This window comes from Antechinus flavipes, chromosome 4, assembly GCF_016432865.1.
Source record: "Antechinus flavipes isolate AdamAnt ecotype Samford, QLD, Australia chromosome 4, AdamAnt_v2, whole genome shotgun sequence".
In the NCBI taxonomy this organism is placed as follows: domain Eukaryota; kingdom Metazoa; phylum Chordata; class Mammalia; order Dasyuromorphia; family Dasyuridae; genus Antechinus; species Antechinus flavipes.
This window is the reverse complement of record NC_067401.1, coordinates 84348478-84621657: the sequence shown is the minus strand read 5'-3', so window position 1 is coordinate 84621657 and position 273180 is coordinate 84348478. Positions and strand designations below refer to the sequence as shown.

Below are 273180 nucleotides of genomic sequence, written 5' to 3'. Positions count from 1 at the left end.
ACTTGATTCATTCTCACTTAAATAAATTATTCTTTTTTTTTTTTATTCTGCATTTTATAAATGCTAAATCAGGGAAGCTTTTTCATAAACAAAGCAAAACTGGAAAAAAAAAAAAAGGAGTGGGTGGATTGCTCATGCAGCCATATTTGATTGAAGGATGCCCTGGAAGATGTCGCAGGTGACAAGAAGGATTAACATACACAAATATGTAATGATAACGTCTCAGTTAGGTCACCAGCTGTGGACATGGAGATGTCTGACATGGTGAGGGCTTTTCTGGTACCAGAAGTGGAGAGTACCTGATTTAGTCAGAAAATGTTCTGCTCAGATCTTGGTGAAGCCATGAAGTTATACTACTCATAAAGCTTCTCCTTTCAAATATATAACCAATTCAACAACCTTTTTTTTTTTTTTTTTCCCCTGAGGCAATTGCGGTTAAGTGACTTGCCCAGGATCACACAGCTAGGAAGAGTTAAGTGTCAAAGGTCAGATTTGAACTCAAGTCCTCCTGACTTCAGGGCTGGTGTTCTATCCACTGCACTAACTAGCTGCCCCCTCAACAAGCTATTTTCAATACTGTCCTTCTTTGTCTCCCACCAAGCTTCCTTCGCTTCTGTTCATTTTTTTTAGAATGCTTCAATGAACATTTTTACATTTCTTTTTCTTTCCCAAGTCATCTTGTTTTGCTCTCACTCCCACTCCTTCCCCCTCCCAAAAAAAATTGAAAAAAAGAAAAATAAAATCTTTATATCAAAAATGCATATCCAAATGAGATAAATCCCCACATTTGCAGCATCCAAAAGGAAGGAGCAAGCATTTTAATAAGTACCTACTGTGTTTCAGATACTTTACAAATATTATCTTATTTGATTCTCTCAATAATCCTGGGAGATCAGTATTATTATTATCCTTGTTTTATAGTTGAGGAAACTGAGGCACAGAGACTTGTTCAAAGTCACAGAACATATCTGAGACTGAACATGAACTCGGATGTTCCTGACTTCAGGCTCTATCCGCTGCCTCTGTCAGAAAATAGGCAGCATGTTCTATCACAGATCTTAGGGAATTCTGGTGGTTAATACATTTATCATAGTTCTCAAGTATTTCTGAGTTTTCTTTAAAATGTTGAGATTATTGTATAAATTATTCTCAAGATCAGCTTACTTCATTCTGCACCAATTCAAACTAGTCTTTCCAAATTTTTCTCAAACTGTCCTCATCATTTCTTGCAGCACAATGATATCCCATAACATTCATATGCCATAATTTGTTTGATAACTCCTCAATTCATGGGCACCCTTTCAGTTGCCACTATAAAAAGAACTGTTTATATATATATATATATATATATATATATATATATATATAATTTTTGTGAATTTAGTTCCAAATTCCTTCTAGAATGGATGAAACAATTTACAGCTCCAATAACAATATATTATATTCATAGCCTCTCCAACAAAAGTCATTTTCCTTTTCTATCTTTTTTGCCAATCTGATGGGTATAAGATAGAATTTTAACATTGTACAAATTTTCATTTCTCTATTAATGATTTGTAGCATTTTAAAAATATATCTATTGATAGTTTCAATTTCTTCCTTTGAGAAAATACTGTTAATATCCTTTGACTATTTATTTATCAGGGAATGGCTTTTGTTCCTTCATATTTGAATTATTTCCTATCATGCATGTCACCTGAAGTAGAGAAACTTGCTTCAAGGATTTTCCTCCCAGTTAGACGTTTTCCTTTTAATTTTGTTCATGCAAAAACTTTTCCATTTTATGGAATCTGAATTGTCCATTTTACTTTCTATGATCTATTCCATATTTACTTATGAACTCTTCTCATATCCTTAGTAGCAACAGGCATTTTCTTCTTTGAAGCTCTGGTTCATTTATAATGTGACCATTTGTCAAAGAATTTGAATAGACAATTCTCAGATAATGAAATTAAAGCCATCTATAGTCATGTGAAAAAATGCTCCAAATCACTATTGGTCAGAGAAATACAAATTAAAACAACTCTGGGGTACCACCTCATACCTTTTAGATTGGTTAAGATAACAAGAAAAGATAATGATCAAGATTGGAGGGGATGTGGGAAAACTGGGACACTAATGAATTGTTGGTAGAGTTGTGAAGTGATCCAACTATTCTGGGGAGCAATTTGAAACTGTGCCCAATGAGTTATCAAACTGTGTAGATCCTTGGGCCCAGCAGTACTACTATTGGATCTATATCTCAAAAAAAATCATAAAGGAGGGAAAAGAACCCACATGTGCAAACATGTTTGTAGCAATTCTTTTTGTAGTGACAAAGACCTGGAAAATTCCCTATCAGTTGGGAAATGGCTGAATAAATTATGGTATATAAAAGTTATGGAATATTATTATTCTGTAAAAAATGATAAAGCTGATTTTACAAAGGCCTGGAAAGATTTACACAAACTGATGCTGACTGAAATAAGCAGAACTAGGAATACATTGTACACAGTTAAAGCAAGATTGTACAATGATCAATTATGAAAGACTTGGTTCTTTTCAGTGGTTCAGTGATAGAGGACAATTCTAATAAATTTTGGATGAAAAACGCCATCTCCATTCAGAAAGAGAACTATGCAGATTGAATGTAAATCAACACATGCTTATGTTCACTTTTTTCCCCTTTTGTTCTGATCTTTCTCTCCCAACATGATTTGTAAAGAACTGTGTATTTAAAAAGTTTACATCATATATATACACACACATGAACTACGATAGACTTGGTTCTTCTCAGCAATTCAGTGAACCAAGGCAAGTTCAATAAACTTTGGATGGAAAAATGCTATCCACATCCAGAGAGAGAAAACTATGGAAGTAGAATGTAGATCAAAGCATACTATTTTCACTTTTTTTTTTCCTCGTGTTTTTTTCCCCTTTGTTCTGATTTTTCTCTCAGAACATGGCTCATGTAGAAATATGTTTAAAAAAAAAAAAAAGAAAGAAAAAAGAAAATGGAGGTACATATGTAACCTACAAAATAAAATAAAATTAACAAATACAAAAAGAAAAAAAAAACCTAATCATAGCAATTCTTTTCAAAATGGACCCAAACTGAAAACTAAGGGAGTACCTTCCTGTTGAGGAATGGATAAATAAATAGTTATATGTGAATGTAGTCGAATATCAGAAATGATGAAATAGTTTCAGAAAAAAACTTTAAAAAATCTCCATGAATTAAAGCGGAGTAAAGTAAACAGAACTTGGAGAATAATTTATATCATGTTATTATAGAGAAATACAACTTGGAAATATGTCATAACTCTGATAAGAAAAAAACCCCAACAAAGCTTTGATTAGTGCAGATGACTGAGAACTGAAGATTAATTATGCTATCTTATCTCTAGCCAGAGAGGTGATGGACTTAAAGGGCAGAATCAGATATGTTTTTAGATATGTCCAATATGGGAATTTGTTTTGCTCTGATCTTTTATATATAATACCAGCAATAGGTTTTAGAGTTACTATTTATCATATAGGAAAAAGTCCTATTCTTTTTTTTAAACAAAAATGAATGTTGTCTTTTGTCACAAGCTTATAATATAATAATATGTCTATTATATTCTTACTTATTTTTGTTATTGACATCATTTTTATACTTTTCCTTATATTGAACCAACCCTTATATTTGTATAAATTAAAACTGGTCATAGTGTATGATCTTTTAGATATGTTATTAGAAATAGTTTTATTACTTTAGTCCATGAAATTAAAAAAAGCTAAAAAACACCCTGCTATAATTTGTCCTAAGATATCTTTTTTTTTTTCCTCTCCTTGACTTTTGATACAGGCTTTTGAGAGAATACAATTTTTTTTTTTTTCTAAACAGGTACCCTTTAGCATTTTCTAACTTCATTACTGACCATTATCCATTCATTTGGCTCACCACAATCCTCCCTTTAAGAGCCTGGTCATATTAATCCTTTTAAAGGTATCATCTTTCAGAGATTTACAACACATTTGCATTTTAAGGTCAACTTCCATCTTGAAAATATAATTTGGGACATCATAACTTGGTTTTCTGACTGAAGGAGATTTCCACCTGGGGCGAGGTTCTAATCAAAAGTTCACTAGAACAAAAAGTCTTCTTAAGAACAAAAGGTCCACTTCAGGCAGAGATGATCCTATCAGTGCATCCTCCATGCTTGCCTCAGGGAGTAGCTAGGTTTCCAGATTGTTTATAGAAATTCAAGCTTTCCCTGATAACACCCACCTGGCTACCCCAGGACCTTGCCCTTCAACTGGAGAATGGCTGCACAAATTATGGTCTAGAAATGGAATGGAATACTATTGTTCTGTGAGGAATGATGAGCAGGAGAATTTCAGAAAAAAACCTAGAAAGACCTTCAAGAACTGATGCTGAGTGAAGTGAGCAGACCGAGGAGAACACTGTGCACAGTAACAGCAAGATTATGTGGTGATCAACGGTGAGAGACTTAGTTCTTCTCCGCAATACTGTGATCCAGGAGAATTTCAATAGCCTAGGGATGGAAAAAGACATCCACATCCAGAGAAAGAACTACGGAGACTGAAGGCAAGTGAAAGTATACTAGTTTCACTTTTTTTTCTTTCTCGTGGTTTTTCTCTTTTGTTCTGATTTTTATTTTACATTGCTGATATGGAAATAGGTTTGCCATGCTTGTACATGTATAACCTATATCAGATCATTTGCTATTTTGAGAAGGGAAAAGTGAGGAAGGAAAAAAATTTGGAACTCAAAATAATATAAAAATAAATGTTGATATATTAGATTTAACATATTTTTACCATGTTTAATATCTAGTGGATTTCTTGACATCTAGGAAAGAGGGTGGGAGGAAGAGTGGAAAAATTGGATCCCAAGGTTTTGCAAGAGTTAATGTTGAAAAATTATCCATGCTTTTGTTTTGAAAATGAAAAAGCTTTAGTAAAAAAATGCATTTTTTACATGTCATTGGAAAACAAAATATTAAGGGAAGGAAGGAAGGAAGAAAGGAAGAGTGGGGAAGGGAGGGGAAGAAGAGAGGGAGGGAGGAAGGATGAAAGGAAGTGTCAGAGGAAAGGAGGAAATTTTTTTCTCCAATCTTGATGCTACCATGCGCTATTCCCTTGATCTTGAGCAATTCCTCTTCTGGAAAATGACATCTAAGATTTCTCTTCCAGTTCTAAAGCTATGATTCAATGATTATATTTTACCTAGTGTGAAATTTTTACTACAATATAGTATCTCACCAATCTTTTCTGTAGAAAATGGAAACAGGAGGGGGGACCAAGATACCCTGATTGAATAGGAGTAGCATTGGAATAGGAGTTTAGTATTGCAATAATAACTGTTGGAAGCAAAAATATTATCTACATATAAGAAATCTCTATATTTAACTTTCATTTGGTAAGAAAGCTGTGCTCTAATCACAATTAGTTGATATTTTTTTCCTCTGGGGTCAGCTATAATTTATAAGGTGCCAACAATAAATAAGGATTTTATTTTTTATGATCTTCCTAGATAGAAAGAAACATGCTATGGTATTTTTCAGGTGCTACCTTTTTGCCAGGTGATGGATTAATTTAGAATTTATGTAAAATGATTTTTGTGTCACAGTAAGGCTCCAGAATAGTGTGAGATCCATCCAAGGAAATAAAAATTAGTCATCTTGCCCTGAAGGTTTTAGAGATAAAGATTCTATTCTAGAAGTATCATTTTTAGCTCAAGTAGAATGAAAAAAACACACACACATACAAAACAAATCAACACAGCAAAAATTAACACTCATTAGTGCCAGTCTTTTGTTTATTTAGCTAATTTTTACAAAAGCTGACAAATAACTTCTTTAGACTTTTTCCACACCCAGTTTTGGGTTTTGTGGAAGAAGGGAAAATTGAAAAATGAGAAAGTTGATAAGAGGAGGGAAAGGAAGTTAGGAATGTCTGTCAAGGCATCAAATAAGGTCAAAAGAAAAGGAAGAACTTTGGACTTGATTTTCACAAGTAATTCTGGGAAGATGTGTCCAGAAGAGCTATTAGCAAGTAAGATAAAGGACTGAGGATGAAAGTGAAAAAGGAACTAATTATATTACATACATAAGATGCTTCAAGATATTGGTATAATCCAGACCTCCCATAGAGATGAATGCTAATGAGACTATTTGGAAATTAGTTATTAGATCCTATACTGCTGACCCAGGAGCTAATGAGAGAGGGGAAATTGGGTCTGAGATTAGAGGCTGTTTAGGATATTATTTTTTGGTAGTTTGTGATAAAAAGGGGACACTCTCCGACACATCAGTGGAGGCAGTTTTCAGCTTCTTCAGGAATCAGCGATTCAGAGATCACATTTAATTAGGACAGGATAGAGTATCACCTGGAAAAATACAAATATAAATGATTTAATATGAAAGGCTCATTGTAAAAGTCTGTGGGGGGAGGATCTTGAGAACAGGAGAAGGGGTGTTCCTATTCACCAAATAAAGAACCCTTTAAAGCCTATTAATGATGATGATGGCTTTCATTAATATAGAGCTTATTATAGTCCAAGCATTATGCTAAGTACTTTATAGTTATCTCACTTGATCCTCACAACAATCCTGGGAAGTAGGTGTTATTATTATTCCCATTTTACAGAAGGAGAAACTGAGGTAAAAGCTTTGCAGAAGGGCACATAAGTTATTAAGTGTCTGAGGCCAAATTTGAATTCCGGCTTCCCCAACTTGGGAAGCAGAGCTCTATCCACTGTATCACTTAGCTGCCTGGGACATGCTACAGAAATAACTCAAGAAGAATCTGGAACAGATAACCAAAAAAAAAAAAAAAAAAGAAAGAAAAGAAAAAATATAGATTGAATGGATGCCTTGAGAATAGTGCTTTTGAGTTCATGTGCTCTCTGAAAATGAACAATGAGATGGTACAATGGAGTCAGGAAAACTCATTTTCCTGAGTTCAAATCTGGGCTGTATGACCCTGGGCAAATTATTTAACCTGTCTGCCTCAGTTTTATCATCTGTAAAAATGAGCTGGAGAAAGAAATGGCCAAACCATTCTAGGATCTTTGCCTAGAAAATGCCAAATGACAAAACTGAAAAATGACCCAACCACAATAAAGCCCCCTTAGAATGGAGCATCCCAAGATCACTGCTGCCTGAGGCAGCTACACAGTAGGAAAGAGTGTTGAACTCAGTCAGGAAAACTTGAATTCAGATATTTATTATCTATATGACCCTAGGCAAGCAATTTATCCTGTCTGCCTCAGTATCCTTAAATGTGCAATTGGAATAACAAACAACAGCATCTCTCCCCAGAGTTGTATGTGTAAGGCACTTTATAAACCTTAAAGCACTACATAAATGTAGTTATTATTTTTGTACTTCTAGAAACAAAATGATCATTTGGAAAATGCACAGGAAATCTTTTCGCAGTTCTCAAAGCCTGTTAGAGGGACTCTGATTTCAGATTACAATTGGAAAGATAGTTAAAGAGAAACATTCAAAGGAGCCTTGGCTGACTGTGGAATGGAGCAATCAAGCAATTAAGAAACATTTATTAAGCACCTAGTAGGAGTCAGGCACTGTGCTAAGTGCTTTTCAAAGTAACTAAAGGGATTGGTACACAGCAAATCCTTTGGGATACACATGCCAGGGAGAGAAGAAGGAAAGATAGAATCTCAGTTACTTATTGTTAATATGCTGGGTGAAAAAGGCAAACATTGGACAGAAGGAGAAATTGCAGACTGACAAAATTGGCTCCACTCTACACCAGGACGTCTCCTCAGGTATGGCCCAAAGGAATGAAAAGAGAAGCAAACTCGGCAATCCAATTGCATTGAAAGAACCAGGACAAGTCTGCTAGAAGATGGAACAGGCTGCAAAGCTAGGGACCAGAGGCCAAGGCCATCCACCATAGCAACAACTCCAACAGAGTACACAGGGGAAGAGGTGAGAACTATGGACAGGATGTGCCTGTGCTTGCTGGGTGCACTCCAGAAAAATGTGGATTTGTTTCTTTCCGGAAGCTGATGATTGCTGGATTTGTACCAGGGAAGACACCTAGGTTGGAGGAGGGGGACTACCTCAGGCCCCAAAGAATTTAATCTCTGCCCCATCTGTATCCTTTCCTCTGGAACCCATAAAGACTATATTAATAATGAAATGAGGATTGAAGATAGAGCTAATCCTGCTGGGGTCCATTACAGATTCCAAGTGACAGCTATATTCTAGTGATTGCAGCCTATGTGTCTACGATCTATTTGGATCTCCATCATTGCTTTCCTTCTCCAGGAAACTCCTCGTTAGGAAATCTCATTATCCTGTAAGATTGAATCTTCCTGGGCCTCAGATTTCATCAGCCCCTCTGACTGGACCTTTTGATTGATGAGCAGGGCTATGGGCTCTAGATTTCTTTAGAACTCCCCAGAAAATAACTTAAAGAATCTGAAAACATGTCCAAGCATATTAAAAAAATTTTTTTATTTTCAAAATACATACAAAATTATAATTGTATAAATATATATGCATGTGTTGGGTTAAACATTTCTACCATGTTTAACATATATTGGATTACTTGCCGTCTAGGGAAGAGGATGGGGGGGAAGAGAGCAAGAAAAATTTGGAATACAAGGTTTTGCAAGGGCTAATGTTGAAAACTATCTTTGCATGTTTTTTTTTTCTTTATTAAAGTTTTCATTTTTCAAAACATGCGTAGACAATTCTTCAACATTAGCCCTTGCAAAACCTTGTATTCCAAATTTTTCTTGCTCTCTTCTCCCCCATCCTCTCCCCTAGACCGCAAGTTAGTCCAATATATGTTAAACATGTGCAATTCTTCTATACATATTTACACACTCATCACAAAGCATATTTTTTTTACTTTTTACAATAAGGCTAATATGGAAAAATGTTTGCACGAGTGTACATTTGTTATCTATAGCAAATTGCTTGCTTTCTTGAAAAGGGGGAGGTGATAGAGAGAATTTGAAATCCAAATTTTTTTTTATTGTTTTTACTTGTCACTGAAGAAAAAAAGAAATTTTTTTTTTTGGCCCAAACCAGAAACCTTATCTCCCCTTCCCCTTTTAAGCTTCCTTTTGTGTAGTATCCCTTGATTTGATTGTACTTAAGGGCAGGGACTCTTTGCATCCCCAGTGCTTTGCAGTGCCTGATCCAGTAGCCATTTAATTAAGATTCACTAAGTATTTTGCAAACTGAGTGAAAAGCATTCATCTGGCCTTCCCCAGGGAAGTCATAGGTGTCAGTATGGTAGACAATGTAGCCATGATAGTCTAGAACTGGTAAATTTTCCTGGAGTGCCACCATTAGTTCAGACCAACTCCAGTCTACTCAAGATCTTGGCAGAGTATTGGAGGCAACACATTGGAGCTTGATATATCTAGAGATATCTCATCTATGTTTCCTATGTGGAAGCTATAAGAAGATGAGTCCAGAGGGAGCAAAAGGTAAATAGAAATTCAGCTTTGGTGATTCTCTAGTGTCTGAGGAGTGGAAGAATTATCCCTTTGAGAAAAAACTCAAACTTAAAAATTGCTGTGTTCTTATAGCTTGTAGAATAGACTCAAAGACCAACATACATTATTCTGTCAGAAATCATTACAATTCAGTAAATAACAATTTCTCCGTATGATTCCTAAGGTTTTTCACTAAGATGAAAAAGGGTGGAATTTTCTGAGAACTTTTTAATTAAAGCTTTTTATTTTCAAAATGGATACATGGAAAATTTTCAACATTCACTCTTATAAAATTTTATGTTCCCTTCTCCCCATCCTTTCCCCTAGACAGCAATTAATCCAATATATGTTAAACATATGCAGTTCTCCTATACATATTTCCACAAACATGCTGTATGAGAAAAAATCAAGTCAAAAAGAGGAAAAAATGACAAAAAATGCAAACAAACAACAAAAAGAATGAAGATACTATGTTGTGATCCACACTCAGTCCCCACAGTCCTCTCTCTGGGTGTAGATGACTCTTTATCACAAGATCATTGGAACTGGTCTGAATCATCTCATTGTTGAAAAGAACCAAGTCCACCAAAATTGATCAGTATAATCTTGTTGTTGCTATGTATAATGATTTCCTGATTCTATTCACTTCACTCAGCATCAGTTCATTTAAGTCTCTCCAAGCTTTTCTGAAATCATACTGCCCATTATTTTTTATAGAACAGTAATATTCCATAACATTCGTATACCATAACTTATTTAGCCATTCTCCAACTGATGAGCATTCATTCAGTTTCCAGTTTCTTGTCACTACAGAAAGAATTGCTATGCATAAATTAATACCATGTTTAATATATGTTGGATTACTTGCCATCTAGGGGAGGGGGATGGGAAAAGGGGAGGGAAAATTGGAACACAAGGTTTTGCAAGGGTTAATGTTGAAAAATTATCCATGCATATGTTTTTTTTTTAATTTTATTTTATTTAATAATAACTTTGTATTGACAGAATCCACCATGCATATGTTTTAAAAATAAAAACTTTTAATGGAAAAAAAAAAGAGCTGCTATAAACATTTTTGCATATGTGGGTCTTTTTCCTTCCTTTATGATCTTTTTGGGATACAGACCCAATAGAAACACTGCTGGATCAAAGTTTGAGAGCTCTTTGGGCATAAAGAACTTCTGATTGTTAACAGTGTTCTAAGAAAATTGCCCTCTACCTGAAGGAATTGATCATCAATACAGAGGTCTGTAAACTATATCCCTTGATTGTCATGCGTTTATTGGAAAAGGTTGGCAAGATTTTGATTGTTGTTATTTAGTAGTCTGCGATTCTTCATAGTCCCATCTGGGGTTTTCTTGGCAAAGACACTAGAGCCATTTACTTCTCCAACTCATTTTACAGATGAGGATACTGAGGTAAACATGGTTAAATGACATATTCAGGTTCACAAAGCTAATAAGTATCTGAGACTGAATTTGAATTGCATGTAGGACTGGTGCTTTATGTACTGCCCCATCTAACTGCCTAGAAATTTTGATGAAATTATCAGATACAGAACAGTAGAACTAAGACCAGTAGTACCATTCTCTGACACCCCAAGGATTTTGTTTGATTTGCTCTGATATTCTCAGACCCCTCTCATAAAGGAAGATAAGGGAAAAAATCTCCAATACATATTTAAATACATGCCTCAAGGCATTTGGGGGGCTCTCAAGCACTTTCCAAAGCTTTATGATGGCATAAACTATCATGAAATGCTGCTGTATTTGGATGCTTTCATTCTATTTGGAAAGATGTGAGGACATGAGGAAGGTCTGTTATTGTTATATCAATTGGACATCACTGGCCTGAAGTTGTTAAAACAAGTGACAAATCTGCAGAACCTTTGTCAAATATGTGGGTCAAAATGTCTCAGCTACAAATGAGTACTGCCCTCTTATCTTTTATCTAACTCTAAATCCCAACTCTAATCCTTTTATTTTTTTAAAGACTGATTTTTGTTTGTAAAGAATCACTCCTCTTTACCCAACTATTTCTGAAGAATTTTTAAGAGCTAAAGATTTTTCCAGGTGATGATGGTGGTGGCTACAGTCAGAAACCTGTGAAAACAAATATTCAGGCTCTCAAAGATCTTACTCATAGGGATAGATGGCTGAGAAGAATTGGCAGTAAAAAATGGAACTCTAGCCTGATCCCACTGACATGCTTTAAAGGTAACTGAGATGAGAAACGTGAGTAGGCCTTTAAGAACTTGGTCAGCTACCTCAAGCATGACCAGTGAGGGCTTTTAAAGATTTAAGCAAACCCTTTGGGTTTTTTGATGTCAGCATGGAAGATCTGCAAACATTTTTATAGCAAGAGAGCAAAATTCACCAGAAACTTTTTGCATTGGTCAGTAAGGACTTGCTAACATCAAGACTCTCATCGATGGACTGGAATTACTGGGTTTGAAATGTACTTTCCCTGATATGTTCTGAGAATGTCATGATGTAATGGAAAGAACACTCTTTGTTCCCATCTCATATCCCTTGGACATCAATCCGCCCTCTGTCTCTTTTTCCATTTTATTTCAGACTGTGAGGAAGAAGTAACCTTTTTATTCACTACAGCCAACCTTGAGTCCTGTTCACAAGGGATCTGAGCCTTTCTAAATATGGTAGATGCTTAAGACCACTCAAGTAGCTATATCCTAATGACTATTGACCAAATCTGGTTCCAAATAGTAATATCCCTGCTACATATTCTATCTGGGTTAGGGCAAAGTAACCCTCCTTTGTTCAATGGTGAGTGACTTATGAGTACTTCATTCTATCCCAATATAGAAACTAAACTAAGAAGGCTCCAACAATAGCCAGCCAGCTGCCAAAACTTGTCTTTTCTGACTCCACAACATCACTTAAATCCTTTTTTTACAAAGTTACCTCGCTGTTTTAGACATCACTCCTGCTCTACTATTTCATAGTCTTTTATTGTCTCCCTGCTTCAAATCTCTCTCCCCATTCCAATCCATCCTTCGCACATTTAACAAAGTGATTTTCCGTAAGGGTAGTTCTGATCATCTCTCTTTCTCAACAAGCTCCAGTAGTTCACTAACACCTTTAGGAACAGATATAAACTTCTCTGTTGAGCATTTGAAATCCTTCACAAACATCCTTACATAGCTTTCCAGCCCTCTTATATGTTACTCCCTTCTCAGTGGTTTTCATATACCGTATTCCATCCCTTATCCTGTGTCTTTGTCTTGGCTATCCCATATTCCCTCTTGCCTTCTCCCCTTAGAATCTCTAGTTTCCTTCATAACTTAGATCAAATGACATCTTTTATGAGACCTTCCTGATACTCCACCACTATCACAGAGACATCCCCTTAGGACCTTTACCCTTTAAAAAAAATTACCTTGTTTCTCACATGTGTGTGTATACACATATGGGTATAGATATACATGTACATACTATACATGTATGTGCATGCATGTGTTGTATGCACATGTGTATAGTATATACATATATAGTAATATATAAATATCACTGCATCTTATATACATACACTATATGTATACATATATACACATGTATATATGGGGATATTGCCAACCATTTCCAACATGTGTATATGTAAATGGAAGCCATGTGTATATATGTATATAAAATATACTGATATTTGTGTGTGTATAGACATACATACATTCATATTTGTTTATAAATAGAACATAAAGTTTTTGGGGACAAGGATTTTTTTTATTTTTTCAGCATCTAGCATAGTGCTTGGTATATAACAAGTACAAAATAAATGCTTATTGATTAATTGCCAAATAGAGCTTGTAGTCTAGAAGGCAGAATTGCACACAGAATATGAATCATAGTTATGGTCACTAATCATAGGACAGATCTCACCCAGCCATTTTTGTCTTTTTCGGCTCCATATATATTTAACCAGAACTTTGCTCGTTGCCCCAAGGGGTAGGGGGGAATCACTTACTTCCCTTCCCCACTAAGAGGTCTCATGTGATGCTCTTTTTCCACACTTCCCTGACCTACAGCCACAAAGTCATTGCTATACCAAGCTGCCAACCACTATCTAATATTCCAACTCAGGGCACTGTATGATTAAGACTCGGGGATCAATGCAATGAAACACTCGTGGACCATCAAGTGCAATAAAAACAACTTTGATTTTAATAAAAGATTAAAAGATATAATTACTAAAAATAGATGCTGCTCGCTTCCACCTCCAAATTTGCCAGAGCAGCAACACTGGATCAGTGGGAATTCTGTCTGACCTCAGGAACACCAACTCTGCACAGGCTGAGCTTTTTATGTCTCTAGTAGGCTGGATCAATCAAACCCCGAGGACAGCTTCCTGGCCTCCTTAAAGGGAAAAGCATCCCAGGCTAAATCAAATGGAAGCCAGTCATCACAAGAAGGGAGAACTAAGGCAAAAATCTGGGCAAAATATCATTATAATGTGATATGATTTAAGATAGTTGCTGCCACTGCAGAGGATTTTGTTTACTGTTTTGTTTTTGTTTTTGTTTTGGGGGGTAGACCTTTTTTCCCCCCCAGAACAGAGAATTTTGCAAGAGATACTGAAAAAACAGAATTAACAAGACTTTTGCAACTGATTGGTTGTGGCAAAGTGATGAATGAGAGCTGAGTTGAGGATGACTCAGGGTTCTCAGTTGGAAGAGATGGATGCAGGATGCTTCCTTTTGTGCAATGTCATTTTTGAGGCAACTAAATGGTACAAGTGAATAGAGGATTGTACTTGAGTTCACCTAGGAAAACCTGAGTTCTAATCTTGGTTAAGATATTTACTAATGACTATGGACTAGCCATTTACCATTTCTGAGACTTAGTTTTCTCAACTGTTAAATGGGGATAATAATAGCAAATACCTCATAAGGTAAAGATCAAATGAGATGACATAAGTAAAATGCTTTGTAAATCTTAAAGTACTATATAAATGCTAGCTAGGTAGCTATTTCTGTTTTTCACTAGATCCAGAAATACAAGTAGTCTGTTCCTTCTATATTTAATACTTATTCAGCCATGAAACACATCATAGGTTCTGCCTTAAAAAAAAAAAATGTTTCTATTCTGTTGCTTTTTTATCTTAGAAAAAAAACAGCAAACCTTAAAGGTTGTATTAAAAAAAAACCAAGTGATTCAAAATTTCTGGGTACTTGTATGGAACAAATTTGTAAAATAGTCGATTCATCTAGAATTTTCAAAATTATCATTATGTAATGAAGGATATATATATATGCATATATATATATGTATATATATATATATATATATATAGCATAAGAATAATTCTTCAGGTACTAAAGAATAGAGGGAGAAGCTCCCATCAATCAGAAACAGTCCAATCAATCCCCATGTCAGAAGCCTTGATCTTCATCATTATATATAAGTATTGCTAGGTCATCTGTTAAGAATGAATGATACAGTACCTATATTGGATTTAACATATATTTTTACTGTATTTAACATATTGGGGGAAAAAAGGGGAAAAACTGGAATCGTTTTCAAGGGTAAAAAAAAAAATTATCCTTGCATATGTTTTGAAAATTTTTTTAAAAGTTCAATTAAAAAAAGTGAATAAAAGTAGTTGGGAAGTGCAGGCAGATAGAAAATTGAAGGTTTGTATTTGCTTTAACTTCAGTGTTTCCACAACATCATCCAATTTATGTATTTCATCTTAGCCATCTGATTCAACCAGTAACGTCCTTGCTTGAATTAGCTTGGAAGTACTTTGTTGGTGGTAGGGGCCATAGTCTTCCCATAGACTATTCACCCAGTCCCTAATTTGGTGTTCTGCACTCTGTGGGAGTTCAGTGAATATTCAAGTTGAGGAGAATGGAAACTGGGCAGCAGCTAGTTATATAGGGTTTGAACAGAGGCCTCTCTGTGCCTGCCATGAACTCTGCAGGAAGATGTATCTCTGAGAGAAAGGAAGCCTGGCAGGGGTGTTATTATAAATGTTTTCAGTTTCTCCTATAACCTAAGGGTACAATTTTCAAAGTCCTACCCTCTGGAGGGGGAGCAGAGCTGCTAGGTACTTGGCCCATATCCTACCTAGGACCTGCAAGCACTCAAAACGAACAGCTTCCTAATTTCTAGTGGGGAAATTGCAAGATCAGTGCGATGCTTTGGGCAAATAACAGGCCCAGAGATGCTTTGGAATCTGAGTTCTCCTGAGAGCCCTAATGCTATGCAGTGTTATTACTGGCTTAGACACAACTCCAGTCTGTTCACCTGCTCTCGCTTCAAGCCCAGATAGAGCCTAGACAAGGGCACACCTGCTAATCATCTTCAAGAGGAAATGCATGAAAAATACATATAAGCTCTCATCTACCTTATCATCATCAATTAATATTGATTTAGTGCCCACAGAGATGCAGATAATTATTTAGAAATTAAAATGTGATAATGCTAGATTATTTGTCTTAATTACTGCCATATCCATTGGGATAAAAAGGAATGTATACACTTAATAATTCAATTTTGAGGGTCAAAACAGAAGTAGCTGATTAGGTAAGGCAAAGGATCGAGAAGCTTATCTTCTGAGGGGATGCTGTATCAGGTTCTTGGGCCAGGGAAGCTAGGAAAGATTGGTGGAAACAATGACACATCCAGGGGAGATTTAAAATCAAAGGTTAACACGGGGAAGTGACAGAAATTGATATATATATATATTTGCTTATGTATATTCTTAAATATTACACACACACACATATCGATACACATATCTATATTCTAGAAACAAAGAGGAAGATGGCTAATTGGAAATTATCACATTGAGTTCAAGAAGAGATAGTAGATAGGATTTCAGGATAAAAAAAAAGCCATCAGAGGTAAAAGCAGGGGGAAAAAAAAGGTTCAGTGATTGAATGAACACCATCAGGAGACTTGACATACAGTACAGCATGACTTCTCTTTGGTTATGTAAGAAATGACTTAGTTAATGTTTCTCTGTGGCTCAGTTTTTCTTCTTGTAAAATAGAAGTAAAGGAGCAATAATTTTCTTACTTTGCAAAGAAAGTTGGTAGGACAAATAGGAGTAATAGATATGAAAACTTTGGGGAAAAATTAATATGTGGCTTAAAGAAATTAATGAATTATTTTTCCTACTCTTATTCTACTTGGTTAACCTTATTTTAAAATTTAAGCTCTTGAAGGCAGGAAGGCTGTTTATAGCTATCCAAACTGGCACTCAAGTATTTTAATTATACTGAACTAATAAAATTCTTAAAGTCATTTAGACACTGTGGAGTAATAAGACTAAGTAAAATAAATGATTTCTGAATTTCTATAAGTTTTATATCAATAACAGCTATAATAATTTATATCTAATAATTAAGTTCAGCATTCACATATCTTTTACCATAAAGTACTCTTCTTGAACTGATCTCCTGTTTCTGTGAATTCAATAGCAAATATTCTTTCTTCCTAATATTCCTCTCTCTAACTAATTTCTCTTCTCTCCTCACCCAGAATCTGAGTACTTCTGCCTGTCTAGACACAGCTCCAAAACAAAGAGTAAGAGGCATTAATATATATTTCCTTTGGGGATGTTTGCTAAATTAAATATTTATTTTTCATGGATATCTATAATCCCAGAAGCAACATGGTATGGAGAATGGAGAGCTGACTGATCTAAAAATTAGAAAAATCTGAGTTTAAATATGGTCTTTAACATATATAGTCTGTGGGACCCTGGGTAAGTAATTTAGTCTTAGTGTCGCAGGCAATTTCCTAAACAAGTGGTCATCTGGCCTCAACTTAAAGATAGGGAAACTACCATCTTTTAAGTCAGCTCTTCTTTAGACAATGCTATCATTTAGAAAAATCAAACCCAAATTTAACACTAGGGAACTTCCACTCATTGTTCCTGGTGGTATCTTTTTGGGCCAAAAACCCCAAATCTAATTCTTCTTCAATGACCTTTCAAATACTTGAACGCATGTATCATGTTTTTCAATTGAATTTTCTCTTCTCTAGGTTAAACAACCTGTTTACAAACCAGTTTCTTAATTTCTTTTCTTTCTTTCTTTTTTTTTTGGGGGGGGGGGTATTCTGTGTTAAGGGACATGCTCAGAGTCACGCAGCTAGTAAGAATCTGAGGCTAAAATTGAATTTAGTGCTCCTGATTCCAGAGCTCTATCCACTATGTCACTTAGGTGCCCCTTTTTAATTTAATTTATTTTTCATAGCCCCTTTCTTCAAATAATCTTCATGTAGCCCCATCACCATCCTAGTCCCTTCCTTTGGACCTTTTTTGGCCGCCATATCACACCATAGACTATTATTGAATTTACAATCCCATAAAGCCTAGAAATCTTTTCCAGAAAAACTGCAGTCTAACCCTAAACTAGAGGTCTCTTGAGCAGTTATGTGCATAGGGATCAAATCTCTATGGTATTTAAACTCTTTGCTATCACAGTCCTATTTAAATTACATTGACAGTATACATACATGACTGGTACTCGGAAATAGCAAATACAAATTTAGTAACAATCATTTTACATTTTAGGGTCCCTTTCTATTTATCTCTCATATTACAAACTCCTTTGTAGCTGGTACCATCTTATTTTGTAGATTACAGTAAATTCCTAAGAATGTGAAAATTCCTTAATGTTTAGTGTTATTATAATTTATTAGAAACCATTCAAAAATTTATACAGAAAAATGTCATTTCCCTGGGTACTTTAAGCGTACAGGGGGAAGTAAATTCTTTAAGAGGGAAGTAGGGAAGGAGAAAAAATGAAGGCATATAAAAATGAATTTATCTTGTATATGCAGTGATCAGATGATTCTCCTCTGTTTTTGCACTGATTGCCTCCCATGCCTGAAATGACTAACTCCCTCTTCACATCCTACTCTTAGAATTTCCTCATTTTCTTCAAGATTTCATCTCAAGTATTACCTTCTACACGAAGCCGCCAGACACCAGGGCTCTCTCTCAAAACTATCCTGTATTCATTTTGTATAAGTAATGAGGATGACTGGACAATAAAGACCCAGTCTTTTGAGAATGCTTAGATTATTTGCTTTTTCTGGTAGGTTATATAAAGCAAGCACAATCTTATTTGCCTAGTTCCAAACCAATACAGGGAATTCTGAGCTTTAGTCGGGAGTGACTCAAGGACTAGTATTGTGTAGCGATAATAGCCTTCTAATTGGCTGAAGAGCCAGAAGGATTGTTGTTGTCTGAGGAGAGTCTGAGCTTAAATTAAGGAGCCTGACAAAAGTTTTGAACAACCTCTTACTCTCTTTTCTTGCAGCTTTTGAGTGAGGAGAATTGCTTTGAGCTTCAAGATGGAGGAAAGCTTTCCCCTTCTCCCTATCCCATCAAAGACATTTCTAGGCTTTATATATATGTATAGAGCCTGACTACATTTGTACTTAATATTTGAGTCCATTTTCCCCAGCGATCTTGTGTGTGTGCAAGGGGAGAATGTGTCTCCTACTGATGTTGTACATCTATATTATCTTGTATTATTTTTGTTATACCTTCTCAGGGAAAGCTCTTATAAAAAGCTAATTAATGACAAGTGGTTGATCCATAGTAGAGAACATACCTGATGGGGATTTGTGACATTAAAAATCCTCATCTCTATAATCAAAAAGGAGCTATAGTCATTGCTCTCTGGGGCCCCAATCTACTAGGCAAAATTCAGAAAGTGAGAACAGTAGGAGTGCTACATACATCCATACATATTTCTATACAATAAATATAAAGAATGAAATGTATATTTTAAAGTATTGTACATGTATAATCTATATCAGATTGGTTGCTGTCCTGGGAAGTAGTGGAGGGGGAGGGTAAGAGAGGGAGGGAGAAAAAAATATGGAATTCAAAATCTTCTAAAAATAAATGTTGATTCAATTTCTATAGTTCTCCCTCTGGATGCACTTTGTTTTTTGTACTTCACAGACATTGCATTTTTAAGAATACAAATCAAAGATTTGTGGAAATGCTGTTTCAAGCAAGTCTATTAGCCCCATTTTCCTAATAGTGTATGCTCTCATCTGTTCTCTTTGTTATATTTTGATAATTCTTCCACTATTTCAAACTTCATTATTATTATATCTGTGATGATGATCTGGGATCAATGATCTTTGATATTACAATTGTAATTGTCTTGGAAGATCAATAATCATGCCCATATCGGACAATGAACTTAATAAATGGGTGTTCTGACTGCTAGACCAAAAAAAAAAAATGTTGATTTACATGTAATTGGAAAAATAAAGTACTATTTAACTTAAAAATATATTTTAAAAAGAAATAATTTCAGAAAAAAAACTTCGCAATAAGTATGTCAGCTTTTTAAATTTTTTTTTTTTTTTCTTTTCACTGAGGCAATTGGGGTTGTGACTTGCCCAGGGCCACACAGCTAGGATGTGTTAAGTATCTGAGACCAGATTTGAACTCAGGTCCTCCTGACTTCAGGGCTGGTGCTCTATCCATTACACCAACTAGCTGCCCCAGCTTTTTAAATTTTTAAGGAGTTAGTGAAATAAATCCAATACAGCTCCAATTAGTCAAAGGAAAATGGTGTAAAAAAGAGAATCAGGAGGCCATAAACACAAGACAAGGGGATGACTTTGGGTATTTAACCTCTAGAGGACTATTCATGTATAAAAAGGAGTTGGGGATGGGGTGGGGAGGAGTGTTGGACTATAAGATCTTAGTGATTTCTTCCCATTCTAAAATTTTGTCATTCTGTTGATAAAAATTTACCATAAAAGTTCTCTCTTTTAATATGAGCATTGAAGATGTAGGTGGATTTAAAAATTACTTTCTTTAATACAACTCTTTGGAGTAGTTTGTATAAGGATTCCCTTCCCTATTATCTTTAAAAAGATAAGGAAACATTATTCAAATTCAGGTTTTCTGACTGCAAGTCTCCTTAATAGTCTTCCCACTATATCTCTAGTACCTATAATCTCGCATTCCTCTCTGGGCTGAACTACTTTGGGATTTCTCCGAATGACTTCTCCACCTTGCCCTAAGGAAGCACATTAGCGAGATAACCCCATTATCCTGTAAAATTGTATCAGCTCTGGATTCCACCTCATCTTTACCCCCAGTCTTTCTGATTGGAGGATAGTGCTGTGAACTACAAACATGCATTTCAGGAGGGAGCTCAGCTCAAGTTTCATTCTTCTTCTGATTGCACTATTCTGAGACACCTCATTTCTCCACCTTCTTCTTCACACTCCTCCTCCCCCTTTAAATATCTTATCTGTTGTATTGTTTTCCTCCCCTAGATTATAAGCTTTTGTTCCCAGCACTTAGTATATATATATATATATATATATACTTAGTATATATATAGCACTTAGTTCTTGGTATACAGTAGACGCTTAATAATTGTTTCTTGATTACTGACCATACTGGTAGAAATATAAATTGCTTATAAATATAAAATCATTAAAATTGTCAAATTTTCTAAAAAATTAATTTGAGGTATTAATAAATCCATGAACAAGTATTAAGTGTTTATTGTGTGCTAACCCCTTCCTCCCTCCTCTTATCACTGCCTTGTCATGGCAGAAGGGCTTACTAAGCCCAATGACACTATGAACTATGCTATGCAGGGTTAATCAAGACAGGTCATGGCAGAGAGTTCTGACAAAAGATGAACCTCTGGAGAAGGAAATGGTAATCTTTGCGAAGAAAGCCCCATGGACAGTACTAAAATAATAAAAGAGATGACATCAGTAAGAACTCTGAGATTCCACCTCACACCTCAGATTGGCTAGGATGACAGGAAAAGATAATGATATATATTGGAAGGAATGTGAGAAAACACATGCATTGTTGGTGGAGTTGTGAACTGATCCAACCATATGGGAGAGCAAGAAGGAACTATGCTCAAAGGGCCATCAAACTGCGTATCCTTAGATACAGAAGCCAGGGTCTGTATTCCAAAGAGATAATTTAAAACTATGTATGTACTTATGTACAAAAATGTTTGTAGCAGCTCTTTTTGCAGTGGTAAGGAACTGGAAATTGAGTGGAGCCTACCAGTTGGAGAACAGCTGAATAAGTTATGGTATATGAAGATAATTAAATATTATTGTTCATAAGAACACAGTAACAAGATTATGTGATGATCAATTCCAATAGACTTAGCATGGAAAATGCCAGTCATCTCTAAAGAGAGAACTATGGAGACTGAATGTGGATTGAAGCACATTATTTTCTTTTTTGTTTCTTATACTTTTTTTTTCTTCTTTTGATCTGATTTTTTTTCCCCCTTAGGAAATATGTTTAAAACAATAGCACACATTTAACCCTATATCAGATTGCTTGCTGTCTTGGGGAGGGGAAAAAGAAATGAAGAAGAAAAATTTGGAACACAAAGTTGTTGTTTAAGTTATTATTATAGCTTTTTATTTACAAAACATATGCATGGGTAATTTTTCAACATTGACCCTTGCAAAATCTTCTGTTCCAAATTTTCCTCTCCTTCCCCCTACCCCCTCCCTTGGATGGCAAGTAGTCCAATACATGTTAAATATGTTAAAGTATATGGAACATAAAGTTTTACAAAAATGAGTGTTAAAATCTATCTTTACATGCACTTGAAAAATAAAATATTATTGAGAAAAATTTTTAAAAAGAGAGATGACATCAGAAGATGAACCCCTCAAGTCAGAAAGTGTGGAACACTATTTGGGTAAAAATGGAGGATAGCTACAAGTGGCTCTAATCCTTTTTTTTTTTTTTTTCCTGGGTCAAAGTTGAAAGGAAGGCCAGCTGTATATGTATCTGATATAAAGATCAATATTGTATAGGAACCTGGAATGTTAAATCTATGAACCAAGGTAAGCTCAATATAGTCAAATAGGAGATAGACATGACCAGATGATCAATATAGAAATCAGATTGATTACATACTTTGCAGCCAAAGGTGAAGAAGTTCCACTTCACTCAGTTAAAACAACACCTGGAGCTGATTGTGGCTCAGATCATAAGCTATTTATTGCAAAATTCAGACTTAAAGAAAGGAGGGGAAAGTATCATAGACATGACCTAAATAGCATTCCTTATGAATATTAAGTGAAAGTGATAAAGAAAATTAAGGGATTATTAAAGATAGAATGTCTGAAGAACTATGGATAGAGATTTGCACCACTGATAAAGATGTAGCAACAAAAACATTTCAAAAAAAAAAAAAGAGCAAGAAAGCAAAATGGCTATTTGATTAGGTTTTTACAAATAGCTGAGGAAAGAAGGAGATAAAGATAATGAGAAAGATATATCCAACTAAATGTAGAATTCCAGAGGATAGCAAGGATGACAAGAAGGTTTTCTTAAATGAGCAATGCAAAGAAATTGAAGAAAACAATAGAATGGGAAAGACAAGAGATATCTTCAATAAAATTAAAGATAAAAACTTGCATGCAAAAATGGGCATGATAAAAGATAAATAGTAGGGATTTAACAGAAGCAGAAGAGATTAAAAGGTGGCAAGAGTACACAAAAGAATTATACAAGGAAGATCTTAACCAAGAGAACATTGTACATAGTAACAATAATATTATGCAATGATCAACTATGATTGACTTGCTCTCTTCAGTCATAAGATGATCCAAGACAATTCTGAAAGATTCATGATGGAAAATGCTATCAGAGAAAAGTGATGGAGCTTAAATTCAGGTTGAAATATACTATTAACAACTTTTTTTGGTGGCTTTTTCCTTTTGCTCTATTTCTTCTTTCACAACATGACAAATGACAAATGTAGAAATATATTTTACATGATTGAACATACATAACCTGTCTCAGATTACTTGCCATCTTGGAGGAGGAAAGGATAAGGGGAAAGGAAAACAAATTGGAACTTAAAATCTTATTAAAAAATTAATTTTGAAAATTGTCTTTATATGTAATTGGAATAAATAAAATACTATTTACATTAAAAAAATTTTTTTGCCATCACAAGTAATAATCATACTGATTGTGGTTACTGATCAGAGACACACATCCTAGAGAATGAAATCAAGTGGGCTTTAGGAAGTATGATTAACAATAAGTCTAAGTCTAATAGAGGTGATAGAACTCCAGCTGAATTATTTAAAATCCTAAAAGGTGGTGATACTATTAAAGTGTTGAACTGAAAAGATCAGTTTATATTTCAATCTTAAAGAAGCACAGCACCAAAGAATGTTCATATTACTTACTGAACAATTGTACTCACTTTATATACCAGTAAGTTTATGCTTAAAATTTTGCAAGCTAGGCTTCTATAATATGTAAACCAAGAATTGCCAGAAGAGTAGGCTGGTTTTCAAAGAGGCAGAGGAACTAGAGACCAAATTGCCAACACGCACTAGATTATGGAAAAAACCAAAGAGCCCAGAAAAAATCTAACTGTTTTATTGACTACACTAAAGCCTTTGATTGTGTATATAACAAAAACTGTGGCAAGTCCTCAAAGAAATGGAAATACCAAATCATCTATCTTTTCTCCTAAAGAACCTGTATTCTGGCCAAAAAGTAACAGTTAGAACTGAATATTGAACAATTGATTGGTTTGAGATTTGGAAAAAGAATACAACAAGGCTGTAAATTATCACCTTATTTATTTAACCTATATAGAGAGTACATCATGTCAAATGCCAGGCTGGATGAATTGCAAAGTGGAATTCAGGTTGCTGGGAGAAATATCAACAATCTCAGATATACAGAGATACCATTCTGATGGCAGAAACGGAAAAAGAATTTAGAAGCTTCTTGACGAGGGTGAAAGATGAATGTGTAAAAGCTAACTTAAAGCCTATAACATCAAAAAATTAAGATCCTAGCAATTAGTCTCATCATTTTTTTTGGCAAATAGAAGTATTGGAAGAAGAAATGGAAGTATTTTATATTCTTGGACTCAGAGATCACTGCAGACTACTACTGTAGTCATGAAATTAAAAGATACTTGCTCCTTGGAAGGAAAGCTCTATAGCAAATCTAGACAGTATTCTAAAAAACACAGATGACAAAACAATGCTGGTGAAATTGCAAAGAAACAGGTATCCAGACATTAAAAATTGGTTGTAGTCTCTTTAGGATATAATCTGCTAGTACACAAAAAGAGTTATAATCCTGGTTATACCTTGTGTCCCAATAATGTCATTAACAATATTTTATAGCTCTATAAGGTTATAAAGTGTTTCTCTCACAGCATCATACCCCAAGGATGTAATTAAAAGGAAAATAAGCTACCCATGCAAGGATATTTATAGACACAGCACTTTATTTGTAATGCTGAAAAACTATAAACAAACCTAAGTGTTTAGAGGTCAGGAGCTGGCAAAATAAACTATATCAATTCAATGAATGCAGTGATAGGCTATTCAGCCAACATATTAGACAGATATAAAGAAATGTGAGAAAACATGAACACAGTGAAGAAAGCAGAAGTAGAAGAGGATGTAGTCATATATATACATGGAGTAGAATAGTACTAAAGATGTATATACATATAAAGAGGCAGTGTATAGAGAGCCAGTTTAGGAAGCAGGAAGAAACTTAGTACCTGGACAAGCCATTTAATCTCTTAGTGAAAGAGGTAACTCTCTAAGACCCTAAATTACAATGAATCTGCCAACCTATATTAGTACAGGGAGTTCTTAATTATCAAGGATTCTTGACCTAGAATCCTTGAAAGGAATTCACTGACAGATTTATAGGGTCTATAAACTTGGATGGAGGGAAAATTATATTTTTAATTTCACTAATCTCTTTAATTGATATTTAGCACTATAAGTAGTACCTTGCCATCAATAGACTATCACAGATATTTTTATTTCACATTCCAGTTGTTTCAAGATAGCTCATCACTAGTTTGAAATTTCTGTAGTTACTGAAAAGTGGGCTTCTTGTTTGTTCACTTGAGTCAGTCATGTCCAACTCTGTGACTTTATTTGGGGTTATCTTGGGAAAGATACTGGAGTGGTTGGCCAATTCCTTCTCCAGCTCAATTTACAGATGAGGAACGGAAGCAAAGTGACATGTTCAGGGTCACAACCACTTAAATATCAGGGTGCAAATTTTAACTCAAATTTTCTTAATTCAAGGCCCAGGGCTTTGTTTATCCATTATACCACCTAGCTGCCCACAAAGCAGGCTAATTTTTATTCCATTTACAACATGTCTTTAAAAGCCAGGATTTTCAATACTCGTAACCATTAAAACAAAATGTCAAAAATGATTAAATATTCAATATTATACAAATGCTATCTTGTCAAAGAACACCCCAATACTTAGGACCTGTTCTTATCCAAGCTAAGTCACAATAGCCTACAGACTAACTTTAAAAAATAAAATCTAATTTGCTTACAATTTATTTTTTTGGTAGTAAATTTATTTATTTTTAATACACATTACTTTATGAGTTGGGAGAGAAAAATCAGAGCAAAAAGGAAAAGATAAAAAACAGAAAAAGAAATGAACACAGCATGTGTTGATTTATATTCAGTCTCCTTAGTTATTTTTTCTGGATGCAGATGGCATTTTCTGTCCAAGGTCTATTGGTATTGCTTTGGATCATTGACCCATTGAGAAGAACCAAGTCTTTCATAGTTGATCATGATTTGCCTATATTTTAAATGTGTTGTTGTTTAAGGTGTTAATAAAGAAGCACATATATTACCATATAAAATTTTAATATACTTATTTATTTTTAATATTCTTTTTTTCATAATGAGTTCTGAATCCTCTCCCACCTACTCATTCCCTCACATTGATATGTATAACTAAAATTTAAGAAAAAAATTTTTTTGATAACATAATTAGTTTCCTTTGTAACACTGGGTATTTTATTTTATGCGGTTAAAAAACATTATTCTGAGAATGGTTCCTTGGGCTTCATTAGACTTGCCAAAGAGTTCTCATGACCCAAAAAAGGTTAAGAATCTTTGGTCTACATGCTTTAAAGAAGAACCTTCTTCCCTTTCTCCCCCTACCCCACTTCCATCTTAGACTTTAATTCTCTCCTCACATTTCAAGTTTTAATATACATTTTTTTTGACTAGGTAGGACTTTTTTTTATTTTTTTTTGCCTATCAGCCCTCTCCATCCTAAATTTCTCATTGAGTTGAAATTGATGGCTCTTCTTTTGCGTTGAACTTGATGATTATGCAATAGTGTCCACAATTATCCCAAAGCCATAACAAAATCAACTTGTCAGCCATCACTCACTCACTCAACCAATAAGCATTTACTTAACTATGCTCCACATTATACTAAATGCTAGGAATAAAAAATGAAAGGGTCCATACTTCCATTCTAATGGGTGAAATGGCACATACCTAAATAGGTTTATATATAAGAGATACAAGTCTTTCTTTGCTGACTGTGTGGACTTGGGCAATTGGACAATTCTATAATGAAATACAGCAAAGGTAGAAGGAGTTTGCTCCTCCCTGACAATGGGATCCCTCAAATTTGGGCAAAATGTCATACCTTAAAGTATCCCATTATATTCATTGCCTCATGACTTTGTAGTACCAGATCTGCAGAATTCCCAAATGTTTTGCTGTTCATTTTCATCTGTGGTCCACAAATCTGTCACCCCAGTAGCACTGTGTTGTTTATGCCTAAAAAACAAACAACTACTCCTCCCCCCCCAGAAAATACAAGGGGCGGCATCGGGTTTCCCCACAATTTTCTTGCAGAAATCAGAATACGTCGCCATGTTGTTACTTACTGCACCCCTGAAGCTTGTAGTGCTGACACCTTAGATCACCGCAGCATTAGATCTCAGGCCCAGTATCATTAATTTATCCAGGCTGGCAGGGATGCTAGACTAATCCTGTTAGGCCACAGGAAAAGTAAACTGACTAAGGAGGTCATCATTAAATGAGTTAAATGAAAAATTTAAATGAATAAATTAAATGAAAATGAAATGAAATGATTAGAAGCTCAGGTTTAGCCTTTGATAGGTTTCTCTTTTAACCGTGCTCTCAACATCCCTTCCCCCTCCAGCTCATCTCCCCCCAGAACTAAAAAAAAAAACACATATTTTTGATAAATTTTAGATATAGGTGTCAAATATTTTTCTCAGCAATTTTATAAGGAGCAACAAAAAAAAGAATACATATTTGCTTCATCATGGAGCTCTCAGGGTATAGAGGAACATTTTCAGGGGCTAGAGACAATTTAATTCAATTCAAATGCATTTCATTTTATGCAACAAACATTTATTTCTTGACTTCTATGTGAATTCATTCATTCATCTATCCATACTATGTTATATATTCTGATAGCACCTGTGAACTCTACCCTTCAGGGGCAAAATAGATATAAATATTTAATTGATACAATTTATAGTATAGTCCAGTCGTGTCAAATCTCAGTAGAAACAACATTTAATAAAATAAACAGGGCAGTTGACAGTTTGCCAGATCGTTATCCCTTCAGGATACATTTTGATCTGGAAAAAAAAAATCACATATTAACATTACTTATGTTCTATTGTATTTTTATCTATTTTCTTAATTGTTGAGTCCTATGAGCTCCATTTGAAGTTTTGATTGGCAGAGATACTGAAGTGGTTCCCCTTCCGTTCATTTTTATAAATAAGGAAACTGAGGCAAACAGAATGAAATGACTTATTCAGGGTCACCCAGTAATAAGTGTCTGAGGTGAGTTTTAAACTCAGGAAGATGACTTTCCCTGATTACAGATCTGGCCCACTATCAACCACCCTGTTTATTTTATTAAAAATTTCCTATTTGCACTTAAGAGCATTGAGGACCAATGTCTGACACCTCTGTATTGTGTTTATTTACTGTAGATGGAAGTCTGACTGACTACAAAAAAAATGGCCCTAGACAAAAAGCCTGTTTTTTCATAATATTTTATTTCTGTGTATTCATGTTCCCTTCATGAATTCCTTGCCCTTTGTTTTCAATAAGTATGAATTTTTTATTGAAGTTTTTTAATTTTCAAAACATATAGAGGAATAATTTTTCATCATTTGACCCTTGAAAAACCTTGTGTTCCCATTTTCCACTCCTTCCCTAGATGGCATATAATCCAATATATGTTAAAATGGTAAAAATATATGGTAAATTCAATATAAGCAAAGTATAAATATTCTTAAATAAAGAATAGTTTATTAAATATTTCCAATTAAATGTGAAGCCAGTTGGTAAAGCCTTGAGATGAGGTTTATAAAATAGATATCTTTTTTTTTTTGTCAAACTGATATTTCACTCTGAATTTCCCCCAAAAGAGCAAGAGTGAATTTAATCAGAGAAATTGGGGGCAAGGCTATCCTGCTATGATTTCAGATATTTAGACTTCAAACAAGATCAATTGAAGATAATGGGACAAGCAGCAGATACTTGGGCCCTGTCCTCCAGGGGAATGGAACAGCAGGATTCATAGTAAGTAGTCAAGCAAAGGAGATGCTGCTTGACAACCGGTTTCCAACAGAGGCTCATCTGGCAATTCCTGAGCACACACAACCCATGATGGAGTCGAATGTGTGAGGGAGGTAGGAGAGGTAGCCTAGATTTTGTCTATTTACTGATATCTCAGCAGCATTTTCTCTGAAGAGGTTTTTATGGACACTTCTGCTACCTAATGCTGAGAGTATAATTTTCTTCAAAATAGTAACAGCATATTTTATAACCATGTCAAGCATATCATGTGTGAAAATAAATCATATTACAGTACCTGGATAAACAGATTAAGCATTCCTCCTACCAAACTCTAAAGCACTGTCTGCCCCTCTGTTTTCCGTGTTCACAGACAAAGCCAGTCTAAATCTCCAATTTCATTTTTCTTTCTTTCTCATCGTGGAGGTCTGCTTTTGTTTACTGGATCTCCCCGGATAGTTGGTAAAGTGCTTACTAGCATAATTCAGTGAAAAGAATGCTACTATTGGCAGTCAAAATAATAATAGGTAACACTTATAGCTGTTATAATTATTATAATTACGATAATATAGCTATAATAATAGGTAACATTTATAGTGGGGCAGCTAGATGGAACATCAGAGCTGGAGTCAAGAATACCCTGAGTTCAGATCTGGTCCCAGGCACTTACTAGCTGTGTGATCCCTACAAATCCCTTAACCCCATTTCCCTCAATTTCCTCATCTATAAAATGAGCTAGAGAAGGAAATGGGAAACCATATTAGTATTTTTGCCAAGAAAACCTCAAATGAGTCATAAAACCATGTAACAGCATCAACAAATGTTTATAGTGTTTTCTATGTGCTAGGCACCTTACAAATATCTCATTTGGTCCTCACAATAGTTCTGTGAGAGAAGTGACATCCCCATTTTATAGATAAGGAAGCTGAAGCCATATCTGGTCAGGGCTTCCTGATTAAAAAAAAAATGAGGGAATGAGACAAAATGACTTCTAAAGTCCCTTTTGGCACTAAATCTGAGATGTTGTTTATCATCAGAAAATACCTGGTTTGCCTTCTACATAACAATTTGGAAAAAGTGCCAAAATTACCAAACTGTGCCTTTGACCTTTATGATATGAAGGCTATAATTCCAAAGAGATCAACGAGACAGAGGCAAAGAATTTATATGTAGAAACATATTTATAGCTCTTTTTTTTGTAGAAGCAAAAAACTGGAACGGGTCAATGGGAAATAATTGAAGAAATTATTACATAAGGGCAGATAGATGATGTAGTAAATAGAGTACCTGCCCTGAAATCTCAGTTCAAATCCATCCTCAGATAGTTAACACTTCCTTAATTTAAATTTTTAAAAATAATAGCTTTTTATTTTTCAAAATATAGCAGATAGTTTTCAACATTCAGTCTTGCAAAACCTTGTGTTCCTTATTTTTCTCTCTTTCTTTCATCCAGCTACCTTCTCTAGACAGCAAGTAATCCGATATAGTTTAAACATGTGCAGGTCTTCTAAACATATTTACACAATTATCATGCTGCACAAGGAAAAATCAGACCAAAAAGGGTAAAAAATGAGACTGCGAAAGAAAAAAAGCAAAACAACAGTAGCAACAGGTGAAAATACTATATTGTGATCCACATTCAGTCCCCATAATCCATTCTCTGGATACAGATGACTCTCATCATCACAAGTTTATTGGATTTGGCCTGAATACCTCACTGTTGGAAGAGTCACATCACAGTGGGTCATAATTGTATAATCTTGTTGCTGAGACACTTAACATTTAGTAGCTGTGGACCCTGGACAAGTGACAGTAATTCCAATTGCCTCATCAAAAATAAATAAAAAGAAATATTTTTAAAAAAGAAATGATTGCATATGAAAGTAAAGAAATAGCATTGTTTGTTAAGAAATGATGAATGAGATGCTTTCAGAAAAACTTGAGAAGGCATGTATGAACTGATGCAAACTAAAGTGAGCACAATCAGGAAAAAAATTTAAATGATAAGAACATTATAAAGACAGTTGAAAGCCTTAATAATTTAGTTTGCTGTAATGGCCATTTTCCAGAGTATGAATGATGAAGTATATTACTCAATTCCTGACATAGTACACACTAATGCTACAGAGTAAGACATATTTTTAGGCCAGCCAACATTAGACTCTGTTTTCCTTAGTTATGAATATTTGTTTCGGCAGTTTAGTTTTTGCTTTTTTTTTTTCCCAGTAGGAGAAGAGTGAGAAAGTGAGAGAGTAAATAGATTTTTGTTAATTGAAAAAAATAAATGAATCATTTTTAAAAAGAGGCAGAATGTGGAATCAAAGTGAGTTCAAATCTGACCTCAGACGATTATTTGTTGTATAACTCTGGGCAAGTCAATTAAATTGTCAAACTGAATAGTCAATTAGAAATGAGGGTACCATAAGGGGATTGTGTGTCCATAAACTTGCTCCACAGAGCTGAAACTAGGCAGAGCAGCAAATGAAAAGTAGAGTTAGCTCAAGAGCCCTGTTTCTGCCTTCTATAAAGGAAGGTACTTACCTTCCAAGGATAATCAGAGGGGAGAAGTTATGGAAAATGCTGTTAAACCAAAATTGGAAGTAATAGCACAGTGGTGAGTTTACAAGTGAAGAACTTCTCCTGAGAGGAGCACCTTATCTTGTTCCATTCAGTTGTAATCATGTACACATATTTAAACATATATATATATATATACACACATATGTAATATACACATATTTAAACCTATATATGTATATATATACACACATATGTAATATTTACAGATACTTATATACACAAAGACATACAGATGTCATATATAATATGGCATATATACAGATAATACAAGGCAAAATAGACTAAATTCTTGCCTAATTCCTGGCTTCCCCTGGGCTTATAATACACTCTCCTCATCTTTAGCTTTTAGAATCCCTATCCTCCTCCAGGACTAAATTACAGAAAAGATAAACCTAAGATCACATAGCCAGTTACACACCTGGGATTTGAAACTTCTGCTCACCCTAAATCCAATGATCTTTCTTTGTACTTCATTGAAGTGACATTGGTTGGTACAACTTTATGTAGACTATTCCTGGTACAAGCTTTAGATAATAAAGAGTTTCTTGTGATAACTCACATTTATATAGCACTTTCCTGAGATATTTCAAAGGCAAGTCTAGGCACCTTCCTTCTTAAAACACATAGGTCATTTATCACCTTCAAAATGAGATAAATAAAGCAAAGGAATACAGGTCGAAAAAGTACTATTCAACACAATTTGACCAAACCCCGTTTTATAGTGGAAAGTTGGTGACTGATCAATCAAACACCACCTCAATTCACTAGATAAAATTATGGAATATAAAAGTAACAGAAATAGTAGTGAGAATCTACTCCTTTCAGATTTAAGGTAATCCATTTACATATGAAAGGTCAGGAAACTTGCTGAGAATCACTAGAGACAATGGGCTTGACCCCAGAAGGACACCTTCTTTGAGAATTTTAAAAAGGGTAACCAAGTTTGAAACAGCCAGGAAGAGGCTGTGGTACTTTCCCTCTCCCCCTCCCCAGAACTTCTTCCTCAGCAAAGGGAGGAGGGGATTTCTTTCACTTCTAGCTCTTGCTCCGCTGGCAAGGGCATCCTTGCAGCAGGCTCACAAAGCAGGAATCTAACTGGAGTTGAGTAAGGTCAGAGACAGCTGAGAATCTAGCACCTAGAATTTAGATCTTGTTGGTCCTCGGGTGTGGACTTGGGTTTTTTCTGAATGAGTGTAGCAATACCCTACATCCGTATTTCAACTGAACCAAAGCTGGGATCACAGCCGAGCATCCGAGAGATCTAGAACAAAAGCAGGGGAACAACTCACTCAGGGCTCCCAGCATGGATTTGCTTTAAAAAGACCAAAAAACACATTTGGACCTGCAGCATTTGAAATGTGAGTTGCTTTGGTATCATGTTCTCTCTCTGTTCGCCTTAAATTCCTTAAAATTTAAGCTAATTGCACCATCTGGCTGACTACTAACAAGGCAAACATACTGCTGGGGGCTTCAGCTATAGTTGAAGAATGCAGATTCATAGAGTACTTTACCTAGGGTAGCTGTCCTTCGAGTATGATTTGGGCCCATAAGGGCACTTAATTGTTATTAACCTTAAAATTTCCAGAGCACTTTGCTAAGTCTTTAGAGAGTTACACTTACGTGGCTCTCAGAATGCTTAGAGTCCAGTATGAGCATATAATTTATACAAAAATAACTATACCAAAATAACAGATAATAAGGACATGAAAGGTACAAGTAAGTATAAGTACAAGATGGGAAAGATAGTTGCTCCTTATAAAGATCGCAGTGCCATGATAGAATGCTACTTGGCACTCCTTCTAAAGAAGTAGATTGAATACAGTTATGGATTTAGACTGTCTCCAGGACATGGCATTATTGCTCCAATTATCTCTTTGATGTTCTCTGTGTCCAGCTTCTGGAACAGCAAAAGACCCAATTTTTATCCCTCCCCCTTCCCCCAAGATAACGGAGAACACAGACGTGACACATGAACTCCAGACTGCCTTTCTCAGATCAGAAGAAATTAGGATCACAAATAAGTGGGGGAAAGTGCCAGACCACTGCTCCAAGTTCTCTGGAATCTTACTTACTCTCCCCCAAAGAACATAGCAAAGCTCAAAAAGGTTCAGCTGACCTGATCATCACAGGCCAGTGCTGAGTGCAGGACAGATTGTTTAAGCATTTCCTCTTCTCTGAACTAGGTGTGGGAGGAGCCTCCAAGTTTCAGGTAGGTTCCTTTGCCCTCTAGCCAAATGCTCGTTAAGCTGGTGGCATTTGAAGGGTTTTAAAACTCAAAGTTGCATACCCGTTGGCAAGTGGGGGAGAAAGGTAAAGTCCTAGGGAAGAGAGAGCAAAGGATGCTTTCTTTTTTAGGCTTTTATTTAAAAGTAGTCCCTCATGTATACATATATTGTATTTAACTTATACTTCAACATCTTTAACTATTGGTCAGTCTGCCATCGGGGAAGGAGGCAGAGGGAAGGAGGGGAAAAGTTGGAACAAAAGGTTTTGCAATTGTCCATGCTGAAAAATTACCCATGCATATATCTTGTAAATAAAAAAAAAGAAAGACAGACAGGATTGGGACCAGGAAAAAAAAAAAAAAAAACCTTCCTTTCTAATAAAACTGAATCCATTATAAAAAAAATAATAAAAATAAAAGTGGTCCCTACAATATTTATAGTCCTATTACATTTTCCATACTGCTATTGGATATGTATTCCCATAATACTGGGAATACCACGTAAGTGGTTCTGCCTTATAGGGCACTCAGAAGTTTCAGTTGCCCCTTCATTTCTCACTAGCGCTGGGCTTGGTTTCCATTCCATGCACATCTTCATCAGAAATTTTATTATCGTGGAGATTGCCTTAGCTTTGGTACTTCATATCTCATTAATATATTTATTCTCCTTTACCTCTCTGAACTAACAGGAGGTTTAGGGGCTTCTCCAAAAGCTCTCTTTTTGAAGAATTCCTCCATATTAGATAGCAATCTCCTTTAGGGCAGAAACTGTCTTTTTCTTATTTGTATCACCATCACTTTAGCTCAGTGGGGGGTATTTAATACAGTGATAGACTTAATGAAGAGTTTCCTTTGTCTTTGAAAACAGAGAAATAGAGGACTGATTTTCTATAGAGAATAGAGGCAAAGGGGAAAGTAACCCCTAAACATTATTCAGTTTCCCTGAGTGGATGCTCATCAGTTGGAGAATGGCTGGATAAGTTATGGTATATGAATGTTATGGAATATTATTGTTCTATAAGAAATGATCAGGCAGGATGCTTTCAGAAAAACCTGGAAAGACTTACATGAACTGATGCTGAGCGAAGTAGAAGCAAGAGAACATTGTACACAGCAATTATGTTTTCCACAATGAGATGATTCAGGTCAGTTCCAATGGTCTTGTGATGGAGAAAGCCATTTACACCCAGAGAGAGGACTGTGAGGACTGAGTATGGATCCCAACACACTATTTTCACTTTTTGGTTATTCTTTTTTTGTTTTCTTTCTCATTTTTTCCCCTTTTTGATCTGACTTTTCTTGTGTAGCAAGATAATTGTATATATGTATAGAATTGCATATGATGAACATATATTGAATTATTTGCTGTCCAGAGAAGGGGTGGGGAGAAAGGAGGAAGAAAAAAAAAATTGGAACACAAGGTTTTACAAGGGCAAAGGTTGAAAACTATGCATATGTCTTGAAAATGAAAAACTTTTAAAAAAACCATTATTCAATTTCCTCTACCTCATAAAGAAAGAGACTACTGTGCTGAGACTTCTAGATTAAATTCTTTGGTTACTGAATATTTAATTCTTGGTAAAGATGGCTCAAGTTTTCCATTGTTATGATCCCTCTAGGATCTAGTACAATGCTCTGGATATAGCAGCCTCACAACAAATAAATGCCTAGAGATGACCTTAAAGAACTAGTCTGATGATGAAAGATAATCTTTTCCTGAAATATAAAATTAAAGTTAAAAACAGATAGCCAGTCTAATGAGAAAAGCATATTATATATAGAAAAAGGAGTAATAGTTTTGAAGTCAGAGAACTCTGGGTTTATATTCCAATTCTATTCCTGTAAAATCATTTAACCTCTATAGATCTCATTTCTTCATCTGTGAAATGAGAGAGGTTGACTAGATAATTCCTTCCAGATCTATTTGATGAATTTGTACTGTTGTTAATTGGTTTCTTGAAAACAAGGTGTCAAGCCCAACTCATACTAATAGCTGATATGGTGAGAAAGATAATAATGCTGTTTCAGATTATTTTTCAGTTGTGTCTGACTCTTTGTGACCTCATTTGGGGTTTTCTTGGCAAAAATACTGGAGTGATTTGCCATTTCCTTCTCTAGTTCATTTTATAGACAAGAAAACTGGGCAAACAGGATTAAGTGACTGCTCAGGGTCACATAGCTAGTAAATATCTGAGGCTGGATTCAGTCAGGTTTGAACTTCTTGACTCTAAGCCTGGTACTCTATCCACTGTGGCATCTAGCTGCCCCTCTATTGAGCTTATTTTTCTTATAGGAATAGTGATCAAGACCAGTGGCGTTTAAAGCAGAGGGCTTGCGTGTCACCTCAGGGGGCTAGTATCTTGAGGCAAACGATCATTAAATTGAAAGGGTGGGCAGCCAATCACCCTTAGTGTACGGGGCTTATCTCCAATGTAATCACATTTCTTGGGATTCACTCCATCCCTTCCTACGCCCATCCAAACCTTAAGAGAACTAAACTAACTCAAGTGCCTTTAGGAAAATTCTCCTCACTTTTCCCCTCTAGTGTCAAGTCATCCCTCTAAGCTATATTTGAGATTTTGGGGTATGGTTGAATTCCTGGGATGCTTCTATGGAGCTCTAAGAGGAAGTAAAGGTATACCCTACAATTACAAAAAAAGTATTTCCTTCATCTACCAATAAATATTTGTTAAAACTTTTTATTTTCAAAACATATGCATAGATAATGTTTCAACATTAACCCTTGAAAAACCTTGAGTTCAAATTTTTCTCCCCTTACCCCATCCCCTCCCCTAGATGGCAAGTAATCCAATATATGTTAAACATGGTAAGAATATATATTAAATCCAATTATGCATATTTATACAATTATCTTGCTGCATAAGAAAAATCAAATTGAAAAGAAAAAAAATGAGAAAGAAAATAAAATGCAAGTAAACAACAACAAAAAGAGTGAAAATGCTATGTTGTGATCCACATTCAGTTCCCACAATCCTCTCTCTCTGGGTGTGTAGATGGCTCTCTTCATCACACATTATTGAAACTGGCCTGAATCATCTCATTGTTGGAAAGAGCCATGTCCTTCAGAATTGATCATTGTATCATCTTGTTGCTGTGTACAATGTTCTCTTGCTTCTACTTCTTCACACTTCTTTACTCAGTTCGTGTAAGTCCAGGCTTTTCTGAAATCATCCTGCTGATCATTTTTTATAGAACAATAATATTCCGTTATATTCATATTCCAATAAATATTTGTGAAGAACCCACCAAATGGTAAGTCTTTGGAAATACAAATAAGAAAACGTCAATGTTGGCCCTCTAGGAGCTCACAGTTTAATGAGGAAAGACAAAACACAAAAGGAAGCTTAAAAGTGAGCACTTACCTTAAGGATTCAGCGGAGGTACTTGAGCTTACCTAGAAATGCAGTTACTGAAAGAAAGAATAGGTAGTTTACCTTACAAAGTCCTGAGTTCTATATAAAGCAAGGTTTGGGAGGAGTTTATTGCTCCACCTTCCACTATCTTTCTGTATTTCAGAAAAGTCCAGAAACTACGCTCCATTGTATTTGCTTGCCCTCCTTGCTAGAATTAAAGAGGCTTAAGATGTCTGTTATATGATCAATTCTGATGGACTTGACGCTCTTAAATAATGACATAATTTAGGGCAGTTCCAATCGTCTTGTGATTAAGACTGCATCCAGAGAAAGGATTGTGGACACTGTGTATACATCACAACATAGTATTTTCACTTTTTTTATTGTTGTTTGCTTGTATTTTGTTTTCTTTCTCATTTTTTCTTTTTGATCTGATTTTTCTTGTGCAGCATATTTGTGAAAATATGTATAGAAGGATTGCATATGTTGAACATATATTGAATTATTTGCTGTCTAAGGGAGGGGATGAAAAGAAAAGAGGGGAAAAATTAGAACACAAGATTTTGTAAGGGTGAATGTTGAAAATTATCCATATATATAGAGAGAGAGGCTTTAATTTTTAAAATTATTTAATTTTTAAAATGTCTATTCTGTCTCCCTTTATCCCACACAAGAACAGCATCCAGATCACATAAGGAGCCTCATCACCTTGTGGAATTTCTTCGCCACACATATATTGTAGGTTATGATAAATTTATAAGTTTAAATAAAATATAGTTTAGAAAATTGATGTATGTATATTGTTTTATGTAACATGAAATATTCCAATCTTAATTAAAAGGTGGGGCATCAAATATACAACATTTGAAATCACTGGCTTAAATTTGGAAATCTTACTATCTCCAAATCACTGTGTAAATCCTTTGATGGAATACCCATTCTCCAAGGGGATCAAAAAAAGAGGAAAAGAAACCACATGTTCAAAAATGTTTATAACAGCTCTTTTCTCAGCAGCAAAAAAACCTCGAAATTAAGGCTGAATCCACCTACAAGAGAATAGCTAAACAAATTATGGCATGTAAATGTGATGAAATATTATGGTGTCATAAGAAATGACAAAATGGAAAGTCTTAAAAGAAATATGGAAGTTCTCTATTAAGTGATGCAGAGTAAGAACAAGAAAAACAATTTATATAATGATAACATTCTAAAAGAAAAGAATTTTGGAGGACTTCAGAACTCTGTTTTATACAAGAAACAACCACCCACCCTTCTAGAGGACCCAAAGTTTAGTGTACAACCTGCTTCCAACCAAAGAGATAATGAATTCAAAATGCAAAATAAGAAGTAACATTTTGGACAGAGCCAATGGGGAACCTTGCTTCATTTAACTATGCATATTTTGGAGTGTTTTATTTTATATGAAGGGAGTATTAAGAGAGGAGAAAATAAAGAATTGATAGAAAAACAAATGAATGGATAAATAGAAATTATTGGCTTAATATAAATTTGATTCTATCCTCTGAGTCTAAATAGAAAAAAAAAAGAGAGAAAGAAAGGGAGGGAGGGAGGACTTAAGAAAGAAAGAAACCTACCTTTCATTTACTCTGAACTTTTTCTAATGACCTTCACAAGCTCATGCAACATATATTATGCTCTTGGCTCTGAATTGAGGACTTTAGGATAGCTTGAAGTTAAAAGTTCAACTTTCCTATAATTTTTTATTTTCTCTCTCTGCTGGTCACTGGTTGATCTTCTCTCACTAATTGTCTAAACATTCTCTGTTTCTATTTGAGGGAGAAACTGGCCTTCTGTTCTTGCCCAGTGCTGCTCTATTGAGTTCTGCTAGAACTTGGGGAAAAAAGGGATTCTAGTAATTCTCTGTGGTAACAAGGAAGGAATCCTTTTTTATTCATGAGGCAGTAACTTCTTTTCTGACTACTCCTCTTGTCTAAGATGATATAGTAGAAATAGCTGTGGGATTTGGAGTCCCAGGACCTGCAGTTTAGGCCTAATTCTATTATTGGTGGCAAATCACTTTGTTCTGATGTTTCTCTTACTATAAAATGAGAGAATTAGGTGGAACCAGAGCTAGGTGACTAGTGTAAAGACACCTTAACATCTTGGATAATATCAATACATACATACATATATATATATACATACACACATATTGTATATACACACACACATATAGGTCTTGCACATTATTAGTAAAAAAAATAAAATAAAATAAAATACCAGGTCACCATGAGTGAAGACCAGTGGTTCTCAAAGTATGGTTCAGAGCAGCCCAGGAATTTCTGAAATCCTTTCAGAGAGTCTATAAATTCATAATTAGTTTTTATTTTTAATGTGATCAGTATCTATAACTATAACCCATATAAACAAAAACTCTTTGAACAGATCCTCAATAGTTTTTAATAGGATAAAGATATTGAGAACAAAAGTTTGAGAACCACTGGTGTAGACTCTCAACTAAAGTAAGCAGACTATCACACTGAGTTTTTTTCATGTCTCTAAGAAAAGCTCCAGTTTCTGCTTGACCTAAAAAGAACATGAGATTTTACCTCCCTTACTCATAATACATTGTTATAGTCCAAATCCCAGGACCTTACTACAAAGTTATAATGACACCTTAACCAGTGAATATTATTATTAACCATCACTTAACTTGCATTCTCCTTTTCTCTTTCTGTCTCCTTTTGTTTTCTTTTCACTGATCTCCCAGCCTCAAATTTCTTTTCTTTACTCCAAGCCATTCTCCATTCAGCTGTCAAATTGATTTTCCTAAAGCAAAGGTCATGACACTTTGCTATTGAATAAACTCCAATGGCTCCCTATTACCTTCAGGATCAAGTATGAAATCATCTGATGGGCTTTTAAAACCTTTCATAATCTGCCCCTTGGCTACTTTGCCGGTTGTACTATTTATTTATTTCTTTTGCCAGAGTCTGAGGTCAGTGACACTGACCTCCTTGCTGGTCCTCTCACAAGACACTCCATATGGCAACCCCAAACATTTTCACTGGTTCTATGTTTCCCATGCCTAGAATATCTCTTCTCCCATTTCAATTCTACCTTCTGGCTTCCCTCAAGGTTTATCTACAAACTCCTACCTCTAATAAGAAGTCATTATTGCCTCTCCTTAATGTTGGTGCCTTCCCTCTGTTGATTACGTAGAATTAATCCTGTTTATATTTGTTTGTAAATTGTTTGCACGTTTCCCCTATTAAACCATAAAGAGCTCTAAGAAAGTTAGGACTTTCCTTGCCCTTTTATTGTATTCTAATTCTCCACTGGCGCATAGTAGGTGCTTAATAAATGCCGGTTAATTTGACTTTCTCTCCAGCGCCTGTGACTCCTCACAAAGAGTTTGGAAGCTTTTCTTTGTAAGCCATTAGCTGTTGATTGGGGCTAGGTGGAGCCTTTCAGAGACTTGCTCCTCCTTGGAAAGGTTTCTCAGCATTTTAAGAAAATAGAATTCTAGAGAAAGTATTATTAGGAAGAGCCACTTGTGCCAGGTTTCCCAAGAGTGGGAACCTTATCATTCCACCCAGTACCAGAGCCAGACCTGGATACATCATCTCCAATCCAGAATTACCCTTCTTTTTACTACTTAAATTGTAAGATTTATCAAATTTATTTATAATTTATATCTTATTTTTGATAACTAGACCTACATGTCTAATTTGATTCTGATATATAGAGCTAGAGCTAGACCTGGATATAGTATCTCCAACCCAAAAACTACCATTCTTACTACTTAAGTAGTAAAATTTATCAAATTGATATATAATTTATCATTTTATTGTTAATATCTAGGCCTAGATATCTAATTTGATTTTGATATCTAGACCTAGAGCTAGACTTGGATACATCATCTCCAACCCAGAATTCCCCCTTCTTACTACTTAAGCAACAAAGGGAAAGTCTTAATAATAATAACTAACTTTATATAGGTAATATATAGCTAGGTGGCAATGAGATAAGAAAACTCATCCTCTTGAGTTCAAATCTGGACTCACATTTCCTAGCTATGTGACCTTGGGCAAGTACTTAATCTTTTTGCCTCAGTTTCCTCATTTGTAAAATGAGATGGAGAGTGAAATGGCAAAAACATTCTGGTATTTTTGCCAATATCCCAAAGGGGATCACAAAGACTCAGATACAACTGAATAATATAGACCTACTGTGGAACAGCCACTATGAATACAAAAAGGTGCTAAAAATAGCCTCTGTCCTTGAGGAACTTACAATCAAATGGAGAGATGACATGTGAGCAAATATATACAAAACAAATCATATATAAGATAAATAGGAAATAATTAATGAAGGCATTAGATTAAGGAGGGTTGAGAAAGGTTCCACTTTAATCCTCATGACATACATTCAGTAAACTGAAATGGCTTCCCAGTGCCTCCCAGGATCAAATACAAAATTCTCTGGCATTCAAAGTCTTTCAAACCTTCTGAAACTTTTCCTACTTTTAAACCCCTTCCCCCCTCCCAATTTTTTTTTTTTTTTTTTTTTTACATAACTCCAGGTAGTTAGGTATATAAAACAGGTATACAAATCAAACATTTACTGCTAATGAATTATAATTTCATGACCCCCACATTCCCTTATGAGACTCCATATGGGGTCATGATCCACAGTTTAAGAAATTGGGATCTAAATTATATAAATATGTATGCTTATATTGGATTTACCTATATTTTTGCCCTGTTTAATATATATTGGATTACTTGCCATCTAGGAGAGGGAATGAGGGGGAAAGGGTGATATTGGAGCACAAGGTTTTGTAAGGGTCAGTGGTGAAAAATTATTCTTGCATATGTTTTGAAAATAAAAAGCTTCAATAAAAAACAAACAAACAAATAATGCATTGTGGGGAAGGGGGGTAAGAAGAAGCGAGATCTAGTCTACCTTTCCAGTTTTCTTACACTCTACTCCCAGACAGTGACACGGGCCTCTGGATTATTCCAAGAACAAGACTGTCCATTTCTTAGTTCTTGACATTCTCTTTGGCTGTCCCCCATGCCTAGAATGCTCCCTATCTCAACTCTGAAACCTTATCTCCCTAGCTTCCTTTAAAATCCCAATTAAAATCTCACCTTCTACAGGAAGCCATCTCCAACCCCTTTTAATTCTAGTACTATAACTGGATTAATTATTCCTTATTTATAGCTTGCTTTGTATATATTTGTTTGTATGATGTCTCTTCCATTAGATTGACAGGAACTGTCTTTTGCCTCTTTGAGTCCCCAGTTCTTAAAGCAACTCCTGGCACATAGTAGGAATTTAACAAATGTTTATTGATTGACCTTTTGTAGATGACCTTTTTAATCCTCATGACTCTGGTGCTATTATTATCCTCATTTACAAATGGGGATACCAAAGGAAACAGAATTTAAGTCCCTTACCCAAAGTCACACAGCTAATGGGTCTGAGGCTGGATTTGAATCTGTTTTCTTGACTCCAGGCCCAATATTCTATCCATTGGCACTTTGCTGTCTCTTTTAACACTAGGACTATGCTCTTGGGTGCTGTATTTATATTTCAGCTGCCTAGAAACACAGTTTGGCTTACAGTTAGCAAGAATAATTACTTTAAATGGAAAGCTAAGGAAAGAACTGGAAGCCAAAGTGGGTGGTCATTGATTGGAGAATTTATAACAAACTGTGGTATAGAGAGGAAATGGAATGGTATGGTGTGCAGTGAGAAATTCTAAATGTGAGGAATTCACAGAAATAAGTATGAGCTAATGCAGAGTAAAGTAGAAACAGGAAAAATAATTTCTACACTGACTAAAATAATGTGAATGAAAAGAATGCTTATGTGGACACACACACACAAATCATGGCTCTAGAGAGTAGATTATGAAATACATCTCCCTCCTAATAAGAGGGGAGAAAAGACAGAAGGTCTTCAATAAAGCAAGCATTTATTAAGTTTGTGCCAGGCCCTGTGATGATCACTAGGGATGTAAAGAAAGGCCAAAAAAACCCAGGCCCCTACTCTGAAGGATCTCACAGACTAATAATGGAGGAGACTACATGCAAAGAACTACTTACTAACAAGATGCAGACAGTGTAAATAGGAGGTCATCTCAGAGGAAAGACACCAGCAGGGGTATTCATAGTCAAACGAGATTCCTTTGACAGTTGCTTTTTCTTCCCTGTTTTCCTTTGTTAAAAAACAGGTTTCAATTCCAGGTGGGGGAAGGGGTGAAGTAAGGAAGAAAAAATTGGCTCTAGAAATCGTTGTGGTATAAAAACTAATGATACCAATAAAGCTTAATAAAAGAAAATAATGGATAGGGAATGGATTAGTGAATTCTGATAGAGAAAACTTCCTCTACTAATACAGGTTGGCACCTTCTCCTTTGTAATTCTGAACATTATTCTCAATCCACCAAACAATTTTGCCCAAATAAACAAATGAATGAATTCAATGGATGTATAAATCAACACACAAATAAGAAGGATAAAAATAGAAAGCTACCAGAGGACAGACTTAAAAGAGTAACTTTTCTCCCCAGTTCTCCCTTTCTCTCCCCCTCTCTTTTTTTCTCCACTTTTCTCCCACCTCCTCTCCTTATCTCTGTACTTCCTGCCTCTTTTCCCTCCTCCTTTTCTTTGTCCCTTTTCTCTCCTTTCCCCACCCCTTTGTCTTTTCTTTTTTCTCTCCTTTCCCCAACCCTTTCCTTTCTCCCTTTTCTCTCCTTTCCCCAACCCTTTCCTTCCTCCCTTTTCTCTCCTTTCCACACTCCTTTCTTTCCCTATTTCTTCTCCTCTCTTCTCCCCTCCACTTTTCACTCCTATCTTCTTCTTCATCTTTCTTCCTTCCCTTCCTCTCCCTTCTCTGAAGCTTCCATAGCTGCACCTGGCTTGTTGGTTTCCTCTGGGTCTCTTACTCTATCTCCAAGGGGTATGTATGATCTGCCAGATTCCTATCTCTTCAGAGGCCCTTCTTTGTGCTCCTTGTTCCTGGAATAGTTGGTGGTACTTGTCTAGTTCAGCAAAATTTCCTAGTAGCAGTTCTGATTCTAGACTAGAATCTAACAGCTAGAGGAATTGTAAAGTCCTTCCAAATGTAAAATGCTTTGAAGGAGGGCCTGACATTAACATACTACATACAAAATACAACCATTGACACTACATTGCTAAAATTTTCAGGTTTTCTTTTTTTTAAAATAGGTTTTTATTAATGTCTGCTTCTTACATTATCATAGTAAATCCCAAATATCCTTCCTTCTCTCTCTCCCCAAAGCCATCCCATATCATATTACAAATATTATTTGTTAAAATCTCAGGCTTTCTTATAGTTTTATAGTTTAGCCTCTAGACATAAATTGGTTCTTAAAAATGGCTAAACCTTTATTCTGGCCATGATTGTAAGTACAGTTAAATAAAACTATATGCATTTTATACAAATTAAGACAACTCTAAGATACCACTACACACCTGTCAGATTGGCTAGAGTGACAGGGAAAGATAATGTGGAATGTTGGAGGAGATGTGGGAAAACAGGGACACTGATACATTGTTGGTGGAATTGTGAACACATCCAGCCATTCTGGAGAGCAATTTGGAACTATGCTCAAAAAGTTATCAAACTGTGCATACCCTTTGATCCAGCAGTGTTTCTACTGGGCTTATACCCCAAAGAGATACTAAAGAAATGAAAGGGACCTGTATATGCCAAAATGTTTGTGGCAGCCCTGTTTGTAGTGGCTAGAAGCTGGAAAATGAATGGATGCCCATCAATTGGAGAATGGCTGAGTAAATTGTGGTATATGAATGTTATGGAATATTATTGTTCTGTAAGGAATACCAGCAGGATGAATACAGAGAGGACTGGTGAGACTTACATGAACTGACGCTAAGTGAAATGAGCAGAACCAGGAGATCATTATATACCTCAACAATGATACTGTTTGAGGATGTATTCTGATGGAAGTGGATCTCTTTGATAAAGAGAGCTAATTCAGTTTCAATTGATCAAAGATGGGCAGAAGCGGCTACACCCAAAGAAAGAACATTAGGAGATGAATATAAACTGCTTGCATTTTTGTTTTTCTTCCCGGATTATTTATACCTTCTGAATTCAATTCTCCCTGTACAACAAGAAAACTGTTCGGTTCTGCACACGTATATTGTATCCAGGATATACTGTAACCTATTCAACATGTAAAGGATTGCTTGCCATCTGGGGGAGGGGGTGAAGAGAGGGAGGGGAAAAATTGGAACAGAAGTAAATGCAAGGGATAATGTTGTAAAAAATTACCCTGGCATGAGTTCTATCAATAAAAAGTTATTATAAAAAAAAACTATATGCATTTTAAAACTATTATAGAATGATTTCTCCATGGAATATGAACTTAATTTGGCCAGAAATAGAGTTACTGAAATATAATTGAGATGCAGATGTTTTATAATTCTATGCAAATATTTCATGGAATAGAACAATTAAGGCACATCCAAAGGAAAAAAATAAAGGTAGATGTCGTAAAGATCTTGGGAAAAAGTGGGAAGCTGCCTTGAAGCCTTTGCAATAATTTGGTGATTTGAGAATTGGAAAAAGGGAAATTGTGGAGAAATGGGATTTTTTGAAGGCTAGGAAGGAAAGAAGAATAGAAAACTATAGAGCTTGTTGTAACCCAAAAAACTAAGATATCTCTGTGTTTAAAAAAGCAGGAGGAGGTAGTCTGACACCTTTTTTAAGTCTCATTATACATAAGGGGCCCATCATATCTCATGCACCTGTCCCCATTTCTCTACTTTTCCTTCATCACCTCTTGCCTGAACTAGCAGCTTAGTTTCCTAATTTGTCTCTTTGCTTCAAGCTCTCCCCTTGCCAATCCATCCTCCACTCACAGCTGCTAAAATGATTTTCCTAAAGCACAAGTATAGCCATGTCACCCCTCTACTTAATAAATTCCAATGGCTCCCTACAACTTTTAGGATTTTATTTTTAAATAACTCCTCTCTGTGACTTTTAAGCCCTTCTCCACTTGACCCCAACCTCCTGTTCTAACCTTTACTAAATTAATAACTTTTGATATCTTATTCTCCTTCCTGAATGATGCAGTCCAAGCAGACTCCATCCTCCATTTCTGCAACTTCAAATTAGCTATCTTCCATTCCTGGAATATGCTTTCTCCTCATTTCTATCTCTTAGAATTCCTTTCTTCCTTCAAGAAGAAATAGAAAAGGGACTAAGTATTAAGATAGCACAGACTATGTGCCAGATACCATGGTAAGCATTTTACAGATATTATCTCATTTGGTTCTCAGAACAACCCTGGAAATTAGGTGCTATTACACCCCGTTTTACAGATGAGGAAACTGAGGCAAACAGAGATTGTCTAGAGTCACACAGCTAGTAACTGTATGAGGCTGGATTTTAATTCGTCTGTCTTTCTTACACCAGGCCCAGTTTTTTATTCATAGTAAAGTCTAAGTACAGTTAAACTCAGTTACAGTGCAACCCACAGGAAGCCTTTATTCTCTAGCTCCTAGTCTCTCATTACATTAGCTTATAGAGTTACATATACACCTGTTGTTTCCCCTCTGATAGAATGCAAGCTTCTTTAAGATAGGAACATTTCATTTTAATCTTGATGTCCATGGCATTCTTTGCTTAAGTGATATGTGTTGGTCCATTGAATAATTGATGGATACCTTTCCCTTAAAATTCAATTATAGTCATTGTTAATACAATAGGATCACAGGAACATTTGTATAGAGTTATAAGGACTCTTACAGGTTACCTAATCCAATTCTTTTCTATCACAAACATGGAAACTGAGGCCCAGGGGAACAGCTAGGTAGATAGAGCATTAATCCTGGAAGCAGGAGGACCTAAATTCAAATCCAGCCTCGGACACTAACTGTGTGACTCTGGGATAACCTCCAGAAGAAATAAAGAAAGAAATTAAAGTCCAAAGACATTAAATGTTTTTGTCCAAAGTCACACCGGTAGTCAGTTTCAGAGACATAAATTCCACTAATCCATTGCCTCTGACTCCAGATTCTTTTTTAATTGTACTAGCCACTAGAGATAATTGTAAAAAGCATCTATCTAAATTCCAAAGGACAAGCTGGGTAATCTATTTTTTCTGTTTCTTCTTCTGTTATTCTATTATGATTGACAAAATTCCTTACCGTCATCTTTATTATCTATATATCAGTCCCACGGGATAAGGTTCTTCCCATTTTACAGCTAAGAAAAATGAGGCACTTCACATAACTTGCCCAAGGTCACATAGGACAAAATGTAATTGGAGTTCATATGTCTGGAATAGATGAGGGTTCTTTTCCCAGTATGTCTTTGTTGCTGCAAAGTGCCATATATCTTTTTGTTTGTTGAACATTTATGGAGATTGAACAATGTGCTTCATGGTACCATATAAATAATAACATTGGGTTCTCAAGAAAATTATTTTCTTTCCATATTGTTATCTACAGATATGCTTGATGAAATATTAGACAACAACCTAAAAGACAGTGGAATATTTTGCAAGAGGCAGAGATTCCAAACTTCTTTGTCTCCATTGACAGGTTGATGCAGCAGAATATGCTCTGGGGTCCATTTCTCATCCTATCCTACATCCTATAAGCTCATCTAAGAGAAATTTATCAATTTCAAAAGGAGTTCTACTCTCTGTAGGAACTCTATAGATATTTTTAAAGTCTCCCAAACTAAAAACCTTTTCTTTAATATAAGTCCTTTAGAATCATTAAATATCAAAATCAAAGAATGAGCATACAATTTAAAGACTCTCAAGAAGTGTTGGAAGTCTTCAGGATTTCACCAAAGGATGGATCACTGTAAGGCAGAGTAAGAAACTATGGCATAGGCAGCAGTTACTAAACTTTAGTCTCAGTTCTACTCCTTTTACTAATATTTGCCATAATTACATTGTGGCTTTCTGTCCCTTGACCGAGTAAAAACAATCGGATAAGGACCTGGTAATATACATGAGGTAGGCAAAAACAGGAGTATCACTATTGGGACAGATAGGGTAGAATGGTGCTAAATAAGGTGAGACTTAAGGGTTGTTAAATCTCATCCATTCCAAATTTATGAACTCCATTACAGTTTGTGCTATGTGATCTTGGACAAGTTATTTTATATACCTCATTTTTCTCAGCTATACATGCTGCCCTCCAGATTACATTTTATTGGAGGAGATTTATACACAAAAATATATATACATATGCACACAGGATATATTCAATATTTTGATATATATTGTTGACAATAGTTGTCATAGTCATCTTCAAGAATGAAGGATAAACAAAAATCTCCCTGAGTAGCAGTAAAAATTGTCCATTGGAGACCAAATTGGAAGTAGCTAGTTGAGCAATAAAATTCTATTCTTTTCTTTCCCTTCCCTTCCCTCTGTCCACATAGGATATTATATCTGTGGATTATATATTATCTGTGGTTATCTGCCCAAAGGAATGATCGTGAAATCTCCCAAGATATTTTGGGGCTTATAGACTTGATTTCTTCTTTCCTTTCTTCCTTCCTTTCTTCCTTCCTTCCTTCCTTCCTTCCTTCCTTCCTTCCTTCCTTCCTTCTCTTTCCTTCCTTCCTTCTTTCCTTCCTTCCTTCCTTCCTTCCTTCCTTCCTTCCTTCCTTCCTTCCTTCCTTCCTTCCTTCCTTCCTTCTCTTTCCTTCCTTCCTTCCTTCCTTCCTTCCTTCCTTCCTTCCTTCCTTCCTTCCTTCTCTTTCCTTCCTTCCTTCTTCCTTCCTTCCTTCCTTCCTTCCTTCCTTCCTTCCTTCCTTCCTTCCTTCCTTCTCTTTCCTTCCTTCCTTCCTTCCTTCCTTCTCTTTCCTTCCTTCCTTCCTTCTCCTTCCTTCCTTCTCTTTCCTTCCTTCCTTCCTTCTCCTTCCTTCCTTCCTTCCTTCCTTCCTTCCTTCCTTCCTTCCTTCCTTCCTTCCTTCCTTCCTTCCTTCCTTCCTTTCTTCCTTTCTTTCTTTCTTCCTTCTTTCCTTCTTTTTTTCTTTTTTTTTTTCTGAAACAATTGGGGTTAAGTGACTTACCCTGGGTCACACAGCTAGGACACAGATTTCTTTTTTATAAGGACCATGCCTTAAACCACATCAGTCTGGCTCTCCATGACCAAGAGCCAAGGCTCACTTGGTTACTATTTGAGCCCTAATTGACTGAGTGAATGTAAATAACAATGGTTTTTGTGTCAGAGACCTTGAGGGTTTTCCCCTTACAAATTGACTTTTTTTTTTTTTGACTAGGTCAAAGAGACTATTCTCTGCCTCCTTTCTTACCTAGTTTTAATCATTGATTGGGCACTATCTCAATCAAACTTAGATCCTGTTAAAGACTTAGCTTAAAAAGACCAAGGTCTCCCATTGCATTCAGGGCCATCTCCAGTCATCCTAATTTGGATCTTGCCACTGGACCCAGATGGCTCTGGAGGAGAGTGTGAGGCTGGTGACTTTGCAAAGCCTTTCTTCACTTAAATTAAACTCACTTGCATTTCATGTAATCTCCTCCCTGATGTCATAGTCATCTTTAAAAAGGGAGGACAACTACCATGTTTCTTTATCAATGCTCCAAAACTAATATTGGTCATTATGGATTCTTGTACTCCCATTAGACTGTGAACTCTTTGAGGGCAAAAACTGTCTTTTGTCCTTTTTTGTGGCCCCTCTACTTAGCAGAATGCCTGGCACATGCTTAGGTGCTTACTAAACATATATTGAATTGAATTGAATTGTACCTCTTACAAATTCACGCCAACCAGCCACAATTTCTGAATGAGTCTGTCTCAAAGCTACTTCATGATATTTGCAGGATTCTAGTGCAAGTTCTCAACCTTCATTTTGCTTTCTCAAGTATTGCTACTAAAAAAAAAAAAAGGTTTAAGAAAACAAGATTTGGTTTTGGTGACTGAAAAAGGCTATCACAGTATAGAGCTTTGTAAACAATGGGTGTTCAATGGAGCTTTGTTTTATGAATGAATAAATAATCTCTTAAATCTCCTGGATGTTTGTAATAGAGCAGTTTTAAGATCCTAACATGCAAACTTCCTCAGTATGTATTGCTACCTGTAGTCCAAGTTAGCACAGTGAAGGTGATTGCTATGAAATTGTGTAGCGATGGTTGCAAAGACCAAAACATGGTTCTTTCCATATACAAAGAAAGTCTCTTGGTTAACATAAATTTGATTTTGTGGCTCACCACCAACTCCTAGGATGAATCACTTTCCCTGTAACTGATGGTCAAAGTGCAGCTTTAACTAGCAAGGGACTTTCCCTTTTTCTGAATCGGTGGTGTTTTTCTTGTTTACATTTGTATTCTTTATATTTTCATGAAACAAGTATTTATCCATAGTTAAAAATATTTTATCTTTTATTTTTCTTTGATCTGTTCAATGATGTACACATCATTGCATGTAAAAAGTTTGATAAACCTTAACTGCCTAATGCTTATTATTATTTATAGACTTTAATCTTTTAGAATTACAAATATCTCTGAAAGCTTTCCTGTGTCTCATTGAAAAACACATTCCTCTTCTTTCAACCTTGCAGAGATTTAGCATCATCTATAGAACAAGGCCAATATTGAATTTTTTAATTCTGTGAGATTATGTCTTGCACCTTTTTTCTTGCCATTCTAAGAGACAAAGAGCAAGCATACCTTCCTAAATTCCAATGATTCTCTAAGAATTCAAAAGAGGAGAGGGAAAGCTATTTTTAATAAGACTTTATTCTAAGACAGTATTTTCCTTTTATAAAAAACCTCAAAGCACTTAATGTACTAAAAACAGCAAGTTAAAAATAACTGGAATTCCATATCAAATCTTATAGACAAGTTAAACCAATTAAATGAATCACCATTTTAAAAAGATAGATTTTATAATAATTTGGAAATTTTGCCTGCTAAGCATTCAGATGAGAACTGAATTACATGTGCAGAAATGCCTTAATATGTCACCAGAAATTCACTTAGAGAATTCAGATTCTTTATTGATACTCCAGTGTTTTTGTTGACCTATTTGAAGAAGTAGCTTCCAAATTTAAATTATATATATTGAAACATGTGGAGAAGTGTGATTTTAAAGTATGTGACACATTTGTACAATTTCTAGTTATGCTCTTATATGTCAGTTTTTGCAGACTACATCATGTGAGTTATTAACAATTGTTCACAATTTGAATTCTCTATTAAAATGCTCAAAAACATTATTTTAGAGGATATGCAATTTTATGAATACATAAAAAAGAGAGAGAAATAAATGAGACCCTTAACATAGAAGAGATATAAAATTAATGATAACTATTAAGCAGTTGGTTTTTTGCATGTGTTTTAAAAATATGACTAACAAAAAGGAAGCGAAAATGTGCACTTTAAAAGTAATAAGAATCTGGGTAAAAAATGTTGCTTAAAATTAAAAAAAATTAAGCAAACAGGAAAAATTATGAAATATAAAGTTTAAAGGGTACTGCTAAATGGTTATAAGCATTCTTTTGGAAAATTCTGAAGCACTGTTGTTTCATGTGGGTGTTGTTTCCCCAGATACATTACAAATTCCTTAAATGCAGAAATATCTATGAAAACCATGTGTGTTCCTTCATGTGATAAAATAGCTTAATTTGGGTGATAGGATTCTTCAGTCAACAAAAGAAGGTCATTTATGTTAAGATGTTCTATTTGGTGGCCAGACAAAATATAAGGGAATGTAACTGTATTATAAGAAACCACAAATATAATGAATACAGATCATTGTAGGAAGACATACAAACTAATGCAAAGTAATGTAAGCTGAACCAGGAAAATGATATTCACTTCATAATGATTTCAATAGTATATGTGGAAAGAACAATAACAAAAAGAGATTGAATACTGTGTATTCAGTGTATAATGAACACTGTCATTATAATTATAGGAAGAGTTGGGAAAATGCCATTGCCTTCCTTCTTTACAGAAGGGGGCTATGGGTATGTAATGCTACATATATTGGTTGGTTTTGCCAAACCTTTTGGAAAATATATTTAAATCTTTGTCACAAGAGATGTATAGCTAGTTAGCAGAAAGGTTCAACATATTCAAAAAAGGAGGGTTAAGACAAAGGATGTCTTTGGAGAAGTTGGCTCTGAATAACTGTCAGATTTTAATTGTGAGCATTTGCACAGCCACACTACTTATCAAGATTTGATTCTTTGTGTTCCTGATTGTCTTGGCTAAACAAAGGTGATAGAAGAAATTGTTAATAATGAAGTTTAAATTTAAAATGTCAAAATTTTTCAGCAGTTAAATATTTACCATCACACAACAGGCTCAGGACCATATAGACAATATCAGTTTTGAAAATCTGCTAGAATCTTATGATCCTAACTTTACGTAGCCAGTATCAATTTTGAACATCAGTGAGGATCTTGTGATCCTAGCTTTACATCTGGAAAGGTCTCTGAAGACTATGAAGTCCATAACCTGAACTTTAAAAATAAGGAAACTAAGACCTGGAGATTTAGTAAAACAATTTGCCTAAAATCATATAGGTAATAAATAGGAGAATGTAGGATCCAAGGTCGTTTATTTCTAAAGATAATCTTAGTTTTGTATAGTATATAAGTTGGTCATTTGACCAAGAGAATCCCTTTCCAACAGTAGTTTAAAAAAAAACATTTTCTGCAAAACTTCATATATTTAACATTTTGGAAAAAAAAATAATGAGAGTACCAGAATTTATTCTGCCATGAGAGATGATGATGTACTTTTCAGATCTTTCTTTCCCTGCCAACAAAGGAACAAGGAAAGAAAATTAATCTAAGAATCTAGGGAAACATTCTAATGTAAGGCTTGAACTTAAGTAAATGAGATTAAGTAGCTAAAAAAAATAGAGGCAAAAAAGCTATGACAACTGTAGCTTATTCAGAGTTCAGTTCTCTATCCTGATGACACTGAAATTTCTGAAGGCCTCTCAAGCAAAATGCAAATTTTTATCTCAATGCCATTCACTGATAATTCATTGAAAATATACATTCCTAATGATCTCTTTAAATTATCTTTAAAATACTCTTGCTTAAGAACTGTTTGGTTCTGCACACATATATTGAATCTAGGATATACTATAACATATTTACCATGTATAAGACTGCCTGCCATCTATGGGAGGGGTGGAGGGAGGGAAGGAAAAAGTTGAAACAGAAGTGAGTGCAAGGGATAATGTAAAAAATTACCCAGGCATATGTTCTGTCATATAAAAAGTTATAATAAAAAAAAAACACTCTTGCTTAAAGAGAATTGTATAAATATGTTTATACATATTGGATTTAAAATATATTTTAATATGTATAACATATATTGGATTACTTGCTATCTAGGGGAGGAGGTGGGGGAAAGGAGGGGAAAATCTGAAACAAGGCTATGCAAGGGTCAATGTTGAAAAATTATCCATGCATATGTTTTGAAAATAAAAAGCTATTAAAAATACTCTTGCTTAATATTTAACCATTTTCTTATTTAAAATGGTAATAGAGAAAGAGGACCAATTGGTTTTGTCACATTATTAGGCCTCAAGACTCTTCAAAGGATAAAATTTTTCAGGTAAGCAGCATCTTCTGCTTAAGGCACAGACTCATAAGCCACTCCCTGTAGTATGATGTGTACCTATGCTCTGAGGCCATTTAATGATGCAGCTACAAGTAAATGAAGTGTTCTTCAAGAACACACAGCATAATCACCTCCTGGATGCCACCTGCTAATGACTGGCACTGATGGTACCCAAGGTGTACATAAGAGGGAAAAAGAATATCAAGGGATTCCAATTCAGCATTGCCCAGACAACCTTGCTGTAAGGAATACCTACCTCCTCTCCTCTCTTTTTGTACTTAATTTACAGTTAGGTGTTGCTGTACCTGGAGTCAAAAAGATAGTTTAAAATCTACCCCCTTACTAGCTTTGTTATCCTGGGCAAGTTGCTTAACTGCTGTCTACCTCAATTTCGAGATATTAAAATAGAGTTAAGAGAATCAAATAAGAGCATTTGTAAAGCACTTAGTCCAATTTTTGACACATAATTGGTGGCTAATAAATACTTATTACCCTCCCTTCCCTCAACTGCCCTATATTTTCAGTATAATGACAGTGAACTATCCTAAGCCAACAATGGTTTTATTGTTTTTTTTCAGGGTACATACAACCCTATCATGTATAGTTGGGAATCCCCATTCTTCTAGTCGAAAGAACTACACTTCCTATATCCACACTTTAATGGCTCCACTTTGCTACCTTCCGTGCATATAATCTCCCTAAAGCACTTCCTAATAGATGAAATTATCTAATAAGTATCATGTTTTTGATTCTGAATGTTGGGCCCCGTTTGTTTTTAATCTTTCAGGTAGTACTGCACTTCTGGTGTGAACCCAGAGTTCATGGCTGTTGAATTTATTTCAGAAGCATATTTTAGTGGGAATGTTTATTCCCCCCCAAATCATAAAATCTCTGGGAAACACCTTAATTTGTTGTGGGAGATATGCAACATAGGATAAGCCTTCTAGGTTTTGATTCCTGGCACATAGTATGTATTTCATAAATGTTTACTGGTTGACCGAGCAGTCTCCCCTGGTGGGTGACTAGGCTTAGCCAGTAAGTGATAACAGACTTAAATACTGATAATCTAAGGCATGAGAAGGTAAATATGGAACAATCTTGTCAGATGTGGTTCTTTGACATCAATGGAGTATCCCTTTACCCTTTTCCAGTTTTCCTGAAAGTAACCATTCTTGTTGAGCTTACTGTATTCCAGCTTGGATACATCTCTTTTATTTTTTTTTAGGGAGATTTTTTTTTAAATTTTTTTTCAATTTTTAAAGCTTTTTATTTTTTAAAACATATGCATGGATAATTTGACAACATTGACCTTTGCATAGCCTTGTGTTTCAGATTTTCCCCTCCTTCTCCCCATCCCCTCCCCTAAATGGCAAGCAATCCAATATATGTTAAACATGTTAAAATATAGAGACATCTCTTTCATTTGATCCTGGCAAGCAGACCTTAGGCCATTCATCATGAAGAGATGTAGGATGTCACCCTAGACAATCTGAAATGTAAACTCCACAGAGTACAATATATAACATGTTTAGCAAATTCTACTACAGGCAAATATTGAACCTAGTAATGTTGCAAGTGTGTCATGTAGTAGTATATTGATTATTTTACAGACTGATCAGCTTATTCCCACATAGCCATTAATCTGTAGGTAATAAATTGTAATAAATAGGAAGTGGTGGTCTAATATTCTCTGCAAACCCCTAAAGAAAATAGTCATACAAGGAACTGGAAACTGAGTAGATTCTCATCATTTGGGGAATGGCTGAGCAAGTAAAGGTAGATGAATGTTATGGAATATTATTATTCGGTAAGAAATGACCAGCAGGATGATTTCAGAGAGGCCTGGAGAGACTTACATGAATTGATGCTAAGTGCAGGTGAATAGAACCAGGAAATCATTGTACATAGCAACAACAAGATTATTCAATGATCAATTCTGATGAACATGACTGTTTCCAATAATGAGATGATTGATGCCTGTTCCAATGATCCAATAAGTTGATATCAGTCACCCTTTGGTCTTTTTAAAAAAAATGTGATGAAGAGAGGCATCTGTACCCAATGAGAGAACTCTAGGAACTGAGGGTGGATCACAACATAACATTCCCTCTGTTTTTGTTGTTGTTCATTTGCATTTTGTCTAGTTACACATTTACTTTGCTTTTTCATGTGATTTTTCTTGTGCAAAAAGAGAATTGTATAAATATGTTTACAGATATTGGAGTTAACATTTTAACATGTATAACATATATTGAATTATTTGCCATCTAGGGGAGTGAGTGGGGAAAAGGAGGGGAAAATCTGAAACACAAGGCTGATATTCAAGGGTCAATGTTGTCAAATTATCCGTGCGTATGTTTTGAAAATAAAAAGCTTAAAAAAAGTGTCCTTAAACTGCAGTCATAACTTAGACCATGTATAGTTAGAGTCCATGAAGATCAATCAATAAAGACTAAGTGCCTAATATGTGCCATGTTGTCTAAAATGTAGGAATTAGTTGCCAAATTCTTGATAATGGGGGCAAATCTATTATGAAAATCTAAACTTATATGATACCAGGAAATGAGGGGGTCAGTTGATTTGGATGCATAAATATCTGTTTTGCATTTTCTTGATGTGTAACTATATTGCTTAAGATAAACAATGTATTAATTTTTAAAAATAACTCAGTTTCTCAAACCTAACATGAGGTTTGTCTTTCAATTGCAATAAAAACTACTGAGTTGCAATGACTGAAGCAAAAAAAAAAACCCTAACCACAAACAGGTAACAGTATCAGGAGTATTCAAGGTCTTAAGGATTCTTAATAAATTGATATCAGTCACCCTTCGGTCTTTTTTTTTTTAAATTTTTTTTCTTTATTTCATTAAGTATTTCCCAATTGCATGCAAAAAAAAATTAAACATTCATTTTGGAAAATCTTGAATTGCAAATTCTCTTTCCCTGTCTTGTCTCTCGCCCACTCCTTGAGAAGGCAAGCAATATGACATTGATTATACATGTGAAGTCATGCAAAACATTACCCTTTAGTTCCTAATGCTAGATTGTGCCCACTCTAGTTACCAGGAGTTATGCCAAATCAGAGTTTACCTCTGAGGGAGTTATAACTGAAGTTCTTTGTCTCCCTGTTGTAAACCTTAAGATCCTTTTGATGTGGTTTAAAAGTGCCTACATCTTCCTTTTTCCCTTTTGGAGTTCTAGATTCAGATTCTGTGGCAGACCACCTATTAGTGCATTCTTCATCCTTGGTAAATGATGGCCCAGAGGAAAGAATGAAAAAGGGAAGAGAGTTTATTATACATAGCATTTCAGTAAAATGCCAGACTCCTTAAAATATATCAGGTTCTACAGTCTTCTGGGACCATTATAGGATGTGTTGACTCTTTCTGCTAGATTTATAGGGCTGTTTTAATAACCAATAGCTCCTAGTCAGACTGAACAGAACAGTGTGTCAATCAACTAAGCAACAAGCCCTTATGTTTATTTGTTTTTTTTTTTTTTTAAGGAAAAAAATGAAGTATTTTATTTTTTCTTAACATTTTTATTTTTTAATAATATTTTCCCCCAGTTACATGTCAAGAAAATTTTTAGCATTTATTTTTACAAGATTTGGAGTTCCAACTTTTTTTCCTTTTCTCCCTCCCTCCTCTCCTCATCCCTTTTCCAAAGATGGTAAAGCAGTTTGATATAGTTATTTATTTCCATTTATTTGAAATTTATTTCCATATTAGTTGCAGATTAAAAGGAGGAAAAAAATGAGAAAGAATAAGGTAAGTGAAAAAAATGCTTCAATCTGTATGCAGAGTTCTTCAATTCTTTATCTAGTTATAGATTGCATTTTCCTTTATGAATCCTTTGTACTTGTCTTGGATCATTGGTTGCTGAGAAGACCTGAGTCAATCCTAGTGGATCATCACACAATGTTTCTGATACAGTATACAATGTTTTTTTGGTTCTGCTCATTTTACTTTGCATCAGTTCATACAACTCTTTCCAAATTTTTCTGAAATCTACTTTATTCATCATTTCTTATTGCACAAGAGTTTTCCATTACATCCATATACCACAGCTTATTCAGGCATTACCCAACTGATAGGCATCTCCTTAATTTCCAATATTTTGCCACCACAAAAAAAGGGCTGCTATAAATATATATATATTTTTCCACATCTAGATCCTTTTGTGTAACGTCTTATGGATTCAGACCTAGTAATAGAATTGCTGTGTCAAAAAGTAAGCATAGTTTGGTTGTTCTTTGGGCATAGTTCCAAATTGCTCTTCAGAATGGTTGTTTACCACTCCACTAACAATGCATTAGGTCCCACTTTTCCTACATCCTTTCCAATGTTTATCACTTTATTTTTTGTCATATTGATCAATATGATAAGTGTGAGATGGTATCTCAGAGTTGTTTTAATTACTATTTTCCTAATCAAAAGTGATTTAGAGCACTTTTTCATATACCTATAGATAGCTTTGATTTCTTCATCTGAAAACTGAAAATTCATATTCTTTGACCATTTATCAATTGGAGATATGGTTACTTATTATTTTGTTTATTTATTGTGTGCCAGACATTATACTAAGCACCTGTATACAAATACAAGTAGAAAGAAAGATGATCTCTGCCCTCAAGGAGCATACATTCTAAAAGAGAGGAGGGTGATACAATAGATAAAGGAAATTGAAAATAAAGAAGGAGAGAAAGGTACTGGGAAAGGGTTGAGGAAGTCCAGAGTGACACCTGGAGAGGAATGAGCTGTTTGGTCTGGGGTCCCTCTTTAAAGTTAAACCCACAGTATAACTCATTAAGTTAACTGTAGGAACTCTTCCTTCCCAGATACTCCTGTTTCCATATAATTCCAATTGTTCACCCAGAAGCAATATCCAATTAGCAATATCCTGATAAGCTTCCACAACTCCTGCATCAATTCCTTTTTTTCCACTCAAATGCCCACCACTTTTATTCAGGGCCTTATCAACTCTCATTTGAACTATTATAACATCCTAATATAAAATTCTGGTCTTTCCAGCATCTCTACCTCTTCAAACGGCAGCTTGGTACAGTGGCCAAAAGAATTTAACCACAGGGTACAGATTTGATTCTACCACTGCCTTACCCAAAGCCTGCACTTTACCACTATTGCCTCAAGGATAAAAAAAAAAAAATGTAACAGTTCATTGGCCATATATTTATTGGCCCTCTATATCCAGGTTCTAAACCACCTTTCCGATAGGTGTCTTTTGTCTTTATTTGTCTTTATTAATGATACAATGCAGTCAGAGTGAACCACTACTTATTTTCTGAAATCAGAATGCTATTTCTTGCCTTCTAAATTGGTATACACCATCATAATGCTGGGGCAGCACCAGGCCTGGAGTCAGCAACACCTGAATCCAAATCTGGCCTCAGATACTTACTGTGTGACTCTGGGCAAATTACTTAATCTTGTTTGCCTCATTTTTCTCATCTGTAAAATGAGTTGGAGAAAGAAATGGCAAACCACTTCAGTATCTCTGCCAAGAAAACTGCAAATGGGCTTACAATTGAACAACAAAATCATCATGCTTGCAATTCCTTCCATCCTCGTCTACCCTCTTTAAATTGCTTTTTTTTTCTTTTAAGGTAATTAGACAGCTCCACAGTCTTTCCAGATCTCTGCCCCAGTCATCTGCCCCTTTTATCTTCATTCAAATTTTTAAAAAGTAGTTTGGTAAGCCCCCCCCCCCCCCTTTACAAAATAAATATCTGTGTAACTGTCATATCCCTTAAATGAATATAAGCTCCTTGAGCACAGGAAATGTTTTGTTTCAGTCTTTGTTTTTCTAAGAAAGCCATCTTCCTCCATTCAAGATATTAGATTCAGGGATTTTGGCCCCTGAATCTGTTTCTCTTCACCAGCCATGTGAAGCATTGTCTATCAAGCTATAAGCCCTGAGATGATGTCATCTAGGAAGTGAGATGGGCAGGACTGGTCTCTTAATCATTGGATAAAATATACTAATTTGAATGTTCTGAATATTATCTAACCTCAGGAACCAAAAGTTCTATCTAGTCTCTAGTTTTTGATCTGCCCTCGACTCTCCCTGAAAATGGACAAGGTCTGACTCTATAACTGATCCCTTTAGAGGTAGCTTTAATCCCCCATCTGGATAGGATAATCATTCAATCCTCATTTTGGAGATTTAAGGAAATGTCCTGTTTCTCAATGAGTGGGTATGGCTCAGTAGTAAGGAAGATGTAATCTAAGTTGGACAAAGCTTACAATCCTATATGTTCATCAAATTAATTAAGGAACTCCCCTGCCCACCCCCCAGTACCAGATTAAAGCACAGTCATCCTTTTGTTTATAGTTTTTTTAACTGTAAAAGCTAATTTTTTGTTTAGGTCAATGAGGGTTTGTGAATTTTTTTAAAAAAATAACTATATTTATATTTCCTTTATAATCACATACTCCTGTTGTTTAATGGTTGTCCTGACTCTTCGTGACTGTGTATGGGGTTTTCTTGGAAAAGATACTATAGTGGTTTGCCATTTTCTTCACCTATACATAAGGCAAACCGAGAGTAAATGACTTGCCTAATATAACACAGATAGTAAGTGTCTGAGGCTAGATTTTAACTCAGATCTTCTTGACTCTAGGCCTAGCCACCTAACTGCCTCCATGTAAACTCCATGAGAACAGTGACCTACCTAAAGTTTATAAATCACCTATTATTTAGAACAGTGTCAATACTTAAATGATTGTTTAATTAAATTGAATTGAATCAAAAAGGGGCTATGACAGAAATCATTGAAGGAGAGAATATTAGGAAGGAAGGAAAGGAGCACTTATTTAAACACTATGCTAAGCACTTAATAAATATAATCTTATTTGACCTTCACAACAACCTTGAGAAGCAGGTACTATCATTGTTATAATATCATAGTTGAGGAAACTAAAACAGAAGTTAGGTAATTTGTCCAGAGTCAAATAATTATAAGATAATTGAAGCTAAATTTGAACTGAAGTCTTCCTGACTCCAAGCCCACCACTTTATTTACTATTCTACCTAGTTTCCTCTCTAAAGAAGAATCAGCACTATAATTTTCTCTTTTTCTTATGCACTTAACTTCCAACAAACACAAATATTTCATTATTCAACGGATTAAAATGTATATAATACATTGTTGGAGGAGTTGTGAACTGATCCAACTATTCAGGAGAGTAATTTGAAACCAAGCCCAAAGGGCTATCAAACTGTCATACCCTTTGATCCAGCAATGCCATTACTGAGTCTGTATCTCAAAGAAATCATAAAAGAGGAAAAGGGACTTATATGTGCAAAAATTTTTGTAGCAGCTCTTTTTGTGGTGGCAAAGAATTGAAAAATGAGTGAATGTCCATCAAGTGGGGAATGTTATGATATATGAATGCTATGGAATACTATTGTTCTGTAAGAAATGATGAACAGACTGATTTCAGAAAAGTCTGGAAAAACTTACATGAACTTATGCTGAGTGAAATGAGTAGAAGTAGGACATTGTACACAAGATTTATGATAATGAACTATGATAGACAGCTCTTCTCAGCAATTCAGTGATCCAAGACAATTCCAATAAATTTTGGATTGAAAATACCATCTCCATCCACAGAGAGAACTGTGGAGACTGAATGTGGATCAAAGCAAAGTATTTTCATCTTTTTTTTTCTTTCTTGTGATTTTTCCTTTTTGTCCTTGATGTTTCTTTTTCAACATGACTCATATGGAAATGAGTATACATGTGTAATCTAAAATAATTGAAGTTTTTAAAAAATGTATTGTATACAAAATTGAAAACTTTCACTATGTAGTTTTTGTTTGTTGTTAACAAGTTAGCAACAAAATTGTTCTATTTATATCTCCTTCTGAATGTTTTTGTTTTTAACAGTATCAAGTATTGTTGAAAAGTTAAGGATGAAGACTGAAATAAAGCCTCTGATTTGGTCAGATATCTTTCCTAGACCAGTTTAAATGTTCTTGCCTACTTTATTTTAGAAACAGCTGATGGTACATTGAATACAGCATTTGTCCTAGAATCAGAAAGACCCGACTTCAAATGTGGCTCAGTCTATATACTAGTGTGGTATGTCGTGTGAACCTCTATTTGTCTCAGTTTCTTTAGCTGTAAAGTAGGGATAATAATAGTACTTACCCTTCAGGGTTATTCGGAGGATCAGAGGAGATAATATTTGTAAAAAGTCCTTAGCTCAACGCCTACAACTTAGTAGGCTGTATATAAATGCTTCCCCCCCTTCCCTATCTCTTTATCTGTATTAATGAGAGTGTTCGGTTATACAAGATGGTCTTCAGCATCTCAAATCACTTGTGAAATAAAGAATAATGTATATTGTTCTTGTTGTCTTTGAAAAGTTGTAACTTTTACTGTTATGCTGTGGATTGACACGTTAAATAGTGTTATAGTTTAAAAGAATAACATGAAGATATAATATCTTAAACATTTGTAAAGTTCAAACAAATAGCTCTCTTCTACTCAGGTTTTTGAAAGCCAAGGGTGTTAACTTTGTAATTCTATAAAGACACTTCTATGATGACTGAGATACAATGGAAGTTCTTTGCTTTCTGATTTTCTAATTAATACAGGATACGTACTCCTTTTTTTGTTTCCCTACCCCCAAACCTTGCTCCTTTTGCCAAAGAGCTCTGGATTGATACACACTAGAAGTTGTGATGGGGTTTTGGGGTGCAGCCAATGTGTCCCCATACAGGGCCACCAAAATAATGGGGATTTTGTCAAGAAATATTGCCATGATGGAATATTGGGCTCCAAAAGTATATTGGAGATACAGATTGATGTTGTGAGATATCTGAAAAATTTTTGTAGGTTTAGACCTTCAAATCAAGAGGCAAAGATTTTATTACTCTGCTAACAGTATAATAAATCTACATTTTTTTTTTTTTTTTTTTTTTAGCAAGGAGAGGGGCTGTAGCAATTGACAAGGGTAAAGACTAGAGCTAAATTCCCTAAGGGAATTCACAATTAACTAGGAAGAAGCTTTAGTGCAAGGCAAATTCCTAATGAACCCAAGACTATAAGGAAGGCTAAATTCCTAAAGAGCTTAGTGGGAGTTTACTATAAAAAGCAATGCCTTTTATAGGGGGAAATATAACCTGAACTTGGCTTTCTGATTGGTTACAGTAAACTGGGAGGTCACCCACAATTTTGTTAATGCAAGAAACAAAAGGCCTACTTAAGAACAAAAGGTATACTTAAGGTGAGATAATCCTATCAGTGCTCCTTCTAGCTTGCCTCAGGGAGTAGTTTGGCTTCCAAATTGTACCCAGTAATTCAGATCCTCTCCTGTTAATGTTCCTCTTTAAGACCTAGTTGTTTTCTTTCATTCTTGACGAGGACCAAAATGACATCACTATGTTAGAGTCAAATTAGTGAATCTGACTGTGGCTGATCAGACCAAGACAAGCTCTGAATGATCTGCCACAGTTTGGACACAAATGGTCCCTATGAATATTTGGGATGGAATCTCTAACTTTGAGCATCTTGCATTCCTTCTGAGCTAATTCACTTCTGCTTTGCTTATAGAGCACAGCAACCTTCTCCGATGAGGGGGACACCATGCTGGGCGGTCCTGTGCACTGGCCTCCCATGTCATACAATTAATTCCAAGTTCTTAAGTTTTAAGAGACCTTGATTGCCCTTGTATTGCTTTTTCTGACCACCTTGTGAAAACTTGCCCTGTGTGACTTTTCCATAAAGTAGTCAAATTTTTTGGCAAGCTATATTTGTCGGTTGAGCAATGGGACCAGTCCAATGGAGTTGGGTTTTCTGCAGTAGAGACTGATTGAATGCTTGACAGTTAGTTTAGTTCAAGAAAAGACTTCAGTGTTTGGTATCTTATCTTGCCAGGTAATCTTCAGAATTTTCCTAATGTGAGAATTGGATGGGGCTTTAGTTTCCAAAGAGTTACAAGAATTAAATTAGAGAAATAAATAGAACAGAAACTTAAATTAGAAAATTGAAACCTAAGAACTGGAGGCTAGGACATGGAACAAGGAAATAAAAATAAGAAAAGGAAAATTGTAGTCATGGGTGAGATATTCAGATTTGAATAGGAAAGGAGAATGTAATCAAGGATGGAGATTTGGAATAAGGAACACCGTTGTAATTAGAGGTGGAGAACCTTGTGGAGGTGGTGGGGAGAGATGATGTAATGATGTGATCAGAGGAGACTTAAGACTCACTTAGGGGAATTAAACTCATCAGTTAGAATAGTATTAAGCCAATAGGGAATCTGAGGAAGGACTGAAGTCTACAAATAAGGTAAATGCCAAAGGAGGAATAATGATGTAATTTGGGGTGGAGATTCATACTCACATGGCTTACACACTCCTGATAGGTTGTGATTTTTGGAATGTGAGAGTGGCCAGAGCTTCGAGGCCCTAATTCTCTCCGTCCCAATGGCCAGGGAGGGCATAATAATTCAGGGAAACTGAGGTATTATAATTTAGGGAAACAGGCAAAACAATTCAGAGAAACTGAGGCATCACACAACCTCAATACTATCAGATAGATATTCTTAATCTTTTCCCTAGATCTCTCAAATGTTTATGGATTAATGTTATGGAATATAATTGAACAAGATTTTGTTTTACTGGCTAGGACCATGTAAACCCACATCACTCTGTTTCTCAATAACTGACCAACAATAGGTTCCACGCCCAGCCTCACTTGGTCACTGAGCCCAAAATGACAGAGTAAATGTAAATAACAATTGTTTCTGTTTGGTTAGAAACCTTGAGGATCTTTTCCCCGGCAGTTTGAGTTTTTATTTTTATTTTTTGACTAGGTCAAAGAGGCCATTCTCTGCCTCATTTCTTATCTAGTCTTTATCTTTGATTGGGTATTGCCTCAGTTAAACTGAGATCTATTAAAAGACCTTAGCTTAAAATGGCCATGATCTCCCAGTGCAAAAAGGGCCATCTTCAGTCATTCTGAAGCTCTCCCTCACTTAAATCCAATTCATTTGCATGTGACGGCATCACCTCCCTAACGTCATGTTTCTCTTCAAGGAAGGAGAGACAACAATAACCATCCTGTCTTTTTTTCTCTGATTCACCTCCCTTTTCTCCCTGTCCAGAACTAATTTATATAAATATAAATATAAAAAAATTATATAAATATAAATATTTTTTAAAATTACATTTGTGCTTACTTAATGGTGAAAGCTAGCATAAGATAAAAGTGTGATAAATTTGTAGGTATTTCATTATTGAGAATGTAATGTGAAGTATAGAGCAGCAAGTAGTATGTTACTGGTACACAGAGAGAAAATGAGAGAGAAAATAAAGCTTAGATTTGTTCAAAATTTTCCCGTTTGGGCATTCTAAAGTAAAATGAAAGGGAATACTTTCTGTTTTATATTCCAAAACTTCTCAAAGCTAGGGAAAAATTAATCTAAATGCATAAACACAGGAAAGATTTGAGCATACAAGAAGCTAATTTTAAGTAGTGGGAGGAGGTTTTAGTAAGCAAGGATTAGCCCTCGAGCTAATTTTCATTCTATTGTTCTCTTCATTCTTTAAAGGAGACTCCTATGTGGGAAGTGCCTGGAAGAGAGTGGTTCTACATACATCCAAGTAAGAATAGATGGCTTTCCTATTTGAAACTTCTTTGTACTTCCAGACACTGTTTCACAGAGATAGAATCTGGAGAAGCTAGAAGAAAAAGTGGATAGCTGATTTGTTTAATAGACAGTTCTCTACCAAAGATCCTTAAAAAGCCTTTCACTGCAGCTGAATGGCAGTCAATCACAACTGAATTCCTTATCATCCTCCAGCTCTGTTTCAAGTTATCAGAAGATAATCAAAACGGAATAAAGGAAACCTGTCAGTTTATTGCGCAAGTTTAAGAACTGGATTCATATTTGCATCCATTTGCATTTGGGTATTGCCTCAGTTAAACTGAGACCTGTTAAAAGACCTTAGCTTAAAAAGGCCAAGATCTTCCAGTGCAAAAAGGGCCATCTCCAGTAATTCTGATCTATAGCTTACCATATATATGGTAAGAATAATATATATGTACATAGTTGTGGGCAATAAGGGAACCTGAAGTCTAGAGCCAATATTTTCTTCCTTGATAGTGATTGGGATCTTCTTAGTTACTGATACAAGTATTTGAATGAGATATTCTGTTGGAATTTAGAGTTGATAGATTATTGATCTGCTCTTATAAAAAGATGTTTTGGGCCAGAACCTGAAACAAGGTACTAAGTAGAACTAATTGATACAATGCTTGTGTTTGCACCTTTACTCATTGGAGTTCACACGTTTGGGAAATTTCAGGGTTTAGTATGAGATATCTGAATTCACACCTCCCTTGAAGCTCTTAGGGCCAGAGAGCACTATGGGAGAAAACCCATAATCCCATTCTCTTAGAAGAGTCATATATAAGCCAGTGAAGAGCAATTCATTCCAATATTTTCCACTTGGCTGGCTGGTAGTGGAAGAAGAGTTTTGGGAAGAAGAAGCTACAAGTCCAGAATTGAGCAGGAGATTAAGAAGGCTTTCTGGGGTAGCTGGGCTTCTGCACTTCCCCCACTGAGACCAAGCTGCTCTGAAAGACTCTCCAGAAAGCTAGCCGAGCCCCAAGTGAAGGAGACAAGACATTCATTCCATCTTTGTGCTGGCTGGAGGCTGAAGAAAGCAGAGGGAGAGGCTGAAGAACAAAATCTTTGGATTTGGAGACATTCGGAGTGAATGAATGTCTAATGCTCTAAGAATCTAGCTATCTGGGCCCAAGGAAAGAGACAAGACTTGGAAGGAGAAATAAATGTTTGTATTTTTACCAGCTGGCTGCATTTGGGGTAATTATTGGTCTGAAGTGATACTAAAGCTTCCTCCAAGAAAACCTCCCTGAGAAACCTACCTTCTCTCCCAGAGAGAACTATTCTACTTATTTTAAAAGAAGAAGATCACCACAATATTCAAGTTCTTTTTTCTCTAATATGGAAAACACAACTTCAGCCTAAAATATTTTTAGATTAAGGCTTTGCTTCCCAACTACCACTTCAACTCATGTCTCCCTCATTCCAGCCCTTACTCTTACCTTGGACTTTGTTCCTGGAACCACCTTGGCCTTTGATAGATGAGCTTCTGCCTCATTTTGCCTAAAACTAGGTCTCTACCAGCTTAAATCCACCTTCTTTCTAGCCATTGTTTCCACCTTCTCTAAATTGGAAGCTTAGACACCCTCCCCCTAGAAATACTTTGGATTCTGATGGGTAACTTTCACCTAATTTGCCCAGGTCCAAGTCTCCACTTCACTGGGCCAGCTATAAGGTCCAGAATCCCTACATCCTCTCTTGCTAACTTCCTTTTCTGTTATTACATAAACAATAGAATGTAAACTCCATGAGGTCAAGAACAACTTGCTTTTATTTGTAACACAAATGCCTAACATTGTGCCTAGAACATAGTAAACACCTAATATCAATGTGGAAAAAATTACCCATGAATGTTTTGTAAATAAAAAGCTTTGATAAAAGGAAAAAACAAAACAAAACCACCTAAAACCACCTAATAATATTTTCTCCCTATTAATCTATCTGCCAGCTAACCTTGTTTGTGAAAAAATTCTCAGAATCATTTCCTGGCTCTACCTCTATCAGCTCAATTCTTAATAAATTTCATCAAATTATGTCACCACATTGAATCATATAATTTTAGAGCTGAAAAAGACCTTAGAGCACAATCCTTTCATTTTACAAATGAAGAATTTAAAGCCAAAGGTGTTTAAAGTTGGTCTATGGCAACAACTGATCAATCAAAACCATTCCTTAAGCAACTAAGTAAAAGGCACTGAGCTAAATGGTAAAAATTACAGAATAAAATAGTTTCTGTTCTGAAGAAAGTTATTTTCGATTAGAATGATCTGCAGTAAAAATAATGATGGTATCATCTAAATTGTGGCTTTAGTACTATGTCAATCATATTACCTAAAGGATTATGGAATATAATCCATGTGAAGAAATGACATGCCAATAATATCAAGGAGACTAAAAGAAAAATATTATTAAAGTGAGCTGGCATTATCAGATCTCACTTTATAGTAGAAAGTGATAATTATCAAAACAATTTGTATTAGATAAAAAAATTAGAAAATTAATCAGTGAAATAAAGAAAAAAACCCCAACAACCCCCTATGGATGAAAATACCTAAGTACTTTAGTGTGTATACATACACACACACACACACACACACACACACACACACACACATCCATCCAATAACAAACTCTAGATAAGATAAGATAAGATAAGAACTGGGAATATGGTCAATGACTGATAAACAACTGAACAAAAACAGTAATGGATAAATGAAATGGAATGTTGTGTTTTGAGGATGACAAATAGGAAACTGAAAAGCAGTCAAATGGGAAACAGATTTAGTCTAGCACCTTTATTATATTATTATATTAGTACAAATCCAAATAAAATACAATCTAAATAAAAAAACTAGAGTTAAATGGAATCTATCTTTCATAGCTGTGGATGGGAAAAGAATTTGTGGCCTCATATTGATCAAAGATCACACAAGACAAAATCAACAATTTTGATAATATAAAATTAAAAGTGTTTGCACAAACAAAATCAATAGAGTTAGAAGAAAAGATATGATCAGGGAACATTTTTATATTAAACTTTATGTTTTTACATTAAACTTTTGTGCCATGTCTCCCATCCAAAATTGATGATTGACACAGATTTGTTTAATTAAAAGCAAATGAAAAGATAAAGTGAAAACTATTAATAACCAGATGTTCACATCACAAGTATTCAGAAAAATATAAATAAAACCATCAAAAGAAAAGAAAGAAAAATGTAATGTTAGAGGGGCTGCAGGAAAACACAAGCATGTTTTTTCACTGCCAGTAAAATTGTAAGTTGGTCTAACAATTCCAGAAAAAAATTTGGAATTATTAAAAAAAAAATTGTTCATATCCTTTGACTCAGAAATCCTATGATCCAAGGACAATGACAATAAGAAAAGATGTGTGCATGAATATATGTGTAGCTTTTTTTTTTCAACTTGGACTTGTAATTTATTTGGCGCGGGAATCTCCTTAAGATAATGAAAAGCTGAAAACAAAATATATGCCCAGTGATTGGTGAATAGCTGAAAAAACTGATATATAAATGAAAAATGATGAAATGATATATGAATTCCTTATTGTAAGGAATGACAAACATGAAAAATTCAATGAAATACAGGGAAATATGAAGAAATGCTGCCTAAACAAGCTAAAAAAGCAAAACAAAGAATACTAACTCCTGTGATATAAAAATATTACTTAAAAGTATAAAACTCAAAATTGCATGATCTTGGTACCAAAACCAAATTATACAGTCTTCCTGTTTTGTTAACAGTGAGCTACAAAATGGGAAGATAACGTGTACTAACATGCTATCATACCTTTAGGTGGTTTTGTTCAATTTTTTCTGAAGAATCCTCTTTATTGCAAAGTATGTTTGGGTATTTGTTATAAATGTTTGTGGTGTGAAGACACTATGTTTTCCCCTTAACCATTTTTTTCTCCAACACTTCTTAATACATTTCACTCTTCCTAAAATATCTCTTTCTTCTCTGGCCCCATCTTGTTGAAGATTTTGCTCTTGACTTTTTTTTCCCCTAAGAACTGAGGCCTGTATTAGAGAAACTTATAAAAATTTTATTTGTAAAAAAATTTAAAAATGAAATCTTGCTTTCATTTAAAAAATTATTTATGTAATATTTTTCCCCAGTTACATTCAAAGCAAATTTTTTTACATTTGTTTTTAAGATTTTTGAGTTCTAAGTTGTCTTCCTTATCCCTACTCACAATTAAGAAACCACATGTAAAGTTATGTAAAACATTTCCATAAAAGTAAAAGTTGTGAAAGAAAATATAGATCTTAAATTTAAGTGAAAATAAAAACCCTTAAGAAAAACTAAGTTAAGAAGAAAAAGAGAGAAAGGAATAGAGAATGCTTCAATCTATATTCAGACACAATCAATTCCTTCTTTGGATATGGATAGGATTTTTTATTATAAGTTTTTCAGAGTCATGGATGATTGTACTTCTGAGAATAGCAAAGTCATTTACAGCTGGTCATTTCAGATTTCATTTTGTTCATGGAGGACTTTCCAGGTTTTTTTTTTCTTGAGAGCATCCTGCACGTCATTTCCCAGAGAACAATAATATTCCATCACAAATATACAACACAATTTATTGAGCCATCCCCAGTTGATAGGCATCATTTCAATTTCAATTTTTTTTGTATTGAGAAGAGAGCTGCTATGAATATTTTTTGAACATATAGATTATTTTCCTTTTTTTAAAATTTGTTCTTTTAAAAAAATCTTTTTTAATATTCATGTGGTATTGTTGTGGTATTCATTTGGTATTGTTAAGTCAAAGGATATGCATAAATTTGCAGCCCTTTGGGCCCAGATCATAACTTTTGATCATTTATCAATTGGAGCATGGCTTATATATGTGTGTGTGTGTGTGTATTTTGTACATTTGACTCAGTTTTCTCTATATTTGAGAAATGAGGCCTTATCAGAAAAACTTGCTTCAAAATTTTTTTACAATTACTATTGCTAAAATTACCATTTATACTCTCTTTTTCCTTTATCCTGAACCTCCTCAAAAGTGTTTTGCTGAGCATTCCCTCCCCCAATATGCCCTCTCTTTTATCACCCTCCCCTGCTTCTCATATCCCATTCTCCTATTTTCCTGCAAGGTAAGATAGATTTCTATACCCCTATTAAGTATGTATGTTATTTCTTATTTGATTTGCTCTTGACTTTACATACTTCTGTTCTCCCAAAAATTTAGCTAATTTGAAGAAGCTAAAAAGGTATAATGAGTGTTTTTTTTTGTTGTTTCTATAAACCTTTTCACCTAGGATATCACTTGGAAGTTGGATTTTCAGAGCCCTTTTCTGATGTAGTTACTAGTTAACTTGGCCCTTGATTAAAAGATTATCAGTGTCCAAATTACTGGGTTTTTATTTGGCCAATTTTTAAAAGGATCTGTCTGCATGAGTTAACAGGTTTATCAACTACTTCTAAAAAGTCAGTCATAGTTAATCTATTTTCTAGTGAATCCAAGTAGTAAAAGTGATATGTGGATTTCTCATCTTTCTTTCTTTCTTTCTTTCTTTTTTTTTAACTATAGCCTTTTATTTTAAAAATATATACATAGATAATTTTCAACATTCACTCCTACAAAACCCTGTGTTCCAATTTTTTCCCCTCCCTTCTCCCCATCCCCTTCCCTAGACGGCAAGTAATCCCATATATGTTAAACGTGTACAATTTCTATACATATTTCTACAATTATTGTGCTGTACAAGAAAAATCAAATAAAAAAGAAAAAAATGAGAAAGAAAACAAAATGCAAGCAAACAGCAACAAAAAAGTGAAAATACCATGTTGTGGTCCACATTCAGTTCCCACTGTCCTCTCTCTGGGTGCAAATCTCATCTTTCTTTAAGGTGGCTGATGACAGACCTTTTTTTTTTTTTTTTTTTTACCTATTATTTAAAAGTCTACCTACTCAGGAACCACATATTTTTCACGATGTTAGTAGGAAAATTGTTTCTTGATATCTAGCTTCCTTGCTAGGATCCATCCTGATCAAGATGAAATTTTGAAAGCAAAATGCTCAATATTAGCTTTGACTGGAATCAAGAGTACAGAACATCTGACATCCTCAAGGAAGATTCCTAGAATGAGAATTTTTATTGCACAAACTTGGAAGATGCTGGGGAACCTGAGTAGAAGTCTCAGTAGACATTCCTGCTTTCCTAGGGGCATCTATACAATGCTACTTAAAATTTCAGGGCTTCACTCCATACCTGCTGATGTAAGGGTGAGAGCTACATTTATCTAGGGAATTTTTTAAAACCTGGAGATACTAATCACAGCCTGGCCATCATAAGTTTAGTAATGGAAATGCAGGCTCATGGGATTGATGCCATTGAGAATTATCCTGGGTCATCCACAAGCTCTAGATTAGCACTACAGTCCCTAAATATAAAGGTTCTGGGGTACAGAGCTATCAGCAGATTACCATAGGAGTGTCAGGACTATCTGGCTAGTGAATCCCAGCTGACTTATGAAGCTCCAGGAAAATGATGGGAAAGGAAGTTCCACAAACAAACAGATATGGATTAAATGCATTCAATATGTACATACTTTCCAAATACTGTATATAGTCGCAACATGATGCTATGTGTTGTATATGATTTATATGTATATTTTATTCTATGTTGTGTAGGTTCAATCGTTGCAATCATGTCTGACGCTTCATGACAACATTTGGTATTTTCTTGGCAAAGACACTGGAATGGTTTGCCATTTCCTTCTCCATTTTAGAGATGAGTAACTGAGGCGAACAATTAAAGGGCTTGCTGAATCACACAATTGTTATGTATCTGAAGCTAGACTTGAACTCAGAAAGATAAGACTTCCTGATTAGAAATCCAGTGCTCTATCCACTGTTCTCCCTACCTCTCCACAGCGTAACTGAACAAATAGACCATGTCCAGCTCTTTGTGACCTTGCTTGAGGTTTTCTTAGCAAATATACTTCCAAATGGTTTGACTCCAGGCTCAGCATTCTATTCCCTGAGTCACTTAGCTTCTATATTATGCATCTTTGCTGTTACTATCTGTATTCCCTAAGTATTCTGTCATTATATATGAGCCTGATATGTGCTATGTTTATGTGTTGGATGATAACTATGGGTTGATCTACGGTCAATTTTGTTAAATATATTTATATAGCTTGTCCTGTCAGCTCTGGCTAGATTATATTCCATCTAGTGTTGAGGCTATGACTGGCTATTTCTGGAGAAACACGGAAAGGACTGGATGCTTGATATTGTGCCATAAATACTGGGGTCTCATTCTCTCTTCCTGGCAAATAATTCTTCCACAAATGAAGGGTTATGCCCTTCCCTCATCCTAGCAGAAAGGGTCAGCTATGAGTAAGTGGTGGCTAAAGGACATCTGTTGCCTTAGGTCAACTTGATCTTAAGACCGGCTCTTAGGTGCCTCCCCTCCTTTCTGTTTCTGCACTATTAGAGAAACGCTGAGAGGAACATCTTCAGCCTTGGAGGCAGCCACGTGAGTCAGAGAGCTTTGGAGGTCTTGGATTCCCTCGGCTGGATTTAACTAGCTATGGCAGGAGTGTTCTGATAACTACCTATACCCTTCAGGGAGAAGATGATCAGAGACAGGAGGAGTCCTAAACTCCTCTCTGGCTTGGAAAACTGAAAGCGAGGACTTTGATGAGACAAAGCAGGGGGTACAGTGAAATGTAACTATTTAACAATCTCACAAACCTTAAGTTTTATGGTTTTAAGTCTCACTCTCCCCTGAGACTATCCCCAGAGTAGTTTTAAATTACTATCTGTAGTTTTAAGTCTTTGTTAATGTGAGCACTAGTGAGTTTTTCGTGACTTTTGCGTGGAGGAATAAATAGCTGCCCTATAGCAGATTATTATCATACACTGATATCTTTCAACTCCTCCTCCTTTTGGTAAAAATCTAAAGGGAGCCAAATTTAAGCATTAGGTAATTGCCTCTGGGGCTATAAGGTACAAGCTATAAAGAACCAAAAACTTCATGGAGAAAGCCCAGACATTCTCTTTAGAGAGCCCAGACACTCATTCTCTTCTTACTCCATCCATACAGCTAAGAAAAAAGCCATTTGGTCCTGGGAAGGAGGTGATATCCCTATTTTATAGTTGAGGAAACTGAGTCAAACAGAAATTAAATGTCTAGCCTTGGATCACGGCTAATAAATGTTTGAGGTCATGTATGAATTCAGGTCTCCTGCTCCTATGCTCCCTGAAGTGTATAACTCAGCTGCCTGACTCCAGAGCTGATATTGGAAAGAGCAGAAAATGAATGCTCCAGCACACCCTCGAGCTCTGCTTCAGCAACCTGATTCTTTTCTTGTCATGACCTATACTTTCTTTTTGGTTCTCTCTCTCTCTCTCTCTGTATATATGTGTGTGTGTGTATATATATATATGTGTATATATATATATATATATATATATATATATATATATATATTTTTTTTTTTTTCCTCACAGAATTAGAATGAGGATAATATACTAACTGCACAAGTCCTGAGAATTTGTGACTAGCTGTGTGGGTACCGTATGCCGACTGAAGACTGTTTATAATGTTCGTATACATTACATATGTATGTATACAGGTTCATATATACACGAACCTGCGTGCCGATTTACAGGGGGCGAATGTAAGTGGCAGAGAGATGAGGAGGAGCGGGAAAGGGTCACTACCCCTTTATGTCCCTTTTCACTCTCATGGGCCCCGATGATTTGCATGTAACATGAGAAGGATAAGGGGGGCAGGGTGAGAAGAGTCTCTTCAACATAGCAAAATACAAAGGATCTTTGGAGAAGCTAAGTGGATCCCCTAGAAATGATACCCAGGCCAGGAATGAAGAAGGATTTCTGAAAAATCGTAATTCACATGAATAGGCCAAGAGTCAGAGTCGGCAAGATGGAGAAAAATCAGTTCAAAAGATATGCTTTAAAAATGCCTGAAGGCTTCTCTAGCTAGCAGGCTCCAGTCAGTACAGCTGCCTGAATGAGGTTACATCACAAAATAGCTAAAGATAGTGCTTGGTGTTATCTGGCTCAAGAGCAGGAAGACCCCCTCCCTCTTCTCTGCTTCTCAGTAGGTGAAAACCAGCAGATGGTAGCAGAGAATAGCAGCTTCAGCAGAGAAGATGCCCCGGGAGGGTACCCTCAAGAGCATTATAATGGAAGGAAGGAGGACCCTGAGTCAGGTAGGGAAGAAGGGAGTTTGCTAGATGACATTGGTGGCCCTGCAACATTGAGGATGTCCAGAGCATGTCTGGACATATGCATCCCAACATCCGAATTTCTGGGTGAAGATTATTCCTTATGGATGGGTTCTTCCTCTACGGTGGCAAGATAACAGCATAGGAGGGTAGTTCCCCTGTGTATAGGTTGGAGAGACCTATGTCTTTAAGGACATTTGCTCTGCTCCTCTAATAAACTAGTGTCTCTTATATAATACATGCCATTATTCTATGACTATAAATACAGAGAAACTTGGAAAGAGCTACATGACCTGATGCAGACTGTAATAAGCAGAGCCAAGAAAACGATATAAAATGACTATGAAAATGTAATAGAAAGAATCACACAGATAAATCAAAAGTGAATGTTGCAAAATAATAAGGAAGACTTAAGAGGTATGAGAAGATACCCACCTTTGCAGAGGTGTGAGGTTCATGTGTTGCATATATTTTAGATTTTTTTCATGGGTGATCCATTATGCTGATTTATTTCCCCTCTTCTTTCTCCTTTTAAAAAATCTTCAAAAATTACTATTTGTAACATGTGTAACCTGAGCCCCAAAGGCCATTGGAATGGGACTCACTTCATAGGTGAAGATCAATTTCATATCTTTATGGGGAGAGTTGGTAAAAGCAAAAGAGAGGGATCCATTCTTTTCTGTTTCTTTGGGCCCTTCTGGCTTTCTGCTTTTGAGAGAGAAGATGGACAATGGCAAGTATAATTCAAGTTGCTGAAAAGAGAAAAAAGCCTACAAGAGAAGGAATTGGTAGTCTCCATCATGGCCTTATGCAGAACTTGCTACTTTACAGACTTCAGGGAATTTCCCCTCTGGGTGATAGTTGGGACTCTCTGGGTTGAGCTGAAATACCTTGATCACAATGGGAAAGCTCTTTCATGGTATATATTCTTCTATATATATATATAGATTTCTGTTTTGCTATGTGTGTTCACTGTGGACTTATTTGCTGAGATTGGGTCCTTCTCTTTCCCATTAAGAAATGGCAATCGAAATCCCCTAGATTTAGGTGTCAAACATGCTGCTGAATCAGATTTAAATATGACTGGGAAATATTTAACAAAATAAACAGGTAATATTGCATTTTAAAATTGTCAGTCTGTGGCTTACAAAGCTCTTTATTCAGGGCCCTGTTTCTATTTGTAGTTTTTTTTTTTTTAAATAAGGTCTGCATTTGACTTTTTTTTTTTTAAGTAACCTCTGTATCCCTTCTCTTGCTTCCCTCACTGCCTTAAACTAATAAGGTTTATGGGATTATATAGGTATAATTCTAAAACAGTATCTTTCTCAGAAGAGAACAGAGAGATGGCTCTGGGCCCAATGTCTTGCTTCCCTAGCTGGTAGGAATTAAGGTTTCCCTTGGAAAAAGGGGCGGGGGAAGGCAGGAGAAGGGAGACAGAAAGAGGGGCTACAGATGTCTATTCTGCCTTTTTTCAAGCCACATAACATCTCTATGCTACATGTGTGGGACATCCTCTTTAAGCATGAGATGGCTATCTGGTAAGGGAAAGAGAAAGGATATAGGATTGTACAAAAAATGTAAGATATCTATAAAAACATATTAAAAAAAAACAAAACAAACCCAAACTAGTATCTCTTCATTATGTCCAGGATCGAATCATCTTAAGACTTGGGGTAATATACTAGAATATAAAGAATGCTGGATAAGAACTCAAGAGTTGGGTTCAAATTCAGGTTCATGTCATTTAGGGTGTGACCTAGAAGAAATAAATCTTTCTGAATCTTGGATTCCTGATTAGTTTTGGTAGACAAATGATAGATAAGACAGGAGCAGAATGAGAACTATACTTTCAGACACAGTCAAGGTATGGATTTATTTTTGTTTCAAGAGAACTTTTTTGAGGGAGAAGGAAGAAGGGATAGAATTGGTAGAGGATGGGGAGGTAGCAATAAAACTTGTATTTAAAAGGAAAATAAAGAGAAGAGTATCAATGAATCATTAAAAAATATATTTGTTTCAAGAGAGAATTTTTTTGAGGGAAAGGAAGAAGGGATAGAATTGATAGAAGATGAGGAGGTAGTAATAAAACTTTTTATTTAAAAGAAAAATAAAGAGAAGTGTATCAATGAATCATTAAAAAATATAGAAGACAGAAGAAGGAAATTCAAAGCAGCACAGTGGAATAAAAATTTCATATTCTTTTCAATCCTTTTGCAATTATTCTTTGAATAAGGAAATATAAATATATGGGTGTTTATCAACTTTGTAATAATAGGTTTAAACTAGATGATTACCTCTAAAGTCTATTCTAAATATCTGATCCTATGATTAAGGAGTCCCACATATTAAGGATGCCCTAGATGACACATATAAAATCAGACAATTTTCAAGTATTAGTGTATTGCTAGATGCAGAAAGTTTCACTTCCTAGGTTATCTTCCTTTTGTCTTCCACCATATTGTCTAGTCTACCTTTAGTCCATGTATGATCAGCAAATTGAAATGAATTCTGACATTCATGCAAACAAGGCATAATTAGAAAGGTAAATATTCCGAAGGAGGAAAAAATATAATGTATTCTGTATCCAACTGCTAAAAATAACTTCACATTTTCTGTCCTTGATATTTTTATGCAAATGACAGAAGCTGGAAAGGAGAAAGAATTATAGGGCTAGATTGTTAACTCCATGAGGGTATAGGCCATGGTACAACTAATCTTTGGATCTTCCCAACTTAATAATAGCATAGCACTCAGCATACAATGCTTAATAAATGCTTGTTAAACTCAACTAAATCAAATTGATTTCACCTGAATTTATTTTAATTTCATGAGTAAATACATCCTGGTTCTGCAACTTTTAAGAGTTATCATCACCATAATTTTTATTATGAAAAATTATTAAAGAACACAACATTAAAATAAAAACTATTCACAGTATCCTTAAACATATAGGTATCAATGCCAACAATAATTCATATTAAATCATGTTCTTCTGATGCCTATAATTATATATTCACATATGGAGAAAATATATACTTTTCTTTTACACAGCTGTGGTCCATATGGATATTGTAATTCTAATTGGATATGATTTTTTTTTAGCTTTGCATTATTTCACATAGGTCTTTCCACATTTCCTAAGATTATTTTTATCATGCATTATTGTGATAAACATGGATGTACTTATGTGTTATTTAGTCAGATTGAGGCAATCATGAGGCATTTTGGTTGTTCTCAAGAGTTTTTATTTTATATGTAATGCAGAATAGTACCAAATAATTTAAGACCTTCAAAGCAAGACTAAACCACTTGGGACAACATTCTTAGATACTGGGGCGAGTCACTGAAGGCTTGGGAACAGGAGAGTGACTTGACAGGAAGGGATGAAAAAATTGGAGTAAAACTTCAAATAAGTAACAATATGACATGTGGGGAATCAGGAATATATTACAGCCAAATTCAACTATGAATTACTTCTTGAATTCGCCTTTATCTTGCAGCTCCATGAATTGCCACAAGCTATCCTCCACTCCCAATATTCACCAACATTGGGAAGGCAGTTTTTGAGTTTGGAGAACAGCTGGGAGCTTGTGAAGGAAGAAGTAGCATGAATTACATAAGAATTATAAGGGATGTGGAGCCTTATTTAGGGGTTAAATGTTAGGCTGAAAAATTTGTTTTTTATCTCAGAAGCATGGGAACGGCAGAAAATTTCTGAAAAGGGCAATGAAATGATCTGATCTGTCATTAGCAGGAAGTTGGATTGGAGGAGAGGGAAAGTAAGAGGAAGCAAAGACCAGTCAAGAAGCTATTGTAGTAGTACAACGAAGTGATGGAGGGTTTGAAATAGGGGAATGGATATCTAGGTGTAAAAATGCTGAAAGAGATGAGGAAGCTGATAGACTATGGGATGTGGGGAGAAGGAAGATTCTAAACAAGAGAGAAGAGCCCTCAATAGAAATAGGAAAGTTGTAAGAAGGAGCAGATTTAGCAGTGTTTTTTACTTGCTTGAGTTTGAGCTGCCCAAGGGACTTCTAATTCTGAAATGCAGGAAAGAGATTACAATTGTATATGTAAACTTCTTCATAATGGCATGGAGAAGATCCTGGAAGGTATGGAACTAAGTGAGATCTTTAAAAGAGCAAAGAGAAAGGGTGCTAGGGCAAGCTTTAAGTGATACTAAAGGTAGTTAGAATGAGTGACAATTTAACAAAGAGGAGGAACTCAGATCCTGGAAATCCTTTTCTTTACTTCATGGAGTCCTCATTAAATTCTTCATAAATGTTCTTCTCAGCCTTTTGCTGGACCCCCTGCAGAGCCCAAAAACACTGCCTGTATCTGTCTATTTTGTCCTCAGCTCCTCATGCAGTGAGTCAATCAATAAGCACTTATTAAATATTTACCGTGTCCAGACACTGAATTACACGCTAGGAATATAAATATAAGCAGAAAGAGAATCAACCTCTTGCCCTCAAGCAGCTTATATTTTAATGGAAGATAATATATGAAAGAAACTGAAAAGGTAATGGGAAGAAGAGATGAGGATATCAGGAGGTGGGACTGCAGTAGAGAAAAGTCTAGAGTCAGAAGTATGGCCTGCAGAGGAATAAAGAAGTGATTAGCCAGTGTGGCCTCCCAAAAATACAAGCTGTAGGAGGTATTGAGGGGTGAGATATACCCTAACAATGATGGGGTCCCCAGGTTTTTGCAAAAGATTGCAGTCCTGATCTCCAGGTGAGTTTTTTTTTTTAAGCAAAAAAATGGGTTTATTACACTGAGAAGCTACCCAGTAGGCCAGTTCCAGATAGGAATTAGCAAAGGTTTGGGTACAGAATCTTGTCTTTTATTAGTCTTCTATGGTTTGGGGTTAAGGAGTGATTAGGGGCTAATTTTCAAATCAATAAATGATTTGATTGTTTCCCAGACCAAAGTGATTCCCAGATCAATTGGGAAGTAGGAGATTCCTAAGGAAACCAGATTGGAGGGTGGTGATCATCTTTAGGAATTTCACCAGGCCAGGTGGCCTACCCTCCACAAAGATCAGGGAGACACAGAGTCCTTATTACATCAGAGAAACCAGCTAATTAGAAGCAAAGGCTGAAATCTAGGGTTGGAGTGAATGTCCAGGGTGAAAAGAGTTCCAAAATCTGAGAGAAAGATTGTGGAATTCATCCTGGAACACAGCGATCGTATAGCAGTAGTCTCAGGATGTAGCTACCTGAATTGTTTTGGAAGATTTCCCCTAGAGCAAGCCTATATGCAACATCTAAAGATTATCTTTGCTTTCTGGGGTCAAGAATAACAAGTCTAATTTCTTTTCCACAAGATAGACATTCAAAAATTCTTGAAGATTGCTATTATATCCCTGAGAGATCCTTTTTCTTCAGAAGAAACATCTCCAGTTCTATCAACAGATCCTTATGGTTTGCTAGGTAATGTGCTTTGTAAACATTAAAGTACAATATTAACTATGTTATAACTGAGGTCTGAAGTCCCAGGCAGCTCTATAAGTATTCAGAAACTGGTAGGTTAATAACTGGGAGACTAATACAGAATGCAAAACAAATAGGACTTAATTCCTGCCTGGTAGGAACTTCCGTTCTAATTGTAAGGCCTAAAAACCAGAAATAATTAGGAATTAAGTGTGTATTTATTGCACAAAAGGAACTGATTTTGAGTTCTGTATCAAAAAGGTGAAGCCCGGAGTAATTTAAATATAAACACAAGCTTTAAAAGCAAAATTTCAAACTTTAAAAAAATTTTTCAAGAAAAAATTTGCTAAGAATCACTTAAACTATAAACTATCTTTAAAAAAAAATCAACATTCATGTAATTATAATCTATGAATATGCAGAAACCAATATCATATGCAGAAACCAAATGCAAAAGAAGTCCATCCTTATAACAAATAAATCTGATAAATGTGGTTCCTGCCCAGAGCTCCCAAATCAGCATCAAAAATTTCTTTGTTGCTTGCAGCAAAACTATTAACAAGAGGTGCTGTGGGTTGCAGCCTTTATGCTAATTGCTTCTCTATTTGCTCAATTGGGCAGCATTTCGTTCGTTTACCATTGAACCCCAAATGTGGTGCCTAACAAGAAATCTTCATAATTTTATTTCTCTTTATGTGCATTTGGGGAACTATGGCATTTAGGGCAGGAAGTTTCTCCAGGACAAAGGAAAACATACCTCCTTCATAGATTTTTACTGCTAAATTGGATTTTGGTCTTTTATGCTGTTGATATAACAATGGAGACTCTCTGCAGGCCAGTAAGTATTTAGCTCAGAAACAAAATTGAATTTTTCAACTATTCTGAATGGGGAACATCAATTATTGGACTTAATTAAAAAAAAAAAAACAAAACAGGTGTAGTTTGGCATATAAAACTCGCCTGCACCATCTTTAATCACTTTAGTAAAAAAAAAAAATAATAATTTAAGTGTTTGAGAACACAATACAATGTTAAACTTTTTGAAATTCTCTGCCTCCCTACCCGAAACGATTAGTTTCTGGTTCCATTGCAGTTGGAATTAGTGAGCTTTGGGCCTGCAGTTATAAATTGTGGTGCAGAAATCTTTCCAAGAAAAACAAAACAATTATTTCAAAAAGGAAAAATATGGCTAACTTGTTTACCGAGTAATCTCTATCGTGCAATTCATAAAGGGATCACCATTAAAAACAGAATCAAGATATTGCGAATACATTGTTCGCATGAATTGTTAAAAAAATATCTTTTGAACATATTATTTAAATACCCTCTTAAAAAGACATTGCACATTGAGCTCAGGAACTACATTTCATGCTTAAAACTTTAAGTTGCAAAGGTCGGCTTTAAAAAAAAAAGCTAAAGTTCAAGCTTTCACAACAATTTGAGCAAGAAAACGTGACAAAGAATTAAAAAAAAAAAGCCCTAAGCGTTTCGACGTATGTAATTCTGCGTACTGCAATATGGGCGAGTTGTTGCTATGAGAACCCTATGTTTTGCCTCCTGGCTGGTATCTGACGTTGCAGCCTAGACACCATCGCTGCCAGTGTTTTAACTAGAGCCTGGCATCTGACTCCAGCTAGCACTCCCTAGCTTTAGGAACATTAGCTTAATGGCCGATTTCCTCCTGCTCTCGGGCCAGTAGTCCTTTGAAGTCATCGCGCCACACAGCCAGGACCGTTTTTTTAAAATTTTTTTTATTTCGCTCTCCTGGGGAGAAAGCATGGGTGGGGATAGAGGGTTGCAGGGAGGACCCGCAGAGGGGAAAAACGAGAGCGCCGGCTACACAACCTTCAGGCGGCCGCGACTTCCCTGGGGCCTAGGCTCGAGAGTGCGGGAGGGGCGCCCCCGCGCGCACTCCACGTGAGGCTATTCTCTGCAAGGGCGGAGGAGGAACGGCCCCAAGCTCGATCCCTGGCCCAGTCTGCCCACAGCGCCTCCTGCACGTTTCTAGCCGCCTTTTTTTTTTTTAAATCTCGCTATAAAAACGCAGTCATCACGGGAAGCACGAGGGAGGGAGGAAACGAGCGGGAGAAGTTGGGGAGGGGGAGGGCCTCCTGTAGAGGGCGGGAAGGGAGGGCTTTGGCGGCAATTACCTAACAATACCCTAGGGTTCGGGGGATCGAGGGCGGGGCCCGCGTTTTTATGGCGGAGGGGGGCGCGCGGGGGTTTTATGGAGGGATCCTTTGGATGTCCTTGTCTTTGACTTCCCCATCCCCCTGTTCCCTCATGGCGAGAGGAGCGAGCCTGCTGGAGGTGCAGGGGCTGCGGCAGCGCCAAGCCTGATATTCCTCTCCATTCCCTTCCCTTCCCTCCCCTTCCCCTTCGGATCCAGGCGGTTCTTCTTTCCCGCCGCCGCCCAGCGCCACCTGGCATCTCCAGGGCGACCGGGCGGCAACAAGATGGCGGACGAAAAAGACGGAGGTAGGAAACCGCCTAGGGAAGGGAAGGGCCCGGCTAGACTTTCCACGCGTACCCTAAGACCTCGGAAGAAGCGTCCCCGGGGGATCCCCCTTCCAATACCCCTTTTGTACGTGCCGCTCGCAGAGGGGAAGGGACAACGGGTTATGGGGTGGGGGTAGGGAGGCGATGACCTTGGCCCCGCCCAGCGCAAGGGGAGGGAGGTCTCGGATCTCCTCCCTCTCCTTATTCTCATCCTCCCTCCTCACCCTTTAATTTCCCCTCCCATCGCTCGTCTTCCCCTCCCCCAGGTCAGGCGCGGTGCCCGAATGCGACGCCTCGGCGCCTCCCGCCGCCCCTCCCCCTCCTCTTCCCGGAAACTAGCGAGCCCCACAGCCCGGGACACAAAAGATGTGGTCCCGGTAGTAGTATTACGGATAGATCGCTGTATCCTCGAATGAGGCTCCGAGGTTCAGGCCTCGGCGTGGCGGGGTTCTTCCTCCTGGATCCTCTTTGCACCTCCCGTCGCCCCCACGCGGCCGCGCCAGGCCTCCTTTCGTGTTCCCCTTTAACTGACGAGCATTTGGCGGCTCCATCTTGCTCCCCGCGGAGGAAGGCGAGGGCGGGAGGAAGCGAGGCTGCGGCTATTCCCTCCCCCTCCTGCGCCATGTAGCGCCTGCCCGGCCGCACCTCGCTTTTACCCCAGGTTGTCTATGGAAAGAAAGGATCAGGCGGTAGAGTTTAATTTATTTGTTTTTGTGGCTCCCAAAGATCTCGATTGAGGAAGCACGTCAGGGCAGCCAGGGTAGGAGGTACGGCCGCCCTTCCAGGGGCGCTCCTTCCAAGAGGGCCCGAGGATGCTGGCACGCCGCAGGCTCTCCCCGCCCCCACTTTCCCGGGCTCGGCCCGAGCTACTCTCAGCGTGCGGCCCAGAGCCCGGGCTGAATGGCGGCCTCCATCTTAAGCGGCGGGGAGGCAGACATGTTCGCATCTCCTCCCCCGCAGGTTCTTCACACAATAAAAAGAAAGGCCCTGGTCTGAGAAATTGGGGTTCCTGTGCAAAGAAGTCCCAGTTCTCCAGTTAATTGCCCGTGGCAGGGAGTCCAAAACGCAGTTTTTACATTTTCGTCTGCCGACCCTAAAATGGGCAGTCACCTTATCTGCGTATTGTAAACAATAAAACGTCCCCCCACTTTAGAGTGCAATACTTGGAAAAAAGCTTCTCTTAGTCAAACTCCACTACCGTTCGCGTTCTTCTCTCTCTTAATGTAATGCATTAATTGTCAATAATTTGATTTTTTTGCATCTTATATAGTTTCCCCATTTAAACTCAACTCCTTGGGAGCAGGAGAAAAACACCCTTCAGGATCTCACCATAGGGATTGTTTTTGCGCTTTTTACCCCCCAGGCATAGACACAATAATTCACTCATAGTAGCTGCTTAAAAATTCGTGGATTATTTGAAACCCTTGTATATTTTGAATATGACTGAGTCTTTATTGGCTGTGATAAGTAATTTGCACTGATTTCTCCTTTAGCCTATAAACTTAAGAGGAGGGATGTTTTTTGTCTGTCTTTGTATCCCTAACTTTTAGACATTTCCTAGTATATTTAATAGGTGTTTAATAATTGCTTGTTGACTATTTAAAATCTAGTATTTAGGTTACTAAACCACTTCAAGTATATTTTAACTATTACTGGAGTTGTATTGAGATAGATAAATAATTTGCACTTTGAAAAATTCCAACAAAGCAATTAAAAAACAATTCTTATTAATTCTTAACACCTTAAAAGTCAAAAGCATAGTATCAGTATTTATAGACCCTGAGGTAGGCGATGAAAAGAGCCCTGAAATTAGGAAAACTGAATTTCAGAGTCAATCACTTAATTCCCTCAAACCTCAATATTTGCAAACTGTTCAAAGACATTGAACATATAAAATCCCTTCCAAATCTGGATTTCTGCTGTGTCATAGAATATCAATTGGAACACAAGTAAATAGATTGTAATGATTTATCAATTTTCAGCAATAATAATATTTGTAATTGAAACCAACCCTAGCCTCAAGAAGTTTACATTCTTAATGAAATGTATGAGAATATTACTATGACACTTTTCCTTTAAAAAGAATAGCTTTCAGTAATGCTTTTTAGAAAGTACAAATGCTACAATGTATACAGTTTAAGAAGTGACTTGTTTTTCTATTAATTTTTCAGGAACGCAGAATATAGAATTGTATAAGGAAATTTATAATCAGCATGCTTTAATGGAAGGAACAATGAATGTGAAATTCCAATTTGGGTTTGAATGTCATCTCCACCATTTATGTCACAAGTCCCTTAACCTTTCTAAATTGTAATTCCACTATTTGTAAAATGAGAACAAGGGTAATACCATTTGGTATCTCTCTTTGTTGTGAGGAAAACATTGTTAAAAACACTATAAAATTGTGAGCTATTATTTTCATTAGTTTAATCCCTTTTCTTTATAGATGGAGTCTAGCTTTAAAGGTTAAATGATTTTCCCTAGGCCTTACAGTTAGCTGGCAGTGAAGCAGGAAATAGAACCTGATTTGGTTACTTTATTTAGCAACTCTATTAGAAGTAGATGTTTTGGTAGACATTGGGAAGAGATTGGTCGGCAGCAGAACAGGTTAATCATGGATATTTGGGAGCTATTTTTGTTAGGAAGAAAATACTACAAAAAACTAGACATTTAACTTTGAAATAGAGAGGACTTGAGATCATTTAATCCTCCCTTATTTTAAAGAGCAGTGGGAAGTAGAAAGGATGCCAAATGTGTGATCTGGATTTATCTCCTGACTTTGTCACTTCCTGCATACTGTTTGACCTTGTTTGAGATGGTAGACTTCTCTGGTCCTTGGTTTCAGAATGAACAAGGTCAGTTATCTGATAGCTCTCATTCTATTATATGAAGTGATTTTTCCCAGAGTAGAAAGAGGACCAGACTGGGAGTCAGTGGTTTTGGCTTCCAGGCCCTGCCATTAATTAGCAGACTTTAGAGGAGTTATGTAACCCCTCTTAGCCTTATCTTTAAAAGAAGGAGTTTGGATTAGATGTATAAGGTGTATCTTCTGATTACTTGTCCAGTAATCAAATTTGCCACATTGCCAACCGTCTCATTTTTTAAAAAATGACATATGATATAATTAAAGGATGTGTGTGTATATGTAATAAAAATTTTCATTTACAAAATAAATGAAGCAGCTGACCTGGATAGAGACAGCAAGGTGGTTGTACAGTAGGTAAAGGACTGGGTCTAGAGTGAAGAATACCTGTATTCAGATGCAGCGACAAACATTGTGACTCATCTGCCTCAGTTCCTTCAACTGGAAAATGGGGATAATCCTCACAAAATGGTTGTAAGAATAAAATGAGATAATATTTGTAAAGTGCCTGGCATAATGCTTTTTTCCTTCAGCTTGTTTTAGGAATGGGCATAGGGGATGGGGAGGATTTTCAGAAAGACATCCAAAGGAATTGTTAACTCCTGTATTTCTCATTGGCTTACCTGAAGGTCAGTGCAATTGAAAAAGATTGCCTTTCCTTTATCAAAAATTTCACAACCTTAAGTCACATATAGTAGAAATATTTAAAAATTAGAAAACTGAGCTTATATACTGACTCTGTAACTTATTTGTGTGAGCTTTGGCAAATGACTCCACCTCTCTGAGGCTCAGATTCTTTATCTGTAAAATAAGGAGGTTGGACTAGATGGCAGGCTAGCCCCCTCCTACCTGTAAATTGGTGATGTGAGCCATCAAGAAGCAGTCAACTGCCTAAGACCAAGTTGGTTTCCATGGATTCAGCTCCTTCCCCATATTATTCAGAGCAGAGATTCTGGGATGGCCATGAAGTAAAGAGATCCAGTGAGTTTTGTACTCATTTTGTATTGATGAGAGTGGCCACTAAATCTGTTTGTATACTGTCAGTAAACTGTCAAATATCCCAAACCTAATTGACTTAACACAAAAATTAATAACCATGAACAACAAACAAATATGGTAAACTAAGGTAGTGCCTTTTACTTAATTACTATTTTAGTTTCAAATGTAAAATGATTTACAAGATTTAAGAAATTAGACACAGCTATTTCTTAGGAACCCATGCATCTAGTTCTTTTTCCCTTCTCAAGTTCCTTTTTGTTTCATTTCTGGCAAGTTTTTCCTAATCTCTTCAGATTCTAGTACTTTTCTCCAAATTTTTGCTTTGGGAACACAAGCAGTGGAAATTGTAAAGAGATATTAGATTAATTGTTAAATAATAAAAAAAAAACTTCTTAACAATTAGTTATGTAAAAATGGAATGGCCTTCCTCTAGAGGTAGCAGGTTCTTAGCTCCCTGCAATCACTGGAAGTCTTCCTTATTGGCATTTTTTTTTTTTAAATTTTATTTTTTTTTTTTAATTTTTAAATTTTTTAAAAAATAACTTTTTATTGACAGAACCCAGGCATTTCTTCAGGTAGGGGTTGCACTAGCTGGTCACTCAGATGACCCAGCTCAAAAATTCTGTTTTGAGCTATTACAAGTTCTTTAAAGGGCAAGAAACTTTTTGCTCCTGTCTTTCTATCCTTAGCGTCTGGCAGAAAGCTTTGCCTGTGGTAGGCAGGCACTTAAAAACGTTTGATGAATTTTAAGCCTTAGCACCTGGCAGCATAATCATATCCACAAGTAGGGAAGTTGAAGCAGGAGAAACAGGTGGAGGAAGATGGCTGATAATGTAACTGGCTTTTTTTTTGAGTCTGAGGAAAGTCTATTAAAATTTGTCTGTGATTTTTGTGGACCTGATGATTTCTTCTGTTTATGCAGATCTCTATGTATTCATAAATTAGAGACTTAGAGAATGGCTTGAGGCTCCTAGAAGAGATCTGATCTCGATAACACAGGACAAGTCAAAGCTCAGCAGGAAGGGAACTTGTGTCCTTATGCCACCCTTTTTTGCCATGCTACCTCAAAGTTTGGAGGTACTAATGAGCTATTCAGATTGAGATGTCCAGTAGGCAGTTAAAAATTTGGGACTTATTAGTTGAGTGTTCTGTATGAACTTCTTGGATTCCTTATGCAACAAAAACTGCTGGAAAAATAAGAAAGCAGTTTGACTAAAAAAAAAAAAGTTTAGATGAAGATCTTAAACCATATACTTAAATTAGTTTTAAGTGGAACGTGGCATAAAAGGTCATATCATTATAAAAATTTATAGGAAATGGAAAGGAGATACCTCTTACAATTATTGGACAGGGAAGAATTCTTGACCAGACAAGGGGATAGAGATGATCATAAAAAATAATGTAGGCTTTTTGATTATAGAAAATTTAACAGCTTTTGCATGAACAAAATCAATGCAACTAGGATTAGAAGAGAAATTGTTAGTGGAGAAAAAATCTTTGCATTAAGTGTCTGATAAAAAATCTGATATCTAAGATTGGAAATTAACACAAATATATAAGACCAGGTATCATTTTCCAATATGCAAGTGGCAGAAGGGTAAGATAAGAACAAAAATAACATATAAGGTATATTTTCAGGTTGGTCATCCACTTTGTTGCTGAATAGAATGTTAGCAGTGGGATAGATAATTATTGCTAGTTTTAACATTTTCCTCTCACATTTTAAAGCAAGTTTATACAGTCAGAAATTTTCTTTCTTTCTTTTTTTTTTTTAACCAAAAGTCTGTTAATTACATTTCTTTATAGTTCTGATTCTTTCTTGTTTCAGTGCCTCATAAAATAACATTTAGGGATGCACTACCTTTTTTTTATTTTAACTTAAACATCATTAAAGAGAAAATGTAAACATAGCTTGAACACAAGCTTGTATATGAAACTGAATATCCATGTTATACTGGATATATATGTTACATATATTATTTTCAAAACTATTCTTGTATTTATTTCCTTCTGAGATTCCTTGTTTTATTTAAGGTTTCTTCTATGCATTTAAAAAAAATATTTCACTGGCTTTTTTTGTATGGTTTTATTACTAATGTCTGCTTTCCCTCAAACTCCCAAAAACTAAGAGAAAAATAATAAAGCCCTTTAAACAAATAAGCATAATTCTGTAAGACAAATCATACATTTTTGACTATATCCAAAAATCTATGCATCTTTCTGCATCTTCACCTACCATCTCTCAAGATATGGTAAATATTCCTCATTAGAGATATTCTATAGACATAATTGGGCATTACAGTAATCAGTTTTTCAGTCTTTCATCTTTGTTCTTTACAATATTGTCTTTTTTCTTCATATGAATTATTCTGGTTCTACTCATTTCACTCTGGAACAGTTCATATTACTAGGATCTTATGAAATTGTCTCATTTTCTTATGGCATAATGTGATATTACATTTTATATGCTACAGTTGGTTGACTTATTTCCCAATTAATAGGTACCATTTTTTGATTTTGTTGTTTGTTTTTCCCCCTTTTGGGAGTAGGAACTTTGTGTTGCTTGTAACTTCTCTTCCTTTTAAACTCTTCTCTCTTATTTCCTTATTGAAATACTGTAATGCCGGAGAAACTGAGGCAAGATAGAGATTAGAGAATATTTAATATTTTATTTGAAAGGGAGAGATTTACTGGGCCAAATGGATCCATGGTTTGGTCCCAGGGCTGAATGAGACTATCATCTCCAAGAATCCAGCCAACAATGTGAGTTCAGATACAGGGGTAGACTGAAGCAGGAGTGGAGTCAGGGTGCTGAGAGTGGGAACGAGACTCTGACAGGGTAAAGTGACCCACTAGAGATGGGGATGACATAATGAGGGGAGGAACCCGGGAGATGGAGAGAGGTGTCTGGATAAGACGGTATCTGATATTCTGATAGCTTGGGATGGGGAGAGGTATTCTGATATTCTAAAATACAAGCTCTTTTATACTTATCAAATATTCTGATTAAGAGGGAAGGGGGGTTTTGCAGGATGGAGCAGAACAATTATAAATTGAGGCAAAACAATTAGGGAAACTGTGGCAGGACAATTTAGGGAAACTGAGTCAGGATAAAAGAGAACTGTGGCACAACATTACATCTTTTACATTTTAGATAAGGTTCGTGTTCATCTGCTGCTGGTTCCTCTCACTTTACCCTCCATGTTTATATGTTTCTTTTTACAAACCCTAATTAGGAAAAATGTCAGATTACACCTCCTTTTTTCTTTTTTTCATTAGTATATTCCTTTTTTACCTATTTCTCCTCTTACAACCCTTACAGAAGGACCAATACATCCTTAGTACCTCTGTTTTTCTCAATTAAATCTCTTAATACCTTTTAAAGACATTAAATTCCTAAGGGAAAACTTGATTATTTTTCTTATATTTGAATGTTGGCATTATATCATCACATAATTACTTCTAGTTATTCAAATAATTACCTTTCTAGGTTTTTCTTGTGTATTTTAAAGTTATTACTCAACTTTGATATTTTCATCAGAAATATTTGGCAGGATACTTTCATTAAAGATCCATTCCCCCCTTAAAGTTAGACTCTACAAAATCAGTCATTCTTGGATATGTCTATATGTTTTGCCTTTTGGAATATTGTATTTCAAGATCTCCTCTGGTTTATGATGGAAGCTGCCTGGTCTCATATAATCCTGACTATAGTTCCTTGGTACTTGAAGCCCTTTTTGGGTACTTGCAGTAATTGTTTTTGGATATGGAAACTGGATTTTGGGTATGACTTTATTGAAACTTTTTTTTCCCCAAAGCCCAAAGACTTTTCTCCCTGTTTCAAATTTTCTCTATTCCCATAAATTTTTTCCCCCAGTACCAGATTCTCTTCCTTTTCCTTATCTCTTCTCCTTCCTATTGAAAAGGCAAGGAAAAACAAAACTCTGTGTGTGTGTGTGTGTGGTGTGTGTGTGTAGAGAGAGAGAGAGAGAGAGAAAGAGGGAAGGAGAGAGGGAGGGAGAGGGAGAGGGAAAGGAAGAGAGGGAGAGAGGGGGAAAGGGGTTAGAGTTTGGTGTTATTTCTCAGAAGGTGATCAGTAGATTGTATCTTTGCTTTACTTTCTGGTTCTCAGAGATATGGTCAATTTTAATTTATGATTTCTTTAAATATAGAGTACAGGATTTATTTTTTTTAAATCATGATTTTCTAGGAGTTTGATGAAACTTTATTTATCCTTTACCCTGTTTTCCAAGTAAGTTTTTTAAAATCAGATATATTACATAGTCTTTTTTTCCCCTGTATTCTAATTTTTTTTTCTGTCTCATGAAGTGATTAATTTCTGTTTGTTCTATTTCAATTTTTAGGGATTACATGAGTAAGATTTACCACTTTTTCTTCTAAGTTATTTTCTCTTTCTAATTCCTTCTTTCGGAACCTTTATTTCATTTAAAAAATTCTTGCTTTATTTTTTTCCTTAGGTATTCATTCAGTGTTTGTGGAAAATCAGTTTTTTTTTTTTTTTTTAGGAAGTCAGGACTGGAAAAAATAATAAAAAAAAAATTTTTTTTTTACCTTGTAAGTTTTTGCTTGCAGTTGTTATACAATTACTTTTTCCTTGTGACCAGGATTTTGGGGTATTTCTGGAGTTATGATAATTAAAAAAAAAAATCCTGGTCCATATCTTTTTTTGCCTTACTCATGTCTCTTGGTTTAGTTTTTGAAGTGGGACTTTGTGCCACCCCAAGGCTGTACCTTTTTTGCTGTCCTTTGTGCAGGCTAGTAGGACTTGCTTGATCTTGCCCTGAAACACCTGAGTTTGTATGCTAATTTCTGTCTTCAGGTTAAGGCTCCCCTGAATCTTTGGGTTCAGAATCCTGGATCTTTAGGGACTTCTGTGGTGTTTCAGAACAAAGTGCGAAGGAGGGACTCAGAGCCCCTCACTGCTAAGAGCTCACCTATTCCGAGCCACCCAGGCTATACTTGTCACTGCTGCTTCCGTGGCATCCAAGGAACCCAATATAGATTTCAGATCATCCTGGGGTTAAGGATTAGTGAAGATCCCAACCGGCTTAAGAGGCCAGGGTCATAACCTGCCTGTGGTCTAACCTGGGGGGCTAAGCCTCCCCTGGAGCTGGCTTTACTAGAAACACCCTTTTTTAGTGCCCATGAGCTTCTAGGTGACTTTTAGAGCAGTTATCGAATAGAAAAAATCATTTACGAGAGCTTTCCATTAGATTTTTTGATCATCATCTGGTCTGGTGAGAATTGTAGGTTTTTGCTGGAGTAGATAAGTAGGAGCTGGTAGCCAGTTTGGAGGGAATATCCTTTAGATATTGATTTTATTGTTTAGAGAGAAGATATTTATCTCTTGATTATCCTCTGCTCTGGACAAAGATATACTTATTTGGTCAACAAATCAAGTGAATGCTTTCTCCTTATAGCTTTACGACAGTTTAAATTACAAGATTGTCAATTTATTATTTGTGCACTTTGATGTCTTGCTTGGTAAGAATTCTTAAATCACTTGCATATTTGTGTCTTCAGCTACTTCAGTAAGACAAATTCTGTGGGTGTATTAGATATAAGAAAAAAAATGTTATGACCCTATTTGGAGTTTTCTTGGCAGAGACACTGGAGTATCCTTCTCCAGCTCATTTTATAAATGAGAAAACTGAAATAGGTAAGTGATTTGCCCAGGGTCACCTAGCTAGTAAGGTCTAAGGCCAAATTTGAGCTCAGATCTTTTTGATTAGGTCTGGTACTTGATCCACGGTGGCACCTAGCTGTCTGAAAAGGCAGAAAAGGACTATTAAAACGTGTAACAAGTAAATTAGTGCTGGGTATTCTTATAGTTCAGATTTAGATGGGGCTTTATTCCAAATGTATTTCTTTAAATAACCTTGAAAGAGGTACTATAAGTATTATTTCTGTTTTACCTATAAAGAAACCTAGATTCAGAGAAAATACCCATGTCATGACTAGTAACACAATAAGTATAAATCAGTTCTGGTGTGGTAAATTTTTTGATTTTAATAAATTTTTTGATTTTTGATAGTAAATTTGCACTGTACAGTTCCTCTAACAAAATGAAATTTATTTGGGCCACATGTAAAGTCTCACATTTTCTTTGGTTCAAAAACAAACAACTGCACAAGGGTAGGAGAGATGACTAGACAGTATTTGACATGATGAAAAAAAAGTAGAGATTTGAAACTTTTTTTAGATTCATTATGAATTAAGAGCATAAGGTGGTTGTCAAAAAAGCCAAGGCTGTCTTAAGCTACAGGAATATGTTTTGTCCATTATAGTTTTTTTTTTTTTTAAATTTGGGGGAGGTAGTGGTATTTTGTGTATCCAGAGGGAGTATCTTGGAGAACTTGGGTGCTACCCTTTAAAGGGGGACACTGATAAACTGGAGCAAATTCAGGGAAAGGTGACCAGGATGGTGTGCTGGAAATCATGTCATATGAATGTTGGTTGAAGGAGCAAGTGATGTTTAGTGTGAGGAAGATAGCACTTAGGAAGCACAGAATAAGCTATCTTTAAATATTTAGAAGATTGCCTCATATAAAAGATATTTAAGTAATAGAATTTTAGAACTTCAAGGGACTAGTCTCATTTTTCTTTTCTCTCTCTCTCTCTCTCTCTCTCTCTCTCTCTCTCTCTCTCTTTTTTTCTTTCTTTCTTCCTTTTTTTTTTTTAAAGCTACTTGATTTGAAAGTAGAAAGTGATTTGCCCTAGATCACATAGCTACTTAGTTAGGGCTTATTCTGTTTTGTCCCAGAGGGGAAAACTAGCACTAAGAAGTATACATTTCACAGATAGATTTTGATATAAGAATTTTCAATCAGAACTTTCTGAAGATGGAACTTCTTTTTGATTAGTTTTGAAACTATTTGATTAGATAGTTCCTTGTCACTGGAAATGTTTAAGCACAGCCTGTATGACCACTAATTGGGGATATTTATAGAGCATATTCTTCCATTCATAGACTTATTTTTTCCTACTTAAGTTTTTTAAAATTTGGAATTCAAACAGTACCACCAACAAAAAAGAACACTTACATATACATAGTAGAACAAAACAAGGGTTACATTTGAAACTATAACATAATTGTTTGCTTCCTTCTCTTCTCTTATGTATATTTAGAAAAGTTTATTTATTTTTTTAAACACTATTGTCAGGGGTAGCTGGATGGCTCAGTGGATAGAGAATTGGTCCTGAAGTCAGGAGGACCTTAGTTCAAATCCAGCCTCAGATACTTAATAGTTGCTAGCTGTGTGACTCTAGGCAAGTCACTTAACCCCAGTTGCCTCAGGGGGGAAAAGTCATTTGTCAATTCCCTTCTCTTCTCTGTTCTCTTCTTCTTTAAAAACTAGCAAGAAAAAAAAATATAACAAAGATAGTCAAACAAAGTGAATCTACACAGTACTATGTTCAAAATGGACATCTCTGCACTTGAGTCTATCACACCTCTAGATTACTTAATGTTCTTTTTAGCTATTTCACCTTTATGACTTCATTTATTAAGTATTTCATAATTTTTTTTGTAGCTGAATCTTTTCCCATATATACACAAAACTGAAATTATGATATAAATTATTGGGAAAATGTGACTTATTTTATAGAAATTTGACATATACAACAGATAAACTATGCATCTATTGAAATGAAGTAAATATGTAATTATACTCCCCAAAACAAGATGGATTTAAGAGGCTTCAAAGGAAAGAAAGATCTCTGGATGTGGAAGTCAGAGAGGACCAATTTTGCCCCTTAATCGCTGTATGATTTAAGGAAGTTTATTTTTGCTTTATGAGACTCAGTTTCTTCATCTGCAAAATTAAGGGATTTTTTTCCAGCTATGAATCCTTGGATCCTTTTGCAGGATTTGTGCTCCTTGTAGATTCTAATCTTAGAGTCAAAAGATTTAGTTGATAGAAGAGTATCAACTACTTAATAGCTATATGAATATGAGTAAGCCGCTCATAACAAATAAAAAGCTATTATTAAAAAAACAAGATTGTAAAGTTATTTTGGTCAACTCATTTTGAAAAGAGGAATGCAAAAACAATGTGCCTCTATGAAAGGCTAATTAGAAAAGAAGACAAAAATAGATTGTAGAGGACCAAGAATGTTTTTGGGATAACAATGCATAGAAATCTGTGGTTATTATATATAGATGACAGTTATAGAGGAAAATTCACAGTTCATTCACATTGCATTACTGTGAATTTTGGATTGCCTTTTTAAAAATAACCTTTTATTTTCAAAATACATGCAAAGATAGTTTTCAATATTCACCCTTGCAAAAACCTTGTGTTCCAAATTTTTCTCTCTCCCTTCCCTTACCTCCTCCCCTAGACAGCAAGTATCCAATATATGTTAAACATGTGCAGTTCTTCTGTACATATTTCTATTTCTCATGCTGCACAAAAAAAAAACAGATTAAAAAAATTAGAGAAAAAAAAAAGCAAGCAAACAACAGAAAAAGTGAAAATACAATGTTGTGATTCACATTTATAGTCCCTATAGTCTTCTTCCTGGGTACAGATGGCTCTCTCCATCCCAAGTCTATTGGAACTGGCCTGAATCATCTTGTTGTTGAGAAAAGCTATATCCATCACAGGTGATCATCTTATAATTTTTTTGCTGTGTACAATATTCTCCTGCTTCCACTCACTTCACTTAGCATCACTTCATGTAAGTCTTTTCAGGTCTTTCTGAAATCATCCTGCTGAACAATAATATATAACATTCATATACCATAACTTATTCAGCCATTTATGTTGAGATAATACTTCTTTTTACTTAGGTTTCATGGTACATCTAAAATTATATATTCATTTGCTGTGACTTTACTACCTGGAAGTTGTCCACAAAAAAAAAAGGGAATTTGAAGGATTAAAAATAAGATGCCATTAAGAAGCTGTTCATAAATTAGATACACAGTTATCAATTGTGAATGTCTTAGAGAAACATCTCAATAGTTCATAAATATTTAAATAATGAAAATAGAAACAAATATTTAGTTTTAAACAGAGGTTGTAACTAACAAAACAAGAAAAATTGGAATATCAGAAAACCTTAATGGTGACATCTATTAATCTCCTAAGACAAACCCTATGATGTTTAACATAAAAATTAAATTATACAAAATCTTAAGGAATGCAGCAGAAAGAATTAGATTGTATAGGACCTTCAGAAACATGATGTGATCAGCTGGTTGTCTTGTTCATCTCCCTTCTCAGTGATGTCATCTAAAATTACATTTCACATAAAATACTAACAATGTCACTGAAACCTGGTAAATTTTTTCTTCTTTTCTTTTTTTTCCCCCTGAGGCAATTGGGGTTAAGTAACTTGCCCAGGGTCACACAGTTATGAAGTGTTAAGATCTAAGAACAGATTTGAACTCAGCTCCTGCTGACTTCAGGGCTGGTGCTCCATCCGCTTCCTCACCTAGCTGCCTAACATGGTAATTTTTCTAGCCAAAACAATATTCAGATGTGAAATATTTTAAAGATATCTGCATGGTGCTCCCAGATTCAGCAAATTCTGTTAAAAAATGTCATGTAGACAGACAGTGAAATAAGCTCTTTTCACTTTTGAAGCAGTGATTTGGATCTTCTGTTAAATGTAGCCCCGGAACTTTTTATGTTGAAGGATTTTCACAATAAGACTTTACTGAGAATTGTCATCAGATTCTTAGTAAAGATCATCAGATTCTTTATTACTTTACAATTTTTATTCAGTAGTATCATGGTATTCAGGCATATATCTTTTTATAATAACATTTGTATTATCAGTTAATTAACCTTGAGGGCATTTCTGCATTCCTATAGTTACATGCTCTCAACCGTTCTCTTGGTAAGGCATCCCTTGAGGCCTATTATTTTATAATTTCAGGTAGGGGTTTAAGTACTTAGTTAAATGCTTCAAAGATGCACACAGACTTAGGAATGTTTGTTATTTTATTTTTTGTTAAAACCTGCCTTCATTCTTACCCCTCATTCTATCAATGGTATCCTCAACATTTAAACTTTTGCAATTTTTCTCAAGATCACATTAGGAAAATTAATTTTCATTTCTAACAAGTAACTATAATATAGTATTATATCTACTACCAAATATCTATCAAGACACTGTCATCTTGCATCTTTGTATTTCTATAATAAAGATATATAATTTTAAACTATAAGACTTTGAGTTCATCTAGTTCAATATGTTCTTTAAAAATTATCTTTTTATTTTATTAAAGCTTTTTATTTTCAAAATATGTGCATGGATAATTTTCAGCATTCACCCTTGCAAAACTTGTATTCCAAATTTTTTCCCTCTTTCCCCTTCTCCCTCTTTTAGATGGCAAGTAATCCAATATTTGTTAAACATGTGCAATTTTTCTATACATAATTCTATATACATGCAAAATTTTTTGGATAAAAATTTTAAATTAATGAACTTAATATACAACAACAAACATGAACATTTTATACAAAGGATTGGAAAAAAATATATGTAACAGTTTGTGTAATGTGTAATTAAAAAAAATTTTCTAGTAAATTTTTAATATACATTACTTTATGAATCATGTTAAGAGAGAAAAATCAGAGCAAAAGGGAAAAACAATGGGAGAGATTAAAAAAAGAAGTGAATATAGCATGTACTGATTTACATTCAAGCTCCTTAGTTCTGTTTCTGGATATATATGGCATTTTCTGTCTAAAGTGTATTGGGGCAGAGATTCCAAACATGGCTACCATGTGAGGACCCTCTGTCCACTGGACCCTCTGTCCAGTGCCCTCCTTATCTCTACCTTCGCCTATACTTTAACTTTGTTTACCCAATAATAAACCTCTTTTATCAATCTAAAAAAAAAAAAAAAGTGTATTGGGATTGCTTTGGACCACTGAAGAGGAACCAAGTCTTTTACACTTGATGATCACACATTCTTTTTTTTTTTTATAACCACTTAGTAGACATTTAATTAGATTTTTAAAAATATTAAAGTATATGTTAAATGCAATAGATGTATGTATATCCATACAGTTATTTTGCTGCACAAGAAGAATCAGACTTTGAAATAATGTAAAATTAACTTGAGAAAGAAATCAAAAATGCAAACAAAAACAGAGGGATTGGAAATGCTGTATAATGGTTCACACTCATTTCCCAGAGTTCTTTCACTGGGTGTAGCTGGTTCTATTAATTATTGAACAAATGGAACTGATTTGGTTCATCTCATTGTTGAAGAGAGCCACGTCCATCAGAGTTGATCATCATATAGTATTGTTGTTGAAGTATATAATGATCTCTTGGTCCTGCTCATTTCACTCAGCATCAGTTCATGTAAGTCTCTCCAGGCCTTTCTGAAATCCTCCTGCTGGTCATTTCTTTTTTTTTTTTTTTTTTTTTTTTTTTGTCAACTGTGATATTCTTTATTTCTTTATTTCTTTTCTTTTTTTAAAATAACTTTTTATTGATAAAACTCATGCTAGGGTAATTTTTTACAACATTATCCCTTGCATTCACCTCTGTTCCAACTTTTCCTCTCTCTCCCTCCACCCCCTCCCCCAGATAGCAAGCAATCCCCTACATGTTGAATAGGAGGTTACAGTATATCCTGGATACAATATACATGTGCAGAACCGAACAGTTTTCTTATTGCACAGGGAGAATTGAATTCAGAAGGTATAAATAATCCGGGAAGAAAAACAAAAATGCAAGCAGTTTATATTCATCTCCTAGTGTTCTTTCTTTGGGTGTAGCTGTTTCTGCCCATCTTTGATCAATTGAAACTGAATTAGCTCTCTTTATCGAAGAGATCCACTTCCATCAGAATACATCCTCAAACAGTATCATTGTTGAGGTATATAATCTCCTGGTTCTGCTCATTTCACTTAGCATCAGTTCATGTAAGTCTTGTCAGTCCTCTCTGTATTCATCCTGCTGGTCATTTCTTACAGAACAATAATATTCCATAACATTCATATACCACAATTTATTCAGCCATTCTCCAATTGATGGGCATCCGCTCAGTTTCCAGTTTCTGGCCACTACAAACAGGGCTGCCACAAACATTTTGGCACATACAGGTCCCTTTCCTTTCCTTAAGATCTCTTTGGAATATAAGCCCAGTAGTAACACTGCTGGATCAAAGGGTATGCACAGTTTGATCATCACACATTCTTGCTGTTACTGTGTACAATGGATTCCTGGTTCTGTTTATTTCCCTCATCATCAGTTCATGTAAATCTTTTCAGGCCAAACCCAGTAATGACACTGCTGGGTCAAAGGGTATACACAGTTTGATAGGTTTTTGGGCATGGTTTGCTGTATCTTATAATATGTGTCTTTTTATGTACTTCTAATCCACCACCTCTTTGGCAAGAGGTGGCAATTATTGATTTTCTAGACATGGGATTGGCCATTGCATTGATCATATCAGGTTTTTGCCAGCTGTTTTCCTTTAAGGTGATGTAGTCATGGTGTAAATTGTTTCTTCTGTTTCTGCTTCTTTCAATCTACATCAGTTCCACTGCCCTCAGAAAGGTTATGTGACATGTCCACAGTTAAACGGGTAAAAGGTGGGAAGACTAGAATTAGAGCCTGTGCTTTTTGACACCTAATCCAGGAGTTCTATGGTTTCCCATTCTTCTTCACATCACATTATTAGCTTTGTAGATAAGAGCCTAATATGAAATTAGACTTGTTTCCAGGTGTAATTTCAACAATTAAAAGGTAATACAAAATAATCACTGTATTATTATGTGTTCTTATTACTTAGTAGGAGCCATTATAAAAATGGCAAATGATATTGAATTTTAAAAAGACAGAAGTATTAGATTAGTACTAACTCCGCATAATGGTTAGGAAAAATGACCTATTTATACTTCTGATCCATATGAAGAACTCTTCTAGTTCCAATTCAAAGGATTTATCATCATTTAACATGAAACCCATGATTTCAGAAGAATAAACAGTAATATTGTACATAAAATGAAATTTGGTTTATTATTTTACCACAAGTAAATATGGAGTAAATATGAGCAAATATGAGGAAAATAATTTCTTTCACTTATATTTGTATCTGTGAGATACAGGGGGAGAAAGTAGGGGAAAAGGTGGAAATTAGTTATTACTAGTTTCTCCAAAATTTTGACAATAAAAAGTTGAAATTTCTATTTTAAAGTAGACATTTCTTTTTGGACTATCTTCCAAATTACTTTTGTCTTTTTAACTATTAAAAAGTTATGCTAGCATTAGCTTTATCTTCAGAATACCTTTCTGAAAAATCCTTGTAAGAATCTGGCTAACAGTTGTGTAAAACAAAACAAAAGTAGACAAATTCTTGCTTTGCCCAAATTAAATTTGACTAAAATCACTTTATGAATACCAGAATAATAGCATAAATGGACATCTCAGTTCCAGGCATTGTCATTGAATATATTTTCAGAACTTTATCAGTTCTTAGTATTTTTAAAGAAAGATTTCCTTGTTTCTGTGACACAAGAAGTTACAGAAGCTGTTAAAAATTTGTCTCTCAGTTGATTAAGAAATTAAGTTGTAGAAAAAAACCCAGAAAGTAGTTGATTTTTTGTAGGCCTTTAAATGTGTGTGTGTGTGTGTGTGTGTGTGTGTGTGTGTGTGTGTGTGTGTGTGTGTATGAGAGAGAGAGAGAGAGAGAGAGAGAGAGAGAGTGTGTGTGTGTGTGTGTGTGTGTGTGTATTTAAACAGGAAGATATATGGAGAGCTGGGAACTGGATTTCACATAACCTTTCTTACACTAAAACATTGCCAAGAAGCATCTTTTTTATATCCTACACCTGTACAGAGCATTGTTTATGCAGTTTTGCTGATTTTTTTCAGAGAAGGAAAATAATAAACTTTCATGAAAAGCAGATCACGGTAAATTAGCTACTTGTGGCAAGTCAAGAATCCACTTAAATCAACATAAAGCTAAATAATTTAAATTTGAGCAATCAATTCCTCAAGGGGGAAAATGGTAATATATAAGTAATGGACCACAGCTTTAAGTGTTGTATATGTGGTTTAAAAAAAATAAACAAACTGCTTTTTTACTTCTCTTTCTGATACATTTCATCTGTACCATGACCTTCCTAAGGTTAGTCCAAGATTTAAATACTGAAGAATTAGTGTTGGAAATAAAAAGTTCTAAATGTTCAGGCAGCATTAATATAGAAGAGAAGAATGAATGACATACATTTTTATAGCTGTTACATATAATTATGTTATCATCCATTGATAATATATATAACAAGAAAAATACTTTGCAAATATATATGCACGTGACTATATAGGATGAAAAGAAAACACTTTTACAAATATATATACAAATGAATACAGAGAGAGAGATACATATGTATGTACACATATTAAATATAGTACATAAAGTATATATCTCCAAAAATTAAAATAACTAGAAGAAAATAATACCTTCCCCCCCACATATATGGCTATGTACACTGAAAAATTAATGCAATTACATTTGGGAATATTATTGTTCTTATAGTTGCATTAATGTTTCAGTTTACATGGCTTTTTAACAGTAATTCTTTAATCTTGATTTTATTTTATTTATTTTTTTGCTGAGGCAATTGGAGTTAAGTGACTTGCCCGGAGTCACACAGCTAGGAAATGTCTTGAGACTACATGTAAACTCAGGTCCTCCTGACTTCAGGAAAGGTGCTCTATTCACTGCTCTACCTAGCTGCCCCTAGTTCTTTAATCTTTATTCCCATGTTTCATATATTTGTATCTTAAAATTTCCCTCAGCATTTAAGCATTGGTAAAAAATAAAGACATACTTTGGAAATGACAAATCTAATTGTGAAATTGTTTCAAAATGCTATTTTACCAGTTTTCCTTTTTATCCTTAAGATATATTGAAGATATTTATATGGAATGTTTCAGATGTATCAACAGAGTTAATTTTAATTTCCTCAATAAAATGTTAAATACATCTATTTTTATCATGTTTAATATATATTGGATTACTTGCCGTCTGGGGAAGGGGAAAAGGTGGAAAAATTGGAACACAAGGTTTTGCAAGGGTCAGTGTTGAAAGATTGTCTATACATATATTTTGAAAATAAAAAGCTTTAATAAAAAAGCAAAAAAAAAAATTAAATATCTGTGAAATTTTTTTCCTAAGTATTTGTTTCCTTAATTTACTTTCACTGTTTTCAAAGAACATGAGCCAATTTTCCAGATCCTTTCTTCTTTTTTTTTTTTTTTTTTCCTTTAGTAAATCTACCTGGTGCATTTCATGATCTTGTTAATAGTTTCTCATAGATTACCAAGTAAAACTCCTTTAGCTTGGCATTCACAATTTTTCACAGTCTGATTTTAATTTACCTTCCTAGGTTTAAATCATAGGTTCTTTTTTTTTATATTTTATTTTATTTTATAATAACTTTATATTGACAGAATCCATGCCAGGGTAATTTTTTTTTTACAACATTATCCCTTGCACTCGCTTCTGTTCCGATTTTTCCCCTCCCTCCCTCCCTCCACCCCCTCCCCTAGATGGCAAGCAGTCCTATATATGTTAGATATGTTGCAGTATATCCTAGATACAATATATGTTTGCAGAACCAAGCAGTTCTCTTGTTGCACAGGGAGAATTGGATTCAGAAGGTAAAAACAACTCGGAAAGAAAAACAAAAATGCAAATAGTTCATATTCGTTTCCCAGTGTTCTTTCTTTGGGTGTAGCTGCTTCTGTCCATCATTTATCAATTGAAACTGAGTCTTTGTCAAAGAAATCCACTTCCATCAGAATACATCCTCATACAATATCGTTGTCGAAGTGTAAAGTGATCTCCTGGTTCTGCTCATTTCACTCAACATCAGTTCATGTAAGTCTCTCTAAGCCTCTCTGTATTCATCCTGCTGGTCATTTCTTACAGAACAATAATATTCCATAACATTCATATACCACAATTTACCCAGCCATTCTCCAATTGATGGGCATCCATTCAATTTCCATTTTCTAGCCACTACAAACAGGGCTGCCACAAACATTTTGGCACATACAGGTCCCTTTTCCTTCTTTAAGATCTCTTTGGGGTATAAGCCCAATAGAAACACTGCTGGATCACAGGGTATGCACAATTTGATAACTTTTTGGGCATAATTCCAGATTGCTCTCCAGAATGGTTGGATTCGTTCACAGTTCCACCAACAATGCATCAGTGTCCCAGTTTTCCCACATCCCCTCCAACATTCATCATTATTTTTTCCTGTCATCTTAGCCAATCTGACAGGTGTGTAGTGGTATCTCAGAGTTGTCTTAATTTGCATTTCTCTGATCAATAATGTTTTGGAACGCTCTTTCATATGAGTGGTAATAGTTTCTTTTTTTTTTTTAATTTAAATTTTATTTTAGTTAATAATAACTTTGTATTGACAGAATCCATGCCAGGGTAATTTTTTACAACATTATCCCTTGCACTTGCTTATGTTTCGTTTTTTCCCCTCTCTCCCTCCACCTCTCCCCCCCCAAGATGGCAAGCAGTCCTATATATGTTAAATATGTTGCAGTATATCCTAGATACAATACATATTTGCAGAACCGAACAGTTCTCCTGTTGCACAGGGAGAATTGGACTCAGAAGGTAAAAATAACTTGGGAAGAAAATCAAAAATGCAAATAGTTCACATTCGTTTCCCAGTGTTCCTTCTTTGGGTTTAGCTGTTTCTGTCCATCATTTATCCATTGAAACTCAGGTCTCTTTGTCAGAGAAATCCACTTCCATCAGAATACATCCTCATACCATATCGTCGTCGAAGTGTATAATGATCTCCTGGTTCTGCTCATCTCACTTAGCATCAGTCCATGTAGGTCTCTCCAAGCCTCTCTGTATTCATCCTGCTGGTCATTGAGTGGTAATTCAATTTCATCCTCTGAAAATTGTCTGTTCATATCCTTTGACCATTTATCAATTGGAGAATGGCTTGTAAATCATAGGTTCTTAGAGACTTTAGTATTTAGTTCAATTTCCCTCATTTTGCTGGTCATGAAAATGAGGCTCAGAGAATTAAGTTACTTGTCCAAGGCCACACGGCATTCAGCAGAGCAGAGAATTTGAACCAAGCTCCAACATTTCCTGTTTATGCTTCCTTTCATATAATCTTTGTATACCAACCCACTTTGGAGTTACCCACCAAATCATACTTAAATAGAAAAGAGAATGCAATTTCAGGTTCTAAATATAACCCTGAAAATAAATGTATGCTACTCACAGTAAATGAGTGCATAAGTCCTGCACTGGTGTGTTTCCTATTAACAATCAGCTGGTACCACAATTGGTACAAAAAATTGCTTAAAAACCTGGGGCATACTGGCACAATTATATATATTGTTCATAGAAAGAGGGGGTTCAGCATATAAGTGTAGTGAACACACATATAATTGTTGGTTTGAGATGCTAAAGGGGAGTTGAATTTAGTCATAACCTTTCAGCCATTTTGGCAGGACTCTCCAGATTTATCTTAAACACATCTCTAACCATGTGACTTCTCAGGAGTTTCCAGCAATAACAGGAGATAATGCTAGCAGTGTAAAAGTGCTTTGAGGTTTGGAAAGTGCTTTACAAATAAAATTTTTTAAAAAATCTTCACAGCAATCCTGGGATGTAGGTGCTATTTTTATCCCTCTTTTTAAAAGGAGGAAACTAAGGCAGACAGAGGTTAATTGATTGCCCAGGCTTCCATAGCTAATTCCATAGCCGTTCCACAGCATCCATTCCATAGATGTTTGGAATTGAATTTGAGCTCAGAACTTCCTGATTCCAGGTTCAGTGCTCTAGCCACAGCATCACCTAGCTGTAGGAAGAGAAAAGGAATACAAGATGGAAAAAAAAATTATGAAAGTAGAAAAGATAAATATTTAAGGAAATAAAGAGATCAGATTGACTAGAACAAGAGTTATTTTGGGGAATAGTAAAAGAATAGGTTGGAAAGGTGAAGTGGGACCAGATAATGGAATACTGTCAATGCTAAATCGGTCAGTTTATACTAGTAGAGAGAATGGTACATATTTAGGTAAGAGTAACAGTATGAAAACTGTGTTTCAGGAGGATTAATTTAATAATGATGTGAATAACATATGGAGAGGAGATTAGAAGCAGGAAACCAATGAGGATATCGTTGTCATAATTCTTGTGAGAGAGAATGAGAGTCGGGGCTAGTCTGATAGCATTGGATATAAAAAGAAAAGTAAATTTGAGGTAGATTTCTAAGGGTAAATAAATAGGACTTGGTGACTACTTGGATATGAAGGACACAAGGAGGAGAAGTCAAGACTTCTAGGCACAAAGAACAATAGTGCCATAAACACTGGGACTGAGAGCTCAGAGTAATAGTGAATCCAAGGCAATCCCAATAAACTTTATGATAGAAAATGCCATCTGCATCCAGAAAGAGAACTTGGGAGATTGAATGTAAATCAACACATGCTATGTTCCTTTTTTTTTTTTTTTCTCCTCATGTAGTTTTGATTTTTCACTCCCAACATGATTTATAAAGAAATATGTATTAAAAAAATACATATATAACCAGAAAAAATAAAACAATTAATTTAAAAAATAAAAGTAATAATAGAGATAGCTAATGGTGTTTGGAACATAGGATTGAAGATCTAGTTGGGAAAGGAGATATAATTTGTTGTATTTAGCAGAGAGGTGGTAATTGGAGCCATGATTGTCCTTTGCTTTTTTTCTGTACTCTCCTTGATTATCTTGATTACTCAATTATCACTTCTAGATAGAATTCTTTCAGATTTATTTGTTCAATCCTAATTTCTCTCCTAGATTTCCAGTTCTTCACCTTCAAAATGCTAGACATCTCCACTTCGGTGTCATATTGGACAAAGTCAAAATGTCCAAGATGGAGCTTATCTTCTCCATTAATCCTGCTCCTTCTCCAAACTTAGCTGTTTCTTTGAGAAGCACTGTCATGCTCGGTCGTCGTATTTCATGTTTTTAGGATCATAAATTTAGAACTAGAAAGGGACATTAGAAGTTATCTAGTCTATGGGTTTATACCCCAAAGAGATACTAAAGAAGGGAAAGGGACCTGTATGTACCAAAATGTTTGTGGCAGCCCTGTTTGTAGTGGCTAGAAACTGGAAAATGAATGGATGCCCATCAATTGGAGAATGGTTGAGTAAATTGTGGTATATGAATGTTATGGAATATTATTGTTCTGTAAAAAATCACCAGCAGGATGAATAGAGAGAAGACTGGCGAGACTTACATGAACTGATGCTAAGTGAAATGAGCAGAACCAGGAGATCATTATATACCTCAACAACGATACTGTTTGAGGATGTATTCTGATGGAAGTGGATCTCTTTGATAAAGAGAGCTAATTCAGTTTCAATTGATCAAGAATGGACAGAAGCAGCTACACCCAAAGAAAGAACACTGGGAAATGAATATAAACTGCTTGCATTTTTGTTTTTCTTCCTGGGTTATTTATAACTTCTGAATTAAATTCTCCCTGGCAACAAGAAAACTGTTTGGTTCTGCAACATATATTGTATCTAGGATATACTGTAACCTATTTAACGTGTAAAGGACTGCTTGTCATCTGGGGGAGGGGGTGGAGGGAGGGAGGGGAAAAATCGGAACAGAAGTGAGTGCAAGGGATAATGCTGTAAAAAATTACCCTGGCATGGGTTCTGTCAATAAAAAGTTATTTAAAAAAAAAAAAAGAAAAAGAAGTTATCTAGTCTAACTCTCTCATTTTAGAGATGAGGACACTGATGTCCAACTGAGACCTGTTAAAGACCTGCATCTGAAGTCAGTTGCCTTGATCTATATCTTGTCACTGGACCTAGAGGGCTCTGGAAGAGAAAGGGAGGCAGGTGACTTTGCAGGGCCCTCCCTCACTTCAATCCAATTCACTTGCATGTCATGACATCACCGCTCTGATGTCATGGTCCTCTTTGAGAATGAGACAAATAACATAAAGTCAGTTGGTAGATCTTCTCGGCTCTACTTTTACAATCTCTCAGGTCTGCCTACCTTTCTTCACTTATTCAACCACTAATTTATTCTAAACTATCTTTATTACTTGCCAGAACTGTTGTAAAGTACTTCAACAACTTCTTTACCAATCTCTCTGCTTCAGATCCCTCCCACTTCCAAACCACTTTTTGCATAGCTGCCAAAGTAATCTATGGGTACAGCTCCAACTGTCACTCCCTTACCCAAATATCTTTAGCAGTTCCCTCCCTGGGATAATTCAAAAGGGCATTTAAGGCCCTTTCATTATTTATTTATTTATTTATTTTTTAATGAAAATTTTTTATTTTCAAAACACATTTTCATCATTCATTCTGGCAAAACCTTGTGTTCCAAATTTTTTCCCTCCCTCCCTCTGCTCTCTCTCCTAGATAGCAAACAATCTAATATATGTTAAACACGTGCAGTTCTTCTATACATACTTCCACAATTATGCTGCACAAGAAAAATCAGATCAAAAAGGAAAAAAAATGAGAAAGAAAACAAAATGCAAGTAAATAACAGTAAAAAGGTGAAACTACTATGTTGTGATCTACAGTCAGTCATAAGGCCCTTTTAAAACTGGCATTAACCAAATCATTTACAATTGTTCAGTAATGAAGAGAACCAGCTACACCCATCGAAAGAACTATGGGCAATGAGTGTGGACCACAACATAGCATTTCCACTCCTTCTGTTAATGTCTGCTTGCATTTTTGTTTTCCTTCTCAAGTTATTTTTACCTTCTTTTTAAATCTGATTTTTCTTGTGTATCAAGATAACTGTATAAATATGTATACATATATTGTATGTAGCATATACTTTAACATATTTAACATGTATTAGACTACCTGCCATCTAGGGGAGGGGTTGGGGAAAAAGAGGGGAAAAGTTGGAATAGAGTTTTGCAAGAGTCAATGTTGAAAAATTACCCATGCATATGTTTTGTAAATAAAAAACTATAATAAAAAAACAAAAAGCGAAAAAAAAAAAAAGAATTTGGGAAAGGGTAGAATGTCTAGATAAGCAATAAAATAATAAATCACACCCTGAAAAAAAAAAACTGGCATCAACTAATCTTTCCAATTTTCCTTCACATTATTCCCCTTTCGGCATTCTCTCTTCCTTGAACATGATATGTCATCTCTTTCCTTTAGATTTTCACATGCTTATATATGCTTACATAACTGGAATTTATTCCCTTAAAAAAATTACTGAGACCTCATCTCGGTACTGTTCTCACTTCTGGGAACTAGGGATTAAGAAAGATCTTGGTAAACTGGAAAGTGTCCAGAGGATGGCAATCAGGAGAACATGGACCTTCACTTCCTGCCACATGATCCTGGATAGAAGCAACTGAGAATGCTTAGCCTGGAGAAGAAAAGACTCAGGGGTCCATACACACTTGTTATGATTTTTTAAAGAAAAATCAGATATTTCATGATGTTTCTTTCCCCTCCTATCTGCCTTTGCTCCTGCTTAGGATTTTGGTGAAGCCCTTTTTGGGACTTTGGCTGTGGCTACAGGTTTGATTTTTGTTGTCAGAAACTGGTTTGGGGATGTTTACCCTGAACAGGCAGTGACAGATGAGAGTAGGGGCAGAGGTAAGTGATTTAGGGAGACAAGTCTTAGCATTAAGAATGTTACAGGCTGTTACTGAAGTCTTAAGTGAAAGTCTCTTAGAATTAAACAGCTCAGAGACAATAGTAAAATGTGAAGTAAAAGCCAGTTTTAGCTTGCAAAAGATATAGATTGTATAGCCCACTGGAGAGCAGGTGGTCCTGAGACAAATGACATTAAAGGAAGGTCATAGCTTGGGTCATCATCAACCTGAGACTGGGGATGTCCAGAGTTCAGAAATCAGGGGTTCTCTCAGGAAATTGGGGGAAGAGTACATGTCCTAGTTTGTCACACTTGCTGTTCTATAAATGCAGAGGAGTTTTGTAGCCAGGCTCTACCTTCCAGATTTCTTTTTATCCTTTTCAGCTAGAGAATTCTGACCTGAAATTACCCAATGATGAAGGACAGGAATGACTAGGGACCCAGGATTAGCATTTTTGAGTTTTTAAACAACATCCTGGCCTGAGGAAACCTTAATTGTTGGGTCATTTTAGGGTCTTTTAAGCACTTGTGCTATCTAATTAGAAATAACTTTTTGTTTATTGTAAATTTTCCATTCTATCTGTAACCCCCTTTCTTCTGTTTTTTTTTCTCCCCTAATCTTTTACTCTTTATCTCTCAATGACGCATCTATAATTAAGCTGCTCTTATGAATACCTTGTATGACAGAATGAAAATGGATTTAATCCTGATCTCCAGAACACCATAGTCATATTTCAGTTTCCCTCCCCCCACCCCACTCCATCCTGCCCCAGCTGTGGCAAATTCCATGAGGATGGGTAAGCAGGAAAAATATAGAATGAAATGAGATACTTTCTTCTTTTGTAGCATTATATAGCTTTCAAACTTCAAGGCTTTTAGGTGATTATCTGTAACGCAATGTTAGGCTCATAGGAGATCATACTCATAGGATTCCATTCAAACTTGGGTGCCTCTGTTTCCTCATTGGGTTTAATAACAATCATGGTATTTATGTTGTGTTAAGTCATGTCTTGACTGACTGTCCGTGACTCCATTTTGGGATTTTCTTAGCAAAGATACTGGAATAGTTTGCTATTTCCTTCTCTAGATCATTTACAGATGAGGAAACTGAGGCTTTATCCAGGGTCAAACAACTAGATGGTGGACTACCTTTTTTTAAGTTACACCCAAATTAGATAAGTCAAATGGGTGGAAGGAATAGAAAGGCAACCTTGAAAAGTACCTTGGAGTTATTAGGCTCAAATGAGATAAACACTTGCAAAACAGGGAACTTGAAAACCTTACATAAATGCCATAATCATATCATGTACAATAGTGATATCACTATTAATTTAAGATAACTTAAATTCTCTTGGTTTCATTTCTTCCTGTGCCATTGTTTAAAAGGTCCATCCGTTTAGAATTGGAAGAGTTCTTAAGAATCCTTTCATTTAAACTGGGACACTGATACATTGTTGGTGGAATTGTGAATATGTCCAGCCATTCTAGAGAGCAATTTGGAACTATGCTCAAAAAGTTATCAAACTGTGCATACCCTTTGATCCAGCAGTGTTACTACTGGGCTTATATCCCACAGAGATCTTAAAGAAGGGAAAGGGACCTGTATGTGCAAAAATGTTTGTGGTAGCCCTCTTTGTAGTGGCCAGAAATTGGAAACCGAGTAGGTATCCATCAATTGGAGAATGGTTGAATAAATTGTGGTATATGAATATTATGGAATATTATAGTTTGCTAAGAAGTGACCAGCAGGATGATTTCAGAAAGGCCTGGAGAAACTTATATGAACTAATGTCGAGTGAAATGAACAGGACCAGGAGATCATTATACACTTCAACAACAATACTATATGATGATCAATTCTGATGGATATGGTTCTCTTCAACAATGAGATGAACCAAATCAGCTCCATTTGTTCAATAATGAATTGAACCATCTACACCCAGCGAAAGAATTATGGGAAATGAGTATGAACCACTTCATAGAATTCCCAATCCCTATTTTTTGTCCGCCTGCATTTTTGATTTCCTTCACAGATTAATTGTATAATATTTCAAAGTCCGATTCTTTTTGTACAGCAAAATAACTGTATGGACATGTATACATGTATTGTATTTAATTTATGCTTTAACATATTTAACATGTATTGGTCAACCTGCCATCTGGGGGAGGGGGTGAGAGGAAAGAGGGGAAAAATTGGAACAAAAGGTTTTGTAATTGAAAAATTACCCATGCATATATCTTGTAAATAAAAAGCAAAAATTAAAAAAAAAAAGAATCATTTTATTTAACTCTCCTATTTTATAGAAGAGGAAACTGGGAAGTGAAACAAAGCACTCCAGTTTTTGGCATTTAAAGCCTTTTGTGGGTCTGGCTCCTATTCACCTTTCTAGCCTTTCACACATGGTCCAATGGGGGCAATTGACCCTGCAGTTCCTCACACATAACTCAATCATCAACTCCTGCCCTCGGTTTCTTAGAACCTCTAGTTTTCTATAAAGTTTCACTTCAAACTGGGTTATTGCAAAAGACCTTTTCTGGTCTCAGATGCTACAGTCTACTTTCTCAAATTCTACTGTATTTTATATATATTTTGTAAATATATATTTACATATCTTCACTGATAGAATGTAAGGCCCTTGAAGGCAAGGGCTTTTTCTTGTTTGTTTTTACTTAATGCTTACTAGAACAGGAGGCACATATTAGTTGCTTAATAAATGATTGTTGTCTCTTAAGTAGCAGAAACTTAGTGATCCCCTTCCCTGACTTAAGACCCTTTTGAAGTACTTTTTCCTCTATATCATGATCCTACTCATGTAACACCAGGCAATTAATTAGTTTCTACTTGGTGTATGCAATATTAGGAAAATAATTTTTAGGAAAGTATTCCTAAATTTAAAAAGGAAAAATAATACAAAAGGTGAAAATTTAGTATTGGGATGAAAAAATCATAAAACAAATATACATAATATACATAAGGTTACATTTATATACAAATTTAAGCAAACATTGCAAACTGAAAACCATTTATTTTTAATGAAACTATCTTGCCTTGTGCACACTGGCTATTACAGTCACTTCCCACATTATAAATACTAGAGTTATGGATTTTCCATGCAGATAAAACAGCTTGCCATCATATTGCCTAACTCACTTATTTTCAAGGTCATTCTGGATGTGACCAAGTTGCTGTGGATGGCCAACAAGAACTGTTTGAGCCAATGTTTCTTATATCACCATTTAATCTCTGTGAATCTTAGTTTCCTCATCTGTAAAATGGAAATAATACTTCTACTACCTTATGAGGTTATTACAGGGAGGACATTATGTAAGTTTTAAAGCACTCTATGCATATGAATTATTATTTCTTAATTCTTTCTCCTTAGAGGAATGGTGTGCACACAGTGCTCTCCAATTTTCTCTTTTCTTTCATTAATAATACATAAATTGGCTAAGTCTATGGAAGTGGATCCCTTTCTAGTTTAGTTGGTCTTTTTAGGATGTCACAATTTAGTGACTGAGTATAGAAGGTATAGAATATTCTTTAGTTATAATCTTGGGACAGCGCCACTTGGCGCAGTAGGTGAGAGCACCATCCCTGAAGTCAGGAGGACCTGAGTTCAAATGTGGCCTCTTACTAGCTGTATGACTCTGGGCAAGTCACTTAATCCCAATTGTCTCAGCAAAAAAAAAAAGAGGGGGGGGTTATTATAATCTTTAGAGTCCTAGGAAGTACATGTGTATGTGTATGAGTATGTGTATGTGTGTGTGTGTGTGTGTGTGTGTGTGTGTGTGTACTACTTTACTAGCTGCTAAGAATACTAATAGCCCTACACTCAAGGAGTTTCCATTCTATTGGCTAGGACGACACACACACACACACACACACACACACACACACAAATAGATATGCCTAATAAAGACAAAAGGGAGAAACAGTACTAACAGTGATGACAGGATAAGGAAAGGTTTTGTATAGTAGTGGTAGTCCAGCTGCATCTTGGAGAAAGTGAGGGATTCTTTAAGATAGAGGTGAATATGGGCAGCTAGATGGTGCAGTGGATAGAGTACTAGTCCTGAAGTCAGGAAGACCTGAGTTCAAATCTGGCCTCAATTGTTTCAGCAAAAAAAAAAAAAAAAAAAAAAAAAAAAGATAGAGGTGAGTTGGTAATGAATTCCAGGATTGGTTTACAGCCAATGAAAAGACATCAAGATGGGAGATGAAATGCTATGGTTCAGGAAGAGAAGGCAGCTTTAGGTGGACTATATAGTAGGGGATATATCTTATATATATGATATATATGTAAGGGATATATATATATACACACACACACATATATATGTATATATATATATATATATATATATATATATATTTTGATATATAAAATTATATGTATATATGAGGTATCTATCTATTTATAACCTGGAAGTTTAGGTTGTGAAAGGCTACTAAGGTTAAAGGAATTTATATTTTTTGCTAGAGGCGATAGAGACCTACTGGAGTTTATTTAATGGAGGAAAGACAGGATCAGATCTAAACTTAAGAAAAATCACTTTGATAACTATACAGAGGATATTGTGAAGTAGAGAGGGATTTGAGGCACAGAGACTGATTCCATTGCAGTGGTTCAAGGAAGATAGGATGAAGTCTTGAATGAAAGTTATGACTGTGGATGTGGAGAAAAGGGTTTGGAGGCAAGATATGTGGAAGAAGAAATGAAGAGGTTTGCCAGCAGCTTGGATATGTGGAGTGGAAGAGAATAGAAAGCTTATGATAATGCCAGGATTGGAGAATTGGTGGTGCTTTTGACAAGAAATAGGGACATTTGGGAGTGGGGTAGGTTTGAGCGGGAAAGATAATGAGTTGTTATGGATCTCTATGAGCAATTTTCCATTTTCATTCCCCCACGAAGGAGTCTTCTTCTCAGCTGTTGGAGGATAGAACAAACTTGGAAAGCAAGTGTTATGGTCATCCATGTAGGGTTCCACAACTGCATTAAACCAATAGATCACTCCTTGACAAAGAGGTAGATGTTATCTGTGAAAAGACCTACTGCCCATGACCAAGCAAAGGGTCACATTAATTCATTTCATAGTGGAGTCTGAACCTTGAATTCCTCCTTAGGCATATGGTGAGATCTCAATTATGTGGAAATGACTCATGAAGGTATAATATAGAAATTATTGATACAGAAATCTCTGCTAGATTATTTCCCTTATACTTCTCTCCTATCTGGATGACTTTTATAGTGTCAAACATTTTAAAGAACCCCTTAATAGATTTCTACTACTTTTCCCATGTGGATATAAACATAGAATAATTTTGCCATGGGAATAGGTATTTTTTGCTACTCTCTTGCTGTTTTTGGGATCATATGAAAACCCAAGAAAGTCATAGGTTCTTTTGCTTGAAGTTCCTGAAAAGAATTTAACTGAGGTAGTCTGTTATGCAGATTTAGTCCTTTTCTGCTTTTCCTCTCTTTTTTGCCTCATATTCATTTATGTTGTGAAAATCTATTTCTTTCTCTGAGTGTGACTGTCTCTGGTGGTGGTAGATTTCCAGTCTCCTTCAGAGGAAAAATCCAGATGACTCCAGAGATTTCTGAGAGGCCTAGTATATTTAGAAAATTCTGTTCTAAAGAAATATTGGGAGAGAGAAGGAATGTAAAAAGAATCTTTAACAAGGAAGAATTAGGTGCTGAGATGAAAGACATCCAGAAGTTGAGAGGGAATAGTAACTGGAATTATGAAGCTGACATTGGAATTCTCATAATAACTCACATTTATGTAGAGCTGTTAACAATTAACAACCTAGTGAGTTAGGTAATAAAGTATTATTATCTTAATTTTACAGATAAGGAAATTAAATGGACTAATTTTTCAACTAGTTAGTATTAAAGCCAAGAACCGAAGCCAGTTCTCCTGATTTTTAGGTCTGTCACTCTCTCTACTACATCATTTTTTTCATTTGGATAAAAATCTATCAGCAAATTCAAAAGGGAACAGTGAGGGTATTACTTAAAGCATGGATCAGTGGTGGGGCTTTGGGTCATTTTGTGTGCCAATATGCAACATAAAGAACTTGGCAACAGTGAGGTCTAGTCAGTTAATTCTATTTAATGAGTCAAAAAAGTGACTCCTATCACGTGATTGATAAATTGTAATAATAGAGTTAGCAGAAAAGAAAAGACATAGTTGCTCTAGTAAAATTATAAAAAAACTAGTGACAAGAACTCTTATAACTCTTGTGAAGGTGAATATTGAAAATTATCTTTGCATGTATTTAGAAAAATAAAATACCATTAAAAATTCTAATAACTCTTGGAAGTATTTTGAAGTCTTATTGTCCAGGGTCACTTGGCTATTAAGTATTAAATGTTAAATGTTTAAGGCCAGCTTTGAACTCAAATCTTTCTGACTCCAGGGTTAGCGCTCTATTCATTGCACTACCTAGTTACCTCCCATCCTTCTCTTTCAGAATCTACAAAAATCTTCATGTATTAATTGCCCTTTCTTGAATAAAACATTTTTCCTGTTTTAATGATTAATATTTTAATAGTATTATTTTCCATTGCAAAATATGAATCCTTAATTTTATTTTTGTGAGCCTTTCTCCCCATGTCACTTTTTCATGCTTTATCATCATTTTGTGATTTTTCTCCCAAGTTTTTGTGGCATTTAATTCATAAAGGATCCACTCAAAATACTAGAAATCTTCCTCTAGTTCTTTTAATATATGATACCAATTCAATACTTAGGCTATTCATGTCTTATCCCCTTTTCTTGCTGTGTGACCACTTTTTGTCCTTTTCCACAGATAGCTGTTTCTAGTACATATGATTGTTGGTAAAAAATTGCAGTCTTCTTATTCATATTATAGGTGTCTACACTGTCTTTTGGGTCATCTATAATTTTGATTCTTTGATGATTGTTATTCTTTGACTTCATGTAATTCTATGATCTATTCCATGATTATGCTATTCTATGATTCTATGATATTCATGATCTATGATTTCTATAATAGACATATTATATCACTGGAGAAATACTGGTATTAAAAAGTGTCCTTTATAGCAATAATAAGCAGCTTGGGAACATTAAAAATGCAGTACATTTTACCAATTATAATTTCAGACAATCTCTACTCAAATTTAGGTGCAGTTTGTTGTTCATATGTAATGTCTGTCTAAGGGATTAGCTTGTTCAGTGGACTGCCACTGTCTAAGGCATTAAAAAAACCTTGACAATATGAATTTTTCATCCACTTTTTTTAAACTGTAGATGCTTGTGTCAGTCTCTTGAATTACTATGAATTTTATCAAAGAAGTATTTTGCAATACTTAGGACTAGATGTAATTAGTACAGCAGGTAAATGTCTGGCAAAATGCTATATTTTAATCATATCATGGTTTTAAATAGTTTTGTGTATTAGCTTAGGAATATAACCACATTTATATTTGTTTCCATGGAAAAATGTGTACTGAATTTCAAATGACAAAACCTTCCTTTTTAAAAAAAATTAAAAACCTTTTATTTTAACAGTATATTATTTTTCCAATTACATGTAAATATCGTTTTCAACATTTATTTTTGCAAGTTTTGAGTTCCAAATTTTTTCTCTTCTCCCTCCCTTTCTAAGACAGCAAGCAATCTTATATAGTTTATACATATACAGTTATTTTAACATATTTCCATATGAGTCATGTTAGGAAAGAAAAATTAAAAAAAAAATAAAAAAAAAAGAAAAAAGAAAAAAAAAAAAGGAAAGAAAAATTAGAACAAAAGGAAAAACTACAAGAAAGAAAAAACAAAAAAAGATGAAAATAGTGTGCTTTGATTTGCATTCAGTCTCCATAGTTCTTTCTCTGGATGCAGATAGCATTTTTCATCCAAAGTATATCGGAGTTGTATTGGATCAATGTATTGCTGAGAAGAGCAACATCTATCATAATTGATTATCACACAATCTTGCTATTAGTTGAATAACAAATTTTCAAATGAGTTTTTCCCTTACAATTCAGCTTTTGTTTTTATGAATATCTTTTCAAGAAAGAAAAGGGGAAGAATTTGACAAATTGACTTAAAAATGAGAGTAAATATTTTATGAACATCTGTAGTGACTTGCCCAGGGTCACATAACCAGTAAATGGCTGAGACCAGATTTGAATTCATGCCTTCTTCACTCAGGCCGGTCTTCTATCCACTATGCCATCTAGCTGCCTATATTTCAAGATTGAGGAATTGCTTTATCCATAGTAGTGATATAGAGTAAGATTGGAAAGATCCAGATGTAGATAGACTGCTGGACACTAAACAAGAAAATAAAGGTAGATAGCTGTACCATGCCATGGGTTCAAGATGCTCTGCATCATTTCTTGGGCAGCTAGTGATTTTCAGTGCTAGACTTGGACAATGGATATTCCCAGATCTCATGGTAGAGAAAAATCAAGAAATCGTTTTCATCTTCCCTTTAGGATTTTACCATTTTGAATGTATGTCTCATGGAATTTTCAGGGGACTGACCATATTTCAGTAATATATCTAGAAGGTAGTAGAAAAAATGAACTATTAGTGTTACCTAGATGATCTCATTATCTTTGGAAAGACTTTAGAATAAGACTGATAAAAATATTTGTTTTCATACTTCTTCATGGTGATCTAACATGCAACATTTCTCCCAGGTAGTATATTAGTATTTTTATAAAGAAGATAGCTGACCATATGTAAAGAAATTCCAGGAAATAATGATTTTTCAAGGATTTGGTGACATTTATTGAAAATTTGTGAAGAATTATACTATTGTGTCTAAATGTTTCAGTGATGTCACTCATGCATCTGGAGCTGGATGTCCTGCAGAATCCCAGTTGACAGTTGGCCCTTCATACATATTCCCCATATGTGGACACTTTGGGCATGTTTATTCTTACCACTGATAGTGGGGTTCCCTATTGCCTCTAGGATCAAATACAGAATCCTTTGTGTGACATTCAAGGTCTTTCATACCCCCTCTCTTTCCACCTCCACCCTTTCCAGTCTAAATCTTTCTATGTTTTCATTAAATGTCTTTCCTTTGAACTAATGTATGGCCAAGCTAACCAGAGAAAAAGTATAAATAAATAGGTTCTCATAAGCTCATGAAAAATTGCTCATGAGCAGTTTTTTTTTTAATGTGGATATAGACCCACAGAATATCTTCCATCTAGATTATACCTTTTGGGGGCTCCAGGTTTTAAGAGGGGGCTGGTCTAGGTGTTACATAATATAATTTTCATAGGATCATTTATTTGGAACTGGAAGGGACCTTGAGAGACCATCAAGTCCTCAAATCCAAAGCCCACCCATTTCATTTTGTAGATGAAGAATCTTGAGGTTGAGTGATTTGCCCAGGGTCACACAGCAATTAAGTGTTTGAGTCATGATTTGAACTCAAGTCATTGGACTTCAAGCCCAATATTCATAAATAATAATAATAGCAGCTAACATTTATATAGTGCTTTAAAATTGCATATATTATCTTTTTTGATATTTAGAACAGTGATTATCAGCATAATTTTGATAATTTGATTATCATTATATTCTATACAGTGCTATTAAACTTCTCCTGTAAAAAATATGTATCTTTTTGAAAGATGATAATTTCTAAAGGAATTTTATTTGGTTATATTCTAATAGCTCCTGAATCTTTTTTTCCCCTTCCAGATGAAAACATTTGTTTTTGTTTTTGTTTTTTTCCCAGGAAATGTTTTCACATTTCACCTACTGGACAGAAATATTAATTTTGAAGCCATATAATAGATAAATATTTTTTTGCAAATATTTGCATCCATTAAGGCAGATTGCTTTTATGACATCAGTTTGGATAGTGTAACTCTTTTTTTCCACAGAGCTAACTAAAAATCATCCATCCATTTGCTTTCATGAAAATATTCATGTCTTACAAAATCTTTGTAATGGTAGGAATAGTTAAGGTGAATTGGTGGGGGTGAGAATTTGTCCAAATTTTACATTTTGGCAAGAAATAGATCTATTTTCCTTTCATCTTTTTTTATTTGTAAGGATGAGAAATATAGGAAAACAAAGAAGCCAGAGCCATTTATTTTAAAAATCACCAGCTCAGAAAAGGAAAGTGATGCTTCCGTTTGTTTTTGGCTTTGCTTACTGGCTTAACCATCTGGAACGTTTGGGCAGCAGTGATCTGCAATATTATTGGGAACAGATCCATTTCTTTGCCCTGCCCAAAATGTTCATCTTCTTTAATACAATTTGGTTAAAATATATTTTTATAATTGACATTTTACATTTGGAGCCTGAGGATAGTGTATACATATACCTTAGATTGGTTCTTTCTGGTATTGGAATACTCCAGGACAGTCTGTCTTTTTGGAACCATTTTTTTCCCCAGGCAACTGCAGCTTCCTAGTTCTGTGGATGCTTTTGAAACTAACATGACTCTTATCTGTCAGAGTAAATTGCATTTAAAAACAACAGTCTAATTCTAATCCATGTAAATTGTGAACTTTTGTAAAAAAAATTTTACATAAAGTTGGTTTTAGAAATATTCATTATTTAATCTTATCAATTGCAATGATCATGATTTTGTATTTGTTTTATGAGAAAAAAATGAAGTTCAAGGCTAGGTTCACAAATTCTTAGGAGCTATATGTGATTAATATGAAGGACCACCATTGAGGCCTGAATGTTCCTTTTCATATATCCCCCTCATATATATAGGTATGTGTTTGTGTATGTGTATGTATGTTTGTGTGCATTTGTGTATGTATTAAGAAGGATGAATGAATCTGTTGTTGAAGAAGTGTACTTTATAATGAGAAGTACTCTATGTTGCCCAAGACTCGTAAATTTTAGTATTGCCAGCTAGGGATTTTAATGTAGCAGCCTGAGAAGATTTATTTCTTAGATCCATGTTTTCAGTCACAAAGAACACAAGGACTTTATATAAAGTAAGCAGCATGATGTTGAAATGTTCTAAAATAAAATGAACCCTGAACAGAACAATAAGGCAGAGGAATAAGGAGAGGAGATCGGAGAATGAAAATGGATTATGTCCTAGGATTTTTGGTGTTGCTTCTCTTAATTAATTAAAGAAAAGGCAACATTCTTCTATGTATGGTTCTGTAATGAATTATGTAAGATTAGTACTTTTTTTTCCCTTGCTGTATGTGCAGAGACAAGTGAACCATTGCAGGAACATGAAAACCTTTTGAAAAGCATTTTGGCCAGACGGGATTTGGTTTATAAATGTTTTGAACTATTCTCCCCATACAACCTTTTGCCTGTGAAACTACTGCAGTCCTTTCAAACTTTCTGGACTATCATAGTTTAGGTCAAATTGGAGAGCTGATTCATAGCAATCTAGTCTAAAGAAACAATTGCATAAGTCTTTGGCTGGCCTCAGTACTTCAAAGGCAAATATTATTTCTCTACAATACTTGAAACAAACATTTTTCTGTTGGAAATGTTTGCTAGTGAAACAAATGTTTGTCTTTCAAATTTACAATTGAGCTGTTAAGACAGTGCCAAACAAAATGTTCCTTTGTCAGAGATACATTTTATTAATGCTTACCAATGCAGATATTACTAATGAATAATAATAAAGTAGATTACTTTTAGAACTATGTTAATCTCATCATTTAAGGTTTTGCCTACAGCCTACACATTTTAAAAGGCACATCTGATATTGACTCATAAGACTGTTTAGGATTTATAATGTGACCATGTTTCACCTTATTTTAGGAGTTGTCTTCTTTTTTCTCCAAAAAACAAAGTTGTGCATTGATTAGTTATAGCAAGGAATTATTAATTCTGGGTTTTAAGTAACTAGAAAAATATCATTAATAAAATGTTTTTCTATTTCAAAAGATCCCTGATTAAATTAGGATTGATGTTTTTATTAACTGGCATATATTGTCATCCTTTTGAAACCCTTAGAGGGTTTCACGTGTTGCTGTGGTCCAAAACCACACATGATTTGATGGTTAACTTTCTGGTAATACAATCAATAAACAAACATTTATTTTTGAGCTCCTTGAGGGCAGGTTTTTTATCCCCAGCACTTAGCTTGATGTTTGACACAAAGTAGCATTTAATAAATGTTTATTGACTAACATACACAATTGTATAATATTTATCAAAATTTATTAACTGATGGACAAAATTGTGCCAGGAATTTAAGATACAAAGACAAAAGTGAAATTCTATGGAGACTTAGACTCAAGGAATCTAGGCAGAGAAAACAATATGTGCATACATACATGCAGATATGTACAAAATACATACAAGATCATTTGGGTGGGCATTAGAACTGGCTTTGTGATGCTTGAGCAAAAACTAGGGATTTAATTATTTGGGGTAAAAAAGAAGTACTTTCACAGCATGGGTCCCAATCAGTTCTAAGACACATTAATGCTAGTTTGGATGGACCAGAGAGTATATGGATGAGAATGACATATAACTTGACTGGAATGACAAACTGGAACTAGTGGGCATCCCCTCAATTTTTAATTTTTTGCCACCATAAAAAAAGTGACTCTAGATATTTTTATATATGTAGGTCCCTTTCCCCTTTTTATAATTTCTTTAGGATATAGATCTGATGGTGAATTCCTCTATACTTTGACAGATGGATCTTTGATTCTACTAATGGGGCTATTGACTCTAATAGTGCAGAGTTCAGATTCATTGACTCTTATGCTAAGTGATTCTGGTCCATGCCTTCCCATCAACTACTTACTGGGCATTTACTCAATGTACCATACATCTTTAAAGATTCTTCTTGGAATTTCCTCTTGCTAAAGGACTTTAATCCAGTTTCCTCCTATTTTAATCCTGAAATCATGTACCTTGATTGCCCGTTTTCTTACTTTCCCATCCATACAAATGATGAGGAAATACAACCATTAAAGTTATAGAATTATGCACCTATAAAACATAAAAGAACTCACTTAGACTCATGAAATTTTTCTCTTCTTCAATCCCATTACATTTACTGTCTGTACTCATTCTGGAATTTGATCATATTCTTTTATTCTCATTCTGGAATTTGGTTATATTCTTTTATTTTCTGATATACATATACATTTTCTGATATATAAAATATGCATATGTATCTTGTTTGCTTCAACAAAAGTATAAGTTTTTTGAGGGCAGGTCTCATATCATAGATTCATCTCTCCCACATTTTTTAACAGTGTTAGGCACATTGGAGGTGCTCAGAAAATATTCACAGAATTTAATACCCTCTGACTCTGAGCAGAAATATTACTAAACTGAGATAGAATTATAATTAGCTTCAGATCTGGAAGAGACTTAGCAAACCATATAGTCCAAATTCCTTGTTTTATAGAGAAAAGAATATAAGAAAACCTGGTTTGGAGGAGGGAGAGGGGTACATACTCTGGACAGAATCACTCATGCACTAAACCCTTGGTGATTGATTGGAGATATTGGAGATAAATTGAGGACACTATAATTGGAACTTTAAAGATGATTCCACCAATTGGCAACCAAAATATGACAGATCAGACCTTAATAGAACTGAAGTATAAAAGTGCTCCTGCAAAGATAATGGAAGAAAAGGGACACAGGGAGGCATGGACATCTATTAGAAACCATACCATGCTCTGAAGTTAATGGAATACAATCTGGATGACTGACAAACAAAATAGCAGCATTAAAAGCTGCTGCCAAAGAGATTGAATAAGCAAAAGACTGAAATAATGATAAACTTGTGTGCACAATGGGACAGAAATTGTCACTCTAGGTAGGAATAAATGAATGAATTGCTGATTGGAAAGAAAATGGCTATAAAGTAGGGATATTGTCCATATCGAGTAACTTTACTGGATAAGATGATTCAGGACATTGGTATCAAGTGGAAGATTTTTCTGTTTATTAAGAATGTAAAGGCAATATGGGAGTTCAGAGATGAGCCAGACAAGAAACTAAAAAATGAGAAGATTCAATTAATGGTTGCAGATGTTAAATTTGGCTTTAGACAGTATTTGGTTAAACTCTGTCTTGAAACCTCTACACTATTCTTACCCTTTCCCTTCCTCTTCTTTCCCCCCACTTTGATTTAGACCTATATTCCATGACTATCTTTGGCCTTCCCTCTCCCTATTTTGTTGGTGAACTTTCTACATTTTTCTATATGTTGATGTTTTAAATTTCTCTTAAAAGAATATAAGTAAATTCTTTTGTTATATTTTTCAGGATTGTATGTATTTAGTCAAATTGTGGATATGGCTCGCTTCAACAATGAGATGATTCAGACCAATTTCAATGATCTTGTGATGAAGTGAGCCATCTATACCCAGAGAGAAAACTGTGGGAATTGAGTATGATTCACAACATAGTATTTTCACTCTTTTTTTTGTTGTTTGCTTATATTTTATTTTCTTTCTCATTTTTTCCTGTTTGATTTGATTTTTCTTGTGCAGCAAGATAATTGTATAAATATATATGCATATATTGAATTTAACATATATTTCTACCATGTTTAACATATATTGGATTACCTGCTATCTAGAGGAAGGAGTGGAGGAAAGGGAAAATTGGAACACAAGGTTTTACAAGAGTTAATGTTGAAAAATTATCCATGCATATGTTTTTTTTTAATAACTTTTTATTGATAGAACGCATGCCAGGGTAATTTTTTAAGCATTATCCCTTGCATTCACTTCTGTTCCGATTTTTCCCCTCCCTCCCTCCACTCCTTCCCCCAGATGGCAAGTAGTCCTTTACATGTTGAATGGGTTGCAGTATATCCTAGATACAATATATGTGTGCAGAACTGAACAGTTTTCTTGTTGCACAGGGAGAATTGAATTCAAAAGGTATAAATAACCCGGGAAGAAAAACAAAAATGCAAGCAGTTTATATTCATTTCCCAGTGTTCTTTCTCTGGGTGTAGCTGCTTCTGTTCATCTTTGATCAATTAAGGCTCTCTTTATCGAAGAGATCCACTTCCATCAGAATACATCCTCAAACAGTATCGTTGTTGAGGTATATAATGATCTCCTGGTTCTGCTCATTTCACTCAGCATCAGTTCATGTAAGTCTCGCCAGTCCTCTCTGTATTCATTCTGCTGGTCATTCCTTATAGAACAATAATATTCCATAACGTTCATATACCACAATTTACTCAACCATTCTCCAATTGATGGACATCCTTTCATTTTCCAGCTTCTAGCCACTACAAACAGGCATGCATATGTTTTGAAAATAAAAAGCTTTAATTAAAAAAGTGGTAAAATAAAAAAAAATCTATATCAAATTGCATGCCTTCTTCAAGGAGGAGGGAGGGGAAAGAGAGGGAGAGAATTAGAAACTCAATTTTTAATGTTAACAAAAATTGTTTACATGTAATTGAGGAAAGAAAAAAGATATAAGAAATTCAGATTTTAAAAAAGAATTGTTCATGTTCACTAATCAGAGAAAAGTACATACAGCTTTGTGTAAAGTTCAGTTAAATTTTATCTGCCATAATTTGTGTCTTGGATTCCAAGAAATCAACCATGCTGCTTGACTGTTCACATGGCTTGGATAAATGGAAATCTACTATTTTTTTTTTTTCTGGTGAGATGGAGGATCTACCAGGTCTTCTCATACAGAACTTGCCATATACCCCCCCCCCCCCCCCCCCCCCCCCCCCGATTAAGTAGTAAGTTGGGAGAGCGATTCAGAATGTGAAAAACTCATGTTCTCAGAACCAAAAGGAGTGGTTTATGAAAGGCATGAAAGAGCAGCAGGGTGTGGAAGGGGGGGAGCAAGGGTGGGGTTTAGAGAGTTAGGAAGGAGTCAGGGAGGGTTCTAGGGGAGAGAGAACTTGCATGTGCATTACATATGCTCTAGTATGCCTGCTCAGGAAGAGGCAGTCACTCAACCAGAGAGTCCTTGAAACTAAGAAGTGCTCATTATTTGGGCCCAGGTGCAAAAGAGCAGCCCAAACTTTTGCAAAACAGATCGGATATCCTTGAAGAGTAGCTTTTAGAGTAAAGATATTAGACCCAACTCTCTTTTCTTTTACATTTGAAATTGTGTTGTGATGTTGAAAAGTATTGGACTCTCTACTGCTTTTGGTATTTATATTGCATCTTTCCCAAGGTCTATACCATTGAACTCTTAGGATTTCTGGGTCTTTAATTGTCCCTGAAGAGGAACTTTTTTTTATAAATTATTTTTCCCACATAGGGTGTGAGCTTGAGAGCAGGAACTATCTTACTTTTTCAATTTGTTTTTCTAGCTCTGAGCACAGTGCTTATAAATGTTTAATAAATACTTTTTAAGATTCATTCATTAAAAAAAGAAATGGAGTAAAGACAGAGAAGGTCAAATCTTTGTCTAGCAGTGATAATTATGTAGTAGAAGATATTGTACTGGTGCGAAGGGAACTAATAATTCACTCTTGCATGCCTCCTCACTTTACCTACTCCTCTCACCTCTCAGGGGGGTTGTTTCTTCCTGTCAATTATCTAAGTTATCTAAGTTCCTCTCCTTGGTCTTCCTTTCAAGCAATACTGAAAAAGGTAAAGGGGAGAGGAAAAGGTTAAGGTGGCCATCTTACTAATACTTGTTCACGGCTGACAACTTTCTCTCTCCTCTTCTCCCCAAACCTCTAGGTTCATTTTGTGCCAAAGATCCTCCATATCCATGTTGTTCTCTGCTTTGGGGAAGCTATAAAAATAGAAGTCAGTAATTTCTCTTCAGTTCAGCTCTGAGCTCCCATTGTGCCAAGAAAAGTCCCAGCAGTAATAAAAATCTATTTCTTTCTCTCCCTGTATTGCCCATCATCCACTGCCTCTCAGTTACCTTTTAGCAATGAAACACATATATATCAGAAATGTAGTGGTTAACCACAGCTTTATCTTAATACTGGCTTCAAAGATGATTTTCATTCCTATAAATTTTTTTTAAAAAACTAAACAGATAAACTTTGGAATACATATGCTTTCTCAGGAAGGGGTAAGGGGGAATTGGGAAGGGAATCACCATTTTGAATCTGCCCCTCTGAGTAAGTTCAGCAAAACCACCGTCTGTCTAGACACTCAGCTTGGCTCCAGTCTGGGACATCATGATGATGTCATCGTTAAAGTCCTGTTCTTGTTTCCATGGGGACTTCTTTCCCTGGCTTCTGCTATCCTGGTTTCTCATTCTTCTGCTTCCATTCTCTGGTGAGGCTGTCCCCCAGGCCCCAGGTACAACAGAAAAGTGACCCCCTGATTATTCCCCATCCCTGGTTCTTCTACCTCTTACTTATCTTCCTCCTCCCCCTTTAGAAATAGATGGAGCTCATTTCTTCACCTTTCTCACAGGCTTGTCTCCCCCCTCCCCTTGTTATAAGTTGTTCCCCAGGCATTTAATAAATGCTTATTTTCTTTCTTTCAGCAGGCTAAATAGAATAGCCCTGGTGAACTTCCTAGCTGCCAGTGGGTATTGACTTCCAATGACCCCTTCTGCTTGCAAGATAAAAATAAATAACTTACATAATAGTAAGTTGAAGAACTAGATTTAAATCCAAGCCTTTGGATCCCCAATTTAGTGCTCTTTGAATTACATTTAGAATAGAAACTTGGAGATTCAATTCAATTTATTATCTGCCACATTCAAGGGACTGCACCATGCATTGGGGATAATCAATAAACATTCATTAAGAACTTATATGCCAGGCATAGTACTGAACACTACAAAAAGAGGCAAAAGACAGTCCCTTCCTTCTAGGATCTTACATCATACTGGACAGTAGATGGCATAGGCTTAGGGCCTGTTATACAAATAAATAAAATACCAGATTAATTTCAAGAAGGAGAGATTACCAACAACATGGTGGGGAGGGTTTAGGATAGGATACTCTTCTAATAGAAGATGGGACCTGAAACCACTCTTTAAAAAGAAACTAGGGAAAATTAGGAAGGAGTGTTTTTAGTATGCTATAATTTATTTAATACTCATAGACTATTGAAAATTTGACTTTGAATTAAATAGTTATGCAGATTAATTTTTGTTGTTTTATCTTTTACAGAAGCTGGATTACTAGAACTTCAGAAAAAAATCAAAGAAGCTTTTGAAGTGTTTGACCATGAAGCCAATGACACTGTGGATGTTAGGTTTGGAATTTTTTCTTTTTTTTTCTTTAAATTTTTTATTATAGCTTTTTATTTACAAGATATATACATGGGTAATTTTTCAGCATTGACCCTTGCAAAAGTTTTCCAACTTTTCCCCTCCTTCCCCCCTGCCCCAGATGTCAGGTTGACCAATACGTGTTAAATATGTTAAAGTATATTTTAAACACAATATATGTATACATATCCATAGTTATTTTGCTGCACAAAAAAAAAAAAAAATCAGACTTAGAAATAAGGTAAAAATAACCTGAGAAGGAAATCAAAAATGCAAGCAGACAAAAACAGGAGTGGAAATGCCATGTAGTGGTTCACACTCATTTCCCATAATTCTTTCTCTGGGTGTAGCTGGTTCTATCATTATTAAACAAATGGAACTGATTTGGTTCATCTCATTGTTGAAGAGAGCCATGTCCATCAGAATTGATCATCGTATTGTATTGTTGTTGAAATGTATAATGATCTCTTGGTTCTTCTCATCTCACTCAGCATCAATTCATGTAAGTCTCTCCAGGCCTTTCTTTAAAAAAAATTTTTTTTTTAATACTAGTTTTTTTATTTACAAGTTATATGTATGGGTAATTTTATAGCATTGACAATTGTCAAGCCTTTTGTTCCAATTTTTCCCCTCCTTCCCCTCACTCCCTCCCCTAGATAGCAGGATGACCAGTAGATGTTAAATATATTAAAGTATAAATTAGATACACAATAAGTATACATGACCAAACCGTTATTTTGCTGTACAAAAAGAATCGGACTCTGAAATATTATACAATTAGCCTGTGAAGGAAATCCAAAATGCAGGCAGGCAAAAATATAGGGATTGGGAATTCAATGTAATGGTTCTTAGTCATCTCCCAGAGTTCTTTCGCTGGGTGTAGATGGTTCAAGTTCATTACTGCTCCATTGGAACTGATTTGGTTCATTTCATTGCTGAGGATGGCTAGGTCCATCAGAATTGATCATCATATAGTATTGTTGTTGAAGTATATAATGATCTCCTGGCCCTACTCGTTTCACTCAGCATCAGTTCGTGTAAGTCTCTCTAGGCCTTTCTGAAATCATCCTGCTGGTCATTTCTTTCAGAACAATAATATTCCATAACATTCATATACCACAACTTATTCAGCCATTCTCCAATTGATGGGCATCCATTCAGTTTCCAGTTTCTAGCCACTACAAACAGGAATGCCACAAACATTCTTGCACATACAGGTCCCTTTCCCTTCTTTAAAATCTCTTTGGGGTATAAGCCCAGTAGAAGAACTGCTGGATCAAAGGGTATGAACAGCATAGTCTGATAACTTTTTGAGCATAGTTCCAAATTGCTCTACAGAATGATTGGATGCATCCACAATTCCACCAATAATGTATCAGTGTCCCAGTTTTCCCACATCCCCTCCAACATTCAGCATTATCTTTTCCTGTCATCCTAGCCAATCTGGCAGGTATGTAGTGGTATCTTAGGGAATTTTTTCTTATAAAATTACATTAGATAAGAATGCTGTTTCAGTTCTAAATTATTTAAGTAACAAACTATCAGGAAATCTTTTCCTTATTTATCTATGAGTAAGAATATATTAAGACTTGCTATGTCTTAGCAATAATTTTCTGCCCTTGGATTCTTAAAAGGTAGAACATGAATATTTACTTAATGCTGTTTTCTTATTCATAGAATCATAGAATTTTAGCAATGAAAAGGACCTAGGGAACCAAAGTATAAACATTCACCTATTGCCATTATTTATGGTGTATATACTCAGCAGAGTTTTCATTGTGAATAGATATCTTTTCTATTCAAATCTTGTCAACTCTTTATCTCATTTTTCAAAGTTTGTTGGATACCTTTTGTTCTTTTCTCACCAGTCAATCACATCCCAAGTATTCCAAATATATAGAAGATAATTTTGCCTCCTGCATCTCTGAGAAGACTGAGGGCATCTGCCTTGATCTCTTTCTTTCCTCTCTTTCTTCTATTACCTAGAACTTGTCAGCATCATTTTCTACTTTATCTTCCTCTAGATTAAAAAAAAAGTCCCCCTTCTCACTAAGGCTGATTTCTCTCTCTGTGATATAGTAAACTGAGTCTGACTGAGGCTGATGCCCTGATAGTTTAAATAAAATATTGGAACAATATTTTAAGACTTAGATCATTTATAAAAATGTCTACTTAGCCATAACATAGAAAGGATATAGTATTTCAGGGTGTGACTATTAGAAGGATTGGGATATCTGCCAAATCTGAAGGACCCCAAATCCATGTTGGTAAGACTTTTAAGCCTTTAGCTAATGAGGAAGCCAAATAAAATGACCTAAAGTCACTAGGATGCTTCACACAGTCTGGTGACTTGAACCTTAAAGAACTAGCTCATCACATGGGACCTCAGTACCATTCCCTTTAGTATTCTCTAAGACTCGTTTTAGCTTTCATTTCCTTTTTTCTCTTTTCATCTTCAATCTCAGCTCTACAGCTCCATCTCATTTGTTTCCACGTATGCTCAGATCTCCTCAGACCTGAAAAAGAAACTTCTGTTGATCTGTCTAGCCCATCTAGCTAAAATCCTTTATTGCTTCACTGTTAAGCTTCTTGAAAAGATTACTTTCTACCCAGTGTCTCTACTTCCTCAACTTTCTTGCAACTGAGCCACTTTTCCATCTGTTTAATTGAAACTTCTTTTTCAAATGGCTATTTTTCAGGTTTCATTCTTCTTGATTTTTCTGAGTTCTTGATACTATTAACCACTTCCTCCTTAAACATTTTTTTCTAATTAACAATCATAAAAATAAAGAAAAAAATAAAAATAAAGATTAACAATCATAAAAATAAAAACAAATAACTTTTGTTTTCTTTCCCTCTACCCACTTCCCCAAATTGGAAAAAAAAGACAAGAAAAACAAGAATATTATAACAAATGTGTATAATCAAAGAAAACAGATTTATGTATTGGCCTTATAAAAAATTCCTTTTTTATTATAGCTTTTTATTTTTAAAACATATGCATGGATAGTTTTTCAACATTGACCTTGTGTTCCAAATTTCTTCCCATCCCCTCTTCTAGATGGCAAGTAATCTAATATATATTAAACACGTTAAAATATATGTTAAATCCAATATATATATATAGACATATTTGTACAATTATCTTGCCGCACAAGAAAAATCAGATCAAAAAGGAAGAAAACGAGAAAAAAACAAATGCAAGCAAACAACAACAAAAAGAGTGAGAATGCTATGCTGTGATCCACACTCAGTTCCCCTAGTCCTCTCTCTGGGTGTAAATGATTCTCATTATCACAAGATCATTGGAACTGACCTCAGTCATCTCATTGTTGAAAAGGGTCATGTCCATCAGAATTAATCATCATATAATCTTGTTGCCATGTACATGAAATCCTAGTTCTGTTCATTTCACTCCACATCAGTTCATGTAAGTCTCTCCAGGCCTCTCTGAAATCATCTTGCTGGTTGTTTCTTACAGAATAATAATATTTCATAACATTCATATATCATAACTTAGCCATCCTCCAACTGATGGGCATCCACTCAGTTTCCAGTTTCTGGACACTACAAAAAAGGACTGCCACAAATATTATTGCACATGTGGGTTCCTTTCCCTTCTTTAAGATCTCTTTGGGAGAAACACTTCTGGGTTAAAGGGTATGTACAGTTTGATAGCCTTTTGGTCATAGTTCCAAATTGCTTTACAGAATGGTTGGATCACTTCACAACTCTACCAACAATGTATTAATATCTCACTCCAATATTCGTCATTATCTTTTCCTGTCATCTTAGCCAATCTGAGATGGTACCTCAGAGATGTCTTAATTTTCATTTCTCTGATCAATAGTGATTTGGGGCACCTTTTCATATGACTAGAAATGGTTTCAATTTCTTCATCTGAAAATTATCGGTTCATATCCTTTGATCATTTATCAATTGGAGAATGGCTTGAATTCTTATAAATTTGAGTCAATTCTCTATAAATTTTAGAAATGAAGTTTAACAAAGCATGTCTTAACTGACATCTTGAATCCATCTTCTTTTTTCAATACTTGGATAATATGCTTCTTTACAGGTCTTCTTAAATCATGTCCTTCTATAGGACAACCTTTTTTTTTTTTTTTTTTTTTTTTCCTCCAGTTGGCTTTTCTAGTTAGTCTTTTCCCTTTATCTGTCTTCTTTGCTAGTTCCTCATCCTTTCCTGGGGCCTTAGTGAGAGTGTTCCCAAGGATTGATTAAAAAGTCAAAAGGCACTTACTTTGTGCCAGGCACTATACTTACTAAGCACTAATGATGCAAATATGAGCAAAAACAGCCTCTTCTTTTCTCTTTCCCTGCTAGTGGATTGTAAACTCCTTGAAGCAGGGAATTTTAATAAGTGTTGTCCATATAGCCACATTGCCTTGAACATAGTAGAAGCTTAATAATTGATGATTTAATTTATTTTAAATTAGTTTTTATTAATAACTTTTGTTTCTTACTTCATTATAATTTCCCCAGATTTTTCTCTTCCACTCCCTCCTAGAGAGCCATCCCATATAAAAAAAGTTGTTTGTTTTAAGAGAGGAAAAAAATCAGCATAATTTATCAGTACATTGAAAAAGTCTGAAAACTTGTGCAAAACACCTGTGGACCTCTCAAAACAGTGGGTTAGGAATGTCCTCTCATATCTCTTCCATTACATTAAAATACCACAATTTGTTTAGCCAATTGATGGCCTTTATTTCCAATTCTTTGCTATCATAGAAAGTGATGCTATAAATATTTTGTTGTTTATGAGGATTTTTTTTTTTTTTAATATTGGCTTCCATTGGATAGAAACCCAATAATGGAGTTTCTGGTTCAAAGAATGTGGATATTTTAGCCACTTTATTTGCATAATTCCAAATTGCTTTCCAAAACGATTGTACTATTTCATAGCTTCATCAATAATGTATTAGTGTGCCTATTTTTCCACAACTTTTCCAACATTGATTATTGCCATTTTTTATTTTCTTTACTAAATTGGAGGGTATGAGGTAAAACCTCAGGATTGTTTTGATGTGCAATTCTCTTCTTATTAGTAATTTGGAATGCTTTCATGTGGTGGTGAATATGTTGCAGTTCTTTATAGAAATGTTTGTTTATATCCTTTGATCACTTATCTATTGGGGAAAAGACTATTAGTCATGTGTATTTATTAATTGTTTATGTATCTTGGATGCTAAACCTTTATCAGAGAAATTTAATACAAAGATTTTTTCCCCCTTTAATACTTACCTTCTTATCTGAGCCACATTTATTTTGTCTGTACAGAAACTTTTCAATTTCATAAATCAAAAAAATTTTTTTTTTAATAATTGCATCTCTGTCCTTTGTTTGGTTGAGGATATATCTCTTATCTAAAGCTGTGAGAGAAACATGATCTTCTAATTTTTTGATAATATGAGCTTTAATATTAAGGTTATATATATCCCACTTAGAATATAGTACATACTCTAAGGTATTGGTCTAAGTGTCATTTCTGCAAATATTCATCCCCCAAACCTATTCCCTTTTCTTATTTAACTATATATTTGTGGCCACTGCCACTGACCTATATTCTTCCATATTTGTAACCTTAAAATTATCTTTGGATTTTCCCTCTCTCTTTCTCATCTTTGATATCCAAGTAACTACCAGAACCTGTCAATTCTACCTCTATAGCAATTTTCAAATCTGTGTCTGCCTCTCTTTTCTCACTATCACAGGCCATCATTATAACACATTTGGACTAATAAAATACCCTTCTTACAGATCTTACTGCCTTCCCTCTTTCCCCTCTGAAATCCATTCTTTAGACTATTGCCAAAACAATATTTCTTATGCATTTATCAGTTGATGTTATTCCTTCACTTAAAAAATTTTGGTAGCTTCCTATTGCCTCCTCAGTAAAACTTTTTTTCCTCTCCTTCTTACTCTTCCTTGTAACTAGAAAGTCCTCTTTATCCTTGAAAGCTCAGCCTAATTACATATCTTCCATAAAATCTTCCATGACCTCCTCCCATTGTTAACCATCTCCCTCAGAATTTAGTAAGTACACAAATGCTTTAGTATTAGTTAGCACTTAGTTTGTGTCAGGTACAGGCTCGGATTGTGATTTAGAGTTGAGAATTCTCAGAGGTAATCTGGACTAACCTCTTCATTTTGTTTAAATGAAAAACCTGATGAAAAATCTTAGACCTTGCCTAAGACTGATGTAGCATAGCATCTGAGATCCCCTGATACTGTAATGCTAGAGAAACTGAGGCAAGATAGAGATTAGAGAGTTTTTAATAATTTATTTGAAAGGGAGAGATTTACTGGGACCAAATGGATCCATGGTTTGGTCTGGGGAGTTAATGAGACTGTTGTATGCAAGAATCCAGCAAACAATGTAAGTTCTCAATGAGTACACACACACACACACACACACACACTCTCTCTCTCTCTCTCTCTCTCTCTCTCTTTCTCTCTTTCTCTCTCTCTTTCTCTCTCTCTCTCTCTCTCTCTCACACACACACACACACACACACACACACACACGCTTCAGGAGTCAGAGCACTGAGAGTGGGAATGGGACTATGGATGTGGTTCTTTTTTTTTTTTTTTTTTTTTTTTTTATAATAAATTTTATTTTATTTAATAATAATTTCGCATTGACAGAATCCATGCCAGGATAATTTCTACACGACATTATCCCTTGCAATCACTTATGTTTCGTTTTTTCCCCCTCCCTCCCTCCTCCCCCCCCCCCAGGATGGCAAGCAGTCCTATATATGCTAAACATGTTGCAGTATATCCTAGATACAATACATATTTGCAGAACCAAACAGTTCTCTTGTTGCACAGGGAGAATTGGATTCAGAAGGTAAAAATAACTCGGGAAGAAAATCAAAAATGCAAATAGTTCACATTCATTTCCCAGTATTCCTTCTTTGGGTGTAGCTGTTTCTGTCCATCATTTCTCCAATGAAACTCAGTTAAGTCTCTTTGTCAGGGAAATCCACTTCCATCAGAATACATCCTCATACAATATCGTTGTCGAAGTGTATAATGATCTCCTGGTTCTGCTCATCTCACTTAGCATCAGTCCATGTAGGTCTCTCCAAGCCTCTCTGTATTCATCCTGCTGGTCATTCCTTACAGAGCAATAATATTCCATAACATTCATATACCACAATTTACCCAGCCATTCTCCAATTGATGGGCATCCATTCATTTTCCAGTTTCTAGCCACTACAAACAGGGCTGCTACAAACATTTTGGCACATACAGGTCCCCTTCCCTTTTTTAGTATCTCTTTGGGGTATAAGCCCAATAGAAACACTGTTGGATCAAAGGGTATGCACAGTTTGATAACTTTTTGGGCATAATTCCAGATCGCTCTCCAGAATGGCTGGATTCGTTCACAACTCCACCAACAATGCATCAATGTCCCTGTTTTCCCGCATATATGGATGTGGTTCTGATAGTGTTGGGGGAGGCATGGGGGACATCTGATAAATTGAGATTACAGAATACGGAGAGGCACCCAACATTCTGATAATGCCTAAGATAGAAGTTCTTTATCCTTATCTGGATCATCATGATTAGGAGGGAGGGGTGGCTGAGCAAAACAATTAGGAACTGAGGAAGAAAAATTAAAAAAACCAAGGCAGGATAATTTAGGGAAACTGAGTCAGGATAATAAAAGAGAACTATGACACAAAAGGTTTTTTGGGGGAGCTTCTGTTCTAACAAAATCAGTAATCCTCAAGGACTTCCCACACTCCCAATCTAAGAACAATCTTTGTCTGATTCTGAATAGATCACTCCTCAATTCATTGCTGATTGTCAGATAGATAATAAGTGATAACCAAATTCTGGAGACCACTCCTCTGGGTCATAGAATTAGTATGTCCATAATAGAAAGCTGGATAAGGGAGTCTCCTCTCTCTTAGGACTTAGCTAATTTCTTTGAGAACTTAGCCCACTTGTAATAACGTTACAATTATAATAAACTTTGCCCCTTGACTATAAAGTGGGTTCAAGCCTGCAAATTCTTTTGAGACACCTCACAACACTTATCTGTGACTCCAAACTTTTGGGGATCCCCTTCCCAATCTCAATAAGGTCACACAAATATTGTGTAGTAGACTCAGAATTTGAATTTAGGTTTCTCTAATAACAAATCCAAGGCAAAATAAACATATGATAAGTGCGAGTAAAATGTTATGGGAATTCAAAGGGATTTCAAGGTGAATCAAAGAAGTTTTTTAATGAGGAGAAAATATTTAAACTGAGTCAAGTTTTAGTAACTAATGATATGGTAGGATGGGCGTTATAGGTGGAAGGAAAGGAATGAGCAATGAAAACTAGCTGAATGATTTTGAATAAAAGACTTAACTAATTTTCACCTTCTCTTACTCCTTTCAGGTTATCAAGGAAAATGGAATTTAAAAAATATTGCCAGGGTAATTTTTTTACAACATTATCCCTTGCACTCGCGAATTTAAAAAATATTAAGAGGGACTTCACTCTGAAAAAAAAAAGGGGGGGATTTTAAAAGTCATAGGACCTTTGTCAGGGGTTTAGTGAGTGGGGAGGACTATTCTTAGTTCAATGATTGTCCACAAAAGGAATTGGATAAACTCAGTGGGGAATTGAGATTGTTCTTTGTTGATGATGGCAGTAATAGAGAAATCTGGAATATGTACTTAAGATATGGCAGATAATTTCCTAAGATTTGTCAAACCAGATGATTATGATCCACTTCTGATGACTCATGTGGATATAGAGGATACTGCCAGAAGGAACCTAGAAAGCACTGCCAAAGATTTCAGAGACTTGTGCAAGAAGGAGACTCTTAGGTGCACAAAGGTTGTTCACATCTGCCTATTGAAGACAAGGAATTAAAAACAACAACAAAGCTGCTCTGAAAGAGGAAATGCTGATTAAGAAGATGGTGTCTAGGAATAGGATTTGGATTTCTATTTCATAACTTAAAATATGGGAACAACAGGCTCTTGGCCAGGGATGGAGTGAATTCATTTTTATAGTGCTTGATTTTCATTGTTGTAGGTTTTGTTTTGTTTTATTTTGTTTTTGGTCTAATTATAATCTCTCTCTGTCCTTTTGCAATTCAATTGAATAAAATAATTTTACAATGAAAATAGGTTGACAAGGATGTATTTGTTGTTTTCAGGTATACTTAATCAAAATAGCTTTAAAGTGAAAAAAAAAAAGATGAGGAAGGGAGAAAATGTGAATTTAGACTGAATTAAGAGTTCTAGTTCCTAGGAACAAAAAGTAGATAGTTTTCCTGGACTTTATACCCTCATCACAGAACATGTAGAGTATTGTATTCATATCTGGACATCATGGGTTAGAAAAGACATAAATTTTTTTTTTAAATAATCATTCTTTTTTTTTTTTTAAATTTTTATTTAATAATTACTTTATATTGACAGAATCCATGCCAGGGTAATTTTTTTTTTAACAACATTATCCCTTGGACTCGTTTCTGTTCTGATTTTTTCCCCCTCCCTCCCTCCACCCCCTCCCCTAGATGGCAAGCAGTCCTTTATATGTTGGATATGTTGCAGTATATCCTAGATACAATATATGTTTGCAGAACCGAACAGTTCTCTTGTTGCATAGGGAGAATTGGATTCAGAAGGTATAAGTAACCCGGGAAGAAAAACAGAAATGCAGATAGTTCACATTCGTTTCCCAGTGTTCCTTCTTTGGGTGTAGCTGTTTCTGTCCATCATTTATCCATTGAAACTCAGTTAGGTCTCTTTGTCAAAGAAATCCACTTCCATCAGAATACATCCTCATACAATATCGTTGTCGAAGTGTATAATGATCTCCTGGTTCTGCTCATTTCACTTAGCATCAGTTCATGTAAGTCTCTCCAAGCCTCTCTGTATTTATCCTGCTGGTCATTAAAAAAGACATAAATTGAAGAATGTCCAGAGAAGGTCAGTAAGGATGGCAAAGGTCCTTAAATTTGTGCCATAAGTGGATTGCTTTGATCCTATAAGTATCATTAAAACTTGGAGGGATGACACTTATGACTGAAAGAATAAAGGATGTTTAGCCAGGAAAAGAGAATACTCAGGGAGTACAATAGCCAATTATCTGAAAAATTATTTTGTGGAAGAGATTTTAGGTTTGTTCTGTTTGCTTACAGAGACCACAACCAGGAGCAATGGTAGTAGAAGCTGCAAAGAGGAAAATTTAAGCTTGACATAAGGAAAAAATTCCTAATAATTAGAGCTAATTATGAGGAGTTTTTGACTGTTTTAGGAAGAAGTGAGTTTCCCTTCCCTGGAGGCCTTCAAGTAGCTTAGATGACCATTTGTTGGTATGTGGTAGTGGAGATTCATTTTCAAATATGAGTTGTATTAGATATAGCACTGAGATCCCCTCCAATTAGAAAATTCTGTGATCATCCTAATAAGTAATATTGTTAAAATAATCAGTGTTAATAGCTTATATTTATGTCATGTCTGAAAGATTGTACTTTTGTCACAACAGCCGTGTGATAGTGTCTGTGTTGTTATTCCCATTTTATCGGCAATGAGAAATTAAATGGCTTACTAATGGTCACATAGTAGTTAATATCAAGAGTCAGGACTCAAATACAAATCTTTTAATAGCTATAGAATCTTTCATATAAACATTTTCTTGCTCGAGCCTTTTAACAACCCTAAATAGAAAATTTATGTATTATTAATAATAATTTAAAAATCAACAATAGAAAAGATCATACTCATCTTATCTCCCTTTTATAAAATAACTTGAAATATTTAAAGACGTTATGACATCTCTCCCAAGTCTTCTCTTGTCAGAGCTAAATATCCTCAGTTCCATTTCTTAAGTTGATCTACAGATGGCGTGATCTTAAAGCCCATCACCTTCTGGTTCACAATACAGATTTTCGACATCTTTCCTAAAGTGTAGTACTTGGAACCAAATAGTCATACAACTGGCATATGACCCAGGCAGAGAATGGTATCATTCTGCCCACTCCCAGTCCCATATATCAAGTCTTAGTAAGATGCTCAAAGAGCAACCTAAGGTGATCACACTTTTTTTTTTTGTTTGTTTTTGGCTGCCCTATCACACTGAGTCTGCAGTCCACCAAAATCCCAGATCTTTTTCAGACAAACTGCTGCCCTGGCACAGCTTCCCTTTGTTGTATTTGTGAAGTTGATATTTTAAATGCAGGGTAATATTTTACATTTCTTTCTATTATATTTTACCTTTCAAGATTTGACCTGGGTCAAATATTGTAAAATATTCAGATCTTTGCAGATCTTGGCTCTTGTCACCAAGTACTTGACCTTGAAGAAGGTCCGAAAGACCATAGTTCATAAATAGCAGGTATGTACCTGGATTAAGCTAAAGAAGTGAGCCAGGAACCTGAAGCACTGGATCAGGAAGGCAGGTAAGGTCAGTAATTAAGGAATCATTAAGACTGTCAAATTAACAAAGCTAAAAGGGTTGGCAAATTGAGGAACAAGGTCATTAGGCATAAAGCCTGACTAGTTAGTATATGAAGGAGAGTAGACCAGAGGGACAGTGGAAGTGAATCACTTACCTATAGGACTTGGTTTCCATTAAGTTTCTCTAAAAAAAAAAAAATCCTGATTTCTTTTTTTAATCAACAAATACTAACATTTCAAAATACAAAGAATAAAAAAAAAAGGTTTGCAAGCAGTAAATTTGTTGTGTACTTTGTTTTCTAAAAAGCATAGGTGAAATTTAATAAGGCAGTAACGAAAATGTCCCATCTGTATACCTTTCTAAACATCTCTTGTTTTCTTGTTTTTAAAAGGTTTTATTATTATTCTTTTTTTTTTCGTTCTGTATCTTTATCACTTTCTGTTAGTTCATTATCTTCCTACTAAATAGTAGCCTTCCTTTATTTCAAAGAACATAGTTAAGAATAACAAATTAAGACGTTGGTCATTGTTCAAAATGTATCATTCTGTACTTCTAGTCCAGGGCATCTTAAATTTTTTTCACTTGACTGAGAAATTTTTACGTCATCCCATTTATATAGATATATAAAGTATATCTATATATAAATCAAACATTTACTAATAATAAATCATAATTTGCAACCCCCATATTCAGTTACACTTCCCCATGTGAGGTTGCAACCCATTGTTTAAGGAGCTTTACTCCAGTCCATAATCTCTCTGAAGTTTTCTAAAGATGCTCTAAAAAAAGTTTGTTGATTTGTTTTCTTTTTACATTCCTAACATTCACAGATTTACTCCCACTTTGTGAGAGGTCTTTTGTAACAGAGTAAAACATTTAAATAAAATGAATAATACAGTGACCTCATCTGAAAGTGCATGAAACATTTCACATCTGTAACATTTTCACTCCAACTCTCTATTTTAAAAAATTAACAGAAATCTTTTCTTTCCCTCCTGCATATACTTCATTGAAAAGAAGGATAAAGGGACAGCTAGGTGATGCAGTGGATAGAGCACCAGCCTTGAAGTTGGGAGGACCTGAGTTCAAATTTGATCTCAGACACTTAACACATCCTAGTTGTGTGAGCCTGGGCAAGTCAATTAACCCCAATTGCCTCAACAAAATAAAATAAGAAAAGAAGGATAAAAAGAAATTTCTTGTCACAAATATAACTAATCAAAACAATTTCCCTCAGTGATTGCATATAAAAATATGTGTCATTCTCTTCTCCAAATCCATAACCCTTTGACCATCTTTCCTGCAACTGAATTCTTTGAAATGACCTCAATTAGAGTATGAGTTCCTTAAGAACAAGGACTGAGTTGTTGATATCCCGGTTATATTCCCTTAGTACAATGTTTGGCATATGATTAGCACCCTCCCAATCCCCCCAGAAAATGAAAGAAAGAAAAATAGGGAAATGGGAACATTTAAAAATGTATAGAAAACAAAGAAGGCCAGAGAGAATCCTAGACAAGCAGGAAAGCTTTGAAAGTTGTATGTCTAATTATAAAAACAAACAATATTAGAGGACTTAAGAATTCTGATGAATGAAGAGATAAGTTATGATTTCAGAAATGATCAGCTATGATGAAAAATAATATCTACTTCCTGATAGAGAGGTGAGGGACAGATATTCAGAATGAGAAATTTAAGAACATGGTCAATATGGAAATTTGGTTTGTTGCCAAGGGATTTGTTTTCTCTTTTTTTCAGTGTGGGAAGGAGGAAGAAAGATGTTTGATAATTGAAAAAAATTAATTTGAAAGTGTAAAAAAGTTACATGTTGAATTTATTATAAATTTTAAAAGAAAACCAAACTTTACATAATGGAAATATGCATTTCCCCCTCTCCTGTTCTATTGATTACATATATACATATATATATATATGGTATTTGTTAAATTCAAAAATAAAAAAATTAAATCTTTGTCATTTTTATGGTATAATTATATTTCATTACATTTACCTACCATATATTCATCCATTCTTAAATAAATGGGCACTCATTTTCCTTGTAATTTTATTACAGTTATGTTTATTTTGCTTTATATGGGACCTTTATTCTCTTTGGGGTTTATGCTTATCAGTGGGATCTCTGGGTCAAAAAATATAAACAATTTTGTGATTTTTCTTGTATAAATCTAAATTGTTTGGGGAATTACTTTTAGAATCTATGACACATTCTTTTTTTTCCTCAATAATATTTTATTTTTCTAAAACCATATAAAAATAGTTTTCAACATTCATATTTGTAAAACTTTGTGTTCTAAATTTTTCTCTCTCCCTAAGATAGCAAATGATCTGATATAAATTAAATATGTGTAATCCTTTTAAACTTATTTTCGTATTTTGTTGTGCAAGAAAAAAAATCATACTAAAAGAGGAAAAAAAACCCATAAAGGTAAAAATATTGTGCTTCAGTCCATATTCAGTCTCCATAGTTCTCTTTTGAATGTAATTGATATTTTCCATCCCAAATCTATTGGAATTGCCTTGAGATAATCTCCTTATTGTTGAAAAAAGCCGGTCCTTCACAACTGATTATCACATCATTTTGTTACTTCTCCTGGTTTCTGCTCACTTTACTCAGCATTAGTTCATGTAAGTCTTCCTAGGCTTTTCTGAAATCACCCTGCTTATTATTTCTCATAGAACAAAAATATTTCATTATCTTCATATATCATAACTTACTCTGTCATTCTTCAACTAGGGATCTATTCAATTTTCATTTCCTTGCCTTTACAAATAAAACTGTTACAAACATTTTTGTACATGTATATGGATCTCTTTTCCTTTTCAAAATTATCTCTTTGGGATACAGACAGTGCGTCTCCTGTATCAAAGGTTATTAACAGTTTGATAGCTCTTTCGGCATAGTTCCCAATTGTTTTTCAGAATGGTTAGATCTTTTCACAACTCCACCAATAATATATTAGTGTCCCAGTTTTCTCACATCCCTTTCAACATTTATCATTATCTTTTCCAATCATTTTAGCCAATCTGAGAGTGTACCTCAGAGTTTTCTTAATTTGCATTTCTCTAATCAATAATGATTTAGAGCATTTTTTTTCATATGACGAGAAATGGCTTTAATTTCTTCATCTGATAATTATCTGTTCATATCCTTTGACTATTTATCAGTTGGGGAATGAGTTGTATTATAAATTTGAGTCAGTTTTCTATATATTTTAGAAGTGAGGTACAGCACATTCTTTTTAAATACTTTAAAAAAATCCTTAATTATTTCAAATTTTCTTTTGATACTGGATTTAACTTTTGAAAACTGCCAAAAATATTTGTAGCCAAATTTGGTGAATAAGGAGACAATCAAGGTGCACAATACTATTTTTTTGGTTTAAAAAAAAACAACCCAGGTATAGTTCTAAAGCCATAAAACAAACTTTTTCCTGTGACTAGATTATCATAGAAGGAAATGGTATCTATTATCTTCAAGAAGTCAGTTACCCAGAGATTTGTTTCCTTAAGATCTACATTGCTGAAAGTTTCTAAAATTCTATCAGTTATGAAAGTGTTAATGTTTTTTTGCTGACATAATGATCTATCTGATGATAATATTCATTGTTTTTCTTGGTTAGAAACTTTTTCTGGGAACAAACAGTGAAAATCTTGTCCATAGTATGCTGACAGAGTTTGTATCCAGTTGGTCTTAAAAGGAGATATCTATAACTCAACAAAATTATAGATGCTATTGTAGAAGTATAACTCTGGCTGGCCCTGGAACTTTTCTTGTGTAGTCCTATGGAAATTGTCCCTAAAGCTCGTGAGAAAAACATATAGTTTTTAGTAATAAGAGGCATAATTAATACTTTGGTACACTTTTTAAGCAGATTTCTAGAAAATACCTTTTATTTTAGAATCAGCTGTGGCCTTTGTATCTTTATTTCAAAAATTTTAGTTAAGACTTGTGAATTGGTGGGAATTGGTAATTCTATAAAGGAAGATGGAGTATACATACATACATACATACATATATATATACATATATATGCATATTATATATACAGGAATTTCAATATGAAAGTATAGTTCATTATTTTCTCAACAGGATTCTTCATTAACTGTATCTTCATATCTAATTAAGTGAAAATTTTGTATCTTATAAAATAGCTGTCATTTAAATAGCACTTTGTAATATATAAAATGCATTGGATATATTATCTCACTTAATGGTCACAATCCTTTTTCTTTTCTTTTTTTTTTTTTTGAGAGGCCATTGGGATTAAGTGATTTGCCTAGGGTCACACAACTAGGAAGTATTAAGTGTCTGATGCTGGATTTGAATTTAGATCCTCAGGTATCTCCGGAATCCAAGGCCAGTGCTCTATCCACTGAGCCACCTAACTCCCCCCATAATGTTTTAAGATAAATAGTATATTATTATCTCATTTTTCTGATAAAGAAACTGAAATTCAGGGCTTGTGATTTGCTCATGATCACATATATTAGCTAGTAAGAGATAACCAAACTGGGGTCTTGAAACTCTAAATTTAGTGGAACTTTTTCTCCTACTTTTTCTTGAAGGAACTTCTGAATTATCAAAAGAAAATGGCTCATTTTTAAAATTAGATTTGAAATTAAGTATATTTTGTCAGTAGCTAGGTGGTATTGTGAATAAGTTATTTAGCTTTTGTTTGCCTTTGTTTCTTTATAAAATTGGGATTTATTAGAACTTTCTTCTCCTAGGGTTGTTGTGAAGATAAATATGAGAAAATATTTTTAAAGCATTTAGCACAGTGCCTGGCACAAAGTAAACACTATATAAACATTATTCTTATTCTTATTCTCTAAGAAGTTATAAATTACACATAATATATAATATGAATTAAGTCTAGGCAAACTTGACCAAGGGTAGGAATTTTGAGAAGTCATATAACATAATCTGTTGATTACTAATGTCTGACATATTTACATATACATACAACATAGACATATATAACTATATGGACATATAATTATAGGGGGTACAAGGGATAGAGTGCCAAGCCTGAAGTCAGGGAGACTTATCTTCCTGAGTTCAAATCTGATCTCAGATGCTTAACTAGCTGTGTGATTCTAGGCAAATCATTTAATCCTGCTTCTGACCTTCCTGAGGAGTCAGGGATGGCATGATCATCTGTATTCTAAAACAAAAGAAAGTGGGAGATGTAATGGGCTGAGGCTCGAGTTGATGCACTGAGGTCCCAAGCACATGAGGCTAAATAGTAATTGGACCATACTCTCTTAATATATATACTTGGAGAAAGAATGGCCCCTGCCCACTCTTTGTGCAAGTCCTGATGTCTTGTATAGGAAATGACGATTTTGGTGGGTGGAGGCAGGGGAGTGGAAAGGGAAGTGGAAAGAGAGACTGTTGGCTGGCATCTTGACACAGCTGCCCATATTGCTATTGCAATCCTTCTTCACCTCTACGGAGAATAAAGATTGAAGATTTTCCCCTTAACCTGAATTCCTGACTCCAGCTGATTTTAAATATGTGGTCATCACACCTGCTTGCCTTGGTTTTCTCATCTGTAAAATGAGCTGGAGAGGGAAATGGCAAACCCCTCCAGTATCCATGCAAAAAAACCCCAAAAGAGGTCATGAAGAATCGGACCGGACTGGAATGACTGAACAATAACACAGTATATAAAACTAGACATGGACATCTATGCAGAGAGACAAAAATACACACGTATACATATTTATGGTGTATTTGTAAAATAATGAGACTGATTTTCATCTTAGCTTATAGAGACAATTTCACGATTAAATGCTTGCTTCTCAAAATAATTGATCATAATCCAGAATATTCCATTTCTTGAACATTTAAAGATAAGATTTTCATTAAACTGTAATTCTAAAATTGGATAGTAAATACATAAATATGACTTTTAAAATATTACTAATAGGATACACTTAAAAATTTTTATAGCTATTTAGCAATAATTATTTTTTCACTATATGTGTGGGGAAAATAGCATAAACTTTTCAAAGCCTAGAAATGTTATTTCTGGGGCAGCTAGATGGCATAGTGAGTAGAGTACCAGCGCTGGACTTAGGAGGACCTGAATTCAAATGTGGTCTCAGACATTTAACATTTACTATTTGCTATGTGACCCCGGGCAAGCCATTTAACCCCAATTGCCTCTCATAAAAAAAAGAAAACAAAGCAAGAAATGTTATTTCCAATAGTTGGTTCACATTCAAGCCTATTTCTAATATTCAGATTCTGTTACAGAAGTTCCTCATTCTCACTTTTACCTCTGTGTTATTGAGAACAATGACCCACTTTCTTTTTTAAAAAATTCACTTTTTTTTGAGGGGGGGTTATATATGTATATTGACTTTTTAAATACAAATTTCTTTATGTGTCATGTTGGGAGAGAAAAATCCGAACTAAAGGGAAAAACTACAAGAGAAAAAAAAAAGAAGCGAATCATTTGTTGATTTACATTCAGTCTTAGTTTTATTTCTGGATGCAGATGGTGTTTTCTGTCTGTTTATTGGGATTGCCTTGGATCATTGAATTGGGAAGAACCAAGTCTTTAATAGTTGATCGTTACATAATGTTGCTGTTGCTGTGTACACTGTATTTTTGGTTCTGTTTGAAGTTTCATTCAGTGTCAGTTCATTTAAATCTTTCCAGGTCATTCTAAAATCAGTCTGTTCATCATTTTTTGTAGAAAAATAATATTCCATTCCCTTCACATACCACAATTGATTCAGCCATTTCCCAATTGATGAAGTGGCCCATATTCATTTCAGGCAGGGTTCCAGTATTTTTCAGGAGGCAGAGATACGCTGGTAGTTTTATACACAAGAGAAGTCCCCAAGATAAGTTAGCATAAAGAACATATGAGGGAGATTTAATGTAGGAGAAAATGGGGCTTATAAATTGATCCCCAATCCCTTAAAAGTAATAATTTGTGTGAACAAGATCAACAGTACAGACCTCCCAAGTACATACCTGGGTTGTTCTTGTTTTTCTTCTTTTTTAATACTGAAGCATTTTTTAAAGCTTTTTATTTTCAAAATATATATATGGATAATTTTCAACATTCATCCTTACAAAATCTTGTGTTCTAAATTTTTTCCTTTCCTTCCCCCACCCCCTCCTTTTTACTTCGCAAGTTAAATATGTGCAATTCTTCTATACATATTTCCACAAATATCACGCTTACCAAGAAAAAAAAAAGATAAAATGAGAGAGAAAATGCAAGCAAACAACAATAAGACATACCTGGTTCTTAACTGATGTTGTTTAGAATGAATTAAGGATATTTAGCTATCATTTAGACTGCGTTTCAGGTTTTTGCCAAATTGATTCTAATGTCCACCCCCCAAAAACAAAGAAACAGAACCAAATCTCCAACCGAAGCCCCTTCTCCATTGTGGCTTGACCACTAACGAGCGCTCTAGAATGGCCGTCCAGCTGGCCCTAGCACTGCTCGTCGGAAAGGGGATCCTTAGCACGAGGCGGACAAGCCAGCCCCTTAAGAGGCTGTAGGCGGACTCTGCCGGCTTGCATCCCGCGAGCCTCCCGGAGCATCCAAGCGGTGCTGTCTCCACCCAGTGTTAGAATGCCGCTCCTACATGCAGTGCCTTGGAAGTACTCCAGGAACCGGTTATCGGGGCGGAAATTTTACCCTGATCCAAATGCTATTCTAAATTAAAAGATGATGCCATTGTTTGAAGCAACCTGATTGTGACTCATTTGTTCTGACATGAACTTAACCCCTATCTCTGGGACTGCAGGAGATATGTGCAACTGGGAATCCTTTTTTAGTTACTGTTTCCACTTAGCAAAATGAAATAGAACGGTGCCGCAAGACAATGGAAAGGAAAGCACTCTGCAGATCCTGACCCTCGCTAGGCCCCGGGTTCTCACTCTTCCTGTGTGTGTGTGTGAGAGACAGAGAGAGACCCCTCTGGCAGATTGGTGAAGCTCACGGGCCCCTCGGAACACTCTCTTCAAATGCACAAGATAAAATATATGGAATTAAAAAGAAAACCAATTATTTTGAAATCCATTTATTGAAACGTATTAAAAAAGCCAATTATACTGAAATCCAGGAAGGAAAATAGAAAAGATGCCCAAGTTCTTGAACCCCAGGTCCAAAATGAACGTCCTAAATTCCTTAAATGAAATAATTGGTTTTAATTTGGCCTAAAAACTTTCACTAAACCCAAATGCATAATAGTAGAAAAGGCTATCTCCTGCTAAATATAAGATGCAGAGAGGGAATTAGCATTTGCATACTGTGTGCCAGGCACTATGCTAAGTGCTTTACAAATGTCTCGTTTGATACCACAGTCCTGGGAGGGAGATACCTGGGAAATGTGAAGTCCCTCTTATAGGAAATCATGATAAGAAGATATTCTTATCTTTTTGGAGTTGGAGTTGGAACTGGAAAGAAAGGGGCCTTTAAATTGTTTCCAAGAACCCTTAAAATTAATAGCTTGTGTTGAATAAGATTGTGCAAATTTCCGAGCATTTTATAAATATCATTGCATTTGATCTTCACAACCACCTTTCGAGGTAGGTGTGGTTATTATTCCCATTTTACAGATGAGGAAACTGAGGCAGGCAGCATTTAAAGGACTTGTCCAAGTTCACACAGCTTAGTAAGTATCTGTGGCAGATTTGCATTCATGTCGTCAGGACTCCAGGCCCAATGTTCTTTGCACTGAATCAATCACTTGCCTTCTGTAAGAAAAAGCGTTTGAAAAGAAAATAATTTTTCTTTACTCACAGATGTTGCAAAACACCATATGGCTCCTGTTTAAGGAGCAGAGATAAGAGAATTATCTCTGATATAAATACTGACAAACTTGAAATAGCTGATCAAAGAAATAGACTGTCTGGAAAGAAGGTAGGAGTGGGGAAATCAGAAATCACAGACTATATAGATAATGATCAACTTCCCATCATCTGCCTTTCTGTGCTTCCTTTCTGGTTTCTTTCAAAATGGCTAGGACCAAGGGATATTGGACCTGGAGGCTAGAGGGTCTGAGTTCAAATGGTACTAGAGGTATTTATTTGCTGTATGATTTTGAGCCAGTCATAAACTCTCTGGGCCCCAACTGGGCCCTCTAGTGTCCTTTATAACTCTAAGTCATTCTATGTTCTACACATGTATGTATACTTTTGTAATACATGTATATACATCAGTCGTGTGTGTGTGTGTGTGTGTGTGTGTGTGTGTATGTGTGTGTGTGTGTATTTCCCAGAATAGGGATCTCAGGTAAGGTGTTTTGTTTACTAAGGCATTTCAGTATCTGTTCTGCAATATATAGTATCAGGGAGGTTTCTGGAATCACTGAGAAAATAGATCAAGGGCCTTGCCCAGGATAACAACTAGCATGTGACAGAAGCAGGATCTTCTTGGTATCAAGGTCACCTTTCTTATCCACTGTACCAACAGGCTTACTCTATTTATTAGAATCTTAAAAAGTGAATTTCTTTCCAACCTTTAACATATTTGATCTCTAATATGTTTCTATTATTTTCTGTAAAATAAAATTTTGATTTGGTCTCATTTCACCTTTAATTAAAAAATCCCAGTTTGTGGCATAAAATAGGCTTATTCATCATAACATAGCATATGAATTTCTTGATTTTTAAAAAATTTCTCTTTTTTGTTTCATCTTGTATGATAAACTTATGATTCATATATTTAATTTTTCTCTATTTTTCTCTCTGCTTTATGTCTTCCATATTTTATTCCCTTACCTTTCTGGTGTTCTCCCCATATTTTCCTCTCATAACTTAATGCTCTTCCTTATCTCTGTTCCTTTCTAGGTTTCTGTATGACTCCCTCAAACAAGTTCTGTAATATTTTTCTGGCTTCTCTTCTGCCCTGTGTTCTCTTTCCCTGTCTCTTTTCTCTCCTCCATCTTCCCCCCCCACTGTCTTATTCTTGGGGCTAAACAGTGAGCAATAAGATTTCTTCTGGACTGGCCAGGCTCCCAGCTCCCTTCAGTTACCATCTGGAGTTCTTCAGGACCCACCTGGCACCCTTCTGCTACTTCCCCAGGCTCCTGGCAATAAGATTATGGTGGGAGTAGAGATCATAGAATTGTTGAATGCTCTCTATTCTTTGCCCTTGAATCCCAGAAGGAAGAATGAATAAGAGGATCAATGGGACAACTCTATTATTGCTCTAAATCCCCTTATCCCTACCTATCTCAGGGTTAGAACTCAAGAGCATAGGGACTTCTTAATAGGAAGTCATCCAACTCATTTAGTCCTTAGGAAAAAAAAATCCTGAGAATATGTGGGAACTTAGTAAACACCCTTCCTCATTCCCTCTTACCTTTCCCTTCCTATCCCTTGATAGCTACCCTTTATATAACTGTTTTATTGATCAATATGCTCAGCTAACTGAAGCTGGATGCCTACCTAAATGAGCTCTCACCTTTTTTGGTCAGAGGCCAGATTGGCAATTTAAATAGAAGAACTGAAGCTCAGCATAACTTGACAGTTGGTCACTGCTCATTCTTGACAGCTTGGGCACAGTCCCGAGCATGAGTCAATCACAGAATCAGTGTTTACCAAGCTTCTACAGAATGGAGCTGCTCACAGAATTTTTTCCCCCGCCATTGTTTGGAGGAAGAAGGAAGGAATGGCCCTCATGTTGTCCTTCCTACTTGTAGAGAGGTCTATTAATGTTACTTGTCATTGGAATTCTCCAACGCGGCAGAAGGTTCTGAAAGGTGACATCTAATGTTGGCCAGTTTTTAGTTTTTAATTCTAATTTATTGGACTCCATTTCTTATATTTCAGGCAATTTGGGAAGCACAGTACCATGTTGCCAATTTTTACAGTGTAAATCCAGAACTAAGGCAGTAGTTAAATAATTTTATTTTGAATGGGATTGATGAGAATGATATACTACAGAGGCATGGTTTATTGTAGAAATAAAGATCCTTTTAAAGTAAGTATAATATACTTGGTTATGATGTCAGGGAGATTTTTTTTTTTTTTTTTACTTTATTGCTATTGGTTTTGAAAGGATATATATTTTTCTTTGATTTTAACCATTATCAATTCTTAAGAGGTAATAAGGAATAATTCTCAGCATTTTTTGGTTTGCAGACTCCTTTCAAAAACAAAAAAGAGTTGTGAATTCCCAGAATAATATAATATGCTACTTATAATATTCTTCAATTATTTACTATTTATGTCGTCAGTAAGGAATTTTTAATCATGAATCCCCTGGATCATTGTTTTTCATACAGCCCAAAAAGACTTAATGGTTCACAAATCCTAAGTGGCAACTACTGGAAGAGGGATACAGAGTAGGTCTTGAGGCTAGGAAGTCCTGGGTTTAAATGGCATTTGTGGCACATACTGGCAGTGTGATCTTGGGCAGCACATCCCAGTTGAGGGAGTATTTGACTGCAAATAAATCAGGTCCAGCACTTTTCTCTATTATTTCATCATTTAGTTGGGTCAGCTTCCAGGGTCTCATCTGATTCAACTCTCACTCCTCTAGCACACAGCCTACTGGGCAGCTAGGTGGTGCAATGGGTAGAGTGCTGAATCTGGAGTGTGAGTAGCCCTGAGTTCAAATTTCACTTCAAGATTCTTACTAGCTGTGGGACTCTGCACAAGTCACTTGCACTCTATTTCAGTTTCCTTATCTGGAAAATGGGGGGGTTAATAGCATCTATCTCTAAGGATTATTATGAGGATTGATTGAGAAAATGTTTGTAAAGCACTTAGCACAGTGTCAGGAACAGGTTTATTATTATTATTATTAAAATAACAATAGCTAGTATTTATATAGCACCCATACATACTAGCTATTGTTATTTTTAATAATAATAATAATAAACTATATAAAGTAGATTATTGCCTTTGCTATTTTGAAAGATTTTCAAGGAGATCCTATGGCTTGGTAGTGTCTTCTAGCATTCATCACATTTAGAGTGATAATCAAGAAGGTCTAACAATTTTATGAAATTTAAACACATTTTTTTCTTGATATTCTTCAGAGAGAGTTGTCAATGACCTGTTGTCTTTATCACCAGAGCTTTAAAACCCAGTCTTTTAATCTTCTTCCTAAATTACCAGGGGAAATAGAGCAGCTAAATGGGGCACTAAATAGAGGGGTGTGTGTGTGAAAGGAGAGGAATGGGTGGTGTCAGGAAGACTCATTTTCTTGAGCAAACACTTTGTAATTTTGTGACCCCAGGCAATTCACTCTGTTTGCCTCAGTTTCTCATCTGTAAAACAAGCTGAGAAGGATATGGCAAACAACTCCAGTATCTTTGCCAAGAAAACCTTAAATGGGATCATGAAGAGTCAGATAGGACTCAACAACAACCACCAAAACAAAAGTTTGAAATAAGAGTTCAGATAATCTATTTGGGACTAGATCCATAATAAAATAACAGCTGTACCTGTCTGTTTTCAATATAGCACTTAGCACAGGTGTTTAATAACTGTTTATTGTTATTACAATTATAAAATAAGCTGATTAGAGTTATAAAGTAATCTGACAACTTGAAGATCTTTTTTTTTTAAATGAAAAGCGATTATGATCAGCTTTCTCTTCTCAATCCTATACTTTCAATGTTCTCTGAATCATCCTATAACCCTTCCTTTTTTGTTCCAGCCTCAGAGGATGAAGGAGTCCTTCTCCTTGTCCTGGCTAAGAGCTCCATTTTTGCCCTTCATCCCATCCCCTCCTGTATCTTTGGGAACTTGCTTCCTTTCTCAAACCCCAGTCTTTATTCACTGGCTTCTTGTTTCCTGCTTATATTCCTAGATTTTACCTATCTTTTAAAAAAGGTCAGGTAGGTGGTACAATGCATAGACTGCTGAGCCTGATGTCAGGAAAATTCATCTTTCTGAGTTCAGATCCAGCCTCAGACACATCTCAGATGTGTGATCCTGGGCAAGTCAAGTAACCCTATTTGCCTCAGTTTTTCATCTGTAAAATAAGCTGGAAAAGGAAATGGAAAACCACTGTAGTTTCTTTGCCAAGAAAATCCCAAAAAGGATCAGAGAGAATCAGACATGACTGAAAAACAACTAAAACAATGAAAATCCTTTTTTTTTTTTTTGGAATAAAAACAACTTTATTTAGAATGAGGTTAAAAAGAATATGTTTCCTAAAGTTAAACAGATTTCTAATTCAGATAAAATGCTATCCTCCCCTCTTCCCTCCCACTCATCCATATTCATCTATCGATTGGCCATGTGAACATGTCAAAAAGTGGAAATTCTAAATCTTATGAAACCAACTTCCCATAGATTGAACCTTTTATATATTATATAGAAGGAAAGCAAAACCAGTGAGGGTTTGAGAATGATCTCTCTAATCCCTTTATTTTTATTTTTTTTTAAATTTAATTTTATTTAATAATAATTTTGTATTGACAGAATCCATGCCAGGATAACTTTTACACAGCATTATCCCTTGCAATCACTTATGTTTCGTTTTTTCCCCTCCCTTCCTCCTCCCCTCCCCCCCCCCCCAAGATGGCAAGCAGTCCTATATATGTTAAATATGTTGCAGTATATCCTAGATACAATACACATTTGCAGAACCGAACAGTTCTCCCGCTGCACAGGGAGAATTGGATTCAGAAGGTAAAAATAACTCAGGAAGAAAATCAAAAATCAAATAGTTCACATTCATTTCCCAGTATTCCTTCTTTGGGTGTAGCTGTTTCTGTCCATCATTTATCCAATGAAACTCAGTTAAGTCTCTTTGTCAGAGAAATCCACTTCCATCAGAATACATCCTCATACAATATCGTTGTCGAAGTGTATAATGATCTCCTGGTTCTGCTCATCTCACTTAGCATCAGTCCATGTAGGTCTCTCCAAGCCTCTTTGTATTCATCCTGCTGGTCATTCCTTACAGAGCAATAATATTCCATAACATTCATATACCACAATTTACCCAGCCATTCTCCAATTGATGGGCATCCATTCATTTTCCAGTTTCTAGCCACTACAAACAGGGCTGCTACAAACATTTTGGCACATACAGGTCCCTTTCCCTTTTTTAGTATCTCTTTGGGGTATAAGCCCAATAGAAACACTGCTGGATCAAAGGGTATGCACAGTTTGATAACTTTTTGGGCATAATTCCAGATTGCTCTCCAGAATGGCTGGATTCGTTCACAACTCCACCAACAATGCATCAGTGTCCCCGTTTTCCCGCATCCCCTCCAACATTCATCATTATTTTTTCCTGTCATCTTAGCCAATCTGACAGGTGTGTAGTGATATCTCAGAGTTGTCTTAATTTGCATTTCTCTGATCAATAGTGATTTGGAACACTCTTTCATGTGAGTGGTAATAGTTTCAATTTCTTCATCTGAAAATTGTCTGTTCATATCCTTTGACCGTTTATCAATTGGAGAATGGCTTGATTTTTTATAAATTTGAGTCAGTTCTCTATATATTTTGGAAATGAGGCCTTTATCAGAACCTTTAATAAACAATGAAAATCCTTGAAAAAAACTTCACTGGATTCTAGCATCGTCCCTTCAAGCAGTCTTCCTATGTAACTTCCCCCTTTCACAGCTAGACTCTGACAAAGGATCAGTTCCACTCATTGCCTGTAATTCCTATCATCCCACAGGCTTCCCAACTTCTTGCCATGCGTGTTTAACCCAGTCATTAACTGGTTATCCCCAAATTTGTCAGCAATCACTAAATTATTAACAATGGGCCTTGTTCTGTTTCATGTAACTCACACAATGTCAGAGTTGGCAGAGATCTTAGAAGTTCTCCCTACAACATTCTTGGCAAGCAGCCTCTGAGGATTTGTATTTAGGGACAGTTCAGTTTGTTAAGAAGTTTTAAAAAAATTTTTTCCTGAAAAATTTAAATTTGCTTCTTTGAAGTTTCTACCTATTGATCTTGGTTGTGTCTTCTTGAGACAAACGGTACAGGTCTAAAGCCTTTTTCACATGATATTCCTTCAAATAATTGAGAGCTGTGATATATCCATCCCTTGCAATTTTCTCTTTTCTGGGCTAAATATTCCTACTTCCTTCACTTGAACCTCCCAGGACATGGATTTCAAGCTCTTGACCATTCCAGGTCTCCTTATTTTAATCTGTTCTGCTGATCTGTTTGGCTGTCCAGCCAGCTCTGAATCCATCAAATTGTACTGTCTTCCAGTACACACATCTTTTCCCTCTTCCTATCCCATGTGAGGGTACGAGATTGATTAAATCCTTGAAAAAATGTAGGTAAACTTATATCTAGTCTTTCCCAATCTACCAGGACAGGTAATTTTAAGCAAAAAAAAGAAGGAAAACTATTCTTCACAAAATCACTTGGCTGTTGTAATCAGTTTTTTTTTCTGTAACTACCATGTCTTTAATAATAACTTTCTAGAAGAATAGAACTTCTAGAATAACAAATTTCTATAATTTTTATAAAAGAATAGGATGAAGCTCTTTTTAATCACTCTTCTCTTTTCTGAAAATCTGCAAAGTATTTGGCCCTTTTTAATTTCAATGATATCTTTTACTATATCTCAATAATCCTCTTCTCTGTGATCATTCAAATAACCATAAATTCTTTGAGTATAGAGAGAAAGTTCTGTTCATCTGGAGATTTGTATTCTCCAAGGACAGCTAGGCACTCTATTATTATTTCCCTATTTGTCTGGAACCCGAGTGTGCTAGAGCCAACTCTTACTTGTAATATTTTCAGTATGAGCATTTTTCCTTGGGAAGTCAGCAAACACTGCAAATCAGGGTTTTGTTTATTGTTTTCTTGATTGTCTAGATTTAAGCAAATAATGTAGGAAATATTGATAATGCAGATTAAGCTTAAAAGTCCATCCTGCTGTAAATTCTCTTTCCCCCTTTCCCCCAAAAGAACCAGTTGTTAAAAATTTACCAGTGTACCTCTGACCTAGACTCCCTAGAAGCCTTTTTTATTCTGTCCTTTCCTATCCCAAGAATTATTCTTCCTGGTTAAGAGCATAGAGCAAAATTAAGACTTGAGTAGTCCCACCTTCTCTCTGATGTCATTTATAAAAATATCATCCATCCTATGCAGGGGTCCTGGTCAGTCTTTGATACTTTTTCCCCTCTAAAACAGCTAAAAAAAACCCCCCAAATATATCTTTTTTTGTTATCCTTAACTCACTTCAGCAATTTCAGTGCATCCTAAAATTTAGATCTACTGTCCATATTCTTATGCCAGGCTTTTATATTTATCTGCTGTTACCTGACCTTTTCCCATTTTCTTTATGTATTTTTTAAAAGTCAAAGTCCTGTAAGACTATATATCCACAGTCATCTCTTTTCAGATAACTCTTGTTATTTCTCCTTAGAGGTATTTTTTCACTTTTTTGTCTTCAAAACTTAATTTTTCTTTTTTAAAAAATTTTTTCTTTTTTAAAATAACTTTTTATTGACAGAACCCATGCCAGGGTAATTTTTTACAACATTATCCCTTGCACTCATTTCTGTTCCAATTTTTTCCCTCCCTCCCTCTACCTCCTCCCCCAGATGGCAAGCAGTCCTATACATGTTAAATAGATTACAGTATATCCTAGATACAATATATGTGTAAAGAACCGAACAGTTCGCTTGTTGCCCAGGGAGAATTGGATTCAGAAGGTATAAATAATCTGGGAAGAAAAACAAAAATGCAAGCAGTAAAACTTTTCAAAGTTTCCCATGCCTATTGTAGAAGCATCCTAATTATTTTTATCTGAATCCTTTTGGTATCTGCTTTTGTTAAATCTGAAGTGCATGTCAGATCACAAACAAATGTCCTCTCCTCTATCACAAGTCTTATATAAGAGATTGGTCACTTCACCTTCGCCTCTCAAAGTCTATTAATTTCTACCTCAGCAGCCAATTCCTTTTTGGTGGAGAGAATATGATCCAGATTTGAATCTTCCCCTTATTGAGTTCTTCACCTTTTGAAGGATGAAAATATGAAGAAAAGCCAGACAGTTGTTGTTTTTGAATTTTTTAAATATATTTTTTATTGAAGCTTTTTCTTTTCTTTTTTTTTTTTAAATTTAATTTAATTTAATAATAACTTTATATTGACATAATCCATGCCAGGGTAATTTTTTACAACATTATCCCCCGCACTCGCTTCTGTTTCGATTTTTCCCCTCCCTCCCTCCACCCCCTCCCCTAGATGGCAAGCAGCCCTATATATGTTAGATATGTTGCGTATATCCTAGATACAATATATGTTTGCAGAAGCGAACAGTTCTCTTGTTGCACAGGGAGATTTGAATTCAGAAGGTAAAAATAACCCGGGAAGAAAATCAAAAATGCAAATAGTTCATATTCGTTTCCCAGTGTTCTTTCTTTGGGTGTAGCTGCTTCTGTCGATCATTTATCCATTGAAACTCAGTTAGGTCTCTTTGTCAAAGAAATCCACTTCCATCAGAATACATCCTCATACAATATCGTTGTCGAAGTGTATAATGATCTCCTGGTTCTGCTCATTTCACTTAGCATCAGTTCATGTAAGTCTCTCTAAGCCTCTCTGTATTCATCCTGCTGGTCATTTCTTATAGAACAATAATATTCCATAACATTCATATACCACAATTTACCCAGTCATTCTCCAATTGATGGGCATCCATTCAATTTCCAGTTTCTAGGCACTACAAACAGGGCTGCCACAAACATTTTGGCACATACAGGTCCCTTTCCCTTCTTCAGTATCTCTTTGGGGTATAAGCCCAGTAGTAGCACTGAAGCTTTTTATTTTCAAAATACATACATGGATAATTTTTCAACATTAACCCTTGCAAAACCTTGAGTTCCAAGCTCCCCCCCGCCCCCTTTGGATGGCAAGTAATTCAATATGTGTTAAACATGGTAAAAATATATGTAAATCCAATGTAGACAGACATATTTATACAGTTATCTTGCTGCACAAGAAAAATCAGATCTAAAAGGAAAGAAAATGAAAAAGAAAATAAAATTCAAGCAAATAACAACAAAGAAGTGAAAATGTTATGTTGTGATCTACTCTCAATTCCCACAGTCCTCTCTCTGGGTATAGATAGTTCACATCATCACAAAATCATTGGAAATAGCCTGGCAATTATTAGAAGCTCTGCTTTTAGCAGAGCAAGAACTTGCCAGCAGATGTCTGAATAATCAAAGTCTTCTGCCTCTGTCCCAGGCTTGGGAGATATTTCTCAAACTTCTCATTTATTTCCTCTTTTCCTCCTATCCTGTGGTAGTTTATGATGATGAAGTTATTTTTACTTTTTTCTTTTACCACTCTTTTCCCAGATGTTCTTCATGTTCACCCTGCTCTGGTTCCTGGATTTTCTTACCTTCTTAATATACAGTGGTACCTTTCCTTCCCCAATGTATCATTTTTAATCTTATAAATAATATCTTGGGAATATTTATACAGAGGCATTCTTGAAATATCTGTAGAATTTGACATTATTTTTCAGCCCTTCCTTCTGGATACCCAGGGAAGTGCCTTTGTTATATTACTCTCTCATATTTCTCCTTCTATCTGTGTGATCACTCTATCTTAAGTCTCCTTTGCTGTCATGTCCTGTTCTATAACCATGGCTGTTCTTAAGGCTCTGTTCCGGGCCCACTTCTTTTAATCCCTTTGCTCTTTCTTCTGATGATATCATCAGTTCCAGTTTTATTATATCTGTGCAGATGGCTCCTATATCCATCCAACCATAGTCTCTCTCTCTCCTGGGCACCAGTCCTGCATTACCAGCTGCCTAGTGAACATTTCAAACTGGGCACCTAAAATCAACATGTCCAAAATAGAACGCATTATCTTTCTTCCCCTCCCCCCCAAAAAAATCCTTTTTTATTTCTGTTAATAGCACCATTTTTCTCCCCCTCACCAAGGTTGTCTTGGAGTCATTTACTCTTCCATTTCCCCTCTTTCTCATCTTTCACATTCAATTAGCTGTAAAAGCCTTGGTGATTCTATCTGTATGATATTTTTTACACTCATTTATATCTCTGCTGATACAGATATCACCCTAGCTTGGACCTTGGTTATCTCTTACCTTGACTTTTGCATTAGCCTTCTAAATGGCTTCTGTTTCCATTTTTTCCCTAAGCTTGTACATCTTTCACAGTCTGCCAAAATAATCTTTCCAAAACATAAATATGCCATTCTCTACTCAATCTTCAGTGGGTCCCTGTTACCATTAGAATAAAATGTAAAATCCTCAGCTGAGTAATTATTTACAATCTTTAAAAATGTGGTATCACATATCAAATTATACCTTCTTTGATGGGGGAGGGAAAAAATTCGGAACCCAACCTGAAAAAAGAAAAAGTTAAAAATTGTCTTTACATGTAATTGGAAGAAATAAAATACTTTTACATTAAACAAATAAATAGATTGTGATGCCAGAGTATCCAGCCTTATTATATATATCATTCTCTTTTATGTATATACTCTTGGTTTTAACTACACTGGTCTACTTGTACCTTGAATTTAATGCTTTAACCCCATGTTCTTTATTTTTTATTTATTTAAAATGTCTTATTGCTATTTAAGTTTATTATTTCCTTAATATTTGATTGATATAGTACCAAATCTTTAGAGTAATTTAGAGTAGGGTAGTATTATCATTTTTGCTATGTTGGCAATGGGAGACTATTCCTTAGCAGGTATCAGTGGACAGTCATGACTACTTGAGTTCCTAAGGGGAAATTACTTTCTCATCTGGGGAGAAGGTGGTTCAGGAAAACTTTCTGATGGCATTGGAACTGAATGGGTAAGACCTGAGCAGGTGAAGATAGGTTGGGCATTATAGGACTAGGGAACAGTTATTGAACACAGGCACAGAGATAGAGAAGGACAGGATATTTCATATTGGTTGACTTGTTCATAGAATTTTTTAAAAAGTTATTTTAAATTATATGCTTGATAAGAGAAAAGAAAAGAAAAATCATTTATCTAGTGCTTTCTATGTGCCAGGAACTGTGCTAAGAACCTTACAAATATTATTTTATGTGATCCTTACAACAAGGTAGGCTCTATTATTGTCTCCATTTTACGTGACTTGAAGTGATTAAAAGGATATATTTGAACTCGGGTTTTCCTTTTTCCAGGCCCAGAGCTCTATCTATTATGCCACCTAATTGCCTTTCTGCCATAAGATAAATATGAATATTTCAAAATACAAAGGACAGGAAAAGAGGATTTATAAACTTGTATTATGTATTTCATTTTAAATACATGTATATTTTGTGTGTGTATATATGTGTCTGTATGAATATGCACACACCACAAAACTGCCGTTTGTCCTTGATCCCTTTTGAATTTCCTGCTCTCAATGTATTTTTAAAAGATGTTTCAATGACACTATTTTTTTGCATCATTCTCACTACCCATCAATCTATATAATCTATATAATATCCCTGACCCCCACCTAGAGGCTCTCTCTTGTAACTCATAAGTAAAACTAAGCAAAACAAATTCACATATTGACAATGTATGAAAAGGCATGGCACATTCTATATCTCTAGTCTATCCCCTTTTGTTTCACTTAATAATATTTCCCCCCAATTACATGTAAAGATAGTTTTCAACATTCAATTTTGTAACATTTTGAGTTCTAAATCTTTCTTCCTCCTTCCCTTCCCTCCCCTCTCCTAATACAGAAAGCAATCTGATATAAGTACAATCATCTTTCTGCAATCTGATATAAGTACAATTCCCTTTCTGGGAAGAAAGTTTTCCTTATTGTTCTGAAGTCATGCTTGATCATTCCATTGATCAGAGTTCTTAAGTCATTCAGAGTTGTTTTCATTTATATCATTACAGTTGTTCATAGAGTTTCCATTTAAGGACTCTCAAATATTTAACTAATTTATATATATATATGCATATAATTTATAATAAATATATTAATGTTTTACTAATTACATATTATTTCTATTTTTAACTAATAGACATAATATTTTTACATATAACTTATTTATATTCCACATAAAAATTAACATATATATACATACATACAAATACTTAAATACTCATACATACATAAATGTATATTTATATACTATGTTAATAATCATATTAGCTTTATAACTTCAAGGATCTATAAATCAATGTAGGTACTTTTTTCATCAATGCAAATTTCAATAGACCTATAACTTACTAAGTCAAATTCAAGATGTTTATTTGGAAAATCAGACAACTTGCTCTCTAAAAGTTTGTGTGTGTGTGTGTATGTATGTGTGTGTGAAGAACATTTCATTTTGTTTTTCAGAGAAATTGGTACAATTATCAGATCATTAGGCTGCTGTCCAAGTGAAGGAGAACTGCACGATTTGATAGCAGAGGTAAGTAAGACTACAAGGATTTTGTCTCAGATTTTTAAGTCCTTGAAAAATTTGTCATATTTTTTTTAAGGTGGGCATCAGCTAGATGGTGCATTAGATAGACCACCAGTCCTTGAGTCAAGAGGATCAAAGTTCAAATCCAACCTGAGATGCTTACCACTTACCACTTATTAGCTGTGTGACTGTAACCCCAATTGCCTTGCCTCCTCCCACCAAAAATTATAAAAATGTGTAAGAGGCAGGGGATGATCCTGGATTTGGAGTCAGAAGACCTTGATTCCACTTCCAACTCAGCCATTTAGAAGCTATGTGACCTTGTGTGAGTGAATTTGTCTATCTGACCCTCACTCAGTTTATTTTTCTCTTCTACAGAACTGTTAAAAACAACTTTGTAAAGTATAAAACATTAAACAAATGTAAACTATTGTTGTCTTGTAAAATAAAATTTTTTTTAAAAGCACACTTTCTTCCTTTTAGTAAAGGAAGACCAAATTTAGAGAGATCAACAGTAAAAATTTAAAATCAACCAATCAGTACTTTTGACCATGTGCTGAGTGCTGTTTGGATGTTAAAGCTCTTCTTATCTTGGATGAGATTACAATATACTTTGGGAGATAAGAGTAAAGTACATGTGAAGTAACAAGCAAATAATATGATAGCATATAATTAACAACTAAATTATATGATGCAGACTAATTTCTAGAGAAGTTTAAAAAGCTTTGTATTATAATTAACTTCTTAAAATTATAAATGTACAGTATGAATATACAATATACATATATTTGTATATTCATACTGTACATATATAATTTAAAAAAGTTAAATGTATATATTTATATATACACACAATAGTATTCACTAAAACTATCGGATATGCTGATGAAAAATAGAAAAGTAGGTCAGTGGAATAAACTTTATAAGAATCAGAAATCATTGAATTCAATTAATCCAATATTCAACACATTTGAAAATGTAAATTAGTGGGGGAAAATTTGTTTGACAAGAGTTGCTAGGGAAACTGGAAAGCAGTTTGGCAGAAATTAGGTGTAGACTAACATGTTACTCCAAATAGCAGATAAATTCAAAATGGATACTTTACTTCAATATTCAGACTTACTATAAAAAAATTGAATATAATAAGATTATATAACTTTTTTAGGTATACCTAGGGATAAAATTCTTAACCAAATAAGAACAGAGGCAGTGACAAAAGATAAAATATATTATCTCAGTGCTTTAAAATGACTAGATTACAGCTAGAATAAGAAAAGAAATTGCTGACTGGGAAGAAAATTTGTGCATATCTTTGATAAGGGCTTGATAACCCAGATATATAGAGAATTAACATAAATGTATAAGATTAAAAGCCACTCTCTGATTGACAAGTGATCAAAGGATATTAACAGTTTGGGTTTTTTTGCTTTTATTAAAAAAAATAACTTTTTTATTTTCAAAATATATGCAAAGAGCAAGTTAATTGTATAAATATGTATACATGTATTGGTTTAACATGTATTTTTACCATGTTTAACATATATTGGATTATTTGCCATCTAGGGGAGTGGGTGGGAAGGAAGGGAGGGAAAAATTGGTACACAAGGTTTTGCAAGAGTCAATATTAAAAAAATTATCCATTCATATGTTTTGAAAATAAAAAGCTTTAATTAAAAAAACTTATACTACAAATATATATATGCAAAGATAATTTTCAACATTCACCTTTGCAAAATCTTGTGTTCCAAATTTTTTCTTCTGCTTTTCCCCCACCCCTTTCTCTATAGAGAGTAAGTAATCTAATGTTAAATATGTGCAGTTCTTTTATACAATTATATCATGCTACACAAGAAAAATCAGATCAAAAAAGAAAAAACAAAAAAGCAAGCAAACAACAACAAAAGGTAAAAATACTGTGTTGTGGTCCACATTCAGTCCCCAAAATCTTTTTTCTGGATGCAGATGTTTCTCTTCATCTCAAGTCTATTATAATTGGCCTAAATCACCTCATCCTTGAAAAGAGCCAAGCCCATCACAGCTGTTCATCACATAATCTTGTTATTGTTGTGTACAATGTTCTCTTTGATTTACACCCTTCACTTAGTATCAGTTCACATAAGTTTCTCCAAGCCTCTCTGAAATCATCCTGTTGGTCGATTCTTATAGAATAATAATATTCTATAACATTCATATTCAGCCCAGCTGATGGGCATCCACCCAGTTTCCAGTTTCTTGCCACTATAAAAAAAGCTGCTACAAACATTTTTGCACATATGGATCCTTTTCCCTTTTTTATGATTTCTTTAGGATCCAAGTCCAGCAGAGACACTTGCTGGGTCAAAGGGTATGCACAGTTTACCTTTGGTTATAGTTCCAAATCGCTCTCAAGAATGGTTGGATCATTTTACAACTCCACCAACAATATATTAAGTTCCTAGTTTTCTCTCATCCCTTCCAACAGTTATCTTTTCCTATCATTTTAGCCAATGTGAGGGGTATATAGTGGTATCTCAGAGTTGTCTTAATTAGCATTTCTTTGATCAATTATAATTTAGAACATTTTTTATATGACTAGAAATGGTTTTAATTTCTTCATCTGAAAATTGTCTGTTCGTATTCTTTGACCATTTATCAATTAGAGAATGGCCTGTACTTTTATAAATTTGTGCCAGTTCTCTTTATGTTTTAGAAATAAAGCCTTTATCAGAACCCATGGATGTAAAATTTTTCTCCCAGCTTTCTACTTTCCTTCTAATCTTGTCTGCACTGGTTTTGGTTGTACAAAAACTTTTTAATTTAATATCAAAATTATCCATTTTGTATTTCATAATGTACTCTAATTCTTCTTTGGCCATAAATTCCTTCCTTTTCCACAGATTTGACAGAGACTTTTCCTTGTTCTCCTAATTTGCTTATAGTAGTATTCTTTATGTCTAAATCATGAACCGTTTTGCTCATATCTTAGTATAGGTTGTTAGGTATTGGTCAATGCCTAGTTTCTGCCATACTAGTTTATAATTTTCCCAGCAGTTTTTGTCAAATAGTGAATTCTTATCCCAGAAACTGGGGTCTTTGGGTTTATCAAACACTAGATTACCACAGTCATTAACTTAGTTTTTTTTAATTATAGCTTTTTATTTACACAACATATGCATGGATAATTCAACATTGACCCTTGCAAAACCTTCTGTTCCAACTTTTCCCCTCCTTCCTCCCACTCCCTCCTCTAGATGGCAGGTTGTCCAATACAAGTCATTGACTATTATGTCTTATAAACCTAACCTGTTCCACTGATCACCTACTCTATCTATTTCTTAGCTGGTATCAAATAGTTTTGATGACTGATGCTTTATAATATAGTTTTAGATCTGTTACAGCCATGCCACCTTTATTTGTATTTTTTTTCTATTAATTCCCTTGAAAGTCTTGACCTTTTGTTCTTCCATATGAACTTAATCATTTTTTCTAGCTCTGTAATTTCTTGTCAGTTTGAGTGGTATGGCACTGAATAAGTAGATTAATTTAGGTAGAATTGTCATTTTTATTATATTAGCTCATCCAATCCAAAGGACTTGAAATTCTTCCAATTATTTAAATTTGACTTTATTTGTACGGAAAGTTTTTTTGCAATTGTGTTCGTATAGTTTCTGATTTTGTCTTGCCAGATAGACTCCCAAATATTTTATATTATCTACAGTTATTTTAAATGGAATTTCTCTTTATATTTCTTTCTTTCTTTTCTTTTCTTTTTTTTTCCTGAGGCAATTGGGGTTAAATGACTTGCCCAAGGTCACACAGCTAAGAAGTGTTTAGTGTTTGAGAGCAGATTTGAACTCAGGTCCACCAGATTTCAGGGCTGATTCTCTATCCACTGTGCCACCTAGCTGCCCTTTCTTTGTATTTCTTGATGATGGATTTTGTTGGGAACATATAGAAATGCTGATGATTTATGTATCTTATATCTTGCAACTTTTCTGAAGTTGTTAATTGTTTATGGTAGTTTTTAAGTTGATTCTCTAGGATTCTCTAAGTGTACCATCAAATTATCTGCAAACAGTGATAATTTGGTTTCTTTATTACTCTGATTCCTTAATTTCTTTTTCTTCTATTATTGCTAAGGCTAGCATTTCTAACACAATATTGAATAGTAATGATGAGAGTGGGCAATCTTGTTTTACTCCGGATCTTATTGAGAATACTTAGTTTATCCCCATTACATATATTTGCTGATGGTTTTAAATATATGTTACTGATCATTTTAAGGAAAACTCCATTTATTTTTATGCTCTTTAGTATTTTGAACAGGAATGGGTGTTGGATTTTATCAAATGATTTTTCTGCCTCTATTGAGATAATCATATGGTTTCTGTTAGTTTGGTTATTGATATAGTCAATTATAGACATCAACAGTTTTAGAAAAGACTTGTAAACTGTATGACAGCCCCATGAATTACTGTTCCAAATTGCAAATGCAGGTACTTTTTAATTATACTTCTTTGTTCATTTATGTGCTAAGCACTATTGTGACAAATACGAGGGACACAGAAAAAGACAAAATCAGATCCTGCTCTCAAAGAGTTCACGTTGTAATATGGAAGTTCTGTTGTGTCTGCCTCTTCATGACCCCATTTGGGCTTTTCTTGGCAAAGATATTGGAGTGGTTTGCTATTTGGGAAGATATATACATGTACACAGATATCTATGAACATACACATATGTGGTAAGACCATACTATGTGTATTTCCACTTGTCATCTTTTTCTGTTGAGGTAGATAGCATCTTCCTTCATATGTCCAAGTCTTTTCATGTTTTTTTAATCAACCAGCTCATTCTTTCCTACACAATAGCAGTATTCCAACATAATCACATCCTGACAGATTTTCTATGAAAATATTTTCCCAATTTTCTGTATTCCTTCTATTTGTGGCTATGCTGGTTTTGTTTATATAAGAAATTTTTTTATTAAAATAGTTGAACTTCTACATTTTACACTTCCAACAATTCCTCATTGAGGAAACTGAGTTAAGTGACTTGCTTAAGATAATGCAGCTAGAAGTGTCTGAGGCTAGATTTGAACTCATGAAGAGGAGTCTTCCTTCCTCCAGGCCCTGTACTCTATCCACTGTACCACCTACTGTCTTGGTCACAGACTGATAAATTTGTCATTTGGCTCTCAACTAAGGTATCATCCTTAGCTCCTTATTCTCTCCCCTCCCACCCACCACCTTCCATTATCCAAACAGTTGTGAAGTCCTGTCATTTCTACCTTCAAAACAATGTTTGCATATGTCTTCTTCTTCACTCCTTTGACATTGCTACTTCCTTGGTGCAGACTGTTGCAATAGCCTGCTGGTTGATTTCTCTACATCAAATCTTTCACCATTTCATCTTCCATTTCGCTGTCAAAGTGATAAAACTCAGACCTAACCACATCACTGGTCATAAACTCCAGTGGCTTTCCATTACCTCCCAAGCCAAACAAAATAAAGTGGAAATTTTATCATTTGAATTCTTTTTTTTTTAATGTTTTGTAAATGTTTATTCTATTTACAGTAACAAAAACCTATGAAGTTTCATGTTTTAATGTACAGTGATATACTTTGCATTATAAAATACAATTTACAGAATTTCTATCAAGTAAACCTGAACAAACACACTTGATTTTTTTTTACATTTGTGTATTTAAATTAGAAATATTTTAGTTTTTTCTTTTTTCTTTTTTTTTTTTTAAACTTAAATCATATTAGATGTTTGAGCTTTACATCTGTATGTAATTTAACATTTTAACTCTTGGTTTATAATACAAATCATGCAAATTACTAACTTGCTGATGGCTTCAGAACTTAAAAAATTATGCCTATATAAATTGTAAAATCTGTAGTGATGTATAGTGGAGTAACAGACTCCAAGAAGCAAATGATAATATTTTCTAATTTATATTTGCAAAAATAGTTTATGAAAATATAAAAAATTATCAAAGTATATTTTACAGTCAAATAAATTAGCAAGGTTTTCTCTATTTCATACCTTAGTACTTGAGCAACAGATGACAAGAAGTAGTATACTATATTTCACAGAGTCACTTTAATTCTTGAAGTAGCTCGTTTCTTATTTTTCATTTTATTGCATTAAGCCTGTGGATTAATTTAGATGCTATTGTCATTTTTGCTGTCTATCCATGGACCCTTGGATAAATTTGATATACGGGGTGTCCCAAAAGTCTTAGTGCATTTAGAAGCTATTATATTTTGCCATAGTATGTGACCTTAGGAATATAATTTAGCTTCTCAATGTCCTGGGCAACTCTCTACTACTGTAAGTTTGAGATCTGTTAATTATCTACCCAGTGGAGGAGGTTTTCATACTTGGGAATTTCCCAGATCAATGGAAACACAGTTCTGGATTTTAAAAGAAAAATCTTGCCAACTTTTAATTATTTTTTTCCTTCAAACTGCTTTATAATTCTTAAAAAATTTTTTTTCCTTAACCCAGAAAAAGCTTTTTTCAAGGGATTCAGTTCTGGATTATAGTCTTCCTCTCTATCTCAATCTATTCTCTTCTTTTGGAGGACATCAGAAAACATATTGATATCCCCTTGCTGTCCAGTTCACCAATCCTCTGAAGTTTGATGACTAAATCTTTGTGATGATGTAGTCTCCCACAGAGATGATTATACCCTTAATAGTGGTTCAGGTTTGACTCAGACTGCACTGATATTTTGGATTCAATAATATGAAATACTTGCGGTCTCTATATGAGTTAACAAAAGAAGGTTGACATTTAGAGAGGAGAAGGGATATTCATTGAGATTTCAGGATGAATTCCACTAATCTCAGCTCTATTATGTTGATGCTGTTTATGCTGCTGGACTGAAGTGAAAAGAGCTGAAGGAAAAGTTGAAGCTCCTCCTGTCATGTCTGTATTGTAATCTGGTGGCCAGGAAGCCATAACAGTGTTCTGAGCCTTAGTTCTCTGAGTCAACTAAATCTCAAGGTAATACTGTTAAGGAAAAACTAGCCTAATCTACATGGGCAGGGACTTGAGTCATTGATTCTACCACATTTGAGATCTCAACATTATTGTGCTCAACCATGCAACATAGAACTCCATTCATAAAGCCGCAAACCATTTACCATCTACCCTCTTTGCTTCTATTCATACACTGCTGAACATTGCTTGAAAAAATAGACTGTTTCTTTTGGGTACGCTATAATTTATATTATTATCAGAGGGGTGGAGCTGTGGCATTTTTATTATTATTTACTGATTGACTCTACCATACTCTCTATAGCAGCTAGCCAAACTTTCTTTTTTAGCCTAAATCTCTTAACCATTATTTTTCTTTTCCTAAATCTCTTACAACATTCCTTCTTTCCTCCTCTCAGCATCCCATGTTAATGATTAAATAGAGGCTCTCCCATCATAAGCTCCAGTTCCTAGATCTCTACATCATTCTTTCCTCCTTTTTTCCTGTCTTTGAGGATGAGATTTGTCTTCTTGACAAGTCCAGCTCTCCTACTTGTACTCTTAATTCTATTCTAACCCAAATCTTCCTTAGCATGTCCCTTCAATCATTTCCTCTCTAATCTTCATTCAATCCTTTGTTTCCTGAGCTTCTTCATTATCTCCTACACATTTCCTAGGTCTCTTCTACCCTTTAAAAAGGAAAAAAACAAAACAAAACAAAACAAAACAAAACAAAACAAAAAAAACCCAACCCTTAACTTGATCTTGTCAGACCCTTGCAGTATCTTCATTTCTTTTTCTCTTTCACAAATGAACTCCACCGTTTCCCCCTTCCCCCTTCCGCCCCCCCATTTTCTTACTTCCAACTCAACTGAAATGGACCTTTGCAGGGTTACCAATAATATTAACTGCCAAAGCCAATGACCTAAATTCTTTTTTTTAAAAAAGTTTTTGTTGATATCTTTTTTTGCTATTATCAGTTATCTGTGCAATTCTTCTTCCTCCTCCTCCTCCTCCCAAAAAGCCACTTCATATAGCAAATATTTGTTTAAAGATAGAAAACGACAACAAAAAGAACCATGTGCAATGTGTAATACCTGTGGATTTCTATGAAGAGGTGGGTTGGGAGGGTCTTTTCATACTCATTCTTTATAACTCAATTATGTTCATTTTTATTTTTTGAGATGTGGTGGTTTTTTCATTTTCATTGTTATAGTCATGTGTATATTTTTTTTTGGCTCTGTTTATTCTGTATAATTCATATAGATCTTTCCATGTTTTTTATATTTATAACATAAAATTATTTTTACAGTTCAGTAATATTTTATTACATTCATGTACCACAATTTGTGTAGACATTCCCTAATAACAAAGCATGTGCTTTGTTTCAAATTCTTTGCTATCACAAAAAAGTACTGCTATAAATATTTTGATATATCTGGGAACTTTCTTCTTCTTAATGGCTTCTTTGGGATATAAGCCCACTAATGAAGTTTCTGGTTCAAAGAGTGTGGACATGTTAGTCAATTCATTTGCATAATTCCAAATTACTTTTCAAAATGGATGTTCCATGTCACATCAATAATATATTGTGTACATGTCTTTATACAAACTTTCCACAATTGACTATTGCCATTTTTTTTGTTAATTTATAAGGATTGAGGTTTTAACTTCAAGGTTATTTTGATATGTATTTCTCTTATTATTAGTGATTTGGAGCTTTTGTTTTTTCTTGTGGTGGAGAATACTTTGACATTTTTCTTTTGAGGACTGTTGCTCATATCCTTTGGCTACTTATCTATTAGGCAATGGTTATTAGTTGTATATATGCAATTGTATGTGTATACATATCAATTATTTATATACCTTAGATAGCAAACTCATATTAAAGGAATTTAATAAAGAGTTTTTTCCCTATTTGATCACTTTATTCTTATTCTAGGTATGTCAATTTTGTTTGTGTAAAAGCTTTTCACAGCTTTATATAATCAAAGTTTTTTGATTTGATCTTTTATAATTGTCTCTATTCCCTATTTGGATAAGAATACATCTATTAACCATTTCTGTGAGAGTTATATGACCTATTTCTCTTCCATTTTTTTTAAAAAATATGATCTTTAAGACCATCTAAAGATGATTAAGGCCTTTTATGTATTTAGAATATATTGTGGAATATAGTATAACATATTGATCTAAGCCTTTTTTTATAGCAGTTTTAATTAAATAAAGGTTTTTTTCCCTCCCAGATAGTTTATGTTTTCTACTTTATCAAATCTTGTGTTATTGAAATTCTCCTTTGGCTAGTCTGTTTCATGGATCCATCTTTCTTTTTCTAACCAATACCAAATGGTTTTTGATGATTCCTGCTGTATAATATATTTTGAGGTCTGGAAGGATACTTCTTGTTATCATTTCCTTTGCTATTCTAGGTATTTTGTTTTTTGAAATGAATTTTGTTATTGTTTTTAATCAAGTTTCATCAAGTCCTTCCTTGGTAATTTAAGATAATAAGAGAATTATTAGTTAATAGTATAGATTAACTTTGTATAATATTGTCATTTTAATTTTATTGACATGGTTCAGCCCTGAGTACTGAATATTTCTCCAGTTATTTCAGTGTTATTCTTTATTTCTTTTAGGAACACTCTTTTTTTTTTTTTTTTCTTTTGGCTGAGCCAATTGGGGTTAAGTGACTTTCACAGAATCACACAGCTAAGAAATATTAGGTGTTTCAGATCATATTTGAACTCAGATTGTCCTGACTTTAGGACTGGTGCTCTATCCACTGCACCATCTAGCTGACTCTAAGGAGCACTCTGTAAATCTATACAAGTGTTTTGTAGGCTTTTAGAAGTTGATCCCTATATATTTAATGCATTTTGTAGTTACCTGGAATTAGGTTTTCCTTTCCTCGATTGGTTTTTAGATTTTGTTATTATTATATAGAAATACTGTTTACTTTTGTGGGTTTATTTTGTAACCTGTAATTTTGCTAAAATTGTCTCAATTAGTATCTCTTTCCTGATCCACTAAGATTTTCCAAACATGCCATCAGTCAGTCAATAAATATTTACTGTGTGTTAGGTAAACCAGTGGCCTATTTTCAGCCCTCATTCTACTTGACTCATCTGTAGCTTTTAAGATTATTGATATTGACCCTCCTCTTCCATGACTTCAGTTGCACTATTCACTCTCTCTTTGTTTGACCACTCTGTTTTTAGCATCCTTGATACATCATTATTTTTTTCCCTTACCACTAAGCATGAGTGTCCCTCACAGCTTTGTTGTGAATCCCTTTCTCTTTCCTTTCTACATTCTCTTCATACCGTCAATTTTTATGTGTTCCATTATTATATTTATATATATGATTCCAGAATATATATATCACTTGGAGCTTTAATCTCTCTTTTGAATTCCAGTCCTGCATTTTCAGCTATCTGTTGGATATTCCATAGACATTTCTAACTCAATAGCTCCAAAGTGGAACTCATTATATTTCATCCATTAAACCCATCCATCTTCTAAAACTTCCTTTTTCTGTTAAGGGCAGTACCCATCCTGTTAATCAATCAGGTCTGTAACCTAGGAGATATCAATGTCCATTCTCTATTGCTCATTCTCTTCTTCAATCAGTGGCTAAAACATCAGTTCTGTTGATTACAACTTTTTTCATGTTTATTCTTTTCTCTCCACAAATAGCCATTAGCCTAGTTCTGACTTTCCCCCTTCCTTAAAAATAAATTTTTGGTATCTTTCCCTTATCACTTCTTAACAGGACTATTAGTAATCTAACGAATCTATTAATAGCTAACATTTATATAGTGCTTACTAAGTGCCAGGCTCTGTATGATTATCTCATTTTACCTTCACAACCATCCTAAGAAGTAGTTGCTGTTATAATCCCCATTTTACAAATAGGGAAACTAAAGCAGACAGAAATTAAATGACTTGTCCAGAATCACACAGCTATTATGGGTTGGAGGTTAGATTTGAACTCAGTTCTTCTTGACTCTGGGCCTGGGGCACTAACCACTGTACTTCCTGGTTCATTTCCCTCCTCATTTCTGCTCTTGCTGGAAGACTTCTCACCTTGGAGATGTCTTTATCCTGTGGTCATCTTTTCTGATCAGTGAGTTCCTGGTCAGTTATTTTATGCCCATGTGCCCAGGTGATGCTCACTTGACTTCCAAAAGGGAACTTGGAGACTTCTTGGACAATTGATTTCTCATTTGATGGATCTTTCTATCTATTCACCAGCAATGTTATCCCATATCCTTCCTTCCTCCATCTAGCTCTCCCCTTTTCCAATTTCTTTTATGTATTGTCTTCCCACATTAACATTTCAGCTCTTTGAGGGTAGGGACCTTTTTTTTTCCTTCGTTAATTTTTGTTTATGTTTCTATTCCCAGTGCTTAGCACAGGGACTGGTATGTAATAAGTACTTAACAAATATTTTTTTCTATCCTGGTGAATGTTTTATCTCTCTCCTTTCTAATCATTCTTCCACAATTTCCAAATTAATATACCCCAAACATAGGCTGACCCTATCACTTTCACACTCAAAAAATCTCTAGTGGCTCCTTATTGCCTCTTTTAAAAATCATTTATTTATTGGGGAGGGAGGCAATCAGAATTAAATACTGTTGGTCAGGATCACAGTGTAAATGTTTGAGGTAGAATTGGAATTCAGATCCTCCTGCCCCCAGGCCTGATGCTTTATTCTCTGCACCATCTAGTCAGTGGTTCTCAAAGTATGGTCTAGAGAATCCTGGGGATCTCTGATACTGGAACAACTTCCTCATTACCTTTTAATAAAAGGCAAAATCCCCAGGTGTGATATTTAGAACCCTTTACAGTCTGATTCTTAACTACCTTTTTGTCTTATACTTAAGTTACTCCCTACCACATTTTAGTCAAACTGGCTTGTTTGCTGTTCCAGACTCAAAATGTCATAGCCAAATTCTATCCTTCACACCAAGATTGCTCTCCTCCTTCATCTCTACCTTTTAGAGTTCCTGTCTTTTTTACACCTCTTACACAAGGCTTTTTCCGTAGCCGCCCCGCTGTCTTTTGCCTCTTTTTGTATTCCTAGCATTTGCCGCAGTGCCTGGAACATAATAGGTACTTAATAAATATTGGTTGATTGATTGATATTCTAGTTGATAATTCTCTTCTTTCTGAAATGACTTTTTATTTACTTCTCTGTGTATATATATATATATATTGTACCTCCTCAGGGGAAGATAAGGTTGTTGAGGACTGAAATAATTTTGTATTTGTCTTTATATGCTCAGGATTTAACACAGTGCTCTGCACACAAAATTTTAACTTCATACGAGTTTGTAAAATTAAACACCATATTTGTGGACAAAATGGAAAGATCTGGTATTAGCATAGTTAAGGTGGATTCAGGGATGATTGACCAAAGGTGCAGTCATGATTAGATTGGTGTCAACTTTGAGATCTTTTATGGGAAACCTCAGGAATCTATCTGTCCTTGGTCCTGGATCTATTTACAATTTTGGTTTTTCTGTTTCTTTTTTTCAATTAAAAAAATAAACTGGCTAATATCTACCTTTAAGAGTGTTAAGATTAAAGCATTCTTTCTTCCTCTTTTTTTCCATTTCTTTTTCTGTTTCTGATCCAGACTGTGCCCCATTATATGCTTGAGTTAGGCTCTGGTTTTCATCATAATTTTTTACACTTTCCTGACTCACATACTCCACATCACTTGGCATGATGACCAACTCCTACTTTTAAAGAGACTTACGACTAGAATAGCAACAAGTGCTGAAGGTCGGGTCTCAGAAACATGTTAAGTGCTCTGCGAGTGTGGTGCTTAAAATATGTCTGACTCTGAATATTATCCTTTTTAACCTTCATAAACTAGAAATTCAGACTTCTCAATTATTAAACACCCAGCCTCTGGGCAGACTTAGCAAAACAGTTCTAAGAAAATCTAGGTATTAAATGTTTTAACATTTAATGAACCTAGCAATTTGAAATATCTATATATTTTAAACCTTAGGGACTGAAGTCAGCCCAGCAATTCAAATAAGGAAAAGGAACTATTTTATCTTATAAAGTATAGAAGTACCTCCTTGAGTTTCTCTACCTCATGGGCACTGTTACTAATTAATGGTGTGGTGGAAATATCATGATTGGCAAATGCAATAGCCATGCAGTAGAAACTTCTGAGAATTGTTCCCTGGCACTTATGAACCATGTCACATCTTTTTAAAATCTAAAAACAACAAAGTACAAAAGGTCACCAGATTATAATTAAACAATATTATTTTTTTCATTGTTTAAAGGGTCCAATTTTTAAACTAAAAACTACAGGAGCATTTTAGTTAATAAAATGAGATCTCATGAAATATACATCTTTGGGAAGGGGGAAAAAGTAATTTTCTACAAAGTAATTTTTTTTTTAAAGAGATGAATTCTTGTTCTCTTAGGATTTGGCTATCTCAAGTTTCTTCAAGGATGATAGGTGAGAAAGCCACACTTATGTTTTGTGTTAGGTGTGGATATTAAATATTCTCATCTGTTTTTATTCTGTAAGATTCTTGGGAACTAGAGTCGCATTATTTTGGTGACTGAAATGGTATATATAGCTTTTTGGAAAAAAATAAGTTTTTTTTCCAATTATATGTAAAAACAATTCTTCACATTTGTTATTTTTCTAAATTTTGACTTTTAAATTCTCTTCCTAGCTTCCTTCTATCCTCCCTCATTGAGAAGACAAACAGTTTGATTTTGCTTATACTTGTACAGTCATGCTAAACATTTCCATATTAGTCATGCTGTGTTTAAAAAAAAAAACTAAGAAAAATAAAGTTTTAAAGAGTATGCTTCAATCTGTACTCACTTGCCATCAATAGTTCTCTGGAGGTGGACAGCATTTTTTATCATAATTACTTCAGAACTATCTTCAGCCATTGTATTTCTAAGAATAGCTAAGTCATTTAAGTTTGATTATCATTCAATATTGCTTGCTGTGTACATGTTCTCTTTGTTCTGCTCACTTCATTTTTCATCAGCTCATAGAAATATTTCTAGGTTTTTCTGAAAGTATCTTGCTCATTATTTCTTATATCAGGGCTTCTTAAACTTTTCCCACTGGTGAGCTCTTTTTGCTTGAAAAATTTTTATATGACCCCAGGTATATAGGTACATAAAATAGGTATACACACCAAACATTTACTGTTAATAAATCAGAATTTTGTCAGTTCTCTCCATTTAATTAAGAGATCCCATATGGGATTGTGAACCACAGTTTAAGAAGTTAGGTCTCATCACAATAACATCCCATCACAATCATATACTACAACTTGTTCAACCATTCTTCAATTGATGAGTAATGCCCTCACTTTCCAATTCTTTGTTACAACAAAGAAAGCTGAGTACTATAGCTTTTGATGGTACATTTGCTTGGGCCTTCTAGGCTACATTGTTTATAATCCCAGAGAAATTCTTAATCTAGTTATGAAGACAAAGAATTTAATAAATAATGTGTGGATTGTTACAAGATAATATGTCAATTTGTTAAAAAGAAATTGTATAATTAGGTGAATACTGAGGGACAGTATAAAGGAATGACCAGAAGGAGGTGGTGATAATAAAGCACTTGAGGCAGGTAGGTTTTACAGTGGTTAGAAGCCTGGAATATGGAATCTAAGTTTAAATCCAGCCACAGACATTTATGAACTGTGAAATTCTGGGCAAGTCACTTAACCCCTTCCACAAAGTTAGGGAAGAATTCCTGAAAGAATTGGAATTTGTACTGGATCTTTAGGTTGGATACGATTTAAATAGTGTCAGGGGCAAAAGCAGGCATTGCAAATGAAGGGAATATGAATAAAGATGAGGCATGAACATGGCAAATTCTTCTAGCAAAGTGGATATCCAATAAACTGAAACGATGTTAGAAATTGTTGGGATTGGGTAGGTAATGTGGGGCCAGATTATGGAGTGCAATTTAGATTTGTTAATCAGACAAAGTTCCCCCTAATAGGTAAGTTTTGAATGAGAGCTAAAAAGGAAGCAATTAAGGACAAAAAGAAAGATCCCATATATATCAATATATTCATGGCAGCACTTTTTGTGGTTTCAAAGAACTAGAACTGAGTATCCATCATTTGGGGAAGGTCTAAACAAATTGTAGTTTAGGAATGAAATGGAATGTTATGGTAACATGAAATGAAGGATATCAGAATTCAGAGAAATGGGGAGATTTGTCTGAACTGATATAGAAAGATGCAGAATCAGAAAAACAATAATCTCAATGCAAATGAAAAGAAATAAAGTGAAAATTTATTAAGTGTAATTTTAATGTTCAACTGTGACCTAGAGAAGAAATGAAGTAAATTTCCTTTCTTTCAAGAACTAGAGGGCTATGGGTATATTATGTTGCACATGATGTCAGAATGCAGTAAATGTGTTGCTTTCTTTCTTTTCTTTCTTCTAACAAGAGAAACCTCACTAAATAAGAGAGGAAGATGGAGTACATTTTTTTTTATTTATATGGTATCTAATGTTGACAAAGTACTATATATAATATGCATTCCACATATAGAGATATACATTAATAAATTGTTTTAAAATTTCAGTTTAAATCTTAATATTGAAAATTAATTAATAGAGTTTGAATTTTTTTTTCATTTTGGAAGATAATAATGATTTGTAACTTTTTGGGGAAAAAGTAAAAGTAGGTTTGGAAAATAAAAACATGCATTGAATAAAAGTATGTAAAATAAAAATACTTTGAGAAAAATATGGTATTAAATTAAAGTTTAAAAAAATGACAAACATTTATTCTCTATAAAAACATCAGAATAGTCTCATAAACAATTGTATTCCATTAGCTAACCCCTAGAAAGCATGGGTTTGGATAAAGGGAAACACAATGTATCAAGGAAAGATCTACAACTATTAATACTGTTCCTAAGCTTGGGATTTATAGAAAATAATGAAAAGAGTTTTCAAGATTGTTGGTTTTAGGGGGAATTTACTACTCAGGCATAGTGTTCATCTATATGTAATATATGTGTTGGTTCTGGACCCAGAAACATATTCCAAACCTGTGTCAAGAAGCATAGCATCTGGACAAGTTAGTAACACAGCATATCAAAAAGCATGGTTGGAATCAGGAAGACCTGAATTCAAATTTGGCTTCAGATACTTAATAGCTATGCTGGATAAATCACTTAATTTCTGTTTGCACCAATTCCCTCAGGTATAAAATGGAGATAATAATAGCACCTACCTCCTAGAGTTATTATGAAGATCAAGAAGATCAAATGCAATCACATTTTTCTCCTTTAAAAATTATAATAGCTTTTTATTTTTCAAAATACATGCAAAGATAGTTTTCAACATTCACCCTTGCAAAACCTTGTGTTCCAAATTTCCTCCCTTCTCACCTCCCCCACCCCAGACAGCAAACAATCCAATATAGGTTAAACATATGCAATTCTTCTATATATATTTCTACATTTATCATGCTGTGCAAAAAAATGTCAGATCACTAAAGAGAAGACCAAAAGGGAGAAAGAAAAAAAAAAAAACGAGCAAGCAAATAACAACAAAGGTGAAAATACCATACTGTGATCCACACTTAGTTTCCATAGTCCTCTCTCTGGATGCGAATGACTTTTTACAAAGATGGGCTACATTTAAAAAGGATTATAACATTAAAGGAAAAAAAATCAATAAACATTTTTAAAGGAAGTTAGAGTACTTACCTGAACTTTCCGTGAGAACTGAGGAAGATACAGGTAAGACTAAGAAAAAACGTGATAAACTCTGGGATATAACAAGCAGATTGTAACAGAGGGGCCAAATAAGAGATTAATTAGAGACAAGGTTATCAACAACAATATCAATAGTTGATGGAAAGGATGGTTAGATTTCGATAATGAAGAGGGAGATAATACATTTTAGGGTTGATGGAAAAAATTCCTTTGTAAAATTATTCTGACTCCTGATAGCAGGGAATCTGTTTGTATCATAATCCCAGGGATTGAGCTATTTATTACTATTTATATGTAGCTTTGGTTCAGTTGTGTCTTGTTCTTCATGAAAACTATGAACCATAGTTTTTTGTTTTTGTTTTTTTTTTGAGGCAAATTTATTGGAGTAATTTTACAATACTACAGGGCTTGCTTAACTAATTGCCTAAACTTAAGAAAGTGATGGAGATGATGTTAATGCAGATTTAACTTGAAAGTATGTTGAAGGTACATTCCCTCTTTCCACTCTCAAACTGGTTGTTAAACATTGCCTAGCATTTTGTTCAAGCCCAGACTCTTTCACTTATTAGATGTATGACCTTTGGCAAGTTACTTAACCTGTCTACCTCAATTTTTCATTAAAAAAATGTAGTATTACTTTTATTATCTACTTTGCCAGGGTCGCTCTGAAAATTAGATGATGTAATTTGTGCTAAAGTATTTTGGGATCTATAAAGTGCTATATGAACTTAATTATAATCATATTAAATATCTGTTGCCTTATATGAGCATATGGAATTTATCTCAAGGATTATTGGGCTGCCATCTGGAATAGTGCTTAATAATAGCTTAATAAACCAATTTGATTGATTACTCCTGGTAAGGCCCAAGAGGCTGCACGATGCATGATGTTACCTGTTACCTCAATTTCCTCATCTGTAAAATGGGAATCATAATAGTTTTTCCTTCCCTCCCAGGATTGTTGTGAGGATCAAATGAGATATTATAAAGCACTTAGCACAATGCGTGGGACCCATAGTTGTTATTCATCCTTTGATTTTGATAAAGACCAGTGATATCACAATACTGGGGTCTGGTAATACATATAGTAAACTTATACTTATTTATAAACTTGTATCTAAATGTTAGTCATCATCATCAGAATAATCATGATTATTATTATTATTGGTATAGTTTGAACTGGAGGGTATCCAAGGTCCTTTCTGACTCTGAGATTCAGTGAATTTATGATTTTGTTCTAATTGAACATGAGAGTATCATTTTTGTAGAATGATTGCTTTGAAATCCCAATTTATGAATACCAATTTTTTCCTAAGAGATGATGGTGACCCTCTCAGACTGTAAGGTAGGGATAGTTAGGTGATAATGCTGGTCCCATAGTCAGGAGGACTTGAATTCAAATCCAGCTTCAGCCACTTACTAGTTGGGTGATCCTGCACATGTCACTGAACCTTGACTGTCTCCCCTTACCAAGAAAAGAAAATGGCAATGAATCCTAAGTCAGATGACTTATACTCTATTCTTTTTCTAGAAATTGATTCACAATTAATCTCACTAAGGCTAATCCACATAGATATTCTGTGCCTTTTGGAAAGGTGATAGTGAATGACATAGTGCAGACAAAGTGTTTGGCAATGTTTGAGATACAAGTTGAAACAAAAATCAATATACTGACCACATTCTTAGCTTTGAAGTGTCATTTTTCCACCTTTTCTTTTAATAAAAAATACCTCAAATGTGCTTTACAAATATTACCTCATTTTATTCACCCAATCACCCTAAGCTGTAGGTACTGTTATTATCCTCACAAGGAATCTGAGGCAGGCAGTGGTTAAAGTAACTTACCCAGGATCATACAGTCAATGTGTTAGGCTGGATTTGAATTTAGTTTCTCCTGACTTGAAGGTCATCTTCCTGACTTCAGATCTCACTTTCTATTTGCCACACCATCGAGTTACTTAAAAGTACAAATACAGGTATTTTAACAAATGATAAACTGGGTATTTAGAGAATGGGAGGATCCTCAACACTTAAATTTGTACTCTTTCATTTGTCGGTAAATCTTGGTTGCTGGTCCCTGTTTTTCGTGTTAAGGCATCTGTATTTTTATTACCCAAGCTCAGGCTGTTTCAGCCAGCTCTCTGGGTAGCCTTTCTGGGTTAGGTTACAGCGAGGCTACCATGATAATTTTCCCTGAAGGACATACAGCTCGCTGCTAGAGTTTCTTTTACCTCTATAATGTTTAGAGTTTGATTTTGTTGTTTTTTCCTACATCAAAAATAATATCTTTTATCTGGAGTATCACAATGGTTTCTTAACTGGTTTCCTCCTCCCTAATCTTACTTTCTTTTCCCATCCTTCAGTCTCAGAAGTGATATTCCCTGACCACAGGTCACTCTTCTGCTCATTTAACTTCAGGGGTTCCCTAGTGCTTCTGGGATCAAATGTTCGGCATTTCTTCACAGCCTGGTTCCAACCCACCTTTCTAGGCCTAACCTACATTATTTCCCAGCATAACATTGGCTAGACTGTAGAGTTAAGTTGATCTTTTGCTATTCTTTCCACAAAACATTCCATCTCTGTGCTTTTGCAAAAGTTGTACAAAAGTTTTCCAATTTTCTAAGAATCAGATCGACTCTTATTTTTTATGATGTAGCCATAGTTGTGAAAGACATTTTTTTCCTCCTCCCCTTTAGTTTTTTTTTAATTTTTTAAATTCAGACAGACTGGACCACTCACCATCCCTGTGTACATCCCAGCCTTCCTCATCTCTTTTCCTTTGCTATACTGTTCCCTGGATGCTCAGAATTTCTCTTTTATGCCCTTCCTCTCCAGGCCTTGATCATTTAAATTCTGCCCATCTTTCGTGACTCAGCTTAAATGCAATGAAGTTTTCTCATTTCCAATCACGTAAAATGATTTGTTCTTAATTCCTTTAGCTCTTTGGACCTTGTTCTCTTTTCTGCTAGCTATTTGTCCATTAACAAACTTTTACTAAGGGTTTTCTGAGTGCCAGGCACTGTGTCATGTACAAGAAGTACAGAGAAAGGCAAAAGCTGTGCTCAGGACCTCCTGGTATCCCAGGAAAGCCGAGATGTTAATATGTAGACATATAGAAGGTAGATGCAGAGTACGTGAAGTTAATCTGACCGGGGAAGGCATTTGTAGCTGGTGAGATCAGGAAAGCTGGGGTTTGAGCCAAGTTTTGAAGGAAGCCAGGGAAGCTAAAAGTTAGAGGTAAGGGGTAAAAGCATTCTAAGCCTGGGGGACAGCCAGGAAAAAGCCTTGGGACTGAGATGAGCTATCGGCCCTGAGGAAGTGCAAATGGGCCAGGCTAGCTGGATTGTGGAGGGTAGCAAGTCAGTAAGGGCTGGAACCAGGAAAGGGCAAGATTATAAACCCCAAACATGAGTTTATATTTGATCCTAGAGGTAATAAGAAGCCCTAAATACATAATTAATAAATAAATAAAAATATGATACATAACTAATAAAAAGCTCTAGGTTGTGTGTGTGTGTGTGTGTGTGTGTGTGTGTGTGTGAAAGAAACACAGAAACAAAGACAGAGATGGATAGACCTAAGATTTAGAAAAATCAATTTGGCAAGCAAGAGGAAATTAGGATTGGAGTGGGAAGAGATTTGAGACAGGGAGATCAGAGATGAAGTATTGTAATAGTCTAAGAAGAAAAGGCCCTGAAATAGGCTTGGAAAGAAGAGGACATTTGTGAATGTCATTTTTCTTTTAGTAAGCTCCAAGTAGGAACCATGTCTTATTCATCTTTTATTACAAGTATTTTCTCTGCCTCCTCCTATTTCCCCTAGTATCATAACTCTACACATAGTAGAATCTTGCTAAATATTTGTTAAAATGAAATGTACCTTTTTTCCCCATGTTAACAACCCTGGGAGGGGTGAAACATCAAGTACTTTAAGTAGATATGAATTATGGTTTTAAATCTAGAATGGGAAAAATGGTTTTTTCCCCCACTGGGAATACACACACACACACACACACACACACATATGTAAATACACACACACACACACACACACACACATTAAGAGGCTTTTTCTACCCTATCATAAAGTCTCTAAAACTTGGGTTTTCCCAGTTTCAGGGAGCTCTTTTTCTTTATTTTTTTTTTTTTAGAAACCTTTTAGAAACCATTGAAGCCTAAACACTTGGAATTTGGAAGGGAATTTTGAGAGCCAGTCTACTCTGCTTATTTTACAGAGGAGAAATGAAGTAACTAGTCAGTGGCATAAATAGGACTAGAACCTACTCTCTAGACTCCCAGGCTATTATCTGTCTTCAAAGACAAAAGTCCAATCTCCTTTGCTTCTAGGAGAAGTACAAACTGCTGATCCTACCATTAAAGCCCACACTATGTGGCTCCAACCTGCGTTTCTAATCTCATTTAGTTTCATACATTCTCTGATCAGATAAATTGGACAATTTATTAGTTATTCTCAGAGATCAATGTGCCATCTCCCACTTCTGCTTTTGTGCCAAATGGATATTCCTTTTTCATCTCTTCCTTTCCTATGCTTCTTCTTTATTAATATGGACAATTAAGAATTATCAACATGTCAGTTAATACTAACATAATGTGACAATTAATATAATTAATAATTATTTACCAATGCTGAGTTCAGGCACCACTTCCTCCTCATTCTGCTAGCCACAGGTATTTTTCTTTCTTTTCAGGTATTCCTGCAGTACAGCACCTTGTTGGCCATGGAAAGGGCATAATGTTTGTGGAATTGAATTAAATTGAATTTGTTATGCCTTCCTCGTTGTAAAAAATAAAAAATAGCCAAAAACTCATGAAAGACATATTCTTTGATACATTTTGCTAATGGTATTAACTTTAACTTGTGACCTATTTGAAGTTTCAATTTTTGGAGACCTGTTTTTTTGCCCCTTGATTATATCCCTGACTGTAGTTTGGGCACACTGCCACCAGGTGGTAGCAATGTGCCGTGATTAAGGATCTCGAAGCTGTAACCTTCCTATATAATATTAGGTGGTGACTTTGTGAATTTTTAATTTAAGATTTAAACTGTGAGTTTTCATAGCTTTTTATATTAAAAATAATTATGAAAATAGTTTATGTTAAAGTTTTAGATAATCATTAAATTTTTAGGAAGATAGCTGACTTTTGAAAAGTTTCCTAATATATGTTTACTCACTCTATTTTTTTTTTTTTTTTTTAATCTCTTTCCTCTCTTAACCTTATATTTGGTTTCCAAGGATCCCTGGCTCCTTTTATGTGTTCAGCACTTCTCCCAGCATTTTATTCTCAAGTAAGCACTTTCACTTGTCTCACTTGGCAAAAGACTTCTGTTTTCCATTTCTCCTTTCAGTTGTTAAGAATCAAATGAATCAATCATTCAGTCACTCACTTTCCCCTGTTTGCCCTGATACATTTCTCAGGTGAGAATATCTCTATTGAATCAATAAATCAATCAAAGGCATTGAACTAGCTACAGACCACCTGATTAATTTCCAACTTAGAAAATAAGTAGGATATTTTCAGCCATGAAATCAAATGAAATGATGCTACACAGAAAGGGTATAAGAATAGGCTGAAGAGATTGAACCTCATCCTATGAGTTTAGAATAAAAGATCAAACCAATTCAAAGCTCAGAATTCAATTGCCTGGCCAGTTGTTCAGTGGTGGAAACAATTCCATCCAAGTACTTGGGAGGATCATTACTGGGGGAAGGGAAAGGTGGTAGAGGAGGCAGGAAAAAGTCTTCCCCTTCCTTCTTCCTCTAGCACTTGACCAGAGGAAAATCCTTTGAATTTTGAAAGATCTGAAAGATTCCAAATTCTCAAGAGCATCTTAGCACCTGATGGTAGTCCTCATTGAGAACCAAGGACAAACTAAGCACAACAGAATTACTTGGGAGCAGTTTTGTGGGAGCCTCATGAAAGGGATATCAGGACTTCTAGGAGTTCTGTTAGCCCTTTTGTCATATCGTATATTCTAAGCTTGAACCTCCTTTCCCTTGGCTTGTTCATGTACTTTTGGGAGGGTGTACCCCCAATTTGAGGTGATATTTTGTACCCTCTGTTCTGACTATACCATCTTAGTAAAAATCCATGTATAAAAGCCATTCAGTTTGACTAACTAATCAATATGAATGGATAAACAATGGGGGGAAGTATATCAGTGGGAACTCCTGAGCTATAATACTAGAAGTATAGCCTCCTTCACTGTTACCTTTAAAACTAAAAGAAGTCATTTGCTTTGGGGTCCCCTTCCTCCTCATGGGAGTTTAGGGTTTAATGTTAGTAGCACCAGTCATTGCTATATAAGGAAAAAGTTACTAGGAAGGAATGAAAGAACATAATTTTGTCTCTCACTTAGCTGAATTCCCTAACATTTTTTCTTCTTTCCCACAAAATAAAAAAAAAAGACCAACCCCCCCTCCCCCAAAAAAGCCAACCCCTTTCAGTTAAGAAGTAAAAAAAACCCCTGTGCCTCTTTCCATAAGAAATTTTTTTTTTCAATTTACTCTTACTTTTCTTAGGCACAAAGTTGATTTTGCACCCTGTGCTTGTCATTAATTACCTTTTTAAATGAGTTCTACTTAGAAACATCAGTCTTGCTTTAGGTCACAGCTTCAGCTAGAAGTTCCCTAAAGTGGAAGTGCATCATCAGAACAAAACATCAACTAGGGAATTAAATAGAAAAAGGAAGAAGTTTCTTCTTGGAACATATAAATAACACATACAATGGTTGTATTCTCATATCTAGATAGGTAGGCAGATAACATATTCATATTTTATGGCTCTGTGGTGACTCAGACACACTTTCTAAATCAGGTTTGTTTAAAGCATGAATGGTGTGGGTGGGAAGATCAGGGAGAAAAGAACATCAATAAAATGATAATGATGAAAGTCATGATGATAAAAATGAACAAAAGATCTTTGAGTTGAAAAAAGTTTAAAAAATCTTTTGTGATAAATTTATTTTATGTGATAAATTTGTGTAATTTTTTTCTTTTAAAAGTAATCTTATTTTAAGAGTACATCCTAAAAATCTCTGTGGCCTTTATTTGTACCAATATGGTAAAATTTTAAAATATAATAGTAATTTCATGTGTAATTATTTTCAATATATTTTTTCCTTTTAAATGTATTTCTTTTCAGAGAATATGGCTTATATTCAACCAGCTACATGATGAGTAGATAGAGTGTTGGGCCTGGAGACAGCCATACATACCTGAGCTCAGATACAGCCTCAGACACTAACTGTGTGTAAGTTAGCTTATTTGCAAGGTATAAACTATTGCTCACATTGAAAAAAATTTATTAATCAGCTCTTCCAATTCAGTTTGTCGGCTCTTTACGGAATACCTTTGGAAACAAATCCATATGTTTATTAGTTGTGTCCAAAAATGTGTATCTCATTCTATACCTTTAAGCCCTATATACTTTTACTAAAAGTGAACCAGTTTTTTTGAATGAATCAAAAGGAAGAATTCTATTGGCTGGGAAGTAATTTGTCATGCTCTTAATTTTCCCTTAAAAAGCTGAACTCACTTGTTTTGAGGAAGGCTAAGCAGAAACCAGCTGTTAAGGAAAAGTCAAACTAAAGATTTTATATTTGATCTTGGAGGCAACAGGAAGCCACTTGTGGTTATTGAATAGTGTGATGCGGTCATCCTTGCATTTGATTTAGAACATTTTGATAGCCTAGTGAGACATGAATCAGAATGGGGAGAAACTTAAAGCAGAAAAGCCAAGTAGAAAATTATGAAGGCCTTCACGGGTGTGATGGCAAATTTCAGGGGAGAAAAAGGGGTGGGAATGACTCATTCCCCCAATCTTCCCAGCAAACGATCAATCAAACACTAACAAATGTTTACTAAGGACCTGCTGTGGCCCAGTGCTGAGGATATCAACAGAAAAAAAGATGTGAACTTCCATTCTATAGAACAGTCCTGTTCTTGACAATAGCAAGAAGGAACATGTAAAAGAAGATGGTGGCATGTATTGGACTACCTGCCATCTAGGGAAAGGGGAGACAGTGGGGGAAAGGAGGGGAAAATTTGGAACAGAAGGTTTTGCAAGAGTCAATGTTGGAAAAATTACCCATGCATATATTTTGCAATAAAAAATAAAATGGTTGCTCTTCATTTTTGTACTTTATGTACTCCTCCTATCCCTTATTAATATATTCAGTCATTAAGTAGTCGTTATTAATGACTTAAAAATATTTACATTTTGTTTTGACAGAAGAGATATTTCCCAACAAACATCCAAACAAAATTCTTCATAAACTACATTTCCTAGAAAAAAAAAGTTAGATTTGTTAATTCTGAAAAGATGGGTATGCCTTTTAACCTTGATTTGTTATTGTTCAGTCATTTCAACTCTTGGTGACCTGATTTTTTTCCCCTCCTAAAGAGACTAAATGTTTACTGCTTCCTTTTCTAGCTCATTTTATAGATGAGGAAACTGAGGGGTAAATAAAGCTAAGTGACTTGCCTAATGTCACACAGCTAGTAAGTGTCTGAGGCCAGATTTGAACTCAGGAAGATGAGTCTTTCTGACAGTAGGTCAGATGCTCTATCCACTGTTCTACCTATCTGCTTCTTAACTTTATCAGCTTGGCACTCATATTTAACTATTACATTTGCCTACAATTTTATTAATTCTCATGTTAACTTTTTTACATTGCATATATCATTCTTTTGATTTCTTTCTTCATTCTCCATATAATTTTAAAACATTACTTGAGGAAACTGAGACAGAGAGATTAATTGCCTTGTGTAAGGTCACATAGCCAATCAATAGCAGGATTAGAATTTAGGTTTTCCTGACTCCAATCCATTGCTTTATCCATTGCACCACTTAATTGCCTTTCCTGAAGTTGTATGGTCATCATTTTATTAGTAGTGTTTTGTTTTTTCTTAGCTGTGGTAGCCCATTTGGGCTGTTGTTTCATACCAAAAAGAACTTGAGTTGGAATGGATTTTAGATTTTTCTAGTCCAACTTTGTTATTTTACAGATGAAGGCTGTAGTCTAAAGGGGGTATGTGACCTGCATTGAAAAATAGTCTACAGTGACTTCTAGATTATTTTCCCAAGTTGTAACTGATAATTCAAAGCTAATCATTACATATAATGACTACTACCACTGGCAGGCTCAAGATGGCTAAATTTGTCACCTTCATCCTTTTCTATTAAGGGGACCTAGGCCTGGTTCTACAAATATAGATCAGGTTCAGTTTTGGGGAACTTGGCATCTAAGAGTTCAGGCTCTTCTTACTCCCTTTATTACTTTTTATTAATCCTACCATGGAACCCTGGAAAAAATTACTTAAAACATAGATTTGGCTAATGTCTAGAGTCTCAAAAATGGAGAATAGAAAGGTATTCAGTGTATGATGTAAATCAGGTATAGGACAGTTATTTATTTCCTTCACCCAAAAGAAATGTTAAAGATCATAGCATGAATTAAAAACTTGAACAAGCACTTTATTCTCACTCCTTACTAGGGGGAGAACTGCACATATCAGAAGCAGGAGAGAAGAGAGAATAATAAGAGAATGTAGTCATTCCTTTTGTAGTCTACTTCATGAGGGTGGTGGCAAATGTCAAGGGAAAAGCGGCTATGTATAAGAGCCATTCTGCTAATCTTTATAGCAAATAATCAAACTCTTAACAAATTTTTATTAAGAACCTGCTGTGGAAAAAAAAATTAAAAAACAAACAAACAAACAAACAAACAACAACAACAAAAAAAGAACCTGCTGTGGGCCAGGTGCTGAGGATGTCAACAGAAAGGGGAACTTGAGCTTCCATTCTGTAGAATTGTCCATATTCTTCCTGACAATACCAAGAAGGAACCTGTTAAAGAAAATGGTTGCCCTTCATTTTGCTTTATGTCTTCTGGTATCCCTTATTATTATATTCAGTCCCCAATCCTCTCCTGTATATTTTTGACCCAGCCTGCCGCCTGCAGCTCTAGGGAATAAGGGATGATGTAAGGGGGTCCTGGTTTTCTGTTTTTTTCTCCAAAACACCAGGTCCTTCAATGTTAAGCTATGTGTTTCCCTGGACATTTCTAGAAGTGTCCAACATATCCTCCATAGCAAAACTCTATTTCAAATTGCTGTCCCCCCCCTACACATACCTTCCTTTAAAAAGTATAAATTCACTTAATTACATTACAAGGTATCTGCATTAATTTGCATCTACTACTTTTCTTTCTACTTATACTACCTTGTGAGATGTTCTTGCACTTTATTCCCATCATCTTTCCTTAGTATTAACTTCATGCTTGAGGATATTGAGAAATTTCACTGTGCACCTTCCTTTCTAGATAACTGATAAAAGTGTTCCATAAAACCAGTCATAGCACTAATATTCCCCAAAGTCTCATTGTTAATATTTCTTCATTCAGAGATATTATCTATTTGTTGTCTTTATTGTACAGACTTCCCAGGATGGTTCTGAGGATCAGAGTTGTTGGAATTGTTCTATAAATCTCTTAGCAGTATTTGGCACATAATAGATACTTACTCAACAAGTATTTGCTTATTTCCTTTCTTCTTATTTTCCCTTTCTTAATTTACTCTTCAATCTAATACAGCATGATTTGGTTCCCTTTTATATTTGTTTATTTCAACAAAATGGTTAACCTCATCAAAACCCTTTTTGAGAATATAAATAAATTCATTTGCTTCCTTTTATTTATAAGTAAATTTTCCCCTTGGGATGATCTTTGGCTGTCATTTCCTGAAGATGTTTTTATTCGATCCAAGCATCCACCAAGAGAATAGAAAGGCACGACTAGGTAGTGGGGGTGATGGTGGGGAGTGAAAGTTGAGCTAATATCTAGAGGAGCTGAGCTGGGGGGGGTTTGAGTCAATTGGAATGACTTAAGCAGTTTTGATAATGGAGAAAGGGGAGGTTCCAAATTTGTTATTTTATCCATGTGAACATCTTTGGGTAAGGAAGCTTTCCTTACCAAGGCAGATCTGCAGCTATTTAACAATTTAAAAATTTAGAGTGAGGGAGGTACAGAAAGGGACCCTGAGAGATTAAATGACTTGCCCACAGTCTTACAGATATATTTTGTATAGAAATGAAAAAAATATTCATGACACATTGTCAATAAGCATTTATTAATCACCTTTGTGCCAAACACTATGTTAAGCAGTGGTACAAAAAGAGACAGAAGACAACTTCTACTCTTAAGGAATTTACAGTCTATGTAGTGTTCTACAATATTTAAATATCTTTTCACATATGTCAACTCATTTAATATCTGCAACAACTCCCTGAAGTAGATGATATTTTTTTCTAAAATGGATTGAATGATAAAGTTCTTATCTACATTTTATAGATGAACAAATAAGCAGAGACATTGTGATTTACCTAACATCACACAGATAGTAACTGACAGAACTGGGTCTCAAATTTAGTTCCTATTGGCTCCATATTCATTAGCTTTCCTTTTCCCAACATGGTAACCTTTTTCAATTTTGTTTCCTAATTGTTAGGAGGCCTATAGATTAGGTAGTTTTATTTAGAATTGCATAAATACCAAAATTTGTGCAACCTGTAAATGTATCAAAATAGATCTTCCTACTTTTCTAAATCCCGAGGAGAAAAATATTTTTTAGAACATGTGATAATTCAGTTATTCATTTACTCCTTTTTTTATAAATATCAGGTTTTTTTTTTTTTTTTTGGGTTGAAAAGTTTCCCCCTTCTTCAAAATAGAAAACATTTTGCTAGTGAATACAGACTATCCCCAAAGTCCTAGAAAAGTGTTAAATCTTTAAACTGAAATCTCTGAAATACCTTAAATTGAGCTTTCAACTTCAAGCTGCATTGAGACTTTTGGAACACTCTGTGTTGATTATTTTCTTTTAAGCATAATTTTTCCCCAAAATCTTTCTGCTTACAATCTAAATTTAATTTGACTTTTGAGAGTTAAAAAAGGTCTTTCTTGTGGTTTTCATTTTCACTATAATTTTCTCTCTAAATAGTGAAACTTAATTTTCACCATAAATAGTTAAAATTGAATCTTGTGTGTATCTCTTGCTGGTGACCTGGAACTACTTGAAATGTAGGTGCTTCATAAAACATCTTAACTACAGATATTATCTTGGTTTTTGTGAAGCATGAAATAGTTCAGTTTATTGACTGATTGTTGTGTCACTGGAGAGAAATGAATTTTCACAGTGTGTTTTATTGTATCTTTTCAGTGGATTCAGCATTAAAATAAATAATGTTGTAATGGGAGAAGATATGGCTTAATGATTTGACTAAAGGAGGGAGGAGTCAGGAACTCTGGATTATAATTGAATCAAAACCCCTGACTTCCTCTGTGGCCTTGGCTAAAGCACTTAACCTTTCTCTACCAACATTTTCTCATCTGCAAGATAGGGTTAAGAACACTGACCTATTTTCGCTGGAATGGAATCAGACAGTATTTACCTAATGCTTTGTGATTCTTCTATGATTGTTGTCACAAAGGAAAGTATTATTATTTATTCTCATAAATATTCTTCTGGCTAGGGTATTTCCACTAATACTAGTCTCCTACTACCTCCATTCCTCCATAGTAGCCTTTTTCTCTTAAGTGAAACAATTTGGAATGATATTATTATATATATTTTAAACTCAAGAACCTGTTTATTTATTTTTTTCCTTGAGCTACCCTCATTGCCCTCCAAACTGCAAATTTCCTTCAAATAAAAGAAAGGCTTAAAAAAAATCAAATTAACAATTTTATCAATTCTATATCTTTTCTTTCTATTTTGATGTTTTGCTTTTGTTTTGTGGAAAAGTGAAATGATGGGAAATTTTGCAAACCACTGAATTAGAGGTTTATTGTTGCTAAAAGATTGATTTCCCTTCTTTTTTAGTATAGGAAACTATGGAAATTGCATGTATAAGTAGTAGACATTGCTATAAATTAATACACCTTCTTCTAGGTCATGAGAGAGAAAGAAGGAAGCAAAAATGAATAAGAATAAAAAAGCATTTATTAAGTATCGTGTATCCAGCACTGGGGATTTAAGAGCTTTGCCTACTTTTGGGATACCATACATAAGTAATGCTAGCTATTTTAAATGTTAGCCACTACTTAAAAAAATCTATCTCACTATCTTAATACAGCGCTTGAAATTTCACCAATTAAAGATGCATTTCTTTGGGAGAAGCTTTCTTCTGATATACAAACTTGACTTCTGTATGTTTAATCACTTAACCTAGAAAAGAATATATAATATTCTACTATAAGGAAAGGAAACTTGGTTTTATTTTATCTGAACAATAGAACCACTATTCCTTTCACTATCAGACCTTTCAGAATCTGAAGGATTGTAATAGGTTCCTGCTGATTACAAGCAGACTTCGAGATGTGATTTTGTGATCTGTAATTTTGCTGGGATTGGTTCTTCCTTCACTGACACAGCTCACCACCTCTCCATGACTTAGGGTTTTTGAGAGTGGCTATGGTTGCAAAACTCATCACCCTTCGGCCCAACCTCTGATGCTCTCTCTGAGCTAAGCAAAACTGGTCCTGGATAATAAGCATATTATTATCCAGTTGTAAGATAATAGTTCATCTCTAGGCTATTCTTCTAAGCTTTTCCAGCTTGGAAGGCCCTCCCAGGCTTCTCTCTGTCACCATAGTCTTTGAGAATCCAGGGTCACCTTCAATCCAACAATAAGGCATCAGAGTGGGACTCCAGTGAATTATTTTTGAGAATTATTATGGTTGGATGAATGCATGTGTTTATATGTGTTTGGGTAAGTGTATATATTGTGTAGTTTCAGAGAGAGGATCGATGCCCTGAGCATGCACCTGGCTTCTCAAAGCTCTCTTATGATTTGCTCTTTTTTCTAATTTTCATTCATCCCTATAAATCTTCATTTTGACTCCTGTAATTTCAGTGAAGTCAGGGAGGACTGTTTTTGTCTTTCTTTGTATTCTCAGTGCAAGGCACAGAGTAAGTAGATGCTTAATAAATGTTTGTTTATACAATTTAACTTGGCTGTTTAATTTAATTTAATTTATTTATTTTTACAAATTCTAGGCCTAGCATTTACCAGGCAGATCAAATTAACTGTGGCCACAAGAGGGCAGTATTTATTAATAAAACACTTCCATTGTTGCTGGCTTATTTAAGAGCATGCTAAACTTCTTAATTATTTTCTACTAATTTTAAAATTAAAAAAAAAAAACCTACCTTGTCCCTTCTGCTCTGTTTCTACTTTGTTTTTTCTCTCCCTCTTCTTTTTTTTTTTAAAGTGTTAATGGAACATCTAAAAACCTCTATTGCTATCCTGGCATCTTTTTCCAATTTTTCTTAAGATAATTTTATTTTACATCTGCTGAGTTTTGTTAGGAAATAATGACATAATATATTTCTCAACTTGGTGGTCACAATCTTTGGAGTTAGATTAAATGGTTTGGGAAATAGTCACTGACACATATGACACTGTCATGTAATGAGGATGATGATAATGGCTAACATTTATATAGCTGCTTGGGCAGCTATGATAGAGTGCTGGGCTTGGGCTTGATCAGGAAAGACTCATCTTCCTGACTTCAAATGTGGCTGTGTTATCCTGGGCAAATCACTGTACTATGCTTACCTCAGTTTCTTCATATGTAAAATGAGAAGGAAATGGCAAATCACTTCAGTAATTTTGTCAAGAAATGGACAAAATAGGCTCACAAAGAGTTGGAAACAATTGAATAAAACTACAAATAGTGTCTATTATGTGTCAGGAACTCTGCTAAGCACTTTACAATTTCTTTCTTTTTTTTTTTTTTAAAACCTCTTTCTTAATAGTATTTAATTTTTCCAATTACATGTAAAGATAGTTTTCAACATTCATTTTTGTAAGATTGTAAGTTCCCAATTGTTTCTCCTTCCTTTCCTTACCCCCCCAAAAAACAGCATGTGTACAATCATTTTAAACATATTTCCATATATGAAAATCATTTCATTTGATCCTCACAACAATCCTGAGAGGTAGGTGGTATTATTATCTCGATTTCACAGATGAATCAGGAAGAATCATAGATCTTAGCACTGGAGGAAATGTAAAAACCAATCAAAGTCCAGCCCTTAATTTTACAAATGAGGAAATTGATATGTTAATTCTAGCATAAATTAGGATTAAATTCTCTTTGTGATGACCAAAAATCTATTCTGAGTTATTCCTTCCTACAGTTTCAGGCCAATGAGGCTGTTCGTGAAAAAGTGGCCTTTTTATGTTGAAAAGGTTGAGAAGGATAGAATAATAGGCTTTAGACCAGTACTGATCCCCCTGGCTTCTAGAGCAAGTTTCTGGAATAAGCAGAAGAGGAATGAACTCTGTTTTATTTATTTTAGAACGATTGTTCCCTAGACGGTCTCATGGGGCAGAGTTTTATTTTTATGAGGATCCCAGGGGGATGGCAGCTCCACAGGGCTACTCATGCACATCAGAACCATAGGAATATTAAAATGCAGTTCACTCAGCTGAACAATAGAGCAACTGAAGACAATGGTTTATATTTTAAAGGGATCAGAAATTCTGATAACACATCATCCTATCGTCAGGTGGATTAAATTTTCTGGTGGCAGAGTAGTGTGAAGGCTGTGAGCTTGTAATAGGGTGAAGCCAGTATAAACACATTAAAAATAGCTGTCATTTGGATGACAGTATGCCCCGCTTAGCAGCAGTCTGTAGGTCTCTTATTTTTACTCAAAGAATAAATCTGTTATAAGCTCATCTACTGAATTAGGATCTACGAGCCTTTTAATAGGATTTTTGAGAGGGAGTGGAAAATTTACAATGCCTCATAAATAGCCTGACATACAAGTTAAGATCGATAGAGGCCCAGCTATACACCTGTCAGCTATAAACCCTCAAAAACGGAGCAGTGATTTCAGACTCACTGTCACAATAGAGCCCATAGGCAGCAATCACATCTTCATCCAATATCATCAGGTACCAAAGGTCATGCTTCTTGGCTACTGTCTGCCTCTTGTTTTGTGGGATTACATAGTTCCACGTACCCTTTGGGCATTTAATATATACGAATTAGATTGAAATTCTGATTGGTGTTTCTCCATTGGACCTTCAGGTGGAAGAAGAAGAACCCACAGGATACATTCGCTTAGAAAAATTTCTCCCAATGATGGTTAAAGTGCTCTCAGAAAGAAGGTAAATGGATTAATAGAATTGTTGAGACCAGATATGATTGGGATTCTCTTGATTTTAGCTCTATATTATTTTTTCCATTTTATAAACTACCCACCTATATTTAATATTTAACCCCAGACTGACATCCCCCAGTTTCTCTCCATACTTCTGGATTAGTTTTGCCCCATTGTGTTTTGATGTGTGTTTTAAGAATGCAAACTCATTTGTGTATCTAGTTAAGCAGAGCATCAATGTAGAGAGGAATATGCTGCCAAAATCATCATTATTTTAGAGTTAAATAAAATTGCTTTTTATTGGCTGTTGGGTATTTTTCATATTGATACCCTCTTCCACGAACACATTTATTTATTTATTTTTATTAAAGCTTTTTATTTTCAAAACATATGCATGGATAATTTTTCAACATTAATCCTTGCAAAACCTTGTGTTTCAATTCTCCCCCTTTGTCCATCCTTTCCCCTAAATGGCAATATATGTTAAACATTGTAAAAATATGTGTTAAATCCAATGTATGCATACATATTTATACAATTATCTTCCTGCAACAAAAAAAATCAGATCAAAAAGGAAAAAAAATGAGAAAGAAAGTAAAATGCAAGCAAACAACCACAAAAAGAGTGAAAATTCAAGGTTGTGATCCACACTCAGTTAATTCCCACAGCCTTCTCACTGGATGTAGATGGCTCTCTGTATCACAAGATCATTGGAATTGTCCTCAATCATCTCATTGTTGAAAAGAGTCACATCCATCAGAATTGATCATTGTATAATCTTGTTGTCATGTTCAATGATCTCCTGATCCATGCACACATTTAATCAAAAATTAACTTGCAAAGTTTAAATTTTTTTAGCTAGATTACTAGGAGCTCTGGGATAGGGCAATCACCAAAAAAAGGAAATTTGCTGTGTCAGTCAGCAGATAAATCTTTCAGGGTAATTCACAAAGGACTAGATGTAGTTTGACTTGAAATCCAACAAAGATAGAAATTAAAATAAGCATTCAAGTCATTATGGGTTTATTCTTTCTTCCAGAAGACTTTGTGCTATAGTTATCTTCTTGCTAGAGATACTTGCAACTATATTTATGTTCAATATAAGCTAAGATAAAAGCAAAATCTATAAAATACAGGGTTGAACTTGATGGTTTCTAAGGACCTTTCCAGTTCTAAATCTACGAAATCTTTATGTGTCCAGTTGTGAAAGTGTTTGAGGAATGCCCCTCTATTCCCCAGACTATTAAAAAGAGAAAGAGAATTTGGATAGAGTCTGGATTGGATAGAGTTTGGATTGAGGAGAGTCTGGAAGAAAAATCTTCTAAGGAGGTAGGGAAAAATTGAAATTGGTGTCAAGAGGTTAGAAAGTGAAAAATATGAGACAAAGGAGAGAGATGGGGGAAAAGAAATTCTTTTTTTAAAAAGTTCTATTGAAAAAATTAATTTTTTATTTTTCAAAAAACATGCAAAAATAGTTTCCATTATTCATCCTTGCAAAACCTTGTGGTCCAAACTTTTCTCCTTTCCTCCCCATTTCCCTCTTCCCCTAGAATAAATCTTTTAAATTTCTTTTAAATATATTTCCAAGTTTATCATGTTGTACAAGAAAAATCAGATCAAAAGGGAAAAAAATGAGAAAGAAAAAAAGCAAAGAACAATAATAACAACAAATTATTATGCTATGTTCCATGTTTAGTGTCCATAGTCCTCGCTCTGAATGTAGATGGCTCTTTCCATCACAAGTCTATTAGAAATGCCTTAAATCATCTCATTGTTGAAAAGAGCCAAGTCCATCATAGTTGATCATTATATAATCTTGTTGCTGTGTATGATAATCTCCTGGTTCTACTCACTTCACTCAGCATTAGTTCATATAAGTCTTTCCAGGCTTTTCTGAAATCAGCCTGCTCACCATTTCTTGTAGAACAATAATATTCTTATATTTGTATACCATAACTTATTCAGCCATTCCCAAGCTGATGGGCATCCACTCAGTTTCCATTTCCTTGCCACTATAGAAAGGTCTGCTACAAACATTTTTGCACTTGTGGGTTCTTTGGGGAAAAGAAATTTTGGATCACTAATATTCTGTAGTAGATATGAGGCCTTTCCCATACATAGATTAGTCTAGGCCTCCTGGAGAAGGAAAACATAATAAAGAGGATAAGAGAGATAATGATAATGACCTCAGAAAGATGTACATTATGGTACTTGGTAACTCTCTACTATAGAATACAGTAATGAGCCTAGGAACACCAAATATGGCCAAAAGGATTAGATGCCATTTTTTCCAGAGAATGTATGTGAAACGATGGAAAATATGTCAGGATTAAGCCCTTGATCATTCTCTACTTCTGCTCATTGTTATCAGGAGTAAATGCTCTCATTGAAAGAAAACTATAATTTGTCTTTTATATTTTAAAGGTTTTCAGTCCCATACCACCTGCTACCTACCTCTACCACGTAATTCTGAAAGCATCTCAAATCAACTTATCTAAAGGGACTCCATGCATTTTTTGTCAAATCAATCCCTTCTCCAAATTTCAACCCTTTCTGTTTATGGCACATCTCCTTATGGTTACCCAGGTTTGTAAATCTGGTGTTATCTTAGGTTTCTCTTTCTTTTCTTTTCTCTAAAACTCCATCTCCAATCAATTGCCATGTCTTATTCATCTCACTTTCTCAGTATCTCTTTTAGCTTTCCCTTTTCTGTATTCATATAGCTTCTGTCCTATTTTCTATCACCTGAATTATGGCAATAAAGTCTTAAATTGGTCTCTTTGCCTAGAGTTTCTTTCTTTATCAAATTATGCTCATCACACTAAAATGCTGATCTCTGTCATTCCCTTATTTAAAAAACAAAAAGCAAATTTTGTTGTTCCCTCAAGGCCTTGAGAAATTATTAAATCCTTAGTTCAATATTTAAAGGTCTCCATAATCTGCTCCCTACTTACCTTTCCAGTCGTGACTTTATATTATTTTTCTTCATGTGTTCTCTGTTGTAGTCAAACTGGTCTATTAAACTGTTTCTTGTGCTTGATAATCCATTTTCTATCTGTGCATTCCCAGGGCCTGGAATGCATTCCCTTCTCACTTTACTTGTAATATCCCTATTTTCCTTCAGATAGTAGCATAGGACTTACATCCTATACAGCCTTTCCTGATCTTCACCTCCATTTTCTCATTCTTGAAATTACTTATTAACAGGGGAATAGCAAAGTATAGGCAGCAACCTAGCTGAATTCTCTTAATATTCCCCTCTAAACAATTTTAAAGTTATCCCTCCCATCAAATTCTAGAGTGAAAGAGCCAACAAAAGGTCAAGTTAATGCATTTTTCTGTCACAAGACAATTTGGGAGGTTGGCAGGAGTGATCTTGTGATACCAGGATTAATGCTGGACCAGAATATCTTGGTGGATCTTGGACATGACTGTGAAAGTGGCAGCAGCAAAAGCAGCTTTGGGAGCTCTCAGCTTAGAGATCTAAGGAGGTTAAATAACTGGTCAGAAAGATTACAGCTGCATTGGGTGCAGCTGAATGATTAGCACTTCTATTGCGCATATGTAGTTCTGGATTTCGATTCTAGGGTAGAGAGGAGTACTAGTGGTCAGCAAGGGAGCAAAGGTCCTGGTCACAGTTCTAAGGAAGAGAGAATAGGGAACCTGGGTCCTTGCCTGGGTAAAGACCAAAGCACAGACCAGGGAAGTAGTGATCATACCTTTTCCTGGATCACACCCCCTTGGAAGGACCAAAAACTTGAAGGTACCCAGAGCTAAATCTAAAAATAATAGCACAAAAAAGCTTGAGGTTTGGGACAGTGCCTCTGCATCTCAAGGTGAGTAGAGCCCAACTTTAATATGAAGTTTAAAGTCAAGAAATAAACTAGAAAAATGAGCAAATAGAAAAAGAACGTGAACATAAAAAGGTACTGTGGTAGCTTTTACAAGGTATCAAGAAAAGAAGCCAGAAGAAAATAATGTGAAAACAGCTACAACCAAAACTTCAAAAAATGTTACTTGGATCCAAGCTCATCAAGAAGTTTTTGAAGAATTAAAGAAAGAGATGAAACTGGTAAAGGGAAAATTGGCAAAAGATAGGAGAGTGATACAAGAAAATTATGAAAAGGGATATGTTATGAAAACAACTTGGTAAAAGAGGCATAAAAAATGTTGAAGAAAGAAGCATCTTTAGAATTGGCCTATTAGTAAATGAAGCATAAGAATTCACTGAAAAAAAGAACTCCTTAAAAAGCAGAAATGGCCAATGGAAAAAGAGGCACAAAACCTCACAGAAGAAAGTAATTCTTTAAAAATTAGAATCGGCCAAGTAGAAGCTAATGATTCCATGAGACATCAAGAAACAATAAAAGTCAAAAGAATGAAAAAATGAGAAAAAAATATAAAATATTTCATCAGAAAAACAACTGATCTAGAAAATAGAGAAACAATTTAAGAATAATTGTACTGTTTGAAAGTCATCAAAAAAAGAAATACAGGTATCATATTTCAGAAATTATAAACAAAAACTGCCCAATATCTTAGATTCAGAGGGTAAAGTAGAAATGGAAAGGATCTACCAATCACCTCTTGAAAGAGATCCCAAAAGGAAAACTCCCAAGAATATTATGGCCAAATTCTAGAGTTCACAGGTCAAGGAGAAAATATTGCAAGCAGCCATAAAGAAACAATTCAACATTCCAGAACTATAATCAAGATTACATAAGATCTAGCAGCTTCCATGTTAAAGGAATGGAGGGCTTGGAATGTGATATCCCAGAAGGCAAAGGAACTAAGATTACAATTAAGAATAACCTACCCAGCAAAACTGAGAATTTAATATTTAAATATTTCATATTTAATGAAATAGAGAACTTTCATGTATTCCTGGTTAAAAAAAAAAAGAGATGAATAGAAAATGTGACAATCAAAAACAAGACTCAAGAGAAGTTCAAAAAGGTAAACATGAAAGAGTAATTAAAAGGGACTTGATAAAGTTAAATTGTTTACATTTCTATATGTAAAAATGATATATGTAACTCCTAAGACCTTGATCATCATTAGCGCATTTTGATGGAATTTACATAGACAGAGGGCACATGAGAGTAAGTCAGTTATGTTGGCATGATTTCCAAAAAAGAAAATAAAAAGGCAAGAAAGAGGAATGTACTGGGAGAAGGAGGAAGAGAGAGGGAAAATTTCCTCATCTTAAAGAGATGCCCAAGGAAGAGGGGGCAATGCATGCAATGATAATATATACACACTATAGTGAGTGAAATTCAGCAAAAAGGTAGACTGAGGCACTTTCTGAGCATTAAAGCATTTGATTCACAGGGAATTAACCTGAGATTAAAATGAGTCAGTGGCTGCTTCAGTTTCTAGCCAAGGACCTAGAGCAAAAGGACAATTTCCTTTTTTGTAGGTTTTTGAGGATTTCAGAACAAAGAACAGAATAGCAAAGGTGACATTATGAGGTTGAGGGAAATATGATTGGTTACATAGCTAGAGCCATGGGGAACAATACAATTTGCAGGAAATAGAGAATAAGGGATTAGCAACATCACCCTGTTTCCTTCTTGTGACTAAGAAATGCTCATCGTTTCTGCAAGGTTAGACTTTCCTTTGAATAACAAACCAGATCACTTTGAAGTGCTGTAAAGACAGAAGACCTAACTTCCTTGTGCCCACCTGAATCCCTCAAGGATAGCAGAATTCCTTAAGGCAGGAATAAAATAGTAATTAGATCAAAATGGAGTTTGAAACTTAACCCATTTCAGGGCAGTTGAATTTGAACTAAGTTTAGAAACAGAAAAACATGATTTAAGCATTTATAGGACAAAATCAATTAATTGTAAGTAAATGAATAAAAAATGATATAGAACCACTTTTAACCTTCTCAATAGCAGGGGTCCTCAAACTTTTTAAACAGGGGGACAGTTCACTGTCCTTCAGACTGTTGGAGGGCCAGACTATTGTAAAAACAAAAACTTTGTTTTGTGGGCCTTTAAATAAAGAAACTTCATGGGTGAGGGGGATAAACGTCCTCAGCTGCCTCATCTGGCCCGTGGGCTGTAGTTTGAGGACCCCTATTAACCTATTTTACTCAAAAGGGAAATGGGAAAGGAAAGGGATGTTTTATTGTAGGGAGTTAAAAAGGAGGGCAGATTCAGGAAGGCAATAGTTAGCAGCAAAGTAGATTTTGAGAAGGGACAGGATAAAAAGAAAGAGAAAAAGATAAACAGAAGAAAAAAGAATGGAGAAGAATGCACAGCAATTATAACTCTGAATACAAAAAGCATATACTCACCCATAAAATAAGTGGACAGCAGAATAGATCAAAAACCAGAATCCAACAATATGTTGTTTACAACATACTTGAAATAGAAAGAGACATAGAGTTAAAATAAAGAGCTAAAACAAAACCTGTTATACTTCATCTGAAGTTAAAAAAAGGCTGGGAGAGCAGTCATGATAGCAAAAGCAAAAACAGACCTAAACAAGAGATAATCAGGGAAACTACATTTTGCTTAAAAAATACCATAGACAATGAAGAAATATAAATTTTTTTTACAGTAAATTTCTTTGATAAAGGCCTCATTTCTCCAAATATATAAGGAACTTAATTAAAATTTAAAATAAGAGCAACATCTCAGTTGATAAATGATAAAAGAATTTAAATAGGCAGTTTTCAGAAGAAGAAATCAAATGAAAAATATGAAAAAATGCTCTAAATAACTATTGATGAGAGGTGCAAATTAAAATAATGCTGAGATACCACTTTACACCTATTAGAAATGACAAATGTTAATAGACTAATAAGGTGTGGGTGGAGTTATGAACTGGTCCAGTTATTCTGGAAAATAATTTAAACTATGCTCAAAGAGCTATAAAACTCTCTATATGCAATAATACCACTACTATGTCTGTCCCCAAAGAAATCAAAAAAAGAAAAAGTACCTATATGTTCAAAACTATTTATAGCAGATCTTTTTTGTGGTAGCAAAGAATTGGAAATTGAGAGGTTGTTCATCAGATGGGGAATGGTTGGATAAGTTGTGGCATATGATAATGAGTACTATTGTGCTATAAGAAATAACAAAAGGGGGACTATTTTCAGAAAAAATAATACAAGACTTAGATGAACTGATGCAAAGTAAAGTGAGAAGAACTGAGAGATAATTGTGCGAAATAATAGCAGTATTTTAATGATGATCAACTGTGAAAGACTTGACTCTCTGATAAATATAACGATTCAAAACAATTCTAAAGTTCCCATGATGAAAAAATTCAATCTATCTCCACAGAGAACTAATGAACTCTGAGTGTAAATTTTTTTTTAATTAAAGCTTTTTATTTACAAAACATATGCATGGGTAATTTTCCAACATTGACCCTTGCAAAACCTTCTGTTCCAAATTATCCCCTTCTTCACTCCCATTCCCTCCCCTAGATGGCAGATAGTCCAATACATGTTAAATATGTTAAAATATATGTTAAATCTAATAACTATATCCATATTTATACAGTTATCTTGCTGTACAAGAAAAATTGGATCAAGAAGGAAAAAAAACAGGGAAAGTAAACAAAATGCAAGCAAACCCACAACAGAAAGAGTGAGAATGCTATGTTGTGTTCCACATTCAGCTCCCACGAGCCTCTCTTTGGGAGTAGATAGCTCTCTTTATCACTGAACAATTGGAATTGGTTTGAATCATCTCTGAGTGTAAATTGAAGTATAATTCTCTCCTTCCCTTTCTTCCCCCCTCCCCCAATATGGCAAAATGGAAATATGTTTCACATGATTTCAAATGTATAATTGATAATATTGCCTTTTCAATAGGTAGAGGGAGGAGAGGAGGGAAGGAGAGAATTTGGAACTTAAAATTTCAAAAGAAAAGAATGTTTAAAACAAATAAATAAATAATGGATTTGTTTTGAAAGTTGAAAAGAAATTACTGTATTTACTTTCTTGTTTATATATTATATATGTTCCATTCTTCTGTAAAATGTAAACTATTTGAAGGCAAAAAATTCTTTTTGTGTATTCTGAGCATTTAACTTAGTACTTTGCCCTTTTGCTGATTTGAATAGAATTATGCAAAAAAAACCTAAAGGGATATGGAGCAAACATTTATATTGAGCTTTAAGGTTTATAAAGTACTTCACATATAGTGTCTCATTTGATTGGATCCTTAAAACAATCCTGTGAGATCAGTGTTATCATCCTCATATTAGAATATTGAAATGATAGATTCCTTTCTAAGGACAAAATATATCTCATGAGTAATGGGATGAACGTGTTGGCCAAAGACTTATGAATGCAATCAAAGATATTCTAACCTAAAAATGGAGGCTGCCCAAGAACAATTTCTAGATAAAAGTGTAAAAATTAGACTTAGTGAAATATAAGAACTATATCACAATAGATAAAAAACAGATATGACATTATTCAAAGACTAATACTAGAAGAGATACCTAGTAATACCTAGAATACTTAGAAAATTAACCATAAAGAGTATCACAAACATTAAATATGATCTCAATCCTTTAAACACCAAGTGGATAAGGAATAGGTAATAAAATAAACTTGAAATTTTAATATTAGGAGAAAAATTTAACTTCACTGGATTGGTAACGCCCTCTCTTGTGAGGAACTGAGTTTTCTGTCACTTGTCAATGTGTTTTAAAAAGAAGTAGATTAGTAATCATTAGGAAATCTGTAGAAGAAATTCATTTATAGAGTAAAATGATTGATAGCTAATAGATAACAAATGGACTGCTAAGTGGCACAATGGATATGAGTCAGGAGTCAGGAAAACTCATCTTCTGAGTTTCAGTCTGGCCTGTATGACCCTGGACAAGTTACTTAATCCTGTCTGCCTCAGTTTCCTCATCTGTAAAAAAAGCTGGAGAAAGAAATGGGAAACCATTCCAGTATCTCTGCCAAGAAAATTTCAAATGGAGTAATGGAGACTTGGACACTCCAGAAATAACAACAGGCTGATTTCTAAGGTCCTTTTTCAATATTGATATTTTGTGGTTCTCTGATTCTAGACCATGGCAAAGATTTTGTGCACTATCAGTCAATGAATAGTGCATTGTTGCATCATACCAAAAGGAAAGTAAATAATCTTTTCTTTTTCATAATCTGAAACTCGAGAAGGCTTTAGAAAGGTTATTGTTAGCTCTTCTTGACTCTGTGTGTGTGTGTGTGTGTGTGTGTGTGTGAGAGAGAGAGAGAGAGAGAGAGAGAGAGAGAGAAACAGATCGATCTACCTAGACACAGAAAAAGACAGAGAAAGACAGGAAGAGAAAAAAAAGAGAGGGAAGGAGAAAGGGAGGGAGGAGAGGGAGACAGAGAAAAATAAATTTGATTTACAAGGAGTCCTTTGCTAAAATAAGCATAGCCACCTCTAAATCATGGCATTCATGTCTCTAATTATTATCATTACAGATACAGACCAATTCCAGAAGATCTTCTTCTTCAAGCATTTGAGGTATCTGTTTGTTAAAGTTTTATAATTCAAGTCATTAGTCAACTTAAAATTGACTTCTAAAACTACAAAGGTCATACTTTTCTCTTAAGTAGGTATTTTCTCTCTCTGTAGGTGTTAGACTCAGCTAAAGAGGGATTTCTTACTAAAGAAGAGCTGGTTAAGTATATGACTGAAGAAGGTAAAAATAATTTGCTGCTTTTAAAAATCAATTTATACAAAAATTAGAAATGCCACTAATAATTAGATACAATAAAAGCTTGATTTGTTATTTGGTAGGACTGGGATGTGACAATTGATAGAAAATTAATTAATTGTGAATTAATTAATATTTCTCCAAGGTGAAGTTTCTTATTACTTTTCTTCTTTATTCTCCCAGGACCTATATAAGAAAGAAGGAACAATGATTTACACACAATACTTTTGTACATCATTGTTTATTAAACAAATCTATGAGACAGAGAACTATGGTTTTTTCCACTAAAATACTAGGAATAATAAATGCCAGTAGGGAACTGTTAGAGATTATTTCTACAGTCTTACATTTTATAAAATAACAGGTAATAGGTTTTTATGTGTTTACATTTAGTCAAACGTAATAATTTTTGAGGAAAATAGACAAAGATATACAAAAATATCTATTGCTCATATTTGCTTTGGGCAAGAAGTAGGATAGGGACTTGTGATGTCACAATCCTACTAATGCAAGTTGGTACTATCTCTCCAGTCTGTAGTTTTAGGTAGGTAGTTAGAACACTGAGAGAGTTAAGCACTTTGTTAGTGTCACAGCAGATAGATGTCAGAGGTAGTATTTGTTTGTTTGTTTGTTTGTTTGTTTTTAAATTTAATTTTATTTAATAGTAACTTTGTATTGACAGAATCCATGCCAGGATAATTTTTATACGACATTATCCCTTGCAATCACTTATGTTTCGTTTTTTCCCCTCCCTCCCTCCTCCCCCCCCCCCAAGATGGTAAGCAGTCCTATATATGTTAAATATGTTACAGTATATCCTAGGTACAATACATATTTGCAGAACCGAACAGTTCTCCCGCTGCACAGGGAGAATTGGATTCAGAAGGTAAAAATAACTCGGGAAGAAAATCAAAAATCAAATAGTTCACATTCATTTCCCAGTATTCCTTCTTTGGGTGTAGCTGTTTCTGTCCATCATTTATCCAATGAAACTCAGTTAAGTCTCTTTGTCAGAGAAATCCACTTCCATCAGAATACATCCTCATACAATATCGTTGTCGAAGTGTATAATGATCTCCTGGTTCTGCTCATCTCACTCAGCATCAGTCCATGTAGGTCTCTCCAAGCCTCTCTGTATTCATCCTGCTGGTCATTCCTTACAGAGCAATAATATTCCATAACATTCATATACCACAGTTTACCCAGCCATTCTCCAATTAATGGGCATCCATTCATTTTCCAGTTTCTAGCCACTACAAACAGGGCTGCTACAAACATTTTGGCACATACAGGTCCCTTTCCTCAGAGGTAGTATTTGGACCCAAGCCAACTTTCTGTTCACGATGTTAGGTTGTGCCTTTTGAGCAAGATGATAACTCCCTCCTCCCCACCTTTTCACTCTCTTTCTCTGTCTCTCTGTTTCCTGTCTTTATGTGGATATAGCTACATCCCCCTCTCTAATCTGTATGGATATATCTAAATGGATATAGATATAGACAGAGACAGAAAGACACAAACACATATACATATTCACATTTATAGCTATCTCTCTAGAGTGTCACTAAAGTCATCATGCAATCATTTGTAAGTATATGTATATTTACATATTAACAAGGTAAATGATTTTTCTCTCTATAAATATATATATATATATATATATATATATATATATATATATATATATATATGACAGAAAACAATGATTTTTCTCAAAATATTAGGAACAATAAATGCCAGTAGATTTACAAGGTAAACACACAAAACAATGATTTTTCTCAAAATATTAGGAACAATAAATGCCAGTAGATTTACAAGGTAAACACACACACACACACACACACACACACACACAGAGAACTCATTTATCTGTTGTTAATTATGTAAAATTAAATAAAACTAGTTTTTTTTCTCTGAGGCAGTCAGGGTCAAGTGACTTGCCCAGGGTCACACAGATAGGAAGTGTTAAGTGTCTGAGATCAAATTTGAACTCACATCCTCCTGACTTCAGGGCTGGGGCTCTCTCCACTGCACTACCTAGCTGCCCCCAAGTAAAATTAGTTTGTACTCCTTAAGTTTAAGTGGCCTGATACACATTGTCCTGAGATAAGTGTCAACCTAGTCACCTTCTTTACAAAGTAAAAGCTTGTTGTCCATGCTTACCAAGACATGTACTTGGAAAGATACAAATTTAGGCTCTTTGTCAGGTGGAAAGTCACTAAAAATTATGAATTTCCTAAAACTGAATGAACTGCCTTATGATATAATGACTTCCCCTTTAGTTGAGATCTTTAAGCAAAGGCTGATGACCATATAATTATTTGACTGCTATTTTAAGTTCCTTAGGACTCAGGTCATAACTAAGATTCATGTGGCAGTAGGTCCAGTCTTTCACAGTTAGAAATAAGGCAATTCTAGGAACTCAAATATGAGCAACAAATATTTTTGAATAACTTTGTCTACTTTCTATAAATTTTCTATTTCTATAGAACTAATACTATTATATAGAAAATATGCTATTTTCTATAAAAATAGTAAAAAAAAAAATACATAAAGGAGGCTGTTGACCTCTATTCAGATTTTGAGTCCTATTGTGGGCTTAAATTGTCTATAAATTCTTGGAATATAAACATTGTTCCAAGAGACCTCCAGAAACCACTTTGAATCATTCTAGAACTGTGAACTCAAGTCAAAGACACCAGAAAACACTATTTGTATTGGCAGTGACTTCAAACTCAGGGCAAATGGACTTTGGGCCGTAGCAGCTCAATTCTATTTCACGGAATCCACTAGTGCTTAGGGGGTACCCTGGACACATCCCTGTATTCTTGTCTCTGGTATTAGTACTGAATGCCACTTTAATTAGTTCATGGTCTTGCCAGAATTCTTCCCAGGGCTACTTTCCATCTTGGTGAAACCAATTTCCAGATGGCTCTCATCTATTATCTGAAGCCAACTAAAACCTACCGATTCTCCATTCAGCTTTTTCAGTTTAATCCAACAATCCACTGAGCCAAACTGAGACAAAAGAGTCATTTTGAAATGGTTTGTCACGTGGCACCTCTTACTGGTATTATTCACATGTCTAAGATGGCAGGTTCTTATTAAGGCACATTCAGAGACAGAATGTTCACATCCCAAAGTCTCAAATATGGCCCCATCAACAAGATTTGCATAGAAGCCATGTGGTCTTCTCTTCATAGTCTTCTGAAACCTTACTTCTTAGATTCCCTTTCCAGATGGCAGTTGCAATTTGATCTTTTGGTATTTCAGCAGCCTTGTTTAATGTAAGCTTATCTGGGAGTGACATCTTGATACCTTGCTTGTTGTTTCAGGTGAAATTATAAGCTTTGCAATTTCCTCAGACTCTTATTAGCTGGTAAAGAGGACGGATCCAAATTCTAATAAGGAGTAAAGAGCAGAATAGAACCAAGCCTAGGTAACATACCAAGGAATACTTTATGCCATGGTGCCCTGTCAAAAAACTGACCCGTGAGAACAAATGAGTTAAAATTATATAGGATCCTATATCGTCAATTAAGCTTGGCATTGGCAGAGAGGGGAATTTAAAAAGACAAAGAACTGGAGATTAGATCAATATATTTCTAATTCTGTTATTCCATGAACTAAATTTATTTATTTTTCTTTCTTATCTATCTCTAGGTGAGCCTTTTACAGAGGAGGAAATGGAAGAAATGTTGTCTGCTGCACTTGATCCAGAAACAAACACAATTCAGTACAGAGACTATTTAGCAATGATGGTGATAGATGAAAATTAAAAGTTTTCATACATTTAATTATTTTCTGATTTTTAAGTTCTATTTCCTAATTCTGATTAATGGATATTACTTTAGAAAAAAATCTGGGAAAATGTTATATTTGTAACTTAAAACTTTTCTAGATATATGCAGTTCAAAGAAAATTAAAAAAAACCTAATATACTATGGACTTGTTATAAAATTTTAGAATGTTACTTAAGAGAGATTTGTTTCTTCTCTATGAAAGTATAGACCATCATTAAAATATCATTGAATTAATTATGCAAAGACAGTGGAGAATAACTGACTCGGCACAAGTCAGGCTATTCCACTAGTTCTGTGAGTGGCAGAGAAACCTATGATTTCAGATCAATTGTATGGGATGACAGTTCTCAAAGAGATAATGGTGAGTAGAGGAGTTGCAGCACTCCCAATGAGTTATAAACGCCAAAGAGAGCTTACTTATCCTGTTTCCTTTTACATAAAGAAAAATTTCTATCTTTGACACATATCTGTAGTGTTTCAATGTTTTCTTATTTCCAGATCTTTTTAGGGCCATGATTGATTAGATAATATGATGGAAGTAGCATCAGAATGTTCATCTTATTTCCTCTTAAGATTTAGAACATTATCTATAAGATCTAGTGTGCTACCATTAAAAAATCAAACCAAACCAAAACTTTTTTTCATTTGCACTGGGATGATTGTTACTGTAATTCTAGATATGCATGGGGGGAGGAGGAAAACTTCCCAGATCTTCCTTATATCTCAGTTTAGGTTTATGAAGCAAAATAGCAAAATTATATGGGTAAGCAACAGATAGGACTCCTAGGAGAGAATCCCCAGAGGTATTCTGTTATCTCTAAATAATTTGATCATTGCAAAGTGACTCATTGCTTCTTGACTCATTTGTTTTTGAAGAGATCATTTGTTTGAAGGAATCATAGAGCATTCCCTTGATAGGCCATACATGAAAACTAGCCTAGATTCTAAGACAGATAAAACTTCCAGATCCTAACATTAAAAAAGACTTTAACTCAACATAGCATGACATAATTTCATATAACTCAGAAAAATGTTCACATGCATGAATACGTTTCTCCTTTCTTCTTTCCCCCCTTCCTTCTTTCTTCCCTCTCTCCCTTCCTCCCTTTCTTCTTTCTTCTTTCCTTTCTTAGCAATTGGGGTTAAGTGATTTGCACAGCTGGGAATTTTGAATAACTGATTTGAATAACCCTGAATAACAGGGTAACAGTGAAGATCAAATTCCAGGTCTTTTTCCAGATCATAAGTTTGATCCTTTATTATCTTCCTGAAGGGGACTACTTACTTGATCAAATCAAATCTCTCTCAATAAGCATGCCAGTCAGGAAATTCCTATTTTCTTATTAGAAGATTGTATTCTAGAAATCTTCATCTTGGGGTTTCTCTCAAGGCAACCCCAAGGGCTCATGCTACTCAAGAAATTTTCCTTCCTTAGCTAAAAAGCTACATTCCAGGATAATGGCATTTAGAAAATCCCTCTTCTAAGGCTCCAAGGCCAGATTCAAAGACTCTTGAATTTGGGGTTAACTATGACCCAAACTAGCACTGAACATGAGCTCTCCTCAGGCCACATGGGACAAGCACATACTTGTGCTTTTGTTGAAATGTTGTCACCAGAGACTCTTAGGCAGGAGCTAAAGGTCATCTTCTCAATGTACCTCTAGTGGGATCTTGGAAAGAAAGATAAAAGGAAATAGGTGAAAAGGAATACAAGTGTGTAAAGAAGATTCTTTTTTTTTTTTTTAAACCAGCCAAAAAGAGTGGCGGTGGCAGTTCTGATGAACCTGTCCTCCAGAACCTAATCTAAACAATACATCTAGAGGAAAGCCCACTTCAGGGAAACTCATCCTCCAGGAGGAACAAAAGTGTATCTCTAAACCACCAATTCATCTAAGGAACAGCCCCAGCCACTGAAACTTAATAAGGAAATATATTTTTTTCCTCTCAATATAATACCAATGGACATATCCATTTTCCATAAGAAAAAATCTCCAAAATTCTTGAACAAACTCAAACTCTAAAAGCCCAAGTTCATTCAATCAAATACTTATTAAGCTCCTAGGATGTTCCAGGCACTGTGCTAAAGCATTGGAAATACAAGTACAAAGAATGAAACAATCTTTATTTTCAAGGAACTTATATCTCAACAAATACATATAAAAGATAGGCAGCATAAATGCTCAGTGAATAAATAAGTATATGCATATATTTGTATCATGCACAAAGTAGTTAAATACAGGGTAGTTTGTGCAGAAGGGCACTAGCAGTTAGAAGGACATGCAGAAAGTAGTGTTTGATGTGCATCTTAAAGGAAGAAAATTTGGCTGGGGAATTTAGATGTTCAACCCCATGTACCAAATGTCTGTTGTTGTTTGTCTTTCATTCTTGAAGAGGACCATGACATCAGGGAAGTAATACCATGATATGCAACTGAATTGGATTTAAGTGAGGGAGGTCTGTGCAAGGTCACCAACCCCATTCTCTCTGCCACAGCCATTTGGGTCCAGTGGCCAGATATAGATCAAGACGACTGGAAATAGCCCTGGGTGAAATGGGAGACCTTGGCCTTTTTAAGCTAAGATCTTCTGTTGGGGTAAATCTCACTTCTTGGTAAGTTCATCAGACTGATCAACTCCTTTCCATCGTCTAATAACCCCCTTCCCTTTTCTAACTCTACTGTATGTTAGTATTAGGGACAGAAAGACTCAAAGAAAAAAGAGTTTGCATTCTTCTCTTGAGATACACCATACACATAAATGAACTAAATGCAAAGAAGTCTGAGAAGGGAGAATCATGGAACACTTTAAGGAGAAGGTTGTACCTGAGTTGAATCAAAAATTTGAGACAGAACATTATAGCTATGAGCACTGGCTAGAGACTGAGGTTCAAATAGTCCAGTTTATCTGGGACTTAGAATTTGTGAGAGAAGTTAATGTGAAGTAAGCTAGGAAAGGAAGGTTAAATCCAGATTGTAGAAGGCTTTTAATGGCAAGCTGAGTAGTTTACATTTGTTTTTGATCAAGGAAGTGATATGGTCCTAAAAAACAGGCTCCCAGAGTTGCAAAGGACCTTAAGTCAGACCTGTAACTAAATAACAATCCAGTCTATAATGTACCTGAAAATAAATGGTCAAATCCTTACTTAAAGATGTCTGGTGAGAGGAAAACTACTCTCTCTCTCTTGAATTCAATAGTATTTTTTCCCCAAATTATATGTTTTCAGCAGTCATTTTTGTAAGATTTTATGTTCCAATTTTTTTCCTCCCTCCCTCTTTTACTTCCCTTGCAAGACAGTAAGTAATCTGATACAGGTTATACATGTACAATTATTTTAAAAATATTTTAATTTGTTTTATATTTAATCTGTATAAGTTTTCCCTTCTATTTTTAATAGCTTTTTACTTTCCAATTACATGCAAAGCTAGTTTTCAACATTCACCTTTGCAAAACCTTTTTCTAAATTTTTCTCCCTTCTTCCTGCCCTCCTCCTTCCCTAGACAGCAAACAATCTGATATATATTAAACAATACAATCATTTTAAACATTTCTGTATTAATAATTTAGTGAAAGAAAAATAAAAACAAAAGGAAGGAAGAAAAAGCAAACAAACAAAAAAGTGAAAAATAGTATGCTTTGAGCTGCATTCAGTCTCCATAGTTTTCTCTCTGGATGTGGATGTCATTTCTATCAATTCTATTGGAATTGTCTTGAATCAATGTATGGCTGATAAGAGCCAAGTCTATCTTAGTTGATTATCACATAATCTTACTGTTAGTGTGTATAATGTTCTCCTAGTTCTGCTTACATCACTCAGCATCAGCTCATGTAAATCTGGGAAATTATTTCTCAAGGCAGTCTCTTCCATTTGTGACAGCTCCAATTATCAGGAAATTTTCCCTTATATCTAGCCTTACTCTGCTTCTCTGAACCTCCCACTCATTGCTGCTACTACATTTTGGGACCTAGAAGAACAAATCATAGGAGCAGCATGGTATAATGGAAAAAGCACTGGTTTGGGATTTAAAGAATTCCGATCTCATCAGTGTCACTATTTATATGGCTTTAGACAAACTACAATTTCTTTGGGTTTCTGTAGAATTCTGTAGAATGCTCTGGTTGTACCCAGTGATCTCTTAGATAGATGATCTCTTTTACATACATGATCTTACAAAGCCAGTTATTATTAAGCACCTATTATATGTCAGACACCATACTAAACACTCAGGACATGAATGCAAAAGAGTCCCTGCTCCCATGGAGCTTGTAATCTCATATCATCTTCCACATGGTTTGCCATCTAAATATTTAAGACAGCTAACTTATTCTTCCTAAATCTTCTCATCTTTATTTTGAACATTTTTAGTTCTTTTGACCCATTCTCATATGGCTTGACTTTGAGGCATTTAATTATCTTGCTTATTCTTCTCGGGACTCTCTCCTGCTTCTTATTGCCCTATTTAAATTTCAGTGTCCAAAACTGAGCACAGTGTTCTAAATGCAGCCCGACTGAAGACAAAGAACAGTAGGATTACAACTTCCCAGACACCCAAGTTGGGAAGATCAGAATTCAAATCCAAGTTTATACACTTGCTGGTTATGTGACCCCAGGCAACTCACTGAATTTCTGTCTGACTCAATTTTCTCAGCTATAAATGGAGATGATAATAGACATTTATCTCCCAGGGTGGCTATAAGATGTGGAGCTGCCTCTATGATATTCTCTGATTTCTTACCTTTGGCCAGTTGTTACAACTTTTTCCTCACTTTTTTTTTTTATATTGAGTTTATTTGGGCATATTGTTGTGAGGATCAATATTTATAAAGCTCTTAGCAGAATACCTAGTTCATTTTTGTTATTGTTGTTGTTTAGTTGCCCCTGACTCTTTAATGATTCCATTTGAAGCTTTCTTGGCAAAGATACTGCAGTGGTTTGCCATTTCTTTCTCCAGCTTATTTTACAGATGAGGAAACTGAGGTAAACAAAGTTAAGTGACTTGCCCAGGGTTATACAGCTATTAAGTATCTGAGGCCAGATTTGAACTCAGGAAGATGAATTTTAATGACTCCAAACTATGTGTTTAGCACATAGTACTTAATAAAAACTTGTCATTTTAACACAGGGTAACCTAAGGGTATATTAGTTCTTTTCGCTACCATATTGTTGACTCATGTTGAGATTTCTCAGTTCATGAAAACCCAAAAGTTTTTGTTCAGAACAAAGTCAAGCTTCCCGTATCATGTACTTGTGAAGCTGATTTTGTTTAAACTCAAGTATATTGCTTTGTTTTTATTCAATTTCATCCTATTTGATTCTAATCCATACCCTAAACTGTCAAGATCTTTTGGGATAGTGATTCCTGACATTTTACCCTGAATATTTTGACTCAACATATTAGTGATTCTTCCAAGCTTTGTGTCATCTGCAGATTAGCTAAGTATGACATCTTTGCTTTTATCTGAGACATTGATGAAAATATAAAATGGCTTAGTTCCAAGCACTGATCCTTGGGATACTCCCCTACGCAACTTTTCAAATTGACGTTGAGCCATTAGATGACTTCTCTTTTAGATATGGCCAATCAATCAGCTCGGAATCCAAATAACTGAATTGTTGTCTATCATCTCTCCATTTTTAAAAAAAAGGATAATGAACATGAGACTTTGTTAGATGTTTTGCTAAAATTTATGGTAAATGATATCTTTAGCATTTTCCTGATCTACGAGTTCAATAACACTGTCAATTGAAGGAAAATAAGCTCAAACTTGTGCCTTAGGAAAATTATTTTGGCAGCTCTGTGAAGGGTGGATCCTAGAGGGGAAACAGTGAGAGTAGGAAGAGTAATTAGTAGTCTGTGATAATAATCCAGACAAGACTGATTAATAGTTGAATTAGGGTGTTGGCTGTACCAGTGGAGAGAAGGGATTGTATGTTTGTGATGGAAGTTACAATACTAACCAACTGATTTTCTATAAAGAGGAAGAAAAAAGGATGATGCTCTAAGATTGCAAATCTTGATGCTTAGGAGGATGGTGTTTCCCTCAGTGAAAATAGGAAAAGTTTGAGGAAGGGTGTGGTTTGGTTTGGATTTTTTTTTTTTTTTTTTTTTGCATGGTGAGGAGGCAAGTATAAGCAGTCATGTTTTGGACATGTTAAATTTGAGATGCTAATGCAATACCCAGGACATGTTTACTATATAGTTGATGATAAGGAGCTAGAATTTAGGAGAGAGATTAAAACCAAAAATATAGATTTGGGAATAATCTAGTTATAGAGATGTTAGTCTTTAAAGGTCCAGGACTAATCACAAAAACAGGACTAAAGTTCACTGAAAAAAATGAAACCATGTAAGGCAGCCCTTTTATGAGGTATGAATGAATAATGATTGAATTTGCCCGCCAGCTGATCTTTAAAAGACACAGTTCAGTGAGTTAGAAGCAATGGAGGCAGAAAACAGGAATCAGGGAACATTATAATTCTACTCTCCCTCTCCATCATCTGCCATGATTTGGAGTTGAGATATTCACCTATAGACACACCCCATCTAGGTCTTGGAGTATCATTTCAGTAATATCCAAAGTATAGTTGAGGGGGCAGAGACAAAGATATACTCTAGACAGTTATGGAGGAGAAGTAATTACTTAAAGCCAGAAACATTTTCAAGAAGAAAACTTCTGGCAGCAGAAAAGAGAGCTGATATAAACTAAATAGAAAGATAACTCTTGTCAATCAAGGGTCATTCTATGGAACCGATGTGAGGAGCTCAAATTGAGCAATCCAGCTACCCAAAATACTTCACCTGATGGGGGATATTTATAAGGATTCCATAGAACTTCCTTCCTTCCTTCCTTCCTTCCTTCCTTCCTTCCTTCCTTCCTTCCTTCCTTCCTTCCTTCCTTCCTTCCTTCCTTCCTTCCTTCCTTCCTTCCTTCCTTCCTTCCTTCCTTCCCCTGAGGCAACTGGGGTTAAGTGACTTGCTCAGGGTCACACAGCTAGGAAGTGTTAAGTGCCTAAGACCAGATTTGAACTCAGGCCTTTGTGCTCCATCCACTGGGCCACCTAGCTGCCCCATCAGTATGTATTTCTTACTATCACTATTCTCTGTGCCCACCCTTCCCACAAATGCCCACTGTACCATGCTGCCAGAGGAGACCAAGGAGTGATTGGGTAGCTTAGAGGAGAATTGGGGGAAAGAGCAGTATCTTTGAAGCCAACAAAGGAAAGAGTATGTGTAATGATGCTTCCCAGTGTCAAAAGTGAGGAGAAGGAAGTCTTCATATTTAAAGGATATTCAACTGTTAATTATCTGCTTGCTTTTACCTGTAAAGCCTATCTGTAGGCTTATGTTTACAGTAGCTATTTGCAGAACCCAATATTGCTTATGACTGCCCCCTTGTATCCTCAGGCAGCCTCAAATTTCTCTAATTACTGAACAGTTTTTGACATTTCACAGTAAAGCTGTATTCATTGAATTTTAGTTCCATTAACTTCATTTAAATCTCCTTCAGATCATCCAGCAGTATTCCTTCAGGACAGCAAGCTAGGTTTCTCACTGGATTGAGTGTGGAGAATCTGAGTTCAAATCCAGTCTCAGAACACTTATTAGCTATGTAATTCTGGGCAAGTCAGTTAACTTCTGTTTGCCTCAGTTTCCTCATCTGTAAAATGGACATCATAATAGCACCCACCTCCCAGAGTTGTTGTAAAGATCAAATGAGATAAGACTGCAAAGCATTTAGCACAGTTCCAGGCACACAGCAAGCACTATATAAAATGTGTTTTATATATGTACACATATTTATGTGTATACTTAACACACATATGTATATTTACACTGGAGAAGAAAATGGCAACTCACTCTAGTATCTTTGCCAAGAAAACCCCATGAACAGTGAATTGACATTCTATCATCTTTGGGGGCATGAAGTAACAGACAAGACTAAATGACTGAACAACTATCATATATGCAGACACATACACATCTTATTGCTACTTCATCCAGTCATTGGAGGAGCTCATTCTACTCTAGTTCATTAAGTGACTTTTAGTGAGAATGAATAAAAATTATGATAATAGAATGAATATTGAAGGAGCAATAAATAATAAGCAAAGCAATGTATTTATATATGTAAATATATACACATGTATATGTATATGTGTGTTTTATATACTCTCTTTGTCTTTGTCTCTGTCTCTGTCACTCTGACTCTCTGTCTCTGTCTGTCTCTGTGTCTCTGTGTCTTTGTCTCTGTATCTCTTTGTCTCTGTGTCTGTCTTTGTCTCTGTCTCTCTGTTTCTCTGTCTTTCCACATTTATCTATCTCTACTTATCTGTCTACCTCTCTCTCTAATCTCCACCTCTCTGTCCGCTGATCTCCAGTTCTGCCACAGGACACAGCTAGGTAAGGGTAAATCCCAGGAGAAGAGATGCTGATGAGAAGCTGGTTAGCCATGCATGGTTCTGATCACCACCCAGAGATTAATTTGTAGTGAGCCACATGCCTTCAGGCCAAGGTGGAGAGGGATCAGAAGGGGGTGTGGTGGCCCTCAGAGCACTCACAGACAGGCTACCACGGTCTCTCAGCATCACTGAGGGAAGATGCGGAGCAGGCATGAAATACACTTCAAGGCAGAAGTACACCCTAAGGCATATCACTCAGCAAAGTGCTAATGTGTATATTAATGCATAAACTCAGGTACAGACTTGTTTGGAACACAGAGACAAAACCCCAAATTATTTCCTACAAGCTTATAACTCTGGTATGTGCCAAAGAACTTAGGTCTGGTGAATTAACCCCAAGCTTTTGGCAACCATGAGCTCATATCCCAATATAAAAGTGAACCACCCAACTCCTTCTCCTAACCTCTCCAGGGAAGCCTCGGATATTCTCAGAACTGTAGCATAAACACTCCCCCGGGATGCTTAGATACCCACAAGTCATAGCTTCTAGATTACCTTTGAAGGCTCCCACCCAAGTGACACCATCAAATCTCATCTCAAGGAAATACTGAGGCATAGAATTAGTGCAGAAATGTAATATTCTTTTAAGGTTGTGGAATAGGGGTCATAGAATTTGGATTGTAATGGACCTTAGAAATCAGAACTGAGGCAGAGATAGATAAAATGACTTGCCCAAAGTCCTAAAGATATTCCAGTATTGGAAATCAAGTCCTGTGACTTCTGATCTTGCACTCAATCTACTTTCCCATCAGAACTTCATAGAGCTGATTTTCACTTTCTCTTTTGCTCGTGGATACTTCTATCAGAAAAATGTAGCACAAATCTGAGACACAAAGTTTCTCTTTTACTTTGTTGCAGGAAAGTATGTGTTTTAAATATATCTACACAAATGTGTATATAATATGTAAGTATATATATATATATGTGTATATAGATGTGTTATTTATGTTTAAAATGTTTGAACATGATTTCATTTAACATATTTTATATACTTCTTGCACTGACCTATTTGTTCTCAGCATCCCATTCAAATTATAATGGTCTGTCTTTTTTTGGTACCCTATTAAACCCTATTTACATCAATCTAGCACAGTTCCAGGCTGCAAAATAAATCTTGAATCATCCATAGTATTTCTTCATAATTAAAAACAAAACCAAAAAACCTATTATAAAAGGAAATCCCATTTCAAATAATAATTAAAATATCTGGAGATTTATCAAATTATTTGTGCAGAGTTGATTAAAGTATTCATTAAAGAAAAAAAAAGTCCTTTAACTAAGGATACACTACTTACTAACTGAATATGCCAGATACAGCAGCTCTTCTTTGCCACAGGGTTAATAAAGTTAGTCCATTCTCTGTTACCAGCCTTCTGGAACATGGCTCGATGCCCCACGAACAGACCTGGAAGTCAGCTCTTGAGTTCTGATCCCAGCTTTGCCTCTGTCCCACTGTGGGTGATTGTGGGCAAGTCCTTAACCTCAAAGTGTGTCACCCTCTGTAAAATAAAACTATACTCGTCATTCCCTTGCTGTGTAGGGGACAGTGTAAAGACTATGCTCAAAGCCAATATCAAGTGTTAAAAATTCATAAATGAAAAAGCATTCATTAAGCACTTTCTATGTGCAAAGTTCATATGTGCTTCATTGCCATGTGCTAAGCTCTGGGAATACAAATAGAAAACATCTTCAGGGAGCTTACATTCTAAAAGGGAGAGTGAGCATATATAAGTAGCATCAGTCACAAGTGGAATGAAAAGGTCCAGGAGTCTTTAGGGGTACAGCAGCAAAATAGTTTCTAATGCAAGGTCTTCAATATTATTTCCACTAATAGAATATTTCTAACAATAATAATAATTAGCATTTATACAGTATCTACTATGTGCTGGGCACTGTGTTAAGCACTTTATAAATTTCTCATTTGCTCCTCTTTGGGTGGCAGGTACTATTATTATCCCATTTTATAGATGAAGAAACTGAGGCAAACAGAGGCTAAGTGACAGCTAGTAAAGTGTCTAATGATGAATTTGACTCCAGGTTCAGTGCTCTGTTCATTGTGCCATTAGCTATATACACACACACTTATATATAAAAGAGATATAATAGTTTACACATAAACAACACATCTATCTATATATACTTATATAGTATATATACATATTTGTGTGTGTGTGTGTGTATATATATATATATATATATATATATATATACACAAAATGTGTGGGTAGGTGTGTATATATTTATGTAGACACACACACACACACACACATACACACACACACACACACACAATTTGACAGTACCAAAGACTTTGGTGTTGAGAACTTTCATTTCTGGATGTGTTTGCTGAGTTGAGCTAGGTCCTATCTCTACAAGGAATGCTTTTCTGGATGATAGCAGCAAGCTCCAAGATGAAATTAGGTCTGGCGTCCTAGGAATACTATTCTTGAGGGTCTTAGGCTTTTCTATTAGTGACAGTTGGTCAGTGGCTAGTGTTGGTGGCCACTTGATTGGTGGTTTCCCTTTTTTCTTTTTAAATGATATTTTATTTCTCCCAGTTACATGTAAAGACAATTTTTAATATTCACTTAAAATTTTGTTTGAGTTCCAACTTTTTTCTTTCCCTCCCTCATCTCCCCTCTCCAATCTGATTGATATAAATTATACATGTTCAATAATGTGAAACATATTACTATATTAGTCATGTTATGAAAGAAGACACAGACCCAAAGGAAGAAACACACAAACACAGAAAATGAAATATGATATGTTTGATCTGCATTCAGACTCTATCAGTTCTTTCTCTGGATGTGAATATCACCCATGTGCCTTCCGTATTTATCTCCTTCTTCATCCTGCTTCATAATGAGGTGGTCCTTCTCCTTGCCAAGGCAAACCACTCCACATGCATAAGAGATTCCATTTCATCCCATCTTCTCTAACAGATCACTTCTATCATCTCCACTCTCACTTATCTTCAATCAGTCCCTATCCACTGGCTTCTTTCCTAAAGCAGTACAAACATGCCATGTGTCCTCATTTTTAAATCTATTTGATCCATCTATCCATGCTAGTAATGTCTCAGAAGTGCATGCATTTCCTTTCCTTTTCCTTTCTTTACTTTCTGTGGTCTGACTTCAGATCTCATAATTTGACCAACACTGCTCTCTCCAAAGTTGCTAACAATTTATTAATTGCAAATGTAATCACCTTTTCTAAACTCTCTCAACAGTATTTGATATTGATCATTCTTCTTTCCTTAATACTCTCTTCTCTCTAGGTTTTCTGTATACTACTTTCTCCTGGTCCTCCCATTTGCCTGACTTCTTCCTAGTTTCCTTTGAGCACTTTGGTAGAGAGATTCTTTTACCCAGGAATAAGAGATCAAGGTGTGTGGAAGGTCACAAAAGAGTCATAGCAGGTGTGGGATGCTGGAGGGAGCCCAGAAGATTGAGCAGGTGATGGTGCTGTTAATTATCAACTTCTCCCCTTCCTAACTTCCTCATTCCATATCCCAGGAATATAGTTGCTATCAGACATTTTTGGCCTCTGCAAGAAATATTCAGTTCACCATTTAAAGAGAGAACTCGGAGTCATTTGAGGAAAATGTGGTTTAGTTTTTTTTTTTTTTTTAAAATAAAAATCCCCAAGATGGAGATTTGAAACAAATCCTATCCTTTCAAGAAGAACATGGAGCAAACAAATAATATTGTATATAATTCATAGAACACTAGAATTCTTTGCTAGTGAAACTGAGCAGGCTTTAGAGGTGACGCCTGGTCAGTATAGTCCAATGATAATGGCAGGATTTATAGAATTCATTAAACTTAGTATCCAGAATAGGTTTTTCAATTAAAAAATATGTCAGGCTGTCTAACAAGAGCAGGGATGGGGTAGGAATATGGAGACATTTGCTTTGTCATGATCATCTTTAATCTATAGATATAATCTCAATAGTGCAATGGCCTTTCATGGCATATTAGTGGATGGAATTTGGCAGTTGGCTCAAGAAAGGACTTCAGTATCTGGTACTTTGTCTTGTTAGGTGATCTTCAGAATTTTCTTCAGACATTTCCAATGGAAGCAGTTTTCTGACATGGTACTGAGGACACAGAAGTTTTCTGACCAGTACTGAGAGATTCTAGGAAGATTTCATATTAAAATCATATGTAGTTTGGTAGAAAGAGTCCCAAATCTTGTGCCACAGGACTTAGAGCTAAATTCTGGTTCTGCTCCTTATGTGACTTGGGCAAACCACTTCACCTGAAGGTGTTATGTTTTTTCATGTGTAAAAAGAGGATGTTAGGTTAGATTAAAAAATATTTTGGTAACTGTATTTAAAAATAGTTGGTTTCTTTTGTAATCCTATGCATTTTATTCTATGCATATTAAAATATTTCTGAGAAGAGATCCAGAGATTTCCTCAGACCCTATCAAAAGGGTCCATGTCTCAGAAAAGATTACAATCTGATGGACTTTTGATGTTCAGTTATCTTTCAGTCATATCCAACTCTTTGGGGATTTTTTGGTAAGGATAATGCCATTTTTTTCTCTAATTCATTTTACAAATGAGGAAACTGAGGCAAAAAGTTAAATAAATTGCCCAACTGTTAGTGTCGCGGACCATATTTGAACTCAGGAAGATGTCTTATTGATTTCAGATCTGATACTCTATCAAATGCACAAAGAAGACGAAGACCATAAATATGGTCTCTGCCACCAACCAATATCAGTAACAAGCTAGCAATGAAACGATATTTGAAATTAATATTGAGTTCACTCAGAATCTTTTTTAAAATTAAATTAAATTAAATTAAATTTTTAAAATTGTAACTTTTTATTGACAGAACATATGCCTGGGTAATTTTTTACAACATTATCCCTTGCACTCAGAATCTTTTGATACCAAATAAAAAAGAAATATTTGTGAAACCAATATTTCCAAAGTTCCACATGTCCTGAGTAGAAAAATTGCAATAAGGAGAGACTGGATGTGGGTGATTTCAATTCTTTTCAATATTTCTGATTGCATTGTAGATATTCCTTAATTGGTGTAGATTTCAACCCATTCAGACTGCCTCATTTTTTGATGATTCTTATCTATGTTCTTTTAAAGAGAATTCAGTCAATGAACTGGAGTTTTCTTACAGATTTTTTCACTTTTCTTGAATATAAATGCAATACTTGACTTTCCTGTCTCTCATCCTTTCATATGTGATCTACCACCCCCTTTTCCAAACATTTTTTTCTTTCATCATCTTTTTATGCTATTTATGTTCATAGCTCATCACTTGAAATATACTGTAGTCTATTTAGGGCCATCATGTATCTCTGTATTGCTTTTAGGGATTCTTTCCATATTATGGTTATTAATGTGAGCATATGAGATAATATTTGTAAAGTATTTAGCACAATACCTGGCATATAGTACATGTTATATAATTTCTTATTCCCTTCTCATGTCTCCATCCTTCATCCAAGATTTATAACCATAGAACATCAATAAGAATATCGAGAATTAAAAGAAATAAATAAAAATGAGATTTTTGTGCCATGAGGAGTATATTTCCAAAAAATGAACCTGAAAATGTATGGGGTATATTGTATGGGAAATTAGAAGCTATGGGGATCCAGGTTCTCCCTCATGTGATCCCAAACATTCAAGGGGAAATGATACCACAACTTTCTGGAGGAGAAGCAGAAAGCAAACTGCTAACTCTCTTTTTTGGGAAAACCTGGTTCGTGGAATATCATGTTAGGAAGAGGCTGCTATATTCTGAGTTCTAGAGAAAGTAGATCTGAACCTCACAGATCATTGGTTCTGTCTCTTTCCACTGCGTTGGAACAAAGGCCAACAAAGGCATGGTTCTAGTGAGTCAGGATTGAATTTAAGAGAAAGATGTTCATGAATCATCATTTGAAGGAAGTTATTAGCAGGAATGAGCCACTGTAACATAACACATTTCAGAGGAAAATGCCACAAATGTCTAAGCAGAGAAATAGGAACTGGGGAAATAAACATGCAAATAAGAATGACAACCAAAGTCGGGTTGATGGGCCAAATGGCCATCTGCTTCCCAATGGATTTCTTAGGCACTGAACATGTTTTCTAATAAACACAACTCAGAAAGGGGAAATAATACAAAATGTCTTGTGCTCATGTTGGCTTTGTTGCCTAACAGCTTTGGGGGAGGCCTGGATTGCACTGCAGGGGCACCAGTGTGAGATAACCTGACAATTTTTCTGACGTCCATCCTACCACTGTCACTGGTAAAGTCCTATGACAAAAAAAGTTCCTAGTTTTTTAATATTAAAAAAAATATGTGAAGAATTTTTTTCTCATATAGTACATACTATTAGCTTCCTATCAGGATGCCTTAAAATTACAGACTTCTCAGATTCATTTCTCATTTCTTTTCTTTCTAGTTACCCAGTACTTAGCACAGTAATAGTAGGCAATTAATTTTTTTTTATTTATTGATTGACTATTCCTAGACTTAAAAAATTCAAATTAAAAAATCTAAACTTAACAAAACCAAATAAAGTTAGTATTTTTAATTTTAAAGTTTTTTATTTTCAAAACATGTGCATAGTTTTCAGCATTTACCCTTGCAAAACCTTGTGTTCCAAATTTTTTTCTCCTTCCCTTCCCTCCATCTCTTCCTCAAGATGGCAAGTAATATAATATATGCTAAACATGTGCAATTCTTCTAAACATGTTTCCACAATTATGATGCTGCACAAGAAAAATCAGATCAAAAAGGGAAAAAAGTGAGAAAGAAAACAAAATACAAACAACAAAAAGGGAAAAAAGTGAGAAAGAAAACAAAATACAAACAACAACAAAAAGTAAAAATACTATGTTGTGAATTCACACTCGGTCCCCGGAGTCCTCTTTTTGGGTGCAGATGGCTCTCTGTATCACAAGACAATTGGAACTGTCCTGAATCACTTCACTGTTGAAAAGGGACACATCTGTTAGAATTGATCATCATATAATCTTGTTGTGTACAATGATCTCCTGGTTCTACTTACTACACTTTGTATCAGTTCATGTAAGTCTCTTCAGACCTTTCTGAAATCATACTGCTGATTGTTTCTCATTGAACAATACAATTCCATAACATTTATATATCATAATTTATTCAGCCATTCTCCAATTGATGGGCATCCACTCAGTTTTCAGTTTTTTGCCACAATGAAAAGGGCTGCCACAAACACTTTTGCACATGTGAGTCCATTTCCCTTTTTTTATGATCTTTTTGGGATACAGACCTGGTAAAGACACTGCTGGATCAAAGGGTATGCACATTTTGATAGCCCTTTGGACATAATTCCATATTGCTCTCCAGAATGGTTGGATCAGTTCACAACTCCACCAACAATGTATTAATGTCCCAGTTTCTCCACATTCCCTCCAACATTCATCATTATCTTTTCTTGTCATCTTAGCCAATTTGAGAGGCGTGTAATAGTACCTGAGTTGTCTTAATTTACATTTTTCTGATTAATAGTGATTTAGAGCATCTCTTTTTATGACTAAAATGGTTCCAATTTCTTCATCTGAAATTGTCTTCATATTCTTTGACCATTTATCAATTGGAGAGTGGCTTGACAATAAGCATTTTTGCATTCAGCAGAATTATACTTGAAATTGTTACCCACATTTATTATGCACAGCTTGCTTTTCCTTTCAGTTATGTAACACATTCAATGTGGAACTTTCGAAGATGTCTTTCTTGCCTGTTTCTTTTCTTTCTTCTGTTTTTGTCCCCACATTTTTCAGGCGTGGCAGTATTTTGATTGATTTCTGTCAGAAGTCACCTCATTGTTTAGATCACGTGCCTCATTTCTTAGGTAGCCTTAATCACTGAATGGATGTTGCCTCAGTCAAACCGAGACCTGTTAAGGACCTTAGTTTAAAAAACCAAGGACTCCCATTGTCCACATAATCCAAGCATCCAGGGCCATTTTCAGTGTCCTGATCTATATCTTGCCACTGGACCCAGATGGCTCTGGAGGAGAAAGTGAAACTGGTGATTTTGCATAGCTTTCCCTCACTTAAATCCAATTCACTAGCATATTATGGCATCACCTCCCTGATGCTATGGTCTTCTTCAAGGACTATCTTATAGCTTAAAAGGGCCTTAAATGCCCTTTCCCCTTACTCCCCACTTTCTTAACTTTTCCCTCAATTCTCCTTGAAGTCATCTTCCATCCTCCTCCTCATTCTCACCTGATGCTTATCGAAAAGTATTTCACTGATATTTTTTAATGAGAGCAGCACAAGCTGATAATGTTGGTTCATCAGCTTAAAGTCCTCCTCCTTTCTACTCTTCTTGCCTAATGCTTACAGGATAGCATTTCAATAGTATTTTTATGAGAACAAAGCAAAGTGATGAGATTGGTTCATCAGCTCTGTAATTGCTGTGCTAGAAGAAACAAAAGTATTGCTTGCTTCTCAATTCTTGGAAAACTGGCCAAGTTACCAAAAACTGTGAATTTTTGTGAATTTTGTGAATGTTAAAAAAATGAGGTCATATCAGGGAATTTTTACTAAGGCATTTGAGATGATCAATAAAAATGTTCATAAAATTACAAGTTCCATAATATGTGGATTTCAGGGGAATGGATCTATCTTTTCTGACTGACTACATTTTCATGGCCATTAGTGCTAGAGAACCAAGGATGACCATCTAATGATGTGCTAATCTAAATTCAAATCAGACTACCAGAGAAGTATGGACTTTTTGGGAGAATTTTCCTCTGCTATTTTTTTGTTTTTGTTTTACTTTATTTATTTAATAGCTCCTCCCAGTTACATACAAAACAAAAACAATTTGCATTTCTTTTAAAAACATTTTTGAGTTCTAGATTTTCTCCTTTATCTCCATCCACAATTAAGAAACCACTTGTGAAGTTATGTACAACATTTCCATAAAAGTCAAGTTGTGGGGAAAAAAACATAAATTTTTTCCCCTGATGAAAATAAAAACCCTCAAGAAAAATTAAAGAGATAGAGAAAGAGAGAGAGGGAGAGATAGAGAGTGAGAGAGAGACAGAGAGAGAGAGAGAGAGAGAGAGAGAGAGAGAGAGAGAGAGAGAGAGAGAGAGAGAAAGAGAAACAGAGAGAGAGAGAATGCTTTAATTTGTATTCAGACACAGTTTTTTTCTCTGGGTATGGATAGGATTTGTCATCATAAGTTTTTCAGAGTCATTATGGATGATTGTACTACTAAGAATAGCAGTCATTCATAGCTGGTCATCCCAGAACATTGCTATTACTTTGTACACAGTACATTTCACTTAGCTTGAATTCTTGGAGGATTTTCCAGTTTTTTTTTTTTTTCTGAGAGTCTCATTGTTTCCCAGAAAACAATAATATTACATCATAAAAACGCATCATAATTTATTAGGCCATCAGGCCATCCTCTCAATTTCCAATTTTTTTTTGCCCTGAGAAGAGAGTTGTTATGAATATATTTTGTTCATATAGGAAATTTTCTTTTTTTTTTTTTTTAAATGAATCTCCTTTGATATTCATTCCAAGTAGTGGCGTTTTTAGATCAAAGGATATGCATGAATTTGTAGTCCTTTGGGCACAGATCATATCTTTTGACCATTTATCAATTGGGGCATGACTCTTATTTTTTATAAATTTGATTCAGTTCCCTCTATGTTTAAAAAATGAAGCCATATCAGAGAAACTTGCTTTGAAATTCTTTTTTATAATTACTATTGGTAATCCTCTCATTTATACTCTCTTTTTTTTACCCTGTCCCTCCTCAAAAGTATTTTGGAACTTATCACTCCTTCCCCCAATATGCGCTCTCTTTTATCACCCTTTCCCCCTTCCCAGGTCTTATTCCCCTCCTATTTCCTTCAGGGTAAGAGATTTCTATACCTTTATTGAGTATGTATATTATTTCCTCTTTGAACCAATTCTGATGAGAGTAAGGTTCATTTTCTCTCCCTCTGTTCCCCTTTTTCCCTTCTACTGTAAAAGCTTTTCTTTCCTCTTTTTTTGGCAGATAATTTGGATCATTCTGTTCTCTTTCCCTTTCTCCCAGTACATTTCCTTCTCACTCCTTAATTTCCTCATTAAAAAAAAAAGGATATTATCTCTTCATATTCAACTTACCTCTTTGTCTTCTGTCTATACATACTCTTTCTAACTGCCATAATAAAACAAGATAAAATTCTAATGTTTGAAATTCCTCTATTTCATTGAATGACCACCTTTTCCTCTGAAGGATTATTATATTCAGTTTTTCTGGGTAGATGATTCTTGGTTATAATCCTAATTCCATTGCTGTCTGGAAAATCATAGTCCAAGACCTCCAATCTTTTAACTTAGAAGCTTCTAAATTTTGTGTTATCCTGAGTGTGGCTCCACTGCACAAGAATTATTTCTTTCTGCATGCTTGCAATATTTTCTCCTTGACCTGGGAATTCTGGAATTGGATATAGTATTTTTGGGAGTTTTCATCTTGGGATCTCTTTGAGGAGGTATTGGTAGATTCTTTCAATTTCTATTTTATTCACTGGTCCTAGAATATCAGGACAGTTTTCCTTGATAATTTTTTTTAAATTAAAGCTTTTTTATTTACAAAACATATGCATGGGTAATTTTTTCAACATTGACCTTTGCAAAACCTTCTGTTCCAAATTATCTCCTCATTCCTCCCACTCCCTCCCATAGATGACAGGTAGTCCAATACATGTTAAATATGTTAAAATATATGTTAAATTCAATATATGTATACATAGATAATTTCTTAAAAGATGATGTCCAACGTCTTTTTTGATCATTACTTTCATTTAAACCAATAATTTTAAAATTATCTCTCAGATCTATTTTCCAATTCAGTTGTTTTTCCAATGAGATATTTCACATATTTTCCATTTTTTTCATTTTTTGGTTTTGCTTTATTATATCTTGATTTCTCATAAAATCATTAGATTCCATTTGTTCAATTTTATTTTTTAAGAAATTATTTTCCTCAGTGAGCTTTTGTATCTCCTTTCCCAATAGGCCAATTTTGTTTTTTTAAGGCATACTTCTCCTCATTAGTTTTTTGCTTTTCCTTTTGCATCACTCTTAATTCCTTTCCAAATATTTCCTCTATTTCTCTTATTTTATTTTCAAAATCCCTTTTGAGCTCTTCCATGGCTTGAGCCCAATTCTGATTTTTCTTGGAGGCATTGTATATAGGAGCTTTGACTTTTTTAAAAATCACCTTTTGAGTGTGTGTTTTGATCTTCCTTGTCACCATAATAATTTTCAATGGTCAGAAACTTTTTTATTGCTGTCTATTCATTACCATTACTTGGCTTTTAACTCTTTGTTAAAGCAGGGCTCTGTTTCCAGACTGGTGGATGCATTGTCCCAAGATTCAGGGATTTTGTACCGCTGTTTTCAGAGATCCTTCTGGGAACTGGACCACAAATACTTTTATGTCCCAGAACTATTAGAGGTGTCATTGTCCCACTGTAGTTATAAAATGTAATGTGCTAAAGCAAGCTTCTGAGGTTGGGGCCAGTCCTGTGCTGAGACTGCACACCAGACTCCCGCTCCATTGCCTCTCTGATGACCTTCTGAGTTCTTCCTGTTGTCCCCAGTCTGAGAGGTCCAGAATCCCCCAGCACTGCTGCTGATTAAGAGATCCTGCCTCGCTGATGCTGGGACTGGGCTAGGGCTGGGGCTGGGGTGAGCCTGTGCTGGGGTTGCCAGATAGGCTCCCACTCTGGTTCCACAGACCTTTTCTATTCACCTTCAAAGTCCTCTTTGGTGTTTCTGGCTGAGAGGTCTAGAAGAAACCAGGACTGCCGCTGATTCCGAGGTTGGCCTGGGTGAGGGTGGGGGCTTCCCTGGCACACCCTGCACTGGGACTGCACCCTGGACTCCCACCTTAGGGTCACAGCCCTTTGGTGCTGACCTTCTAAGTTACTTTTGACTGGAGAATGTTCTACTCCATTTTGGGGGTGGTGCTCTAAATTTGTTTTGAGTCATTATTTAAGGGAATTTGGAGCAGTTTGGGGGAGAGGTTGGGTGAGTTCCTGCCTGTACTTTGCCACCTTGGCCCTCCCTCCTCCTCTGCTAGTCTTGTGCAGTTAGATGGCACAATGCATATGGTGCCAGGTCTAGAGTCAGGAAGCCTCATCTTCATGAGTTGAAAAATGGCTTCAGACACTTACCAGCTGTGTGATAGTGGGCAAGTCACTTAACTCTGTTTACCTCAGTTTCCTCATCTGTAAAATGACCTGGAGAAGGAAATGGCAAAGGACTCCAGAATCTTTGCCAAGAAAACTCAACTAGGGTCGTGAAGTATTGGATACAACCAAACAATAAAAATAATGATGACAACATGATGTAGCCTTGATTTCTACTTGACTTTCCATGTTTCTACCTTGCTTCTAGGAGCCAGTACAAGATGTTCAGAGCATCATGACCCCTGTAGACATGTGGAGCCTTCCCTTTGCCATTTTCTCATAATATATCATATACAATATATATACATACATACATACATACATACATAACTGTCATATGTCTGCCAAGCTTGTTTAACACCATCAGAGCTAAAGAAGGACTCTAGGGTATGCTTCTGATGTTATTTTGCATTTTATCAGTATGTATCCCCAAAACATATCTTTCCTTTTACCTTATTTTATTTTAATAAAAATAAAAAAAAGAAGTATGAAAATACAAAAGATGAGACTCTCAATAACTTTTTTATTGATAGAACTCATGCCAGGGTAATTTTTTACAACATTATCCCTTGCATTCACTTCTGTTCCGATTTTCCCCCTCCCTCCCTTCACCCCCTCCCCCAGATGGCAAGCAGTCCTTTACATGTTAAATAGGTTACAGTATATCCTAGATACAATATATGTGTGCAGAAGCGAACAGTTTTCTTGTTGCACAGGGAGAATTGAATTCAGAAGGTATAAATAATCTGGGAAGAAAAACAAAAATGCAAGCAGTTTATATTCATCTCCCAGTGTTCTTTCTTTGGGTGTAGCTGCTTCTGTCCATCTTTGATCAATTGAAACTGAATTAGCTCTCTTTATCGAAGAGATCCACTTCCATCAGAATACATCCTCAAACAGTATCATTGTTGAGGTATATAATAATCTCCTGGTTCTGCTCATTTCACTTAACATCAGTTCATGTAAGTCTCGCCAGTCCTCTCTGTATTCATCCTGCTGGTCATTCCTTACAGAACAGTAATATTCCATAACGTTCATATACCACAATTTACTCAATCATTCTCCAATTGATGGGCATCCATTCATTTTCCAGCTTCTAGCCACTACAAACAGGGCTGCCACAAACATTTTGGCACATACAGATCCCTTTCCTTTCTTTAGTATCTCTTTGGGGTATAAGCCCAGTAGAAACACTGCTGGATCAAAGGGTATGCATAGTTTGATCATACTTCTTTTGTGCTATAACTTTTTTTCTTGCTCCTGTGGATCTACTTGAATTTTGAGTGACTGGCTTTGGATTCATCTTTTTAGCACTCTGCATTTCAAATTCTGTGAGGTGCATCCTGGGGCACAATTCCTCACCTGGTGTAATGGATTACTCAGAGTCTAAGAGTTCAAATAAACAATCTATACAGTAAGAGCATGTTCATATGTTCCCAACTAAAAGCCCTCCGAAGGTGCACTTAAAAGAAAAAAGAAAAAAAAAACACTGGAAAAGTGATTAAAAATAATGATCAAGAAAGTTCTCTGAAGTTTTGACTGCTTGTTGTCAGTCTTGGAACTAATTATAATATCTATATAACTGTATGTATAATATTATGCATATATAACTCAATATCTATAATTTGATATCCTTCTTGCCCAAAATGACCTATAGCTGAGTCCTGGATGAATCTACCTTGGAACAAAATTAATCCAAGATGCCCTAAGTCTGTTCCATGACTTATTTGTTCACAACAGTTGACAGAAGAAAGAAGGAATTTGCTAAAGCACAGGTGAATCACAAGTTCACTAGCTATTGTTGAGAAAATATTTATTTTTCCCTAGTTCCACCAGTATCTCAACTCACAACTGACTATGCTTTTGTTGATTCACTGTTAATAAGGAATGTTTGCTAAATAATTAAACAGCATTTCAAATGTTTTTCAAAAGATCCATGATCTTAGGGATGGTATGGAGGGAGAAAAGAATTCTCTATATTAGTACATATTGCATCCTTTATAGACCTTCTCATTCTGTGCTCAGCCAGGTTCTCCCATAGATGTTCTTAGGAGATAAATCCACTGAGTATATCCATGTGATTTGCTTCTAGGTCTTTTCACATTTTGTGAATATTAGTGCAGCATTTGAACTGCCCATCCTCTATCTCATTCTCCCTATGTGACTAAACTCTTTCCTATCATTTTGGTCACATATTTTCTGAATGACCTATTTTATGCTATTTCTTGCACATTAATTATCACAAAATGCTGCCCTTTAGCGAGTCCACAAACATTTATCAAGCATTTTCCATATGTCAGGTTAGGTTCTAAGTGCTTGAAATACAAAGAAAAGTAAAAAACTCCAAACAAAACAAAATCCCAATCTTCCTGCTCTCAGTTCCCAGTTGAATTGGAACACAACATGTAAACAACTAGGTATAAACAAAATATATACAGGGTAAATTACAGATGATCAATAGAGGGAAGACATTAGGATTAAAGTAGATCAGGATCATGTAGAAGATGAGATTTCAGCTGGGACCTGAAAAAAGCCAGGGAAGCCAGCAGACAGAGATTAGGAGTGAGAGAATTCCAGGTATGGGGGACAGTCTGTGAAAAGGTCTTAAGTTGGGAATTGGAGTATCTTGTATTAGAAACAGCAAAGAGTCCAGTGTCACTAAATCATTGACTACTTGAGGGGAATAAGGTAAAAGAAGACTAGAAAGGTGGGAGGAAGCAAGTTTTGAAGGATTTTCCTTTTTTTAAATAAAAGAACATTTTAATAATGATGAAAATTGAAATACATACAAATCTTTTAAGTATAAACTTAGAAAAAGCCTTATTCTCATTTAGCAAAATAATACAAAAAAAAATCAAGGAATATTTATAAAGTATCTACTCTGTGCAAATGGCACAGTGGATAGATATTGACCTGAAAATCAGGAAGATTCATCTTCATGAGTTCAAATTTTGAAGAGTTTTCAATGACAAATGAAAGGTTTATTTTTGATCCTAAAGATGCTAGGGAAATATGAACATTTATTGCATAAGGGGATGATATGGTAAGAACTATGTTTGGGAAGCTCAATTTGACAACTGGTTAGATGACAAGCTGGAATGGTGAAAGACTAGTGGCAAGGAGAACAACAGTAGGGTAACCTATCAGAAGTCTACAATAATAGTCAAAGAGTGAGGTGAGGAGTGCCTGTACTATGTCAGAGGAGAAGAGGAGTCCTACCTGAACCCATTATTTTTCTTTCCATCGACCTTTGGATTCCTGGACAAGGACCTCATATATAGAGTATGGAAAACTGCTAAAGGAACTAAATCATATCAATCTTGATATTCTTGCTGTAAGTAAAAGCAGAAGAAAGAAGGAATTTTCAGCTAATAGGAAAAATGAACTGCAAGTACTATCTGGAAAGACAAAGAAAAAAGTTGATAGGATAATTTTTATCTTATGCTTGAAAGCTATAAAAATACGATTTCATGTGATATTTGGCCATACCAATGATAGTTATTTGCAAAAAGACAGTAATGAAAATAATTGCAATTTATACTAATACTGGTTGCTGAGGATGAAATGTTAGAAAAATTTGAAAATAAGTTGCTAAAATTCTCCAAATCAAATCAAGTTTCACTCTGATACTTGGTGACTTTGTTAAAAAGATGGGAAAAGATGAGAATAGAAAGAAATATATGGGAAGGTATAGTTCAGGAAAAAGAAACGAGAGGCCAAATACTTCCAAATACTTGTTTATTACACAAAAGCCTCAACCCTCTACATCACAAATCTATTTTTTTTCCTTAAAAAATTTGGTAAGTGCTGAACATGGCAAGGAACTAACAATATCCTTAAGAAATTGATTATATTTTCATAGCAAGGAAAATCCAACTTACTATGGTCATAAGATTTATCACTGGGCTCAGCTTTCTGTACACAATTAGATTATCAAGTTATTAGCTAAGATCAATATTTATTATGTTCAAGAAGAAAAGAACAAAGAGGAAAAGAAAGGCATACGAAAATGTGAAATGGAGAACAGAAAGGGCTACAAACTGAAATGATTTCAAGAAGTTAAAATAATGTAAATTAATTGTTAAATAAGGTCAAAGGAACACACCATAAATGCCTTAGTCAAAAACACTTGACTGACTTGATAAAACAGAGAAATTGCTAAGCAATCTAGACAACCAGGTGAGGCCACAGTGTACAGAGCATTAGGTTGTAGTGAAGAAGAGCTGAATTCAAATATGAATTGTCATTTAACTTCTGGGAAAATTATTTAGCCTCTGCCTGCCTCAGTTTCCTCTACTGCAAAATGGAGATAATAATAAATAGCACTTAACTTAGGGTCTTTGTGAAGATCAAAAGAGATAATAATTGTAAAATACTTAGTACAGTGCCTGACACATAGTAGACACCTAATAAATTCTTATTTTCCTCCCTCCTTCCTTCCCTCCTTCCTTCCCTACTTCTCCTCTTCCTTCTCTACTTCCTTCTTTCCTTTCTTACTTTCTTTCCTCCTTTTTTCTTTCCCTCTCTCCTTTCTTCCTTTCCTCTTTCTTCTCTTTCCCCTCCCCTTCCTTCCTTCCTTTGTTCTGTGTTCCTTCTTCCCTCCTTCTCTTCCTTTCTCTTTCTCTTCCTCCTTTCTTTTCTCTCTCTCTCTCTCCTTCCTTCCTTCAACAATGTATTAATATATAAATTCATCTGTAAACTCTTATATAAAAGCATGACAGATAATTACAAAGTTATTAACATTATCATCTCAGAATGCAGAAAGAAGTGGTAGGGAACAGTTCAATCTAGATAAGGCTGAATAATGAATTCAATTGAGCAAAATCATCCTGTTCTGGGGATGGCCTAACAGAAGCCAGTACCCTGTTAGTTTAGCTTTGTCACACCAGTAAATAGGTAAATATCAGTAAATAGATATTCAATAAGAGCATCTCAGTTTGATTTGGTGGAAACAAACCTTCAAAGCCCTTTTCTATACTCCTAGATTTTGATGGCTGCTTTGTTTTAGAAGATGAAGTGACATCAACATTCTGAGCCAACCAAGTCTTTTTTTTTCTCTTTTAAAAAATTATTAATATTTTCCAGTGACATTTAAAACTATTTTTTATACATTTGTTTTTAAAAAACTTTTCAGATCCAGATTCTCTCCCTTATTCCCCTCCCCAGTCCCCATTAAGAAACCACATGTAAAGTGGTTGCAAAACATTTCCATAAGTCATGTTGTAAAAGAAAATACAGATATCCCACCTTAATTAAAAAAAACCCTCAAGAAAAATAAAGACAGAAAGACAAAGAGGGAGACACACAGAGACAAAGAGACAGAGAGAGAGAGGGAGAGAGAGAGAGAGAGACAGAGAGACAGAGAGACAGAGAGACAAAGAGAGAGACAGACAGAGACAGAGAGAAAGGGAAAGAGAGAGAGAGAGAGAGAGAGAGAGAGAGAGAGAGAGAGAGAGAGAGAGAGAAAGAGAAAGAGAGAGAATGCTTTAATCTGTATTCAGACACAATCAAACACAATCAGTTTCTTCTCTGGGTATGGATAGGATTTTTCATCTTATGTCTATCAGAGTACTTGTGGATCATTATTTTGCTGAGAATAGCAGTCATTTATAGCTGCTTGTTATTACTTTGTATACAGTACATTTCACTTTATTTGAGTTCATGGTGAACTTTCTGGGTTTTTTTTTCCTGAGAGCATCCTGCTCATCATTTCCCATAGAACAATAATATCCCATGAAAATCACATATCACAACTTATTTAGCCATTCTCCAATTGATAGGCATCCTCTCAGTTTTTAATTTTTTGCCCTGGGAAGAGAGCTGCTACAAATATTTTTGTACATATAGGTCCTTTTCCTTTTTTTTTTTAATTTCTTTTGGTATTCATGTCAATTAGTGGTCTTGTTAAGTCAAATGATATGCATGAACTTCTAGCCCTTTGGTTATAGAAAATATCTTTTGATCATTTATCAATTGGGCATGTTGCTAACCAAGTCTTGAGGAATGACATCTTTTAAGGAAAATTAGCTTAATCTGTGTGGGTCGAAAGACCATTTTACTCAAAGGATCAAATATAAAATCCTCATTGATTTTTAAATCATGATATGGTTTTCTCCTACCTTTCCAGTTTTCTTATCCCTTACTCCCATCATATATCTGTGATCTAGTCACGCTGGCTTCCTTCTTTTCCTCACACACAACACTCTATCTTCTTATTCTGGCTGTCTCTCATGCTTGGAATGCTTTCCCTCTTCATGTTTCTATATTTTAGCTTCCCTGCATTCCTTCAAGTCTCAACTAAAGACCTCCCTCCTGCAAGACCTATCTCCTTTTAATTCTGGATCCTTCCCTCTGAAACTATCCCACCCTCCCTACCACTTTATGCTGTATATATCTTGTTTGTGCATAGTTCTTGGCATGTAGTCCTCCCATTAGACAGTGATCTCTTTGTGAGCACGGACTAGTTTTTTCCTTTCTTTGTACCTGCAGGGCTTAGTACAGTGCCTGACATAGTAGTTGTTGAATGCTGATTGAGACTGTCTCACTGATTCTTTTTTCATCCTTTCAAGGAACATAATTATCCATAAGCTGGAGAGTAGAGAGGGATTCCTGAAGTTTTCTCACCTCCTCACTTAGCAAGAAGAGGAATCTGCATTTTACACATATTTAATTGTTACCTGCAGATGGAATCTATAACATAGGGTAATTTCTGTGTGTTCCTGGAACAATTCCTTTTGCACATCTCACTTGCTGAATCTAATATTTTCTCCATGGGTTTTGGTGTGAACTCTGATGAGCAAACTGCCTGGCTTTATATAATGGGCTTTTCTATCTTGTCTTCAGCTTTTTTTTCCCCTTCCCTCTTTGTCCAAGTGCATTTGATTGGGATTAGCAGATTCCTGCCCTGACCTTTTACAGTCAATAACTGTCATTTTTGTGACTTCTGAAGAAATGCAATTCTCAACCACCTTTCAACATTGTTTTTCTATTCCTTCCACTCATTTGACTCATCCATCTAACTTGGATCTTACCTAACTAACTAGCTATGTGACTCTGGGCAAGTCATTTTAAATTTGTTTGTCTCAGTTTTCTTGTCTGTACAGTGAACAGAGAAGGAAATGGCAAACCATGACAGTATCTTTGACAAGGAAATCCTAAATGGGGTCATGAAGACTAGAGCATGATGGAAAAATGACTAAATGACAACACCCCGTAATCTTAAAAAAAATTAATTAATTAATTTTTGATAAGTTTTTTATTTTCAAGATATATACAAAGATAGTTTTCAACATTCATCCTTGCAAAACCTTGTGTTCCAAATTTTTCTCCTTCCCTCCTTCCACCTGCTCTCCTAGGTAGCAAGTAATACAATATATGTTAAACATGTGCAACTCTTCTATATACATTTGCACATTTACCAAGCTGCACAAGAAAAATAAAATCAAAAAGGAAAAAAAATGAGAAAAACCCAAAGAGCAAGCAAACAACAACAAAAAAGTGAAAATACTATGTTGTGATCCACCACAGTTCCCACTGAATGCAGATGGTTCTCTCCATCACAAATCTATTGGAAATGGCCTGAATCACCTCATTGTTGAAAAGAACCACGTCCATCAGAATTGATCATTTTATAATGTTGTTATTGTTGTGTACAATGTTCTCTTGGTTCCATTCACTTCACTTAGCATCAGTTCAGGTAGGTCTCTCCAGGGCTTTCTGAAATTATCCTGTTGATCATTTCTTATAGAATAATATTCCATAACATTCATATACCATAACTTATTCAGCCATTCTCCAACTAATGGGCATCCATTCAGTTTCCAGTAAACTCCACTCCAAAAAGGACTGCCACAAATATTTCTGCACATGTGGGTTCCTTTACCTCCTTTTAGATCTCTTTGTGATATAAACTCAGTAGTAACACTGCTGGGTCAAAGGGTATGCACAGTTGATAGCCCTTTGGGCATGGTTCTAAATTGCTCTCCAAAATGGTTGGATCAGTTCACAACTCCACCAATAATGTATTAGTGTCCCAGTTTTCATAATCCTCATCATTAGTTTCATCATCAGTTTTTACATCCCCTCCAACATTCAGCATTATCTTTTCTTGTCATCTTAGCCAGTCTGAAAGATGTATAGTGGTACCTCAGAGTTCTCCTAATTTGCATTTCTCTGATCAAGTTATTTGCAGCATTTTTTCATATGACTAGAAATGGTTTTAATTTCTTCATTTGAAAATTGTCTGTTCATATCTTTCGACTATTTATCTATTAAGGAACAATAGCCTATCATCTTAAAAGACTTTTCAAGGATGAATAGGATTCTTCCATTTAAGAAAGGGATTGAGTCAGCCACCTCTTCCTTTTCCATTTGGCTGTATTAATTTGAATTTCTCCATCACCAAGCTTTTTTTCTTCCTTTGTGTGTCACCTTCTCTCATTAGATTATAAACTGCTTAAGGGAAGGAGCTGGCTTTCTATTTCACTTTTGTATCTCCAGCATATAGCACAGTGTCTGGTCCAAAGTAGGTGCCTAACAAATTTAGACAGATAAAGAGAAGTTGAAAAAATGTTATGTAGGGTAAATGCTATAAGTATAGATATTCTTATAGGAATGATCATGGTGTGATAGGACAATGAAATCCTATGACATCCTAGGTCACATTGGTTAATGTTGGGGGGAGTAGTGGGAAATTTCAGGTTGGATAAGCATAGTTTGGTTTAGTATGTTTGTTAGAGAGATATTATTACAGAAGGAAATACTGATGGGCAGAATGGGAATTTAAAATTTTTCCCCCTCAACTACATGTAAAGTTGATAGTTTTGAAAAATTTGATATCTAAATTCTCTTTCCCCCCTTTCCTTTTCTCCTTCTTTTCTCCCTCCTTGAGAAGGCAAGCAACTTGATATAGATTATATATATGAAATCATGCAAAACATTTCCATATTAACCATGTTGCAAAAGAAAACACAGATCAAAACAAACAAGAAAAAAAAATAAAAACATGTTTTTGGGGCAGCTAGTTGGTGCAGTAGATAGAGCACCAGCCCTGAAGTCAGGAGGACTTGAGTTCAAATCTGGCCTCAGACACTTACTATTTCCTAGCTGTGTGACACTGGGCAAGTCACTTAACCCCAATTGCCTCAGAAGAAAAAAAAAAGAAGAAAAAAAAAAGAAAAAAAAAGCATGCTTTGATCATCATTCAGACTCCATCAGTTCTTTCTCTGGAGAGAGATAGTACTTTTATTAAGTCTTTTGGAATTATATTAGATCATTGTATTGTTGAGAATAGCTAAGTCATTCACGGTTAATCATTATACAATATTGCTGTCACAACATACAGTGTTCTCCTGATCCTGCTTATTTCACCTTCCTAGAAATCTTCCCAGGTTTTTCTGAAACCTTCCTGCTCATTATTCCTGATTGCACAATAGTATTCCAACACAAGCATATACCATAATTTGTTTAGCCATTCTTTGATTGATGAGCATCCCCAGAAAGAGAATTTAATATGGAGTTCTTAACCCACTATTGTGTTAAATTAATTCTAATGAGCTGCTATTTAAGATAAAATTTGAATCTGTAAGCTCATTTACTTACAATTTCTTTCCTATTTAGAGAGTTGTTAGAACATTAAGAAGCTAAAAAACTTGCAGGTGGTCAGTTAAGATGTGTCCAAAACAGGACTTAAATTCAGGTCTTGATTTCAAGGATATCAAGCTACCTCCTTGATAAGAAGGGTAATTGTGAACATCTAGAAGACAAATGACCAGCATCTACTCAAACCATAGATAGATAGGAAGAGGGAGATTCAGAAGGATTCTAGGAAGGAAAAACCAGGAGGTTTGTCAATAGGCTTTCTGTCTGGTGCAAGTAACAATGATGAATTATTTTAAAAGTTTTTTTTTATTTGGAAGACTGGACATAAGAAGGACACATAACAAGGAACACTGCTGGGGAGGCTAGCCAAGGAGATGGGTTTTTGTTCTGGGGAGAGAGCCAGTTCTATCTTCTGAATGCAAACATTCTCAAATCATTTTGAAATTCACTTTCCAAAGCTATTACTAATCGGTGCTTTGTGTATTTTTAAAGTCTTTTTATTTTCTGATGATTTACAGTGTTTGTATTAGTAGTTTCACTGCTATTTTTGCCACAGCTAATCCACCTTTCTTACACGTGGTGTCAGGGAAGAGTTTGGACTTGACTTGATTTAGCCAAGCTGTCACACACTAAAAACATGTTTCAGACACTGCAGGATAGAAAAGGATAAAGATCATTATTTAAAAATAACAGTAAGGCCAAAATGATAATTAACAGTAATGTCAGTTTTATTTTGAAGTCATTGGTTTCCCCTGAACCAAACACTTTAGTCAGTAAAATGCAAATGTGATAAAGTACTTAGGAAAAATTCAAATTAACTATTTTTTCTGCTATGTCTCAGCTTTTAAAAAATTATGTTTTGAATTTAGGCAACCAACAAAATATAATGAGCCCTATATTTATATCTCTGTGCTAATTACTATGGTAAATTATGATCAAAAATTCAAAACTGAATCTTGTTAATATTATCCTGTTAATCTAGAAATTACCTTGGAATAAGGCAGAGCCAACCGTAACCTGAACCCAATAAAAATGCTAGGTTTGTAAGCACATGAGAGCTATTATTCTGAGCTCCAGTCATCGTTCTCTTATTGATTCACAGTATATGACTTCGGAAAAATCATATTACTTCTCTGAAACTATATACTTCTCTATAAAAATGAGGTAATAGGATCAGATGATACTTTAAGGTAGCTTTTTAAATCTTTAATTATTTGGTTAGAATTCTAACAGTTGATGTTAAATTCTGAGATGTCCTAAGATGCAAAGATAAATGCAGGCAACAATGTGACTGACTAGGCAGCCAAATCCCCAAGAGAATTATGTTAACAAGGGACATAAAACAGGTTAACTGGGCATGTGCAATGATCATGCATTAATATCTGTTTTGGAAGAAAATAGTTTGATGAATTAGTCTACAATGGCTGGGGCTCCCTGGGCTACTCCAAGATTCCAGACACAATGTTCATCTGAATGGGAATGAACCTTGATGAGGCTATAAATATATTCCTGATCTAGACTAAAGCTACTTCTCTGATTTGTACCATCTCAACTTACTCACAATCATCTGATTCCAGAGAAGAGATGCTCTAGGTAGGGATGGAGGTGGGGGAGCATGCTGAGAAGTAGCAGAAGATCAAAGAGAGGACTGCTGATTGGAGGATAGAGTAAAAAAAAAAAGGAATTAGAAGAACAGACTTTTATCAAGAACTAAAGCAGCCATTGGACTTTAAGGAAATACAACTCCCATTGCTCCCTGATCTAATTTGTCTTAGCAGTCTTTGTATGGTACCAACATTGAGATTTATGATTAATACTTAAATAAGCCACAGTTTAGATTTCAGCTTTTATACTATGTATGTGTATGTACACACACATATGTGTATATATACACATGAATGAAAACATGATTAGGCTCAGACTTGACTTATATAAGCATTATTTTGTATATAAGACCATAATTATTCTAAAACCATCAATGAAAGGCTGGAAGGAACTTCTAAGCCTAACCTCCTCTTTTTATAAATGAAGAAACTGAGGCCCTAGGAATTAATTGACTTGCCTAGTACCTTTCCAAGACTGGTATTGAATTATTAACATGATTGTAGTATGATCTACCCTAACTAGTAATAATGGAGACCTAGAAAGCTTTTATTCAATAAGATGGAATTTAAAGCATGGCTTTGATATCTTCAACATCTACTACTTCCCCCATCAATCCTTTCATGGAAAATCCCTTTAAAATTGCTCTAAAATGTACGTACATTGTTTTTTCCAAAGCTCTGTGCTTTTTCAGAATTCTTACAATTTAGTGTTCTTTTGTCCCAGCCATCATATTTAGAGAAACCTGCCAGCCAGCTACAAGAACACCGAATCATGTAGAATTATGGTAGATCATTCACTCTTGGGGGGCCTGTCGGCTTCACTCCTGCTGGTGATGGTCCCATTCATAGACTAGGAAAGCCAAAGTTGTTTGCTCTACTTCCGAGAAAGTCTGAATGTAAGACAGTAGAAGTAAAATGCTTTGCAATCTCTAAAGTGTTATGTAAAGGTCAATTTTTCTTTAGTTTTTCTTCTTATTAGTAGGGAGTTAACTTTTCTAGATTCACAAAATGAGTGAAGAAAGTGGACAGATTTGTTTTTTCCTTTCCTTTTTTTTCATTTCTTTTTTCCTCTTTCTTAAAAAAAATGAAATGTATGTGCTAGCCTATAAACAACTGGTCCCATAATCGGAACTCTAAATCTTCTAATAAATGTATCCTAGGAGGGCAAGAGACTTTAAAAATACATTCTTTGCTGCTAAAAATTAACTTTATAATTTACTTTTTGGTAATAGAGGATAATGAAAAATAGTAGCAGGGACAATAAAAAGGGCAGGAGGGGGACAGATTTCATTCCTTTTTTTTCTTTCCCTGCTTCCTCTGGTGTTTGTCAAGCACTCATGTGCATTGAGCTGAGACTACCAAGTTCACTTTGGCATGTCTTGTGCCATGAACCAAATGTGAACCACAGAAGACAGCCCCACACCCAGAGTGTCTCTGCCTGTCTGCCTACTTACCCCAGAAATATCATAAAGATCAAAGTTTTCCATTATTCAAAGAAACTTTACAAGTTCTTTTTTTTTTAAGATCCTCTTCTTCTTCTTCTTCTTCTTTTTTTTTTTGCAAACCATCTATAAAGTAGATGGAACAACAAATGATTTGTTTACAAGTACATTCAGGCTCTCCTGCTGCTGCAGAAATTAATTGTATGACATAGACAACAGGATGGGAGTACCATTGAAATGCAACTTTTATGATACCATTAGGGTGCCAAATACATGAAGAAATGGTGGGAATGAGTGCTGGGTCGGGGGAGAGTAGAAAATCCAAAGAGCAGGTGGACCTGTTCCCAAAGGCTTGTGGGAAAAAGAATCATTGAGAGAATAAAGAACACAGTGTTGATCTGGCTTCAGGAGCTGAGTCAGATTTTGGTAGTTCTGGGAGTGGTGTCTAATCATAATTTTTATTCTCAGGCTTTCTGTTGATGTCATTTTGGGAAGTCAGATTAAATTTTGGAGATGGTTCCTTTTTATCGTTGAACTACAGTTAGTTGTGGATTTTTAGCCACTCTCCATATTTTCATAGTAGCTCCACAATTATACTCTTTCTCAGAAATGCTAACAACTACTTTATCTATCCTTTTCCTCTTTTACCTCTAAAGTTACTGTGTCTTTCTTTCTTTTCTGATATCGAGATCCTTATTACTTCTGGTAATAACTGGAGCCCACTATTTGAGATACAACTTCAGGGCTTAAGGGACATGATTTCTGGCCCAGGATCTAGGAGCTTGTGAACAATTATTTCTGAATAATAATAATAATAATAAACTGCTAAAGTATCAGTATTCTCATTGACTTTGATGTTTGGGAGAGTCAAAAGGTCTTTCAGCAGTTTTGCATATACATAACCACTTTATATCACATGTAGCCTTCTTTCAACTTCAATTGGTTTAGAACATGGAGGAACTATTGCTTTTTGATATGAATCATCAGGATTAATGTAATGGATTCCTTATAAAGTTACCCTTTTATATTATTCAGAGACTGAGCAAGCACAGTTCAATTCTCTTTCCTTCTTTATCTAATACTGTTACTTAAGGTAATAAGATTTTTTCCCTTAAAGGTTATAGTCATCATAGGTTAGCATAGAAAAAAGAATGGAAGATTTTTGAAATGCTACTTTTGTGTTATCATTATGTTTCCACATATAGGGAATCTGAAAGAAGCTAGTAAGTTCTCATAAGAAAATTACTTCCAATTATTGGTAATCCCCAAACAAATCAACCTATTGGTCATTGGTTATGAGAAATAGGGTGTTTGGAGTTTTGATTTAGGGTGCTAAATTTAACAGGCACCAATTTCATTGTCACTTACCATGGTGGGGTAAATTCGCCCCATGCTTCTTGCTTCCTACCCCAACAGCAGTTTCATGAGGGTTCTAGGGCATCTATCTCCCTAGCATGAGTTGCAGTCTTGGTCCCCTGTTTTAACTTGAAGATACCTTTTATATTATTTACTTTGCATGCAAAATTTTCACCTTTTTAGCTGTATATGTTATTCATACATATAAGTGCTCTATGAGCATGGAAAAATAGCTTGAATTCATTTCTTATCTACCTTTTTTCAATATTTGATTCAATTCTATTTGTTAAATATTTGCTAATTAGGTTTTTTTTTGTCTTTTTAGGTAAATGGCAGAGCTGAAGACACAAATGCAGAATATTTAGTGCTCATGAAAAGTGTTGGTGTACTAGAAGCTGGAAACTGAATGGATGCCCATCAATTGGAGAATGGTTGAGTAAATTGTGGTATATGAATATTATGGAATATTATTGTTCTGTAAGAAATGACCAGCAGGATGAATACAGAGAGGACTGGCAAGACTTACATGAACTGATGCTGAGTGAAATGAGCAGAGCCAGGAGATCATTATATACCTCAACAACGATACTGTATGAGGATGTATTCTGATGGAAGCAGATTTCTTCGACAAAGAAAGCTAACTCAGTTTCAATTGATCAAGGATGAAAAGAAGCAGCTACACCCAAAGAAAGAACACTGAGAAATGAACGTAAACTGCTTGCATTTTTATTTTTCTTCCCGGGTTATTTTTACCTTCTGAATCCAATTCTCCCTGTGCAACAAGAAAACTGTTCGGTTCTGCACACATATATTGTATCTAGGATATACTGTAACTTATTCAACATGTATAGAACTGCTTGCCATCTGGGGAAAGGGGTGAAGGGAGGGAGGGGAAAAATCAGAACAGAAGTGAGTGCAAGGGATAATGCTGTAAAAAATTACCCTGGCATGGGTTCTGTCAATAAAAAGTTTTTTTTTTTTTTTAAGCCTACAGCACCCAGTATTCCTAGGCGGTCTCCCATCCAAGTACTAACCAGGCCTGACGCTGCTTAGCTTCCGAGATCAGATGAGATCGGGTGCGTTCAGGGTGGTATAGCCATAGACAATAAAAAGTTATTTAAAAAAAAGTGTTGGTGTAGTATCTGTTCTCTGAGAGATATGGAATGGAAATTTTGATTCTGCAGAAGGGAGAAGAAGCCAAGATGTTTAGATATTCTTTTCCATCCTCCTTTCCCAACCTCCATACTCCCCTCAATCAAAAAACTCCAAACATACCACTTTTGTTTCATATATAAAAATTATGTGTCTGAATACAAGAAAACATGAAAGCAATGATGATGACAATCTCATTAGTACCAATCACATATACATTTTAGCATGACTCAGTATGTTTAGAGTGAAAATATAAGGACAGAGTTGATTTTGCTCTGCTTAACTTTCAGTTTCTTCAGAGTGACAGTGAAAAGAGAAAGATACATTAAAAGGACATCAAACAAGAGGATGTAAGAGCTTCACAACTTCCTTCCTTGATCTCTTTTAACAAGCACTCATTGGTATGCATGGTAATGTTCTCCTGTTTAAAAAATCCCCTGCCTTCTCCTTCAAAGACAATTCCCAGATGCCTTCATGTAAAAATTTCATGTATGAATCATAATGAAAACTGACTAGTTTGCCATTGATCTTTTTCCAACAGTCTGTTTCCTCCATTCTTCATTTTTTTTAGGTTGCTGGATAATTTGAAAGTAAATTGACTCATTCTTGAGCAGGTTTCCTGTTTCTTGAATGAAATAGAGAAGGGATTCGTTGTAGTTTTGAAACTACATTAAAGAGTGATGCTATTGATAAAAAAGTATTGAAATTATTATATGAATACTGAGTGGGATAATGGGGACTGTTACTGGACCAGTCCTTCCAAAGGGATTGGGGGTAGTGACTCATGGAGGCATCTCTCATAGATGACAGACTCATAAGTAATAGGGAAGAGGAGTACTGTAGGAGTAATAAAAAACACAGTGAAATGAAAATCATCCTGCTTGCCATTTAAAAAATATTATTTATTCTAAACTTAATTATCATAATAATCAACATTTTTATAGTTTTTTAAAGTTTGCAAAATGATTTAGATACATTATCCCATTAAAGCTTTGTGACAACTTTGTGATTATGGTACTGCAGGTATCTATATAGTAACCATAAATGAAAACAAACATTAATATGTGTACAAAAAATAAAATTTATTTAAAGTTGTATAAAAACATGTATATTGACTTTAACAAGGTAAGAGCAAAAATGTCCTCTTTGTTATCATATTTCCTTCTGCATATTTTTCCATTTTTGTTTCCTATTTTAGATGGGACATGGCTTGTTATCATTGATTATCAACCTTCACTTTAACCTAGAGTCTAGAAAATGGGGGATACAAAAACTAGAAAATTCAGAGTATAAAGAAGGTACTAGGACTTCCAGTGCCAATATGGCAGAATGATGAAGGAACACTCTGAAGTCCTCCCAAATTCCCCTTCAAAGTACTAGAACATCACCTCCGAATTGGTCTAGGAACAGGGAAGCAGCTTATCAGTATGACAGGAAAGCTCACTGGATTAGGAAGGAGTGAAGTTCAACAGCAGCAGCCACAATATGGGGGCTTTCAACAAGGTTCCAAACCTTGTTGAGATTCTACCCTTCTGTAAATCAGCAACATCCTAGACAAGTTATTAGTCTGTGCTGCTCAGCAAGGTCCCATCCCAGCAACCCCATTCCTAGCATAAGCCACTAGGGAGGCCTTGATCCCACTGCTGACCAGTAGTGAAGTCCTGTCCCAAGCCTGTCCAACAGTGAGATTCTACCTGGGGAAAGACTTTGTTTCCATAGCAACCCACCAGCTGGATCCCACCCCTGGGGCAGATCAGCACTAGATCTGCTGTCACCAGTCACTAGAAAGACTCTGCTACCATAGCAACACAGAAGCAAGGCCCCAGTTTTGGAGCAGGCCAGCAGCCAAACCCTACTTCCAGGGGAGGACAATAGAGAGGTCCATCCTCCAATATAAGCCAGAAGGGAAACCTACCCTCCAGAGAAAACAAGAAGCTAAGTCTTGAAACCCAGTGAAAGCTGTCAGAAAAACCCAAAGCCCCAGCACAAAAAACTTGAAACAATGTAGGACCAGAACCTAACTCTCCCACAAAAACACCAAGTCAACAAAAAAAAGAAGAAAAAATGAGCAAAAAACTAAAAAAAGAGCTGATTAATAGAAAGTTACTATGGTGATAGGAAGAATCAAGGTATAAATTTAGAAAAAGGCAGTACTGTTAAAATGGCTATATGTGAAGACTGAAAGAAAAATGTAAATTGGTTTCAGGCCCCAAAAGAATTTTAGAAGAACTTAAAAGGGATTTTAAAAGGCAAATTAAAGAAATAAAAGAAAAAATGGAGAAAGAAGTTAGAGTAATGCAAGAGAATCATGGAAAAAGAGTCAACAGTATGGGGGAAAGATATATAAACATTTCTCAAGGAAAACAACTTCTATTGAATTGGTCAAATGGAAAAGGACATTAAATAGTTCATTGAAGAAAATAATTATTTTAAAATTATAATTGAATAAGTGAAAAGTAATGACTCTACAAGACATCAACAATTAATAAAATAAAATCAAAAAAGAAAAAAAAATAGAAGAAAATATGAAATTTCTCACTGAAAAAACAACTAACTAGAAAATAGATCCAGAAAAGATAATATAAAAATTATTGGATTACCTGAAAGCAATGATTTTCTTTGAAAAATCTTGGAGAACATCTTTCTTTCAAGAAATTATCAAAGAAAACTGCTCTGATATATTAGAACCAGAAGAAAAACAGAAATTGAAAGAATCCACTGATTACCACTTGAAAGAGATTCCAAAATAAAAACTCCCAAGAACATCATAGCTAAATTCCAGAACTCATAGATCAAGGAGAAGTTATTGCAACAGGCCAATAAAAAACAATTCAAATATCATGGAACTATAATCAGTACTATACAGGATTTGGCAGTTTCTACATTAAAGAACTGAGGGCCTTAAGTGTGATATACCAGCATTATCTGCAATGTGGAGAAGCTAGAAGGACAATCATGAATTAAGCAAGGATGTTCATTATTACCTCTGTTTTTTAATATTGTACTAGAAATAGCTGCAGCAATTAGAAAAGAAAAAAATGAGAGAAATTAGGATGGGCCACGAGGAAACAAAACTATAACTTTTTGCAAATGATATGTTATACTTAGAAAATCCTAGACAATCAACTGAAAAATTCTTGAAATTATTAAGAACTTTAGCAAAGTTACAGGATACAAAATAAATCTATGTAAATCATTAGTATTTTTATATATTACCAACAACAGCCAGTAGCAAGTGATAGAAAAAGAAATTTCATTTAAAATAATTGTAGACAATATAAATACATGGGAGTCAACCTGCCAAGACAAACCCAGGAGCTATATGTACACAAGTGTAAAACACTTTTCACACAAATAAAATCAGATCTAAAAAATTGGAAAAATATTAATTGCTCATAGGTAGACCAAGCCAATATATAAAATAACAATTCTACCTAAATTAATCCATTCAGTGTCAAAATCAAACTAGCAAAAAATTAATTGATAGAGTAGAAAAAATGAGAACAATATTCATCTGGAAGAATAAAAGCTCAAGAATATCAGGGGATTCAATTAAAAAAAAATGAAAGAAGGTAGTCTTGCCTTACCAGATATCAAATTGTATATGAAAACAATCTGATATTGGCTAAGAAATAGAGTGGTAGATTAATAGAATAGGCTGGATACAAATTACATTATAGTAAATGACCATAATAATCTAGTATATGATAAACCCAAAGATCCAAGTTTTTGAAACAAAAATCATTATTTGATCAAAACTGCTGGGAAAACTGGAAAACAGTGTGGCAGAAATTAAATATAGACCAACATCTACTATCTACCATCTACCAAGATAAGGTCAAAATGGATACATGATTTACCTACAGGATGATATCATAAGCAAATTAAGAGTTCATGGAACAATTTATTGCCATATTTATAGATAAGGGAAGAATTTAGGACTAAAGAAACCATAGAGAGCATCATGAAATATAAAAATAGATAATTTTGACTATATAAAATTTAAAAAAGTTTTTATACAAACAAAATTAATGAAACCAAAATTCTAAGGAAAGCAAAAAACAGTGGGGGAAATTGCAGCAACTATTTCTGATAAAGGTCTCATTTCTCAAATATATAGAGAACCAAATAAAATTTATAAAAAATATACATCATTTCATAATTGATAAATGGTGAAAGGATACAGACAAGCAGTTTTCAGACAAAGAAATCAAAGCTATTTCTAATCATATGAAAAAATGCTCTATATCACTATTGATCAGAGAAATGCAAATTAAAATAACTCTGAGAACCACCTCATACCTATAAAAGTGGGTAATATGACAATAAAAAAAATGTTGGATGTTGGAGGGGATGTGGGAAAACTGGGAAACTAATATTGTTGGTGGATTTATGAACTGATCCAACCATTCTGGAGAGTAATTTAGCATGATGCCCAAAAGGCTAAAAAAACTGTTCATACTCTCTGATCCAGCAATACCACTGGATCTCTAAGTTATCTCTAAGATATCAAAGAAGGAGAAAAGAACCCATTTGTACAAAAAATATTTATAGCAGCTCTTTTTGTGGTGGCTAAGAATTGAAAATTTAAGGGCTGTCTATTAATTGAGGAATAGCTAAACAAGCTGTGGTATCTGAGTGTAATGGAATATTATTGTGTATTAAGAAATGACAAGCAGGATGATTTTGAAAAAATCTGGAAAGACTTACATGAATTGATGCAAAAGAAGTGAACAGAACCAAGAGAACATTATATATATAGCAATTAATAATGTTGTTCAATGAATTGTGAATGACTTAGCTATTCTCAGAAATACAATGATCCAAGGCAATCCCAAAAGATTAATTATGAAGCATTCAATCTACCTCCAGAGAAAGACCTGATAGTGATTGAATACAGACTGAAGCATACTACTTCTCACTTTCTTTCGTTCATTTTTTTCCTTTGAGTCTTGTTGTACAAAATGATTAATATGAAAATGTTTTACATAATTGCACATGTATATGCATATGTATATGTGATTGTTTATCATCTCAAAGAGGGGGAGAGAAGGGAGTAAAGGAGGGATGGATAAAATTTGGAATTCAAAACTTTAAATAAAATTTTTTTTAAAGAAGGTACTAAAAATTCCTGCTTATAACTCTATAGCAAAAATACAAACCTATCTTTCTTTTCTCATAAGCGAAGCTTAATCCTTTCTGCCAAGTTAAGTATCTGACTAAGAAAACCTTTTCAGTCTTGTACTATAGTAATCAAGATTAATGCTGTCAAAATAACATAGATGCTGGTCTTGTAGAAATACTTTATGAACCAAGTTTCCAGAAAGAAGCATAGAATAAAACCCTGGATTGACAATTGTTCTCCAGTCCTTTCTTTGTGTGTTACAGGGTGTGAAGCAGTTTTAAAATCTCTTTTCTTTGAGTTGTTTAATACCTATAAAGCCAGCAATGATTTTTATCTGACATGGAAAAATATCAATGTAAAAGCTACTAAGCCTTGATACAAAATTGCTGTTTTCCTTCCCCTTTTTCGTTCCACATTAAGAGACTTTGGAGGACATGGAATGTTTAGTAATTGCTAAACCATGGCTTCTATCCAAGCACTAATTTTGGCCTTTCCCAAAAAGTGAACTATCTTTGTTTTTCTGAACAAGGCCACCTCAAGAGTAAGTATGTCTCTGGATCCTGAGAACTAGATCCCCCCAAAGTGAAGTCTTCTGCTATCATAGTTGAGTATGATGCATATTTGCATAGTTGAAGGATTTATGTGCTAAATGCATCTTTACTTATATCAACAGCAGGTTTTTTCTGTATTGATAATTAAAGTGGGCTAGACTTCGTAATGTATTCTGGGACCAAAAATTAATCCAGATCTTGCCAAATGAAATCCTGAGAGATAGGAATTAAGGAGCTGATTATTTGACCTCTAACAGCTTTATGGGGCTTATATTTCAGAGCATTTGATATTTAAGTATTTAATCTGTGGTAATGGAGCCCTTTGAAAACTGCAAGTTATATAAATGTAATGACCATCAGACCAATGGCTTCTTATTGACTGTGGCAAGACAAAGGGGGGGGGGTAACTAGAGACTTGGGAAAGAGATCTATGAAGTGTGAAGAGAAGTGTGAAGCCATTGCTTATTTCTCCTGCTTCCTAAATTACCTCAAGCAAGTCATTCTTTCTTCCTTTGGAATCTCCCCTTATAGATTATGGATACTAGTAGCAGGAATTAAAAATATGTATACATATGTACACAAATATTAATAATAGTTTATTTTTTAATATTCACTTAAAATTTTTTTTTAGTTTCAAATTTCCTCCTTCCCTCCTTCACCTCCCTCTTCCCAGGGATATCGTTTTATTTATTTTATTCTTTTTGTTGAGGTAATTGGGATTAAGTGACTTGCTCAGGGTCACACAGCTAGAAAGTGTTAAGTGTCTGAGATCACATTTGAACTCAGGGCCTCCTGACTTCAAGGCTGTTTTTCTATCTACTGAACCAACTAGTGCCCCCCCAGGGATATCTTTTAAATATAACTTTTATTTTATTTAATTGTTTTCAATGAACAAGCCTTTATGTTCTCTATCTCTTTCAGTTTTGTTCATTGGGGGAAAAGAAAAGCAAACCCCTTGTAACAAATATGTGTATTCAAGCAAAGCAAATCTTCTCACTGACTATATCTGTCTCATTTTGCCCCTTGAGTCCATCACTTTCTGTCAGGAGGGTCGGAAGCATGCATCAATATTGTATTTGATCATCGTTCTTAAATCTTGTAGAGTTGTTTGTGTTTATGGTGTTGTTATTGTACAAATTATTCTCTTTCTTTTCTCTCTCTCTCTCTTTTTTTTTTTACCAAGTATATTTCAAACATTAATGAAATAATTTTATAAGAAAGTGGCTATCTTTGCTTTTGCTATGTTTAAAGCATAACATGTTGATGCTCAAAAGTGTTTAAAGTGTAAAGCTGTGGGTCTCAGTTTGTGTGCTTGTATGCATGTATGTGTGTGTGTTCTACCAACCCTTTCAACAATTACAAAAAATGTTGTGAATATCCAAAGTAATTTAATTTGCTGCTCATAACATTCTTTTAGATTTATTCATTAAGTGCTTACAATAACTATGATGATAACTTTTTGCCCCAAATTCCACTAAATTAAAATTTATATTTTATAAGTATAAAATGTAAAAATACATTTTGCTTATAATCATGAAAGGTCTAAGCATAAAATTATAAAACTCAATTATTTATTGCTTAACATGACCATTAGAAAATTTTTATCGAGAATTTCTCGGAACATTGCTGGGGAGCCAAATGGGAACCATTTGTATGAAGTAATGATTATAATGATCTTTGAGTGTTCATATAGGAAGGAGCAAAATGAAGAACACTTTGACTTTTTGTGGCAAAAAAAAGAAATCAAAGACTACTTTGGGTAGTTGTGTCAGTGTGCCATACATTGTAATATATAAGGAAATGAGTTTGGCTGAAAGGGAATTATAAATCTTCCTGTTACCTAACCAAGAAGCATGTCTGCCTAAGGTATATACTCCATGTTTTCTCTGAGCTGTGTCCCCTCACAATTCTTCGGGGGCAGTGTTACATTCATTAGAAAATGGTTCTGAATATTAAAGCCCAGAGGCTTACATGGAACCATAGCACAAGGATTCTTGAGTGTAGAAGGTTTTAGAAGAGACTAAAGGAAGTTAGAAAAAAGGGCAAAAGGGACAAGAAAGACATGGTAACATTGAGACAGTTGCATACTATTTTCTACCATACAGTGTCATTCTGGGAAGCCCTACATTTCCAGAGCCTACAAAGTTGTAAGGAGCCGACTCTGATGTCAGGGGTAGTGATGGCTGGTTGAAACAACAGGTGGCTTTGGCAAAATAAAGATATGATGCTAAAATGGCTTGAATCTTGGCCGATGGAAATCAGAACTCTTATCTTCTCTACTGAAGGAAGATTAGATTAGGCAGAACAATCCAGATTTCAGGATACTGCTGTTATTTCATGAATTGATCACAGATGTCCCTACTCCTATAACTGTGGAAGCAAGAACAAAAGCACAGAAAGAATAATCCAGACACCAAGATAGTGCAAATCCTATTATTATGGACATTTATCTAATATCTTGTTCTGAGTTCTTTGTGTCATGTTCCTGTTGTGATGTAGCAGTAGTTTCCAGGACCAGAAGTTTGCCTTCCAAGAGATATATAGAGAGAAGGCAATTGACTTAGGGATAGGTGTTGAGAATTCTCTGGCTTGGTTTAACTTTTTTATGGTTTACTTTGTCTTGTGTTTCAGATAAATGACTTTTACTTTGAACTGATTTATCCTCTGGCTAGTTGGCTTAGTAAAAGAAATCTCAATGGGGGCTTATGAAAAAGTGATTTTTGAGCAAAAAGGATGCTAAAACTAAGGTAACTTTCAGGGGAGACTAGGCTGCATCCAAAATCTACAGCATAATTATAGATGAATTGAGCTACCCTGCCTGATATCTCAGACTAGAAATGGGAGGTTAGAGAATTTCAACTTTACATGAATTATAAATATTCAATGGACCTACTGGTAGGAAAGTACAGGAATAAACCATGATTCTAGATGGTTTTACAATCTCATTATTGTTAGCACTTCTAATTAACAAATATAAAATAATTTGAGCTTTTGCCCAAGTCATGGCAATGATTTCCAGCTAAATTAACCTCTCACTTTTTATAGCTTTAATAACTACTCACCAACTACAAATTCAAAAGTAACACTAATGGCTAATTAACCCAAATTCCATTCCATTAGAAAGCAATAAACAAGAAACACAAGGGCTGGCTTATTTATTTCTTGCAATAAAAGCCATGGCTGAGTAAGGGTACAAGTGGCTTACTGGGCAACAGGAGAAAGACTTTGGGGCCTATTAACTCAAAGAAAAACAAACAACAAAAACTATTGTCCTCATAACCTTGGGGGCAAAAAAACAAGACAGACTCAAATGAAGCTATAGCTTTGTTTCTTCCAGTGTGCACATACTGTATCACTGGTAGCTTCATTCTTATTTTTCCTGTATTCAAAAATTTTTATTCCCCAAAGGGTTGGTTAGTGGAAAGTTTTCTTTTGGTAGCACAAACCTTAGCCACCTTCTTGTCCCTCTCCAATTTGAAAAACATGCTTCTTTTAATTGTCTTTCTCAGAATCTGAGATTCTGAGAGATCAGACATGCCTTCAACAATCCTCTTCCAGGAACAAGGTGGAGCATGAATGTATTTCATATCCCTAGTGACACTAGCTCTTCTATTGAATGGGATGAGATCTGTTGGAGTCAATATCATGCAATGGAAAAAAATAATAGATTTAGAGTTAGAGATTCTGGGCTCTCTTACCTATTTGTTGTGATTTTAGGAAGTTGTTTAACCCCTCAGGTTCTCAGTTTCCTCATCTGTAAAAGAGACTTTTAGATGACCTCGAACCTCATTATATCTATGACTACATGATCATGAGGATTATAGGAGAAGTTGCATAGACTCACAGACTTAATATAGGAAAGGACCTTAGTGTTCATCTAGTGCAAATCTTAATTTTATAGATGAGAAAATTGAGACCCTGAGGGGTTAAGCTACTGACCCAAAGTCACAGAAGTAGCAAGTGCCAAGTAAAGATTTAAACTCACTTTCTTTAACTACAAATCGCATTGTATCACACTGCAGCAACAGTGAAAAATGGCTATTGTGGGGGTGAATTATAAGAGTAAAAGTATTGTTAAGTGGTAGATAGTGATGTAACATGCTTCTAGCATGCAGCTCATTTACTCATTCAGCTTTCACTCAACAATGGGAGAGAAAAGGAGGCTCTAAAGAGAATAAGAACTTTCCCTCTCCATATTGATACCCGGAGGGAGGAAGAACGCCTGCTCTTTTCCAGTGTTGGCTCCCATTCTAGTTTAAAACATCATTTGCCAGGACAGAATCTAATATTCTGTGGTCAAGTATACTAGCTAATTTTATACAACTCAAGATAATTAATTATCTGAATATATTAAAAAAAGAGACATACAATACTTTCTTTTTTTCATAACATAATAAAAAAGATGATTGTGCATGAAACTGTAAATCTATTATGTACAACTTGCTATCCTTTTTAGACATATTTAAATATATGATAAATTTATTTTTTCCTCTTTTTTCTTTTCTCTCTCCCCTCTTCCACTGTAGAGATGGTTACCATTATATATTTATATCTATATCTATATCTATCTATCTATCTGTGTGTGTGCATATACATATATGTGTATATATGTAAAATTATTCTGTACATATTTCTATTTATCAGTTCTTATCCTGGATACAGATTGCATCTTTCTTCATATGTCTTTCACAGTTAATTTGGATAATTACAATAGTGAAAATGACTAATTCACTCAAAATCAGAGTTATCCTTAATACAATATTTTCTTACTATAAATATAATTTTGTGAATGGTTCATGAGACTGTGTATTCTCTAAAGATTCAGCTCTGTATCTAGATTCCTTAATGGAATACCCAGACATCTACATATTTCAAAAATTCTATAATTTTAAAAAGTGCCTTACTGTTCCCTGTAGAAATATAAAAACGGGTTACATAATAAAGCATATAAAAAACAACTAGCTTTTCACCACTGTTGGTAAAATACAGAAGAAAAGCTAACTGATGGAATTAGTTATGAATGGTAGGAGTCTGCCGATTTTCTACATCGATTACCAATGAATTGGAACATTAGGTCTTGCCTATTCTGAGTTAAAATGGCATACAATAACCAGATGTTGGATCAGATGTTAAGGGTGTGATTAGGTCAGTTGTGCTCTGGGTTTCTCAAATATGTCTATCTATTTTCCAAATATTTAGGGTCACTAAAATTCAAAATGTATTTTGACAACTCCACTGTTCTTTAACTTTGAAGCTCAAGTTTTTATTTTATAACAAAGATAATTTAATATGTCTTGAATCATTTTTATTAACTTCCCCCAGATGCTTGAGGAACAGGATATCCAAGATCTTATTTCCAAATCACTCAGGTCTTTAATAAAAGAGCAAATAGGAAAACAAAAGAGCAAAATTTTGTCAATTAATCTCAAAGTACTGTTTTTGCTGTGCTTCTGTAATCATTACATGGGACCACAAGTAAGATCTTTGAGACATCACTTTTTTGGGTATACTCTTCAAAAAAATGTAGTTCGGTTCAATTCAGCAAATGTTAAGTAGCAATTGTATGCAAAAGACCATGTTAGTGCCTTGGGGATTGGGTGTGGGAAGTGGACCAGAGTAAAAATTTCTGTTTATCTATCCAAAATGTTTAATACCATCAATGACCTTGGGAACTAAACTAAGCAGGTTCTCAAGGTTGATCTAAATAGTAAAACTGATAAGGTCAAGGTGAAAAGTGGCCATCTGAACTCATTTCCATTATCCATGGAATAAAGCTGGTGGTTATATGAAAATTAAACCAAGAAAATAAGCTTTTTTTTTTTTTTTTTTTGCTGAGGCAATTGGGGTTAAGTGACTTGCCCAGGGTCACACAGCTAGGAAGTATTAAGTGTCTGAGGTCAGATTTGAACTCAGATTCTCCTGACTTCAGGGATGGTACTCTATTCACTGCACCACTTAGCTGCCCCTTTTTTGTTTAACTGACAAATAAAGTACTATGGCAGTGACATCATTTATTTGACAAATAAAGTGACATCAAACCCCAGATCAAATGAACTGATTATATTATTTATCCTTCTGGATAGCTATGAAACCTAGAAATGGTACGGTATAACACCTAGTTTCTAAAGTAGTTTAATCAACATTATTAAATTAATAAAATAGACTCATCAATAATGTAAAGATTTTGATTACTATCCAGATGAACTGGGCCTAAAATCAAAGCACCATTTTGAACAATTTAGAATCAACTGAAATACCAATGCATTTTGGAAAAGAACTCATCTCTTTGCAAATGGCAAATTACCTCTGACCAAAGATAAGCAGCATAAATGTAGTAATATCCTTTGGAAGGCACTGGTAAGACATTAGTTTTAAGAACCTGCTTTTTAAAATTTTTTATTTTTTTGGAAGGCAAAAAATGCTGACTTAGCTAATTTCTACTCAGTGAAGGGTTCATTTATTTTTCTTAACGTAAGCTAGGAATGGTGATCTTAATAGGTTTGAATGGCATGTAGTGCAGCAGATAAAGAACTGGCCTTCATGTCAGGACCACCTTTGAATTCTTTTTCCTGACACTACTAACAGAATGACCTTGGGCAAAGGACTTAACCTACCAGTTCTTAACCTGCCAACTCTAATACTTTAAGTTGCACAAAGGTGCAATCTGTATTGGCAGAAAGAGAAAGTACCTACACAAATGAAATACAAATCCAGACTTCACCCTATCTGTGAATAGGCAGGTTTTAATTTTAACATATTGCTCCAAAGGGTGTTGATTAATCTTTTTCCATGTATCATGTGCTTGAGGACAAGTGGATCCTATGATTCGGAGGTGAACAATGATTCTTTCCCAAGATGCTACTGGCCCCAAAAAGAATTCCCTGGAGAGAGAGGAAGATGGAACTTCCAACTAACGTATCTATAAAGGATAAGAGGTAGCATTGACATTGACTGATTAGCAGCAGTTGAAAATTTTGTGGATAAAACCAGAAGCTGCATGGGCTGAGGTGATTGGGGCACCACGCTGAGTGATGGTGCTTGTGCAGAAATGCCAGTAGCAGTCTGGAGCTGGGACAGATGGTAGATGCCAGACAATGATATCACAATCTTAAAGAGAAGGAAGAGGGCAGTTAGCACTGCATGAATAACAGCGATGCTTATAAGGAAGGGTCTCCATTAATTGTGTCCAGAATTTTATGGGACTGTTGCTGTGAACATTGATGGCAGGGGAAAAAGGAAAATAGTATTCAGGCAGGCTGTACTGTTCTATTTCTTACTGGGCTCAGATGTGAGTCTTTACATGACTTTTAATAATTTTACCCTGATGCTCCCTGGAAAAAATAAACTTAGGAAAATCTACAAATACACCGAGTTCAGATATTCTCAAGGCTTGAGCCTTGGGTCAAGGCTGAGCTAAAAATCAAGTTTTTTTTTTTTTTTTTTAGAAACTTTCAAGATTTAAGATAAATTTTTCTGAAACTAGGCCATGATTCTATTTTAAAAATATTAAACATGTACAATTCTTCTATACATATTTCCACAATTATCATGCTGCACAAGAAAAGTCAGATCAAAAAGAGAAAAAATGAGAAAGAAAACAAAATGTAAGCAAACAATAAAAAATGAAAATATTATGTTGTTATCCACAAACCCAAAGATCCCAGCTTCTGGGATAAGAACTCATTATTTGATGACTATAGCTAGGAAAATTGGAAATTAGTATGGCAGAAATTAAGCACTGACCCATACCTAACACCCTGTTCCAAGATAAGATCAAAATGTCTTGAATCATTTTTATTAACTTCCCCCAGTCCTCAGAGTCCTCTCTCTAGGTACAAATGGCTCTCTTTGTCACAACATCATTGGAACTGGCCTGAATCACCTCATTGTTGAAAAGAGCCACGTCCTTCAAAATTGATCATCATATAAACTTGTTATTATGTACAATGTTCTCTTGGTTCTACTTATTTCACTTAGTATCAGTTAATATAAGTCTCCCCAGGCCCTTTGAAATCATCCTGCTAATCATTTCTTATAGAACAATAACATTCCATAACATTCATATACCATAACTTATTCAATCATTCTACAATTGATGGGCATCCATTCAGTTTCTATTTCCTTGCCATGACAAAAAGGGCTGCCACAAATATTTCTGTACATGTGGATCCTTTTCTCTTTTTTATGATCTCTTTGAGATACAGACCCAGTAAAGAGAAAGTATGCACAGTTTGATAGCCCTTTGGGCATAGGTCCACATTGCTCTCCAAATGGATGGATTAGTTCACAACTCTACCACCAACGTATCAGTGTCCAAGTTTTCCCACATTCCCTCTACCATTCATCATTATCTTTTCCTGTCATCTTAGCTAATCTGAGAGGTGGATGGTAGTACTTCAGAGTTGTCTTAATTTGCATTTCTCTGATCAATTATGATTTCATATGACTAGATATAGTTTTAATTTCTTTATCTGAAAGTCGTCTGTTCATGTCCTTTGACCATTTATTAATTGAAGAATGGCTTCTATTCTTATAATTTTTAGTCAATTCTCTCTATATTTTAAAAATGAGGCCTTTATCAGAACTCTTGAAAATAAAATTTTTTTTTCACAGTTTACTACTTCCCCTCTAATCTTGTCTGCATTGGTTTTATTTGCACAAAACCTTTTTAACGTAATATAATCAAAATTATCCATTTTTTTGCATTCCATAATATACTCTACTTATTCTTTGGACACCAATTCCTTCCTTCCATACCGATCTGAGAAGTAGACTATCCTTTGTTCTTCTAATTTGCTTATAGTGTCACTCTTTATGTCTAAATCATGAATCCATTTAAAAAAAAAACAACTTTTTATTGACAGAGCCCATGTCAGGGTAATTTTTTACAACATTATCCCTTGCACTCACTTCTGTTCCGATTTTTCTTCTCCCTCCCTCCACCCCCTCCCCCAGATGGCAAGCAGTCCTATACATGTTAAATAGGTTACAGTATATCCTAGATACAATATATGTGTGCAGAACCGAACAGTTCTCTTGTTGCACAGGGAGAATTGGATTCCGAAGGTAGAAATAACTTGGGAAGAAAAACAAAAATGCAAGCAGCTTACATTCATTTCCCAGTGTTCTTTCTTTGGGTGTAGCTGCTTCTGTCCATCCTTGATCAATTGAAACTGAGTTAGATCTTCTCTTTGTCAAAGAAATCCACTTCCATCAGAATACATCCTCATACAGTATCTTGTTGAGGTATATAATGATCTCCTGGTTCTGCTCATTTCACTTAGCATCAGTATCATGAATCCATTTTGATCTTATCTTGGAACAGGGTGTTAGGTATGGGTCAGTGCTTAATTTCTGCCATACTAATTTCCAATTTTCCTAGCTATAGTCATCAAATAGTGAGTTCTTATCCCAGAAGCTGGGATCTTTGGGTTTGTTAAACACTAGATTACTATATTTATTGACTATTGTGTCTTGTGAACCTAATATATTCCATTGATCTATTTCTTTATTGCTTAGCTGGTACCAAATGGTTTTAGTGATCACTGCTTTACAATATACTTTTAAGTCTTGTACAGCTAAGCCACCTTCATTTGCGTTTTTTTCATTAGTTCCCTTGAAATTCTTGACCTTTTGTTCTTTCAGATGAACTTTGTTATTATTTTTTTCAAGACTCCTTGAAGTACTAGAATATCAGTAAAAAATTACAAAATAATATTGATCTTTGGCTTCTTCCTATACCTCCCTCCTCTCCTTTCTGAATCATTTTCTTTTCATAATACTTTCCAGAGGCTTTCTAATTTTCTAGGAAGGCTGACTTTGTTGGCTTTAGGAAGTGACATGAAGAGGTACTGGGCAAAGGTTATTTGAAGGACAAGGTTTTCTTGATGGAAGTCCTTGTCTACCCCTTTTGATGTAAGGTTGAAATAAAAAACAAGTTTAAAAATACATTCAAGATCCTGTACTGTAATCAAGTTTTTCTATATACAGCATTTGCTTGGTAGTCAGTTTCTACTGGTTACCAGACAAATAGCCTTGTATTTATGCAGTATTAATTTAGGCAAGTTACCTTCTGAAGAGAAATGGGTAACATATACATATATATATATATATATACATATATATATATATATATATACACACACAGATATAAATGAAAATATTTATATATACATATACATGTATACACACATACATATAGGTTTGTTCAACCTTAAGCTTTAATAGAATAAAAGTGCACTAATACTTCTGGGACACTGTATGTGTGTGTGTGTGTGTGTGTGTGTGTGTGTGAGCTCACACAGATTTATGAATGGGTTTTGTCTGATGATGAAGCAGCTGGAATTGGTTTAGTTGCTGTGACAGAGCCCATATTGGTATTACTTGCTTTCTTTTAAATTTTTTTTTAGATTTCTTTTTCTTGAGACTTTCCACATACACTATACATGTAAATGCATACAAATACATTGTAATTTATATGTACAAATCTCTTTCCCGCTCCAAAGTTCAGTGTTCAGTGAAAGAAAGCCTAGAGGGCTTTGCATCCCCATGGACTTCACAAACCTCTGCTTATATATCTCAAGTCTTTTATCCCAGCTAGCCAGAATAAGACAGGATCCGTGATTGTTACCAGTGCCTTCAACACTTTGGCATGCTATCTTTCATATAGCTTGTCCCTTTATTTCTCTCTGATCATGTGCACACAGAAGGAGCAAAGAAGAAAACATATTAGAAGGGGAAAAGCCAAAGAGTACAGAGAGAGATCAGAGACAAAAGGAATCTGAAGAAAGGAAATAAATATTTCCTTCCTCTCAGTGGCTCTCATCCTTTCCATTTGCTTTACTAGTCCCTTTACTATTGAGGTTCAGTAGTAACTAGACCCCCCAAACTCTCTAGTGTTTCATTCCACATTTAGTCCAAATATGATGATTATCCCATATAAAGTAGGCCAGCTCTCTTGGCATGGGTTCCCTTGTATCACCAAGATAGTGAGAAACAAGATAGCCTTTCTATTCTGGAAAAAAAATGAGAGTTCTTAAAAAACTAAACAGAAACGAATTCAAAAGAAATCAAATTATTAGGTATTAGGATACCATGCAGTGATGTATGACCTTGGAAGAAAAGAAGACAGAACAGGATAATTTTAGAGGTGAAGGTAAAATTATATAACAAAATGATTTATTGCTATTTGTTTTCCATAGCTTTTTCTTCAAGCTAAAGCTATTTGCTCTAAAACAGAAAAGTAAAAGGCATGACCTCAGTATTTGTGAATGGAGTCAGCAATCTCTTTAATAATAATAACAATTTTAATATAAAATGCTTTTAAGTAATTTTAATATAAGGTAAGAACTTTAACTCCAATAAAATAATAATTTTAGAAATAATTGTGAATAGCATTTAATACTTAATTTTATTGAGTCAATATTTTAAGCACCCCCATTTTCCAGATAAGCAAATTAGGTTCAAGGGAAGTTATGACTTGCATTTATTATATAGTGGCAGAACTTGGATTTGAATTCAAATCTGTCATTATTCAAAGCTAAATACTATGTTTTACTTTTGAGTATCAACAGTAAGATTGACAGATCTAAGGAACAGACAATTTTGAAAGGAAGGAAAGGACAAGAAAGGAGAGAAGATAAGAGGAGAAGATAGGGGAAAAGGGGAGAGGAAAAAAGAGGAGGAGGAGAAGGGGAAAGGAGAGAAAGAGGGAGATGAGGAGGAGGAAGAAGAGGAGAAGAAAGGGAAGGGTAAAGGGGATGAGGAGGAGGACAAGGAGGAGAAGTAGGAGTAGATGAAGAAGAAAAGGAAAAGATTAACTAAAAGAAAGTAAAAGGTATATATAGAAGAGAGAAGTGATAAAAAGTGTCTAAAAGAAATTATCTTAGGTGTTAACTGGTGACATTGATGCCACTGATTCTCCCCTTTGTTTGAGATATATTTTATTTATTACTCTTAAAAGGATAATGAAAGATAATCTCCTCTTTCTTTTATTAATGAGGTCAGTCCTAGTACTTGTATATTATAAGGACTGATCTCTCTCTATTTCTGTATCTATAGAATATATAGATGTCCAGAGAGTCAGGATCAAAGCAGCGAAAAGAAAAAAAGTTTTACATGTATATATGTATTGCATACATATGTTCAACAACAATAACAACAACAATAATATCTCCAACACTTTAAGGGTTACAAAGCAGTTTCTTCAAAACAAGCCTCAGAGATAAGTGATGAACATTACTTACTCCCATTTTATAGAAGAGAAAACTGAGCATGTATAAACTACATCACATTGCTTGCCATCCTGGGGAGGGGAAAGAAGGGAGAAAAAATGAAACTCAAAATCTTATATGAATAAATGTTGAAAACTATCTTTACATGTGATTGAAAAAAATGCTATGAAGTGGAGGAAAGTGAAAAAAAAAAAGAGAAAACTGACTGTTGGAAAGGGTGAATAACTTGTCTGCCAGGAGGTGTGAGAGCCAGGGATCAATCTCAAATCTCCCAAGTCCAAATTCATTATTTCCCCTTCTGTGTTTCATTATATAACTAGTATTCAAGAACAGCTGATATTTTGTATTACAGTGATCCACTCCCAGAGACACATTATGTTTAACAGTAGGGATTATCTATGTCTCAGGCTCAGTGACTTTAAGTTCTCAACTTTTATGTGAATAGATAAAAGTAGAACACACAGTCCAGTGTGAGTGTGGGGGTTAGTGGATGTGTTTGCATGTATCTTATCCTTGAACCCAGATCTTCTGGCTCTGAGACAAGTTGGCTACCACTTATCCAGCCTTCTTTGCTCAGCTTGCATTGCTTGTACATTATCGAGTCCTATACGTTATACTTTGGGACTTAACATAGTGTAGTGGATAGACTTTTGGACTTGGAACTGAGAGAATTGGGTTCAAATCCTACTTCAGTATTTACTAGCTCTGTGACTGTGAGCAAGTTACTTATTATCTCTGAATCTGTTTCCTTCTCTGTAATATGAGGATAATACCTGGTGTGCTCACCTTGCAGTGTAGTTGTTAGGCTAACATGAGATAGGACACGTAAAAAGAGCTTTGCAATCAATTCTTAAGGTGCAACATAGAATGTCAGCTGTCAGCTATACTTTACATGCACTCCATCATTCACCTACTCTCTTTGCCAGAGTATGCTATTCAACGCCAGCAGGCACTTACATGTTATGTGGGTGATACTCACTTTTTACCCTAGGGGCATTTCTAGTCCCTAGTTTAATAATGCAGTCACTTCTGCAAATTGTCAACTCTACTTTATCCCTCTATTATCTGTGGGGGAGAAGCTGCTTAGGTTTTTAAGTGACAGGTGTGGTGGTAGAAATTAAGAAATGGAAAACCTTTATTATCCTTTAGTGATAAACCCTCGAGGCTGAATGTTGTAGGATGGCAGCTTGACTTGAAAGATTAGACAGGTAAATATATAAGAGGTTGATTAGGGCAGAAACTTATTAATTTGATGAGTTCACTCCCCAACAGCCCTGATGAGATTTTGTAGGCTATGAATATTTCTCTGAAAGGCATCTCCCATGGAAGTAGACCAACCACCTTCCCCTTATTGAGGGGTCCCCTAGAGCTCCTCTGATTGGTTCTTGGTGAGTGCAGTTGTCACTAAGATGTTTGGAACCAAGAAAGGAGGGAGTGAAATGTTGTTCAAGAATCTACCTCTTCTCCTTAGGCTATAACAGCAAGCTGTTACCTGAGATGCCATGATTCTTCTTCAAGTACTTTCTTTCACTGGACTTTCTGACTAGAGTGCAGCAGGATATGGAGGTAGAAGATTTCCCTTTTTTTCTGCTTTCCTAGAAGCAGAAAAGTTTTTATCACTTTCTGATTTTTTTCTTTTCTTTTTTCTGAGAACAAATTAGATATTAGAATTCCTGAGAATGGAGTTGCCATGCCCAAGGTATGACAGCAGGAAGCTTTGATAGAGTTCCTGCAGAAGCACATGGCTTGGGAAGAGAGATACTGAAAGCACTTTCCTAGCTTTGGGGATTGTCTTATGATTAATCCCAAATCTGAGTTTCCAAGTTCAAGAATTCATAAATTATCAAGAGTTCCTAAGCTTGATTACATGGCAACTGTTCTCCCAGGGGTAGAATATTTCCCTAATCTTATCATTTCTTGGAGAAGGAGGAAGAGAATCATCTTGCAATTGAAGAACTAAAGTCAAGTCATGAGAGCTAAGAGCAAGGATCTAGGCTTTGCTAACCCTGTTATTACTGTAATTACCATGAGTTGCTCAAATAGCCAAGCTCCATTGTAAAAAGAAATTGTTTAGAAAATTCTCAGTTTGCTAAATTTCTGGGGACATCAGATGAGTTTAATGAATTATTTAAGGCTTACTTGAGTTCCTTATGAAGATGTGGAAGTAGTCCTTGGTTCTTGAAGGCTATGCTAGCAAAATATCAATTCTTACAGATTCTATTATTTTGGAAAAGCCTCACTTATAGCTCCTTAAACAAACAAAATGTGGTGCAGAAAATGAAGAAATAGAGAAATTCTACAAACTCTGTAAGAGCCTCTAAATGAAATCAATGTAAATGAAATCATTTACCTGCAGTGAAAAGATAGGGGGGAAAGGTGCGGCTGGTGAGAAATTATAGGAAAATGATTCAGGAAGAATTAATGAAAGAAGCCAAAGACTTGCAGACTACACCGAAGCTTCATATATTTACATTATGAAAATGTCCTTTGGGAAAAAATGGGTAGATATTTAGACATGGTGGGCACTGAATAATGTCAGAAAAAAATAAAATTGATTATAATTTAACAGAAAGGAAAAGACTCATGATGACAGATAAATAAGGATGTGGCATGTGCCATATTGGTCAAACCACCTTGATACCATTTTCCTTCAGATCCTTGTGGAAACAACCTAGGACCCCTGAACCCTGAGCCTAACACATCTCATCCCCACCACCATTATTTACTTTAGCTTGTCCCTTGACATGAGGAACTCTTATGAAGAAATTTCTTATTGGAAACAGTCAATAACCAAGAGTCCTGGAATAGCAGCACTCTGCCTTTCCATAGCCCTCCCACTCTCCTGCTTTCAGTTTTTAGAGAAGGAACACTTGTGGAGATGAAACCTAGCCAATGTTTCTGACAGTGTTGTAGAATCTATCTCTTTAGCAGTCATCAAAGTCCTTGATGCTGTCAAATGACTGAACATCTGAAACCATTAAGATTTTTTTTTTCGTTTTCAACATTCATTTTTGTAAGATTTTGAGTTCCAAATTTTTTCTTCCTCTCTCCCTTACTACTCCCTCTCCAAGACAGCAAGAAAACTAATATAGATTATATATGTAAAATCAATTAATAATATATTTCCATATAAGTCACATTGGGAAAGAAAAATCAGAATAAAAGGGGAAACCCATGAGAAAACACAACATAGGTGAAAATACTATGCTTTGATACACATTTAGTCTTTATAATTCTCTCTTTGGATGCAGATGGCATTTTCCACCCCAAATCTATTGGAAATTCTTGAATCAATACATTTTGAGAAGAGCCAAGTCCATCACAGCTGATCATCAGACAATCTTGCTATTAGTGTGTACAATGTTTTCCTGATTCTGCTCACGTCACATAGCATCTGTTCATATAAGTCTTTCCTAGAATTTCTGAAATCAGTCTGCTAATCATTTCTTATAGAACAATAGTATTCTGTTACATTCATATACTATAACTTATTCAGCCATTCCCCAGTTGATGGGTATTCATTCGATTACCAATTCCTTACCATCACAAAAAAACTGTTACAAATATTTTTTGCACGTGTGGATCCTTTCTCCTCTTTTATGATCTCTTTTGGATACAGATTCAATAGCAGCACTGCTGAATCAAAGTACAAACAGTTTTATAGCCCTTTGGGCATAGTTCTAAATTATTGTCCAGAATGACTGGCTCAATTCACAACTTTACCACCAATGCATTAAAGGTCCAATTTTCCTACATCCTCTCTAACATCTATCAATATTTTTTCCTGTCATCTTAGCCAGTTTGATAGATGTGAAGTGGTATCTCAAAATGGCTTTAATTTACATGTTTCTAATCAACAATGGTATAGAGTATTTTTTAGATGACTATAGATGATTTTAATTTCTTCATCTGAAATCTGCCTGTTTATATCCTTTGACCATTTATCATTTGCAGAATGACTTGTACTCTTATGAATTTGACTCAGTTAACATATGTTTAAAAAGAGGCCTTTATCAGAAACACTGGCTATAAAAATTGTTTTCTAGCTTTCTGCTTCTCTTCTAATCTTGGCTACATTGGTTTTGTTTGTGCAACATCTTTTTAATTTAATGTAATCAGAATTATACATTTTGAATTTCATGATGTTCTCTGTTTCTTGTTTGAGCATAAATTCTTCCCTTCTCCAAAGATCTGACAGGTAAACTATTGCTCTCCTAAATTGCTTATAATATTACCCTTTATGATTAAATCATAAATCCATTTTGATTTTCTCTTGGTATAGGGTATGAGATGTTGGTTTGTGCCTAGTTTCTGCCATACTACTTTCTAGTTTTCTGGGAAGTTTTTGTCAAATAAAGAGCTTTTGTCCTAGAAGCTGGAGTCATTGGGTTTATCAACAGTAGATTGGCTTATTGTGTCTTGTGTAATCTGCTCCACTAACATATGACTATTTCTAAGCCAATACTATATGGTTTGATGACTGACACTTTACAATGCAGTTTTAGGTCTAGTAGCAAGGACACCATCCTCTGCATTTTTTTCATTTTTTCCTTTGATATTCTTGACCTTTTGTTTTTCCAGATGACTTTTTTTTCTAGCTCTATAAAATACATGTATATTGGCAATTTGAATAGTATGGGACTAAATAAATAGATTAATTTAGGCAGAATTGTTATTTTTATTATATTAATTTGGCCTCCCATGAGCAATTGATATTTTTCCAGTTGTTTAGATTATTTGTGTGAAAAAGTATTTGTAATTGTGTTCATATAGTGCTTGGGTTTATCTTGGCAGGTAAACTCCCAGATATTTTATATTGTCTACATTTATTTTAAATGGGATTTCTCTTTGTATCTCTTGCTAGTGGGCTTTGTTGGTAATATAAATGCTGATGATTTATGTGGGTTGAATTTATATCCTGCAAGTTTGCTAAAGTTGTTAATTATTTCAAGTAGTTTTTAGTTGATTCTCAAGCATTCTCTAAAGATATTATCACACCATCTGCAAAGAATGATGGTTTTATTTCATCTTTGCTTACTTGAATTTCTTCAATTTCTTTTTCTCCTCCTTTTGCTAAAGCTAACTACTTTCTAGTACAACATTAAATAACAGTGATGATAATGGGCATCCTGTTTCATCCCTGATCTTATTGGGAATGCTTCTAGCTTAGCCTTATTACATATAATGATTGCTGATGAATTTATATAGATGCTGCTGATCATTTTAAGGAAAACTTCATTTATTTTTTGTTCTCAAGTGTTTTTTTTTTTTTTTTAACAAGAATGGGTGCTGTATTTAACAAGAATGGGATACTTCTTCTACATCTCTAGAGATAATCACATGGTCAATTATGCTGATAGTTTTCTTGATATTGAGCCATTCCTGAAATCCTGGTATAAATCCCATTTAGTCATAGTGTATTATCCTGGTGATAATCTCTTTGTTAATATTTTATTTAAAATTTTGCATATATATTCATTAGGAAGATTGGTTTATAATTTTCTTTCTCTGTTTTGAGTCTTCCTAGTTTAGGTATGAGCATCATATTTGTAACATAGAAGGGATTTGGCAGGACTCCTTCCAAATAATTAATTGTTATTGGTAGAATTCACTTATAAATCCATCTGGCCCTGGAGATTTTTTTCTTAGGGAATTCATTGACAAACTGTCCAATTTATTTTTCTAAAATGCATTCTTTTAAGTACTTATTTTCTTCCTGCTAATCTGGGCAATTTATAATTTTGTATATATTCAGTCATTTCAATTAGATTGTCAGATTTGCTGGCATACAATTGGATAAAATAGCTCGTAATTATTGCTTTAAGTTTTTTCTTAATTAGTGGTAAGTTAACTCTTTTCATTTTTGATTCTGATAATTTGCTTTTCTTTTATTTTTCTAATCAAATTAAGCAAGGGTTTATTTTATTGTTTTTTCATAAAAACAACTTTTAGTTTTATTTATTAGTTAAATAGATTTCTTACTTTTAGTTTTTTAAATCTCTATTTTGATTTTCAGAATTTCTAATTCTAATATTTAATTTGGGGTTTAAAATTTTATTCCTTCTCTAGCTTTTAAAATTGCATGTCCAATGCATTGAGCTCCCCTTTCTCAATTTTATTTATGTAAGCATATAGAGGTATAAAGTTTCCCCTAAGAACTGCTTTGGCTGAAGAAGTTTTGGTATGTTTCTCATTACTATCATTCTTTTAGATGAAATTATTAATTATGCATATGATTTTGTTGTTTGACCTACTGATTCTTTAGGATTAGATTATTTATTTCCAATGAGTTTTTAGTCTATCTTTCCCTATAACTTTATTACATATAATTTTTATTGCATCATGATCTGAAAAAGATGCATTTATTATTTCTGCTTTTCTGCATTTGATTGTGAGGTTTTAATCCCCTAATAAATATTCAATTTTTGTGTAAGTGCTATGTACCACTGAGAAAGAAGTAAATTTTTTTCTATCTTCATTAAATTTTCTCCATAGATCTATCATATCTAAATGTTCTAATTTGTGCCTCTTTATGTGATCTAATTTACCATATTTTACCTCCTCTTTCCTCTTCTTCCCGTAAATCCTTTTCCCACTTCTTTTTTATTTATATCATCACATCAAAATCAATGTATATTCACACCGTCTTTCTATGATTATCACTTCTAACTGCCCCAAGAAAGATACAGTTTTCAAGAGTTACAAGTATCATCTTCCAATGTAAGTATATAAACAGTTTAACCTTTAAATAACATATTTTTATCTTTTCTATTTAAATTTTTATGCTTTTCTTGAGTCTTGTATTTGAAGATTAAATTTTCTGTTTAGTTTTGGTCTTTTCATCAGAAATGATTGAGTCTCCCACTTCATTCTATGTCTATCTCTTCTTCTGAAAGATTATGCTAAATCTTATTGGGTAGTTGATTCTTCCTTGTAATCCATGCTTTTTTGTCCCCCAGAATATGGTATTCCAGGCCCTCTGATCCTTTCTTGTAGAAGCTACTGAGACCTAGGTAATCCTCACTATAGTTTCTTGATACTTGGATTGTTTCTTTCTAGCCACTTGTAGTATTTTCTCTTTTGCCTTGAAGTTCTGGAATTTAGTTACAATATTTCTTGAAGTTTTCCTTATGGGATCTCTTTCAAGGGTGATAGATGGATTCTTTCAATGACTATTTTGCCCCCTGCTTCTAGTATATCAGAGCAGTTTTTTGAAGTTTCCTTGGAAGCAATGCTTCTTCTTTTTGGAAGAAGCTGTTCAGACTTTTTTTTTTTTTTTTTCTGATCATGGTTTGCAGGCAGTCCAATGATCTTAAATTGTCTCTCCTGGATCCATTTTCTAGGTCAATTGTTTTTCCAATGAAGTACTCTATTTTGTTAATTTTATTTAATTGATTCTTGATGTGTCATAGAATCATTAGCTTTCATATGCCCAATTTTAGTTTTTAATGTATGATTATCTTTCGTTTGCTTTTGTACCTCCTTTTCTCTTTGGCTAATTCTATTTTTAAAGGTTTTATTTTCTTCAGTCAGTTTTTGTTCTTCCTTTTCCAAACTGTTGATTCTCTTGCATATATGTCATTTCTTTTCTCAGTTGTTCTTCTATCTCTCTTATTTGTCTTTTAAAATCCTTTATAAGCTCTTCCAGGAAGGCTTTTTGGGCTTGAGACCCCTTTGATGTTTCACATGTAGAGATTTTTTGTCCTCTTCTGAATTGGTGTTTTGATCTTTCCTGTCATCATAGTAGCCTTCTATGATCAGGGTTCTTTATTGTTTCTTCTTCCTTCCTTCCTTCCTTCCTTCCTTCCTTCCTTCCTTCCTTCCTTCCTTCCTTCCTTCCTTCCTTCCTTCCTTCCTTCCTTCCTTCTTTCCTTCCTTCTTTTCTTCCTTCCTTCTTTTTTCTTTTTTCCTTCCTTCCTTGTTCATTTCTCTCTATTTTTTCTATATTTTGAGTCATCTCTGAATCAGTTGTCTGTATACAGTCTTACCACTGTTTTGTCAGAGCAAAAATCAGTATTAGTAAAAAAAAAACCCTAGAAAAATTAGAAAAAATTGTGACAAACAATTGAAATAACTTATTCATGAATTATTTAAAGAAGTAATTGACAATGGAAATAGAGAACAGACAATACATCAACACTGATTATGATAATTTTATACAGAAATTAACTAATGTAAATCAATTCCATCAACAAGAAGACCAAAAGAGCCCAACCCTTAGTCAATAAATACTTAATTTCCTTGTCAAATAATGAGAAATGTTACTAAAAAGCAATGCCAGTTTAGAATATAAACTCCTTTGTAAAATCATGCATGGAAGGATAGTGGATAACTTTAGACAATATTGCCTCATAAAACAAAAAGAAACAGTAGAGAACAAAATCTGTTTCAAGAAAGCATGACAATCTAATTAAGCAAAGTTGTTCCAAGGACATATAAGTATGAACATGAAAGGAAGACAGAAAACAGAAGAAAAGTGGAAAAGATCTGCAAAAGATTATTCTAATGACCTGTTTTCATCATCAAAAATAATAGAGCCACTACACTTGGATCCTTTTTTCAAATGCACTTATGAGCTGAAATAAAAGGTCCTAAAGACAACAAAGATTGAAAAAGCAACTACATGTATAGATAAAGGAGATCCATGGGGGAGGTGATACAGTAATGATAGTGAAAAGGGATTGATTAATAATGTAGCAGGAGAAAACATAAAAAAATTGGATCAATATACTTACTTTCCCCTCTAGAGAAGAAGTCTATGAAACTCAATTATCACAAATTGAGAGCATTCATGATAAGGATATTTAGAGGGAATAAGTGGTCTTTAATGATATTAACCAGTAGACCATATCTTTATCATTTTATAACTGACTGAAAGATACAAGATCCAATTGTGCTTATTTTTGATTATGAAAAAATACTTGAGAGAGCAAAATTCCACCTTGAAGGCACTTTTTCTATAAGATATCTTTTAAACATACATCAAAATCATTTAATATGCTTGAAAGAGAAAACAGAAGGAATAATGCTGTTCAACCACTCTTTGATCAAGGGAATGTATGCTCCTTTTTGCATAGGCTAGAATAGGGATTAAAAAAATCTCAAGGAAATGTCTAGTCATGTGGCAAGAGCAAAAGATATAGGGAGATGGACTGGTTGTCTACATTGTCCTTGAGATGTGGGAAAAGGGGGGGCAGTTAGATGGCAAAATGAATAGATTCCCAGCCCTGAACTCAGGAGACCTAAGCTAAATCCTTTCTCAGATGCTTAACACTTACTAGCTGAGTGACCCTGGACAACTCACTTAACTCCAATTACCTCACCAAAAAAGAAAGAAAGAAGGAAAGAGATGTGAGAGAAAAGTAGGAAAGGCTCCCAGTTTGTTGAGTTGTCCTGTGATAAACTTGTGGAAGGACATAGAGAAGAGGCACAGAAGATGAGGAGGAATGGATGGGTAGCAGTTGCTGGAGGGAACATCCAAATCTTTGTGATCATAAATACCAATGGCTAGCTGAGCCTTTGTTTCTGCATGTTACATTTATCTTCATGGGTTCTTCTCTTTCATATGTTTTCTGTGATAGATAAAATAAAAGCTATCTCATGTCCAATTCTTAATCATTAGGTTTCTACTCTGTTACTCGCATTTGGGAAAACATAAATGAGAATTTATATTTAGCTTTATTTTGAAGATTTCCTCAGAATAAAGGTCCAAGATGGAAGCATGAATCCAAAATGAAATATGGTCCTTGTAAGTATAGAATTCTTAAGTGATTGTGATCTATGAGTGATAATAAATGAATAAATACATAACCTATAGTCAGGAATAGTTAGTGATTTGGTATTCTAGTCTTATATTTGCCATTTTAACTTGCTCTATAAAGTTGGACATCTCATTGAACTTCTTTTTGTTTTTATTTTTCTCATCAGTGAAATGGAATTAATTACATTGACCTCCACAACAGGGCATTAGAAGAAATAGCTAATTAGTGCATTCAAATCACTTTGAAAACCTAAGTGCTAAATAATGACATTGCATACTAGTATTGGATTGATTCCTATGATTATATTTCCAAGACTTGCTCCTTAACTCTTTTAAAATTCACCAAAGATAGGCATGTATTTCATTGGTATCTTGGGAAGATAGCTACATGATCTGTTAAACCTTTAAATCTTTTTTGTTTGTTTGTTTGTTTCTTGAAAGTTTGTCTTTATTTCCCCATTTAATGGACACTCCCATTCTTGGTTTTATTTTTGTGGAACAATAAGTTATTTTCTATGCTTCTGAAAGAATTAAGGATAATGATTTTTTTTTGCTATATATAGCTTTTAGATAGCTTCTATACATTCAAATTTCTTTCTTTTTTATTTAAATAAGATTTTCCTGCCCCCCTTTTTTACTTGTGTTCAACCAGTGAATCTTTCTAATTATGAGTCGTAGAATTGAGAACAGCATTTTAGCTTTATTCTCCCATGAGCTTTTTCACATGATCAGAGTGGCATATAGCAAACACTATATAAATCTTAGCTATTTATACTAAAAATCATGATTAATAATATTATTAGAGGGGTGGCTACCAGGTGACAAATTTTTCCTTCTATAAATCATGAAAAATTTACCTATCTGTACCAGGATAATAAGTATCCACATTGATATGTCACAATTCTTTGAAGCATGAAGCTTTCAATTCTATAATTCTATAATTTGACTCAATTCAAAAACAATTTAAGTGTCTATAATTTTCAAAGCACTGCATTGAATCACAAGAACAAATACAAATACTGCATTGACCTTGCTCTCAAGAAGCGTATAATCAAATGGGGACAGTACACAAATACAAATAACTTTGTTGTTCAGTAGGCTTACTATTTCTCAAAAATCATAAATCTAGAAAAAAATTCACTGAGTAAATCCAATATTGTTCCCTTGAATCTTTTCCACCTTCTTCCCTAACCGGACAGCTGGTTGTTTGTTCTTAGGGGTTTGTTATTTAAATTTTCTCATTTTGCTTTCAATCTACAAGATTTTTATCTCTAACTCAAACTAAATTAATTCTGTGATTTTTCATAAGATGAATTTAACCAAAGTTAAGACATGGGTCTTTAATCGGTCCCCTTCATCTATTAATTACATGATTGTTACAAAGATACTCTAAGGTGATTCAGCAAGGCTTGCTCTTTAAAAGAATAAACTCACTTCCCTGGCTTTCCTTCAAGTCCCAACTAAAATCCGACCTTCTAGAAGAAGCGTTTTCCAACCTCTCTTAATTTTCAAATCTTCTATCTGTTAATTACTTCCTATTTACACTGCATATGTTTTGTTTGTAAATATTTGTTTGATGATTTTCCCCTATAGATTGTGTTCTTTGAGGGCAGAGACTAACTTTTGCCTTACTATATATCTCCATTGTTTAACATGGTACCTGGCACCTAGTGAGTCTTAATGAATACTTATTGACTGTGAGATCAGGCTGCTTCTTGCTCCTATTTTATTATTATTTGAATCTTTGCATGATTTACTTTCCTTGTCTTAATGTTTGTTTCCTAATTTTGTCAAGGAGTTGCTGTCAGATTTAGGTCCTTGGAAAAAGAATTTTTAGGTTCATAAATTGGTATGTTCCATCCTAGCCCAATTCAACCCTTCTGTTTGGAAAATCAATTGTGTTTTTTTTTTTTAATACTTTTTCTAGATTCCCATGATTCAGTCTTAATTGGCAATGGAAAATTTTTCCCACCTCCCCAGTAGCAATCAGGATTAAAAATCCACCCTACTGAGAAAAGTAGCTCAGAAGGTAGCAGTTTGAGCAAAGTACCTGTAAATTCAAGTTCTATGTGGATACTACCCACATAGAAATGACCTTGTATCATTTTTATGGACTTGGTTTCCTTTGATAATCTGGGGGTGATGGGAAAGACAAACTAATAAAAGGATTGTAGAGCACACGGATAAATGTCAAGAGCAATGAAACACTTAATTTCATTTATTTAAAAGTAGTGGGATGACCACGTGAATGTTGCTATAGAAACCATAACTCTTGAATTCCCTGACACTTGCGTATGTTGTTTTGAAATGAGGCTTTAGATTTAATTTCTGAGATTTAAAAAGAAAGGGAGAAAAAGGAACAAAAAGTAGTGCCTGATACCTCTGCTAGATTAAGATTTTTCTCTCATAAATAAGTCTCTGATGCTTTCACTATACTAGTCTTCCCCTGCTTCATCTCTGGAGGCCCCCAATTCTCTGAAGGGCCCTTTGGACAATCTTATACCAAATTCCTTTTTGTTTTAAAAGGTCACATGCACCAGTACATCTTCACATATATCTATTTCAGTTCGATTTCCAGCCCAAGTATTAGAACACTCAAATGCCCGCAGATCAGAGAGCTTGACCCCAAGAGGAGGAGATTAGAATGGATAGGATTTCCACAGCTGATGGAGATTTGTGATGGCAGGTCAGGTATAGCAGGTAGGATCAAGGGAGAGCTGAGAAAGCTTCATTTATGGAGACACAGCGGAAGGTTTGGCAGTTCAGAAGGGAAAAAGCATTCTTTTCAGTGGGGAAAAAGACAAATGAGTTTCTATAGCTTTGCTCTGGGATTTTTAAGATCTGTTGCCAGAGGCCCTTTTCAAGGACATTATGTAATTTCATTCTTTCTTTTTTCTTGTTTATGTCAAGCTTTGGTCAAATGTGTGTGTTTGTGTAGATAGACTCATTTTAAATCTGGAAAAATTCAGCATCATGTTGTGTTTCTGATAAAAGGTGGAAAGTGCTGTGGAAACTTCTTTAAACCAATGGCAATACAATATTGGATTTCAAAGTTTACTTGTACTGATACATTTTTCTAGCTAACTTAGCCTATGTCCTAGAGAACTATAATTTGACATAGTTAGCATGAGCTTCCCAGGCTGGAGTTTTCAACACATAGCCCCAGTAGATGTTGCATTGAGCCCTTGTTCTTCTGATGTTGTTTTCAGAAATGAGAATAACTATCCATCTATCCATCTTTATCTCCACTTCCACCAAATTATTTCATAAAAAAAACTTTCCCTTTCCTCACTTTTCCTATGCTCTGAATAGTCAACTTTAGACCAAACTGAAGAATTCTGTGTGAAAAGAATCTATGGAGAGAAAGGAATTAATACTTGAAATAACAGTTGGGGATCAGGAAGCCCTCCTCAGCCTGAATTATAGCAAATCTACTCTGGTGCTACAATGGGGGCTGAGTGTACAACATTAAACAGTTATCAGTTTGCTAATAACTCCCTGGCAGGCCACCAGATGATCATATGGTCCGGAGAACACCACTAGATCATATGCAAATATTGCCTGCATATTCATCAAGACACCACATGGACAGTGTAAGCTGCTTTAATTATCTTTCAAGGAGAAGCAGCCGCCTCTGGCACATACACACGCCTGGCTCTGTTGGCATGCTGTTGCTTGAACTAATATGGAAATTACTTGAAAGGAAAAAATATTAAAGAGAAGTGGTATCTCTCCTTGCATTCTGCATTCTCTTTAGCAAGTAGAAGTTGAATTTTGCATGTTCAATAACAGTTCCCATCCCCAAATCCAAAACACCCATGACACTAACATCACCGAGATGGAGATTCAGAACTATTTAATCCTGTAGTTTGCATTAGAGAAACAAATTCCTTTTTAAAAAAGTTCAAATGTTGTCATAATAATAATAATAATAACAAGCATTTACATATTATTTTAAAGTTTACAAAGGACTTTTTACATGTATTATCTCATTGGAGCATCACAAGAACCCTGGGAGGTAGGTATCATAAGCATTGTAAATTCCATTTTACAGATGAGGAAACAGAGGTGAAATTCCCTGTCCTTATTCCTACAAGTAATAAGTGAGATGAGTAGTGTACATGGAATGCTTCAGTAATAGGTGGGAGTGGAATTAGGATAATATATATGATGAATTATTCTTGGATCGTAGGCAGTCTGTGGTGCTGGAAAGAGCAATAAATTTAGTCTTAGAAGATTTTGGATTTTTTATTTACTAGCTGTGAGACTCTGAACAAGTCATTCATCTGCTATCTTCCTCAGTTTCCCTAACTGGAAAATGGGAATCACAGTAGAACTTACCTCAAAGGATTGTTGTGAGAATAATATAAGATGATATTTGTAAAGCTTTGCAAA

The 273180-nt window shown here is 35.0% G+C and overlaps 1 protein-coding gene, 1 long non-coding RNA gene and 1 other non-coding gene across 4 annotated transcripts; 1 reads left to right on the top strand and 2 right to left on the bottom strand.

Annotated features, from left to right (window-relative positions):
• The first annotated feature begins 81585 nt into the window (after nucleotides 1-81585).
• On the top strand, nucleotides 81586-205756 carry EFCAB2 (EF-hand calcium binding domain 2). 2 transcript variants are annotated; one of them, XM_051993455.1, is made up of 7 exons: nucleotides 81586-82447; nucleotides 126005-126089; nucleotides 158823-158895; nucleotides 191733-191812; nucleotides 201257-201299; nucleotides 201411-201477; nucleotides 205153-205756. In XM_051993455.1, exons 1-7 carry the CDS (start codon nucleotides 82426-82428, stop codon nucleotides 205266-205268), a joined length of 486 nt encoding a protein of 161 aa, XP_051849415.1. In that variant the 5' UTR covers nucleotides 81586-82425; the 3' UTR covers nucleotides 205269-205756. The 2 variants fall into 2 exon arrangements, with proteins under 2 accessions (XP_051849415.1, XP_051849414.1); XM_051993454.1 differs by lacking the exon at nucleotides 81586-82447 and adding an exon at nucleotides 125380-125474.
• Nucleotides 144026-145290, bottom strand: LOC127559569 (uncharacterized). Its single transcript, XR_007953163.1, has 2 exons — nucleotides 144827-145290; nucleotides 144026-144387 (listed from the first exon to the last, which is right to left on the bottom strand). It is a non-coding gene; the product is annotated as an uncharacterized LOC127559569 (long non-coding RNA).
• A 35193-nt stretch (nucleotides 205757-240949) lies between the features above and the next one.
• Nucleotides 240950-241068, bottom strand: LOC127563719 (5S ribosomal RNA). The gene has a single exon (XR_007954145.1). It is a non-coding gene; the product is annotated as a 5S ribosomal RNA (ribosomal RNA).
• Between the last annotated feature and the right edge of the window lie 32112 nt (nucleotides 241069-273180).

Bases quoted from the DNA above. Each gene is read 5' to 3' on its own strand.
- EFCAB2 (XM_051993454.1), top strand. From the start codon at position 125,429: ATGACCCCTTCTGCTTGCAAGATAAAAATAAATAACTTACATAATA. The intron at 191,813-201,256 runs GTAAATGGATTA...TTATCATTACAG, and splicing joins AAAGTGCTCTCAGAAAGAAG to ATACAGACCAATTCCAGAAG. The intron at 201,300-201,410 runs GTATCTGTTTGT...CTCTCTCTGTAG, and splicing joins TTCTTCTTCAAGCATTTGAG to GTGTTAGACTCAGCTAAAGA.